Here is a 288,358-nt window from a genome sequence, read left to right as displayed (position 1 = left end):
AGGAAAAGTCCAGTATTTTGTATCCCTTTTTCATTTCATCTCTCTCAGATTCTTTCTCATCATTCTCATGAACTGCTCATGTTTATACACTCATAAACTAGCTAATATAAGGATCTCGAGTGTGGCCTGTCCTCTTCTTTGTGCATATACCAGAACAACAAAGGCAGTTTAATCTTCTAGGATTATTCACACCATATGCTCCAACATTCTTCACACTCCACCACTAGATTGCTAATATTGGCACAGGCTCTGGCTGTTATTCTGCCTTCCTGCAGATTTAATATACAGTGTGCCATAGAACAGTACTTAGCTCTCACATGTTATGCAGTAGATACTTAAAAACAGTGTATATGTTTATATTACTCAGCTAAAAACATGCCTAGATTTTATAACTATAATGAAATTGTTGGGTAAACAATTGCACATTTTCATCATAGACTACTATAGAAGATAATTTATTTATAATGGCACCATCCAGTGTCATCCAGATCAAGAATGATTCCATTTAAAGTCTGGTTTCTTTAAGGTTTTTCCTTTACATAGTTGCTTCTTGTTTGTTTATTAGGGACACTTTTAGATGGATACATTTAAAAAAAGACGTATATGCTAAGTTTTCTGCACTTTTTTGTGTTTGTTTGCTTAGATAGCTGTATACTGGTGCCATTGTATATGGAAAGATTGGGGATATGGGGATGGGTTGATACAGATATAAAGCTTTCTGTGTTAGTTAGTTGTCAGCTTTCAGAAATGTCTTGCTAAAAAGGTGGAGTTTGGTGGCAGGGGGTGATGTTTTAGGGAATTTTTGTCTTCTATGCTATCAGGGAAGTTCATAAATATTAATTAGGCAATGAACTGAACATGTCATTGGCTGAAGCATCACTGAGGCAACAGCTCCATGCTTAAGTTTGTTAGCTTGACTGACAAATAATCCAAAAGGAGGAGTAGCATAAGGGCTTGCTTGAGAATTTATTGCGAATTTTGAACAGCCTGTAAACAGTTTTCAGAGAAACAGATGGTGGAGTCGCATGAGTTGCTCGTTGGAACAATGATACAGAATGCACAAGCTGGCAAATAGAATTAAAAGGTTGTTTTACAGTAACAGTAAAAATGGGTGTTTATTCTCATCACACCGTATATACTTAATATGAAATCATCAGCAAATACTGATGTATAATCATTGTGCATAAACATTAAATGCTGTACGTACTGCTAGAATGCTAGAATGTACTGTAAAAAAAAAAATTTATATATGTAAATTTCATTTGAAAAGAGTGATAAGGGTCTGCCTAATATTATATTTCTCCCTAAAAAAAAATAAATAAATAAAAAAAATAAAAATAAAATATATATATATATATATATATATATATATATATATATATATATATATATATATATATATATATATATATATATATAGAGAGAGAGAGAGAGAGAGAGAGAGAGAGAGAGATTTAAAAAAAAAAATGAAGGCATTTGAAAAATATCTATATATTTGCCAGTCTCTACAGTTCAGAGGTGACAAAAGCTCTGTCTATTTTTATCTTCATTGCACAAGAGATTCACTGAAACACCCCGAAATATATCATTGTGATTGGTCTGTTGCTGGAATTTATGCTGAACAAATGTCAAATAATAGGAATCATTTTGAATAATTCTCTGTGGTTTCGTGTCGTGTGGTTTTAACTGACACTCAATTTGACAAGCATCTAACAGACAGGAATATTAATCTAAAACAATTTAGTACATACCATATAAACAGGGTTTTATAAGTAAAACTAGTCACCTAACACTAATATAAATGCAACATTAGCTTTTATTGACTGGCCTGTCTCAAAAACAACCCCAGTTCACTTCTGACAATTGTATGCATTTAAGAAGTTACCAATAATGCACTGACTTTTTAACCTGGATTCTAATTGTGGTATTTGGATTTTTGTACCAGTATTATTCTATATGCTATTATACATGTATGCAGTCAATACACAGTTTGTGTACATGTACATGTCTTAATAAATCAGATTTTTGTGTGTGTGTGTGTGTGTGTGTGTGTGTGTGTGTGTGTGTGTGTGTGTGTGTGTGTATCCTTTATAAATACATGGAGGTTATTCCAACTGTTGGAGGTTCCTGAAGCTGGTCTGTGGTGCAGCAGGTTACTTTAGTGCCTCACATATTTAGGGTCTCAAACGTTTGCAAACACCATTTATGGTTTTTGAAAAACATGTTTTGTTCCTTTTGTTTATATTCAACAAATTATGTAATTTAACTGTATGAAGATTTACTGAACCAAGCAAATACTGTATATAAATGTATAAATGGTAAACTTTATTTCTTTTTTAAAATGCTCCCTCAGGATAAATAATAGCTTTACACACTCTTGGCATCCTGACAGTTTGTTTCTCCAAACATTCATCTATAATACTTTGCCATGCCTCTTGTAAAATTTGTCAAAGGTGTTCTTCAGTAGTTGGATATTTCTTTCTGACCTTGTGACCCAGGTTCTCCCCAGCAGTTCAATAGGATTTAGGTCCAGTGACTGGGCAGGCCATTCCATGATAGATAACACTCCATCAGACAACGCTTGCAGAGCTTTGACATATGCTTCAGGTCATTGTTTGTTGTAACATGTATTTGATTTTATAAAGAAAAAAATGATATACTAAAGTAACAAGCATGTGTCTCAAAAACAGTAAATGAGTAGGTGTTTTTAAACATTTCTTTTCTTTTTTGACAGGCACAGTATATTGACAATTCTAATCGACCTCTATATGCAATTGGCCTTAGTGCCCCTCGCACTTCTGAATAAATGAATTAAATTGCATAATGGTTTACACAAGATGCCAATTTTAAAATTGGCATAAGCTCTGTCATACCACAAAAAGTTCACACATGCAGAAAGGATTTAATGAGCTATAAGACTTTCAGACTCTGAAGACTCAATATGGTAAATATTACAAATATAAGTGACAAAGTGAGTTTATTTTTGACCTAAATAATAACATTAATGCCAGTGATGGGTGCAGTACAAATACCCTGTTTAAATATTGTTTCAGTGAATGTAATAATACTCTATTTACATTTTTGCTTAAGTAACAGTACAAAAGTAATTGCTATTTATGAAGTTAAGTATAGAAAATTCTGCTTTATAAGCAATATTTGTCATTTATGTATGAAAATCAGTGCTTCTCCTGCACATCATGCATTGAATTATCATTCAACTCAATGAGAGAACCTTGAGAAAAGCTGTGGGGTTACAGTGGTGGTGATTTTATGGTTTATCCTTTATTATGTATGTATGTATGTATGTATGTATGTATGTATGTATGCTCTTCTGAAATGTAGTCGAATGAAAATAAGAATAATGATTAAAATGTAGTGAAAGTAAACATTTCCCAACATGATAATAAGTACAGCTACTTAAAAAAAAAAAAAAAACCAGCAGAAGCACAATCAAATACTTCAGTAAAAAAATATATATACAGTATGTATATATATATATATATATATATATATATATATATATATATATATATATATATATATATATATATATATATATATATATATACTGTATATATATATATTTCGTTCCTGTCCTGTCCATCCCTGTTTATACAATAAATGGCCCCTTAAACTGTTTACTCCTTAAATTATATTTTGCACAAACAAACAAACAAACAAATGTAATCAATAACAGGGTCAGGGTTAGAGGACACCTTTCTGTGAAAAGAAAAAGAAAAAAGTGCTTTCAGTCGCTAAACAAAGAGATGCTGTCTCGTGGGGGACTGGAAGAGCACGCACATGTCTTCCATCACAACGACAAGGGAAAAAAGGGAAATGAGGGGGGGACAGGGACAGAAGGCTTGGAGGACGCTCTCGGTGTATTGCCCTCGTTCGGGCTTTCTCCCCTCAGCGCGTCTTTGTTCGAATCCCAGCAGCTCTCGCGAAACAGATGGCGTCCCGCTCGCGCTCCCCTCGGCCAATCGCGCGCGCCATAATCAGCTGACTCGCGCGGACAGCGCCAGGTGCGCGAGCTCCGCTATTCTGTCTGCGAAGCGCGTGCTGCTCCAGTGTGCAGAGACCACCGGTGGCGTACCGCTGCTCCTCTCTCTAACCGGACCATGCTCTTTTCTACCAGGTGGAATCCGCGTGGACATAACGAAACTGGTGCCCGAATAAAACATATGGCTTGAAGGCGTCTCGTGGTGTAGAGCTCGGGAGCAACGCGATCACAAACACACACAGGCTCATATCGCCTTCTGGATTTGTCCCCTTGTTTGTTGACGTTTCGGTCTGTAAGGACATTGCATGCACTGAGGGAGGAGGCCGATGTAACTGAAACGTGCACGCCAAAAAAGGTAATAGATGTTTTCCAGATTTCTTTGTGCACATATAATGTTATAGTTTTAATGCAAAATAATAAACAAAAAATGCACAATAATCCACATACTGTAGAATGTATTCGTACAGAAAAAACAGTACCTCTTGGAGATTTGGTTTGTTGCAGTAGGAATTATGCGTGGTGCAGTACATCGTGCATTATCATATTAAACGATCATCTTTTACAGTTAAGATTAATGTGTGTATTTACATGTATATTGATTGTATATCAATCTGCCGGTGAGGAATTGGTTGTCCCCACGCAAGTCCACACAGCCTTGCATTCATTCTGTAGTTGCCTTTGATCTGCACTCGTAATGTGATTTGCATCCCAAATATGATGGCACAGGCAGATGTCTCGACGGCTCCCTTTTTCGAAATTCAAGGAGACGCAAGAACTTTGGAAGAAAAGAGCAGGAACCCCGGACCATGTTAAACGTGGAAAGGCGTGTTTAAGTGCATGGCAGGGATGCATAATAATAAGGAAAGGATTGTGAGTTGTTCATATTGTCCTTGAGGGACGCCTCCGCCTAGCTGCAGCTGTTGCGTCTGCAGAGCTTGCAGAACTTCTGGGAGGCGGTGACGAGCATATTAATGAAACTGGCGTCCTGAGGCAGCTGGGCTTATATAAACAGTGCCGGGGTTTTATTCACCATGGAAGCTGCTGTGAAGACTAAGAGAAGTGAGAAGATGCACATATAGGCGGGCATCAATGCTTTTTCTTTCATGAGCTATTTTTGAGGATTTATGAGGTTATTTTTATGCTTGACTGCAACAAATGTTGTTGTTTTTGTTATAAGTCTATTGCTTTTGTAAACAGTGTGCAAATTACAATAATACATCTTATCCAAAATAGAATTTGACAAAATACTTGGATTTTTGAAGATTTGAAAGGATCTATAAATCCAGATCCCTACACATAGGCATTAGCTTTACAATGCTTACCATTTATCTCTTTGCATTTCTATTTTATTTGGTTCTATTCTATGTAATTATATTGCAAATTCAATTTTTAATTCTACCTTTTAACTTTACTTTTCTAGTACTCTTTAATTTTTTATATTTTATGTAATGGAGCAGCTGTAAAAAGCATTTTACTGCATGCTGTACTGTGCATGGTAATTTATGTGACATGTGAAATCTAAATTAGGAAGAGACAATAGTTAGTATGCCCAATTAAATACAAATTTAGCCTATTTCATATTACCTTTGAAAATATATCAAGCAGCTTTAATGAAATATTAGTATGAACATGACATTGTGCTACTCTATTCACTTACAAAGCAGAAGGGTTTTGATGCATTCCTTCAAAAAGACTATGCATTGTCAACATGGTACTGTTCAATCCATTTCTGCTTTACGTTCTATTAGACTTTTTGAGTAAAACAATTTAATTATTATTATTATTATTATTATTATTATTATTATTATTTTTTTACATTTTCTGCATTGCCATCTATGACTACTCACTTCACTCAAATTGCACATACAATGTGTGTGATATTCTATTTACTCTGATAAACCTACATTTTTTATGCTGATGGAAGTGCTCATAAAAACCTAGTGCTACACAGAAAAAAAAGAAACCGAAGCAGAGCCACGACTGCACCCAAATGCTTGAGTATTGTATTACATTCTACCCAAAAATAGAGGCGTGTGTCATTTTACACCATAATGTACAGGCGTACTGCCTAGACATAGATGAGCTTTTTTATATGAGCACTTCTGCACTGAAAATTATATTATTTTTGCATTTTTATGTATGATTTTTACATCCCTTTTGAGAACATAAGTACCTTATAAAGAAAACTCAAGATTTTAAATCCTAAGAGTACAAAAAAAAAAACAGGCAACAAACTTCCAGACTAGAAAAGTATTTTCTTATGTTCTCATTTTCTCTCCCCTTTTATCTGCTAAGGAAGAACAATCCTTCTTCCATGATGTGACAAAAACCCTTAAGCATAAAGTGTGACAGAATGAAAAAAACAAACAAACAGAATAATCACACCAAATGGTTAATATAGTGTGTAGGGGAACAATCCAGGCTGTATTCTTCTGTATTATTTCCCTAAGAAGTGTGTGTTTGTTGCAGAGACAGGGAGAAGAATAGACCAGGCAGCAGATTGACTAATTCTAGCCATCATGATGTGGTTGAGAAGTCCTTTTGCTTAGTGTACATAAAAAACCACAATGGTTCTTGCAAGTCAGTGCACCCCACAAATTATTTCACTATTTATAGATTTTTTGTCAATATATTTACATAATAAAAAAAATATATCTTGGCATTGTATTTTTAGTTTTTTTGTATTTTTAGTTTTTTTAGCAGCATGTTTGTGAGGAATTTATTTTTACACTATAACAGAGTGTTTCTCTTTGAAGTTGTAAAAACCCCTTGAAAACTTCTTGAGTATATATCGCCAGTACCCCTACAGTATGTATTTGGTGAAGTGTTCGCTCGAATCAATGTTCTTCCTGTAATGTATTTCCTGTAAGACCCTCCTCCATGAAAACATTTAACATTGCATTATAGGATTGTTTATATAAATCTAAAGACTGAGATAATCATCCAATAAATCCTTGTTGTTGGTCCCTCAACTACTTGTGGATAATCTGAATGTTTGTTTGGGCACATAATCTTATTATAAGATTCATTTAAGGACAAATCTTAATTTAGACATAAAATATATCCTTGCAAATCCTGTGAAATGTTCCCAAGATTAATTTTTTCCCCCATTGTTACCAGAATTGTACTTATTAATAATTTTATATATATATATATATATATATATATATATATATATATATATATATATATATATACATAAATTTTGAGGGTAATAATAGCCCAGTGGTTAAGGCTCTGGGTTACTAATCAGAAGGTCAGGGTTTAAATCCCCAGCATCACCATGCTCACTCTTTGGGCTCTTGAGCAAGGCCCGTAAGTCTCTATAGCCGCTGTATTATGGATGTTTTTGCGCTCTGACCCTAGTTTCTTAATGTTGCTGAGAAATGCATCTCATTTGCATTGAAAAAGAATCTCACTGTGCTGTAATGTGTATGTAGTGATTCAACATCTTTATATATTTCATGTATATTTTACATGCTATTTTTTTACTACATTGACAGATGAGTTAAGATACTTTGAAGGCTTTGTCATTCTCAGATTTCTTCAAATGACAATACAGGCTTCATACAGCACAAAGAATCCCGACTCCTTGTTTCAGTTACGTTTTCAGTAGCTTATAATGTATAAAGTGCTAAAAAAAAAAAAGACCCTAGGGATAATAAGATGATTTTTTTAAAGGACAAAAATAGCTAAAGCAATATTGTAAAAAAAGAAATTAGATTTGGGCGTTTAGAGACCCTTGGGGCTTGCTTGTTTTCCACTTTACCCTTTAATTCCATTGGTCTGCTGTCATCTGTAATCAATAAATAGCAAATTCCAATACACTTGATCAACAAATGTACCATTTGACCAAAGATATTTCTAGTATTTAACACTATAAAGTGTTAATCAATGAGAATCACACGTAAATATGCTATCATCTCTGTTCCTCTATTGAGATGCCTCTGGGGTGCTGAACAGAATTCCATTATCATTCATTTCACAAACTTCACTTCTCTGTAATGGTATCAGCTTCTACCATGACTCCTTTTTTTTTCGTTCAGGTTGTGCTGTAGATCTCCCTTGGATTTCATTCTCTCCCTTTTTTTTTCTGCTTGCTTAGGCAGTGTATCATTGCTTCATTTCCAACACATTTTTGCCTACATGGATTAGTGTTTAGACAAGCATGGATAAATACTCCTTCCTGAGAAAGGTGAAACGTGTTCAAGGTTATTTTTGGACCCGAGTAGAGGATAGGGGACAATGGTTCCTCAGCATCTTTCTACCCATAATAGCAGTGTATTGTACAGCTCAGGCTGCACTCTATTCACAAGTGACTTACTAAAAATGAGCTTGAAGTGTGTTTTCATTACAGTCCTTTTTGCACAAGTTGTTTCACTTGTGTGTTGCAGTTGATAAACACAGATCATTTTGGTGCCAGATAAAAGGATCCGTTTTGGAATGGATTATAACTTTAGCTTGACATAAATGCACTTGTCATGCGCTTTATTAGAACACAGGCACTTGTACAGATTTAACATTTTAATACACATTATTAGCAAGAGAGATCAAAGAAAGGTCAGTATAGGGTGTAAGAGAGAAAGAGTGAATGCTCTGACTCTGTTTTTAGTCTGACAGACACAATGTGATCCCCCCCCCCCCCCTCCTCCTGAGTTGGACAGAGGGGAACAATCAAATGGCAGATGGTGTCAGCAGATTTTTTATGGCTGTCAATTATGATTTAAAGCAGAAAGATGCATTGGAAAATGAACAATTACAGTAAGGAGTCATTGTGTAAAAGACCAGCCTAATAAAGCTTGAGTAGTATAAACAATCATTTACTTCCATTTATCTCAATTGAAAGATGCCAACTTCTAGCATTCAGATATTGAATGGATGATTGCTATACAGTGTTTTAGGTGTATTTAAGAGGTGAGCAGCGATACAGCAATATACATTGGTATACAGTATATATTATTTAGATTTGCTTAGATAGAACAGTGAGCTGTTGGTGTAGTATATATTTTACAAATGTGTCTTGGTACTTGAGGCTTTAACTACTTCACATCACCAAAAATCAATGTTCACGTTGTCTACTAACAGGTTTGGAACAAGTTCAAACAAATCAATAGCTCTTTCCAACAAAGCACTAAAAGCCTTTTTATTTTTTTCTTCTGGGCTGCTGCCAGACCAGTCCAGCCTCAAGGCTTACACTATATATCTAACTACAGATTTGAACTATAAGTTTTATCATACTATTTGGCAAAACGGCAGAACGCACTGGATCAGAAAAGAATTAATTTGCTTTAATGTACTATTGCATAAAATACATTCATTCATTTTTTATCTGTTCATTGGAATTCTGGCAACACTGAACAACTCTGCTGTAAGCTGTTTCTGTTTAACTGACTCGGAGGCAAGAAGAGTCTTATTAACTAATAAACCGTTAATTATTACTATTCCTATTTTTTTTACTAATCAAATGTATAAACAATATTTCATCCATTCAATCTTTTTGGTCAGAATATTCTGCACTATTAAGCTTTGAGCTAAAATACTGGACCCATTTCCAACCCGAAATTGTGTGGGATGCTTCGCTGCATCGTTTTTCATCCTTCCGAGTGTTTTATTCCTTTTTGTGTTAAGTACCTGAGCCAAAGTGCTGAATCTGAGATTAACCTCACTATGAAGATATTATGAAGATTAACAGGCAGTGAAATATTAATACTAGACATATTAAAACAAAATTATGATGCTGAACATAATAGCATGCATAACTCTTGTTTCAGACTGGGCATACTGAATCTGGTAAGCTTTAGTTTATCCTCAAGTGATTATGATTCAAAATACAAACAAATACAATATGTATTTTATTGTCTATCCCCATTGAATAACATTACACAAAAAACTGCATGAGACTTCGCCTTATGCTAACGAAAAAGGCAAGCTTTCTGAATTAATAGGCATCATGATCTTGATAGGCATCCATGTCTTGATTGATTGTCTGTTGTCATTTATTGTTTACAGGGCTGTGTTGATTTTTTCTACAGTGCATCTGGACACTAAGGCACCGTAGTACACTGTAGACAGAATCCTTCTGGAAAATTAATGAAATTCGATTTAGAAAGCAGAACACATGGCCAGATATGAAGCAAATAGGACCTTAGACAAATAATGCACTTCAAATATCTGGATTTTTAGACAAGTCACACAGCACACATGGTCACAATTACAGAGTGACAGATTCCTTCATGTGCTTTTACATGGCACATTCATTACTTGCTCCTGATTTGCTTGATTTCTAAATAGTTGATTATATTTCAACTCTTAAAACCAGTACATACAATTTTGCCATATTGCCATAGAATGTATTTATTTATTTATTTACCCTTGCTTTGGCAACAAATAATCTTTTTCTGCAGATTCAGCTAAAGCAAAGGTTAGACTGGATGTGGACACAATTAGACAGTGGAAAGTTCAATCCACTGCATTGGCAAAAGACATGGAACATGGAATTATGCATTTGTGGTTGCCTTTACTTTGTGTAACCATAGACATTCAGAATACTTAGAATTTGCAAATACTAGTTTTGGGTTAGGCAGAAGAAAACTTAAGGATAAGCATTTCACTTTTCTGTGTCAATAGAAATGAATTAATTGTTGCTTTTGATATGCATCTTATATTTTTATATATATATATATATATATATATATATATATATTAGATCATTTTTTTTAACAGAAAACAAAATGCAGACTACAGAAAAGTAATAGTTTTTTTATAGTTGTAGAGTTGTAGTTTTTGTTTATAGTTTTGTAGAAATACCACCTTCTTCTTCTTCTTCTTCCCCGTCCTCTACATCTGCCTCTTTCAATACAACTACCTACATGTCTTCCCTCATCACATCTATAAATCTCCTTCTTGGCCTTCCTCTTTACCTCCTTCCTGGCGGCTCCATCCTCAGCATTCTCCTACCGATATACCCCATGGCCTCTCTCAAAACAGCCTCCAAAACACCCTACACGCGCTGTCCCTCTAATAAACTCGTTTTTAATCCTGTCAATTATCATCACTTCAAATGAAAATCAGCATCTTCAGCTCTGCTACCTCCAGCTCCACCTCCTGTCTTTTAGTCAATCCCACTGTCTCTTAAACATATAGCATCGCAGGTCTCACCACAGTCCTATAAACTTTCCCTTTCACTCTTGCAGATACCCTTCTAGCACAAATCACTCCTGCCACTCTTCTTCACCCACTCCACCCTGCCTGCACTCTTTTCTTTACTTTTTTAACACACTCTTCATTACTTTGCACTGTTGACCCCAGCTACCTGAACTCCTCCACATTCAACCCTCTTCTCCCTGCAACTGTACCACTCCACTGCTCTCCCGCTTTTTCACACACATGTACTCTGTCTTACTCCTATGGTCTTTCATTCCCCTTCACTCCAACACGTACCTTTACGTCTCCAGGCTCATCTCAACCTGCTCCCTACTCTCACCACAAATCCACAAAATTATAGTCAATAGAGACTCCTGTCTGACCTCGTCCGTCAACCTGTTCATCACCACTGCAAACAGGAAAAGGCTCAGAGCCGATCCTTGATGCAGTCCCATGTTTTGTAGAAATATGTAATTTTAGTATTTTTACAGATATCTATACATTACAGCATTTCATAACATGTTCTGATTTGTGAACAGTATATTATAAACAGGATTACATTTTCAATGGTTCACAATATGGTGAACTATTAAATGGTGCAAAAATAAATGTTTTACCTGAATGGCAAATGTAAATACACTTAATATATTATTATAAATGTGTCTTTTGTTCAAATAAGTTTTCAGAACATCAACAATTTACAACAGTTTAACTAAATTATGCAATGGATAATCCAGTTTGTCTGATTGGGTATAAAATTTGTTTAAATTGGACACAGACTTCTTCAGAGAATATCTTATCAACAAAAAGTTGTTTTCAAATAATTTATTTTTAAATAGAATCTTTTGGTTACATTTTTGCCTGCATTTTTCGTATATTACTGTATTATATATGCAGCTGTAATAAAATAATTCTTGCTCCACTAGGTTTGAAAGAAAATCTCCCTCTAGGTAAAATCTGATTCATCACTAACTAGGAAATTGTGTTTGGATATTATGTGCAATTCAGTGTAGGCAATTTTAAACAAACTCTCTTGGGCTGTTTTGGTCTTGCACAGGAAAGCATCTGTGGAGAAATAATCTACATTCAAATTTGTAAGCTAAAAACAGTCTGGGTGTTATGTGTTAGACAGAGCAAGCACCTGGCTGGTGAGAATGGACATTTGCTCTACCATATGGCGCTGATGCTGAGTCAATCATTTTAGCAGCAAGAGTATTAAAGCAGGAGTCTTGGAGGCAGTACTGAATGCCAAATGTTATTTGTGAGATGAATAAACATAATTGTATTTTACGGAACACTGGCCCAAACCTATTGTTTTTGCTATAATATCGATGCTCGCGTTATATTAACAGTTTACTCTGATTGTGCAGCCAATGCACAATATGTAGGCAATGAAAGATGATTAAAATTTAAGGTGATGATGTTTAATCGTTACATTCAACACCACATGGATGTGATATTGGGATAAATATTATGAAATGAAAACCTTTAAACTTAAACCATAACCACATTAATGAGGCCTGGTGTTAATCGCAGTTATTAGAAGTATTCAGAGTTTTTTTCTTTTTTAATTGGCAAACCATGTCATAATCAATCTCACTTTGTGCACAAGGGCATTGTCATGCTGGAATATAGTTGGGTCCTATAATTTAGTAAACTGTAATGCTACAGTGCTTAAATACATTCTAGACACTTGTGTGCTTCCAGCTTTGTGGCTACAGGTTATTTTTATTTTATATTACATACATGTACATATTAATATTTTGTTTTTATATATTCAGAAGTTTTCATTTTATATAATCTGTCATATAATGTTATATAATGTCATGTGGGCTGTTTTATCCTGTATTTTGACAGAACCTTTTCTTTTGTTTCCAGACCCAGTTGTGTCATCCTAAAATCAGACTGTGGACCAGAAACAACCCTGTTGGAGTCTACAGGGATTATAGTGGGAAACTACCGCTTTGAATTTCTGTGCCACTGTTGCTCAAGTTTTTACAGTAAAAAAGGATGATGCAGTTCTGAACACTTGATGAAAGTCTCACTGTACAGTCCATATCTTTTTGCTTCTTTGGGAATTCAGACCATTTTTGATCAGAGTGGGTAAAATGGCTATAGGGACTGCATTCTGTGTTGCTCAGCCTTGCTTTATTTTGCTGTTGGCAGTACTTACATTCTCTGCTGTTGAATCTACAGAGTGTCCTCAGCTATGCGTATGTGAAATCCGGCCATGGTTCACACCCCAGTCTACCTACAGGGAAGCGATCACTGTAGACTGCAATGACCTACGTCTTACACGTATCCCTGGAAATCTGTCAAGTGACACACAGGTGTTGTTGTTGCAGAGTAACTATATTGCAAGGACCACTGAGGAACTGGAGCAGTTGCTAAACTTGACTGAACTGGATCTCTCCCAGAACAACTTTACCAACATTCGTGATATAGGCTTGACCAACATGTCCCAGCTCACCACACTCCATCTGGAGGAAAACCAAATTGTTGAGATGCCTGATTTCAGCCTTCAGGACCTTACAAACCTTCAGGAGCTTTATATAAACCACAATCAAATTAGTTTCATTGCACCTAATGCATTTGCTGGGTTGAGCAGCTTGCTAAGGCTACACCTGAACTCAAACAAACTCAAAGCTATTAATAGCCGCTGGTTTGATTCAACACCTAACCTGGAGATCCTTATGATTGGAGAAAATCCTGTGGTTGGTATTCTGGATTTGAATTTTAAACCTCTTGTTAACCTTAGAAGTTTAGTATTAGCAGGGATGGAACTTACTGATATACCTGGCAATGCTTTTGTAGGACTGGACAATCTTGAGAGCCTCTCTTTCTATGATAACAGACTTGTGAATGTTCCTCAAAATGCACTCCAGAAACTACCAAACCTGAAGTTTTTGGATTTGAACAAAAACCCTGTACACAAAATCCAGGAGGGGGACTTTAAAAACATGTTAAGGCTTAAAGAACTTGGCATTAATAATATGGGGGAGCTTGTATCCATTGACCGTTTTGCACTGGATAATCTGCCAGAACTGACCAAACTTGAAGCCACCAATAACCCCAAGCTCTCATACATTAGCCGATTAGCATTCCGTGATGTTCCATCTCTTGAGAGTCTAATGCTCAACAACAACGCTCTAAACTCAGTTTACTTGGCAACAGTAGAATCTTTACCAAACCTGCGGGAGATCAGCATTCACAGCAACCCACTGCGGTGTGATTGTGTTATTCAGTGGATGAGTTCAAATAAGACAACCATAAGATTTATGGAACCTCTATCAATGTACTGTGCAATGCCACCTGAGGTCAGAGGCCAGCGAATAAGAGAGGCACTTTCACATGAATCTGCTGAGCAATGTTTGCCAATGATATCCCACGATACGTTCCCTAATCATCTTAACCTGGATATTGGCATGGCCGTAGACCTTGATTGTCGTGCAATGGCAGAGCCTGAACCAGAGATATACTGGGTAACACCATTAGGCAACAAGGTCATGATGGATACTGTGTCTGATAAGTACCGTCTGAACAGTGCTGGAACACTGCATATATCAAACATTCAGGCTGATGATTCTGGTCGCTACACATGTGTTGCTCAGAATACAGAAGGTGCTGACACTAGGGTGACTGCGATCCGAGTCAATGGTACTCTCCTGGACAACACACAGCTTATGAAAATGTATGTGAAACAGACCGAGTCCCACTCAATACTCGTCTCCTGGAAGGTAAACTCCAATGTAATGACTTCTAATCTCAAGTGGTCTTCAGCCACCATGAAGATCGACAACCCTCATATCACCTACACAGCCAGGGTCCCTGTAGATGTCCATGAGTACAATCTGACCCACCTTCAGCCAGCTACTGAATATGAGGTCTGTCTCTCAGTGTCCAATATTCACCAACAGACTCAAAAGTCTTGTGTAAATGTCACAACTAAACATTCAACATTTGCTGTCGAAATATCTGACCAGGGCACCAACACAGCTCTTGCTGCTGTCATGGGTACAATCCTCGCTATCATCAGCCTGGTGTTCATCTCTGTCTACATTGTCAAGAGATGGAAAAGGAAGAATTATCACCACTCTCTCAAAAAATACATGCAGAAAACCTCTTCTATTCCCCTTAACGAGCTATACCCTCCCCTCATCAATCTGTGGGATGTAGACACTGAAAAGGACAAAGATGGCTCCCTGGAGCCAAAGCCAAGCCAGGTTGACACAACAAGAAGCTACTACATGTGGTGAAGTCCATCAAAAACTTGTTTTGGAGCACAAAGACACGTTTTATTATCTGTGCGAATAATGAAAGTGAATTTATTCTCTGCATTGCTTACTGGTAACAACTACACTGCCAGTCAAAAGTTTTTGAGCACTGAGTTTTTTTTTAATTACGTTTACCTAATTAAACAAGTGATTTGATTATAATGCTTTATTAAAGGCAAAAGCACTTGTTTGGTGAACCGGTCACCTCAAGCTTATAGTTTAGTGTGAATTGGTTCCAAGCCAAAAAAAAAAGGCAGCAAGTGGGAGCAAGTGTTTTTTACGTTCATGTGGAAGAAATAACAAGACCACATTTACATGGAAGTGTAGCAAGTGCTCACATGTGTTGATTTATTAATGTTCGGTAACTGTTCTAATTTACGGTGATGTTGGTTTAAGTAACTAATTTGTACATATTTTGAGAAATCAAAAAAGTTAAATAAATCATGTGGTCTGCAGGAGCTGCCAGAATTTGTCACAAGTGTCTGCAGGTAATAAATAATAATAATTTCTTTAGGAGTTTATGAAAGTGGTTAAAATAAATACAACAACAACAAAATCCCCCAACCATTTCTACTACAAGTGCCTAATAAGGTTTTCCAGCCTTTTTCTTTCAGTTTGATCCAAGTTTTCCCCAATAAAAGAAAATGTTAGAAATCTTTTTCAGTTCATTTATACCTATTTTTATTTAGATTTTCTTACTTAATGCTAATTCTAAACTATTTACCTTGAACCATTTTTTTTTTTATGTTCAACCAAGTTTTCAATTTGAAATTCAGAAACTTTTGCTTGGCAGTGTAAATAGACTAATGATTCACATATTTTGGTAGAGCATCTTTTTTTTTCCCCTTATCTCAGTATTGCAGCTTTGTTTAGTTTCTGAGAAATGTTAGTAGCTGTGCTTTTTATGTTCCATATATTTAACCAGCACAGCATAGATATTGTCAAAGATTATTTTTGGGTCAGTTGATGCTATAACATTTTGATCCAGGACTGTACAAATGTCTTTGACAGTATTCACATAGAATGTACATTTTCTTTCTCTCTTTTGTAAAAAGATCTGTTGTGCACCGAAATATTTGAAGAACTCTGTCCATGGACTACAGTGTAAGCTGACAAAATGATTTTAGACTTGAGATCTATTGTCTATTAAATGATGTTAGCAATTGTTCTGTAATGTTGTATCAACTATAATTTTAACTTTTTTTATCAACATTAAAATTTGCGTTAGAACTTAAAGGAATAGTTCTTCTATATATTATTTTTTTTATTACCTATTCATATTCAATGATTAATAAAAAATTTATTAGTAGCATTTTTTACTTTTATGTATGTAGTTTGATTGTCAGGGTCTAGTTCTATTTCCACCAGGGTGCTTTCTTGCTGAAACAAGGATGCTTATTTCCTAGAATACTCAAGTCAAGTCAAGAAGCTTTATCAAGAATACTAAAAGCAAAACTGTCACCTTTTGACCATAACCTCACAGACGTACCCAATAAATTGTCGAGGTATATCACAGTCACATCATGGTAAGTATTCATTTATTTTTATTCATCACTGACTCAGAAAGCAGTCGAGTGGGTTGTTTGTGTTAACATGCAGCAGCTTGAAGTTAATCTGAATTGATTAATATAGGTTTTAAAATTCAGAAGTAGTTTGAAATTCAATTTGAATTGTAAATTGTTTATCTTTTCAAATTTTTTGATCTGATAGGAAAAAATAATCTTCTTCTTCTTCTTTCGGCTGCTCCCATTAGGGGTCGCCACAGCGGATCATCCGTCTCCATACCACCCTGTCCTCTACATCTGCCTCTTTCACACCAACTACCTGCATGTCTTCCCTCACCACATCCATGAACCTCCTCCTTGGCCTTCCTCTTTTCCTCCTACCTGGTGGCTCCATCTTCAGCATTTTTCTACCAATATAATTCATGTCCCTTCTCTGCACATGTCCAAACCATCTCAATCTCGCCTCCCTCACCTTGTCACCAAAACATCCTACATGTGCTGTCCCTCTAATAAACTCATTTCTAATCTTGTCCATCCTCGTCACTCCCAACGAAAACCTTAACATTTTCAGCTCTGCTACCTCCAGCTCCACCTCCTGTCTTTTACTCAATGCCACTGTCTCTAATCCATACAACATCGCAGGTCTCACCACAGTCCTATAAACTTTCCCTTTCATTCTTGCAGATACCCTACTATCACAAATCACTCCTGTCACTCTTCTCCACCCACTCCACCCTGCCTGCACTCTTTTCTTTACTTCTCTAACACACTCTCCATTACTTTGCACTGTTGACCCCAGGTACCTGAACTCCTCCACCTTCTCCACCTCTTCTCCCTGCAACCGCATCACTCCACTGCCCTCCCGCTCATTCACACACATGTACTCTGTCTTACTCCTACTGACTTTCATTCCCCTTCTCTCAAGCGCATATCTCCACCTCTCCAGGCTCTTCTCAACCTGCTCTCTACTCTCACCACAAATCACAATATCATCTGCAAACATCATAGTCCAGGGAGACTCCTGTCTGACCTCGTCCGTCAACCTGTCCATCACCACTGCAAACAGGAAAGGGCTCAGGGCCGATCCTTGATGCAGTCCAACCTTCACCCTGAACCAGTCTGTCGTACCTACTGCACACTTCACTGCCGTCACACTGTCCTCATACATGTCCTGCACCACCCTCACATACTTCTCTGGCACACCTGACTTCCTCATACAATACCACAACTCCTCTCTCTGTACCCTGTCGTACGCTTTCTCTAAATCCACAAATACACAATGCAGCTCCTTCTGTCCTTCTCTATACTTCTCCATCAACATCCTCAAAGCAAATAAGGCATCTGTGGTGCTCTTCCTTGGCATGAAACCATACTGTTGCTCACAGATGGTCACCTCTTCTCTCAGCCTGGCTTCCACTACTCTTTCCCATAACTTCATGGTGTGACTGATCAACTTAATTCCCCTGTAGTTACTGCAGGTCTGCACATCTCCCTTATGCTTAAAGATCGGTACCAGCACACTCCTTCTCCATTCCTCAGGCATCCTCTCCCCTTCCAGAATTCTGTTAAACAATCTGGTTAAAAACTCCACTGCCATCTCTCCTAAACATCTCCACGCTTCTACCGGTATGTCATCTGGTCCAACCGACTTTCCATTCTTCATCCTCTTAATCGCTGCTCTCACTTCCTCCTTACTAATCCTATCTACATCCTGCTTCACCAACTCCACATCCTCCAATCTTCTCTCTCTCTGATTTTCCTCATTCATCAGCTGCTCAAAATACTCCCTCCATCTTCTCAACACACTCTCCTCACTAGTCAACACATTTCCCTCTCCATCCTTTATTGCTCTAACTTGCAGTACATCCTTCCCAGCTCGGTCCCTCTGCCTGGCCAATCGGTATAAATCCTTTTCTCCTTCCTTAGTGTCCAACCTCTTATACAGCTCCTCATATGCCTTTTCCTTGGCTTTCGCCACATCCCTCTTCACCTGCTGCCGCATCTCCTTGTACTCCTGCCTACTTTTCTCATCACTCTGTCGATCCCACTTCTGTTTTGCCAACCTCTTTCCCTTAATGCTCTCCTGCACTTCCTCATTCCACCACCACGTCTCCTTGTCTTGCTTTCTATTTCCAGATGTCACACCAAGTACTTTTCTAGCTGCCTTCCTCATCACTCCTGCAGTAGTTGCCCAATCATCCGGCACCTCTTCACCACCACCAAGCCCCTGTCTGACCTCTTCCCTGAACCTCACACTACACTCTTCCTCCTTCAGTTTCCACCATCTTATTCTTCTTTCAAACCTAACTTTCCTCCTCTTCTTCTTCGCCTCCAAAACCATCCTACAGACCACCATCCGATGCTGTCTAGCTACACTGTCCCCCGCCAACACCTTACAGTCTCCAATCTCCTTCAGGTTGCATCTCCTACACAGAACATAATCCACCTGTGTGCACCTTCCTCCACTCTTATACGTCACCCTATGATCCTCCTTCTTCTTAAAATACGTGTTCACCACTGCCATTTCCATCCTTTTTGCAAAATCTACCACCATCTGCCCTTCCACATTCCTCTCCTTAAAACCATACCTACCCATCACCTCCTCATCACCTCTGTTCCCTTCACCTACATGCCCATTAAAGTCTGCCCCAATCGCCAATCGTTCTTTCCTAGGTACACCATCTACCACTTCATCTAATTCACTCCAGAATCTTTCCTTCTCCTCCATCTCACAGCCAACTTGTGGAGCATAGGCACTGATGACATTTATCATCATCCCTTCAACCTCCACCTTCACGATCATCACCCTATCAGAAACTCTCTTCACCTCCACTACACTCTTACTGTACTCTTCCTTCAGAATCACCCCTACACCATTTCTCTTTCCATCCACACCATGATAAAACAGTTTAAATCCACCTCCAATGTTCCTGGCCTTACTCCCTTTCCACTTGGTCTCCTGAACACACAACATATCTACCTTTCTCCTCTCCATCATATCAGCTATCTCTCTCCCTTTACCCGTCATAGTACCAACATTTAAAGTACCAACCCGAACCTCTACTCTCCTACACTGCTCCTTTTCCTGCCGTCTCTGTAGACGTCTTCCTCCTCTCCTTCTCCTCCTTCGGCCAACAGTAGCCCAATTTCCACCGGTACCCTGTCGGCTAACGATACCTGTGGCGGTCGTTGTTAACCCGGGCCTCGACCGATCCGGTATGAAATTCTCATTTGTGATCCGCATATTTGATTTGGCACATGTTTTACGCTGGATGCCCTTCCTAACGCAACCCTCCCCATTTACCCGGGCTTGGGACCGGCACTAAGAGTGCACTGGCTTGTGCCCCCCTAATGGCTGGGTTATAGGAAAAAATAATAAACAAGCAATTAGGGCAAATGTTTGTTGAATATGCTTGTTTATTATAGGAAAAAATAATAAACAAGCATATTCAACAAACATTTGCCCTAATTGCAGAAGTATGCTAATTGCAATACAATAAGCATGCCTTACAGGCCTTGGATAAGGTGCTGCCTATTCAGCAAACATCCTCTATAGCCTTGGGATTTGCATGACATAGCAGGGGCTGTTTATAAGCTGCACAATTGTGGTCATAGTTGTATTTAAGAAGTGATTTTATTAAATCATGTTGCTATTAGAACTCACCTAAGAACACAAGCATAAAAAAAAAAGCACTATAATTTTTTCAAGAAAGCCACCCTGGTGGTCTACATGTAAAATCCACTTACAAAAACACTGTTTTTTTTTTTTAGCTTAGTTTCAATCACAAGTGTAGTTAGAAGTTTAGTTTGTAGATAAGCAAAGAACAATTCATATTTTACAAGCAATTTTTATGCAAAGTTTAACAGTAGAGGTTATGCTGGCATTACTTAAAAGCTGTCATAGTTACATACTGTAGAGGTACAAACACCTACAGTTGTTGTAAATGCATTTATAACATGGCAGAAGCTTAAAAATTATGTTTTCAATTTTTGTATAAGCTTCACTGAAATGGGGAAAGGACACAGGATGTTTCTTTTTGTGCTTTGCTAACTAATAGGTAGCGGTCATACCGGACATTTGTCTTTTTTATTTTCTTTTATTTAAGTATCCAATTGCAGGCTTATGGCAACATTCTTGATGCAGATCTCTCTTTCTCTCTGATGTCGATTCTATAACATTGACATGGTCTAGAAAAAAAATAGAAGTGTTGTGCTCCATAATGCTCTTGACTTCTTGGCTAAAAGCAGCAATGCAGCTTTAATGGAATTTCTCCGCCACACATTCCGCCAGGATTCTCTGCAATGTAACCATTTGTACCACACAAATCGGACAAAATTGTCCATTGTAATGAATGGCATAGTGGAGATGCACATGGACATGTGCTATTACGGTCGCATGGAACACAACTACGAAAAAAAGTCAGTTGTAAAAAAAAAATAAAAAATATTTTTCCGATTTGGGCAGGCAGGTTTGATATTTCCTTTCATATCAGTTGTAAAAGTGTAAATAGCAATTTTTATACTGTATCTTATGCTCAGATCTACAAATGTCTATGAAAAAAAAGTAAAACTCTTTCATTTCACTTGTAGACAGTGTATAATTGTGGATTATCTGACATGAATAAAATTCTGTTAATTTTGTAATAATAAAGTCAGCCTCTATTCGGCTGTTTGCTTGTAAATCCGTGCATTCTAAATATTCGTTTAATAACCTATGTTTTATGAGCTGTTAGCATGGACTCACTTTGTCCACAAACATGCGCCAAGGTTTTTGTTTGAATTTTTGACTATTTGCCTGCTATGCAATATTGCCACCTCTGCCACCACACATTATTTATTACAGTTTTAGGTACGCTGTACCTGTTGAATAAAACCTATAATTTTGTAATAATATTGTCAGTTTATGCATTTAAGTAACTACATACAGACAGAAAGAAATAGAGTACCTAAAAGAACTACCCTGAACACATTGGGAAAGATTAATTGCGAAGCAATTTATCTACTAGTTTATTAGTTGGCCCTTAATTTGCTTCGATTTACATGTTTGCATGTTAATGTCTAAATGGAAATAAAAGACTATTTTCTTTTGATATTTCCATACCGAAAAGTTTTCAACTGAAGTGTCAGTTTTCTTTTGCTTTGCATCATATTATTTATTGAGATTTCAACATCATTAATTTAGAGAAAAAATTGTCCTGCAGTCACCATACCTTTCACCAGATTAGTGACTAGTAGTAGATGAACCATGAAATAAAGATTTATACCATCTGCTGAAACCTATAAAAAGGAATACACTGAAGGTGTTATTTAATTTACATGGTTATATCTTGAGAATTAGCATTGGCTGCAGATATTTAGTTGAATCCTTAAGGTGCCATTAATCCTTAATGACACCTGTTTTGTTCTGTTCTTATACAAACAGAAATTTGAAAATGGCATCTACAACATTTTTAACAATTTCCTTTAAAGCTGCATGGCCTGTGGTGAACACAGTCTTGTGTCTGCTTGGTTTAATTATTGAACTGGAAAACTAGATGAAATTAAATAATGATGCAGGAATGGTACCCATAATGGTCATAATATTAAATAGTAAAACAAAGCAATAATTTCCCAGAGAGTGCTTTTAATCAGTCAGTTAGATGCTCCTGAATTCAAATCAATTGTACACATCTCAAAGTCCTTCCCACCATTAATAGTCTGTTTAAGCATTTAAATCTAATATGAGAAAGAATGGAATACATCTATGGATAATGTACTTCAATTTGTGCAATCATCAGTGGACCATACTTAAAGAACTCCCCCAGTAATAAAAAAATTAAAACAACAGGATTTAATCTTTGATTAATCAGAAACATCTCAACTCAGCAGTGGCATCTCTTTGAGCTGTTGTTTTAGATAGAAACAATAACCTTTACTTTTTTCCAAGAACAAGAGGGCTTTCATATAGCATTGATGTCTTCAGGTACCTGCAATGCAGCATATTTATTTGAAGTAAGGGGAATCATTTGGGAAATGCTGGACAGGAACAGGATGCTCTCTTCTTGTTTTTTTCGAAAGCTGGATGCTTTTGTGAAATGCATAATTGAGCCCTGGATAATTTTAAAACTACAATTACTTATAACCCACTAGATGTAGCAGATGGAGAGTATGAACTCACAGAATTGAAATAATTACATTGACCACTTATTTTACATTCATATCTTAAACATAGTCTGTGACCAAAACATTATACCTGTGTATATATAGTAATATAAGAAGGAGTTCTAAAATCATTTTCCCCTTTGTTTCAATAGCAAGGCATTTGTATTTGTTCTGCTTCTGCGCTGGTGCATTTGTGCCTTTTCGCATCACGTTTTAGTGTCAGACCAGTGAAAGGTTTGAAATGCTACATTTGCCCATGGGCTTTGTTAGCATTTGACCTAACACCTGGCTGGGCCGGAGAGCTTCACTAATTGACAGGTTATGCAGACTGTTGTTTTGTAGAGCTGCCAAAAGAAAAGGTAAATGAGTTCTTAATACAGCTGGATATGTAGGTTGTGACCTCAGATTCTTGATTTTTTGCTGAACTAGCCTCCACTTTATGCCGATGTTGATACATACAAATACATAATAAAAACAAAAATCTGTATGTTGGTCATACACTGTAAAAACTAATATCTGAGCAAGTGAAAATATTGTGAATAAAGTGAACCAAATATAAGATTATCAATATATTCTAGGCACATTTTACTCATTCATGGTATAATTTATTTTTTCCTAATTCCATGCTTTTATTTTTTGAAAGAAGTAAAATGAGAAACAGCATCTAAAAACACACTGCTTACTATTGTATTTTGTGAAATTAGAACTACTTATTATATTTAAGATATTTTCAGGTGCTTAGACAACCATTTTCTTGCTTTCAAAATGTCCAGATAAAAATGAACACACACACACACACACACACACACACACACACATATATAGGCATAGGGGTCATGGTAATGATATAGTGATTATAACTGTGATCTTTTATGGCCCATTATGATCCTGATTCAACATCATTGTCATGCAAATAGGTTCAGGTCATGGCCATTCCTTTGATATATGTGATGGATGTGGGAGAAATAGGTAGCTGGGGTTCTGGATAGAAAAAAAAAATATATGTAGAATCTTAGAAACTTACTTGTACACATACAAATGACATGATGTATGTATACATAGGCAGCAATTGCATCTCTTCACTGAGACCACTTTAAATATGCTACTTCAACTGTTTATTGCCTAATGTGTCTGGAATAAGAAAAAATTACTTTATAATTTAAAAAAAAAGTACTTATAATTTCAGCTTTTTAATTATCACTATGTATTTTGATAGTGTTGCTATGGATATTCTCCTGACACCATGATATTTTTAAATGTCAGAAAATATCACAAATCCAGCTGGGAGAAAACGAAAAGCTGACAAAGGACTTTCGTACTGTGCACAAAAGGCTTGTCTGTCCTTAATACAGAATGGTGTATGAATATCTATCTATCTATCTATCTATCTATCTATCTATCTATCTATCTATCTATCTATCTATCTATCTATCTATCTATCTATCTATCTATCTATCTATCTATCTATCTATCTATCTATCTATCTATCTATCTATCTATCTGTATAAATAGAAAAATTATAAATTATTCTGGAAACCAATCATAAGGTTCATATGCTCGTTTTAAACATTCCATTCCACATTTATTCCCCCTAAAATCCACTTAACCTCCATTTTTCTGGGAAGATGTTCCACTAGATTTTGAGGGGAGATCCACTAGTGTGTTTGATCATTTGTGATCATTCAGCCACAAGGGTATTAGTAAAGTCAGGTACTGTGCTAATGTAGGCTGAGGACTCCTGGGGGGCAGTCAGCATTCCAATTCATCCCAAAAATGTTCAATAGGTTTGAGGCCAATGTTTTGTAGAAGTTCATTTAAGATCTTGCACTCCAACCCGTGTAAACCATATCTTCATGGAGCTGGCTTTGTGCACAGGGGAATTGTCATACTGGAACAGGTTTGAATCTCCTAATAGAAGTGAAGGGAAAATGTTATGCTACAACATCTAAGACATTCAATACAATTGTGTGCCTTTGTTTGGGAAAGAACCACATACAGTATGGCTGGAAAATTCAGAACATATATACTAGTTATATACATGTGAGTAGTGTAGCAGTGGTAATTTTAATTAATTTCAGTAAAAGAGATATTTTTCATGGTCCCATGATCATACCAGGAATTTTTGTTTACCTTTTGAAAATGATTGAAGCTGTTCTGTAATTCTAAGAATCTGCTGCATTTCCCTTTTCCGAAGGCCCTGTTTCCTAGGCAACCCTTCATGTCTTCACTTGCCAGAACTGGGGGCAATGTCTGCAAGATGCCCCTAGGTGCACAGACAGAAATATCACTGACAAGGTCAACTTGAGCCAGGTAAGGAGTTGTGAAAAACACCATGTAGCCTTTCAAAACTGTGAAAAAAAAACCACACATTCACAGAAGAGACAGCCTTAATGGCAAAACAAAAAGACTAATTAGACATTCTAGCACATGTCATGGCTCTATGAACAGTAAAAAGAAATTCCAGGGGGAATGTGGTATATGGTACAACTGTGATTTCATGGGGATGGCAGGTGTGTTAGAACAGAAAAAGTTGATATATGCACCATGGATGGAATTAGGTACATACACTTAGAAGCTCTCAAAGCCTTTAAAACTGATATAACCAGGCAGTCTCCATGGCATAATGGAACATTAATTACTGTATTTTCCGGACTATAAGCCGCTACTTTTTTTCCACGTTTTGAACCCAGCGGCTTAAACAACAAATCGGCTAATTTATGGATTTTTCCTGGGTTTTTCCCGGTTTCACAAACTTCAAGCCAAAAAACTGAGCGAGTTAACATTAGACCAATGAAATCTCCGAACGGAAACGAAAAAACGCACCTCACCTGTGTTCTGAGCTGCACGGCATCGGGAGAAAAAACTTCCATCGGTATAAATTTCTTTAACGCACGACGATGCCAAAAGATAAACTCGAGAAATTGTTGTGAAAGGAAGGAGGAAGACAGTGAACAATGACTTTCTTGGTAGACTACTGTTTAGATACAAGCCGTTGTAACACGTTGAGTCTGGGTGAAGGGAGAGCTCGCTAACTCCAGTTGCAACAGAAATATAAGCACATACAGGTTTCCAAAACTCATGCTTTTTAAATTTTTCTTGGCAACAGCGTTACGGGTTAGTCAAAGAAATTTAGAAATTAGGATCAGAAAATAATAAGGACATATTCCTCGGTCTTGCACACATGCAGTAATACCGGAAAAATGCGACGGCAGGCTATTCCCTAAATGGCGCTCTGCTCTTAAAGGAGCCACAACATATTTCACCCGTTACACCGTGTAACAGACACTGTCTTTCATTAAAGCCTGTGTAAAGTTCATTAGTTTCAGTGTAGACAGGTGCGGCTTATTTATGTTTAAAATAAAAATCTTTGTCAAATTTAGTGGGTGCGGCTTATATATGGGTGCGCTTAATAGTCCGGAAATTACTGTACTGTAATAAATTAGGAAAACATTTCAACATTTTAAGGAAGAATACACTATATGGGTGGAATATCATTTATCACATTTATTAGGCAAAAGTGTAGATAGAAAAAGTTTTTCCTCATACTTCATATATCAATACTGTAGCCGTTCATAGACGTTACATGGTTTAGTTGACCTCCTGGCTACTCTCCGGATTACAGCCATGCTATCTCATTTCAGAAACTAGGCTGGAGCCAATGGCTCAAGATGTCAAAAATTAATCAAAATTTAATCTCTCTCCACAGTGTGTGTGGGTGGGGGGCAAGACTCCAATCCACATGACACTCTTCATTAGATCACCATACTTATGCACATGAATGAGAGAGAGAGACAGAGAGGGGGGAAGATATGGTCTGTCTCAGTTTTGTAAGAAGGAGCGACTGAATCATTATATGAATGCAAAAGATACAGTATTTTAATAATTCTCTTTGTGAACTGGGGCACTGCAGTAGCTGAACAACATACTGCATTAAATACCAGAGTATATACACCTATCATCTATACATAGTTTTATATGCACATACAGTGCAAACCCATTAATGCATAGTCAAGACAAACACCATACTTAATATTTGCAAACCAGTAAATGCATTTCTCAACACAATTTGTACAAACAGCACAACACATTGGAATTCTTGCAAAAGCCTGTACTTTTCTTAAAATCCTTAGTTCATCTCTCAAAAATAAGTGTCAAGAATGTCAAGTCCTTTTATCATTGTTCACAAACAAGATCTTCAAAATGTTTAATCATGGTGTCAGTATGACAGTGCACAGTTTCAGTATTTCCTGATGTAAACTATGATTTGGATTACAATGATTGAGAAAGCACAAGGCTGATTTTTTTTCTGTATGGCATCTATGGATTTCAAAAGCACAAATGTATTAATTTGATTGCATATTTGATATAGATTATTTGCAAAAAATTGGACAGGATTTACACGTTTACTGTACTGTAAAAATGTCTGTTCTTTTCTTGGTAATGCTTCTATGAAATTCTAATTGTCTGGTACATATATTATAATGGTGCAGCTTGATAAGAGACTTTTCTAGGACATAGGGAGCGTAATAACGCTTTATTATTACATTTAAATTTTTCTCAGTTGCTTTTGAGGGTTTCTTAGATCAAAAATGAAATTCTCAAAACTACCTGTTCAACCCCCACATCATTAAGTCACTTGTGCACATCATAAAAACATTTCTTGTTGCTTTGATCAAATTGCAAATGCTTTGGTACATTCATTTAATTGATTGTGTACAATTGTCTGCTATTTTCTAATTTTCTATTGTCTGCTATTTTCATCTGTCATGTGTTTTTATTGTAAATGTGATTTGAATTGATTAACTGGGCAGTATGTATGGCATCAGTTTAACTAGTCCTGTAAAATAGGTCAAAGGTGAATCTTGTGAGTCTTCATTAGCAAAACACAGAATTTCTGAAAATATATGAACAACCAGGAAATGAACAGACACTATTACAGTACAGTAAAAGAGTAAATCCTATCTTGCAATCAATATAAATCAAATATGCAATCAAATAAATACATTTGTGCTGTTGGAATTCATAAATGCCGAACAGAAGAAATTCAGCTTTGTACATTGTCAATCATTGTAATCCAAACTGTAATTTATAGCAAGAAATACTGAAACTGTGCACCATCATACAGACAACATGACTAAACATTTGACAATTTTGTTCATGAACAATGACAAAGGGACTTTTCATTCTGATGGCAATGAGATGTTCATTGGCACAAATACTTACCTTTAAGAGATGAACTAACTTGTTGAATTGTGCAGATGAATCTTGAATGTCACTAATAAAGGAGAGTGTATGGCATCAGATTAACCAATGGGCAACTAGTTCTGTAAAACAGGTCAAAGGTGAATCTTGTGAACCTTCACTTAGCGAGCATATGACAGACAGAGCAAAACACAGAATTACAATTTCTGAAAATGGATGAACAACCAGGAAACAGACAAACACTATAACAGTACAGTAAATGTGTAAATCCTCTCCGCTCTCTTGCAATCAATATAAATCAAATACAGTTTTTCTCAGTTGCTTTGGAGCATTTCTCAAATCATTCTTAATATTTTCAAACCACTATGTGCTATTTAATCAAAGCACGAGAAATGCTTTTTGATGTGCACAAGTGACTAAGTGATGTGGATGTTGAACAAGTAGTTTTGAGAATTACATTTTTTGATCTGAGTAAATGCTCCAAAGCAACTAAAAAAAACTGTAAATAAATTGTGCTGTTGAAATCCATAGATCATTGTAATCCAAACCATAATTTATAACAGGAAATACTGAAACTATGCACTGTCATACTGACAACATGACATTTTGATTAAGTGGTTTGTAAACAATGATAAAAGGACTTTATAATTTGAGATTATGAGATGTTCATTGACACAAATACTTACTTTTGAGAGATGATTTATACAGGCTTTTGCAAGAAATCCAATGTGTTGTGCTGTTTGTACAAAATGCTTTGAGATTGCACTGTGAAATGCTCCAAAGCAACTAAGAAAAACTCAAAGAAAAAGTGTAATGTAACAAAGTGCAAAGTGATCAGCAGAGGCCGCTGTGAGGTCTAAAGTGTTAAGACAGCTTTCTTCTTAGCTATCTCTATGGCCAGATAAGTCTGTGTATAGCTATGCCTTATCTTACAGCACACACTGCCTGAGTTGAAGACCATAGTTCAGCCATGTCACACTGTGGCCTTGCCTTCCTGGCACAATAGCATGGTAATATATTTTTCCACATTCTTCAGTCCAGGCTTGAGTCCAGAAAGAGTCCACAAATAATGTAACATCGAAGTGAGGTGCAAAAACCAGCTGTTTTAAAGACAGGTTAGACCGTTGGGTAAAGTAAGGGGATGCAATTGTGAGCACAGTGCAATTAAATTTTATGTGTACTGTGGCTTCCTATACAGCAGTAAAAGGCAGATCTTCAGATTTTGTAGACTGAATGTTGCTTCATTACTTTGTAGTGAGTTTTAGTGTTTCTCCTCCTCAAAAAAATGGAATACCGGGACTTTGATTCACAATTCTTATCTATAATAAAGAAAAGGAAAGGAAAACCAACACATTTTTAGATGACATTTTTATTTGTTTTATTATTGAAAAAATTATATATATTATTACTTAAAAAGTGAAGTTGACTTTAAAAAAAAATATGGAATAAACTATTAATACATTTTGTTTTGTTTAACGACAATAAACATATTTTGATGTTCAATGAATGTCACCATTTAAATATACTATACTCCTGCTGTGTAGTGAAACTGTGTTGAATTTATGCAAATAACTTGTCATTTGTAAACTTGTAACTTGTAAAAAAAATTACTTTCATATAAAATCAAGCTTACCTGGTATTTTAAACTGTTAGTAAGAATAAAATGTATAGTAATGACACAGTCAACACATTTTATACAAATTTAAATGAATTTTAAATCAAACAAAAAAGTTGATTTTTTTAGTTAAAAGTTAAAAATGTAAATGTTTAAAGTTTACATAGCCTAAAATGATAAATTATGTTTTAGGAATCATTATTGTGATTGTGCTTTTGAGGTAGTCTCTCCAGGGGTCTAATTAAAAAGTTGCTGTGTGTTTTTCCTCTCCCTAGAAGTACACTTAGACTAATCAAGCATTCATATGCAGCCTGTGGTAAGATAATGTGCCTAATGTATTCCCATCCAATGTGAAAAACTTTATCCTCCAACATAAAAAAAAAGATTTAGTGTTTAGTGGCATGCTCATTTCATACTTTCACACTTCATAGCATAAATATGCATGCGAAACAAAGTTTACTCTGCTGAATGGTGAAATCTTGTTTACTGTTGGCTGTTAGATCAAACTGATATTATAAACTGTATGAGAAAGCTGTTTATATGATGAACAATTGTGCATCTTGCTAGAATTAATGAATCATAAAACCGGACATATTTGATAGAACATTAACTGATTTTGAATACATCGTACAACAACATTGTACAAGAACATTACATTCTGTGGTCTGAAACTTACATAAAATATTATTATTGGGCACGGTATGAACAATATTTGAATGGATTTTTATGTGAAAATAAAAAGCATAATATTGCATGCATGTAAGTGTAAATATATAATTGAATGTCCAACACTTTTGTGCTTAGTAACAGAATAACAGTTTAGTTCTGAGCAGAAGTCCAACATCTTAACCACTGAGCTACCACTTTCCTCAGGAGCAGGAGTTGTACAAGATTAAGATAAAATAATACAGATAGTAAACCAAATAGTTCTGGGATATAAAAAAAAAAACTGGAAAACCCATGTGGAAATGAGGAACACATAAAATTCCACAAAAGCAGTAATGCAGAAATATTACTAGCTGTACAATTAGTTGATTGGCTGCTTAATATCTCCTTTACCACAAAGGATTTTTGAAGGCATAAATTATGATCATAATTGGAGATTAGACTGAACAAGAGGGTCACAACAGAAGTGAGGAGAGGTGTTTTCATATTTGGGGAGAAACAAAGGTGAGATGAGACTGTTTTGGAAAGAGTAATGCATCCACAGTAGTTTATTTGATACCATTTTTATTAAAGAATTATGCAGACAGTTTAAATGATTTTTAGTTGAGCTATTATTTTCAGAAAAACTGTATTATAAATCCTAACATGACAGAAGGCATTTCCTAGAGCTTGATTATTGGATAGGTTAGGTAAGTTGAAAAGCTGTTTTTTTTTTCTCACAGGTCTACCTTAATGATGAAACTGCCGAAATATGCAGGGGCGATTCATCAATCCTCACCTCCCACCTTCATGTGGAACTGTCACTCATACCTGTTTTCCTTTCTGCACTGCAGTATTTATGGCTAGGAGGCTGAATGAGAGGTGGCTCCATTACATTACATTTTTTTTTATTCCCCAATTCCAGAGAGAAAACAGAAAACTTCGATGTCACCTATGAGGGAGATGGGAAGAGATGTCTTCTTTATTTTTCTTTCTTATTTCTCCTTTTTTTCTCTCAGTTTCTAAATGCCTGTTTTCAGCCTCTGTATGTGTAGTATCTGTGTGTCTTTAATAGCATATACAGGCCAGGGTGTAACTTTGAAAGAGTCTATGGAGTGGCTTGTCTGCCCTAGTTTTGCTTAATGAACTCTGCACTTGCATTCCAAAGCCAAAACCTTTGCTTAACAGTGAATGCAGGTGTTTACAGTGAATAGGCAGGCAGCTGTATTATCCATTCCACAGAAGATTAATTGTCTAGTCATCTGCAAGTGCTGACCACAATGTCCATTATAGCATCCATTTCAAGTCGCATAATCATGTAAAGTGAAGAATATTTTTTTTTTTCTCAGTGCACATTACATTTCTTATAGCAAGATTTCATGTCTGATATCAGGATTGTTTAAAAGATTCAGCTTCTCTCAGACAGGGTGTTATGCTGTTCTGCAGTGAGCTTGATCATTCTTGTGAGGGCATAGAACCTGTTGAGGAACAAGTAACCTTCAAAACAATTAAAAGGTATACTAGGAAAGCATACTTTGGAGTTCTGAATACCATAAGATGTGGATGGAATAAACCAGGTTTGAAATAATATCATTATTGAGTAAGCTTGCAGAGCCATTTGTCACTGGACTCTTTCATCGACCTGGCCATTTGTCTTGATTAACTGTTAATAGAGAGAAGACAAAGTGCCATTACTCAATGCTTCTCCCTCCAAGGAGAGAATCAGACTCACTAAACCCACGAACATTAGTCATACTCAACTTATTCTGTTTAAGCATCCACAATGCCCAGCAATGTGTTCTTGTTTTTACAGTTTTGACTGTACTTTGTGGTCAAACCAACTGCTAATATAATAGGGCAGTTTTAGTCTTTACCTGCAAGATCATTTTTGCTTAATGAGGTAGTGCAACATTTATAGATCACAACCTGGATAAACAATTTTGTATTGAGCTGCAACTACTGGAAACATTTAAGTCCTTGTTTGTTGACCCATAGGAAATGGAGTCATCAATTACAGCTCTCTACCAACTGTTCTGGAAACAAATGTAATAATTTCATTCCAGTTAATCATATCATCCTAGGATTTCACTGGTCACACAATCCACCCGGGGTTAGAAGATCTTTGGTCATTTATTAAGGTCTAAACCAAATAACTATATCCCATTTCCATGCGATTTCGCCTAGAATGGAATTCAAACTGTAAATAATAAAAAAAAAAATGTTTATAACTCTTATTAGGTAGAGGGATGATTGGAAGGACATCTTAGCACAGCCAAAGTGCATGCTATCATAAACAAAAAAAATTGTCAAATTACAATTTGTAAAATAAGTGGTTCATTATCAGTTTTTAAATAATCACAATGCCACTCACTTTGTGGTGAAACACAGAAATGGGTTTGTAAACCAGTATATTGGCTAGCATTTTAATGCATCAAAATCCCTTATTACCACTGTGATTTGAAGCATCCTGACCTCCATTCTGTAGTAAACAATCCAGTGTAGGCCCAGACACCTACATACAGTGGGGCAAAAAAGTATTTAGTCAGCCACTAATTGTACAAGTTCTCCCACTTAAGATGATGAGAGAGGCCTGTAATTTTCATCATAGGTACACTTCAACTATGAGAGACAAACTGAGAAAAAAAATCCAGAAAATCATAGTTTGATTTTTAAATAATTTTTTTGCAAATTATGGTGGAAAATAAGTATTTGGTCAATAACAAAAGTTAATCTCAATACTTTGTTATATACCCTTTGTTGGCAATGACCGAGATCAAACATTTTCTGTAAGTCTCCACAAGGTTTTTACACACTGTTGCTGGTAGTTTGGCTTATTCCTCCATGCAGATCTCTTCTAGAGCAGTGATGTTTTGGGGCTGTCGCTGGAAAACACAGATTTTTCTATGGAGTTAAGCTCTGGAGACTGGCTAGGCCACTCCAGGACCTTGAAATGCTTCTTACGAAGACACTCCTTTGTTGCCCGGGTGGTGTGTTTGGGATCATTGTCATGATGAAAGACATTTCATCTTCAATGCCCTGGCTGATGGAAGTAGGTTTTTACTTAAAATCTCACGATACATGGCCCCATTCATTCTTTCCTTTACACGGATGTACACTGGTCACTTTGCATAAAAACAGCCCCAAAGCATGATGTTTCCACCCCCATGCTTCACAGTAGGTATGGTGTTCTTTGGATGCAACTCGGCATTCTTTCTCCTCCAAACACGACAAGTTGAGTCTTTACCAAAAAGTTCTATTTTGGTTTTATCTGACCATATGACATGCTCCTAATCCTTTTCTAGATCATCCAAATGCTCTCTAGCAAACTTCAGACGGGCCCGGACATGTACTGGCTTAAGCAGGGGGACACGTCTGGCACTGCAGGATTTGAGTACCTGGTGGCGTAGTGTGTTACTGATGGTAGCCTTTGTTACTTTGGTCCCAGCTCTCTGCAGGTCATTTACTAGATCCCCCCGTGTGGTTCTGGGATTTTTGCTCACTGTTCTTGTAAACATTTTGACCCCATGGGGTGAGATCTTGAGTGGAGCCCCATATCGAGGGAGATTATCAGTGGTCTTGTATGTCTTCCATTCTCTAATAATTGCTTCCATAGTTGATTTCTTCACACCAATCTGCTTACCTATGGCAGATTCAGTATTTCCAGCCTGGTGCAGGTCTACAATTTTGTTTCTGGTGTCCTTTGACAGCTCTTTGGTCTTGGCCATAGAGTTTGAAGTCTGACTGTTTAAGGTTGTGGACAGGTGTCTTTTATACTAATAACAACTTCAAACAGGTCATATTAATACAGGTAACAAGTGGAGGACAGAGGAGCCTCTTAAAGAAGTTGTGACATGTCTGTAAAAGCCAGAAATCTTGCTTTTTTTTTTGTAGGTGACCAAATACTTATTTTCCACCATAATTTGCAAATAAATTCTTTAAAAATCAGACAATGCGATTTTCTGGTTTTTTTTATTTTTTCCCATTTTGCCTCTCATAGTTAAAGTGTACCTATGATGGAAATTACAGGCCTCTTTCATCTTTTTAAGTGGGAGAACGTGCACAATTGGTGGCTGACTAAATACTTTTTTGCCCCACTGTACTTTTCCACTGACTATTCAAATCTGTATCCAGTTACATTCTTCTCTAGTAAACTTTCAATACTACTAAATCTGAGGCAAGTTAGACAGACCTTATACTTCCAATTCTTCCAACAGACAGATTTTGATCAATGAATGATGTTTTTAAGTCATAACTTCCCATACTAGAGGAAGATCACATTACTCTTTCTTATTGTTCTGACAACCACATACTGTATATATGCCAATTAACACATGGTGACACATCAATCACCTGGGCTCATTTATAGATAGCCACAGGATATCCAGGCACTACCAAGCCCAACTAGCTTCTTATAAGTCATCATGTCAGATATGCAAAAATGGATGAAATCATGCTCCACATGCGTCAAATGCACAAAGTAAATTTTTTATGTTGCAGAAAAGCTTGTTCTACTTGCCTTAATGTTCTTGTTCTACCATTGAGTTTGATACATTTTCCTTCCTACAGCATTTGAAACATCTGAAATATTTTCAAATACTTCGACTTTGCTGAAGACATTGCGAACAAAATGTTTCTCATTGTCTTTAATTAACATTCAATAAGAAGCTTGCCGGATGAGAATTTGCTCAAGATTTAAGATTAGATTATATTATACCAACTACAGAGTGACATACTGAATTGAATACACCAGTGTTCATGTATTTGTTTATTCATCTTCAGGAAACACTTCACCCTAGTCACAGTCACAATGGATTTAAGTGGGTACCATTAGCTGTCCATGAGACAGAAATCCACCCTGAATGGCACAAAAGGCATGACAGAGCACAATGATACATAGATTTACACACTCTTTGGTGTAAATCTTTCTGGCCAATTTGGAGTAGCTAGCAAAACCTGGAAAACATGGAGATATGAGGTGGCAAAGCTCCATGTTTCACTGCCATGCCACACATACTCCAAGGTTTATTAATCTACTGTCGATCAACTTTATCAGTATTATACTATATGGACAAATACCAAATAAAAAAGCAATTAGTTGTGGTAGTTGTTTACACAACCTAGTATTGTATGAGAAAGTCAGGTGTGTCAGAGAAGTATGTGAGGGTGGTGCAGGACATGTGTGAGGACAGTGTGACAGCAGTGAAGTGTGCAGTAGGAACGACAGACTGGTTTAAGGTGGGGTTTAGATTGCATCAAGAATCGGCTCTGAGCCCTTTCCTGTTTGCAGTGGTGATGGACAGGTTGATGGACGAGGTCAGACAGGAGTCTCCATGGACTATGATGTTTGCGGATGATATTGTGATTTGCGATTAAAGTAGGAAGCGGGTGGAAAAGAGTTTGGAAAGGTGGAGGTACACGCTGGAGAGAAGGGGAAATAAAAGTCAGGAAAAGAGGTGGTGAAGGTGGAGGAGTTTAGGTACCTGGGTTCAACATTGCAAAGTAATGGAGTGTGTTAGAGAAGTGTAAAAAAGAGTGCAGGAAAGTCAGAGTGGGTGGAGAAGAGTGGCAGGAGTGATTTGTGATAGAAGGGTATCTGCAAGAGTGAAAGGGAAAGTTTATAGGACTTTGGTGAGACCTGCGATGTTGTATAGGTGTATGTATAGGTGGCAGGTGGAGCTGGAGGAATCAGAGCTGAAGATGTTGAGATTTTTATTAGGAGTGACAAGGATGGAAAGGATGGATTAAGGAAGGGTTGGATTAGAGCGCATGTAGGACGTTTTGGGGACAAAGTAAGACAGGCCCGATTGAGATGGTTTGAACATGTGCAGAGGAGGGACATGGTGAACAAAGACATGCAGGTAGTTGGTGTGAAAGAGGCAGATGTAGAGGACAGAATAGTATGGAGATGAATGATCCACTGTGGCAACCCCTATTGGGAGCAGCTGAAAGAAGAAGTTTTCACACAACCCAGAAGACGGAGATAAGAATGAAAAATTATGGTGCATTCTTTTAGTATTTTCAGTGTGTTAACAAACAATTCATATTAAATGAAGGCACATTAACCACATTAACAGTAATTTAAAGGATATTCAGTGCTATTCCATTTTGAGAAATAGAAAATAATGTGAAACAGGCCTGCAATGCCCTCAAACCTTGCAGCTTTGTCCTGTTGTTTTTGCTGACAACGTCATGATCATTTACACACTTACCTTTGGGAATTCACACTTGCTTGAGCAAAAAAACCTATAGTGCTTAATGTCAGCGATACACCAAAATATGACTTTATACAGTATATAATTCATAAAAGCTCTGTGTAGCCATTTAACCCGTAATAGTGGACATAAATGTAATTTGCTAAAGATTTTCACATGTTCTCCTTGCGCCTATAGTGCTTTTATTTAGGGTTCTCTGGTTTGCTTTCTTATACCCTCTAAATATTTGAACCTTTGCTAAAGACTGTGCACTTGTGTTACTGTGGACATTCTTAGCTGTTTGATAACTGCTAAGGCTTTGTTATAACTGATTGTTTACATATTGCTGACACTGGATCTAACAGGCCCAGTGCTGCCCAGCATAAACATTAGTCATACTTCTAAAATTTTTATGTTCTCAAATGTTTGGCATTCATTTGTGTTAGTTGTAGTGGCTATAAAAAACATTTACAACTCATTTTATGATGTCATTATGCTGCAACAATTTCAATATGCCTGTAAGTAAATCTTATTGACTAAAATTATTTAATTTATTTTGCTTCCCAGTCCTACCTCTTTAGAGCTGCAATGCCTTCAGTTCATTGTATATGAAGAGATTTATGAGAATAAAGAGAAAACAAAAAAAGAAATGCACATTCTTGTCAAGTGGACACTGTGTGTGTGTGTGTGTGTGTGTGTGTGTGTGTGTGTGTGTGTGTGTGTGTGTGTGTGTGTGTGTGTGTGTGTGTGTAAAAAGCCTACCCTTTTTTGCTGAAATGATTTAAAAGCATATCATTTATTAATTTAACATTTATTCATATCATATATTAATTTAAAAATGTTTTTTATGTGTTTTAGAATCTTTATTGAACCATTTTAACACAATTGTAAAAGCTGTCACTGAGCTAGTTTTTTTATATGCTACCATAAGTTTCACAAATTGCTGATTTTTTTAACCACTATCTACAAACAAGAAAATATACTGTACTCCAGCTGCTGACAATGAATTTCTCTAGAGGACTCAACACCATTCACTGGCATAAAATACAACAAAGTGATCCTTGGATTCATTTTGGCCTGGCATGGTGTATTTTACACTTTAGAAACCTAAGATCAATTTGAGCAATTTGTTACATTTACAGAGCCCATGCCATGTATGTCCTTACTGCTTCAGAGCTGCTCTGAGTGCAATGACTGGGTTGTGATTGCTTTAGACTGTGAGCAAGCTTCTTTAATTATTAAAGGTGCTTTAAAGGACAATTTCAAGACTTCTACAGTAAGTAAACTTTAAAGTAACTTTTAGTAGTAAAATAATTTATAGATAAATAATAGATAAAATAATTAACTAATTAATAAGTAGCAAATACAACTGTTTATTTAAATAAATAATACATGTAAAAAAAAAATCTCCTCTGCACCAAAGCTCATTTAAAACAGGCTGCAGCCAATTGGAAAACTGTTTTGTGGTCAGATGAATCAAAATTATAAATTATTCTTGAAAACCATGGGCTCTGTGTGCTTTGGACTAAAGAGAAGAGGGATCATTTAACTTGTTTTTTAGTACTCAGTTCAAAAGCCTGCATCTCCCAAAGGAACGGGCAGCTTGCCCATTTGGAAAGACACCATCAGTGCTGAAGGATATATACAGATTTTAGAGCTGTTCCCAAAAAGTGGTACAAGAAATGTGCTGCCCATTTTATAGACACGTTGAGACAGCATTATCGAAGCAGTTGTCTCTGTGTTCTTCAAGACAACCACCATCTTCCCTTTACTGAAGACGTCATGATTGTGGGCCTGATCAGAAACAATGATGAGTCAGCATACAGGGAGGTGTGAACCCGCTTGCAAAACAGATTCCAATCTTGCAATTATGGTAAGGGAAAAGAGATTCGGGAGAACACAACCACTCCCCACTGCATTTAATTAGAAATTCAAACACAATAAAAGCTTTTTTGTTGTGCACATGACATCATTTGGACTCAAAACCACTTGCCTGGCCAAGAAGTACCACTTCCATGGAGGTTGAAGCGGTTGAAAAGGCCAGCTTTGCTCCTCCCATATTCACAACCTGTTTGGTCCAGGAACTAAACAGTATGCCGGCACTTCCTACAGCAGATTGTGAGAACAAACCCACTAACCATAGTCACCTTGTATCTATAAACGCTACATCTGCACCAGCATTGTGGATGATCCCTCCCACCACTCACATGCAATCCTCACACTGTGGCAAAAGGTATCACAGCATCAGTGCCAACACCAACAGACTCCAAAACAGTGTCCTTTCTGAGGTGGTCAGATTACTCAGTACCCTGCTGCCTTCCAAATGCTCACGTGGGCTAGTCAAAGCTGTAGCCCAGTATGACTCAATACCCCTACACACCTGCGCTTTGTAGTGCTGCATCAGAACATTTCTATTTATGAGAGAGGTTTTTTAACTGCTTATATTGCTGCTAAATTTTTTTACTCCATTGCACTGGCTTTCCTAAACAACACTGTACTGCTGTCACTGTACTGTGTATTGTGTATTCGCTGTTTTGTGTATTTTGTTCTGTATATTTATTGTCTTGCTCTCGTCTCACACTGTTGTCTATCTGCACTTTATGTAATCTTGTGAAATAAACTATTATACTGGTTCCAGTGAAACAACATTTTATTCTGATGTATACTAGCTATATACCCAAGTAGCAGGTAAGACTTCTGGCCCTGATTTGGCATGAAGTCGGCACAGCCGGCATTCAGTCGGCACTGGAGCAAAGCGCAAGAAGTTTGGTAAGTGATAATTGAATATTTATACGTATTTATACAATGCCACTTGTTCATGAAATTTTCAAGAGCTTTTTTAAACATTGCATTGACATTCAAATATAGGTTTTTTTGTTTGTTAAAGTGTAAAATGTTGTGTTTAAATGTAAAACAATAAATATTTATTTTAGAATACAGTCATTCAGTTGTATTTCATCTGGGTCAAGCATGTGTATAAAGTGGCTAGATTAAGGTTATTTTGAGGCTGACATGTGGAACTGTCGGAACTCAGAACCTGTCTCTGAGCAGACACATCACGGGTGGATTTTTTGTTTTAGTTAATTCCCAATGTAGCACTCTTAACCTAATAAAATAAAATGAAATGGACCTCAAAAGCCAATGAAGAATCTTCAGTTTTGGATGAGAAAGAGCAAAAACTTCTTTATTCCAGACACGTTCTGATGAGCCCATAGAAGGTGGTCACTTCACCACATCAAAATGATCATGCACACACACACTTTGCACACGCTTATTGTTATACCCTGGTGTTACATGACACCTTTACTTTTTTTCTATTTCCTTCATCCTAGCAAAGTCCCCTTCCTGGGATTGCATATTTGGGTTTTCCTGTTCCCCCATTCCTCTTATTTACGGCCTTTTCTCTATGTCACTTGAGAAAAGAATGTGTATACAACTTTCACCCCCTCTTGTACAGCCAGGCACCGCTTCCTCCTGCTCTCAGGTTTTTATGCGTGGACAACTATTTTGCGGCCTACTTTATCTTCCCTACATCTACTCTGTGTAAGGGTTATGCTTTTATAATGCTATTTGCTATTCCATTTTCATTAAATCAAGCTATATTATTTTACTTAAATTGTCTATTTGTATATGTTTAACTACATTATTCTACATGGTTATGTTAGCGTCTAGGTCATACTTTATTTATATTATCTGAACTGACTGTTGCATAATGTGTTAAGCTTCACAACTATAACGATTGTAAGCTTATTACTTTTGTTGTTACATGCACATATATTAGTTGTATGTTTTTAGTCATTGTAATCTCTGTAAACAGCATTGTATTGTGAATTATACTTGGAGTACATAGACTACATGAGACTGATTAAAACACATAAGCTAAAATAGGTTTTAATCAAGCTGCTTCTATTGTATCTAATAGGTTCTATACTAATTATTAGGTCAATTTATTGGATGAATATTAGTTGGATTAAAACACACTCTAAAAAATTTTCTCGACATCAGAACCAACTTGTTTGGTCCTACATAGGACCAGAATAGGTCCAGCTAGAGTGATACATTTGGCTGAGATATGGCTATGCCATGGGCCACATGTGGCCTGAGTTCTGGCAACCAGACCTGGTCCAGTTATGTATCGAAATTCATTGCTGTATTTTGTAAGTAGTTAGTGTAGCCAATCACTAGGCCAAACAAATTTTGCTATGTGGGTAGAGGATTAACAATAAATTAAAAAATGAAATCCTCCATTACTCATGACTAGGGATGGGTATTGTTTACATTTGATCAAAACTGGTACCGATACCGATACTGCTTATCGGTACCGGTAGGCATTAATACTATTATCAATACTACTCTATAATTTGGTGCAAAAAAAACATGTGAAAAGATGTTGAAAAAAGTACTGCAGTTACAAATGCTCTAAGCAAACATAAAAACAGTACATAAAGTACATTTTCAAAATAAAAAGGCTCTTCAAAAAAAAAAGGAAGAGAGAGAGATTTCCTCAGCATACCACAGCACGGCATACAATATTTGAACAGCATGCACATAGGAGCACAACAGAACGTAAAAGAAAATTCTGGCATCTAGCAATTAGCCTTATCTAAGGAATGAAACTTATCTATTGCCTACTTTATCTTAACCTACTTGACTTTATTGTAGTAAAACACACCACTATGGTGAATGGGCTGCTCCTGGGCAGAGGTGGGAAGTACCGGAGTACAAATACTTCGTTACTGTACTTAAGTAGATTTTTTCGGTATCAGTACTTTACTCCACTATTTATTTTTCAGACAACTTTTTACTTTTACTCATTACATTTTTACACAAATATCTTTACTTTTTACTTCTTACATTTTTAAAACAGACTCGTTACTTTAGTTTTAATTCATTGATTTGGTGAAATATAAATTTTTTATTTTCACTTTTTTTTTCACTTAACGTGAATGAGACAGAGGGAGTCAGTGATGTAAACATGACTGAGAACAGACACATTCCTGATCATCATCATCTTCCCAATGTTCCTGATCATCATCATCTCTGCTAGTGTTCTATATGTGGATCTTCAGCCTGCACACATTCATTAGGTAACAAAATTTTTAATTAGTTTTGTATTAATACATATATATATATATATATATATATATATATATATATATATATATATATATATATATATATATATATATATATATTTTTTTTTTTTTTTTTTTAATTTATTTATTTATTTATTTATTTTTTTGGCTGTCAAAATAAAAATTATTTTAAATGGCACGAAATTTTTTCCTTTATTTACTCAGATATAAAATAAATAAATTAACTCCAGATGAAAATATTTTTAATCAGTAAACTTTTGTTTTATTTCTGAGTCTCAAATCAAACACCAAAATCCGCCATGATTCTCACAATTAACCCTCTGGGTGGCGTTTTGTGGGTTTTTCCCTCATAATGGCGACACAAACTTAAATTACTGTCTTTATTGATCATACAGATAAAAACAATACATCATTTAAATCTGTAAAATGTCTATAATTTTCTATATATAAGCTTCCTGACTTGACTTGAAGAGGTGCATTTTCTCCGGTATCACCTCATTAACTGTCCGTGTGGAAACATAGCAAAGGCTCTAAATGATGTCCACACGTCTCTGCAATGATATAGCCTTTATATTTAATCACTGTACATATGCTTACATACATATCACATGCTGTAAATATGATACATGTTTAACACCTCCAAGCTGCCAGTTTTGGGCACCTGAGCAAGCCCTCAACTCACTACTGCTCATTTAGTAAATGAGATCATTAAGAGTCGCTCGGGATAAACACTTCCAACAGGAAGTGGCTATATCTCGCTTTCTTTGTCTCTCTATTTTCTCTATCTAATTTTCTCTGTGTCTCTTTTAGTAAATGTCTCTGTCTCACTGTATATGTCTCTCTCTTGCTGTCTCTCTATTTGTTTCTCACTCTTTCTAAAGCTGTGTTTGTGTCTCTTTGTCTTTGTCTCTGTCTTTCCTGTTTATTTACATGTCTAACAAAGTTTTGAGTTTTGAAGTAATGCCATTAGTGATCTATGATGAAAGACTTCCCTGGTTTGATTCTTACCTCTAGTTTCATATTTAACATTATAAGAAGTTTTTAAAATCAGAGCAATGAAAGATCATTAAAATTGGTTGCTGGTAAATCATGGTATATCAGTGGTGCAGGTGTTGGAGATGTGGTTCTTGTACCTGAGTCACTTCTTATAGACTTCGAGTTACTGAGAGAATGTACGGGAAGGAAAAGTTTTGACCCTCTACCATCATGATCTAAGAGAAAACACTGGTCTCCTAACTATAGAAAAGCCAAGAGTCCAATAAGCAAAGGCTTGTTTGCCTCTCCTGTGTTAGTGTAATGGTCAGTGAAGTGGTCGCTGCTATCTGACTCACCCGGTTCGATTCATACCCCTAAGATTTCCTTTAAATTGTTTAAAAAGTTTTTAAAAAGAACCAGAAAAGGTCCTAAAAAATGCAGGTTCTTGCAGGAGATCCTGTGGCTCAATTGGAAGAGCTTTACCTCTGGGTTGAGAGGTTGCTGGTTCAAACCCCGGCCAGGGCTCAAAGTTAGGAGTGTGGAAGGTGTCAGAAATGGCTGCGTGGCAGGTTGGATGTGGTTTCGGAGGGCGTATCCTGAAGCAGGGGAGCAATATCCGGGCATCTGCCCCCCTGGTTTCTGAGTAGCTGAAAACAGGGGGTTATGAAGCAAAAACGTTCAAAAAAGTATCGACTTAGTTTTGCATATATAGGGAAAAAGTTTTGCCAAAAACCTATCACCCTCACTTTTTCTGAGGTTGTGAAGCAGCAGGACTTCACAGCCTTTGTTTACAGTCAACTAACTCACCAGACACTACTTTCCACACAGCTTACCCAGTGTGGGGTCAAGCCAGATTCGAACCAGCAACCTCTGAGCTCAGAAGCAAGGCTTTTATCACAAAGCCATCAAGTCCCACAACACACCTTCTTTTTTTGGGGGGTTTATCGTTTGTTTCAGGCTTCAAAGCAAGAAATTCAGACCAGACAGAAACAAGGATTTGAACTCTGAACCCCACCAACAGCGAAATATCAGCCTTAACCCACTGAACCATCGGGAAGGACCGGCTGCGACGATTGTTTAGAGCAGGTCTATCTTTTCTTTCAAACCATCAACACAAGAATATAATGCTAAAGACAGACATAGGAAGCAAACCCATGACGTGACTAGCAGGGACAAAGCAGGATTCGAACCCTGATTCACACCATTAGCAAGGCACCAGCATTAACCAACTGAACTATCAGGAAGGACAAGCTGGTAAGATTGTGTAGAGCAGGTCTATCTTTCTTTTTAACCCATCAAAACAAGAATATGAAGATGTAGGAATCAGGAATTTAACCTACAAAGCAGGATTCGAACCCTGATTCACACCATTAGCAAGGCACCAGCATTAACCCACTGAACTATCAGGAAGGATAAGCTGGGAAGGAATTTAACGGTAAAGAAAGATGTAGGAAGCGAATACAGATGTAAGTAGCACAAGTTGAACCCACATTGTAAATAACAGGAAGAAAGTAGGATTCGAACCAAGATCTCCACCACCAGCGAGATACCAACCTCAACCCGTTGAACCATTTGTGAGGACAGGCTAGGAAGCTTATTTAAAGCAGGTCTATCTTTCTTTTCAACCCATTAAAAACAAAAATATATCGCTAAAGAAAGATGTAGGAAGTGAATCCTGATCGTGACTGGCAGACAGAAAGCAGGATTCGAACCCTGAACCCCACCAAAAGCAAGAAATCTGATTTAACCCACTGAACCATCAGGGAAGACTGGCCAGGAAGGTTGTTTAGAGCAGGTCTATCTACCTTTTAACCATCAACACAAGAATATGAAGCTACAGAAAGATTTAGGAAGCAGGAACATAAGCTGCATGGTAACTAGCAGGCAGAAAGCAGGATTCAAACCATGATCCCCACCACCAGCGAGATACCAACCTTAACCCGTTGAACCATTGGTGAGGACAGGTTAGGAAGCTTGTTTAGAGCAGGTCTATCATTCTTTTTAACCCATCAAAACAAAAATATAAAGATGTAGGAATCAGGAATTTAACCTACCTCATGACTAGCAGACAGAAAGCCAGGTTTGAACCCTGACCACCAACATTAGCAAAGTACCAGCCTTAACCCACTAAGCCATCAGAAAAAAACGGGATGGGAAGCTTGATTAGAGCAGGTCTATCTTTCTTTTCAAACCATCAACGCAAGAATTTAACGGTAAAGAAATATGTAGGAAGCAAATACAGATGTAAGTAGCACAAGTTGAACCCACATTGTAAATAACAGAAAGAAAGCAGGATTCGAACAATGATCCCCACCACCAGCGAGATACCAACCTTAACCCGTTGAACCATTTGTGAGGACAGGCTAGGAAGCTTATTTAGAGCAGGTCTATCTTTCTTTTCAACCCATTAAAAACAAAAATATATCGCTAAAGAAAGATGTAGGAAGTGAATCCTGATCATGACTGGCAGACAGAAAGCAGGATTCGAACCCTGAACCCCACCAAAAGCAAGAAACCTGATTTAACCCACTGAACCATCAGGGAAGACTGGCCAGAAAGGTTGTTTAGAGCAGGTCTATCTACCTTTAAACCATCAACACAAGAATATAAAGCTACAGAAAGATTTAGGAAGCAGGAACATAACTTACATCGTAACTAGCAGGCAGACAGCAGGATTCAAACCATGATCCCCACCAACAGCGAGATACCAACCTTAACCCGTTGAACCATTGGTGAGGACAGGGTAGGAAGCTTGTTTAGAGCAGGTCTATCATTCTTTTTAACCCATCAAAACAAGAATATGAAGATGTAGGAACCAGGAATTTAACCTACCTTATGACTAGCAGACAGAAAGCCGGGTTTGAACCCTGACCACCAACATTAGCAAAGTACCAGCCTTAACCCACTAAGCCATCAGAAAAAAACGGGATGGGAAGCTTGATAAGAGCAGGTCTATCTTTCTTTTCAAACCATCAACGCAATAATTTAACTGTAAAGAAAGATGTAGGAAGCGAATACAGATGTAAGTAGCACAAGTTGAACCCACATTGTAAATAACAGGAAGAAAGCAGGATTCGAACCATGATCCCCACCACCAGCAAGATACTAACCTTAACCCGTTGAACCATTTGTAAGGACAGGCTAGAAAGCTTGTTTAGAGCAGGTCTATCACTCTTTTTAACCCATCAAAACAAGAATATGAAGATGTAGGAATCAGGAATTTAACCTACCTTATGACTAGCAGACAGAAAGCCAGGTTTGAACCCTGACCACCAACATTAGCAAAGTACCAGCCTTAACCCACCAGAAAAAAACGGGATGGGAAGCTTGATTAGAGCAGGTCTATCTTTCTTTTCAAACCATCAACGCAATAATTTAACGGTAAAGAAAGATGTAGGAAGCGAATACAGATGTAAGTAGCACAAGTTGAACCCACATTGTAAATAACAGGAAGAAAGCAGGATTCAAACCATGATCCCCACCACCAGCGAGATACCAACCTTAACCCGTTGAACCATTTGTGAGGACAGGCTAGGAAGCTTATTTAGACCAGGTCTATCTTTCTTTTCAACCCATTAAAAACAAAAATATATCGCTAAAGAAAGATGTAGGAAGTCAATCCTGATCGTGACTGGCAGACAGAAAGCAGGATTCGAACCCTGAACCCCACCAAAAGCAAGAAACCTGATTTAACCCACTGAACCATCAGGGAAGACTGGCCAGGAAGGTTGTTTAGAGCAGGTCTATCTACCTTTAAACCATCAACACAAGAATATAAAGCTACAGAAAGATTTAGGAACATAACTTACATCGTAACTAGCAGGCAGACAGCAGGATTCAAACAATGATCCCCACCACCAGCAAGATACCAACCTTAACCCGTTGAACCATTGGTGAGGACAGGGTAGGAAGCTTGTTTAGAGCAGGTCTATCATTCTTTTTAACCCATCAAAACAAGAATATGAAGCTGTAGGAACCAGGAATTTAACCTACCTTATGACTAGCAGACAGAAAGCCAGGTTTGAACCCTGACCACCAACATTAGCAAAGTACCAGCCTTAACCCACTAAGCCATCAGAAAAAAACGGGATGGGAAGCTTGATTAGACAGGTCTATCTTTCTTTTCAAACCATCAACGCAATAATTTAACGGTAAAGAAAGATGTAGGAAGCGAATACAGATGCAAGTAGCACAAGTTGAACCCACATTGTAAATAACAGGAAGAAAGCAGGATTTGAACCATGATCCCCACCACCAGCGAGATACCAACCTTAACCTGTTAAACCATTTGTGAGGACAGGCTAGGAAGCTTATTTAGAGTCTTATGTCTATCTTTTTTTTCAACCCATTAAAAACAAAAATATATTGCTAAAGAAAGATGTAGGAAGTGAATCCTGATCGTGACTTGCAGACAGAAAGCAGGATTCGAACCCTGAACCCCACCAAAAGCAAGAAACCTGATTTAACCCACTGAACCATCAGGGAAGACTGGCCAGGAAGGTTGTTCAGAGCAGGTCTATCTACCTTTAAACCATCAACACAAGAATATAAAGCGACAGAAAGATTTAGGAAGGAGGAACATAACCTACATCGTAACTAGCAGGCAGAAAGCAGGATTCAAACACTGATCCTCGCCATCAGCGAGATACCAGCCTTAACCCACTCAACCATGGAAGAGATCAGACTTGGAAGCATGTTTAGATGAGGCACAAGCCTTAAACCACTGAGCGACCACTGCTGAAAAGCATGTGTGCTTTCTTGGAGGGTTGATACTTTGTTTCATGCCAGTGCAGTAAGAAAGAAAGCATGTAGGACTGGCTTTGAAACCTTATCACCAGCATGGACTATATTAAGGACCATGTTCAGGCACAAGCCTTAACCCACTGAGCTACCACAGAAGTGCCTTTTATTTGGTGGAGTTATCTTTCATTAAAGACCAGGAAATCAAGAAATTAGTCCAACACAGAATTGAAATGTTTTCAGAGGGGACATGGCCAAGAAATTTTATTTACCAACACAGCAACCACCAACATGTCCAGGAATCAAACTCTCAAACTCATCCTTGTGGGGATACTGACATTAACCCACTAGGCTATCACATCTATCTATCTATCTATCTATCTATCTATCTATCTATCTATCTATCTATCTATCTATCTATCTATCTATCTATCTATCTATCTAATATGATGTGAGGTCCAGTTAACAGCTAAAACAGGTAGCAGTAATAACTTTTTTCTTAAGTACATGTCAGAGCCAAGACTTCTTTACTTTCACTTAAGTAAAAAAGTTTAATCGGTACTTCAACTTTTACCCGAGTATTTTAAAACATGAGTATCTGTACTTCTACTTAAGTAAAGGATGTGTGTACTTTTGCCACCTCTGCTCCTGGGTGTCTGAGACCATCTGAGTCTTTTTCTCATTTCTCACTGATGGTGAAACCCTTTCTACCATAGCCTTTCTTGTGGGGTTATTAATATTTAGATATACATTTTAAAACCGATGTGGTTCCCCAAAAAACTACTACTAACTAGAGGTCAACCAATAGTGGATTTTACTATACTGGTTAGATGGTAATTGCAGATAGTTTTATAATAAAATATATAAAAATAATATAGAGCTGTCTGGGCACCATGCGCTTTCCAAGCAGCATGTAGTCTCAAAAAAACTATAGGTTTTATAGGTTTAACTATATGGATTTTTGTTGACCTTAAATACTAACCAACAGATGACAGAGACATAGTAAATTCAGCGCATTTCTTGAGGTGGATGGTGCGTTTTGCTTGTGATTGTTTCATTATATTATGTGTTATAGTACATTATTACTAGTGTAGTGTACTCCCATTGTTCACTATTACACTACTACATATATTGCATCTGACACTGGTGTCTGCTTAGTTTTGTAACATGAGACCACACTTTTGAACATTATAACCTTGACACCATAAACTGATTGCACACAAACACGCACCCACACGTACATCGAGCAAACGCTGGCCACGCGATGACATTATTTAGGGATGAATAATAACAAGACGGCATCTTCTAATTTGCCATTGACACAGAATTATTTGGAGATAAAACAACGCAAGTATCGATAACAGTATCATTTGTCCTATAGGTAGTCAGGTATTGACCCAATTATGTACCTGTCTAAAAAATGCCGGTTCTTGGTACAAAATGCTTATCATGACTTATAAAATAGCACATTAAGAAAGATTGTTTTAGGGCACTCTTTTGTTTTTGTTTTTTAAACCACCCAAGCTGATGTTTCTATAGCTGTGTTCATGATAACAGACAATAGGTAAATATTGAATACCTGAGGCTCTGTCTCCACACTCACACAGCAGACAAAATGAGTAAAGCCTCGGGCAATGTCAAATGTAAAAAAAAAAAAAAAAAAAAAAAAAAAGTTAGGGTAATTAAAAAAATATATCAGCACATGTAAATACACTGCAAGAAATTTCAAAAAACAAAACAAAACATATAACCCTTCATGCAATACGGTTTAAACTAAATTCTACAAAAACCCCTGTTCTGCCTGATCAGGAATGCGTGGGTGTGTGGATCACATACTGACTGCCAAGTGTTCTCAGCCAAGTAAACAACTTACGATATGCACACGGAAAGTTCTAGCACCATGACCGGTAAAAAAAACATATAGGAACGAGAGAGTGGAACTTCCACATGTTGAGCTGCAAATTTTGTGGTTTGTGTGCACTTTAAAACTAGTTTAATAAGCTACAATGTTTAACAGACCATTGCACTGCACCGTGCAGAAGCAACATCTTTTTTTTTTATTATTATTTTTTTATAAGCTTTACCGCTATTTTATTTAACCACTAGCTGAAAGTACCCGTGCTTCGCTACGGAAGGCAGAACGCTAAGCAATATGGCAATAATCAGTAAGCACTGAGCAGGACTGGATGATCAGAGATCAGAACGTAACGTCAACAAATAACATACTACCACTTTGTAGTACGGATACAGGGCAAACTACTTTGAAAATAATTTTTATTGTGCGTCTAACATCTAATAAGAAACAATGTACTAAGTTCCATTGGGATCCGTAATGTTATTTCGAAGAATTTACAATGCGTGAGAAATCGCATTTTTCGCGAGTTAGCCGCGATCCAGGCCGAATTTTTAAAACCCTTTCTTAATGAGCACCTAAGACCCAAGAGGAAGGTATGTTCCAAATTTCATTGCAATCCGTTCAGTGGTTTTTGAGATTTCGTGATGAGTGAGTGAATCAGTCAGTGGTATTTGAGCTTTATATATATATATATATATATATATATATATATATATATATATATATATATATATATATATTAAGTGCATGACCTATTACCTGCTTTGGCCAGGAAAAATTCAGAAATCTCTGAAGGTGGAAAAACAAAGAAAAACCAAAATTGCTATACCTTTCACAAATTTCACAAAATAATTCAATGAAGGAGCTATAGATAACAGATAAATATCTTTTTATACAAGCTTTAATTTCTCTACTACACAAAAGACATATATTGCTCTCTAAATAACATAAGCATAATAGTATACTCTGGAGAATATTCTCGTGATATATGCTCTTGATGCTTTCTGTGCTTTTTTAATGTAACAGTAAAAAACCCTAAATTAAAGATTGTATGTTAGTTGCTTATAATTAATATTTAAGTACTTAAATGTAATAATTATTATAAATTATTTTTTATTATTTTATCCAAATTAAAGTAAATATATGACAAAGTATCAAGGCAGCGGTCTCTATAACCTTTCATTTAAATTCATCAGGTGATTACTTCATATATCTCCAGCAAATCCTTTACCACATTTGCTTTTCTAAACCACTCCTTTTTCAGCATTAGCAGAGTTGAGGGATCTTGTTATGAAAAACATCGTTGGATGTCCAACTTGTCCCATTTGCACTGTCTTAAAATAATGTCATGTGAGAAATGATGCGTTAGTTGCTTAGCAGCAGACCACCAGAGGCAACCACCCAGGCAGATATCAGCCTTGGTCATCTTCTGCTAGCACATTTAAAGCAATGGTGCAATTTATAATGTTTTACGTTCATTTCTCTTTCATGTTCCTGCTCTGTAAATCAATCTACTCATCTACTTATCTACCTTACATCCTAGCTATCTAGCTTTCCCACTTCCTTTATTTTTTCACTGATTGTTTTTGGTATTTTTTTTTACTGCTACTATATTTACATTTGCTTGCTCATGAATCAAAATACATTATGAGCAGCTTTGGAAAAACACAAAACAGCCCTCCCTTTTTTCCTACATGATCATGATGTGGAGCAAGTGGCATCTATAAAGTACCTACGTGTTGAGATCAGCCGAGACTTAGCTACATTAACAAGAACTTTGATGGCCTACCACCTATTCCACCTATTTCTCTTTAAAGGAGAGAAGGATAAATGTCTCAGAGAGGTTTGTTCCCTGATATTATCATCTCTAGCTTGTTAATTACAGAGAAACATATAGGGATTAACATCTGAATGTAAATTGTATTAGTAGTAGTAGTGTTTTTATTCTATTACTTTCTGTAAGGCTTTGTTGTGATAATTTTCGATGTTTAAAAAGCACTATACAAAGAAAATCTATTTAAATTAATTGAACTGGTCACCAAAAATATTTGACAGGATTATACATGTTACAAGACGTCCCTACCTAGTACTGTTCTTATAAGACAGGGGTGTCAAACTTAATTTGACAGGAGGCCAAAACTCAAAGCACACTTTAGGTCACGGGCCAAACAGGAAAAACATTTAGTGATCACACTAAAACTAAATGTTTTTTTTTTTCTTACATAAATATGAATAAAAACAGACAGGAATATTATTCCAGAATAAATCAACTTAAACTTCAAATAACTTCAAATATTTTTCTCTCCATAAAAATATATCCTGGCAAAATTATTCAAGTTAGAAATATGAACATGCCGCAAAAAAACCCTGAAAAAATAAATAAAAATTGTGCTTTTATGTAAACGTTAAAATAACAACAAATCAAAACAATCAGATTTCTTTGCTCCTATGCCATTTTATAAAAAAAAATACATTTAAACTTTAAATAACAAAACATTTTGCTCTCCATAAAATTATATCCTGTCAAAATTACACAAATTCAAAATATGAACATGCTGCAAAAAAAAAAAAGAAAAAGAAATACAATTTATGCTTTTCAGCAAAAGTGAAAATTTTGCTCTGGTGAAAAATGTCTGCTAAAATGTCAGATTCTTCTTTAACTCTTCTACTTTCTGTATCTTTTGTTTCATAGTCTTAGCCATCTTAGATTTAATTCCTTAATTACAGTCACATTCGCTCCACAAATAAGACACACGAGTTTACTGGCAGTGTCAGTAAACATATACTCAGCCTCCCATCGGTTTTAAAAGGCTCTGTTTTCAGAATCGACTTTTTCTTCTCCATTGTGAGGGGCTTCACAATAACTTTACAATAGGGTTAATACATCAACAGAAGCTTTACTTGATTGACGCGGGAATGTTCCCAGGTAGCCTAGTGTTCGGTAAGGCAGCTGAAGCGCTGCATTGTGGGATCTGTAGTTTGTGTGTTATCACCGCTTTATATCGCAGGGCCATTCAAAACAATAATAATAGATCTATATAAAATGATCTCGCGGGTCGGATATAATTGTACGTCGGGCAGCATGTGGCCCGCGGGCCTTGAGTTTGACACATATGTTATAAGGCTTTATACTATCTCAGTGTTGCTGCTACTCAATATGGAGCAATAGGCAACTTGTACAACAATTGTGTCACAAACCCATCATACCTTTTTTCAGGATGATAATATAACTTTTTTTCTAGATATCTAGAATTCTAGATACATCTTTACATATGTTTTTATACTAATGTGCTATATATACTTGTTTTCATTTTATTGCATTGTATCAGTGTTTATTAGAATTTCTGTTTGTTTGTCTTTTTGTGTTATTTGAATGTACAAACCATTTTCATTTATGCACCTGTATGTCACTGTGATGTTTTCTTTACTTTAATTTGAGCTTCTTTATACCTGCCCATCTCTCTATTATTGACATCTTTTTTAGCCTTCAGCAGCAATAATTCTGAGCTGATACTCCCTGTAGATTACCAGCAGTGGATCCAGGATCTGTGAAGTACTTGAAGGAGAAGCTCCACAGGAGGCTACTAAGAAAAGCTAGAGCAATTGGCAAAGGGATAACCAATGTAATCAGCTTCTCAAGCTAATGAGGACAGACAAGAGAGGCTTTGAAACCCTGTTTCTTCTCCAATGGCTCTAAGATCACTGGAAAAGGATTTTGTTTGTAGAGATTTTTTTTATAGAGACAGTGTTTCCAGTAATTTGTGGTTAAATCAATCAGCATGGGAGGGTGATGCTTGTTCCTGGATACTACCAGACTTTCATATCTGTCTATGGAGTTAAAACTATTCATCTTTCTTCAGTATTTAAATGATATTTCAAATTGATTTTGATGTTCTATCTTGTGTGTATTGTAATAGCACAATAAAAATGTATATAAAGTGAATATGAAAAGTCACTCTTAAAAATGTAGGTTTTTTTAGGTAAATAAATAAATAAATAAATAAATAAATAAATAAACAGAGATAAATTGTCAGTATTTTTTCTAAAACAAATATCTCTATTCAAAACAAATAGAGGGAAATGTAAAACCTTACAATACCCTGGTTGCATAAGGTGTCCATACCCTATAATGGAAACATGGAAACTCATGTGCAATTGTAATTATCATACATCTTTAATTTTGGTTAAAGCCAAATGATAACAATCAACTGCTTTTGAAGGATTTTCTTGACATCCTTTTTTTATAGTTTCTGTCTGCTCAAGCCATTGTGCTCAAAAATCTTAATAAGATGTACACTGTCAAATGGTACTGTTCACAAGATGGGTGTAAAAAAACACAATAGATTTCTACAACATTAGATATACCATGGAGTACCATGAATAGGCAATAGCAGAAGATACAGTTGAAGATGTATTTGACCTTTTAGCACAATAACTCATAAGTCCAAATCCAAGTAAGGAATAGCTTCAGAAGAGAAAGGTCAACGTGTTTGAATGGCCCAATCAGAAGATCTAACTCCTGCCAGAAACCTGTGAAAAGACTCGAGGTGGGCTGAGGAGAACCTTGCAATTTGATAGATCTGCTGCACTTTGTAGGTAGAGTAGAAATAAAATTACCAAATGCTACATTGGTAAAGATTTCTCCAGAAGTCTGAGTGCTGTTCTACAAGCAAAAGTGTTGTACAAGTTTTGTCCCTTCGCTATATGAAAAGTGGAAAAATATCTGAATCGATTTCTATAGGTTTCATGAAAAGTAAAGAAATATCTCAAATTCTTTCTACAGATTTACATCACAAAAAAAATGACATTGTATCTTCTGAAACTATGGTAAGAAACAATGTCACACTCATTCAATTTTCAAAAAATTAAATCTTCCCTTAAACAGTAGCTAAAAAAATGCGTTTACATCTTGATAGTTATCAGTAAAAGAGATGGAACAAGATGTCTCTCTGGCTGTCCTGGGCTCTGTAATCAGCTGCATTAATTAGGAACAGTCTCATGAAGTTAATCCTCTCTTCCTGTGAATAATGTTGTGAATATTTAATTGTGAATGAAATATTTATTAGACTTACTGGATAGTTAGTAGGATTCTGACAGTAAAAAGTCTTAGATTAGGCTGAATGCTGGCGCAAAACTGGTTGTTGCTGGTCTTGAATTTGTATAATAGGTTTACCACCATAGGTATAAACAAGGTTTTATTTGTTTCCTACTTGTAATATAAAGAACACTGGATTTTCTAAATAATGACACCCTGAGGTTCCAGAATCCTCTCAACACTGGCTGTTTTCTTTAGAGTGGTTACCTTTTTTTTTTCTATTTTTTATTTATTTATTTTTACTCATTTTCTTGTTAAAAGCAACACATAGCAGATACATTTAAACAGCAAACTTTTGAACAGATGTCAATATGAGCCATTACAAAATCTTCATACATGATTTATATACTGTGCAATATTTTTTCATAAAATAAAGCAAACCTAGAAGCGTTGGAACGGTCCAAACACAGCCAATATTGGCACTAGAGGAGGGTATTACAAGCTTGTACAATTCCTCTGTTTTGCTGTAGGCTAATGGAATAACAAGAGCAAACTGGTTCTATAGAGAGAAAAAAACATGAAGATGAATCTTAACCTGAGCATGACAAAGTGCTAGCAGTGGCTAATTCTGTTTCCAGCCTTTCCAGTTACCATTATTCTCCATAGCCGTTCTAATGAAAAAGAGAGGAGATCTAATTGAACGCAGGAAAGTGATACATCTTTGTCATTTATGGAGAACAAGCACTAAGCCTTTACAGACGGAGAGCCAAGTATAACCCCTTTTTGATTTGGGGCCTCTTTTTTCCTGAGTGTTCATGGCTCAAAGCTTCATCTCTGTCAACATAAGCTGAAAATCAGTTGGCTCCTTGTCATATCTGTACCTGCACTCCACAATCACTGCAGAGTCAATGCATTACTCAGATTACAGGCAATGAAGTAACCAAAAGAGGATTTTATCACTTAACTGATTTTAAGTCATAAAATATAAGCAGGTTTAATGTTCGTCTTGTGCATTAAAGGAACTTGAAGCAAATATATACAGTGAAATTTTTGTAATACAGTTGCACACTTTGTCTCAGGCTGTTCTACAGCTAATTATAAACATTGGCTACAGACAAATGGCAGTGCAAAAATTAGTTATGTGCTCTAAACAAATGGAAATAATTATACATTGTAAGCTTTGTGAACATTGTGTATACATACAATACAAGGAGATTTAGAAACTGATATCTTTTTAGCCATCAGTCTGAGATGTAACTGTAAATATAAATGATTACACATGATAAAAAACAGTGTGAAGCTATGACTCTGGTCACTGCCGCTAGTACTAAAACATTCCTAACAAGTTGGAACATGTGAGAATATGAGAGTTTAGTGATGTAACAACCCCTGGATTATCTGTATATTAAAGGAATCCACCATCATACATATTTTATCTATGACTAATACTGATGGTGAATAAATTAGACCATAGATATTATTCCAGTAAAAGTAAAAGTTCCTCTTTTAGCCATTTTAACTTGCGGATGATCCGCTGTGGCGACCCCTAACGGGAGAAGCCGGAAGGAAGGAAGGAAGGAAGGAAGGAAGGAAGGAAGGAAGGAAGGAAGGAAGGAAGGAAACTTGCTTTTGAATGTTATGATTATCGAAAGTAAAAGTACTAAATTATTACAACTATGTTTTAATAATGAATGCAATTCAATGTTCTATCCTCTTACACATTATAATGTTTGTAAGAAAAGTGTTTTCAATTGTTACAGGCACACAGTGAGAGCGCACATACTCCACGTAAACTTCCATGAGAATCGTGGGGTTATGCTTTGGTCTTGTGGCAGGTAATTAATAAATACAGTTTATTTATTTACTTCAAAGTAGTTAAAAGTAAGGTATCAAGCATTAAATAAATATGATCTGATAAAATACAGATACTTACAATATTGTAAGTACAATAATTAAAAAAAAAAAGTCTTACTGTTCACCACCTACTAAGAAACATAGCATAACAAGGAGAATGGCAGAATGTAAATCCAAACATGAGGCCTGCTTCTTCCCAAGAAATATTAGGTTTATAAAGGTTATAACTGACTCTTACATAAGAAATACTAAATCACACTGCACCAAGATTTATTGTTTTAATGTATTTTTAATGTATAATATACTATTGATTTGTGTTTCAGTGGACTCAGAACCTATCCCAGGAAATGGGAGTAAGAAGGGAATGGGACACCAATCCATCACAGGGCACTATGCTCTCACACATTTGCATACATGTTCACACCCAGAGGAAATTTAAGGCTGCAATGCTGCCATCTACATCATTCTGCTGCCCTGGCAATGTATTATAACATATAGTCTGTATTATGAATTTTATTAGGTTATTCACAAATCCTGGCATTTATTAAGCAATTGGTGTATACAGTATGTATTTGGCTAATTTGTTAACTTGTGAAAGATGTGACAGCTATTAATTTCAATTTGTTGACACCAGTGGATATTTTAAATGTTTTGATTGTCAGAAACATTATCATCCTTCCTCTCATAGTAGATGAGTTATTTTTTTGCTATGTTGCCTTATTTCATTACTCCACTTAGAACAACAATCTGTGCAGAGTTGTGATCATCGATTCAATTCAATTTGGTTTTATTTATGTAGCAACAATGAACATTGTCACAAGGAGCTTTACAGATTTATAGCCTGGTCACAAGGAAAATTAACATGATGAAAAACCCTTGAGAGGAATCAGACTCAAAAAGGAATCCATGCTCATATGGGTGACACCGTTCTAATTTATTACTCTTCCTCAACTGCATGTTATAAAGTCAAACTAAGTGTATCAAATGGATCTCCATTACAAAAAAAAAAAGAAAGCTTTTTTATTTAAATTTGTTTAGAGTTTTTAGCTTTAAATCTATAGTATCCAAGTGAAGCTGTCTAATGAATAATGTATGAGAGTTGGGCATACACTGCCTTCAGTAAGTGCAGTCTTTAGGCTGTTCAAGTGAACCAATCCACAGCAGTCTTTAGAGAATCCATGTGGTACTGTTCACATCAATTTTAAAGCTATCAATGTGGGGACATCCTCAATAGCAGCGAGTGATTCTCAGATGAAGAAAGCTAAGAGAGGAAAAAGTGTATGAGAAAGAGATGGGGTTTAAGAACAGATTATTATGTGTGATTGTGTCCTATGGTAGTTGGACAGAGTATGTAAAGAACTGTGCAAAAGCTTAAGCAAAACATACCAGCCTAAAACAAGACATATTGTGCATATGACTACTGATTTTGTCAATTTATTACTGTTTACTGCTTTTTAACTCATTTTTATATAATTTTAAGGGGCATCTTGCTTTATTGCATTCCACTTCATGTGTTTTTGCACAGTACTGCACAGAATAAGCAGGGACTCCATGTGAAATCTGTCATTGTTAAGGTAAAAATTGACACTGGGCCAACAATGTAAAGGGAAGGCCAGCATAGCCAGCCAAAATAGATAGTGAGCCAGTGTCAGTTTGCTACCTGGGAAAGTGCTTGAAAAGGAAATCTGCATCTTTTCCTCTGCTGAAAAAAACAATAGCAACTATCACAGAAATTTTAATATTTTCCACTGTGAAAACCATTACAACCCTTTATCTTGTTAACCTATTAACTGTTTAAACCCATTACCAAATGGTTTCCATTATGTATTGTGTGTGTTTGTGAACATATTACATTTTTTTCATTAGACCAAAGTAACCACTGCAAAAACTGTAGTATCTAGTTGCTTAATGATGTCCCAATGGTCCTTCTTTGTGCCCAGTAAATATTAGAAGTTGCCAAAGGTGTTCTCTAGATGTACTTAATGGTAACCACTAGACATAGCACATCACCAGTAGAGACAAAGGAACCATTAAAATCTCCATTAAATCCAGTACAATTCCTATTACATCCATTAAAACCCTTACAAATTCTAAAAGGGTTTTTATTGCTTTTTGTCAACAGGGACAGCAGAGACAATAAAAATCTCCTGTGATGATGCATAAGGAGTGATAAAAGATCATTTAGGGTCTTCCAGTGCCTGTTTTAATAGTCAATGTACGTATGTGTGGACCATCTTTAATGGTTGAAACATTGTTTAACCTTTATAATATTTAATGGTATTTAACATTCCACATTTGTCTTTAATGTAGAAGATTTCCTTTAAAAGAAAAGCAGCCAGGGTCATCCTGTTGAATAAAAAAAAGATAGATAAATATTTGTTATTTGTTAAGTGTTAAGTGTTATTTGTTACTGTTTTATTACTAAGTGAGAACAGAGAAATCCACTCTCTTTACTGTAAGTGGATTGTGTAAAAGTCAGCACATTTATTCTCTCAGTAGTGCTGAAAAGGGCCAGGTACGACCTTTGAAAGATATGACCTTTGTAGGAATCTCATAATTATAAAAGGGTCCAGTTACTTAATTTTATGGAAAAGTCTTCACTCTCACTCCAAAGTATTCCCATTTTTAGGAGCTAAATTAAATGAGCTGCGAATGGAATGGAATGGAATCTATCTATCTATCTATCTATCTATCTATCTATCTATCTATCTATCTATCTATCTATCTATCTATCTATCTATCTATCTATCTATCTATCTATCTATCTATCTATCTATCTATCTATCTATCTATCTATCCAACCGTCTGTCCATCCATTGATTTTAAAGTCATGTCAGCTTTCACGTGTTTTAATCTCATAGTATACAGAAATTGTGCTACAGTAACATGCACATACAGCAAATGTATGCCATTAACACATAACACATTCTTGTTTGAAATGTTTATAAAACATATTGTACAATTCTAGGATGGCATATATCTGAGTAGTGGAGAAAATATAGAGGATATCATGTATTGCAAACCATGAAATGAAGGTACAAGGAACATTCATAACTTCTCTGAACAGTCCCAAAGGGTGCATTACATTATACACACACTTATATATATATATTAGAAGTCAATGTGCAGCTTGTACAGCAGTACAGATTTACTGCCCTCTGAAATTAACTCAACATATAACCATTATTTTGAAAATATTTTCAAAATAGCTGCCAACAAAATTGAGAACACCCCAAGAGATAACAGCTGTACGTGGTTTAACCATGCAAAGTCACATGTCTATTCATCATGTTCATGTATCTATCTGCTTGACAGGACCATACAAATTTGTGTATCTTGTATTAGAGCAGTTAAAATGTGTTGCTTTGAGTGCAATTCTCTCATATTGACCACTGGATGTTCAACATGGCACCTCATGGCAAAGAACTCTCTAAGGATTTAAGACTTAAAAAAGATGGCAGAAAATATAAGAAGATCGGTAACACCCTGAAACTAATTTACAGTACAGTGGTCAGGGTCATACAGAGATTTTCCAAGACGGGTTTCACTCGGAACTGGCCTCGCAAGGGTCCATCAAAGAAGTTGAGTCCCCATGATGTGCGTCAGATGCAGAAGCTGGCTACAAAAAAACATGCATGCATGCTGCCAGCATTGATTTAGAGATTGCAGAAGAGGAAGGTCCGCTTGTCGGTGCTCAGACAATATGCAAATTGGTTTGCATGGCCATTGTCCCAGAAAGAAGCCTCTTCTGAAGATGGCTCACAAGAAAGCTCACATACAGTTTGCTGAAGACGACCTGTCCAAGAGCATGAATTACTGGAACCATGTCCTTTGGTCTGATGAGACTAAGATAACCTTGTTTGACTCAGATGGTGTCCAGCATGTGTGGCAAAAGTGAGAAGTGAGAAGTACCAAGAAAATTGTGTCTTGCTTACAGTCAAGCATGGTGGTGATAGCATTATGGTCTGGGGCTGATTGAGTGCTGCTGGTACTTGGGAGCTGCAGTTCATTGAGGGAAATATGAATTCCAACATGTACTGTGACATTCTGAAGCAGAACTGGTCCGAATGGCAGTTTTCCAACATGAAAATGTTTTGCTGAAGGTGAAGGCAATGGAGTGGCCAAGCATGTCTCCAGACCTAAACCCTGTTGAGCACCTGCGGGGCATCCTTAAGCGGAATGTGGAAAAGAGCCATGTGTCAAACATCCGGCAGCTCCGTGATGTCTTTATGGAAGAGTGGAAGAGGATCATCCCATCATCCCATCAACAACCTGTGCAGCTCTGGTGAATCCCATACCCAGAAAGGATTAAGGCAGCGCTAGATAAAACAGTAAATGTATTTCTGAAAACAATTTGTACAAACAGCACCACATAATGGATTACTTGCAAAAGCATGTACTTTTCTCCAAATCCTTAGTTCATCTTTTTGTCAATGAGCAAAATAATTTCTGTATTGAAATTACCAATGTAAACTACGGATTGGATTACAATGATTAGAAATGCATGAATTTTTTCCTGTATGTTATATATGAATTTCAACAGCACAAATTTACACATTACTGTATGTCAGATTTCGATTGCAAGAGACCGGACAGGATTCCTACTTTTACTGTACTGTAATAGTGTTTGTCTGTTTTCTGGTTGTTCATCCATTTTTAGAAAATATAATTCTGTGTTATGCTCTGTCAAATGCCCGCCAGTTGAAGGTTCTCTAGATTTACATTTAATCTGTTTTAAAGAACTAGTTGATCATTGGTTAATCTGATGCTGTACTACATTAGTCAAAGATTTATCTGCACAATTCATCATTTCAAGACACATTTACATAAAAATACATAGAAATTTGAAGAAGACAAGCTTGACATTATGACAGCCGGTTTAACCATTTTGCTTTCAATGACTTATGCATTGAGCTGATGCCTAGATGTTTTGGTTTTCATTATCCATTATCCATTATCCTGTTTTGTTTTGGTAAGAAACAGGATAATATATTTTGTGATGATGTATCAAATAAACGAATGTACATTTGCATTTTGTTTGAAGCAGTGAGAAATTGCTTTTAGTTCTGCTCTGAGAAACGCTCCAATGCAAACAGAATTTTCTAGATAACTGAGTGTTGTAAGAGTGCCACCTCGTGGCCTAGATAATTTACTGCTTTTAATATGTATTAGTTTTTCTTCCAAACCGGCATATTCATGTGTTTAAACTTTTTTCATATTTAATGTTTAACTTAATTTTAGTCACCAAATACGATGCACAACACGGATAAATCTGTTATGTAGCCTTGCGAAATGGTACTTTAAGTTTGACATTATTTCTCCGGAAGTGACGTGTATTAAAAGAAAGGAAGGAAAAAAAAAAACTCGACAGTGCAAAAAGATGAACGAAAGCAATTCCCCAGGTCAGGCTTTAGAGCGCTTACTTTTCTGCACATGTCCAAAGATCTAAGCTACAATTTATGTAAAAGTTTTATGTACAAAAGTACGCAAGACAATAGACAGTGTACAATCTTGTGAAAAAGAAAGTATGCCTCTTTGAAATCTGTTTATATATTTTTTTATTTTTTTATTTTTTACTTTAAGCTATTGACTCATAAGGTGTACTTATTATTTCACACATGACTTTGCCATTTAACAGTGTAACATGTCATGTGCACTTCATCTGAGGTTGTGTTTACCTCATTTTAAGACCAGATAAGGACCAGATGATCTGAAAAATGTACCAGATGTCCTGATATTTAAAACCATAGAATTCATAGAGGGTGTACATTCATATTCAGATGACTGTATATACAGAAAGATGAACAGAAACTAGGATATGCTATTCATTTATTATTATATACAGTTGTATTTATATAGAGATAATACAGGATAGACATAGGGTGGAGCAGAACTGCATGATGGTTACAGGCAGCAAAGCATAAGTGAGACATCAGGGCCCTTGTAGTTTAGTGTAGTTTAGTAATTTAGTGTAGTTTAGTGGTGATGGTTATATAGAAAACTGACTCTGAATCTTCTGGTTTTGGTGCAAGCAGTCCTGGATCTCCTCCTGGATAGGAGGAGGTTGAGAAATCCCTGATGATGATGTTCATGGGTGCTGCTATGCATAACATAAGATTAGCTTCCTATCAGAATGACTTACTACTCACAATACTGAGAAAAAAAACAACATCTATCTGACTATGTTAAAGCTACAAATGCACTAGTGGCAATAGCAAAGAAGCTCACAAACAAGAAACTCATGCATATCACTTCATCAAGCTCAATGTGAAGAATGATACTGTTTTCTGTACAAGCCGAGATCATAGTTATTGATAATATAGGCAGGACATATCATTTACTTTAATTTCTTCATAATCATACATAGCGATAGACATCACATATCTCAGGCTCCACACACTCGCACTGTATCTGCCCTATAATTTATGTTCATCACCTTACATAATTTCTTCCACTAAATGTACCTTTTATATTTTCAATATGGAGCTAGAAATTTTTAAAAATGCAATCCAGGGCCTTTGATTGCCAATGTTAGAGCATATATACTGTATAGATGATTGCACTAGCACAAAAGATGAGCCAGTGATTATAGGTACAAAATTCATCAGTCAATCATTATTCACACAGTAAACAGGTTTAGTTACGTGCAGTCAGCATGATACATTGAACTGTTTGAGTTCAGAGTAAGCGTCAATATTCTTTTCTCCAGGAAGTGCTGGTAAGGGCCTGAATGAGGAACTAACTTTTATTTTATGAATGTTGTTTATACTATCTAGGTCAATGCGCTGTTTGCCTTTATATATTATATTTATCTATGAATGGTACTGTTGTGTTTTATAATCCCATAGTTTATTATTGCCCAGAGAGTAAAGGATTTCTTTTTCATGTCATCTCTGACTTGCTCATTAGGGATTTAGATTTGCATTTGATTTTCTACATTGGATAAGTGTCTGCTGTTAAAGGTTTTACATAATTCAAATAGGTTTAATTTAAACTTCTATGAAAGTGAGCTGGTGTTGATTTGCGAGCTTCAAAATCAACATGAAACCTGGTATCTTTAACATGCAGAGTGATTCAAAAAATTGTGCATAATTTCGAGCATTTTTCTTAAACATTTAGTTAAAAAAAATTATAATGCTGTTGTAATGCAAAAAGAGCGATTCAAAGTTATATTTTACAGTCCATAATAAGTACATATTCTCCTTTAGTTAGTAACTAGTCTTTCTGTGTCATGTAAGTGATTCACTCTGTATAACAATGTACTCAGTTCCACACATAAATCAACAATCAGTGTAAGTGCTATGCAATAATACATCTTTCAGATATTGATTTTTATCTTTATTGTTTAAAATATCAGGAGGATTCAGTTCCTGGGGAGTGTGGATAAATTGATTGGTCCATGGCCCAACTCCTAACACTTTCTCACTGTGTTCTCTACTGGAGACCTCGATGGGTCAGAAGCATGTGTTCTCTAGAAGAGCGAGCTCGTGTCGTCTTTGCTGCCGCTTTGGAGGGAGTGCAGCCAGACAGTGTGGTGCGCAGAGCATTAAAACGACAGGGTGATGAACTGGTGGTGGCTGAGCACAGATTCAAGCTCTGTCATAACCTTTATCTGGTGGGATTTGGAAAGGCTGTGCTGGGGATGGCTGCAGAGGCAGAGAGGATTGTGGGAGATCACCTGGTTCAAGGGCTAGTTAGCGTGCCTCATGGAATTCAGGAAACGCTGCAATGTCATAGGAAGCTGTAGGTATCCTTATAGACTGAAAGAGAAATTTTTATTACACTTTTTCATGTGTTTAAATGATATTTAATTGATCTGTTCTGAATTTCAGGAATATGTTGCTAGACCCCAACAGTAAAATCAAAGTGATGGAAGGAGCTAAACATAACCTACCAGACACAGATGCCCAAAGATCAGCCGAAAGCATCCGGGAACTCGCCAGCAAACTCACTGAGAGCGATCTGCTGCTTGTCCTTATCTCAGGTAAATATTAATTTTATAGTGAGTATTCAAACATTCACCAGAGATTAACATAAATTTTAATGACCATTCAAATATTTTATTTAGATGGCATTTATTTTTATTTTGTAGGTGGTGGCTCTGCATTACTACCTGCTCCAGTTCCACCAGTAACCCTACAGGAAAAACAGGAATTGACACGTCGCCTAGCTGCTGCAGGGGCCACAATTCAGGAGTTAAACATAGTGAGGCGAGCCCTGTCACTTTTGAAAGGTGGAGGCCTGGCACGTTGTGCATTCCCTGCCCAGGTATGACTATATAACTTTCCATTTGATACAAAGCCATTAAACAGAGGCTGCCTTTATATTACGCATTTTTTTTGTTCCATATCAGATACATCGAGTATACATGGTTCTCTTATCAGTAAAGAAATCTAGTGCAAATTCATCTGCATGTTTTTTATCAACTTGTGACTTGTTGTTCATGATGCATTTGAGTCATGTATGTTCCACTGTTGATTTCAGGAATGTGTAAATGCATGTAAATTCTGGGCAAAGATCTGCTCATAATTTTTGAGATATGACTCAGTGATCCATGATGACATTGCTGATCACAAAAAAAAATCTAAACTGAAAGCAAACACAAAATTTTACCTAATGCAGATTACTGTCACCAGCTGGTACTGTTCATAGCAACAAAAACACAGACATTTATTTGATTAGAATTCAATGGTGCATGTATTGTACAGCCTGCCTAATGTTATTCTAGAGTTTCAGTCACATACATTTTCTATTGTGGTCATCAATTTTGCGACCAAATAGTAGAGTAGTCTCACACATACATGCCAATAGAATGAAGTTCACCTACATTAAGAAGGATTCTCTAAATAAAAAAAAGGAATATCAATTCCAGGATTTAATGCTCAGTTATAAATAAATATAAATAAATAAAAAACAAGAGCTATATTATGTGATTTACTGACCTCTGTAAGCACATTAGTTATATTTCAAATTCAAACATAAAATGTATTTGTCACATACACACAGAGTATGACATGCAGTGAAATGGTTTATACGACTGTCCAACATTTAAACATGAAAAAATAAATCGAATATAAGAATATAGAATATACCATAATTTCCGGACTATAAAGCGCACACATATGAATTTGACAAAGATTTTTATTTAAAACATAAATTAGCTGCACCTGCGACTTATAGACAGGTGCGTCTACATTGAAACTAATGAACTTTACACAGGCTTTAACGAAAGACAGTGTCTGTTACACAGTGTAATGGGTGAAATATGTTGAGCTTTCATTAGGAGCATAGCGGTATTTTGGGAATAGCCTGCTGCCGCATTTTTACGCTATTACTGCATGTGTGCAAGACCAAGGAATATGTCCTTATTATTTTCTGATGCTCATTTCTATAGCAGTGAAAGAATAAAGTCTGCTTTGAGACAATGTTCATTGTTAAAAGCGCTATACAAATAAAAATGTAAAAAAAAAAATGAAAGTGATGGAGAGAGAGCGAGAGAGAGAGAGAGAGAGAGAGAGGTCCAGTACTAGATCCTGGGTGTTTCCTGGTTTAAACTCAGAATGGCCTGTGGGAAGACGCTTCTCCTCATTCTCTCTGTGTTTGCTTTTAAGGAGCAAAAGCGCTTCCCTGAAAGCAACAGAAAAAAAGAGTCCATTGTTGGGAAGGCTGAGGTCCTTCACAATTTATTCCTATTCACAATATAGTCATGACAGCACAGTCAGAAAGATTAAGGAAATATGTATTTCAGGGAATGATGTCTAGGAAAAGCACCTTTTCTCCAAGTAGAATATCTTAACAAACCACAAAACCTTTGGACTGATGAGATGTTTGGTCATCATTTACAGTGCCATATTTGGCAAACACCATCTCAGTATCAGTAAAAAAATCCTCTCATGTCGACTGTTCTTAAGACAAAAAAGAAAATTGACCAGCAGCTTAAGCTGGGCTAAAACTGTGTCATGCAACAGTACAAGGATCATAAGCATGCCAGCAAATTGACTGAAGAGCTTTAAAAGACAAAGGGGTTAGAAAGGCTAAATTAAAGTTCAGATCTCAAATCAATTAAAATGTTGTGGTAGGATCTTAATAGAGCTGGACGTTCAATGAAATGAAGCAGTCTTGCAAAGAAACCAGGGCCAAAATTCCTCCAAAATGAGGACACCCTAATCAGTTACAGAGTACATTTGATTTGCTTGTTGTAAAAGGTTAGTGCTACATGTTACTGAACTATAGGATGAAGTGATTTCCCCATCGGATCTCTGAATGTTAGTTTACTTATTTGGGAAAAATAGATACATATTGAAATCTGGGAGTTTTTTGGTCACCTAATGTTATTTGTTTGTATGTATGTTGGTGAGAACCACACAACTGTTCTTTAGATCCCAATAAATATTTTTTTTTTATTAATTTTTTTATTAAAAGGAAAGCCGTACTTATTCACAAAGAATTTAGTCTTTCTCTGGTATTACTAAATTAACTTTTGTCCACTACTTTTAGGTAGTGGGGCTGATTCTATCTGACATCATTGGAGATCCAGTAGATCTCATAGCCAGCGGACCAACAGTACAGGGGGAGACTTCACTGGATGAAGTTTGGGCCATCCTGAACCGCTACAAGCTTTCTGCTGCTCTTCCGTCATCTGTGAAAGCGGTTCTGAATAAAATCCAGCACAGCGGCAAGCTAAAGGATCATCCACACCAAGTCAAAATTCTCAACACTGTGATTGGCTCCAATGCTATTGCCCTGCAGTGTGCCAGCCATAAAGCAAAGGAGTTAGGCCTTCGACCACTTATTCTATCTCCAGGGGTGTGTGGTAATGTCCAAGATGTTGCCAAACTCTATGGCTTGCTGTCTCGCTTTGCTTGTTCTCCAAAGACAGAGTCTTCAAAGCTCAGAGATCAGATTCTCAAACTGGGGCCAGAGGTTGGGGTGGGGAGCTTGGAACTTAGTTGCACAATGAAACATTTGAAAGAGGCTCAACAGGAAAGCTGGCATGCCACATGCCTGCTGGCTGGAGGTGAACCCACTGTCCAGCTACTGGGGAAAGGCAGAGGTGGAAGGAATCAAGAGCTAGCCCTGAGGGTGGGGCTTGAGCTCAGCAGGGCAACAGATGGAACCAAAACTGTATTCCTCAGCGGTGGAACCGATGGTCAGGATGGCCCTACTGAAGCAGCTGGTGCAGTTTGTGATGGGAACATAGAAGCAGAGGCCAAAAGTCAGGGACTGGACATTGACAGATTTCTTTGCAACAATGATTCATTTACATTTTTTTCATCTCTTTTTAAGGGGCAAAAGTTGCTCCTGCCAGGACTCACAGGTACCAATGTAATGGATGTTCACATGATGATTCTGCCATGACCACCTCCAAAGTAACTTATCCAAAATATTTTTTTTTCTTGGGAAAACAGATTAAGCATAAAAAGTAGATTTGTCTATTAGGACTAAGCGTTCCATTGTGATGAGATGTTATTGTATATTGTAGAAAATTAAACACATATTACACATTTTAAGTGTATATATTCTGTATAATTGTTCTAAGACAAATTGTAAATGCAAAAAATTATACTCTAATAGTTACCAATAGGGCTGCAACTAAAAATTATTTTGATAATCGATTAATCGGATAATTTTTTATTTTAATTTTTTATAACTTATGTTTTGCTTATTATAAAAACCTAATTCAGGGTATTCATGTCTAAAAGTATACTTAAAAAATGCAAAAGTCACATAGTAAGTTGAACTATCTTTAATTTAAACATTTTAAAGCTTATAGTGGCTGCTTGTTGAAGAGTGCATGGGGGTTTTCTCCTTTGAATGAATTCCCAAATGAGTTGTTTCTTTCTATATAAAAAAAAAAAAAAAGCAAGGTGGAAGGTAAAGCAATTTGTGTAAATAAACCATGCTTAAAAAAATCTATATAAAATATAATACATGATTATTTTTAAATTTTTGTTAAAATAAATACACAGACATTTTGTTGAATTTGTAAAGATATAAGCATCTAGGATTTATAATTAATTTAATCTTGTATGATAATTTAAATATATATGCATAAATGAAATATACAAATATTAAAAACAAGCATTTGAACATAGCCGCAGTAAATTACATTTGAAAACGGATAAGTTAACTGTTGTGGACAAATGCTATAAAAAGAGAATGAATCGGAGAAATGCAGCAAACTAACAAGCATGATTAAAAAAAAAAGAATTTATATATATATATATCAGTGACTAAAAATGTAATCATTTACTGCTACAGTTATTTGCTGCTTGTAGATTTAGTGTTTGTTTGCACAAAATAGCACTTCATTAAACTCTACCACTGTGTTTTACTTTTGTGTGCTTGTGTATCACTGTGGTACTTCTATGCCACACAAGTTCTGCTTTGCAATAACTTGCAGGTACAGTTTTCTTTGTTGCACTTAATATAAAATGCTCCCATGCTTTGATGACACTTTTCATGCTGCTGTTTGACCCTATACTGTCCGCCATTTTGCGCGGGTGGCTGTGTTATCTTGCCATCACAGTTGATCAGCCCAACTAATCAATAACGACATTCGTTGACAGCAAATTTCATTATCGAATATTATCGATGAGGGAAGACATGCAGGTAGTTGGTTTGAAAGAGGCAGATGTAGAGGACGGGGGTATGGAGACGGATGATCCGCTGTGGCGACCCCTAATGGGAGAATCCGAAAGAAGAAGAAGAAGATAGATTAGTTGTTGCAGCTCTAGTGATCAATAAATTCACTTTAATCATCTCATCTGTAAGATTGACCTTTTGTTGTTTTGGATATAACTCAAAATGCATAGGCATATGTTTGATGTGTCTGTTTTTCCACAAAAAGAAAAAAAACAACTGCTTAGTGGACAAAGAAATGTTTAAGTTTTTTTGCACATGCAAATCACCCTGCTTGTTGTTATTTATATTCAGTCAAGTATAGAATAAAAAAAAAATGCTAGAAATTAGGGTAAAGCCCCAGTATTTTCAGTAAGAATTGCAAAACAATGCTGCATGGTTCTGTTTTCCTGGGTCATCTGTTGAATACAAAGTACAGTAGTTGCGTGGTGTTGTACTTATAGCAAACTTTATCTGTTATACAGTTCAGTCTGGTAGGTTTTGATAGGTTAATGATAAATATCTTGATATTTTATGTAGTTGATATACATTCATTGAAAATAATATTCTAAATAACAAATACAAATATCATGGACAATAATAATAGGACCTAATATTTCATTTAGAGTCAATCCTTGCAAACAAGCAATTTCTGTAGTTCTTAGTGAGACCTCTGTACCTGTCAACAGGGAGTTTAGATGTTTGTATGGTTAAAAAACAGTGGCATTGAGTAAAAGACAGGAGGTGGAGCTGGAGGTAGCAGAGCTGAAGATGTTGAGGTTTTCGTTGGAAGTGATGACGATGGACAGGATTAGAAACAAGTTTATTAGAGGGACAGCACATGTAGGACGTTTTGGAGACAAGGTGAGGGAGGTGAGATTGAGATGGTTTGGACATGTGCAGAGGAGGGACATGGGGTATAACAGTAGGAGAATGTTGAGGATGGAGCCACCAGGTAGGAGGAAAAGAGGAAGTCCAAGGGGGAGGTTTATGGATGTGGTGAAGGAAGACATGCAGGTAATTGGTTTAAAAGAGGCAGATGTAGAGGACAGGGGGGTATGGAGACTGATGATCCACTGTGGTGACCCCTAATGGGAGAAGCCGAAAGAAGAAGAAGACCCTGTTGTAAGACCCATCAGCTTTGAATGAAACGGAGCTTTCTTACATTGGGCAGCACGCTGCATTCCAGAATGGGATAATTTTGAGATTTTATTGTGCCCAGTACAGATCAAGACCACATGCAGCCCCAAATCTAATCAAGCCTCCTCGGTGTTTCAGAGTATGTACAGTGCACCCGGAAAGTATTCATTATCTTCCTCAATATTCTACAAACAATACCCCATAATGACAACATGAAAGAAGTGTGTGAAATCTTTGCGTATGTATTAAATAAAAAAATGAAAAACATCACATATAAGTATTCACAGCCTTTGCCATGACACTCAAAATTAAGCTCCTGCGCATCCTGTTTCCACTGATCATCCTTGAGATGTTTCTCCACCTTATAGATATGATTTGGAAAGGCACACACCTCAAAATTGGTGGACCTAAATAGACGGTCCCACAATTAAAAGTGCATGTCAGAGCACAAACCAAGCCATGAAGTCTAAGAAATTGTCTGTAGACCTCAGAGACAAGACTGTATTGAGGAAAAGATCTGGGGAAGGTTACATTAAATTCCTGCAGCATTGAAGGTCCCAATGAGCACAGTGGCCTCCATCATCCGTACATGGAAGAAGTATGGACCACCAGGACTCTTCATAGAGCGGGATGCACGGCCAAACTGAGCGATCGGGGGAGAAGGGCCTTAGTCAGGGAGGTGATCAAAAACCTGATGGTCACTCTAAAAGACCTGTCAGAAGAACAACCTTATCTGCAGCACTCCACCAATCAGGCCTGTATTTTAGAGTGGCCAGACGGAAGTCACTCCTCAGTAAAAGGCAAATGACAGCTTCAGAGTGAACTGGACCTCAGGGCAATGGTTCATCTTACAACAGGACAATGACCCTGAGCACACAGCCAAGATAACAACGGAGTGGCTACAGGACGACTCTGTGAATGTCCTTGAGTGGCCCAGCCAGAGCCAAGGCTTGAACCCGATTGAACATCTCTGGAGAGATCTGAAAATGGCTGTGCAACGACACTATTACAAAATAATGTTTCACCAAAAAGCAGTGTAACAAAAACAAATCTCAACAGCGATTTACCACAGGTAAACACCAAAAGACATCTTGAGTGTTAATGAGGCTGTATACATGTACACAATCTAAGGGATTGTCTAACGGAAACTTTTCTCACCCAATTTACTGAACACACAGGCTCAGAAAATATAACAAAACGAAAATAAGCAAGAATACGATAAAGGAAATAAAGTAAATAAAATACGGTAGTTACAGAAACATGTGTTTGCACGTGACACAAGGATCACGCAGATTATACTCGAACCGATCTCATCAGGAGGAACAGCACCATTTTAGAATAAATCCTCCTCGATATCAAAACAGCACACACCATGCGACTGCTCCACAGAGTTATCCAAAAAAATGGCTGTTCTATTTTTCGCGCCTGTGAAAGGGAAATCTCGTGAGCCCAGACCGGCAATCTCTTAAAGGGCCACACATGCAATTTCAGCACAGTGAAAACTAAAGGCAAAAAATTAATTATACCACTGGCCACATTCTCCCCTGCTAAAACCCATCATTGTCCTCTATGACATTAATGCAGGTTTCTAACCTCATTTACTGCTTCTCTGAAGAACACGCTACCCAGGCTTGCTAAAACCTGAGAAAAGACCTCAGGGCTGATCAAGAGAGGATCGCAAGCTGATCTGGGCTCATTAAAAGGGTTCAAATGCACACCAGCATTGACACGACTAGTCCTTCTTGGTGCAGGGACAGGTTTCTTTAGTACAGGTTCATCTGGAACAAGAACACCACCCTTTTCACCTGTACGATCTAACTCAGAGGACTAATGTTCATCATGATCCTGAACACAATCAGATCCTACTGCTAATATGTCCTCTGCTGACTGGGAAACTTTCATTTCCACATCCCCAGTCACTTCAACATGAGGCAAAGTAACCTCTTCCACTATTACACACTCTGGATCCACAGGATCGGTTTCTGCTGAATCAGCGGGAACCACAGCTGCTGAAGTGGTTACACAAATTACTGCATCTGCTGTTTCAACCACAGGTATCGCACACGGTCGCAAGTCAACTCTGTGGACCCGCTTCTGAGGACCTCCCTCTACAGGCTCAACTGTATATGTAGTACCTTGCACATCGACTACCCGGTACACCACAGGAGCCCAAGCATCCTGTATCTTATGTCTGCCTACAGGCCGGTGACGCAAGTACACTGTCTGCCCAACCTCAACCGAGGGACAGTAAACCTTTTCATTAAGAGGAGCCAGTCTCTCGGCCGCTTTCTGCTCTGTAAATGCTCTCGCCTTTTCATGAGCGTCTCTGAGACGGCTCTGGTGAATAGCTAACCAATCCTGCCCTTTACTCACAGGATGTTCTTTGCCCAGTAGAGCATCTACAGGAAGGCGTGGTTCTACACCAAACAACAAGAAATAAGGTGAATACCCAGTTGTAGCATGTGGGGTTACATTAAATGCATAAATCAGCTCAGGAAGGTGCTCTGGCCATCGCCTCTTCTTTTCAGGAGGAAGTGTTTTTAGCAACTCATGGATCGTTCGATTAAAACGCTCGCATTGTGCATTACCTTGCGGATGGTAAGGGGTTGTGCGTGTTTTCTTAACCCCATACAAGCGACACAACTCAGCCACCACCTCACTCTCAAAATTCCTACCCTGATCCGAATGCAACCGCTCGGGTACCCCATATTTCATGAACCACTCCCTCAACAGAATCTTGGCTGTAGTATCCGCTTTCTGGTCTCTGGTGGGGAATGCCTGTGTAAATTTAATAAACACATCAGTGACAATCAACACATTTTCGCGACCATCCGTGGCCGGCTCAAGCACAGTGTAATCCACAGCCACCACTTCCAACGGTCTGAATGCTAAAAATGGCTTCATAGGCGGACGGATACGCGGATGTGGCATTTTGGTAAGAATGCAGCGCTGACACTTTTTAATCCACCTCTCAACATCATTATACATACCAACCCAGAAGCAACGTTGTCTCAACAGATCGAGCGTCCGCTCGATGCCTTGATGTCCCATCTTATCGTGGACACTGCTCAGTACTTGTTCTTTTAAACAGGCTGGCAAAAGCAACTGTTTACATTTACCCAAGCGAAGGTCATTCACAACCCTGTAAAACAACCCATCCAACACTTGGATATATTTCCACTGCTTCAACAGTGACAACACAGGCCTAGGTAAGTTGCTTCTCTCACGATTAGTAGGCTTTCTCTGGCTACCCCAAAATTCATTGAAGGAACCCAAAACAGGGTCACTTAGCTGAAATTCCTTCAACTGAGCCATGGTATAACCTGGAAGAGCAAACGTACACGCCTGCATGTCACTTTTCCCTGGACTACCCTCCCAGGCCCAGATCTGTCTAACCTTGCAACACTGGTCACCCGCAATCAACAAATTAAGGTCTAAAGGTGTACCCCTATTGACCACATTACAGATGGCAACACAGTCATCAAACTCTTCTGAACTGTCGAGCTCCCCTGCCAACGGATGCCTAGAGAGGGCGTCTGCTGCGACATTATTTTGTCCAGGATGATACTCTACCTCAAAATCGAAAACAGCTAATTGAGCTACCCACCTTTGCTCAATGGCACCCAGCTTTGCTGTTTTCAGATGACATAATGGGTTGTTGTCGGTGACAACCACAAATTTTGCACCTAACAGGTACCCCCTGAACTTTTCTGAAACCGCCCACTTAAGGGCTAGCAGTTCAAGCTTCATACTGCTATAATGCCTATCGTTTCTCTCTGCATTGCGTAGCCGACGACTTGCATAGGCAATCACTCTCTTAGAGTCCCCTTGTTGTTGGTAAAGAATAGCACCTAAACCGTCTTTGCTAGCATCAGTCTCAACGGTAAACGGAAGAGAGAAATCTGCAAAACCCAAGACTGGGGCCGAAGTAAGCTTCTCCTTTAACAGTTCAAAAGCTGTACAACACTCCTCTGTCCAAAGTGCACAAAACTCAGGTCTCTTCACCATACTCTGTTGTCTCAGACAAAAGTTCACCAGGTCATGGAGAGGACCAGCGATTTTAGAAAACCTTTCAATAAATTTTCTGTAGTAGCTACAGAACCCTAGAAAGGACCTCAATTCTTTTACGGAACTTGGCGTCTCCCAATTACTTACAGCCTCTACCTTTCCTGGATCAGTTGCAATCCCTTGAGCAGAGATCTGATGACCTAGGAACTTCACCTGTTCTTGGAGAAAACTACACTTATCAGGCTTAACCTTAAGTCCAGCCTCCCTTAGCCTACCGAAAACCACCTCCAGTCTATTGAGATGTTCCTGGAAGGTAGACGAATAGACAAGGATATCATCCAAATAAACCAGCAGAGTCTGAAATACTAAGTCCCCCATTACAGACTGCATAAGGCGTTGGAATGTGGACGGTCCATTACACACACCAAAGGCATACGGGAGTATTCAAATATCCCAAACGGGGTGGTGAACGCGGTTTTAGGTTGGTCTTGTTTCCGCACGGCTATCTGATGGTACCCGCTAGCCAAGTCGATGGTGCAGAAGAATTTCGCACCTTGCAATGCATCAAAACTCTCATCAATGCGAGGTAAGGGGAAAGCATCTCGCTTCGTTTTGGCGTTTAAGTGCCTGTAGTCCACTCACAATCTTAAGTTTCCATCTGTTTTTCGCACGAGTACTATGGGTGATGCGTACGGACTACTACTAGGCTTAATGACCCCTTTTTGGAGTAGCTTAGTGATGTGTTCCCTGACTTCCCCATATTGGGTAGGTGGAATGCGACGGTATGGCTGTGTTATCGGTACATCATCGACCAGATGGATCTCGTGCTGCACTTTGTCGGAAAACCCTAATTCCTCATCGCTTACTACAAACACATCCATGTACCTCAGTAACAACTTTTTGAGTTCAGTCTGCTGCTCAGCAGTTCCACCCAAACTCAGCTCGGTCAGTAAGTCTGGTAAGCCCTCTGCCACCACTTGCCTCTCCTCTGTGCTCACGGTAATGTCCTCCACCCCAGCTGCGACTCGCTTGAACTTTACTTCACAACCCTCTCCAGAACATAATGATTCAACAGGAGAGAGAATACCCAGCCGGGCGCAAGGCTGCAGCCATATATCCTCTGTAGAGAGATTCACAACTCGCACCGAAAATAGTGCTGCTGAAGTGGAAACAAGAGAAGGTACCACGATCAGCCCCTGAGGGAGGGGAAACTTCCCAGGCTTCAACAACAGGTGAGACAAACCCTCTGGACACCTATTCCCCTTTCCCCTGACTGTCAACGTCGAAACTGACCAAGCAGGAATATGCACGTTCTCCTTCCCGGCGATATGAGCAACAACCTGTTTCTTAGCTTGACTGACACTTTGCATTTGCTGGAAAACTTCTCTCCAGTCAGACTCTAACTCTCCACCCGGGGTGGTGTCAAACTCAGCGTGCACTAATTGCCTACACCTGCTTATAATGTTCATGCCGATGAGCGCTGACACAGCAGACGAATTTCGTACATCTCTTACCACCAGGAAACCACACTCAGGCAGGGTGATACCCATAGTTTCAACTCGTAGTTCGAGATAACCCAAATACGGAATGCCTAATCCATTAGCAGCAGTTATTCTTAACCAACCAGATGTAGAAAGCATATCCTTATCTTCACCTGCCAAGTGCTCTTTAAAGAAGTGTTCGGTAATTGTACTGACTTGGCTTCCGGTGTCAAGCAGACATGACACCGTCACACCTCCAAGTTTCAGGTCAACCACCGGACACTTCCCCACAGCATGTTTGAGTAAACGATCACGATTTGAGTCAAGAGGAGTTGAGCCTATTGCTTGCCCTCGCATCGCCTGGCTCATAGCGACCGAGGGTGTGCATTTCCCGGTTGTGAGGAAGATGGCTCATCGTCCTTGACAGCTTGTTTGTTTTTTCTTACACAGTTTCTTGCAATGTGCCCGACACCATTACACTGAAACAAATAGGTTGGCCATCATCAGAAAATCTAGGCTGCATTGTAGACTTAGGAAACTTTAAAGACTCAGACTAAAAGGCTGAATGTGGCGCGCTCTGGGCACATATACATAGGACCTAGTTAGTTCTCTACTCAGGTAGGCAATAGCTGCCATAGCTTCAGCATGCTTTCTACTGAGCTCATGTATCTGTTCTTGCACATTACACACACCCTCCCCACTAGCAGCACCATGTTCTATCCCAGCCTCTTCCTCCGGCTGTGACATGCTTAAAAGTCTTTTCAACAACACAAAGTCTTTGTGAGAAGCTCTTTGTTTCCCAGTTCAAAGGATATACTGTCTGTAATGTGCATATAACACTCTCGTCCACTTCTGCAAAACACACGTAACTGGTTCCCGATCCGCAACCACACTTGCAGTTCAGTAGCAGCTAGCGATGTCTCCTCTCCCTCCAGTTGACCCGTCCCTTGGCCTCAAACCCTCGGCCGACGTCTCCAGCAGCTGGATGAACACCACACAGCTGACCACTCCAACTGCAAGTCCTGCAACTCAAGCACCAGCCACTACCATATTTTTATTATTATTATTATTTTTATTTATTTTTTTTAAACAAAACAAAGATGCGATCGACACTCTACTGTTCCCGACCGTCAGATTGCCCCACTCCTGGTACCAAAAATGTAACCGGGTGGTAACGAAAGAAACACACACGGCAACAGAATAGTTAATTTGTTATAAAGGGGTTTATCTGACTGCTGTTTCTTACTTCTAGTTTACAGCGGTCGGTGGGAACATCAGCAAACAAAAATAATGAAATAGAATAAACTATTACAAAATAATGTTTCACCAAAAAGCAGTGTAACAAAAACAAATCTCAACAGCGATTTACCACAGGTAAACACCAAAAGACATCTTGAGTGTTAATGAGGCTGTATAAATGTACACAATCTAAGGGATTGCCTAACGGAAACTTTTCTCACCCAATTTACTGAACACACAGGCTCAGAAAAAATAACAAAACGAAAATAAGCAAGAATACGATAAAGGAAATACAGTAAATAAAATACGGTAGTGACAGAAACTTGTGTTTGCACGTGACACAAGGATCACGCAGATTATACTCGAACCGATCTCATCAGGAGGAACAGCACCATTTTAGAATAAATCCTCCTCGATATCAAAACAACACACACCATGCGACTGCTCCACAGAGTTATCCAAAAAAATGGCTGTTCTATTTTTCGCGCCTGTGAAAGGGAAATCTCGCGAGCCCAGACCAGCAATCTCTTAAAGGGCCACACACGCAATTTCAGCACAGTGAAAACTAAAGGCAAAAAATGAATTATACCACTGGCCACATTTTTATTATTAATATGAAGATTGTCATTATGTGGTATCATTTGTAGAATTTTGAGCAAAATAATTAATTTAATCCATTTTGGAATAAGGCTGTAACATAAAATGTGGGAAATGCTTTTCCAGATGCACTGTACTGTGCTAGGGATGTAACGGTACACAAAATACACGGTTCAATACGCACCTCAGTTTTTAAGTCACGGTTCGGTTCAATTTCAGTACGGTTAGGGAGAAGAAATGCAAAACAAAATTGCTTGTCATTATTATTAATGCTGTTTATTATTATTGACATTTGAGAACAACAGTTTACATTTTTCAAACAATTTTAAAATAAAATTCCTGCTTGGATTAAATAATATGTAAAATAATATTTAATACAAAATTAAATATATACAACTAAAATTGAATAAATCTAATTAATGCAATACACTTTTTTATTATTTACATTAAATTCAGTAATCGGTTCAATTGGCATAAATGAAACTGATTAAATAACATTAAATAAATGGAAAAATTGTATTTGTTTAAATTTGGTAATGTGTGTGTGTTTTACATTTAATATAACATTTTCTAAAGGCATGTTCTACATAATTTCTAATTATTTTAGCATATTTTAACAAATGTCTTCATTCCTTACAGCCATTCACTCCCTCGATATGCAGAATTGTCAGTTGTCAGAGTATTACAACGCACTACAAATCGCATGAAGTGAGAAGCCACTGACACTGCGCTAAATCTAGTTTCTTTTTATACCACTGGCATTGTTGAATGTTTTCATGTTTAATAATAATAATATAACAAAAAAAAAGGCTGCATTTAAAGTGTGAGGCGAAGAATACACTTAATACATTCCTGTTCTGCACATAAAAAAAAAAAAAAAAAAGACTGCTTTTGGTACACGTGTACCGAACCATACGCCCTGTACTAAAAAGGTTCGGTACGACTACGTGTACTGTTAAACCCCATATTGTGGAAAATTTATTTTTATCTTTGAACAGCTAAAAAGCTTTTGTCTCATCTGTCCACAGGACATTCTCCTATAAGCATTGAAGCTTGTTAATATTTAAATAATAATTATATTATATTAATAACAATAAAATGAATTTTAACAAATTCCAGTCTGGCTTTTTTTTTTGTTTGTTTTTTGTTTTACATGGAACCCACTGTTCAAAAAGCAACGAATGGTGTGATTAGACACGAATGCACCTTGACCGTGGAGTTGACACATTCAGGGAGGTTGGGTACAGTCCAGTGGACCTTAAAGTCCTTCCTGATATTTGCAACTGTACTTAGAGGAACATAAAGCAGAGAAAGGTCTAAAGCAGGGGTCACCAACATGGGGGGTCCACAGGCGCCAGGTCACCCGCAAGGACCACGTGTCGCCCGCGGGCCTTTTCTAAAAATAGTTTACCATAGCGCCACTTACCAGTGAGCTGCATCTAATTTTCTTTGTTGCTATTCTTTTTTTTTTTTTTAATCACACTTGCATTGGTATAAAGTTATATATATTTGTAGAAGTTATATAAATAAAGTTTTGCATATTGATATTTATCTGTTTCCTACCTTGTTAAATCATTGTTGATTATTGTCAAAAATCATTAACATGATCAGGGTCTCCACATAGATGAATATCATTAATTATTAATAATAACATATAATTAAAGGTAAATTGAGCAAATTTGTTATTTTAGAAGTGTGTATCAAACTGGTAGCCCTTCACATTTATTGGTACCCAAGAAGTAGCTCTGTGTTTCAAAAAAGTTGGTGACCCCTGCTCTTAAGCATTCATCCATAACATGCTTGTCTAGTATTTTCTTTCTGGCCTCCTCAGACAGCTCTCTCCTTTGTTTTCCTTAGCCCATGTTCAGTGTGGTGTACACAGTGATCACCAAACAGCAGAGTGACTACTTTTCTCCATTCGCTTTACATTACAAACAGTGTTTTCAGCAAAAGTCTGCTATATGTCTTAAAAGTCAATCATGGTCCATGATTCCTCTTCACCAAGCCACAGACCTGGTTCCTTTAATAATCCATTGATGGTCTTGTGCCACGGAATGCACAAATACTTCTCAAGACCTTCATATTGCATGAGCATCTCTGGAATGTCCTCAGTCTTCAGGCAAAATGTGAACACCGCTGGTGTTTGTTCACTCGTGGTGTGACTTTAAGATTTCTCTGGCAGCACTCTCCCTGAACAGACAAAAATAATGATTTAATGTCAGACAGTATTGAGAGAACAATACTAGATGTAGGTGTTATAGTTTATTCTAGGTTTATTTATTAATTTTTTCTTTTTATGTGAAGAAATGTTGCTATTCCCTGTTAATTAAGATAAATAAACTGCTATTAGTGAATAAAACTGAAATGTAATTGTTGGTCCGCCATTTAATGCATCAAAGCTAAAATAATAATCACAATCACAGTTGCATATGTGTACCTGGAAGCAAAGCTGTCTGGACACCTACCATCCACTCAGGTGAGGTGCTGTATCCGGTGTGCCACCATTCTGTCCACCAGTTCCTGATTAATTAAAAAGATGTTTTATGGATGTTTGCGAAATAATTAAAAAACATGTGTCTATCTGTATAGTCCATATTAATATGTTTATTTAATATTACTATTTTTATTTAGTATATTTAAATTACAGTGAAAAGAATAGCAACTGACAGTTAATCAATGACAAACATTCACTATATTGCCAAAAGTATTGGGTCACTTGGTCATTAGTTTGGTATGTGCTTTTTGAGTATTGCATTCCACATTTAGTCCAAATTTACTCTTATAATTCCCTCCACTCACACTGCTTATGGATATTTGTGTTCATCAGTCACAAGGGTATTATGAAGGGCAGGTACTGATGTAGGTGAGGAGGTCTGGGGTGCAGTCAGCGTTCCAATTCATCCTGAAGGTGTTCAGTACGGATGAGATCAGAGCTCTTTAGCAGGCCACTCAAGATCTTCCTCTCCAAAGCATGAAAACCAGATCTTCAAGTGTCTTCAACACTTTGTGCACAGGGGCATTGCCATGCTGGAACAGGTTTGGGTTTCCCAGTTTAAGTGAACGCAGAATTTTATTATAGCAAATCTTAAGACGTCCTTTACAATTGAGTGCCTCCAGTTTTGTGGTAACAGTTTGTAAAAGAACCACATACAGCAGGAAAGATCTGGTGACCCAATTCTTTTAGCAATATAGTGTATGAGGTGAGATGGCTAAAAACTAGGAATGAGATTAGGGTTGACCAATAAATGAATTGTCATCGAATGTCACTTAAAAGCAGATTGTGATTTCTGTTTAAGTGCTTCAATTGTATTAAGTTTTACCAAGTTCATATCACGTTTCCTCTCAATATAAACACAATTCAATGACATTTGTTAGACTTATTTTGATGGGTCAGTGTGTGCTTAGTCTGTCTTCTTATCTCCAAATGGTTGATTGGGGTGTTTGGCTAGCAACCCGAACCGTAACAAAACTGTTACGGAAACGGCAAGTAAGCCATCGCAATGCGCCTCATGGTGCAAGAGGAACAAAAAATAAATAAACTGGTGGATGGAGGGCGATGCTTATTAAGTAAATAATCCACCTCGGTCATTGCACGTTCCTTACACTTGTTCCACTTTCTCATATCACTCCTAATGACGTCTAAAGGACATGTAAGCCCAAGGGTGGAGAGGAGATCCTAGAGGTATATCCACCCAACCATGCATCTTCATAACATTCTGTGTACTTTTCCTTCAACCAGCATTTGGTCCAGAAAACAACCCTAGATGCATCAGCCTCATCAGTGTGTTATGGCAGTGGCAGTCATACTGTCTGTGAATAAAAAATCCAAGCAAACGGTGGTCAAATCCACCCAGCACATCACTGGTACCAAACTACCTGCCATTGAGCACCTTCACCACAGCAGATGCCTGCGCATAGCTCACATCATCATCAAGGACTATCCACATCCCAGTCTGTTTAACCTCCTTTTATACAGAAAGATATACAGGAACATAGATCCAGCAGATTCAGGGCCAGTTCTTTTCCCCCCAACTACCATCAACCTACTGAACTCTACACCGCTCGGCTTACTGATGCTTTATCATACTGCCAGTAGCAATCATGCAGCTCTTCTCTACCCTGTACAATCTGCATCATCTTTGTATAATCATAACTATACATAGTTGTAATTCATAGCAGATCCTTGATTCTTTCTTTGCATATCGCAAGATCATCTGTATATAAACTATATAACTTTTATACACACAATTGGCATCTCGTACTTTACATAACCCACACTTTCCTACGTTACATTAACATTACATTCATGCAAACCCCACACTGTCATTTATGCATTACAGTAAGGCAATCAACGAGGACAACAGTGTCATTTGCACTGCCTCACTTTTACACACCCTGCAAAATATCTGCATGGATATAGATCCAACTTGTTTGTCCGGCATTTTACACAGATGCTCGAAAATGATTGAAATCATTTTTGGGGAAACAAACTGTGATGCATTGTGTATACTGACACCTTTCTATCAGAAACAGCATTCTTTAGCAATTTGAACTACAGTAGGTCGACTGTTGGATCAGACCCCACGGATCAGCCTTTACGCCCACATGCATCAAATTTGGCCTTTGTCAATCTCGCACACTTTTTCTGTTTCCAACACATTAACATTTAGGGCAAAATGTTTACTAATATATCTATATATCCCACCCAATAACAGGGGCTACGAAGAAGAGTGTGTTATTCCCTTCACCAGTCAGTGGTCATAGTGTTATGCATGATCGGTGTGTGTTTGTTTGTTTGTAGAAATGTATATAGCTCAACAGCGTTTCTAGATTTATTCTGCCCAGAGCCTTTATATTTGTTGCACATATATTTTCATATTTCTCTGCACTTATCCGTTTGCACAATGCGGATATTTGCACTTCTGTTAGATGCTAAACTGTATTGCGTTGCTTTGTATCTGTACTATACAATGAGTTGTTCTATCCATATCAAGTTCTATCCATGAGTTGTTATTTCTATCTTTTTGTGTCAGGATTAAGTCGCCACTATTTTAAGATACGTGAAAGAAAAAATGATAACGTATATTGCAATCTACATGTTTGTTTCCCAGTGACAAGTGCCAGAGTCTCACCTTGTCTGTAGTACATGTCGTTCACCGTGTTACCGTAAACTTTCCAAGCAAAATGGATTGCAATCAAGCTGAGGACGAGCCAGCTGAACAGTATTTTGAACACGACGACTCTCATGTCGTTGGCCAGCCAGTCGTCCACAAACTCGGCCAGAAAGGACACGAAACTGTCAACAACGCGAGAGAGGAACTCGAAATCCCACTGTTCCTCCATGTCACTGCTGCGACCTAAAGCTGGTCCCCAAAACCATGTGCGCTAGTGCACCATAACCACAATTCAGAAATGAAAAAAGGGATGAAGGAAGACTGTTAATTTTGTTTAAACAAAAGTATTAATAAACCGAGTACAACATAAGCGTAACGTCTGTTTTTCTTTCGAGAATTTGTTACACAAGGAAACCAGCCTGAATTCTTCTTCTGCGAGCAAAAAATAGAGCTAATCTCACGCTGGAGCGCCCCCTATATGTAACCGAGGGTTAAAAAGGGTGTCTTGTAGGTCTTTGGATTGGGGATGTGATGATGCAGGATCATCCGCCATTTTGCAGTGCTATTTCTGCTAACAGGAAGCTATGGTTGTTTTTCAACAAAACACTGCATCACACAAGAAAGCCAGACTTAAATATATATAATAAACTGTACATTTCTTGTTTATTTAATATTAATGAAGCAGTATATTTTTTATACAGTTCCTAACACTTTTGCACTGAAGGTGTTTAGGGGATTCTATTTGTTAAAAGCCAGTTGTCACAAATTAGGGATAACATTCTCCTACCGATATACAACATATCCCTCCTCTGCACGTGTCCAAACCACTTCAATCGTGCCTCCCTCACCTTGTCTCTAAAACATCCTACATGCGCTGTCCCTCTAATAAAGCTGAGGGAGGTTCAGGAGGAACGTTGTTTCATTTCACTGTGTACTGCATCAGCTATATATGGTTGAAATGACAATAAAAGCTTCTTGACTCTCTTGACTTGAACTTGTTTCTAATCCTGTCCATCCTCGTCACTCCCAATGAAAACCTTAACATCTTCAGCTCTGCTACCTCCAGCTCCACCTCCTGTCTTTTACTCAATGCCACTGTCTCTAAACCATACAACATTGCAGGTCTCACCACAGTCCTATAAACTTTTCCTTCCACTCTTGCAGATACCCTTTTATCACAAATCACTCCTGCCACTCTTCTTCACCCACTCCACTGACTGCACTCTTCTCTTAACTTCTCTAACACACTCTCCATTACTTTGCACTGTTGACCCCCAGGTACCTGAACTCCTCCACCTTCGCCACCTCTTCTTCCAGCAACCGCACCACTCCACTGCCCTCCCTCTTATTCATACACATGTACTCTGTCTCACTCCTACTGACTTTTATTCCCCTTCTCTCCAGCGCATATCTCCACCTCTTCAGGCTCTTCTTAATCTGCTCCCTACTCTCACCACAAATAACTATATCATCCGCAAACATCATGGTCCTTCCATGGACTACTGTCTGACCTCGTCCGTCAACCTGTACATCAGCACTGCAAACAGGAAAGGGCTCAGAGCCGATCCTTGATGCAATCCAACCTCCACCTTAAACCAGTCTGTCGTTCCTACTGCACACTTTACTGCTGTCACACTGTCCTCATACATTGCACACATTTACATACTTCTCTGACACACCTGACAATACCACAACTCCTCTCTCTGCATCCTGTCGTACGCTTCCTCGGCATGAAACCTTACTGCTGCTCACAGATGGTCACCTCTTCTCTCAGCCTGGCTTCCACTACTCTTTCCCATAACTTAATGGTGTGACTGATCAACTTAATTCCCCTATAGTAACTGCAGGTCTGCACATCTCCCTTATTTTCAAAGATCGGAACCAGAACACTCCTTCTCTATTCCTCAGGTATCCTCTCACCTTCTAAAATCCTGTCAAACAATCTGGTTAAAAACTTCACTGCCATCTCTCCTAAACATCTCAATGCTTCTACCGGTATGTCATCAGGTCCTACCGACTGTCCAGTCTTCATCCTCCTAAAAGTTGCTCTCACTTCCTCCTTACTAATCCACTTCCTGCTTTACAATCTCCATACCATCCAACCTTCACTCTTTCTCATTTTCCTCATTCATCACTAATTGTTCATTCCTAAGTACATCTTCTACCACTCCATCTAACTCACTCCAGAATGTTTCTTTCTCCTCCATCTCACAACCCACTTGTGGAGCATAAGCAGTGATGACATTTATCTTCACTCCTTCAACTTCCAGCTTCACGTTCATCACCCTATCAGAAACTCTCTTCACCTCCACTACACACTTACTGTCCTCTTCCTAAAGAATCACCCCTACACCATTCTCTTTCCATCCACACCATGATGGAACAGTTTAAAACCACCTCCAATGCTCCAGGCCATACTCTCTTTCCACTTGATCTCCTGAACACACAACATGTCAATCTTTCTCCTCTCCATCATATCAGCTCACTCTCTCCCTTCACCAGTCATAGTACCAGCATTTAAAGTACCCACCCTAACCTCCACTCTCCTCCACTTCTTCATTTTATGCTGTCTCTGTAGACGTCTTCCTCCTCTCCTTCTCCTCCTTCGGGCAACTGTAGCCCAATTTCCACCGGTACCCTGTTGGCTAACAATATTGTGGCGGTCTTTGGTACCCCAGGCCTCGGCCGATCAGGTATGAAATTCTGATTCCTAATCCGCATATTTGATTTGGCATGTTTTACGCTTGATGCCCTTCCTAACGCAACCCTCCCTATTTATCCGGGCTTGAGACCGGCACTAAGAGTGCACTGACTTGTGCAACCCTAATGGCTGTGTTAAATTAGGGATAATATTATAGGCATATAAATGCAAATGTTATAACCTACTTATTTCTATAATCCTGTTTTGGGAAAATGTCCATTATTAAAAGGCTATAAAATCAATTGATTATTTTGTTTAAAATTTAATTAATTTGAATAACTTACTGTCAAAATTACCTTGAACTAACTTTTTGACTTTAGTCGTCAACTATACTTCACGATATTGCATGCCTGCTGAAAAAAAAACAATAGAAACTGTCATACTATTATTAGTGGTTGTACTGTAGATCACATTTTAGTATCTATTATACACCAATTAGGACATCATTAACAACCAGATTCCAGTGTTTCTCTAGAACATCCAGGGATTTTGTTGTTGTTGTTGGAGTTTAATTTTTTTTTAACAATATGATTAAATGATGTACACCAGCATGCTACATATTGAAAACTGTTTGGTTACCAACAGCTGGTGTTATTTTTAGTGGAATCCATTCTTCTTATTATTTTTTCTTTTTTTTTTTTCTCAGGGTCGTTAAATGTCAATAGCACAGCAAAGCAAATAGAAATAAATCACTATGGAGGAGAATAAGGGCACTGTGACTGCAATGTTAGTTGCATTATGACTATAAAATATTGAAATATTTTTAATTGCTCAAAATTACATTTAACATCACACCACATAAGAATTAAAGTCACACACACAGCATAAGAAAGGTGTATATATTGGCACGGTGATTATTTATTATTGAATTTGATATGATAAAATAGTTTAAAAACAACTGTCTTTATGGCTCTGCAGTGACTGAGCGTTTCCTGTGTTAGAAGGTCAGAGTATGAAAATTAGCATAAAAACAAATTGTCCTGTCGTGAAAAACAAAAACTTCAGAGATTTATTTTGAGTCCTAAAAGATTTGAGTGCATTTCTCTTAGTCTGTAATGGTAGTTTATTAGAATGTATGGTGCTTAATGGATTCATTAATTGTATTTTAATGTTAAACATGTATAGTTACCTGAAGGTACTGCCTTCAGATTGTGGTTCGTTATGTATTTTTTTATTTTGATATTTCTTTATTAGAATAATGGTCTATGGTGTTAATGATGGTTAATTGTTCCAAGGCACAATGCTGTGCTTAAAATATAATTCATCATGTTTTAAAAATGGTATTTACATTCTGGCAAAGTGTTATATTAGGTGTGTAACTGTTGAGGTTAACAATGTTAGAGCTGATGTGAAACTGTATAAACCTCCTGTAAATTTGTGTAATCTGAATAAGGAATCTAGTTACCTTTGTCTAACCCATATCTGAGTATACATACGGTTATTTGCATTCAAAATTGAAGTAATTTTTTATAGTAATTTTAATAAAAGTAATTTTTTTTTTTTTTTTTCTTTATTTCTTTTGTATTTTTGTGTAGTTAGTTCTATGTTGTGTTTTGTCTCATTCATTAAATGCCGTATTTTTCATAAGTGATTGTCTCTGAGTGCCACTCACATTTCAAGGGTCCTACAACATTCGATCTGAACTACATGCTCTATTGATTGTACGGTATAAAGTAAACGGGGGTCACGTCTTTCTTGGCTGGGGAGATACCTCTTTTATAGAATTAATAAAAGACAAACAGACCAAATAAGTGTAACGTTAATTCCAGTACTGTCAAATCAACTTAATTTAAATATTTAGGAGTAACTATAACCCGTTATAATTACTTATAAATACATCCTTTTCTTTGCGAGCTAAATTCGCTACAACATGATTGGTTGCATGAAAGTGTACAGTATTTATTGTTGGAGACTGTAACAAACTGGTATTGCAGGCATCTGCAACTTCAGGATTAAGCTTGAAACAGTTACCAAAATTATAGTATTACATTCTTGTATAATTCTCTTTCAATAATTTCATTAGTATTGTTTTTTTGGTTTGTTGGTTTATATTTTTTATATATTTTTACGAATGTGCTTTATCTCAACATTTAGCAGTGGAACATAAAACAACTCTTCAGATAAAATCTACAATGATGAGGATGTAAGATTTCATCAAAACCATCAAAATGGTTTTCCCCTTTAAATATAACTACTGTTTTCCATTTCTGATAACTAACATATGTTTTCCACCATAAAAAGCCTACAAATTACCAGGGCCATCATACATTAGTGCAATAATTAAAAATAAACTTCTGAAATATATTCCTGTGCCAAACAATTTTAACCTTTGAAAAACAAGCAAAAAACCTGTCCTTATTTTTTCGTCAAGTCTAACCACGTACCAAGACGGATGCTCTGCAAGAGTGCAGCTTTCAGATTGTCATGCTGTTTTGAGTAAGAAGGCATGTTTTTCCAGTACTCTGTAGGTGACTTGTTACAGGGAAATGGGGAACCTTCAAAATATATATTTTTTTATTAAGGATACAATGGAAAATTTTTTTACCTTTAAATATCCACATCTTTAACATTACAAGTAATAAATAAATAAATAAATAAATAAATAAATAAATAAATAAATAAATAAATAAGTGATGATTGTACTGTTTAAGTTTTAGGTTGTTTTCCTGTAAGGATAAATTGTCCTCTGCATGCTAAAAATTAATTCTCTGTTGATTTGCTTTAGTGAAATATATTCAGATTTCAGATATAGAATACTCTTAAACTTTATTTTAATAACTCCTACATCTGATATTTTACTATACTTCATCAACACCAGCAGATCATATTGAATAAATGCCTAATTTAAAGATTAAATACTAGCATATTGGTTGTGAAAAAAAGTGTGAAATTCCCTTTCACAAAGTTTTCTATCCATGATTCATCATATTCTGTAATCCAAAAATAATCCGTAGACTTTTTTAGACCTTTATGTTTATAATTGTGTATGTTCTTAAGAAATGATTGTTTATTGAGGTTTCTGCTACATAGTCTGATTATTGTACAGGCTTGATAGCAGTACATTAGCCATCAGAGCCTAATAAGAATAAAAAATTAAGCCATTTATAAAAAAAATAAAATAAAATAAAAAGTCACAGAATGAAAAAATTAAATAGTAAAGGCAGATTTACTCTTAGTTCAAACAAGGTCAATGGCACTGCAACTATTTTCTTAGAAATTTCATCTAATGCAACAGAGGCTCAATAAAGTGACTGAAATTGTGAAATATGTTTATAAAACATCTGTACCTCGTATCTGGTTCAGTCACCTTTATATGTTACCTCAATCCTGTGGTTAATTTCATCAAAAGATTGTTTAAGTTTTAAAATAATGTTAATTAAGTACCATTAGAATAATTTGTAATGAATGATTTTTTTAAAATAAAGAAACACGTATTAAATTTGACATTAAATTAAATGTAATTATTTCGTGAGTAGTGTGGGTTGTGAAAATGGGGACGTGCTTTGCTGTCATGCATCATCTACAGGCTTAACAGTTTCTGTTTAAAAGAGGCAGCACACCTGTGACTACACAAAGCGGGCCACTTAACCAGCACTGCCATGGTTTGGAAAAGCTCTCGCTTAGTTTGTAGCATCTTATGGTTTTTAACACTCGATCGAAATCATGTTTTATCGGAAATCACTTGCCAACCAGGTAAACATGTTATTATTTAGATCATCATGATTCGTTATTACCATTAATATTGTTACTCATTATTTTAACTGATTCGATGTGTGTGCATGTGCTGTACAGGTGAAAAGGCCACAAAGTCAAGGGACGGATGTATACCCTGCCCAGATGGACAATACAACAATAAACACAGTCAAATTAGAGAGTGTCGAAACTGCGATCCTTGTGGTAGGTCATCTTTTTTAATTATCCGGGATTTTATTTATTTATATAAATCTGCTTTTAAACATGCAATAACTGCAAAGATCTCATATCAGTTAGTTTCAGAAACACTAAGAATGTTTTGTCTGTGTAAGACAGTGCTGTAGTGAGTAGCAATAATATGGAAAAAATAGGAAATTTTGATTCTTTAATATATTTTCTCTCTCTTCCGTTCTCTCTTCATTAATGCTTTGATGACGTGTGATTCTGTTTTAGAATTGAATAGTTTTGAAGTTGCGCCATGCAAACCGAAACAAAATACTGAATGTCGTTGCAATGAAGGCTTTAAAGGGTTGGATAAAACACAAAAAAGGTGCATTTGCCCAAAAGGATCAGGGATAAAGAATCTAGGTAATTATTTTCTTGTCATTACACACCAATATATAATTTTCCAATTTGAATCACAATGCAAGAAATATGGTGACTTTTTTTCTGGTTGGTTGTGTTGTTTTTACTAATGTTTTTTGTTTTCTTTTAAGAAAATGGGAAAGAAATCTGTGAGATATGTCCACCTAAGACCTTCAGTAATCAAACTAACTCTAAATGTCAACCATTGCCAGAGTAAGTCATTCATTTAACATTGTTCAAGCCAAAAGGTGTCAAATAAAATTTTTTTACCTACTATTTGCATGACAAAACTATGAACAATAAGGTCTGGTAAACTACCAAACTACGTGTTCATTTGTATCTTTGCGGTTTCCTTTTTAGGTACGGTGAGAAAATTCCAGGAAGTACTACCTCTGACGTCAATTACAGAACTAAAGCAAAAACAGTAGTGGCTTCTTCCTCCCCCTTTCTTTTGTCTATGACATCCACCAGCAGAAACTCCATCTCTACGCCCACCATCTCCAATCCTAAACTCCAAGACAACAAGAACCATGCTCTCTGTAACATTAATGTTTAATTTGAACTAACCTTGAAATATGCTTATGTGTTGAGTTGCTCAGTAGTGAATGTTGAAATTTCTCAATTCCAGGTCTGGCCTCTGTCACAGCTTTTCTGCTTTTCATCCTCATACTAAAGTTAAGCAGGTGTTTTAGGAAAAAGACAAAGATAATACGCCAAGGTAGGGATACACTGTTCTGGTGAATTGTCGAAGATTGAAGATTGTATGAATTTGTGCATATATGTATTAGACACAGTTTCCAACTATCTTGCCATTGGTCTGTTTCTTTAGGCAGTGCATGTGGAAAGCCGGTCGAGGAATCTGGCGAGAAATTCCTTCCTCCTGTGTAGTCCTCATCCACATGCCATGTGCACCTCTATCATTAATCGTAACATTTGCTATGACTGAGAATTAGCAGTAGGTATTATATACCAGTGAAACCCACAGTGTTTTTAACTGCACTTTACATTGCTATAGCCCTGGTTCAGTGAGTATATTCCGTGACTAAAAGAGACTGAAACTGAGTGATATGATTAGCAGATTTCCCGTATAAGGAAAGTGAACTGTCACAGAGGTGTTTGTTCACCCTCAACCCACTTCATTTAAATGTCTGTCCTGAACTTTGGATTGGGACTAAAACATTATCAAATCATGTAATTCTTTTATAGGAATGTCAATGTCATATTCTGAAGTTATGATATACTGTATAGTGCTCAATGAAATGATTTTAAATCATGCATTAGCACTTGGATCATTATTTTGTATAGTTAGTTTTCTTTCATGAAAGGAAGTTATTTGTTCATTTTTAGTTTTATGTGTACAATATAACTAGAAAAGCATAGATAACTGGTTTATAGAAAGATGTTGGCTATTAAAGCCAGCTTTGTAACTATTGTGTAGCTACTAAAAAACATCACTGTGAACCCATAACCTTTTGTTGGTGTTTCCAAAATGCCCTCTTTTTTTCTGATTTACTTTACCACAGAAACGGGTTAATGCCCTGTGATGATTCATAAGCTCCTAAGATACTAAACCTGGATAATGTGTGGGCTTAGGACAAACTGAGAATGCTTTTACACACACACACACACAAACACACATATAGATACACATGTGTGTGTGGGTGTGTATATATATATATATACTGTGTATGTATATATATATATATATATATATATATATATATATATATATATATATATATATATACTGTATATACACACAATAGCTATTTATAAATGCACAATAGCCATTTTATATGTCATATGTTGTTTGCTTGCAATTGATATCATTTATACATTATTTCACAGTGTTTAAATTCTATTTTTTAAGCCTGTTTAAACATGACCTGTGTGTGTGTGTGTGTGTGTGTGTGTGTGTGTGTGTGTGTGTGTGTGTGTGTGTGTGTGTGTGTGTGTGTGTGTGTGTGTGTGTGTGTGTGTGTGTGTGTGTGTGTGTGTGTGTGTGTGTGTGTGTGTCTTTTCACACTACCCATCCAAAAAAAAAAGTCATCACTCTGATTTAACTTAGCAAATATTTAAGCGTCTCCGATTGGATAACTGCTTTACATTTGCGGCATTTAGCAGACGCCCTTATCCAGAGCGACGTACAAAAGTGCTTTAAGTCTCTAGCAATGAATAAATCTACACTGCTATGCTAGATTACAAACTTAATATAAATATAACTCTTGAATTCTACAAAGCAAACTTGGAAAGTGCTAATTTAAGTGTTTTAGGAAGAGGTAGGTCTTCAACCATCGCTTAAAGATAGCTAGGGTCTCCACTGTACGGACATCTATATGAAGTTCATTCCACCACCTCGGTGCCAGAACAGAGAAGAGCTTTTGATTATGTTATTTGATATAAGTTATTTAACCCTAACTGATGCGGTGAGGTTCTTGTAATTTCTTAAACAACCATGTCGGAAGACACAGCTTGTGGTCATGTAAAATGTTGATCTTTTTCAGAAGGGTCAAAATATCGGCAAGCATTAAGCGAGGAAAACATCTAAGGAGATTGCTACAATTGGGTTAAGAAGTGTCCAACGCATTATTAAAAACTGAAAGTAGAGTGGGGAACCATCATCTTCGAGGAAGAAATGCTGTCGGAAAAAATCTCGAATGATCGTGATCAGCGATCACTTAAACGTTCAGTGAAATCAAATCGTAAAAAAATAATAGTAGAACTCACAATTGTGTTTAATAGTGAAAGTAAGAGCATTTCCACATGCACAATGAAAAGGATTCTCAAGGAAGTGGAACTAAACAGCTGTGTAGCCTTAAGAAAACCACTTATCAGTAAGGCTAATCGAAACAAAAAAAAGGCTTCAATTTGCTAGAGAGCATAAAGATTGGAGCAATAGAAGAAGGACATGTGGTCTAATGGGTCCAGATCAACCCTTTTCCAGAGTGATGGGTGCATCAGGGTATGAAGAGAGGTGGATGAACTGATGCACCCTTCATGCCTAGTGCCTACCGAGCAAGCCTTTGGGGCAGTGCTATGATCTGGGGCCTTTATATTTTGCCGTGGCAGTCCAACAAAATATTAGTGTGTGACTTTTTTTTGGATGGGCAATGTAAATATATATACAAATTCTTAAGAATACAAATAGGCAGTTTTATGTCATATGTTGTTTCATTACAGTTGATGTCGTTTATACATTATTTCAGTGTTCATACCAAACCAAGTTATATTTTATAAGCCTGTTAACATGACCTGTCTATTACATTCTGTGTGTGAGTGTGTTTACATTTACTACATTTATTATTCTTATTAGCCTTATTGGGCCATGCAGGTAATAACTGAGTTTGCTGTGAGAAGGGGCCTTGTTAAGAGTCTGTGGTGTCAAAGAAACGTACAACATTGGCAAAAATGTACTTACTGTTCTTTTGGAAAAAAAAATTAAATTAAATATAGCTTTTTTTTGTATAATTGCTATATAAGATTAGAATAGTTGGGAACATGTAAGATATTGATAAATATCTGAGTAGCACAGGTTTGGTTCCTAAAACTGTTATCAGTTTAAAAACTGGATCTAATATATTAATATAATAACAATATAATGTTCTCATAAATAACTGGGGTAGCCAGTTACTAAAAAGGATATATTTACAGGTTATTGGAAGTGTGATCAGTGAGTTATTAAATCGAAATATGTTTTGATATTTGGAAAAATTCTTATGACACGACATTTTGTGTCAATGAAGGCACCAGGCTCTGTAAGCAAAAGAGACCACATAATAGGGGTTTAAGATTGAGAGGAAGGCCATGTTACCACTTTAAACATATAACTCTAAACTACACAACTATATAGCGAAGTCCACTTCCGTGCAGAAAAAGATCTAAGCAATAGTGGGAGGCTCAGTTTTCACTTCAGGTATTATCCCCTCCTACATCAAGATCTTTTTCGAGTTAATAACCTCCTCCTTTTAAAACCCCAGAAAAGAAAATGATCACGGTTTTAGATCTTTTGCTCGTAATTTTCCAGACGTGTGCCGTCACGTTTGCATGTTAAAATATGAATGGGTGTTTACTTCAGTTGTGAAGTGACCAAGATCCCCAAACCCCATTACATAATGATGTTGATGTAGTTAGTAATAATTCTAATAAAACTCAACATAAGTATATTACTGGCATAAGACTAGAAACCGGTAGCCATTTCAAAAAATACAGGAAACTTCTTCATATTAGTCATAAACTATTAAATCAATAGTAGGCCGATTGTGCAGGAAACAGAGATGTTTTTTTTTTATTAATTTTTTGTTTAAAGCTTTTCATAAAGAAATTGCATATATATATATATATATATATATATATATATATACATACACACACACACACACACACACACACACACACACACACACGTGTCAATAAATAATACCTAATACAACAATATACAATTATATTTTTTATAGTATCTAGAGGTTTATATCTAATCCAACATTAGACCACAAAAACAGCACTCAAATTGTTTATGGTAGCAAAAACACTATGAAGACATTCAACATTCAAACATCACGTAGAATATTATCAAGCACAGTCAGCACTTTACCGTGGTGTCATTGTTTCCTTCTGTTTCAGAGCAATTCATGATTTTGTCTGCTGATACAAAGAATCTGTCTTAGGTGTTCAGGTTAGATGTGTTGGTTTCTGTTGTAGGGCTGTCCTATATATATACACATACATACATACACACATATATATATATATATAAAAATGTGTGTGTGTGTGTGTGTGTGTGTGTGTACTTGTTAAAATAAAGCATGCAGTAAATCATATACTATAACTGGAAAAAGCCTGAAAAATAATTGTGAGCATGTATCCACTGTTTGTTAGAATTGTGGTAAATATATAAGTTTGGATAGTCATGTTATGTATGTTGACTTGGGTATGTCCCCAGTGAATGACAACATAGCTTTGGTGGGGAAAACAGCCAAGCTGTGTTCGCCCACTCTAATGAAAGCAAGTGAAAGGGAGACAGCTACAATAAGTACGTCAAAACATTGCTCTTTCTAGTCACAACCACTTACTGTTTGTGGTTTGGTCTATTGCATAGAAACTGGATCAACTTCAAAAAATTAGCAGGTGGGAAAGAGAAAAGAAGTCTGATAGGGTGGTCGACAGGAGTGTGCTGTGGTTGACTTGCGGTTAACACAGTCTAAGAAATGTCTTTTCACAAGTGCTTTGAAAATGTTATATGAATATATACTTATAATTATATGTACAAACATATAATTATAATTATTAAATATATAACATTATATAATTTATACAAATATTAAAATATATACTCATACTAGGTCAGTGACTAAGAGCATTATCTGTTCAAAAACTTTACTGGTAAGATTATTGTTATATAAAAACATTACATATAGAGGAAATAATTTACTGTTAAGAAAATAACAAATTCATATACAGTGCCTATTTTTCAAATTATTTAATATCCAGTTATTGTAAGCTGTCAGTGTAGGAATACCCATGAGTTGTCTGCAGGTTGAATATATATATATATATATATATATAAACTTTTTTTCAACCTGCAGACAACTCATGGTCATTCCTACACTCCTATCTCCCACACATAAATTTTTTTTATGTGTTACGACCCAGTCTAGGGTTAGGCCGGACAGAGTATTTAGCTCGGGATTCAAAAGAATGGATCTTATAAATTGACAACCCAAACACACCCCAAACCATAAACACACACAAAAAGGTTTGCTACACAGGTGCTAGTATATTGTAACACAGAAATATATGTACACAGACTCACAGGCTTGTCTTCAGGGTGGGCCAAAACAATAAACAAAAAGGACTGTTTTGGGAAAGCTACCCTTCCTGAAAACAAAGAAAAGGAAAACACAAACAGCTTCCCTAACTCCCTGCTACAAAAACAAAGACAAAACAATCCCTCACCCAAAGTAAATGGCAGCCACACCCCTAATGCCAGTGAAATAAATATGTACAGTGCCCAAAGATATTACAATATAATACAAAAGAAATATAAACAAACAACAGTAGTCCAAGGGGCTAAACAGGCTCAAAGTCAGTAAACAGTCAGAGGTCAAAATCACGAACATCAACAACCAAGCTATAGCCCGAACACCAAAACAAACAGTCAGAACGCCACTACAACAACTCTCTCCGATTGCTTCGCTCCTTCCTCCTTTAATAGGAAACAGGTGGATGATGTCATCATGAAGGAGGCGGGATCAGCCAGGGTAGGGCAGGCCTCAAACTCTGGAGTGGATCGGACCTGCACACAAAGCACACATACAGAACACCAGTATGGACATGGGGCTACCTAGGGTTGTAACATATGGTTTATCCTAAACCAAAGCGTTCGTAAAAAGGAAATGTTTTATGTTTTATGCATTGTGTGGGCAAGTTGGAGGGCATGTTAATGGCCTCTGGGGTGAGGGGCCTGACTTGGGGCTGGATATTGTTATTCAGATGCTCATGTCGTTCTCTAGGTGGTGCTATACTTCATATATTCGAAAATTGTTTGTAGTTGTTTCATATGATGGATGAATAGTCCATGATGAGTAAATAAAAATGACAGTAAATTCACCAAACAGGATCTAAGGGAGCATGCATGAGATGGATTTTGACCATTTTTTATTAAATAGTTGATCACTTTAGACTTCATTTAGTTTTCCCCCTAGGCTTTGCTTTAATTCATAAATTAGTAAACACATTTAGAACTGCTTAATCTGATTGTGCTTTAGTCACCAAGGGATAGGGACAAAACGTGTTTTGTTACCTTAAATGCTGCCTGAGGCTATATAGTTATCATACTCTTGTCATTATTTTAATTAGGTTATTTATATTATTTACATAAAAGAATCACATCAAAATAATGTCCTACATGTGCTGTCCCTCTAATAAACTCGTTTCCAATCCTGTCCATCGTCATCACCTCAACATCTTCAGCTCTGCTACCTCCAGCTCCACCTCCTCTTTTACTTTTACTCAATGCCACTGTCTCTACACCATACAACATCACAGGTCTCACCACAGTCCTATAAACTTTCCCTTCCACTCTTGCAGATACCCTTCTATCACAAATCACTCCTGCCACTCTTCTATACCCACTTCACCCTGCCTGCACTCTTTTCTTCACTTCTCTAACACACTCCATTACATTACCCTGAACTCCTCCACCTTCTCCTCTTCTCCCTGCAACCGCACCACTCCACTGCCCTTCCTCTCATTCACACACATGTACTCTGTCTTACTCCTACTGACTTTTATTTCCCTTCTCTCCAGCACATACCTCCACCTCTCCAGGCTCTTCTCAACCTGTTTCCTACTTTCACCACAAATAACAATATCATCCGCAAACATCATAGTCCATGGAGACTCCTGTCTGACCTCGTCCGTCAATCTGTCCATCACCACTGCAAACAGGAAAGGGTTTAGAGACGATTCTTGATGCAGTCGAACCTTTACCTTTAACCTTCGTTCCTACTGTACACTTTACTGTTGTCACACTGTCATCATACATGTCCTGCACCACCCTCACATACTTCTCTGACAAGCCAGACTTCCTCATAAAATACCACAACTCCTCTCTCTGCACCCTGTCATTCGCTTTCTCTAAATCCACAACACACAATGCAACTTTTTATGACCCAATCACCAATCTTTCATTCCTAGGTACACCTTCTACCAATTCATCTAACTCACTCCAGAATTGATCCTTCTCCTTCATCTCACAACCCACTTGTGGAGCAAAGGCACTGATAACATTTATCACCCCTACACCATTTCTTTTTCCATCTACACCATAAAAGAACAGTTTAAACCCACCTTCAATGTTCCTGGCCTTACTCACGTTCCACTTGGTCTCCTGAACACACAACTTATCCACCTTTCTCCTCTCCATCATATCAGAGGACCAACTCTAACCTCCACTCTCCTCCACTTCTTTTTTCTCTGCTGTCTCTGTAGACGTCTTCCTTCTCTCCTTCTTCTCTTTCGGCTAACAGTAGCCCAATTTTCACCGGTACCCTGTTGTCTAACGATACCTGTGGCGTTGGTAATCCGGGCATCGACCGATCAGGTATGAATTTCTCATTTGTGATCCGCATATTTGATTTGGCACGTTTTACTCTGGATGCCCTTTCTAATGCAACCCTCCCCATTTATCCGGGCTTGGGACCGGCACTAAGAGTGCGCTGGCTTGTGCAACCCAAATAGCTGGGTTGCACATGGAAATCTATTGCACTAAATGTTAAGTATTTTTTGTGACCTCTTTGTGACCTCAGGAGCTCCAAATATCCAAATGTTTGTGTTATGATAACGTCAGTATTATTAATTACGAAGATTTACAAAAAAGATTTACAAATAAAAAATGTTCCTGTTATCTGTCTTCTTGTTATCCTTTTGTTTTGGCAAATTGGAATTTTTTTTATTTTTAGGTTAAAATTGTGTGTAAGGAAGGAACACGACCTGTGAGTAGTGTTGCACCATACACACACATGCATACACACACACACAAAAACACACACACACACACACACACACACACACACACACACACACACACACACACACACACACCACACACTGAAATGTTTATTGCCTGTGGTTGTAAAAAGCTCTTAGTCAACCTCAAGCTGACAGACGAATCATTTATATGCAAAAAAAAATTAAGCTTACAGTATAACTACCACTTAAAACTTAGACACCAGAATAATACTTGAAGTAAAAATGCTGCAGTGCTAGTACTTCGTAACATTTGGGTATTCCCTGATTCTCTCTAAAAAGACAAACAGGGAATACCCAACTTAGGTATGTGTTAGGCACATACTTAGGTAAATTGTTAGGCTTGTGGTTTTTTTGAGATATGTGATACAAGAGGCCTTTAAAGGAAATGTCATAGGTACGTCAAACACAAGCCAAAATGTACAGCGAACACGTACATTTACACATGTAACTTAGGTAGGTATTTTCCGTAGGATTATTCCAATGTTTCATTCAAAATACAATTAAAAAACAGTCCAAATACATAACAATATCAAGTCAGAAAAATCGACATCTGCATCCCTTGTCACTTGTCAGAATGAGAGTAGTGCTTCTACAGCACTTTTGAATTTCCATTGTTAGTCATGTACACTTGTGGTGTGTTGGTGTATTTTTTTGCACGTTTCTTGTAGCCTGTTCCTGGAAATAAATTGCAAAACCAGGTATGATTTTGTGCATTTGTGCATGCACTTAGATGGTACTGTTAACTTACACCTCGGCTAAAAGCTGCAACAGAGAATTCCACTACAATGTGTCGAATCAGCACGGACCACATCCAATATTGAAGTATGTTACAACATACATAATTTACTGTCCTGTTATAACGAAAGACAGGTAAAATATGTTGCGCTTCCTTTAGGAGCATAGCGGTATTTTGGGAATAGCATGCCACTGCATTTTTCCAGTATTACTGCGTCTGTTCAAGACAAGGATTATGTCCTTATTATTTTCTGATGCTAATTTCTAAGTTTATTTGACTAACCCTTAACGCTGTTGCCAAGAAAAATAAAAAAGCACGAGTTTTGGAAACCTGTCTGTGCTTATATGATTTCTGTTGCAACTGGAGTTAGCGCGCTATCCCATGACCCAGACGCAACGCGCTACAACGGCTTGTATCTAAACAGTAGCCGACCAAGTAAGTCATTGTACACTGTCTTCCTCCTTCCTTTCACAACTATTTCTCTCGGGAGTTTATCTTTTGGCATCGTCGTTTTAAAAAACGCTTTTTCTCCCAATGCTGTGCAGCTCAGAACACAGGTGAGGTGCGTTTTTTCGTTTCCGTTCGGAAATTTCATTGGTCTAATGTTATGGGGTTCAGTTTTTTGGCTTGAATTTTGTGAAACCGGGAAAAATTCATAAATTAGCCGCTTCGTTGTTTAAGCCGGTTCAAAACGTAGAAAAAAGGTAGCGGCTTATGGTCCGAAAAATACGGTACTTTTGTTCAGTGTGGATTATACTCGTGTGGTAATCTGTCTTGACAGCGGTTCATAACTCTCTCTCTGACTGTGATTGAGTTACTTCCGCTTTCGGCTCGTGGTCCATGTACTGACAATGCCATAATAAAGGCAAAAGATGTTTCCACGAACTATTATTTAGGAGGGGTGTTAAGCATCATCTGGTCCTTATCAGGTCTTCAAATTAGCTAACCTCAGATAAAAAACACATGGCATAATATACAGTCATTTTTTATTTTACAAAAATTTATCCAAAATGGAGCAACTTCGTGTGAAAAGCTTTTCTGCTTCCATAGTAAATAGTAAGTAAAAGGCAAAGTAGCAGTCAGGTCCTTCTAATTAAATGCCCTTGATCAAATGATCAGCAAATGTGGCCACCTCTATAAAAGCCCAAATTCTATCAGTTTGCTGGTCTGGAGCATTCGGGTGTGTGTCAACACAATACCAAGACATCAGCAATGATCCTAGAGAAGCAATTTCTGATGCCCATCAATCCTGGGAGGATTCTCATCCTGATTGAAATACTGTGGCTGGACCTTAAAAGAGCTGTGCATAAACAAATGCCTGCAAAGTTCAAAGAACTGAAGCAACAATGTAAAGAAGAGTGAACCAAACATCATACACAATAATGTGAAAAACTGACTGTCTTACAGAACAGGATTACTTCAAGTTATTGATGCCAAAGGTGGTTCTACTTGCTATTGATCCTACTATATCCTATGACCTGAACTTCCAGTGTAATATGTCATGTAATGTTGTTCATCTGTGGTTTCATTTATCTAATTCTAAGACCTGAAAAGGACAAGGTGATTTTATTAGTTTCTAATAGATAAAACCATAGAATTCAAATAGGGTGTACTTTCTTTTTTACATGACTCCATAAAGTAATGGGGTTTGTTTTTTGTAATCCAATACCACCTCTTTTCTTTGGGAGAGCCAATGTGATTTCCAGGTTGTGTAAAATCTAGTGTACTTTCTTTTCAAAATGTCAGCTCCTGTTACAACTGTCATTTTCATAGAGCAACATATTCTCAGCTGATGTAGCTATTAACACACGTTTGCTTAAGTAAATTTACAAATCTCAAGTAAACCCTCACCTTTTAGTTGTCATGAAATCATAAGCTTCTGCCACAACCTCCACCCCCATGATGTTAACTTTTGGTCTAGCCTTGTGGGTTGTAGACACCAGTGACGCAGCCCTAGGTCTACAGTATATAAGCAGACGTAGGTCTACAGTATATAAGTAGCACACAACCATACTTTCATTATGTTGTCGAAATGGACATTGTAAAACTCTATATGTTGCTATTTGCCACAGGCTATGTCTTGTCCATTTGCATGGCTTTAGAATGTAACTGGAAAAGACAGTATGAGTACAAGGGGAAATGTTGTCAGATCTGCCCTTTAGGTAAGACCAATAGAGTTTTATAGTTATTTTTATTAGTTATTAATGTTTCCATTATACTAACCTAAAGCATTCAACTAAAACCTTAAAAGCCACTAGTCACACTTACTGTTTCTGTTGTTCGATTGATTGGTTGATTGATTAATCGATTGATTGATTATGAATTATTATCATTTATCTTTAATAACCTTTTTCAAGTAAATCTTTCTTTGTCATTTTATGTTGGGTTGTTACAGGTAAATTTCCCATACAACACTGTACTAATAGCAGTGAGAGTGTATGTAAAAACTGCACAAACATGAATGACCACTGCTTCTGTAATAATAATTTGTGTGAAGATGATACATGTTCTAAATGTTCTCCCACTCAAAAGTGCACACCGGGAGAAAAGCTCATAAGAACAGGTAAGAGCAGACTTTCTTAACTTTATTACCGTAATCAGGCTATAATTTGGTGGTTAAAATGGAAACTTTTTAAATGAGTCATAGCAAACTTGAGGTATATGAAGAGGAGTATAATTTGAAGTAAAGTTCTGAAAAACAAGGCAAAAATATTTTACGCTTTCAGTGTTGATTAAGCAATTACAAATAACTGAATGTGTATTATAAATCTTAATCATGTCTATGCTTTTGACAGGTTTATTTAAATTTAGATATATTTGTGAACCGTGTCCATCCCAAACATACTATGATAAAGAGAGCAATATCTGCAAACCTACAACGGAGTAAGTCAATGTTTAAACTAAATACTAAATTACACTACCCTTGCTTAGAGATGTCTCATATTCCTATCATTGATGCTGTGTTGTTAAAATCTGCTGCAGAAACTTTGGCTTGCCTAAAATATTTCCTGAAAACACGACTCAAGATGCAAAATGTGGTTGCCAAGGTCAGTGTCTTTTATCAGTTAAACAGGCAAAGTCTGGAGCAATTACAATTTCCTGTATAGATATACATCCCTTAGATATATCTTGATTAGTTTCATTATGAATAAATGTTCTTGCAGAAATATATTATAGGTATAAGCTGTCCAGTGCTCAAGTAGGCAATAGTTTTTCCAGTTAAATTAAAATAAACAACACTCTGTTTTGTTCGTTGTGTGTTCTGACAAAATAATATATTATGTATGATGAAATGTGTTACCAGATTTTTTTGGGTGCAATATCCTAGGATGTGCTTATTATAGGATTACATATGATTGATAGGATAATACATAAGATAAGTAGGCTTAGAAAGATTAAATGTAAAAATGCATTTTTGAGCTAACTAATATGGTAATTGTTATATTTTTGTGGGTTATTATATAAAAAATAAATAATATAGAATATAAGTTTGTAATCTTTCAATTTCACTTGTGTCAGCCTGTTACAAATTAAAGTTTACCAGCACTCAATTAGGTGGCTAACAAGATATCTGCACATATTTACCCAGTTTACTATGCAATACTGTTGCCCAGTACCAGCAAACAGTGTCAGTAAAGGCCAATCTATGCTTTCAGTATTATTATGAATCAAACTATTCATGATTTATGTCAGAAAATCGTTAGATCTTACTTAGTTGTCAATGTACTGTTCCAGTGTAGCTTTTTATAGTATAACTTTGCAGAACACCATTGGTAATATGATAGGGTCACCAAGGTTGTCAGGGAAAGAGGTGGATGTTAGTAGGATATAGAGCATCTCCAGCATTTACTTTATTTACTTTGTGAAAGTTACAATGAACAGATTTAATAGGGGTTTTGTCGCATTTACTATTTTACTATTCATATTAACTAATGTTCTGTTCAACTGTGTGGTGTTTCTTTTTTATTACATCAAAAAGTCTGACACAGAGCTATAACTGGCCTTTTAACCCTTAATGCCTTTAACTCTCAACTGGACAGCTATATAATCATTTTTAATATAAATTGCCACAAGCAAATAAATGATGAGTTACAAGGTAGTCTAATAGTTTTAAATAATTCAATTGCTTTTGTTCTTGTAAATGTTGTAAATGCCTAAACAATTTGATAATAGCACTATATTGCTTTGATTTTTATTCTTCTTCTACAATACAAAATATTGTTGTTGTTTTTTTGCTAATTTTGTTCTATGTGAATCATATTTAACTTATATTTATTTGTTGACAGTTATTAATCAGGAGACTTTTAATGGAATGGTGGTAGGTCTAGCCATCATTGGCTTTTTTTCCCTGGCAATTTTTATTTATCTCTGCATAAGGGCTCGAGTACAGAGAACAAAAGAAAGTAAGTGACATTTAAAATGTATATGTCCATTCAGCTTCTTTAAGTTATACATTATGCTGTATCCTAATGGCATTTCTTGAATATCATAGTAAATCGTTAGTAAGTGCAATTTTAGAAATGTTTTTATTTCTGGGTCACATTTTTTTAGAATTTCAGATTGTACTTATTTCAGATTTTAAAGTTTGATATATATATATATATATATATATATATATATATATATATATATATATATATATATATATATATATATATATATATATATATATATATATATATAGATATATTTACAGTGGAAAGTAATCTCAGCTTTAGGTTTTGGACATTGCCTTCAGAATATTGGAACATCATTGTCATTGTTTTTAGATGAGGAAAAAAGAAATAAAAACATTATAAAATGAAAATTATTTGCAACAATTTATTATTTAGCAACAAGCTTAAGGGATCAAGTAATTATTAGACTAAAAATGGGTTAGAATTTATTTTTTAAAGCAATCAATTATGGTGTTTGTTGACAAACTAACGGAAAAAGTCTTAGTCAGATTGTTGCTTTTTGTGAAGGCTGGCATAAATACGATGCTCCTATGAAGCTTTTAAGATTAGTGGAAACACATTTAGCTGGATGTGTGATAACTATACCACAAAATGTCATACCACTAGGGAAATCCTATGTCTGTTTGTATAAGAGGCAAACGTGTTCAACAATAACTGTGAAATGGAATGTCTGACTTCATTTGGCAGAATACCATTCAACCTCAAGTTTCCTTAAAGTTCCATCTGATGAATGTTGCTACAAGCTGTCTAAAGAAGAAATAGGAGAAATTGAACCTTAAGGGTTTCAGCTGCACAAACCCCAAAACAGATACATGGTGAACCAACATTTCTGAAGCTTCAGGATGAAACTGTGGAATGACAGTAAGCAGCCAGTGGTTCCATTGTACCAGTCTTTAAACTTTTGATCTCACTCTGGGATCTTCAATGGGGAAAAGAACTTTGCACAAAAGCTTCTCTGACAGCACATGAACGCTTATGCAATAACTCATCACCAGTTTACTTTGAACTGTACCATTCATTAGTAGATGGTGGTATATCATTAAAAAAGCCTTCTGTGATAAATGTTTGCAGCATTCTTGCATACTAGCACTTAACAGTATTACTATGGATTACTAACTATTACTAACCAACTAAGTTACTGAGTTCTCTTCTTAGAGCTGTCCTGAACATGTTTTGGGTTGTGTCTAATTTGTTCAAATGGACCACTGTGCAACTAATTGGATTATATTACATCATGTATAAATGATCAATAAAAATGTTACTGTAAATAATAAATAATAATAACAAAAAGAAGAAAACGCAGATAAAAAAAACAATTTATTACACCCATACAATTAATTAAGTCAATCAGAAAATTTTATTAAACATTAATTTATTTGAGCTTTGGTTAATTGGACAATTAATTGTATTCAGTTCAATTCAGTTTTATTTGTATAGCGCTGTTAACAATGGATATTTTGTCCCAAAGTAGCGTTGCAAAGATAAAGAGATGAGAGTGGCAAGGAAAAACCCATCCTCGTCTGTTTTATATGCTTTAGTGTTATGACCCAAAATATTTGCAATAAACTAAAATGTTAAAGGACATTAGCAACACTTGAGAATTACTATATATTGGAAATACATGACACCCACAAAGAAAAAAGGACTAATTACTACATTTACCCACTCATTGTCATTTATTCCTTTGATATCAGCCACTGTGTTGGTTATTATAAAATATAATTATTTTCTAATAAACATTTGTGTTACCTTTTGTGTTACTGCCACTTTCAATACTTCAATGTTATTATTTTTTTATTATTATTATTTAAATGATTGTTTTGATGCTGGTTTTTGTACCTACATTGTATTTTATTTCATTTTATTTTTTTAAATATATAAACTAAAACCAAAATGGATTCAATTGGGATCCACAGAGATCCATAGCTTTGATAGGAGAAACTACTCACAGGACAACTGACACTCTTCAAATCTGGGCTTTATATAAAAGCGATGAGTATTTAGGTATTATTAAATGTTTAAAATCCTTTTGCATAAAAGCCAGATGGTCAGTATGATGAGACCAAAACTTGGCAAAAAAAAGCATTACATTTGGTGGATTAAACACATTAAGAGCTTTATGACAAATGATCGTGGTGGCACAACATTGTGGGTGAGCGTGTGTGTGTGTGTGTGTGTGTGTGTGTGTGTGTGTGTGTGTGTGTGTGTGTGTGTGTGTATGGGGAGGGAAACTGTGTCATGTCTGAAGGCTAGATGTATGTACATGTTCAACCCAAAAAAACAGTTTGTTCCAGTCTGTACGATACAATCATGCAAAGCTCGCTACAACATGACTCTAACACCATCGTGCACTGTGGGGACAATGTTCTCACACTGTCGAGGTTTTAACTTTGCATAGTGTTTTGCTTTAAATGGCAAAACAAAAATCAACTTTGGAAGCCTCATACAATCTTATGATTTGCTAATTTGACAGATTTAAAATTTCTACTGCATTATTTTTAGTAGTCAGGGACTACATGTTTTTAGTTTTGTTTTTAAAGGCATTTATGGCTTGGTGGCTGAAAGGTCCAGGTTTACTATTTAGAAGTTTTGAGGGTTCAAATACCAAAACTGTTGGGCCATTGAGGAATGTAGGTATAATGTGTCTTGCTTTTTTCACAAATTAAAATGTGCAAAAAACAAAAAACAAAAAAAAAAAAAAAAGATTTGTGGTACCATGATGCAGCTAGGACTTGTTTATTATTTTGTTCAAATAAAGAATAGGCCTAGCCTGTATCCCAATGCAGTTTAATAATCTATGTACAGTATGTGTTTGAAGTTACACTTTACATCCGAATCATTTATACCATTTACACTGTGTATGGCGCAAAATATTTGGTGTCACAGCTTTCCAAATGGCTCGCGCGCGCGCGTGTGTGTGTGTGTGTGTGTGTGTGAGAGTGTCGAGGGGGGGTCAGTAGACATGGCGGTGTGTGTGACAGTGCGGAGGAGCAGCAGTAATAGTAAACGCATCAGGGTCATATGACAAGCGCAGTTCCTCCCAAACATTACGTTACACACACACACACACACACACACACACACATCCCAAGACAAAGCTGAGACAAAAACAAACTGGTGGAAATGTTGGCGCTGATTAACCGTTTCCTAGACTGGGTTAAGTCCCTGTTCTGGAAGGAGGAGATGGAGTTAACGCTGGTCGGACTTCAGTATTCTGGCAAAACTACGTTTGTCAATGTGATAGCTGTAAGTGTTGTCACCCCTTACACCCCCCCCCCCCTTTCTCTCTCTCTCTCTCTCTCTCTCTCTCTCTCTCTCTCTCTATTCACATTAGCTTATCTTAGCATAACATAGCTAGCCTTAGCTAACTGTTGTTTTGTAACGTGTACGAATGTCATTCAAGATTTTATGGACGTCCATATCGCCATTTTCATTATGCATTTAAATAGCGTGTTTATTCGTTATAACTGCTTGTCAGTAAAAAAAAAAACGCTTCTAGTAACACTTCTAGCTAAGCAGCAAGCTAAATTACTCGGCTTAGCTAGTGAGCTAATGTGGCTAACTGTGGCCTAGCTGTCATATGTCTTTAGCGTTAATGGGTGTATATGTAATATGTAATATTGTGTATGGAAGGCTAGCTTACTGCTTAACTAATTATTATTATTATTATTATTATTATTATTATTATTACTCATTATTATTCAGATAGTGTCGATTTAGTAGGTTAGCTGGCTAGTTAGCCTTGAACAGGCAGTGTCATGCAGCCTGTTAGCTAATCCTAACTGGGATTATACTGGACTATTGGATATAGCTCCATTACTGCAAATGAAGTGGATTGCTAATTCTTGTGATGTCATGGAAAACTGTAAAAAAAAAAAAAAAATATATATATATATATATATATATATATATATAAATAAATAAATAAATAATAATAATAATAAAGGCATGGGTGATTGAAGAGCTTGTTATTCCAAGAGCCTCTGTAGTGATCATTCAGTTTATGATTTCATTCTCCCAGGCTTGTTTTGTTTGTTTTGGGTCTGGCTGCTTTGCCAGTCAGTCCAGAACACACATTCATCATGTTCTGTCAGTTCTGCAAGCCTTGTATATGGAGACCAACTAGACTTTCAGATTCTAAACAGTTTTAGACTACGATGCAAAGTCTGCACAAGGTGGGAGATAAACATTGCCTCATAAAGTAATCAAACAACGGTGTGTGTTAATAGAGCGTTATAAAATACTACTAATCCGTATCTACTAGAACCCGTTTCCTGGGAACGTCAGAGGCATATTTATTCGGCAGAGGATTTAAGACTCATATTGGCAAAACGTCTTTAATGTTTTAAAATAAGGAGGAGCGGGATATTGATAAACCGTTATTCGGAGAGAACACTGATACAGTGCAGATTATATGTTTGAAAAAAAAAAATAGGCTTCACAGAAGTGATGGATGATCCCAATCATACATCACCCGATTAATACACTCGCAGGCTGCTTTCGAGGCCGTCTACGGTGTTCTTTTTACGATATCGGAATGATGGTATTCTTGGCATCTGTGAATTTGAGCTGCAAACGGGGAAAAAAAAAAGTATGCCCAGAAACTATCTAGCCAGCCAATATTAAGTGTGATGTATATTCATTTCCTGAAAACAGTGTAATTGATTTCACCAGATAACACGTGCTGATAGAGCTGCGTTCAATACTAGTATACACAGCAAAAGTACTTTTTGTGTGGTTTTTTTTGTTAGTCATGATATGAGCAGACTGGTTAATTTGACATTCAACATCAGCTGGGGTGGAAGAGATGTTTCAGGGTGATTTTTTTTTTTTTTCTTTTTCTTTTCAGAGTTTGGAAATTCTGAGGTTTGCAAGCTTTAGTTTGAGCATTTGGTTCAGTAGACTGTAACCCAGATTTGTTATCAGTTCTACCCCCGCTACTCAGTTCAACAGTGGAAAGGGGCCACCACAAGATAACCACTGACCCGATACTGTTTGTGTGCTGGATTATTATTAGAAGAGCAGAAATACTGAAACTGAAAACTATTATATTTTTGCCCTTTTAATAAATAAAAAAAAAAAAGCGAAAAAGTTAAATGAATCAAAAAAATTCTGTAAATTTGGATTATTTTAATCTCTTGAAGTATTTCTGGGCAGTCGGGATTTACATGGCGAGCTGCTTGTGTCCGAGTGTTAATATGTAAAAATACCTCTTGCAGAAAAATAAATATATATAGCTGTTTTATAGTTGAAGAGAGAGGGAGACACCATTTGCTGCATGCATGTACTGCATAACAGCATCGCTTCCTCATGTTAACTAGTCCTTCAAGATTTAGCAGCGTAAAAAGGAAGCGAATTCATTGTCACAAGCTTTATGAGTCACAGGAAAGTGCATTAATCACATGCATCTGTTAAAGTGGTGGGCCGGGAAACTACAATACTGCACAATCATATTTATTGATTGTTGTTGCTGTTGCTGTTGTTTTTTTTGTTTTTTTTTATTATCTTTGTCGTTTTTAACCTGCCCATGCTGTTTTCTAACAAACATGTTTGAGCCTATTATTTCAAAACATTAACAAATTTGGGACTTAAACCACTGGCCAGGTAAAAGCAGTTTGTCCTGAATTGCATTGCTGGCTGATGTACAAGCTATTTTTCCTGACTGTATTCTACACATGAAATGATAAAGAGCAGCACATTGGGGGGTTTTTTTTGGTTCTCCAAAACTCTTGATGAATTTCCGGCACCCTCATGTAGCCTGTTTTCGCAGAGACGTACACATCATTCATATACTGGTTTTGCTGAATGTGTTTGTTTCCCATCTTTAGCAACAAGAATAGAAAATCATACCTAAACCTCACTTGTTGATGTTTTTAAATCTGCTGAAGCACAGTGCATCGTCCCAACCCAGAAGGTGAAATGAATTCTATGAAGACATTTGCTTGAAAGTGAATATCAGTTGTTCCTGTTCTCGTGTGTCCTGTGTAGAAGCAATTGTCGGTGATTTTAGAGCAGTTCTGTTCTCTCACATTTCCTCTGGCCCCTCTAAGCTTCTGCTTTTTCAGAGGGAAAATAACCACAAAAGCACCCGAGATGTTCGCGATCCCGTTTTCCAAAAATTGCAGTAGCTTATATCAGTGCTCAATGCTAGAACAAAATATTAAAATGAAAACTGATTTAATTGGGATCCACAGAGATCTATAGGTTTGATAGGAGAAACTGCTCACAGGACAACTGACACGCTTTAAATCTGGGCTTTATAGAAAAGCGATGAGTATTTAGGTATTGAATGTTTAAAATCCTTTGGCTAAAAGCCATAAATGGTTAGTATGATGAGACCAAAACTTGGTACAAAGCATTACATTTGGTAGATTAGACACATTATTCTAAGAACTTTATGACAAATTATGGTGGTAGGATAACATTGTGGGGGGGGACTGTGTCATGTCTGAAGACTAGATGCATGAGGTATTTGCGTGAAAGTGAATATCAGTTGTTCCTGTCACTGTGTGTCGTGTGTAGAAGCAAGTGTAGGTGATTTTAGAGCAACTCTGTTCTCTCACATACCCTCTGGCCCCTCTAAGCTTCTGCTTTTTCAGAGGAAAGATGACGTGAATTTGTTTTACCACAGAAGCATCCGTTGACCACTGATGGAGGTCCAGATTTGCTTTCACGTCAGGGCTCGTGAAGTTTTGTTTCAATTACACCTTGTTGTGAGAGTTTACGTTTAGGCAAGGTGGAGGTTCCTGTTAGTCATAAGACTCACCCATTTCTCCCCGGTGTAGAAAATGCATGTCATGTGGCTAAGCCATAACCACAATCTTTTGTACTTCTGAAATGTACCAGCTTTCCAAACTATCATTTATTGTGCAACTATATGCAGACTATATGATGAATTAACAGTAATTACCACTAACCCAGATGAGTTCGATCGATAAGTCTTTACCACACATGATTCTCTTGAGTTGCCTGTTCACTGTCTTATAAGACTTTTACTTATGTTTAGTTTTATATTATTTTAATGTTGAAAGGTATTGTACTTGCTCTTTGAATAAAATGCAATAAAAGCACATTTTTGGAACTGTTTGGGGAAAAAATATATTTAATTATTTTTGTTATTTAATTAATTAATGTAACTCTTTAGTAGTTTTTATTTTTATTTATTTATTTATTTATTTATTTATTTTTTACGGGTCTGTTATATATCACCATGGCGATAGTTAATCATAGGAGTAGTGTGTTTAGATTTGAATGAATAATGAGCTGTATGTATGACCACTAGTGTAAAATACCAGTAGTAATATTCCAGCATTTTAAAGTCTGCTTAACCCTCAACCCAAAGTAAAAAATGGAAGCAGTTAGATTGAACTATTTTAGTTTTTTGGAAAGACACCAAGTCTTTGATTATATGATTGCGATTGGAAGGATGTAACCACACTAATCATCAGCAACATCTACGTTGGTCTTTTACATCTTCCCACCTGAGTGGTGAAAGTCACTATGGTGTTTATAGTGTTGGCTGTTTGCTTTTATTAACAGTACTGAAATAATTGCTGATTCACTCAGTGATTAACACATCATTTCATGCATGGTCAGTTTTTAGTTTTTGGTGATTCATCACACTATGATAGTAGTTGCATGGAAAACAGTCAAAATCAAACTCTGTCTCAACTCACACCCATATGTGCCTTTACTAACTTAATATCATAAGTCAGTGTTCCAGTTCATCCCAAAAGTTTCATCTCTGAACTGTTGCAACAAAGGTTGATGCAAAACAATTTCTAGAATGTATTTGTATGCTATAGCATATAGATTTCTCATTCACTGGAAGTCAAGAGCATGAACAAAGTGCAATAAAAACAGCTCAATAAGGTTGGTGTTGAAGAATTCAAGTGGCCTGTACTGAATTCTGGTTGAATTGACAGAATTCCCCACAGCCTACGTTCCAAAATTGACTAAGGAAGCCTTTCTGGAAGAATGTAGGTTGTTAAAGCAGCAACTGTTCACCAAGAGCATATCGGAAATAATTGCGAGGTGTCCACGTACAGTGTTTGTGTACTTTGCAACTCTGAAAAATGTACATGAAAATACTGTATATTCTCGAACATAGACATCAGGATTAAAACTCATTTATGAAAAGTTTATTAGTAAAAAAAAAAAAAAATGTAATCCCTGCTATTAACACAATTACAGCACTGTAGTAGTGTTAGAATAATTACCCAAAGACCTACCTTTTACAGCACTATACTTAAATGTCTTAAGATTTAGATTATTGCTTATTCCCTTTAATTTTGCACTATTTAAACAAATGCAACTCACTGCTACTAACTGGATTCAGCTATGATTATAGTCATTCAGCTTAAGAACGAGAATGAAAGGAAGGAAGCCAGGCTTCGTTTCTATTTGAGGTAAAAGTGAGCATTGGAAATACAAAATGTACTTTTCCTTTTGGTAGTTGAGGGTATTTTCATCACAGGATACATGTAAACAGACATGCAATCATGTAAAAAGGTCAGCAGAGAAATATAACAATGTCGAGACTTTCACAGAATCTGCAATCAGAAACACTGTGATTTTAGAATTTATTCATTGTATTTTTTTCCCCCCTTTTTTAATTTCCAGTCTGGACAATTCAGTGAAGACATGATTCCAACAGTTGGATTCAACATGCGGAAGGTCACAAAAGGAAACGTCACAATTAAGGTATGATTACTCCTTAATGTCCTGTCTCCTGTGGAAAATTTCTATTTTAATGTATGTACAGGGCTAATCTGAATCTTTTTTTTTCTCCAGATCTGGGATATAGGGGGACAACCCAGGTTTAGGAGCATGTGGGAGCGGTACTGTCGAGGAGTAAACGCCATAGTGTGAGTGATGTTTCTCCATAATGGCTGTGCAGATGGTTGAAATGTGGTAAATATTAAATAGTTCTTTAAAAAAATGGTGATTTTTTCTTTGTGTGGTATTACTGGGAAATGAATAAAACACTTCTAAGAAGAGTTGCATTTTTCCATTCCAGAAGATGAGATGTTTATAGAAAAGGCCCCGTAAGAAAAATGCGTATTAGTTCCTGATATGTGACTGGCATTGATGCAGCACTTGGTGCATTATATTGATCTCAAATGAATGAGTCAAAATTTTCAAAATCTCAATGCATTATTTGTTTGCAAGTATTCAAATTCCTTTCTGACTTATATTTGACTCATGCTTGATTCATGGTTGGTAGAACCACAATTTGTTGCAATGACACTGTTCTAACCCTAGTTCCCACTAGCTTTGCATACTGTTTAGAAGTGATTTTTGTCAAATTCGTAGTGGCAGATTTGCTCTTGGTTCATCGGGTTTGTTAAATGTTTTTTTGTTGCATGCAACCTTTGGTTGAACTGCCGAAGCAGGTTCTTTTGCTCCATTTATTTAGTTTTTTTGTATTTTCAGCACTTTCTTTCTATCCACCCTTCACTACAGTCCTGAATTATTCAGAGCACTTGAATCTCATGCATGTGGCACTTTTGTCCAAATCTCAAAAACTCTACTCCTTTCAGAGACCTTATTATGGTTTCCCTCACCAGTTTTTTGTTTTCTTGTTGTGCCAAATTCTGAGAAACAGCCATGTTCAGGCAGTGTTAGATGATCGAAGGCAGCTTCTACTTCCTATTGATCTAGTAGTGCTTTCTGGGATGTGCAACCTATTAGATATAATTTTACACCCAATTGCCAAGTTCCTAAGAAATTCTATTAACTTATCACTAATTTCTTTAGAAGGCTTCTAAGTCATTTTTAATTCTTTACTTCAGACTCCCAGACTCCAATGACATATCAACAGTGATGGGTTTTGTTTGGAAAATGCGTAAGTTTTATTGTTTCACGAGTAAAGGCCGGTTATAAGTCAATTGTATCCTTATTTAGACTGTATCTTTCATCTAGAGCTCAAATGCCTTTATGAGCAGCATTTGTTAGTTTTTTTTTTTTTTTTTTTTTTTTTTTTTTTTTTTTTTTTAATTTGCTGAAAAAAAGCATATCGAGAAGTCATGGGTTTGCACTTCAAGACATTGACAGAAGTCGTGCAAATGTATATTAAACATTTGCTATTCAGACAACGCTATTCATTGCTTTTTGCTTTTACAAAAGGTATATGGTGGATGCAGCAGATAGAGACAAAGTAGAAGCTTCCAGGAATGAACTGCATAACCTGTTAGACAAACCGCAGTTACAAGGGATCCCTGTAAGTCTTATTCGACCTGTCACACAATTAAAATGCCTTTCTACATATAGCCAAATGCCACAACATTAATCTTTAAAATGTTGTATTGCAGATATTGGTACTTGGTAACAAGAGGGATTTGCCTAATGCACTGGATGAGAAACAGCTTATTGAAAAAATGTAAGTAGCGTTTCATTTTCTTTTCGTATCCTTCTGAACCGACTTTTGGGTTTATGTGCACAATCAGTGGACACTTAATTGGGTTTATGTTCACTGTTGCTATGGAAGGTTGTATTATATTCGTGTAATTGTACATGTATGCGTACCAAACATGTACACGTGGTTTTTTTTGGGGGGGTTTTTTTTTTTTTTTTTGGTCATTCCGATTAAACCATTCAGTAGACTGTTTATATGAGACGGTCTCTAATCCGATATGGTGTCCTGATCCTGATTACAGCCTTTTATTCCTGTCAACATGGAGTTCTGAATATGTTAATCAAGCAACAGCGTGAATTTGTAGGCCTACTCTACTGCTGGAAGGTGTGAGGAAATCTCAGGAAGCTAAGATATTTGGATGAAGGTCTGCTGTAAGAACTGGAGGGAGCAGGTTGGAATTTAGCGTTATGGATTCTTTTGCGTTATATGTACAGCTTCCGCATATCGAGGGAGTGAATGAATGAATGAAGTATGGAAGGAATTAATTCATTTATGTATAGATCAATTAAATGAATAAGTAAATCAAGTCGCATCAAGTTTATTTCTATAGTGCTTTTCACAATGGACACTGTCTCAAAGCAGCTTTACAGAATTCAAGAAAACTTCCCTAGATGTCATGAGGAAGAAACCTCGAGAGGAACCAGACTCAAAAGGAGAACCCATCCTCATTTGGGTGATCTCAAGAGTGTGACAATAAATAAATAAATAAATAAATAAATAAATAAATAACCCTAAACCAGAATGTAAGATTGTGAGTAATGTCCTTCCCACAGTCTTATACAATCAGTTGATGTTATGGAACCAGGAGCCACTGAGCAACTCATAAAATAGCTCAACATTTGAGATCATCATCGAACCAACACCAGCTGGCACTGGTACTCCTCTAGAAGTCATTAGCATAACAGTGGAAGCTAATTCCATGCCTTCTGATAATATTTCCATACATGGAAGCCATGTACATTGTGAAAAGCACGGGTCCTAGAACTGAACCTTGTGGCACCCCATTATTTACTTGCATTAACCTGGATAGTTCTCCATTTAAATCTACAAAATGTTAACGATCAGACATGGAGGATTTAACAAAGCAAGAGAGTGCAATAGAGATTTTGATTGGCAGTGGCCCAATCTTTAAAAAAAAAAAAAAAAAAAAAGGGCACTGATGGGGTAGGTGTTTATAAATACGAATTATCCGGTTGTTGCAAATGTACAATTAAAAGAGAAGACAGCACTCACTAATAATTTTAGATTTTATTGTAGATTTTATTGTAGATGTTTTGATACACATCACATCACAAATACACACAGCGGAAAATAACAAACTATTTGGTGTTTTTCATTTTGATATTTACCTGTTCCTTTTAGAGCAAAAACTTTTTTTTTTATTTGGTCCTATGCCCTGAAATATCTTGATAACCTACAGAAATACAAGCCTGGAGTCGGTAAATGTATAGCAAGGAAGTAACTGAAGGTGGGCGTGTGTGTGCGTGTGTGTTCCTGTGTGTGTTCCTGTGTGTGTTCCTGTGCGTGTTCCTGTGCGTGTTCCTGTGCGTGTTCCTGTGCGTGTTCCTGTGCGTGTTCCTGTGCGTGTTCCTGTGCGTGTTCCTGTGCGTGTTCCTGTGCGTGTTCCTGTGCGCGTGCCTGTGCGTGTGCCTGTGCGCGTGCCTGTGCGCGCGCGCGTGTGTGTGTGTGTGTGTGTGTGTGTGTGTGTGTGTGTGTGTGTGTGTGTGTGTGTGTGTGTGTGTGTGGTGAGAAAGACACCTCAGCCAATGATGACAGATGCACCCCTAGGGGAAAGTCTTTTCAGTTACCACAGTGATGACAGGGCTACTAAAATATTTCAGTGTCACTGCTTGGAAGAGAAATTGTACACCCGCCAAAAATATCTAGACATCAGTGAAGGGTTGTGAATCAACTGGCACAATGTGTACATTTAAAAAAATAAAAATAAATAAATAAATAAATATGGTATCTGTGGAAAACTGCTCTCTAGTCAGGAGCTACAGTCATTAATTATCTTAAATGGTTGTCAATGAATATAGGCGTGTCTAATAACAGTATCCACAAACTGAATATTGATGTGTGTTTTTGTAACAGTTTCTTCTCAAATTCTCTGCCATTTTTCATGGTTCTTATAAACTGCATTATTTATTATAATATTGTGTGTGTGTGTGTGTGTGTGCTGCATTTATGCCTATTAGGGTACTCGGATCTGGATAAAAAAAATAAAAAAAAAGATATGTAAGCATCAAAGGTTTCCCATGTTTCCCTTTGCAAAGACACAATTAAATAACAGTGAGAATAGTGAATCAGATCGTGGCACCAAGATGCAGACGGAGGTGACTCTCAGCCACTGTCTACGTATCTTATAGCTCAGTCTTGTATTTTCATAGGAATTACTGCCATCTATAGGCTGCTTGCAGTTTTTTTCTTCATTTGCTTAAAGCTTTTCTAAATTATAATTGGACAGGATTTTTAGGGAAGAATTCAGATTAGATTCTGCAAGTTTGGGCTGTATGTTAGGTTTAGGTTGTTGTACACATTTCAGTGTCTAAGAAAAATTTGTGGAATGCATGTAATTCTATAAGGTTATTGGGGTTTAACTTTTGGTTGGAAAAGGTCGAAAGGTCACGAGCAATATTTGATATAATTTTAGGATAACACACGCACAATATATATGTGTGTTTTTGGTAATAAATGACTTTGACTTAGACCTATCTGACTATTTTATCTCATTAATAAGCATGCTAAAGAAATTTTAGCAACTTATTCCTGAACCATCTGATATTTTGCTTCGGATTTTCTGCACAAAACATCCACATGTCACCATTTAGACCTGGACAAACTTTTCACCTGCAAAGAATATTTAGCCTGATATTTTTTAGCCAAATTCATTCAAAATGTATTAACTGTGGAATACTGGATCGATGATCACAATTTTTATTTATCTACTAATTTATTTACCTCCTTTTTTTCTTTTTCTCTTTTTTTTTTTTTTATTTCTTTCTTTTCTTCCACTAGGAACTTGGCTGCTATTCAAGACCGGGAGATATGCTGCTACTCCATTTCATGCAAAGAGAAAGACAATATTGGTAAGATGGTTCCCTTGTTTTTGGGGTGTCCAGTCAACTCCAGTTTTTGTCATTAAAAATATCCTTTTTATTTTATTTGAATGACTACAGGGAAGTAGAGAAAATGTTTTTGTCAATAACCATTATCTTTTAAGCCACAGTGTATATATGATTTTGATAAGGAAAAATGTTACCCTGACTGTGACCATAATCTGTGTGTTGGAATTACAGGAAATTTTAAACACCTGCTAAGGTCCATTTTATTCAGTACAACCTAAACACAGGCGTAGATTAAGTTTAACTTTTTTTTTTACCACATGTACAGTGAGGAAAATAAGTATTTGAACACCCTGCTATTTTGCAAGTTCTCCCACTTAGAAATCATGGAGGGGTCTGAAATTGTCATCGTAGGTGCATGTCCACTGTGAGAGACATAAAAAAAATCCAGAAATCACAATATATGATTTTTAAACTATTTATTTGTATGATACAGATGCAAATAAGTATTTGAACACCTGTCTATCAGCTAGAATTCTGACCCTCAAAGACCTGTTAGTCTGCCTTTAAAATGTCCACCTCCACTACATTTATTATCCTAAATTAGATGCACCTGTTTGAGGTCGTTAGCTGCATAAAGACACCTGTCCACCCCATACAATCAGTAAGAATCCAACTACTAACATGGCCAAGACCAAAGAGCTGTCCAAAGACACTAGAGACAAAATTGTACACCTCCACAAGGCTGGAAAGGGCTACGGGGAAATTGCCAAGCAGCTTGGTGAAAAAAGGTCCACTGTTGGAGCAATCATTAGAAAATGGAAGAAGCTAAACATGACTGTCAATCTCCCTCGGACTGGGGCTCCATGCAAGATCTCCTCCTGGGGTCTCAATGATCCCAAGAAGGGTGAGAAATCAGCCCAGAACTACACGGGAGGAGCTGGTCAATGACCTGAAAAGAGCTGGGACCACCGTTTCCAAGGTTACTGTTGGTAATACACTAAGACGTCATGGTTTGAAATCATGCATGGCACAGAAGGTTCACCTGCTTAAACCAGCACATGTCCAGGCACGTCTTAAGTTTGCTAATGACCATTTGGATGATCCAGAGGAGTCATGGAAGAAAGTCATGTGGTCAGATGAGACCAAAATATAACTTTTGGGTCATAATTCCACTAAACGTGTTTGGAGGAAGAAGAATGATGAGTACCATCCCAAGAACACCATCCCTACTGTGAAGCAGGAGGGTGGTAGCATCATGCTTTGGGGGTGTTTTTCTGCACATGGGACAGGGCGACTGCACTGTATTAAGGAGAGGATGACCGGGGCCATGTATTGCGAGATTTTGGGGAACAACCTCCTTCCCTCATTTAGAGCATTGAAGATGGGTCGAGGACAATGACCCGAAGTACACAGCCAGGATAACCAAGGAGTGGCTCTGTAAGAAGCATATCAAGGTTCTGGCGTGGCCTAGCCAGTCTCCAGACCTAAACCCAATAGAGAATCTTTGGAGGGAGCTCAAACTCTGTGTTTCTCAGCGACAGGCCAGAAACCTGACTGATCTAGAGAAGATCTGTGTGGAGGAGTGGGCCAAAATCCCTCCTGCAGTGTGTGCAAACCTGGTGAAAAACTACAGGAAACGTTTGACCTCTGTAATTGCAAACAAAGGCTACTGTACCAAATATTAACATTGACTTTCTCAGGTGTTCAAATACTTATTTGCAGCTGTATCATACAAATAAATAGTTTAAAATCATACATTGTGATTTCTGGAATTTATTTTTTAGATTATGTCTCTCACAGTGGACATGCACCTACGATGACAATTTCAGACCCCTCCATAATTTCTAAGTGGAAGAACTTGCTAAGTAGCAGGGTGTTCAAATACTTATTTTCCTCACTGTAGCTTGACCAGGGGGGGGGGGGGGGGGGCGCTGGGGGGTGGATCACAAAGATTTTTGAAAATAAATGTAAGCAAATTGTCATCCTAGTAGTACCATTAGGTGCAATAAGGAGCCATTGATTGACAAAAAATAAAGGTCTCTGCACACTTTGGTGTTCATAAGTAAAATAACAGGCCTGAGACCTTGAATTAGGCGAGTTAGAGCAGAGAAAAATATAAACACTAGTTTTAATAATGAGTAAAATCGGTAATTAGTTCTCTGTAGCAGCCAGGAATACTAGTAGCTACAAATAGACAATATGCAGGTCCTGAGAATGATCATTCCTGAAGTAGAATCATAGATTGTGGTCAAACGATGCATACAATTATCATATTTGTGGCAAAATGGACTCCCAATCGAAAAAAATGACTGCCTGGTCTCAGTAATGCTCTTGTGGATAAATGAGCACAAATCCCCACAGTGGAAACCTGTCAAAGTCAAGTACATTTTAACAGCAAAGTGGATGGGATGTTGATGGTTTTGTTCCACCAACACACTCATTGTGTGATCGTACTGACGTTGGCATATATTGACCAATTTAAGATGCAATTATCGTTCGCGTTGTGTATTAGAACATGTAGCTGCTTGTTCTGCCTGTTATGTTGACTTCTAAGCCTGTATGTGTCTGACACTGTTTGGTCTGTCGTTCCTTCTCTCGTTCCTCCTAGACATCACACTGCAGTGGCTCATCCAGCATTCGAAAACGCGGAGAAGTTGAAAGCCACGTTTCAGATTCGCGTGCTGACACGTTCCTCTCACACCCCATCCTGCTTACTCTGTGAAACTGTACAGTCGTCCCAGCACACTATTTCCACCTGTATTTCCAGTTGGTCGCAGATGTCCCCCTTCACACACATCTCAACCAAGAGCCAGTCTTCTGAACCTATCGCTTAACGATGTAAGCGATAGGTTCAGTAATCTCCTCACGCGCTAAAACACAAGCTCGGCTGTTTCTCCTTAACAAACTAGCTTCACTTGCTCTTAACCTCCAATCAATTCTACTTTCGAATCATGGGAAGACATTTTTGGGTTGGTTTTTTTTTTGCTCCGCTAAAGTATACCAGGCCTTGCTCATGTGAGAATGTAATTATGTAGCCTCTCTGTTGCCTCTCTTTATCGTGCTTTACTCTTCTTTTGGCCAAAATGTTTCTCCTGAGAAAGCAGGTTGTGATATTTAAATGAGGAGTACTTCGAAGAGTCAGCAAAAATGTCATGACAAGTATGTACAAATAATGCTCACCGAAATATTTTTACTATGTTGAGCATAAATCTATTTAAGTGAATGTATGGAAGGGGGTTAGGTCTAGTCTTTACCTTTAACTCAGTGATGTCTTGCTGTTGGTAAGTTGGGAGAGAGAGTCCGGCGAAGTTCAAAGTGCCTTGTGCAGCAGACTTTTCTCTAAAGTGGAACAGTTGCGCCACAACCCGTTCACCTATTAACAAATTCGAATAAATCAGCTCGGCATGCTTTTATGGTAGATTATTGTACCGTCGCCATGATGAACATTATCTTTGAGACTATATGAAGGCCTCACTATCGATGCACTTTTGTAAATATGAACCAATAAATCGATCTTGACATCTGAAAGAAACGCATATTATTTTTAAATGAATTTGACGGGAGGACGTCTCTCTACTAACAGACCAAAATTCAGATGCGTTTCTTAAAGATTGTTTAAAATGTTACATTTTAATAGTCTGAGACATGTTGATGAAGTTTCTGACATAACTCTAAACATTGAATTCCAAATGGTAATGGATTTTTCTTTTTTGTTTGTTTTTTTTTTTTTTTTTTTTAAGTCACTTGAGTCGGATTGTACTTTTTTCATACCGTTTCCAGTGCTTCTTCACCAAACAGCACGGCTTGCCAAGGCTCAGCAACATACGTGAGCCCAGGTCTGTCGATTTCCTGGCCTAGTGTGTTGCTTTCTCATTGCATAAATCTGCTTGTAAAAGTATGATTTGCTGTGGAGGTTATAAGGTGGTGACTTGATGGTACAAGTAGTAAAGAACTACATGAAATTCCAATAAACAATTTTGAAATGAAACCAGGCATCTCATTTCGTGTCGAATCGCCGATTGTCTGTCGTATTGTGATTTGATGGCTGTCCGGTTTTAGTCAACCCACTCACCCATGTGCATCAATACTTAAACCATTTAATCATTTACCTTCAGTTACCGCTTTACTCTGGTCAGGGGTGAAAAATGCAATAGTTGGTTGCACAAACGCATGGAGTCCAATAACACATTCCCCAAGGATAACACACAGACCTAACACACACAAGCAGTCATGCGTTTTCTATGGCCGAATTCTAACGTCTTTTTATGCTTTGCCCGAGGTACAATATTTGGGCACGAAGAAAGTGAATAGAAAATGTTTTGATTTGCTTTGATCAAGATGGTGGATTTTACTTGGATCATGAGGATGAACGAATCAAGCCTAAAGCAATAACAATAGTTACTTAAAATGAAATAAATAGAATCATTAAGTTGCTGTTTCCGTCTGTGTAAACTTACAGAAGGACTTTTGAAGAATAAGAAGCTTCAGTGGACACTAGCACAGGTAAACTGTGAGGGCAATTGATTAATATAGTCTTTATATGTTACCTACACCAGAGCACCAAGAGAGAGACAGAATATTGGACACACTTAATTTTACCAGAAGGTGGCACTGTGTTTCCAGTGGAAAGAAGAGTATGCATATAATATATTTCTGTTATGATTTAATGTAGATGCATTTTTAATAAGGTGGGTAGCAGACCAGGTTCAAAAAAGGTTTTCCTGGTAGCATTTTGGGTTTCGGTAGTCTGCTCTATGCACAGTGGATTTAATGTAATAGCTAATCAGTGTATATATACTATAAATATAGTTTAGCAGCCAGACATTTGGCATCAGTGCAAAGTCATGCATAAGGGAGAACTTCATCAATCAGAGAATGAAGAAAATTAACCAAATCATGCTGCCAACTCATGAAAGGTTTTAAACGGACAAAGTCACTGAGCAGAATATCACCTCCAGATGAGGGGATGAAGGGACAACCCTCAAATGACAGAAGTTGAAAAAGCTTTACAAGAAGAATGCAACAGTTTGGTTATGTCAGTGGGCTGCTGGTTTGATGACGTTATTGCAAGCAACGGAATATGCACCGAAATATTGTTAATTACTTTCTTTTACTTTAACACTATAGGTTCCTTTACTTTTGCCCACCTAAAAATGCAGCCACAAAATGTGTCCTGTTTCAAGGGGTGGTTAACATGTCTAGATGTAATTGTCTGGAAATAATAATTTTTGATGAAACATTAATTTTTTGATCTCCTATATAAGTGTCTCCAGTGTATAGCAAAATAATTAAATGAAAACAAGCATTGGCTTGCTGTTCCAATACTTTTGTGGAGGGTGGGGCTATATCCCAGAAGTATACAGTATAATGAAATGTATCTTATCTATCCTCAGGTGTAAAACCTCTAATACCTCTTACAAAAAGTAACTAAGCAACAACAAAAAAAAAACCCTGTGAATGACAGATACCAAGAAAACCAGACTTTTTGTGCTGCATTAGTTAACATTCGTTTTTGTTTCTATGTTGCTGTATGCAAGATGTGTTAGATGTTTATACACGATGATCGTACATTATAGATGCATTGGAATTAAATAGTTGCTGGGGCAAATGTAAGCAAAGTACATAGTTGTATAGCACTGCACATGACAATGCAAGAGTTTTGCTTTATTGAGCTAATTCAAGTTGGAGGGTAGGAATTTACAATGTAGAGGTGACTTTGCTAAGGGGGACAAGTAGCAGGGGGATATTGTTTAATGTGTATGGTTTAAGAAGCTTGACTGCCTATGGTATTAAGCAATTTTTTTAGTCTTCTGGACCTGGAACACATGCTACGGAATCACTTATCAGGCTGTTGCTGGGACAATTTTTGCTGTAAAAGTCTTGGAGGCAGATTAGCTCTGGTTATAAACTACTCCCTGCCAGGTACACTATAACATGACATACCAGTATGCATTGCGCATCTATAGAGGAAACGGGTCAGCTGTTTTGTCTCCTAAGAAAATGGTGGTTTTGCTATGAGATATGAGGTAAAGTCTGGACTGTTCTGCAAAATTTACTTCCAGGAATATAAAAACTTGTTCCAGTTTGATGCCCTATAAGCATACACTATGCTTTCCTCTCATTCATGTAAAATCAACAATATAATTTCAGCACATCGTGTGGTATGGAGGACTCCTTCCTGCCTGTAGACAGTTTCATCATCTTTGTTGCTTTGACTGCAGTGTCATCAGCAAACTAAATGAAGAAGTTCGACCTGGTCTGAGCGGCAAAGTCATGAGCGTATTCTCGCAACCACCTGACATTTCTTGGCAACCACTTTAATATTGGCCTGCATAAATAACATTTTGATGAGATGCTAGTAATCTGAACTATATCTGCTTGCCAGACTTGCTTGAGCCATCTTGATTTTCTGCTTCTGCATGCAGCTTCTTTTACCTGCAGATCATTTGAAGCTGCTGTGGATTGCCTAAAGATTGCACCCACTGACAAAAGTTTACACTCTTGTTCCTTTCATTGTTCAGTGGAAAACTTCAACAGGATGCTTTAAAATGGTAAAAAAATAAAATAAAAGTAATTTTCGGCACAATAGTAAGTATTTTTTGTAAATGAGAAATGACTTGTAATCTCACTGTCTGGTGTCAGGTCTGGTTCCTCTCGTTATTTCAGGGAGTTTTTCCTTGACTTCATCGCCTACGAATCCAAATCTAAATTCATGTATGTAATTCTGTTATGTTGCTTTGTGACAATGTCCATTGTATAAAGAAATTTGAACTGAATTATTATACAGTAATCAATTATACAGTGAAAAAACGCGATAAACGGATGCCACCCCATAATTTTATTTTATGTATACAGTACTGTACTGTATTAACATTTTACTTCATTTTATAATTAATAATGATATTTTTATTAATACATTTCAGTATTTCAACGTAAATGTTTTTTTGGTCTATCGGCTATCCGTGAGAGATCGGGAAAATCAGCCAAATAAGTTAGTTGTGTGGCGAATGCAATTCCGCGATAAACCAAGGCACATTTATTTACCTTAAATTACGAGGTGAACAAAAATAACTTTGTGACTTTCCAGTAATAAATTAGTGACACGATATAAAATTGTAATCTGTTTCAATATACTCACAGACCTATAAATATTCCTCACAGACGTATAAAGTGGCGGACCACCACTTTGTTTAGTCTCTGCCTCACACTTTGAGCACATATTTAAAACTATTTTGAATCTTTAATACATACACAACAATACCAGGGGTATAAAAAATACATTTAAGTTAACGCAGTGTCACTCTGTCCCAGAAATAAGATTTATTTTGCGCATGCATTAAAATGGTAAAGAATCAAAAGCGCTAGCGTTAGCCACTAACCAGGAAGTGGCTATCAGCTAACTCTAGTGATTCAAGATTTTTCTTTTTTTTTTTTTTTTTTTTTATACCTTACTTTACTTTTTATTTCACTGCAAGTTGTATCCTGCATATAAAAATCTTAAATCTTGAATCCATAGCACTAGCGTTAGCCGCTAGCCAATTCCTATGTCAAGCTTCAAGAATTTCTCTTACAATGAGAAACTCTTGACAAATCCACATATTGAGGGAGTGAATGAATGAAGAATGGAAGTAATGAAGACATTTGTTAAAGTATGCTGAAATAAGTAGAACAGTGAAGTAGATCATATCTTTTGAACATTTTATATTAAATGTAAAACACACACACTTACATACACATCTGTGTTACCCAAATAGGGTGTAACAAATGTAAACTATTTAATTAAATATTTTCTATTCATTTAATTTAATTTAATCAATCAAGTAGTGGAAGCCAGGCTGAGAGAAAAGGCAACCATCTGTGAGCAGCAGTATGGTTTCATGCCAAGGAAGAGCACCACAGACACATTATTTGCTTTAGGAATGTTGATGGAGAAGTATAGAGAATGTCAGAAGCAGTTGCATTGTGTGTTTGTGGATTTAGAGGAAGCTTACGACAGAGTGCCGAGAAAGGAGTTGTGGTATTGTATGAGGAAGTCAGGTGTGTCAGAGAAGTATGTGAGGGTTGAGCAGGACATGTATGAGGACAGTGTGACAACAGTGAAGTGTGCAGTAGGAACGACAGACTGGTTCAAGGTGGAGGTTGGACTGCATCAAGGATCGGCTCTGAGCCCTTTCCTGTTTGCAGTGGTGATAAACAGGTTGACGGACGAGGTCAGACAGGAGTCTCCGTGGACTATGATGTTTGCGGATGATATTGTGATTTGTGGTGAGAGTAGGGAGCAGGTTGAGAAGAGCCTGGAGAGGTGGAGATATGCGCTGGATAAAAGGGAAATGAATGTCAGTAGGAGTAAGACAGAGTACATGTGTGTGAATAAGAGGGAGGGCAGTGGAGTGGTGAAGTTGCAGGGAGAAGAGGTGGTGAAGGTGGATGAGTTTAAGTAACTGGGGTCAACAGTGCAAAGTAATGGAGAGTGTGTTAGAGAAGTAAAGAAAAGAGTGCAGGCAGGGTGGAGTGGGTGGAGAAGAGTGGCAGGAGTGATTTGTGATAGAAGGATTTCTGCAAGAGTGAAAGGGAAAGTTTATAGGACTGTGGTGAGACCTGCGATGTTGAGCTGAAGATGTTGAGGTTTTCGTTGGGAGTGACAAGAATGGACAGGATTAGAAACGAGTTTATTAGCGGGACAGCACATGTAGGACATTTGGAGACAAAGTGAGGGAGGCGAGATTGAGATGGTTTGGACATGTGCAGAGGAGGGACATGGGGTATTTCGGTAGAAGAATGCTGAGGATGGAGCTGCCAGGAAGGAGGAAAAGAGGAAGTCAAAGAAGGAAGTTTATGGATGTGGTGAGGGAAGACATGCAGGTAGTTGGTTTGAAAGAGGCAGATGTAGAGCAGGGGTATGGAGACGCATGATCCGCTGTGGCGACCCCTAATGGGATCAGCCGAAAGAAGAACAAGAAATCAGAATCAGAAATCAGAAATAGCTTTATTACAAAGTATGCTTACACACACAAGGAATTTGACTTGGCATCAGGGGCTTCCAGTGCAGGAGAAGTACAGACATAATGTAACAGAATAGTAAACCAGACAGTTAAATAATGCAATATATACTGAGTAAATATATTGTTAAATAAATGTACAGATGTTATTTACAAGTGTGCAGTTTACAAATGGACCATTGGATACTATGTACAAATGTGTCAGTTATGATGGGCAATGTGTAGTTATAGATATTTTATTTGTTCATGCTGAGTATAGCCTGAGGGAAAAAACTGTTTTTGTGGCTGGCGGTGGACGGTGCTCTGTAGCAACAACCAGAAGGCAACAGTTCGAAGAGATTTTTTTGGCCCTTTTCTTCACTCTGGATGAGTAAAGATCTTGAAGATTGGGCAGTGGGGCACCAATAATCCTCTCAGCAGTCCTGACCATCCGCTGTAGCCTCTTGATGTCTGATTTGGTAGCTGAACCAAACCAAAAGATTGCTTTGCTGTAGCCATACAATGTAACTAGTTAAAATTGTTCATTTATGTATGCATGTATGTATGTATGTATGTAGGTAAACAGATCAAATTAATGCAATACACTTTTTATTATATTGATTAAATTGAGTAATCAATTAAATTGCCTTAAATTCAATTGATTCAATTAAATAAATGGAAAAGTTAATGAAATAGTTTGTTAGACCCCATTTGGGTAACACAGATGTGTATGTTAGTGTGCCTGTGGGTGTTACATATAATATATAATTTTCTAAAGATATGATCTATTTAACTGTTCTATTTATTTTTAGCATATTTAACAAATATCTTAATTCCTTCCATCCTTTTTGCACGTGTGTGTATATATATATATATATATATATATATATATATATATATATATATATATATATATATATATATATAAAGGATGGAAGGAATTAATACATTCGTCTTACTTCTTTAAGCTAACACTATTGAGTGTGAAAGTTTGTGTATTTTAAGTTCACGTTTTGGAAATATGGATTGAGCGCGACGTTCTCGTGTAATCTCGCGAGACTTTGAGCAGCTCGAGCCAGTTCTGTGACCCGAACTTAGCAACGCCACGACACCAGCGGCGTGTTTTCTCGCTTGATTGACACTCACGCCAGCCAATCATCGCCATCCCTTGTGATGACTAAGGCAGCGCGCCAGTGAGCTCCGACAGTCGACGAGGGCTCGTTTTGTTGACAGGAACTGTGATTGTTCGTTTGAAAAGTGTACTGGGAAAGGAGGTTACTGTCGGCCAGCTTGCGCTTCGAAACGTTTATTAGAAATCGACCCGTCGACGTGAATTATGACTCTGACGGCCGCCGTCGAGCAAAGATGCAATGGAGGTCAATAGTAGTGGGTCTTCTGGTGCTGCGGGTGGCCCTGAACTGCATCCTGTGGCTCGCGTTCGGACTCGGACCCAGCTGGGGCTTTCACTTCCCGCTCCAGTTCAGCTTCAACCTGCACAGACACACCGAGGCTCCGATAGATGGGACCAACGGCTGGTCGCAGCGTGTGTACGAGAACAACCAACCTCCGGTAGGAACCTGCTCAAAGATCAACGAGAACACGCCAAAAAAGTCTTACCTCAGCTTCTTCAAGGCCAGCAGGGACGAGTACGATCGGAAGTATGGCTCTTTTCCTGACGCCCTCAAGATTAAAATGAAGGGAATGGCCAGGGACATGTTCTACTTCGGCTATGACAACTACATGAAATACGCCTTTCCCGAAGACGAGCTTAACCCCATCGACTGTCGGGGCAGAGGACCAGATGTATTAAACCCGTAAGTTACATGTGTGGGTAAGATCTATAAGGTTCTGCCTTTCAGAACTGCACACATCCCTTATTTACAGCCAAGTGATCTTTAACAGTGTGCTTTGGTTATCAAACAAACAAACAAACAAACAAAAATGAAATACGTCAGAGTGAAATCAATCCTTTAGAGAAACGTGGGAGTGATGAATATCCATTAAAGAAAGTAATTTAATACCAATACAACAAAACCCTGACAATTTACATTGTCTCAAAGCAGCTTTACACTGATAATGTGGTAATAAAAACTGAATGATGTTCTTTATAAGTGTAAGTTTGCCCCTGATGAGGAAGCCGGTGGCGACTGTGGCGAGGAAAAACTGCCCGAGATGGCATAAGGAAGAAACCTTGAGAGGAACCAGACTCAAGAGGGGACCCATCCTCGTCTGGGTGTCACCAAATATCTGTTTATTACAGCAAAACGATGTGCAATGATGGTGATCAGAAGCAAACCGTAGTCCTGAGTCGGCGTAGCAGACTGTTGACATGATCTTCAGTCCAAATCCATTCTTAAAGCTCCTGCTCTTTCGCCGTAATTTCATTAAACCCCATAGCGTTGATGAGAAACCGTCCCTGGCTGCACAGAGTGGCCTTCAATCGAAGAGAACACCATCCAGATGTAGGCAAGGATAAAGCGGGCAGATTCGGGGAGGGAAGAGGGGCAGAGAGAGAAAGAGAGAAAGAGGGGTGACAGGAAGAGAAGGATATGGATTATTGTGTGTCTTTATTGTTGTATGAAAGTTAAAGGCACTGTGCACTTTATATGCCACCATTTCTTCAATAATCCACAGAGAACGGAGAATACAGAGCAAGACACCACTCCATGCTACACATCACTGAGGTCCAACAGTTCATCCCTCATCAGCTCATCCCACACCTTTATAATTCATCATCAGCTTTCCCATAAAAAAAAAAATCTCTTCAAAATTCAAACTCTTGGCCTTTAAGGTTTTAGGTGGAGGTATTTCAAACATATGTTTTGGAAATTCGGAACACAGCTTCACATTCCTGTGTAATCTCGTGAGCCTTTTTCTGTTTGGTTAATCTACTCAAATTGGGAGTGCAATCAAGGCTTTAAAGAAATTGGGAGTGAGTTCTATCCTGTAAAGAAAGTCATTTTATACCAATAAAACCAAACTCATCCACGGCCAAACCTTCTTCTTCTTCTTCTTCTTCTTCTTCTTCTTCTTCTTCTTCTTCTTTCGGCTGCTCCCATTAGGGGTCGCCACAGCGGATCATCCGTCTCCATACCACCCTGTCCTCTATATCTGCCTCTTTTACACCAACTACCTGCATGTCTTCCCTCACCACATCCATGAACCTCCTCCTTGGCCTTCCTCTTTTCCTCCTACCTGGTGGCTCTATCTTCAGCATTTTTCTACCAATATAATTCATGTCCCTTCTCTGCACATGTCCAAACCATCTCAATCTCGCCTCCCTCACCTTGTCACCAAAACATCCTACATGTGCTGTCCCTCTAATAAACTCATTTCTAATCTTGTCCATCGTCGTCACTCCAAACGAAAACCTCAACATCTTCAGCTCTGCTACCTCCAGCTCCATCTCCTGTCTTTTACTCAATGCCACTGTCTCTAATCCATACAACATCGCAGGTCTCACCACAGTCCTATAAACTTTCCCTTTCATTCTTGCAGATACTCTTCTATCACAAATCACTCCTGTCACTCTTCTCCACCCACTCCACCCTGCCTGCACTCTTTTCTTTACTTCTCTAACACACTCTCCATTACTTTGCACTGTTGACCCCAGGTACCTGAACTCCTCCACCTTCTCCACCTCTTCTCCCTGCATCCGCATCACTCCACTGCCCTCCCTCTCATTCACACACATGTACTCTGTCTTACTCCTACTGACTTTCATTCCCCTTCTCTCCAGCGCATATCTCCACCTCTCCAGGCTCTTCTCAACCTGCTCTCTACTCTCACCACAAATCACAATATCATCTGCAAACATCATAGTCCAGGGAGACTCCTGTCTGACCTCGTCCGTCAACCTGTCCATCACCACTGCAAACAGGAAAGGGCTCAGGGCCGATCCTTGATGCAGTCCAACCTTCACCCTGAACCAGTCTGTCGTACCTACTGCACACTTTACTGCCATCACACTGTCCTCATACATGTCTTGCACCACCCTCACATACTTCTCTGACACACCTGACTTCCTCATACAATACCACAACTCCTCTCTCGGCACCCTGTCGTACGCTTTCTCTAAATCCACAAATACACAATGCAGCTCCTTCTGTCCTTCTCTATACTTCTCCATCAACATCCTCAAAGCAAATAAGGCATCTGTGGTGCTCTTCCTCGGCATGAAACCATACTGTTGCTCACAGATGGTCACCTCTTCTCTCAGCCTGGCTTCCACTACTCTTTCCCATAACTTCATGGTGTGACTGATCAACTTAATTCCCCTGTAGTTACTGCAGGTCTGCACATCTCCCTTATGCTTAAAGATCGGTACCAGCACACTCCTTCTCCATTCCTCAGGCATCCTCTCCCCTTCCAGAATCCTGTTAAACAATCTGGTTAAAAACTCCACTGCCATCTCTCCTAAACATCTCCACGCTTCTACCGGTATGTCATCTGGTCCAACCGACTTTCCATTCTTCATCCTCTTAATCGCTGCTCTCACTTCCTCCTTACTAATCCTATCTACATCCTGCTTCACCAACTCCACAACCTCCAACCTTCTCTCTCTCTGATTTTCCTCATTCATCAGCTGCTCAAAATACTCCCTCCATCTTCTCAACACACTCTCCTCACTAGTCAACACATTTCCCTCTCCATCCTTTACTGCTCTAACTTGCAGTACATCCTTCCCAGCTCGGTCCCTCTGCTTGGCCAATCGGTATAAATCCTTTTCTCCTTCCTTAGTGTCCAACCTCTCATACAGCTCCTCATATGCCTTTTCCTTGGCTTTTGCCACATCCCTTTTAACCTGCTGCCGCATCTCCTTGTACTCCTGCCTACTCTTCTCATCACTCTGTCGATCCCACTTCTGTTTTGCCAACCTCTTTCCCCTAATGCTCTCCTGCACTTCCTCATTCCACCACCACGTCTCCTTGTCTTGCTTTCTATTTCCAGATGTCACACCAAGTACTTTTCTAGCTGCCTCCCTAATCACTCCTGCAGTAGTTGCCCAATCATCCGGCACCTCTTCACCACCACCAAGCCCCTGTTTGACCTCTTCCCTGAACCTCACACTACACTCTTCCTCCTTCAGTTTCCACCATCTTATTCTTCTTTCAAACCTTACTTTCCTCCTCTTCTTCTTCGCCTCCAAAACCATCCTACAGACCACCATCCGATGCTGTCTAGCTACACTGTCCCCCGCCAACACCTTACAGTCTCCAATCTCCTTCAGGTTGCATCTCCTACACAGAAGATAATCCACCTGTGTGCACCTTCCTCCACTCTTATACATCACCCTATGATCCTCCTTCTTCTTAAAATACGTGTTCACCACTGCCATTTCCATCCTTTTAGCAAAATCTACCACCATCTGCCCTTCCACATTCCTCTCCTTAAAACCATACCTACCCATCACCTCCTCATCACCTCTGTTCCCTTCACCTACATGCCCATTAAAGTCTGCCCCAATCACCAATCGTTCTTTCCTAGGTACACCATCTACCACTTCATCTAATTCACTCCAGAATCTTTCTTTCTCCTCCATCTCACAGCCAACTTGTGGAGCATAGGCACTGATGACATTTATCATCATCCCTTCAACTTCCACCTTCACGATCATCACCCTATCAGAAACTCTCTTCACCTCCACTACACTCTTACTGTACTCTTCCCTCAGAATCACCCCTACACCATTTCTCTTCCCATCCACACCATGATAAAACAGTTTAAACCCACCTCCAATGTTCCTGGCCTTACTCCCTTTCCACTTGGTCTCCTGAACACACAACACATCTACCTTTCTCCTCTCCATCATATCAGCTATCTCTCTCCCTTTACCCGTCATAGTACCAACATTTAAAGTACCAACCCGAACCTCTACTCTCCTACACTGCTCCTTTTCCTGCCGTCTCTGTAGACGCCTTCCTCCTCTCCTTCTCCTCCTTCAGCCAACAGTAGCCCAATTTCCACCGGTACCCTGTCGGCTAACGATACCTGTGGCGGTCGTTGTTAACCCAGGCCTTGACCGATCCGGTATGAAATTCTCATTTGTGATCCGCATATTTGATTTGGCACATGTTTTACGCTGGATGCCCTTCTTCTATAATGCTTAATAAGAACTGCGAATACAGAACAAGACACGGTCCTACAGTAGGTCCCTCATCAGCTCATCCCACACCTTTATAACGGAAAACCATTTTAATGCTGATCCAGCCATATTTTTCTGCAACATTGGCCTCGATAGTGGTTCAACCAAAAGACTCTTGGCCTTAAACTTGTAAGTAGAGCTATTTCAAGTATTAATTTGTGGAAATTTGGACCCAGCTTCACATTCTTGAGTAATCTCGTGAGACTTTTGTTATGGGGGAAAAAATGTCTTGTTAATAAACCAAAGCTGGGAGTGAATTCAATCCTTTAAAGAAAACTCTTACAGGCCACTCGTTTTCTTATAATGCTAATATATGAAAATATAGAGCAAGACACCACTCCCTTCTACAGATCACTGGGTCCTACATGAGGTCCCTCTTCAGCTCACTCCACACCTTTTATAATGGAGAACCCTTTTATGCTGATTCAGACATATTCTATATCATTTTTGTATCATGTGGCCTTTCTAGAGGTACAACAAAGACCCTTATTACTTTATGATGCGAAGTAGAAAAAGGTCCCCACGTTATCACAATATCCTTCTGTTCTCTTTATCATTTTATTAGATTGTAGCGAACTCCAGGTGCATGAGTTTGTGGTTAGAAGAGTTTGTGAAAGCTGCAGCTTTTCTTCCGGCACATCTTCCAAATAGCTTTATGAGATAGAGGTTGCATCTGTTTGTACATTTGCAAACGTTGTAACTCCAAATGCTACCTTTTTATTTTATTGTATTTTTTAAAATTTTATTTAAACATTATTTCTGTAACAGTATATCTGTGGATTTTCCACCATGTCGATAAAGTAATCCGCCGCTTTACCACGGTTCGAATCTCGCATGACGTTTATTAATAAAAAAGATCATTAATAATTATAAAAAAGTAAAATTTTAATACATTACTGTATACATAAAATAGCATTTTTGGGGTGGCGTCCGTTTATCGTGGTTTTTCGTTTATCGCAAAATATTCGATTCCGTGGATTACTGTATATTCTTTTAGCAGCCAACACCAACGACTCAAAAGTTCTTGACCACTCAGATAAACTCTGTAGGCCAGAGATGTCAAGTGTTTATACACTTTACTTATTAGGAACAATACAACATTGCTCTCCACAGATCTTTCATTGACTGCATGGTTTTTTTTTTTTTTTTTTTTTTCCACCTCTTATTGTTTCAACCTGAGTAAACGCAGTTAGTTCCATCATACCATGGTCCAAATGATTGAACTCACACTTTTTCCCCCCATTCCAAAGGTTGACATGAACATTTATGCACCCTCACGACTTACTACTAACCGTCTCTGGTTCTGTGTAAATTCTAAAGGTTGGGTGAGAAGGTCTCACAAATTTGTAGACCACTTTTTTTTTTTTTTTTTTTTTTTTTTTTTTTTTTTAAAGGGCATGTTAACTTGTCATCATTTGCAAATTGCTGATTATAATCTTTTTTTTTTTCTTTCTTTTCTTGAATGCTATAATGTGGAATTGACTGCAAAATCTTTTGTTTTTCTTTTTTCTGTCATATAAGAACCTGATCTAGTAAAATATTCATGAGCCATTCAGTCACATGATTCATAATGTGGACTCAATTTTTTATTTATTTTCATTTTAGATCGAATATCAACATCAATGACGTGCTTGGCAACTACTCCTTGACACTAATCGACACCCTTGATACTCTGTTGGTAAGTGCAGGTTATGAAACAAAGTGGCATTTGTTATTAAGCCCATAGTTTATGGGGTTTTTATGTAAATTACTCATATCCTCATAAGAGGTTATGGGTAAGAAAGTCTTACCCAGTATTGTCTTTTTATCAGTAGTATTAAGGGAAGCAGGATATGTTTTGCTTTGCAAAAGTTTAAGCTTTTATAAAATTATTTGATGATATATTTAAAGTGTTATTTAAAAATATATATATATATATATATATATATATATATATATATATATATATATATATATATATATATATATATATATATATATATATATATATATATATATATTTATTTAAGGATTTTTGCTGTGAATGACATAATGGCAAATATGCTGTTCCTTCAGGTGCTCGGGAACGTGTCCGAGTTTCATCGCGCTGTTAAGCTGGTCATTGACACGGTCAGCTTTGACAAGGATTCCACAGTGCAAGTGTTTGAGGCCAACATCAGGTGAGCAGTTTGCTTTTATTTTCTCAGTGCAATCTGCTCAATAGCAAACGTGCTCAAACGGAACAATGCACTGCTCAGAGTTAGAAAGAACAAGTGCTTCAATCCATCAGCTTTTTCAGAGGTGCATTGAACTCCAACGTCCCTCTTGTGTGTTTAAGTGAATTGTGATTTCAGGAGCGAATCCACCGAAATCACTCTACTGAAAATGATTATATTCTATGGAAGTATCATGATTGTGCAATTGATAGTACATAAAAAAAAAAAAAAAAAAAAAAAGCCCTGCTTGTATTGTAATAGTAGCTCATTGATTAGGATATTGGACTTTTGTATTTGATTATTAATAAGATCAAATCCCAGCACCACCAAACTGTCACTGCTGGGAAAGATCCTGGTCACAGCCCATAACCCTCAACTGCTCAGTTGTATGTAACAAGTCAAGTCAAGTTTATTTCTATAGCACTTTTCACAACAGACATTGTCTCAAAGCAGCTTTACAGAATTTTAACAGTTAAGGTGAATGGTGTGCATTTATCCCTGATGAGCAGCCATGGCGACTGTGGCAAGGAAAAACTCCCTTAGATGTTATGAGGAAGAAACCTTTAGAGGAACCAGACTCAAAAGGGGAACCCATCCTCATTTGGGTGACATCAAGAGTTTGATTATTAATCTTTAAACAATACAGAACACTGGAGAGAGAGAACTAACGAGCACTGGAGTGTAAGATTATAGGTAATGATCTTTCTACAGTCTTTTACAGTCATTGTGGTTATAAAACTAATAGCTACTGAGCAAAATAGCTCAACATTTGCGATCATCACAGATCCAACACCAGCTTCTCCACGCCAGAGCCTTTAAACACTCAAAGAAGTCCAATGTCCAAACTCCACATGAAGTGGGATCCAGTTGGCACTGGTACGTCTCTAGATGATTCGGGATGTTTGCCGGTCAGCATCCAATTTAAAGGTCCACAATCTTCATGAGGTGGGATGTGACTGGGGCTGGAGCAGCTTCAGGATGCCTCGGAATGGGGAGAGAAAAAGAGAAGCAGTGGAGAGGATTTTGACATGTTGTTCATGATATTAACAGCACAAGTTAATAATGTGCATGTGATCAGATGTACTGGAGCACAAGGTTATGATGTTTAAAGAGTGTTATGTGTAGGACTCGCTAAAAAGAGAAGTTTTTAATCTGCACTTAAACTGGGAGTGTGTGTCTGAGCTCCGAACACAGGAAGACCATTCCAAAGTTTAGGCGCTAAATGTGAGAATGCTCTACCGCCTTTAGTGGTTTTTGCTTTTCTAGGAACTACTAGAAGTTTTGAGATCTCAGGGAGCGTGACGGACTGTAGCTTGTTAGAAGACTGGATAGATACATGGGAGCTGAACCATTTAGTGTTTTGTAAGTAAGTAGCAGTAGTTTGTAGTCGATTCGAGATTTAACAGGTAGCCAGTGTAGGGATGATAAGATTGGTGTTATATGGTAACATTTTCTCGATCTTGTCAAAAGAACTCTGACTGCTGCATTCTGGACAAACTGTAACAAGATAAATATATGTAACTCGGGGATAAGGACATCTGCCAAATGCCATAAATATAATAACTTTTATGCAATGATTTTTTTTGCTGTCTCACCATCTTTTTAGTGCTTTTTAAAAAAATTATTATAGCTGGCCCAATTTGATCTGTAACCCGGTATTATTGATGCAGTTATACATTTTGCCATTCATTTTCCTTAATAGACAATAAAGCCTGAGCGATGCCAACAACATGTGTAGAACATGCAGTGCAGTGTGGCTTGAATGAACAGTCACGACAGGCCTGTACAACCGCATTTGTGCAATGCATCCGGGATGAGTATGTGGTTATGCCTGAAAGGCAAGAGGAAACCTCTCTTTATAACCTGAGTCATAAGTCTACTCTAAAATATTGAATATTCATAGAATTGAGGAAAAACTCTTTAGTTTATTGTGTCTCTGTGTACATGTGCATATTTGCGTATCGTAAGGATGACTCCAATGATGAAAAGGAACCATTACACACTATGGTTTTTATACTCAAATATTTTTCGAACATGATAAAGGTTTCAAAGGATTTCACTCATTTGTGGGATTTATCATTTCATTGCAAACACGCCAACGTTATTTGCCATCACATAGGTGCGTACAGCTGCACCAATTTATTTGATAAGTAAGTGATAATCTGGAGCTATGGTTTGTGTTTCTATCTGTCTTCTAAGTCACTCTACCCAGGCACTGAGGTTTTTTCATTTCTTTTCCTCTGAACACTGTTTAGTAGAGTCTATACAGCAATGCACTGCTTTACTAGGTGTGAGCTCTTATTCATGTTTGAGTGGGTGGCAGGGAGGACGGTTTTGTTCGGCCTACAGATGTTTTTTTTTTTTTTTTTTTTTTTTTTTTTTTTTTTTTTTGCAGTACACCATAGCAGGTATGAAACAAAGCCAGCCTAAAAGGGATATCTGATGAGCATGATAATGTATTTGAAGTACTAAGAGTTTTACAGTGTTCCAGCTTTTTGTAACACCGGATACGTATATATCAACAAATCAGTGCTTTTATTATATGGTTCAATTGTGAAGGTGTTCAATTTCTCTCGCAGAATCCTGGGCAGTCTGATCTCTGCCCACATCCTTCTGACTGATCCGCGACACCCGTTTGGAGACGTGGGGCTGAAAGATTACGATAATGAGCTGCTGCATCTGGCCCATGACCTGGCTGTTAGGCTGCTACCTGCATTTGAGAACACCAGCACTGGCATCCCCTACCCTAGGGTCAGACCTCTGTCTAATCTAATGTATATCAGTTCATTGTCTGTATCATTAACATGAGTTATGTGAGTGTGCTTTAAAGCTATTTACATGTTTAGTTTGAAGGTATTTTTAGTTTTTGTTCTCATTCCTCTTGTCATTGCTTCATTATTATACGTAGTATTTTGCAGACTGTAACCGTTAACATTCTGAGTAATTTAATGCTACTTACGTAAACTTTGGTTGTTCCGGTGTTAACATTTTTCTCCTGTTATTACTCCTGTGGGAAATTTTCCGAATGCGGTATTGATGCAAAATACTTGTAAATCAATTGCAGGTGAACCTGAAAAGCGGCGTGCCCCCAGACAGCATAAACGAGACGTGCACAGCAGGCGCAGGCTCTCTTCTGGTCGAGTTTGGCATTCTAAGCCGTTTGCTTGGCGACTCTACATTTGAGTGGGTGGCGAGGAGGGCCGTGCGAGCTCTCTGGAACCTGAGGAGCAACCAAACAGGGCTGCTGGGTAAGATCCAGTGCAGGATATATGGACAAGATGGAGTGAACAAGTAGAAAAGAAAAAATTTTTTTTACGTGTCACATATATTACAGTGGAGTGAAATTCGTTCTTTGCATATCCAAGCGCATTAGGAGCCCGGGTTCAGAGCGCAGGGTCATCCATGATAGAGCACCCCTGGTGTAAAGAGGGTTAAGGGCCTTGCTTTAGGGCCCAGCAGTGGCAGCTTGGAACTCCTAACTTTCTCTTTAGAGCCTTAACAATTGAGGGATCATGTTTCTAAGCACTGTGATCAAATTGAGGCAAATTGCCTTTTAGTTGTGTGAGTATTTATTTGTCCCACATCAAGCAGAGTCAAATTGGAGGAAAGCGGTATCTGCCCTCATTTGGTTAGTGGTATTGTGATTGAGAGGGGTGAGAGAGTGAAGTTGTTCCATTCATCTAAAAATATATTTATTTAGAAATATTGGCATCAGATGTCGCATCAGAATCTCCTTACTAGTTTCTCTACTCAGGGCCCCTCAAGCATTGTATATTTTTACTGATCATGGTGTTATACAACATATTTATTTTTTAAAATCTCTTACATCTTATAGCTAAACACTACAGGCGGTGCACACTGTAGCTCTGCTGATAACATTAGTGGTCCCATGGCATTTCCTTTTCATTGATATGATAGACAAGAGGAGGAGTGATGTGCATGCTCCAAAACAAAAGACAGGGCTGTGGTCTATAACTGGTATCTTCCATGCACTTGTAGTGGTAGGTTTTTGCCTAATAAAAGTGTGCGGTAGCAGCCACAGGGAGCATGTTTATAATTAGCACTGCTCGGAAGAATGTGTTTCATTTCTGTATATCAATTTATTCTTTCCTTCATTTCAGGGAATGTGGTGAACATCCAGACGGGTCAGTGGGTTGGAAAGCAAAGTGGCTTGGGTGCAGGAATGGATTCGTTCTATGAATACCTGCTCAAGTCCTACATACTCTTTGGAGAAAAAGAAGACCACAAGATGTTTATGGCTGCTTATGCGAGCATTCAGAGTCACCTGAGGAGAGGGTGTGTATATCGTGCGGGTTTTTTTTTTTTGTTCACCTGCTCGTAAAGCACTTAAATATTTTTCACAAGCAAAAAATAAATGGAAACTGCTAAATATTTATAAAAACAATGTGATTAAAGAAAGGACAAAAAAAAAAAAAAATGCATGTGTTCATTAAGAAGGTAACCAGGAAGCTAACTAGTTAAACCAGTTACTATTCTATCACTATCTGTATGCTAGTCATCATCTTGAGATATTGTTTGTCATACTTGGACCCCTCCTACTCCAAATATTTGCCTAATTTGTATTAATTAACATTTAGATGAAATACACCTTGTACATTTATATCATAACAGCCCCTAGGATCTGTGATGCTGAATCTGCTGATTGTAGTTGCCAAGTATAAGAAAAAAAAAGAATTGTGCAGGACTGTTTGTTTGTTTGTTTTGTACAGGAGAGAGGCTTGTAATGAAGGTGAAGGTGACCCTCCTCTTTATGTAAATGTGAACATGTTTAACGGACAGATCATGAACACCTGGATCGACTCACTTCAGGCATTTTTTCCTGGACTGCAGGTGTGTTAATGTGACTGTGATTTATTTATAGCATACTATAAATGTACTGAAATTTCATTGAAAAAAATGCAATTCTTAAATTCTGACATTTCATTTAAAAAATACAGAAGCATATAAATAATAATTCCATACATTTCATTAAGGATTGGCATTGGTGCTTTTGGGTAAAGCTGATTTGCTTGATTCTGTTCTCATCTACATTCAAATTGTATTCAACAAAGTTCACAAATTAAGCCCAACAGTAATCCTATATTTTATCTCCATGAGTACAACAAATCACCTCGAGCTAGCTGGTTTTCACCTTTTATATTGGTGCTGGTTTCCAGTCAATTGGCCTTCGTGATTTGGACTTCAATCTGGCAACCTTGGATATCTTGTAGGCTGGCGATTTGTTTTTCGCCTTGTGCTTTTAGACTTTTCATTTGCATGTACCCAGAAGGATTGTAGTAAAAGATTGTCTCTGAACACATTTAAGCGTCTAGAAGGGTTCTCACAGGCATTCTCTGTGCACCTTTAACTTGTTAATTTCAATTTTTTTTCAGGTTTTAAATGGAGATGTGGAAAATGCTATTTGTCTCCATGCCTTCTACTATGCAATCTGGAGGCGTTTCGGGGCCTTGCCGGAAAGGTACAACTGGCAGCTGCAGGCTCCAGATGTTCTCTTTTACCCTTTAAGACCTGAGCTAGTTGAATCTACATACCTGCTTTATCAGGTAGAAACACTTGCTTTCATTTCCTGTTTTTGCTAAGTTCTCTGTATAGCTCTGTGACCTTTTATTTATGAAATGATGCAGTGATTCCATCACTGGGAACAATGTATGAACACCGTTAACACCTGATGTTACACTAAGCAGTGATCTGACCACAGATTGGGAGTCTGTTTGTCCCCGTGGAAAAAATCAGTTTTTGATTTGCATATTATATGAATATGGCACACCCCTTTTCACCACAGATATAGACATTTTCATAAGATTTAAAGCATTAAGCCTAACACCAGTAAAACGGCAACAGCTTTAAGAGCACCCTGACATTTTACTAATATACAGCCATCAAATTATTCAATGTCTATTTATGAAATATATTTACAAAGTAAAAAAAATAGAACAGTAGCAGAGGCCGAGGGTGCATGTATAGACATCTACATAGAAGCAGTAAACTATTGTTTATACAGCAAATTAAATGAAAGTAAACAAGAAAATAAGGGTTGTATGCATCTATATTTTGGGGTTGTGTTTTTAATTTCCATTTTCCAGCAAATGCCAAAAAGTGCTGACAAATCATTCTGGACCCCAGAGTTTTCCCTAATTTCAAACATTGCTCACTTTAATCCACTGTGATAATGTGATACTGCAGTCACAATTTCTGTGAGAAATTGTACGGATTAAGATTTTTAAAAATTATTATTTTATCTTTTTCTCCTTACAGGCCACCAAGAATCCTTTCTATTTACATGTGGGCATGGACATACTTCAAAGCCTTGAAAAGACTACCAAAGTCAAGTAAGTCAAATGACCACTCATGTTGGGGTTTTTTTTTGTTGTTGTTTTTTAAGCTATCCATATCTGGATATACAGTATGCTCATATCTTACTGCTGTGTGCAGATGCGGGTATGCCACACTCCATCATGTCGTAGACAAGTCGAAGGAGGACCGCATGGAGAGTTTCTTTCTCAGTGAGACTTGCAAATACCTGTATCTGGTATGTGCCTCTTCTACTAGGTGTCTCAAAAATCTCCATACATAGGAAAAAAAATGAAAAAATGTCTTAGCAAAATGTAGATTTATTTACAAAACACGCTCAACATTTTTTTGTAATCATACAAAGTCATCTCTCTCAATATTGTATCCCAGGTTGGCAACAGTGTGTTTGTGACCGCCTTCTAATTCACCAATGAGAGTCAAATACATAATCTAACCCAAATATGAAACATTGTAGAAATGTAGTTTGTAGTTTATATGTAGTGCTATGGAAAACCTAAAATATGTCTTTTCCTAATCTCAGTTTTAAAGCGAAAAATTATTTAATGTTGTACATCATAATTAGTTTGCGATCGTATCTATTTTAAAAATGTGGGATTTCGCCTGCTGTAGTTTCAGCATATGGTTTAAAGTAACACACAGGTATTTAATAACAAAATCTGCAAATTGCATTCATGTGTTCATATTGGGCTAAAAACCAACTACGGAAAATAAACCTAAATAAAGCATTTTTATTAATGCCTCCCATATCCAATGTCTAGAACACCTTGATGTGTTTTTCTTTTTATAACCTTTTACATAATGCTGAGCTTAAAGTGATTCCAAACTATACCAACAGCACATTTTTTTATTTTTTTCCTCTGATTGTGAGAATGAAGGCAGGTATAATCCATAAAATGACTAAGTATATAGGTTTAAATCTGCTATGCAACCTGCATGTCTACAGCTACTCATTGATGTATGTTGATTTTCTGTAGCTCTTTGATGAAGACAACCCTCTGCACAAGTCCGGGAGCAAATACCTTTTCACAACTGAAGGTCACATAGTGCCCATAGATCCACGCTTTAGGCAGAAAACCTGGGAAGAACCGGTCTCATGTAAGGAGTTCACCAAGGAACTTCCAGCCAACACCAGCAATGTAAGAGTCCAGCGGATTAAATGTTTTAGTGCTGCAATCTCTTTTGTTCACAAGTTTGATAAGATTACGCTACTATTAAATGCTGGAATCTTGTTAGTGTTTTGTGCTAGAATAGTTGTTTTGAAGTTGAATGAAGCAGGGCCTTGGGGTTCATGGTTTATAATTTTTCTTTGTTATTACAAGAATGTTTGATTGGTAACTCATTATATTATATTTTAATAAATAAAAAATAATTTAATCAAACGTATTTATTAATAAAAAATAAATAAAATAAATATATATATATATATATATATATATATATATATATATATATATATATATATATATATATATATATATATATATATTTATTATATTTAATTTTCAAAGCCATTAACTCAATAGACTGATTATTTTAAATAGAATTGTTTGTTTGTCTCCAGCTTTAAAGAATGTTTATAAAGCTGTAGAGTTAAAGGGTGTCCATGCTCAAAGCCCAACAAGAAGTGTAGCCTGCAATTCTCTTATTATTATAGAAGTGAAACATTATAAATATTTCCTGATAAATTTTAAGTAAAGCTCATGCAAAATGCCTTCACGTTATTCGGAAAAACAGAGTTCGCACGGGTCATGGAATTTCTGGAATATCATGGAATTTTAAAAGGTTTATTTCGGACATTGAAAGTCAGGGAATATTAGGGGTTTTTCTTTGTCGCAGGAATTCATCTATACCTATTATTTATTTATTTTTTATCACGTTATTTCATGCGTTTTGCTTAAAGCAGTGACGGTAGTGCGATACACAGTAGCGCACGTCTCGCTCAACACCAGCAAAGACCCTGGAGGCCAAAATCTTGTTGTGCCTGAAGGTTGTCATATAGCTCATCAGAACAAAGTGGTATGTAGCCATAATTATAGAGGGCTAGTTATAATTAAAAATAATTTTTAAAGTGTAGACTACGCAAGGTAGTGTAAGCGATTCACTGACAGAATTGAAAATGTAGCTAATTGGAATAACATTAATCGTTATTTAGTTTTCAGCAACATTATATTAAGGTTGTAGGCTAATTCAAAAGATTGACAAGGCCCTTGCAACATGCAAATGCATGGATCGTTTTCAGTTCATTATAGGTCATGGAAATTCAGCTTTTAACGAGTGAAATCAGGGAAATGTCAGGGAATTTGACATTTGGCTTAGAGGGAGAACCCTGGACAAAGTATTGGGACACCTGATTGTGCCACACTGTTCGAGACAGACAATTGTATAGAATGTCTTTCGATGAGCTCACATTACATATTCCCTTCACTTGAACTAAACCTGGCTGCATCCCAGGCCTCCTCGTTTTACACTACTAAATGACTTGTGGCTGAATGAGCAAAAATCTCCACAAGTCCACTCCAAAATCTAGTGGCACAAATTTCTAGAAGAATGAAGGTTATTCTAACAGCAAATGGGAACTAAATGTGCAATATATAAATTTTTGTCCTTTTCATCTTATTAGAAATAAGTTTTTAATTCAATTGAATTGTAATTATTAATAAATTGTATGAAAGGATTTCAACATTAGAAATCACATTCACAGTGTTGGACATCATCCAGATTTCAGAATCAGGTTTATTGGCCAAGTGTTTGGAAACAGACAAGGAATTTGGTTCCAGCTGTTTGTGACTCTGGAAAGTACAGACCTGAATAACCCTATACATTTAGCTTGGGCTTTACAAGACAATATGGGTCTGTATTGTTTTTATCGTCTCCCGTCACAAATCTCAAATCACATTCACAGTGTTGGGCACCATCCAGATTTCAGGGGTGAGAAGTGATCATATGTCACTTTTTTAATTACGTTTCTTTATATTAATAAGAAAACAATTATCCAAGCCCATAACTATTTATTTAAAACCAATCATTTTTGATGTTCAACCCGAACAGAATGTAAGGGTTAATTTCGTGAAGTCTTGTCTGCTCCTTTGGAATTGGATATTAAGTCTAATATGTCTAAATGTGTCTCTTGCAGTGCGAAAGGATACCTGAGGAGCGACGCTACAATCTTCCTCTGAAGAGTGTGTACATGAGACAGATTGACCACATGGTCGGCCTTTCATGACCTTATGACATCATCAGCTGGAGTTTAGTATAAAATCACATCCTTCGTGTGAGTTTTAGCAGTGCGGCTGTCCAAACTGAGAATTATTATTTTTTTTTTGGTATTATGGTTTGTTTGCACAAGAACCTCAAATGAGGCATTTAAGAGCTCAGTGGTTCTTTTTTGGTTGTTCTGATTCTGTGTTGCCGTTGCTGCGTTCAGTGCAGGATTCTTTAACAAGGAGACACTTACGGGGATGTGACCTGAATCGGTGCATTTCCTCACTATTTTTATCGTCAATAATAGTGAACAGTCATTACTTTTAACCAGTCGGTTTTACAAATTAGGTTGCATTCCTATTTATAACACACTTTCGTTCATTTCAGTGAAGTGTGATGGAAGTCTGAGGGATCATCATTTAAAATCAGTGTAATCCTAATATTCACCCACCCTGAAGCTCATCATATGATGATAGGTTACACACTTTTAACTCGCCAGGGGGTCTCTTACAGAGCGTGATTAAGAACATTTATTTGTAGCATTGTAGCTCTGTGGGATTGCTTCCAACATCCGATCCTGAGAAATAAATAAATCTTTTCTTCAGGGCTGGCTGGTGCCAGAAGTAGCAGTGTTCTTATTCCATTTATAACCAGTATTTCTGTGCCAAATTCTGATTACTGCAACGGACCCTGGACACTTTTGTTACGTTTTTGTTGAGCTTGTTGTTTTGCATGCTCGGAGTAGCTTCCTGGTCAGATGTTCTGACATTTGTGCCTTCCAAAAAAAACCAAAAAAAAAAACGCATTGAGTGAAACTGTTTACAAGACCTTCATTCACTCATTCGCTTATTCTGTACTCTAGCTGTTCATTTTAGTTTGCGTTGCTTTGCATTGCACAGCACCGAAAAAAGCCAATTGAGCTTTTAAGCTTACCCCATGTTATTTTTAGTTTTGCACTGTTGCTGACGTTGTATTCATGTCTTTCTCCAAAGTCTCACTCATTTGTGCCTTATATAACCCGGAATCACTGGCTAGACCTCAGGATCAACTTATTATTTTATCTTGCTTCTTCTTTCCAGTATGTGTTCATTCAATTATATTCGTTTTCAAGGACTGACGTGAATGTGATGCGAAAGATAAATAACATAGAAACTGTGCGATATCTAGATCGTATTGATATCGAATGCATGGATTGGACTGATGTACGATTTCATGACAAAGCCATAAAACAGGATTTTGGGGTTTTTCTTAAGGGGCTATCGATCAACACTTGCTCAGAGAATTTAACTTTTTTTTTTTTAAGATCTTGATGGATTTTAATTGAATTCATTCAATGTTGATTTAAGTTTAATCATTCCATGAACATCACTGGGTGGTGTAATGGATTGCATATGTGAAAAACAATGTACATCGATTCAATGTGCAATGAGACGTTTAAAGGGCTTTAGGAGTTTCCTGAAACTGGCTTGACACTGAGTTTTATTCATTTCTAAAATGTTATTAATGTAAAAACTAAATACCGAACAATTATTATGTTGGGTATTATATACTGTCTGAGCAAATGTACTTTTTTTTTTTTTCTTCTTTTTTTTTCTTCCTTTATTTGGTTGTTTGTTTTGTCTCTGCAATTTAATCTGAAGGTATTCTGGCTAATCATATTACACTGCAACATCTCCATCCTAAAGTGCAGGGTCTCTTCCACAATAAAAAATGTCCCCATTCACAGGGCACAAGGACTAACTGAATGGTTTACTGAGTAATGCAAATAACTCTTATACTACAGGGTTCACAGTCACCAGATGTTAAGCCAATGAACACTGATGGCAGATTGTGGTAACTGCTAAGGGAATAGCTTTAGGAAGAATCGAGTTCATGCCTCCAGTACCGTTCCAGGGACTTTATTAGACACTATTGCGATGGTAGGCCAACACCTAACTAACCGCTTTTATCTTGGTTTTGCCTTAAATATGTCAGCTGACGGTACTTTTCATAAAAAATAAATTAAATGTTTGAAAACTGTGTAATGTGATTTGGTTTAATTTGAATGCACAGTTGTTTGTCATGACCACAACATTTGCGTTTTGGGGTACATTTTAAAAGAAATAATAAAATCTTGCTTTGTTTTATCTCATGTTATTGACAAGACTCAGGGAAATCTTTTAGCGATGGCTGATTATAAAGGAATTGTTGCAGGTGATGAAAATAAACATATCATTCCAGTATGTTTTGCATGCTTCAGATTTCTTCTTTTTAAATTGACATCAGTAGATATTTGTGGCATCTGTTCTAACATTTCTGTACATTTTAATAGGAACACTTAGGAAATACCGGTCAAACGTTTTGTTGTTCACATCAAACATTAAAATGAAGAGCAATGCTCGGTGTTTATGACTTTAGCTATGGGGGGTGTTGCCAAATGGGCTGGTTTGATTAATGAGAATAAAATTGGTACAAAAAAAAAAAGACATCTTTGTGTTCAGGGTCTGCAGGTTTTGTTGATGAGCGAATTCTATCTGCTACCAACATCCATATTACGATTAACAAATTTTTTTTTTATTTAAAGTTTTTGATGTGAACAATCACTAATTTAATTGTTAATTATGTTTATGATTATTATTATTTAGACCACATGATGGGCTGCATAAATGAGCAGGTGTACAGATGTTCCTGTTAAAGTGGGCGGTGAATGTATAATCGATCATTTAAACGAAGTCAAGTTTTGTCTTTTTTTGTGTCGACCAGGATTGAATTACCTTTAAATAATCTTATTTTAATAAGGATTTAAGCACTAAACCCTGAACCTCAACAATGATAAGACTATAATAAATATATATTCATTGTCTTCCAGAGCCTGGTTCCTCTCTGAGGTTCTTCTCATATCATCTCAGGGAGGTTTGTTTTTCTCAGCGTGGTCGCCACTGGCTTGCTCATTAGGAATAAAACTTCGAGACTAATTTATGAATATAAAATTTATATTCTTTATATTTCTGTAAAGGTGCATGTGACAAAAATCAATTATTAAAAGCACTATCCAAATAAAATTTTAATTATTAAATGCAACTAGATGTGTGCAAAATAACACTCGAAGAAAAATTATATTGCAGGATTTGTGTCTACTGAAGCTTTATTGTTCGTCCATACATCCTTATGCTCTCCATATTGTCTCCATATTTCTTTTATTACAAAGCCAAAGCCGTGAAGTCCATCCGAACATCTCAGCTCAATCTACACTGAAATATGATTAAACTGTTCTTCAAGAGCGAAGCGTCATTAGAACAAATACATTTGTCTGTAACTCATCTTTTTGATGCCTTCAAGTACATAATTAAAAATTGGGAAATATGTATGACCTACTCTGCTTGCAATGCAACATAAGTAGCTAAGTTTTCCATGTAATTACTTTTTCTGAAGTGCATATGCAGGTGTTTGAGAAGATACCATGCACCAAAATAAGAGACTATGATAAAGTACACCGCATGAACCGATAACAGCTGAATCTTTATAAAAGAGCGTTTCTGCCTCATTGAGTGCAGCTTATAAAATTCTGCTATAATTATTATTCCTTTGCTGTAAGACACTATTGGGACCATGTGACTGTGCAGCATCTTTCTATGTTATTCTTTTGAAATGAGAAAAGACATCAGCAGCAATAAAGTATTTATCACTTCCTCTCTAGATTCTAGTTTCTTTGACATGTATAATGCCTTGTCATCTTGGAGAAAGAGAAAATACAGGTGCTCTCCATGCCTAGGAAATAAAAAGAACATATTTAGACTTGTAGAGTTTCTAGAGCATGTATAACTAAATCATCATCTAAATGATCAAATATTATTTGAGCACCACAACAAATAATTTCTTTCTAGCAGGATATGAAATAATATACAAGATGAATAAATAACCAAATATTTTAAAGTCATGTTTCATGGATCATGTCTAAAAAAAATGATTTTTACATTTGCAATGTTTAAAAAAGAAAATTTAAAAAATGAGAGGTCATTTTCTTTGTGACATCATAAGCAAAATTATATTTTATAATATATATTATATTCTAAACATTTATATCAAAGCATTAACAATTTTATTCTGTGTCCTTTCCTTTTGCCCTGTATCCTCATTATTATATTTTAATTTTATTATATTATTATCTATTACCTTTTCTTAGGAGTTTAAAAGAGTCCACAGTCCTTAAGGTTTTCTTTGATGATAATGTCTGTCACGGCATCGAACACAAACTTCACGTTCTCTGTGTCTGTGGCGCAAGTCATGTGCGAGTAGATTTCTTTGATATCTCGCCGCATATTCAGGTCCAAGAACTGCAGCTTTATGTAGTTACCAGCGTCTTCATATGTGTTTGGTCCTAAAAGAAAAAAGAAATACAATAGGTGATTGAGTTTAAAGCCTATTAATAAATTAAGTAATAATTAAAAGATGCTACATTATGAGAGAAGCAATGGTAATTGTGTTGAAATGACTTCTTTAATTGTCTTGTCAAGTAGTTCTCCATTTTGTTGTGTAACTGTTATAACTGTTTCCAGTACAACTTAATGATGCTGTTGTAAACACTGAATCCTGTACTGTACGTGAAGATTCTGAAAGCAGGGTTAGAAGATGCATCATTCTAAAAGGGTTGGGTTGAGAAATGCCGTTTTCTGAAATTACCATCATATTCAGGGAAGCACATGCTTAAATGGGCCTTCTTGATCTTCTCAAGGAAGACATCTTTCTTGTTGAGGAAGAGTACAATGGAAGTTGTGGCGAAGTAGCGGTGGTTGCAGATACTGTTAAACAAGTGCAGACTCTCGTGCATTCGGTTCTACAAATGACAAATGAAGAGAGTGGAATTATTTTCCCCAAGCACCATTATTGTATTTCAGCTAAAGGTTAAACACATCAAATAGCATTTGAATGAAGCATATCTAGCATGTCAGGACACAAGATCTTACCACTTCATCATCCTCCACCAGTACCATGTCATAAGCACTCAGAGCAGCAATGAAGATAATGCAGGTGACACCCTCAAAGCAGTGGATCCATTTCTTTCGCTCCGAGCGCTGACCTCCTACATCAAACATCCTACACATAATGGGAATATGATGTGATTCTCCTGCAGATGCTCCAGTCAGTGACGTCCTCTCAATTCCATAGTCTTATTAAGTCCCATGCTATCATTGCTAATATTGTGCAACAACATTATGCTAACAAGACCATGCTAACAACTCACTATCTTTTTATTTTATTTTTTATAGCTAGCATGGTTAGAAGCAAATGTGATACTTGGATTCTTTTGTTAGCTTGTACCTGAAGTTGAGGTCCTTGAAGGAAAACTGAGTCTCAATGATACCAGTTGTCTTAACTCGAGATCTTAGTACATCCTGCTCAGTGGGGACATAGCCAGGCTGGATCAACCTTTCCAAGTCATTTAAATAGCTAAAAGACAAAGAGGGGTTTTATTTGTTTCATATCATTGATAAATATATTTTCTGAAGATGTTTGGAAACTGTTACTGCCATTTAATTAACTATTTGACCAAACGTTTGCAGACAACTGAACATCACACCTAAATTTTGGCATTCCTTAAACTCTTGCCAAAAGACTAAAAGAAAACAACTGGAACTGGTACTAAGGGCCCAAACATGTTCCAGCATGACAATCCCCTTGTTTGCAATCAAGCTCCATGACGATGTAGTTAACAAAGGTTGGAGCAGAAGAGCTCACCGAATGCCTTTGTGATACAGTGGAATCCTGACTGTTCACCAAGCCTCCTCACCTGACATTAGTGTCTAACCTCACTACTGCTCCTCTGGCTGAATTAGCATGCTCCAATATCTAGTGAAAGGCCTTTCAGGAAGAGTGTAGGTTATTATAGAAGCAAACAGTGGAAAATAATTCTTGAATGAGATATTGAAAGATCATATTTGGATCTGAAGATTAGGTGTCCACAAACCTTTGGCCATGTAGTAAATGGTTGGCTCACTGTAAGATGTTTTACATTTATTTTTTTAATAAGTTAGACATGACTTTGGAACATACTATCCAGCTGAGTCGTTAAGCTGGTATTCCGAGGCTCTGTCAAAGCATGCTTGGATGCCAGTGTCTTTCCACAACTGCAGAATAATATCTGACATCTCCTTGGGCATGGTGCCCTCTTCAATAGTGTCAGCTAAGTGCATCAGCTTCCTGGCATTGTCCTGTAAAATAACATACATACACACGTAGCTGGTAATAAAGCAGACAATCGTATGGATAGTCAACTTTCTACGTACTCTATGTATAATCAATATTTATGTGTGATGCAATCATAATGAGGAAAAATTGCAGACACCTCCAGCCAATACCTGCTGGGCAGCATCTCCATAGCTGATGTTGAGTGTGTTCATAGCCTTTACAATAGCCATGATTGATTGCAAGGTGTTGCTGTAGATGATAGTAATGAACTCCAGGCACTCTTCCAGGGAGTAACCATCTTTGTGGATAATTCTGTAGTGGAAACAGGTACACTTAGATGAAAAAATGTTTCATAGTTCATATGGAAATGTTTACTCATATTTACTAAACACGTACTTCATCTGTTTGACAATTGTGCTCTTCCCTGACTCACCAGCACCTGTAAAAAGCAAAAGCAATGAAGGTATTTGTGATTGAATGCATTTAGTGATAGGTTCACTGAAACACATGAATTTGACTCCAGTTTTATGTAATGTTTCGGCGTTAGAGAGTTAGAGAAAAAATGAGACAAAGGAACAGAAGCACAAATGATAAATGTGAAATATTGGAGTACAAAATACAATATATTGTATATAAAGCAAAATAAATATTGTGAAAAGGGTCTTGATTCCGAAACAGTCATTGATAACAAGATATGATTATTAATCAAATCAATAAATACTTCAAAACTAGATTAGTTAAATCACCAGTTTTGAACTGGCATCTACAATTGAACTAAATGCAGCTGTGCAGAAGGTAGCATTGTTGATTTTGGGCTACAGTTTGTTTAAACACTGCGAGTCAAGGCCTGAAATGTCTGATGTACACAAAACAAGGTCATTTGTCCAAATATAAAGAATGACCCCAAAACACCACATCTAATATTCATGGTATTCCTGTTTTAGTGTTTTACATGTTAAAGGGTGACTATATTGTTTTTGTTCTGAAGCTTGAATTTATGGTTGAATTTGCTGGTTGATTTGATTAAGTACCTCATAGTCAGTTATAATTTATTAATAAACCTGCAAATAATTAGGTTTGATCATTCTGTTAAATGAACGAAGAGAGAATGGTTTTCCATTCATTAATGCTTTTTGGATATCAAAAAATAACTGACACTACATTAAGAATTCTTTCATTTTGGAAACGTCCCTCTCCTTCCCTCTCATCTATATCTCCAACAGGACTAGAATAAGAGGCTTGAGGATCATTCATTTAGTACTAAGCCTCTCAAAGCTGATGTGTACAAGAGCTCATAGCAATTCTTATCCCTGACCCAGATCCAACACAAAGTCAAACTCAATGTTCTGGAAAAAGAAATTAATACAATTTAATAAACAGGGCAAATATTTGTCTTGAGTAATTTTTTTTACGATTAATTCTTCAATAAAGCCTGCCTTAACAAGAAGATAAATCTCACTGTTAACAATAACAAGTGAAAACTTCAGGATAGTTTATGTAATGATGTCATATCATACAACAGGTCTGTATGTTAAATAATTATGTCAATCAATTCACCTCCATCAGCTCGTTCATTAGTTGCTGTTCTATACCCATACATATAGGCTCAGTGATCTTTACCTAGTAACAGTAGTTTGACAGTCCTGGCATCCTTGTCAGCATCTTCCTTTAGCTTCTTCTCTAGCTCACGGGAATGCTTTTCCTCAGCGCTTGCCCCAGCCCCCATGTTCACTATAAAGTTAGTGTGAATGTAGAACTACTAAGTTGCCCACCAAGTGTGGTCAACTATGCAGTTCTCACCTACACTGGCTCCCTCTCTGTGCTGAGTTGACCAGTTGTTTCGAGTCTTAGAGGGATTTTGGATTTTGGGGATGTGGTTGACCACCTGGGGCTGGATGGCCAATGAGGAACAAGGACAGAGACACAGTGGGTGGGGGATTGGTAACAGGTCACCTGAGATTTAGGTAGAATATGGTGTGTCAGCAAAAGGTGCTAATCTGAATACTATCTTGTCAGGCACATTGAGGCAGATTGTGGATAGGCACAGAGTTACTGTATGCCTATACATACTGCAAACTGTAGAATATATATATATATATATATATATATATATATATATATATATATATATATATATATATATATATATATATATATATATATATATACAGTACAGACCAAAAGTTTGGACACACCTTCTCATTCAAAGAGTTTTCTTTATTTTTATGACTATGAAAATTGTAGATTTACACTGAAGGCATCAAAACTATGAATTAACACATGTGGAATTATATATGAAATTATATACATAACAAAAAAGTGTGAAACAACTGAAAAATTTCATATTCTAGGTTCTTCTAAGTAGCCACCTTTTGCTTTGATTACTGCTTTGCACACTCTTGGCATTCTCTTAATGAGCTTCAAGAGGTAGTCACCTGAAATGGTCTTCCAACAGTCTTGAAGGAGTTCCCCGAGAGATGCTTGGCACTTATTGGCCCTTTTGCCTTCACTCTGCGGTCCAGCTCACCCCTAAACCATCTCGATTGGGTTCAGGTCCGGTGACTGTGGAGGCCAGGTTATCTGGCGCAGCACCCCATCACTCTCCTTCTTGGTCAAATAGCCCTTGATGCCTTCCGTGTGACTCTACAATTTTCATAGTCATCAAAAGAAAGAAAACTCTTTGAATGAGAAGGTGTGTCCAAACTTTTGGTCTGTACTGTGTATATATATATATATATATATATATATATATATATATATATATATATATATATATATATATATATATATATATATATATCATATATCATTTTTTATCATTCACATTTACCATGAACCAATATTAGCATTATCAAAATTGAATAAAGGGGTATTATAAAGTTCTGCTATACCATTAAAGTTGCAATCAAGTACACCATAAACAGATTATCATAAACTTATGATAACAAATAATACAATACAATTATTTATAATGCAATTAATTTTTCATTTAAAAGACTGACCTAAATCACAAAATAATGTGATTGCGTTTGTGTGTGTGTGTGTGTGTGTGTGTGTGTGTGTGTGTGTGTGTGTGTGTGTGTGTGTGTGTGTGTGTCTGAGAGGGTGGATATTTGAAGAATGAGACAGCAGACTAGTTCATTGATTTTACAGTAATGTTCAGCCACTCCCACATACACATTTGAACTACTCTCTGCAGGTATATGTTTTACATTTATTATCGTTCTCATCCTTGAAAGGAACAAATTAACTGGTTTAATTGACTTAGGCATCTGTGACAATGAAAACCTCCAAACTTATCTTATAAACCAAATCTGCACTCTACTTGATAAATGATCTTATTTATGGACTTTTCCTTTCCTTCAATGACTAAAACTCCTGTAAGAGATTGTCTGTATTGTCATGTATTGTCTGTTTTTGTCTTGTCTGTTTTGTCTTGTATAGTCCAAGCTGAATGTATAGTGTTTTTTATGTCCGTACTTTGAGAGTCACTAACAGATGGAACCAAATTCTACATGTACTCTATATCCCTAATTTCCAAAGTTGCAGTTTCTGATTTTGTGACAATTGAATTTTCACATTTTCTATTGCATAGGGCCTACTGGCATATCAAGATGTTGATTAGACAGCATGATTATTGCACAGGTGTGCCGTAGGCTGGCCACAATAAAAGGACACTTTAAAATGTGCAGTTTTATCACAACACAATGCCACAGATGTCACAAGTTTTAAGAGAGTGTGCAGTCGGCATGCTGACTGCAGGAATGTCTACCAGAGCTGTTGAATTGAATTTCTTTACCATAAGCCGTCTCCAAAGGCGTTTCAGAAAATTTGGCAGTACATCCAACCGGCTCCACAACCGCAGACCACACCAGCCCAGGACCTCCACATTCAGCAACTTCGCCTCCAAGATCGTCTGAGACCAGCTACCCGGACAGCTGCTGCAACAATTAGTTTACATAACCAAAGAATTTCTGCTCGAACTGTCGCAAACCGTCTCAGGAAAGCTTATCTACATGCCCGTCGTCCTAATCGGGCGAATGATGGTCACACCAGATACTGACTGGTTTTCGGACCCCCGAGACCCCCCAATACAGTAAAATTGCACAATTAAGAGTGGCTTTTTATTGTGGCCAGCCTAAGGCACACCTGTGAAATAATCATGTTGTCTAATCAGCATCTTGATATGCCACACCTGTGAGGTGAATGGATTATCTCGGCAAAGGAGAAGTTATAGTTCTGTTTAGTATGTGTGTTTGCACTCTGGCTTGCTTTGGGTTCCAAGAATTAAGAGCTAGTACCAGCAGGTGGAGACCCTCGTCCATCTGTCTTCTACTCTAGGCATTTTTTATAACAGATGTGTTTCAGGCTCATTTGTTTATATGTATAAATATATACATACAGGCATCATATAGTATCATGGTTCCTGATTCACATATGTGTATTAGGATTGTGCCCTGCAATAAACTGGTGTTCCTTTTAGTTATCACACACTCACTGGTCACATTGATAAGAAAACCTATTCACCTGGACATTCCTGCAGTTAGTCATTTAGACAGACAGAAGAAAATGTCTGGACTAATTTTAGCTGACAGGATGTTAAAGATTCAATCTTTTTTCACCTTTAATTCTGTGATCCTCTGCCCACCGTAGCCATCAAGAAGTCCACAGTTTTTGCGCACAGAACTGCAGCTTATGGAAGCTTTTCATCACCAATCTACAGACTGTTGTGTGTGGAAATCTAAAGAGATCATCAATGTAGGAAAAAACTCAAACAGGCCTGTCTGCTACCAACAACCTCTGTAACATGATTGCATTATTTTTTTGTCTCCTTTATTTTAATATTTCATTTTGAGCATTAACTAAAGCCTCTGACTTGTTTCTGCCTGCTTTTCTACATTGTCCTTCTGCTTAATTAGCTGATTAAACGACTGTATGAATGGACAGGTCTTTTAAAGTGGCTGGTGTGTGTGTGTGTGTGCGCGTGTGTGTGTGTGTGTGTGTGGGGGGGGGGGCCACCTAACACACATGCAACTCCCTTTCTGTCTCTTTTTCCACTTTTCCAAACCACATTCCATTCATGCTTCTGGGAGGAAGTTTATTGCCCTGAAAGCAGCAGCCGGGGGGCATCCTGTAGACTATAAATCAGGGAATTTTTGTTTTCTTGCAGAATAAACTGCATTATGGGACATGTTTTAAATCTCACTGTCGCGCTCACATAGAGAATAGTGACTGGATCTGAAGATTATGCAATCTCGGTATTACTTCCTTATGAAGCTCGGGCAAGGCGTGGACTAGTCAAATGAGTGTTTTCGAAAAACGAGGACAGCTGAACAATCTCGTACAGATCAGATTGTCCCAAATAGAGATTTTTTTTTTCTTAACGTTTCTGGGCGAGAAACAGGCTGATATTACATTTCATATGGGATATTACTGAAACTCGTACATCCAAGACAGCTGAGTCCATACGCACAGATTTTGTCTCACGGGTTGTCCTAGGTGCTCTTCAGGTAAGTTACTCAGCTTTCAAACTATTTATCTATTCACACTCTTTTTTTAACCATGTATATACAATTTTCCCCGTGTTTAACCCTAACACTACAAATTAAATCCACCGCAGGGAAATCCTACACTTGCCCTTTTTTTCTCTTTAAGAATAGGTTTACAGTCTGAGTTACCAATCTGAGTCGACTCACCGAATCGCATATTGTATATAAGCATTTTTTTTCCACTCCAAAACATTATTCTCTTTTCTTTTTGTGTTTCTTTCACTGTAGTTAAATGTTTTTACCTTTTTTCAACACCTGAACTATTTATCAGTGCAATTCATTCATCTTTACTTTGACGTCGCGGTATCGTTTGGTTTTGTAGCCAATTCAATCAACAAACACGATTTATGTTTGTTTTTCGTCAGTATCTAGCAAAAAATAGGTTTGGATATGTGAGTTGTTTCTCCGTCATTATTAATGAGGAGGGAAAACGTGCAAACTTTGTGCAGTTCAAGATTTAATAGGAGTCGAGATTAATGAGTCAGAATTAAATGGGAGTCGATTTGTAGTCGATTTGACTCGTTTGGGAGTCGACTTGAATCGGTAGGAATTCCAATCAACACTGTATGTAGGTTACAGGTAGGCCACATCCACATTCGGGGGGCAATAACCGGTATAGGCTGGTTACTCAAAATCTACCAAATCTACAATGTCATCATATATCATTCATCTTACTGTGAAAAATACGTTTTCAATATTTTCTAATGCTATACATCTACGGATGACAGGTAACAATTACACCAAAATGACACGTGTATACATTCCTGCCAATTGTACATTCATATTACTTTCTTATGACTTTATATTCTACTTATTACACGTATGCAGTGCTAAAGTAAGGCAGAAAAATCATAAGAATACAAGCGAGGAGAATATTTTAGAAGAATAAACATCTTTAATTTGTATATACTTCATATTGTCCTTAGACACTAATGTATTTACTTTATATTATATATTTATATAAAAAGTAGTAGAATACAGTATGCAGTGTACCATATGGAAAAATTGGAGTGTAAATTTAAAAGCATAAAAAAACATTGAGATACACGAACTGCAAAACTTTTCTTTTTTTTTTTTTGCCGTTCCTGTACGTAGAAGAACATTTAAAAGGAATAAATACATATTTAGTTTTTATTTTCTTCTTTCCATCATTACACCAGTAGAAAAAAGTTCAGTGTGCAGTATGGAAAAATTGAAACATGTAAATGAACCATTTAGAAAAAGTTTTCTGTCATTTTTATAAAACGTCCAATTTTCCAATTGTCTTTCTCTCAATTATTATGATAGATAATCAAACAGTACCCTGTTTGATAATAGTAAGTCAGCATAACAACATCAAAAAGAAAAGAACATGTTTTCTAGATGGGTTGAATAAAAGCATTTTAAAATCATAAAGACTTCCAATAATACAGTAAATCATTGCTAAAATAATAAAAGATGAACATGTAATTGCAGGTAACAAGGAGGAAAATACTGTATAATATGATGTCAGAAAACAAATTCGACACAATAAAACAATACATACTGTATAATGGTAAGAAACATGAGACTTAACATAAACAGCTAATATGTAAGAGAGCACCCAATAGATCTACTCTTTAAATTAAAAACAGAAACAGATTCATGCATGATCAGACCTATGGAATGTGGAGCATTGCAGATATATTGCATTAAATGCATATATTAGATTACACTGATAAGGCTTTTTTTCCTCTATCCAAGTCTGCCAAATTTCCATTGAGCAATATTTTTTACTTTATTGCAGACTGCTTCTTAAGGTGTCCTTGTCAGGCTTAATGTGAAAAATGCATCTAGAACAGAGGTATCCTAACGTTTTCCATTGAAGGGCTGAAGATTAAATTGCATTATACAATACAGCAATATATTACACTTAAAGCTGCCATGGTTCCCCTCATTTAAGATTTCATAATAAATAACAAATCAGTGTCCTAACCAGCTAATGCTTAATTAATCTATATGAATTAATCCATATTATTTATTATATTTAGTTTAGACAGTGTTAGTGGTCTAAATCAACTTAGGCTAGAAAAATCTTTTCAAACAAAGAAATACTGGAGATGTTTTCTGGCCGCCAGAGCAGGTTTGACCAAATTCTACCTGTACATAACTGTGTCTGTATGATTCCTAAAGAGATTATGACGTTTCTTAAAGAAAAAAACAGTCACTGCTAAACCGGATTTCAATTTGTTATCCAAAAAAATATTATTTATATTTAGTTGCAAGTCTCACTTTAATGATCAACAAATATATAGAATTAAAGAAATGTGTTCCTTTAAGTTATTGTTAATTTGTGCTTGATTTAAAGATTTTTTAAATTATTATTGTTTTTTATTATTATTATTATATTATATTATATATATTTATTTGTCCTTTATTTAAAGATTAGTATTCGCAATGTAATTTTATTATTATAAAAAAATTATAATTTTTTTTTTAAATAAACAATGAATACATGTTTTTGTTCTCTGTGAATTATCTTTGAAATCTGTGAATAATCAATATAAGACCTTGTTATATATTTAGAATATTGTAGCTCATTCTGAAAAAGGCAAATGAGATTTCTCCAAAATGGGAAATGCTAGAAGGCATAGTCACAAATATGTTTTTGTAAGGTGTAAATATGCGCTGCCATCATTCACTCTACGGCTGCTGATTTCCTTTGAAAAATTACATTTGCTCAATTTCCTATGACATAAAAAGCCTTAATAATTTGCTCTAATCGAGGGTTGTTGGAAATTGTAACATGTATAAATATCACAAAATATTACAAATATCAAATGTAGTACACTGGACAAATAAACAAATTGTTTAAATTTTTGTGATGTAAATGTGTGTGGAAAAAAAAAATAATCAATGCATATATTTGATATTTTATATATGATCTCAAAAAAGCATTATTCCTTGAGCTTGACTTGTATTTCCTTCCCTTGACTTTGTCATCCTATTTTATTTATAGATCCCTGGTGATGATCAAGATAATTTGAGGAACAGTGACTGTTGTTTCCTTAGGCTGCACAAAGGGACAGCAGACACAGAGATGCTATTTGGGGCTTGGACATTCTTAGCATGTGTCTGGCTACAGATTCATGTGACCACGAATGCTGAAACCTGTCCTGTAGACCAAAGAAAGGCTGTTGATTTTACCGTTTCATATTCGTCACCTTATTTCGAAACGTCAAAACCCATCCAGAACATAGCGGTGTACCAAGAATTCTCAGAGGTATATATAGCCTCACAGAATGTGATCGAGGCTCTGGACAACAGTCTCAAGAAGATCTGGGAGTTACGCACCGGCCCTGTTGGCAATCCCGAGTGTCAGACCTGCCATTGTGGTATTGGGGATGATCCGAACGCATCATTGAACACAGATAATCAAGTTCTACTTTTGGACCCGAAACCTTTTTTGCTGTTCCTGTACATTTGCGGGAGCAACCAGTATGGGAGCTGTGCCTTTGTTGAACTTGAAAAAAGTGCCAAACCATCTATAGCCATGTGCCTTTTCAATGAAAAAGAGAACTCAGACACACTTTGTCCTGATTGCATTGCTAGTCCTCTAGGCACGAAAGTCAGCATTGTAGAAGAAGGCCAGACGTCTTTCTTTTTTGTGGCTGCCACCATCAATAGCACGATTGCAGGAGATTATGGCAGACGTTCTATCTCAATGCGACGTCTGCTTGCAACAGAAGATGGATTCCATGCCGACGTCAAGGGCCTGACAGTACTTCCTATGTTCCAGGATTCCTATCCTATCGACTACATTTATACCTTTACCACTCGGCACTATACCTATTTTTTGTCTGTCCAGAGGGAGAACCCCTACGCCAAAAACTCTGATTTGCAGACTCATCTGGGGCGGCTGCCAAATAGGGATAGCGAGGCGTGGATGTATCGCGAAGTCAACTTAGAGTGCCACTTCAGGCCTAAACGGAAGCGGAGGAGTACTGAGAACATTGTGTACAATGCAGCGCAAGCAGCTCATTTCAGCATAGCAGAAAAGGACCTGGCCAATGAACTAGGCATGACGGATGAGAACGAGAATGGCGTCTTGTACATCGTATTTGCTATTACCGATAAAAAGGGAAATCCTACTAGAAAGTCTGCTCTTTGCGCATTTCCCATAGTGAATGTCAACACATTAATCACACAAGGTATGGATGCATGCTGCAACAGTAGATCTGGACAACTTTCCCGGGGTTTGGATCACTTCCAGCCGAGTACTAGCTGTCCTCATGAGGTAAACAGATTTCTATATAGGTTGTCATTTTGTTAGGTAGTGCCGGACCTTAGTCAATCATTCATTTTTTATTATTGAAGTAATATTGCCTGTGGCATGAATTGAGAAGATTGAATTGTGGATAGAACCAGGAAGTGACTCATTTTTATTGTTTGTAAAAACGTAATGTACATACTAATTGCATAACAATGCCAAACCTTCACCCACTTGTGGATACAAGTTGGAAACTTTTAATCTTTAAAAATCTTAAATATAAAACGAATGCAGTCACGTTCTTTTAGAGCATTGTTCACAGACACAGACAGCAAACACGGGTTTGAATTATAAATGTACTGGCAAACCTGTTAGTATTTGAGTGTGTGTGTCAAGAGCAGTGTATCTGCTGTGACTGATAACAATAGCTTTCTGTAATCTGGAGGTCATGAAGTCCAACACACAGAAACCAAATATAATAATGAGCGGTTGAAAAAAGTGCACAGTTAGAGGGTTCATTTTCTTTTCAAAACGGATGGAATTTATTTGAAAAAAGATTCAATCGGTGGTTTAATTAACCGCTACTAAAACCGTTACAACATGGTATAGTGGTAGTAAGGTTGTGTTTTTTACTTCTATATGTTTTTCCACGTTCATCTTTCATCTTTCAAGTTTAATACAAAAATTGCTTATACAGTTTGGTCACAATAGTCTGGTCATTTATTTTATGTTATTAAATTGTATTTTTTTTATTTGTATGTCTGTGTTTATGTGCAGGTTATATGTATAGTGCCAATGTAGTATCATAAAGATGAAAAAAGACAAAGAAACTGATGAAAAACACAAACAAATTTTATAATTTCTGTCTAATCATTAGTAAGATTTGATTTGTAATTTACATTGGTCATTGTAATTACCTCAGGGAATAATATTAATGATCAAGTAATAAAATAAAAGACATAAGCGATTAGAAAAAATTGTAATTTGCTACAGCCCTACTATATCTATATCTATATATCTATATATCTATCTATATATCTATATATATATCTATATCTATATATATATATATATATATATATATATATATATATATATATATATATATATATATATATATATATATAATATCAACTGAAGTTTTCCACAAGACCCAAGGTACTAAAATCGGGTTGCTTTTTTAAATTAGATTTATTCATAAGATGACTTGTATTAGGTTATAATATTGTATTGGTAATGCAATTCTCTATGGCATAAAAAAAATAAAATTGCATACTGAAAATCTAACACGTCATATATTGTGTTATCAATACCTGTAGTTGACACGTTATTGTGTCCAGCTGCTGTTGTTTAACAAGTAGGCAGAACAGCTTGTTTTCTGCTCAGTAAGCAGTTCTAGTGACAGTGTGCACTTCCTGTGACTGCTACTGCAAACACACTGGGTCAGGACACAGAGCTGCTTTTCCGTCTTTTTAACATCAGAAAAGAAAGCATCAGCATTTAATTAGATACAATCATTTAATTAGATTTGTATTTCCAAAACCAAGTTCACAGCAAGGTATAGTAATGCCACAAGTCAATAATGCATAGCCATGGATGTTTTTAATGAAATTCTGCATATACTGCAACCTCTACAATAAATGACATTTGTCATTGGTTAGACACACTCTGTCCCCACCTTACTAGGTTTATGACTCCAGTGTTAAAAGTGGCCAGCTGGCATCCAAAGACTTCCTGATATGTAGTTGCTTCTTCCTGTTTAAGTGGCCACTATCCAGGCTTCAATGTGAAATGTATCCAATACAAAACATTGCAAACTCTGTTCACTGGCATGTAAAATGTCTCATCCTTATTTGTCTTAATCTCAGCAAATTGTAGTTAGGCCCTTTCTTATCTCAATGAATGAATTTGTGAAGAAATGCCATTTTGCGAGGTCGTGCAAGTATTGTTTATGCACTGGGGATAAGTCTAAGGTGACAAAATAATGCTTAATATGTTTTAAAATAAGTATTAAAACATTTTTTATTTTTTTTTGTTTATTATGTGTTTCCTTGTTCCCCATCAGGGAGAGAGCAGACAGCAATGTGAAGCCATGCCCACCATGGTGGCAACTCCTCACTCTAGAACAGACTTCTTCAGTGGGCAGATGACAGACTTACTCACATCCATTTTGATTACCACTATTGGTTCTGACACTATAGCGCACATTGGGACTGATCGCGGTAGACTTCTGCAGGTGATCACCTTATAATTGCCCCAAAAATAGACCGTCTTCTGATTGAATTAATTTGTGGTTAAGCGTGTTAATTTTTTTACACAGGTCATTCTAACTAAGTCAAACCCTATCGTGTTTGCCAACTTCTCTCTTGTTGAAGAGGAAGGGAAAGTGTCCCAAATTGCTGCTGTGCAGTCTAATGAGTCTTTGCTCTTCGTGGTTGGAAACAAGGTACCGTTTCTCTGTCTTGATCTCTCTCCCTGCTGTATCTTTCAGGTAGAACCAAATAATACTACGGTCATGCTGTGTTTCACTCTCTTTGTCTCTTTATCTCTTTCTCACTCTGTTTTGCATACTCATTCTTGTGGATTCTGACGGATTTGTAAGTAATTTGACTAACTTGCATTCAAGTATCAGAGCGAAATGACTACGCTTTAAATATTTACAAATAAATTTATGCAATATCTGTGACTAACATATCTTTAAAGGTCAGGATGCCATATTATCTAGTCTGCTTTATCCGTAAGCCTCTCTTAAATGTCTTCAGCTGTTTTTTCTGTAGTCCTGTTTAGAGGGGAACTTTATTAATCCCTGATGCACAATTTGCCACAATGCAAGAGGAATAGGGAGACTTAACTAACAGTGCGCACCAAAATCTTAATATATCCCTTTATGAAAGGATTTAAAATGTTGATATAAACCAGGATACACTAAGCTTAACCGTACAAAACATATTACAGCTTTTTAGGTTTAAAACTGTAACAGGTACAATGAGCAGTTGTGGTCGTATAGTAGGCAGTACATGTAAAGTGGCAGTGTCTGCGCAGTGGCCGCATATATACGTTTGTTGTGCATTGTAGTAATTGGGAAATCACTAGACATGTTCAGTGGACCTTCAGACAAGAATGATCTTGCATTTTTTTCCCTAAAATGCCAGTCTAGTGGAAAAGCAGTTTCCCTGGTTTCTATCCTCAGTCCTCTATGAATTTTTGCTTGTTATGTGGTGTCTTTTGTACAGGATGAAAGAAAGTATTTGTACCATTGTCTTTGTGTCTGTTTGTGTGTATAGATGGTGACTGTGTCTCCTAAAGGACCAGGCTGCAAACATCTGTTAACTTGTACAGAGTGTATGCAGGCCCCTCGCTTTATGGACTGTGGCTGGTGTGATGGAAGGTGTTTAAGATTTTCTGAGTGCCAGGGCCAGTGGACTGACAACACTTGTCCTCCAGTTATCACCGAGGTGATTGCCAATTCTATGAAAATACTTTGTTTTATGTTTTGCAAGATGGAATGATGTGAGTTTGTTCTCAAGCAGTTTAAAATCATCAGTAATAAATTGGATAGACCTTCTGATGTTGCAGGAATAACTAATGACTGTTGTCTTAAATTCAACATCTGTTTGGATTTGGGAAAACGTGTAGGAGGCTTGTCAAAACAACTAGGTTGTTGATTTAGACATGTTCATATAACATATTCAGTTCTCTTTCAGGAGCAGGTCACACACTCAAATAAATTATCCTGAATGTTCATTTATTACTGAATAAATCATACATAAAGAACTGTGGTGTTAATACATTGTACATTGGTGACTATGGTATTATTGAGATTAAATGAGGGACCAGTTTAATACACACTAATGTGTGTATTATAGTCCCATTTCCTGGAAACAAAATCACTTGGAATCATACTCATTGGTTAGGAGGGAATTATGCTTTTTTTGGGTAGTGGCCACCTTCTTATTGAGAGAAGGGAAAATTTTTCTCATTGAGTGTGAGGGAATCATGATGTCACTGGGGGAAGGGAATTATGTTCTCAGCGAGTGGAAGGGAATCAAGTTTTGACTTGGTGGTAGAGAATCATGCTTTTATTGAGAGGGAGGGAACCATTTTGTCATTACATTGCAAAGAATCATGCTTTTGTCGGGCGAGATTGAGTCATCATCTCATTTGGATATGTCTGCATGGTTCCTGTATACCAGGGCCAAATATTATATATATAATATAATATAAAATGGTACAAGAAAAATAAAAAAAGTATATTTTAAAGTTAAATCTATTGATTTCTATATTCAGAGGATGGCACAGTAATGGTCATTTAACTTTTGTTTGTTTTTTTATTATTATTATTTTGTTTAGGGATTAATTCTGAAATCTGTTATTTAGTCTTTTTCCAAAATCTTTGTTTAGGTTTTTCCAAACACTGCACCACCTGATGGTGAAACAGAGATTACACTGTGTGGCTGGGATTTACAATCTCCCATGAAGCCTGCCATCACTGCATCTACTCACCAAGTCAGTGTGGGACAGACCAGCTGCTCCATAATACCAAGCAAAAGTAAAAGCACAGAGTGAGTAGTGCACACACCTTAGCATATACATATACATACAGTACACGCACACAACAACAAACTCATCTCCTGTTTACTTTTTTCAGGCTTGTATGCCAGATGCTTGCTCAGTCTCCCGATGTGACGCAAGACGTAGAGATTACCGTTAATGTGAATGAGGAGAGAACAGCGCGTGGTTTCTCCATCTCTGGACAAGCACGCTTGCAAGGTTTTAGCTTTGTGGTAAGCAAAGGTTCTTTTTTAATCCCTTTCGACCCAAATCAGACAAAAAATGCAACAGAATGTAAACAAATGTAGCTGTATTGATATTCACTGTGTTGTTTTTGATTTGGCTGTGAGCCTGTACAAAGTCTGCAGTAATGCCCCTGATGCAATTTTAAAAAAGTATTTTTTTAAATTCTTCTTCTATTTAGAAACCAGTTCTCATGGATATCAGTCCCAACTTCGGGCCCAAGATTGGAGGCACAAGGATTACACTTTCAGGGAAACACCTGGATGCTGGACAGACAAGAACAGTTCGAATAGGAGATAAGATCTGCCCTGTTGAAAGGTTTTCAGCAATATATTATGGTTCTGATTATGCAATATACATTAGCCTTGGCCTTCTGTCATAAACTGAAGCATTTTTTTAATAGGATTTTTAACAGTGGGACCTGGTCCTCTGTAGTCTGCATGTCAGAGGGGGTGGATAATCTGACAGAGGTGAATGTAACACTTCTAATTGACAAATCAGTTATATCTGAAACTAAACAATTCAGCTACAGAGAGAATCCTACGGTGAAAGAGCTGAAGCCTAACTGCAGCTTTAGCAGGTGAGTCCCAGGATTACATTGGGTATGTATGTATGTATGTATGTATGTATGTATGTATGTATGTGTGTATGTATGTATATATATATATATATATATATATATATATATATATATATATATATATATATATATATATATATATATATATATATATATATATATTTTTTATTTATTTATTTATTTATTTATTTATAAGATGTCATACTACTCATTCCCTATTTCTTTGCTGTATATTGCTGCTCTGGTCATTTGTGGAGACTCTTATAATCTACACAGTCAGAAGCACATTAAGAATCTTTTATACTGTGTATTTGCATGCACTATATGTAAATTCATGTCTAGGAAAAAAGGATGCACAGTAAGTTTTTTTTTTTTTTTTTTTAAGGACATAAGTTTAATACATGCAAATGAAAACAGATTAATACACTAATGACAAGATGGGTGAAAACAAGACTGAAAAAGAAACCGAAACAAACTTAAGCAAACTAAAGTGCTTGTTGCCATGGATCCACAACAAAGGCACAACATTGTTAATATGTACTTACAAAAACAATTTTCACTCATATAGGTGATATGGGAAAAAAATATGTGGCCACCTCCTTCTCACAGCTGTATATGCCTTTAAAATCCCATTTTGGATTTAATCGCTCCTTGTTGTTCTAATGACCCCCATTATTCTCCACTATAGTTTGAAGGATGGCTTTGGGGTGCTCATTTAAATACAAGATCATTAGTGTCACGCTTTTTTGTCAGATGAGAAGTCCTGGCTTGCATTCAACATCCAGATTCATCTCAGATGTGTTCAGTGGGCTTGAGGTCAGGGTCCACAGGCAATTCAAGTTTTTCCTCTCACCTTGGCGTCATAAACCTTGCATTGTTTACAGAGCATTGTTATGCTGGAATTTGTTTTGGCCCTTTGGGGTTTGGTGTGGGAATTTGTAATGCTACAGCGTGTTCTACAAGTCATTCTACACAACTGTGTGCTTCCAACATTGTGCCAACATTTTGGTAAAGAACAGACTTGATGGTCAGATATCCACACACATTTGCCTGAATAGTGTATCAAGTAGACCTCTCAAATGCAGCGAATTCTAGGTCCTAAATTATGTTTTGTTTGGCTGACTTTGTATACAGAGGTTCCAGAATCATCATACTGGGGGAAAATCTGGACATCGTGTCCCAGACTACAATTCATTACAATCCCAAGAACTCGAATCCTGTCCAAAGTGTAAGTGTTTTAACACATTGGCTGTTTTTTTATGTAACTTATTTGTATTGTGCCACCAATATGAACTCAGCTGAAATTCCTCAGGTGTGTGGGGGTTCTGTGAGTCCAACGCAGATGGAATGTGTGACACCAGCATGTGAGGATTCAGATGGTGTCCTCTCAGTGGACATGGATGGAGCTAAAAACATTGTCTCATTGCCTTTTCAATGCTACCCCAATGGCAAGCCAATTCCCTTTGAACATGATGACCACATGCTTCTGCTCGAACCAGGAATGGACAGAGTCTCACTTCATGTGTGTCTGCATTTAAAACTATTCTCTGTTTAAGAATGTTTATCAAATTAGGCAAATGATATGTTCATTATTTGTTAAAAGTGCTTATTACTAAATGTGATTGTTGTTTTTGACCTCAGCACGAAAGACTGAGCTTGGTGAGCCATTGCATGGACATCATCATGACTATAAATGGTGTGAACTGCAACGCTCAGGTCCGGGAAAATGAAATCTTCTGCAGAATCCCTAAAAGTGTTGTGATCCCCAAAGAGGGGGCACCAGTCATGGTGAGAGAACCAACAATTTTTAAATCATTATTTTTGAGTATTACAAGATATCGTGTTGGTAATGTAAAAGGTCAAGTAAGTAGAAACTGAATTTGCATCAACGTCTCCATTCTGTATAGAACATAAAGATTTGTTCTTGTTCATATTTATTTAGTTGAATTTAACCTAGAGCAAAAGACAAATATTTCATTTTAAAGTAGTTCTTCTCAACCATTATAGGTGTCACTGAACGGGGAGATATTTGATGTTGGCCGAGTGGCATATGCCCATGACATCCTCCCTGTTGCCATTGTGTTAGGGATTTTTGCAGCAATAGCAGTAGGGGCTGCTTTAGCATTCGCAGTAATGACCCATCTGCGCAAAAGGAAAAAAGGTGAGGCTTTACATTTGGTAACTGCTAAAAACTTTAGGTTCATTCTAAGGATCTGCAGGATACTTGTTACTTACAGTATTAGATGATGGACTCTGCTACCTATTGTTATGAACCTATGTTCTGAGTCCAGTTGTTAAAAAATGGAATTTAAAGTAAAACGCTATTTAAATATAGATGTGATGCCACATATGCATTTAAGGCTATTCGCTGACATAACGTATCAGCCCGCTGGATTGATTGTTATTTAAGTAAGGTAACAAGTTTGCCTGGCAAGAATTATTATAATAGGCATATACAAATAAATGATGTTAATATTAGCAATCATTTTGCAGCTGTGGAGGCAGAGCTACGCTTGTCGATATTTTCCAACCGCAATGGGGAAGTGTCACCTTTGGGAGACTACAGACGAGGTAAAGTAGATGCTATTATAATGGTCACTCAAATCTCCTTACTAGATTTTACTTCATAGTAAATAGTGAATTCATAGTAAAATGAACATGATTCTACCACACTAGTAAAAAGCTTTTAAACCATTAGAGAGTATGTAGGATCACAGGCATGAGTAAGGTTGCAGAAAATTGTCAAACATTTGATTAAAAACAATGTAAACATTTTAAGCACTACATTACATTTTGATTAAACATACACAGCACTACAATTATCCCTGTGTCAAATCTACAGCCATAACCAATTTTTCTATAAATTAGATTTGTCCATTAATACCTCTCGTGGATCGGGCATGGCATTCTCCGGATTGATGTACGCCAGTGGTGTAGATCCTGCCGCTCTTCCGCTTGTGTCACCACAGACCATTTCCTTGTCGGCCCTGCGGCCTGAACTGCTGGAGGAGGTAAAGGATGTGCTGATTCCTCCTGAGCAGCTCAGTACCCAGAGGGACGACATTATTGGCAAAGGTACATGTCAGCATATCTGTATGTAACATTTTAATGCTTATCGCTCTAGATTATCTAGTTGTATTGAGTTGTCATTCTCTCTTATTCAGGTTTTTATTTTGTCATTCTCTCTCATTCACTGTCATATAAACCCCACTTTCATCTGACATCCCCTTCCATCTCGTTATGTCACCGATCTCTGCAGGTCATTTTGGAACAGTTTATCACGGCTACCTTAAAGACCGTGAGAATCATGAAATTCACTGTGCAGTGAAGTCATTAAACAGTGAGTGAATTTAGATTATTATTATTATTATTATATTATATTATATGTATAATATTAGATTAACAAATACGTGTCTAATATAAGATAAGTTTTCAATATTAACAATGTACTCAATTATGTAACAATGATCATGTACAATTTAAAATAAATTAATCAATTATTGTTTTTTATAATAAACTATTACAAATTAATTATATTTGTAGAGTTTAACTGAAAGCGATTATAGTTTGATATGAAGGCTGTGTATTTACAGGAATTACAGATGTGGAAGAGGTGGAGCTCTTCTTAAAAGAGGGCATCCTGATGAAAGCCTTTCACCACCCTCATGTGCTGTCACTGCTGGGAATCCTGTTACCTGCTGAAGGCCTTCCTCTTGTGGTTCTGCCATACATGAAACATGGAGATCTCCGGCACTTTATCCGCTCTAAAGAAAGGGTAAGATTAGCTAGTTAATGTTGTTGTATTTTCCATAATTGACTTCTTCAGCTCATCTGTAATACTAGAATACAAATGAACAGCAATCACAGGCACTTATAGCTTGAAGCAAGTATTCATATGACTGATTTTTAAACCTGTAAAAATGTATTTTAGCTCCTGATACATGACCTCCATCTCTTATTGGACATTCCTTCATTCAAATATATATAAGGATTTGTGTTATGTGTATTGAATTGATGTGTGTTTCTTCCACAATTTTGTATACAGTTAAGGCTTAAGTATTTCAAATTTAGAATTGACATGAAAATTATAAATCCACATATTTTATTTGACCATGCATTTCTAATGCCGGGTAACTTAAGTCGTCTTCTTTGTTAACAGCCGTAACACAATTCTAGTGGGTCACAATTTTAGCATTGATACACCAAGTTGACTGACCAATTGTCAAAACTAAGGGTTCATCTTGAGTCCACCTCTTGCTGAAAAGCTAGTGCCTTTTATACATAGGCAAAGAATCCACAATTTATTTTCCTATTGAGAAAATTGAAAATGACTGAAGATACCGCTAGCATCTTTATAAAATGTATGTTGGAAAGACCAGTAGGTTCAACTGTTCTCTAAAACAGTGATTTTCAACCAGTGTGCCGCGACAAACTAGTGTGCCGTGAGAGATCGTCAGGTGTGCCGCGGGAAATCATCTAATATCATCTAATAATTAGTCCGGTGGCTGTCGCGCGGCAAAGTGCTGGACCGTGTGTATGAGCTGCGAGAGGAACTTAGAGTATTTCTGACAAACGAGAGGTCCGATTACTCAAAGCTGCTTGCAAGTGATGAGTGGTGTACAAAGCTGGCATACCTGGCTGATATATTTCATCATCTGAATGAACTGAACACACGGATGCAAGGCCGAAATGAAAACCTGCTTACAAGCACTGATAAAATGAACGGATTCCGTTTAAAGGGGCAGCTCTGGCAACAACATGTGCAGCGTGGCAACCTTGAGATGTTCCCGCTCACCGAGAAACGTCATGATGGCAACACTGCTGTAATGTGCGAGGTGATTGGCACACATTTGAAAACTCTCGAGGAGAAGTTGTCATTTTATTTCTCTTCAGCCTTCACAGAATGCCTTGACTGGGTTAGGGACCCATACAGTTTAGCATCCATTGCTGGAAAGGACATGACTTTAAAGGAGCAAGAGGAACTCATTGAACTGAAACAAGATCGTGGTTTAAAGCTAAACTTTGCTGATCTTCCTTTGGACAGTTTTTGGTTATCTGGCCAACAAGGCTATTTTGACATTGCTCCCGTTTTCAACCACATATCTATGTGAGCTGAGCTTCTCAAGCTTGACTGCGATAAAAACGAAAAACAGAGAGAGACTGAGAGCTGTTGAGGAAGAGCTTCGTGTGTGTCTTTCTACCATTCCTGCCAGGATATCCATTTTGTGTTCATAGAAACAGGCCCAGGTTTCACACTAAGTGAGTATAAATACATTTAGAAACTATATTATTAACTATATGTTTTTTTGTACTGTGTTAGAGTGTCATTTTGGTTGGTGGTGTGCCCCAGAATTTTGTAAGTGTAAAAAATGTGCCGCGGCTCAAAAAAGGTTGAAAATCACTGCTCTAAAACAACAGCAAAGGAAATCTGTTGTCTTCATCATCATGACCAGAGAGGCTGTTGTGCAATAAAGCCCCTATTCTGAGGCCAGCATTAAAAGTCAGAATAAAGATTGCATCTTTATTTCGGGGGAGTGTTTTTTGACCAGGTGAAAGAAAAGAGGAAAAAGTCTGAGGCTTGTAATCTGTAGAACACCATTTCAATTGTGAAGCATGGGGGTGGCAGAGTCATGTTTTGTAGTAAATGGGAGATGGCATCTTGCATAAAACATAGGTGGACTGTACTGAAGATGCATTTCTGGGCAAATAGGAGTTACACCAGGTCTGTCATGGAAAATTGAGAAAAACATCCAAAGTGTTAGAGCATCTCCAAAACTGCAGCTCTCACGGGCTGTTCCCAGTCTGCAGTTGTCAGTATCTATCAAAATGGTCCAAGGAAGGAACTGGTGACAGGGTCGTGGGCAGCCGATTATAACTGTATTGCTATAAAACCAAAGAGGTGACCAGACTTAAATAGACACTCATTGCTTTGTAGAAAAATTGGACATAGGAGGTTTTGCTTTACTGGTTGATACTGGAAATATAGCCACATAACTTTCGTTTTTTTTTTCTTTTTCTTTTTCTTTTTTCAGAATCCTACTGTAAAGGACCTGATTGGTTTTGGGCTTCAGGTTGCTAAGGGAATGGAATATTTAGCACAAAAGAAGTTTGTGCACAGAGACCTGGCAGCACGCAACTGCATGTGAGTGATTATTCAGGTTCACAGTGTGGTAACCGGAAGCATTGTTTGTTAAGGAGTTACTGGTATAAATGAGGTGATGTTCTGGCTGCTCTTAGTAGTGTCATATATATTTATTTGCAATGATATAACTACTCATTATCTATAGAAAACCAAAAGGTTGAAATACCAGGCATATGTGAATACCGTAATTTCCGGACTATTAAGCGCACTCAAATATAAGCCGCACCCACTGAATTTGACAAAGATTTTTATTTTGAACATAAATAAGCCGCACCTGTATATAAGCCGCAGGCTTAGTGTCTACACTAAAACTAATGGACTTTACACAGGCTTTAACGAAAGACAGTGTCTGTTATACGGCTTGTATATAAACAGTAACCTACCAAGAAAGTCATTGTTCACTGTCTTCCTACTTCCTTTCACAACAATTTCTCTTTTGGCTTTGTCGTGCGTTTAAAAATTACCATCAGTGAAGCTTTTCTCCTGATGCCGTGCAGCTCAGAACACAAGTGCGTTTTTTCATGCCCGGTTGTTTTCAGCGTGACGAATGATTCGCATTTCCTGTTGCCAGTCCGAGTGAGCGGCAGGTCAAATGTCAGAGGAACCTCGTCCATATTTATGATGTGGTGCGGCCCGATTCAGTGGGAGCGCATCTGATTTAATATAAAGTATTTCATTGGTTCACCTGAACCGATCGCCAATTTCATTAGTCTAATGTTATGGAGCTCAGTTTTTTGGCTTGAAGCTTGTGAAACTGGAAAAAACCCAGGAAAAATCCATAAATTAGCCGCTTCGTTGTTTAAGCCACAGGGTTCAAAGCGTGGGAAAAAGTAGCGGCTTATAGTCCGGAAAATATGGTATACTGTAAGGTAATGTTTTCAACCTTTACCTGCCTTTATACTGGCTCTTTTAATCCTTTATTCATTTAAATGCTTTTCCAGGCACTGTGTATAGTTGAGGATTTATGACCCAGATGATGAAGTGCCTCTTCTAAAGCTTCTATTTTCATTATTTTCCAATTCGGGAAGTGTTTGGGGAACAGTCGTTGATAAGCACGCTGAAAAAATAAACACAGCAAATAGCAGCAGCCAAATATTTATATACAGGATATTAATAAAAAAAAATAATTATTCATTTTTTTTCCAACGCAATGTATCATCTGCATAGAAAGTAATGGAACTGTGTAGTTTGATGGATAGTTATTAAACTATCAGATGACCGCAGAGTTTGGAGTTTGGTGCAAAAAAGAAAACAGTAAATTGTTAATCTAGTTGTATTTTTCTCTGAGAAAGATGAAGAAAAGCACTGACATGTTCAGCCTAGACTAAAATGAAATCACAGAGTAGCACCAGCAAAGCAGGATATTGCACGGCATATTAGAAGTCTTGTGCAATTGTGGTTCCAGGCTGGATGAAACATTTACCGTCAAGGTGGCTGACTTTGGCATGGCACGGGACATCTTGGATAAAGAGTATTACAGTATTCAAGACCACAAACGTGCCAAGCTACCTATCAAATGGATGGCCATCGAGAGTTTACAGACTCAAAAATTTACCACCAAATCTGATGTGGTAAGTTATTGTAAATGTTTTTTGAAATTGTTAGCAATATACTGGTGCTTTTATTTTCTTTATAGTGATCATGTTATTCTAAAACAATATTATCTTAGCTCGTAACTCTGACACATTGTCTCTGGTCTGTTTTCTAGTGGTCATTTGGTGTACTAATGTGGGAGATGCTGACCAGAGGAGCGAGTCCATATCCTGATGTTGACCCTTATGATATAACATCGTATCTGTTACAGGGACGGCGACTAGCACAGCCTCAGTACTGTCTCGACTCTCTGTAAGAGAACGTGGAAATCTGCTATGAATTTAGAATAAAAATATAACTGTTGAATGTTGCTTATATGGACTATTAATAATTTTCATAGGTCAAAATATTTGCATGGACTGCCATTTATCATAATTGAGAGATGTTTGTTTTCTTCATTTTTTTTTACTTTTTATAGTTACATTATTAAAGAAAACATTTTTAGTCAGAAGTTCAGTTCAGAGCAGGATTAGAAATCAGTTGTTGTGAGCACTCATTGCCATGTGTCTGTGCATAACTCAAGGGTGTTGACATAAAGGGGGGTTTACTGGCTATGTGTAAAGTGTGATTTCTTGAATCCCTACAGGTGGTGTATCCTATTGCAGTGCTGGAACCCTGAGCCTGATTTCAGGCCAACCTTCTCTACGCTGGTGAAAAGTTTGCAAGAGATTCACTCTATGCTGGAAGGAGAACACTATGTTAACCTGCAGGTGACTTACGTGAACCTGGAGCAAGGGCGTCCCTACCCCTCTATTGCTTGGGCTTCCCCATCACTACCCGAGAGCCACAGCACCGAAACACTGGACCGGCTGGAGAATAGTGGAGAAACTTGATCTTCAGCCATCATCACTGAGAGGTTTATTTAAAGACAATTGCTGAATGTATAAAACGAAATGTCATTTGGACAGAGTTTGGAGCACCAAAGTGTGTCAGTTTACAGTATGCTATTGTGCCAATAGTGTTAAATAACATTCGTCATGTTGGGTGAAATGCCACAGTCTCTTTAGTGGGTGTGGCCAAGGTTTATAGAACTTGTCACTACGAGTTCTAACTGATCATTAGACTTTTATGGTGCCTTGCTCATAGACATGATGGGCAAAATGTGGCAATAGTTGTAAGCAAATTATGAGTTTGTACGTACAGAAGAGGTTCAAAAGGAAAAACACCCACAAATACAGGAATTAAAATATCAACACTTAGGGAGCTAATCATTTTCTTATGTAAGTCTGATTTTTTTTTGTTGTTGTTGAATTTTCAAGATTTGAATGTTAAAGATTTTGATCTTTTTAATTTGCTGTTAGTTTCTGACTGCAACTTCCAAACAACTTCCACTTTTGTAAGAAGATAAACTCCACTATAGCAGGTTATAGTAACAATGTGTGCATGAGCCGTCCCACTGATTATGAAACTGGAATATGGTACCAAATTTGTTCTCGGCTTTACTCTAGTCAGTGTGGAATAGATGTTTACTGTATTCAGAATATAGCTGTAATCTTGTTTTGCACTGAACAGATAGTAATTTTTATATATATATATATATATATATATATATATATATATATATATATATATATATATATATATATATATATATATATATATTGTTACTTTGAATTTTATTGTTGCGTGTTTTCTGACTGAATTGGAACAAATGGCTTACACGTTTCTTTCCATGTTTTGCATTATCACACACGTGACAGAATGTAAAGAGATTTTATTTTTATTGAATGTAGAAATATAGAGAAATTTCACACATAATCCTGATGTTTCAGGATGAGACTACTGTTCTGTTCTATTTAGACAAAAGTGGCATCTATGTGGGCAAATTATTTGATGCTGTCGATTAACATTAAATACAAATTAGTTCCAAAGAATGAATGAAAAGCATGATCAAATTAAAATGAACTTGCCAAATTATATATGATTATTTGAGGTTGTTCCTAAACTTGGATTCCCTGAAAGAGTCACCGTTGAGGTCAAAGGTTTACATACACCTAAGCTAAAGATATTTAATCTCAGGTTTTCACAACTCTACACATTTCATGTTATTGTACATTTCTTGTGACAAATCAATTAGGGCATCTGATCTGTTCACGTACAAGGTCATTTTAATACAAGTGATTAAAGACAGATTTACCTCACTATATTACACCACATTGACTGCCTCTTGATAGTTTGAGATTCCAGAACTTGAAGTCATTGCTTTTAGAGGTTTAAATTTGACAGATCACATGATAATGAGTTAATTAAGGGTATACTATTGGCTAACAACAGCCTGCCTTTAGAGTGAGTGCATTTTTGCCCTTGATTTAATGGGAAATACCAAGCAATTCAGAACAAAAAAAGAAGTGTGAGCCTTTTCATTGGAAGCAATTTTCAAACAGATGAAGTTACCATGAGCATCAGTACAAACATTTGTATGCAAATATAAAAATCTGACACTACATCATTCAGAATCGAACTCACACCTGGTTACACATCAAACAAATAAACACCCATGGTTGAACAAACCTTGGTCCAAATAGTTTGGAAGCATCAGGTATGAAATATCTATTGTTCCTGTCTTTTTGGATCAAACCCAAATATCTTCACTGTATAGCAAAAATGAAGGGGGAAAAAAATTGCTTAATGGTTCCAATACATTCAGAGTAATTGAATGTGGTCTTGTCCATTTTACCAAATAACTTTGGTCTAAGTATAGTATCTTCTTCTTCTTTCGGGTGCTCCCATTAGGGGTCGCCACAGCGGATCATCCAACCACACCACTCCACTGCCCTCCCTACCATTCACACACGTACTCTGTCTTACTCCTACTGACATGGCCGCAGGAAGTGGGGGTGCTGCAGCACCCCCTATTGGCGAGAGAGATTTTTTAAAAATGTAGGCCTATTAAAAATATTTTGCACAATTTATAAATTCCTTATGAATATTTTAGGAAATGATTTTGACACACTTAGGCTATTAAGTGTATTTTGGATTTTAATTAAATTATTTTGATTATTTTAATTATATTGATTTTTCAAGTTCATTTGTAAAGCGCGTTTCACACGCGCGGGTGATTTTAGTTTGGCTTTCTCTGGCAGCGCGCAAACATAGCCTAATGCCTTGCCCTTGTGGAAGATAAAATTAGCTCTTCGTACCTTTTACAACAACATGAAGATATCAGAAAAAGAGATCGGTGGTCTCTTTCCTGCTCGTGTTCCACATCCCTCTCAAAGCGCAGAGCGGTAGGCTATAACGCGTCTTTGTGTGGAAATATAAAACTGTTGGTTTTTTTTTTGTTTTTTTTTTGTTTTTTTTAAATGGATTCAACTTTATTATATTATGTAAGTTACCAGTATTTACTGATATTTATTTCAATGCTTTACAGGCTTTAGTGTGTTGTTTCTTTGTTTTTTGTTTTTTTATTATTATTTCAAAACAACCCCCCAACCACCGAAACACCGCCGGTATTTGGTCCACTACCACCACGGTGATAAAAAAAAAAAAAAATTCCATCGTCACAGCCCTGTTATTTTTTAAAATGTATTCTAAATAGGCCCATAGGCTCATAGGTTTTTTTGTCAAAAAAAATAAATAATTCACAGCACCCCCTGTTCAAAATTACTTCCAGCGGCCCCGCTTACTGACTTTCATTCCCCTTCTCTCCAGCACAAATCTCCACCTCTCCAGGCTCTTCTCAACCTGCTCACTACTTTCACCACAAATCACAATATCATCCGCAAACATCATAGTCCAGGGAGACTCCTGTCTAACCTCGTCCGTCAACCTGTCCATCACCACTGCAAACAGGAAAGGGCTCAGGGCCGATCCTTGATGTAGTCCAACCCTCAACCTGAACCAGTCTGTCGTTCCTACTGCACACTTCACTGCTGTCACACTGTCCTCATACATGTCCTGCACCACCCTCACATACTTCTCTGACACACCTGACTTCCTCATACAGTACCACAGCTCCTCTCTCGGCACCCTGTCGTACGCTTTCTCTAAATTCACAAATTCACAATGCAATTCCTTCTGACCTTCTCTATACTTCTCCATCCACATCCTCAAAGCAAATAAGGCATCTGTGGTACTCTTCCTCTGCATGAAACCATACTGTTGCTCACAAATGGTCACCTCTTCTCTCAGCCTGGCTTCCACTACTCTTTCCCATAACTTCATGGTGTGACTGTTCAACTTTATTCCCCTGTGCTTACTGCAGGTCTGCACATCTCCCTTATGCTTAAAGATCGGTACCAGAACACTCCTTCTCCATTCCTTAGGCATCCTCTCACCTTCCAGAATCTTGTTAAACAATCTGGTTAAAAACTCCAATGCCATCTCTCCTAAACATCTCCATGCTTCTACAGGTATGTCATCTCTCATACAGCTCCTCATATGCCTTTTCCTTGGCTTTTGCCACATCCCTCTTTACCTGCTGCCACATCTCCTTGTACTCCTGCCTACTTTTCTCATCACTCTGTGTATCCCACTTCTGTTTTGCCAACCTCTTTCTCGTTATGCTCTCCTGCACTTCCTCATTCCACCACCACATCTCTTTGTCTTCCTTTCTATTTCCAGATGTCACACCAAGTACCTTTCTAGCTGCTATCCTTATCACTCCTGCAGTAGTTTCCCAATCACCCAACACCTCATCACCACCACCGAGCCTCTGTCTGACCTCTTCCCTGAACCTCACACTACACTCTTCCTCCTTCAGTTTCCACCATCTTATTCTTCTTTCAGTCCTCACCCTCCTCCTCTTCTTCTTAGCCTCCAAAACCATCCTACAGACCACCATCTGATGCTGTCTAGCTACACTGTCCCCTGCCAACACCTTACAGTCTCCAATCTCCTTCAGGTTGCATCTCCTGCATAGAACATAGTCCACCTGTGTGCACCTTCCTCCAATCTTATACGTCACCCTATGATCTTTTTAAAATACGTATTCACCACTGCCATTTCCATCCTTTTAGCAAAATGTACCACCATCTGCCCTTCCACATTCCTTTCCTTAAGGCCATACCTACCCATCACCTCCTCATCACCTCTGTTCCCTTCACCAACATGCCCATTAAAATCTGCCCCAATCATCAATCGTTCTTTCCTAGGTACACCATCTACCACTTCATCTAATTCACTCCAGAAACTTTCCTTCTCCTTCATCTCACAGCCAACTTGTGGGGCATAGGCACTGATGACATTTATCATCATCCCTTCAACTTCCAGCTTCACGTTCATCACCCTATCAGAAACTCTCTTCACCTCCAATACACTCTTACTGTACTCTTCCCTCAGAACCACCCCTACACCATTTCTCTTTCCATCCACACCATAATAGAACAGTTTGAACCCACCTCCAATGTTCCTGGCCTTACTCCCTTTCCACTTAGTCTCCTGAACACACAACATATCTACCTTTCTCCTTTCCATCATATCAGCTATCTCTCTCCCTTTACCCGTCATAGTACCAACATTTAAAGTACCAACCTGCACCTCTACTCTCCTACACTGCTCCTTTTCCTGCCGTCTCTGTAGACGACTTCCTCCTCTCCTTCTCCTCCTTCGGCCAACAGTAGGTATCGGCTAACGATACCTGTGGCGGTCGTTGTTAACCCGGGCCTTGACCGATCCAGTATGAAATTCTCATTTGTGATCCGCATATTTGATTTGGCACATGTTTTACGCTGGATGCCCTTCCTAACGCAACCCTCCCCATTTACCCGGGCTTGGGACCGGCACTAAGAGTGCACTGGCTTGTGCATCCATAATGGCTGGGTTGCTCTAATTATAGTATAGGCCTGTATTATTGATATATAATTGCATTTCAAAAGTTTGTGCTTTCCACACCACAGTACTCATGACTCGTTTCCTCTGTACTTTATTTTTATCTGTTGAGATAAATAGCAAAAAAAATGCAAAATGTGTCGTATATTGGACAGGCAGATGCAATGCAATTGGATACGCTGGGCTATAAATTCCCAATATAGAGGCAAACAAGAGTCTTTTAAAAGGTATTTTGCATTATTTAATGTTCATTTGTCTAACATCAGGAATGAAAAATCTGCAGAAAAATTGAATACAGGACTTCCGGTTATATAGGGTTGCTGAACAGTCATGCTTTTCAATGCTCTCTGTGGATTCCCATAATTGCCAAGCCTGATGACCAAAGTACTTGTTTTTCTTTTTGACTTGTGCTCTGCAAAACATTGAGCATATCCTTGTGACCGCAGAGGATGAGAGATAAAAAAGATATCATGGATTCGGCTGTGGATGATCTAGGATCCACTTTGGAATCAGATGTTATACAAGCTGGAGCCATTGCTAACTTTGAGTCTGAAACTCAACCTGATAACAGCGAAATTCTCTCGGCTATAAACAGTCTGAAGAGTAAATTTTTATCCCAGTACAATTGAGTCAGAGAGGATTTCTCTTCCTTTGCTGAAAGACTTACCGAGGCAGAGAACCGGTCGGTCAAACCGAAGCCGACATTGACGATCTTCAAGGCAGGGTTTCCAAACACGAGAAAACTGTATCGGATCTTGCTTCTGCTCTTGACTAGGCCGAATGTAAAAGCCGGAGCTCTAATATTCGCATTCTGGGACTTTCAAATGGAATTGAGGGAAATACTCCGTTTTTGAAAAACTGGCTCCCTCAGGTTCTGGGTGCAGACTTTTTCCCGTCACCGGTGATCATTACACGGGCACACAGGTTACCCAGTGGTAATCAAACTGGAAATACACCAACAAGGCCAAAACCAATTATACTAAAGATTTCTCAACTATGCCAACAAAGTCAGAGTATTGAGAGCAGTTTGGGAAAAGGACACGGTGATGTTCCAAAACCACCGCATTATGTTTTTTCCTGGTTTATCACCCGAGGTGTTGAAGCGACGACGTAAAGCGCGATCTTCGAAAAAGGAAGATTAAGTTTGGTTTGTTTTTCCCCGCCAAACTTATAGTCAACTACTGAGACCGTCGTCACTTCTTCAACACAACAAATTTATCACTGGCCTGCAAAAGGATGCTGAAGGAGCGGAGCAGTTGTTTGTACACGCTGAAGGTTTCTTATCTGCTCTTTACGTTTTACATGTGTTTAATCTCACTACTAATGTAAGCCAGTAAGGTGGGTAATTTTGGATTTCATGATGTAAGGCTTGATGTAAATGTGCTGGGAAGTTATTTTGTTGTATAGTTCGGATGTGCTTTTTCTTTTTATTATTTCTTCCCCCCTTATATTCTCCTCCTTTCCCCTTTTTCCCTCTCTCTTGCCTTACTGTGTATGCATGTATACTTACACACTTCTATTGTCCGCTACATTTTTGTCTGATCCAAAATTGGTACAGGGTGCACAGTGGTTCAGATCATTATAATAATTTCACTCAAAATGTGTACCGTAATTTCCGTATTATTAAACGCACCCATATATAAGCCGCCCACTGAATTTGACAAAGATTTTTATTTTAAACATAAATAAGCTGCACCTGTGTATAAGCCGCACTGAAACTAATGAACTTTACACAGGCTTTAACGAAAGACAGTGTCTGTTACACGGGTGAAATATGTTGTGGCTCCTTTAAGAGCAGAGCTGCCTTTTGGGAATAGCCTGCTGCCACATTTTTCCGCTATTACTGCAAGTGTGCAAGACCTAGGAATATGTCCTTATTATTTTCTGATGCTCATTTCTAAGTTTCTTTGACTAACCCGTAACGCTGTTGTCAAGAAAAATAAAAAAGCATGAGTTTTGGAAGCCCGTCTGTGCTTATATGATTTCTGTTGCAACTGGAGTTAGCGAGCTCTCCCATGACCCAGACTCAACGCGTTACAACGGCTTGTATCTAAACAGTAGCCTACCAAGAAAGTCATTGTTCACTGTCTTCCTCCTTCCTTTCACAACTATTTCACTCGGGAGTTTATTTTTTCCCATTGTTGTGCGTTTAAAAAAAAAAACCGCGTGTGTGTTTTTTCTCCCGATGCCATGTAGCTCAGAACACAGGTGAGGTGCGTTTTTTCGTTTCCGTTCGGAAATGTCATTGGTCTAATGTTATGTCGCTCAGTTTTTTTGGCTTGAAGTTTGTGAAACCAGGAAAAACCCGGGAAAAATTCATAAATAAGTCTCTTCGTTGTTTAAGCCGCGGGGTTCAAAATGTGGGTAAAAAGTAGCGGCTTATAGTCCGAAAAATACGGTATATTATTACATTTTGCTGTAAATGTCAATGGCTTTTGGTTTCACACTGACATCATGGAATGTTGGCTCTGTAATCTAATCAAATTAAAGCAAGTAATGAATAGAGTTAAATATTTAATTTCTAAAATATTGTTCCTACAGGAAACACACCTATTGCCAGATGAAGTTATTAAATTACGTAGAAGATGGCCGGGCCATGTTTTAGCTGCATCCTATAGCTCACGTTCAAGAGGGGTAGCTGTGTTGATACATTAATCAGTACCGTTACAGGTAATAAAAAATATTCGTAATCCACCTGAAAGATAATTATTGCAGGTATGATGCTTTATGAATATTGTAATCTTGTGTAGTCTTGTTTACGGTCCAAACAAAGATAAACCAACATTTTTTCATAATCTCTTCTTAATTCTGTCTTCTCTTCAGGATAATTTAATAGTTGCTGGAGATATAAATTGCACCTTAAATCCTAATTTGGACCGTTCTACTGGTACTAATGCTTCATATTCAAAGAGTAGGAATATACTAAATCAATACATAAAGGACCTTAATTTAATGCATATCTGGAGGTTTTAAAATCCAGCAAGGAAAGAATGTTCTTTCTACTCCTCATCTTTTAATACTAACTCCAGAATAGACTATTTTCTTATTTCAAAGGACCTGATTGATTATATATCTAATTGTGAATATAGTAGTAGTATTTTATTGCCATCATGCACCTTTATCGCTGAAATATACTCTTACAGACACAGTTTGATGGCATCTAAATATAAAATAGTTACATAAACCTGAATTTGTTGATTTTGTTGAAAACCAAATGTACTTTTTTTTTTTTTCAGTGTAATACAAATCAGACCTCTGCTTCAATAAGATGCGAGGCAATTAAGGCCTATTAGGGGCAAATGATCAGCTTAACTAGTTCCAAAACCAATAGAGCCACTCATAAAATGATAGAATTAAAGTAAAGTATTAAGAATTTAGAAGAAGAAATTCTCAGAAAAGATACTCCTGAACTTCGACAGGAACTTTTGATGCTTAAAGCAGAATTGAAGGACATCTCTACTAATAAGGCTGTAGCTAATATGACTGACCTCAAACAAACATAATATGACTAGGGAGAAAAAGCTGGAAAGCTGTTATCATTTTCCCCAAGAAATACCCATCTTTATAAACCATTCTTGGACTCAGTTAATCTCACTGTCTGAGGAAGACTCAAGTGCATTGGATCAAGTCAAGTCAAGTTTATTTTTACAACAGACATTGTCTCAAAGCAGCTTTACAGTAAGGTGAATGATGTGTATTTATCCATGATGAGCAGCCGTGGTGACTGTGGCAAGGAAAAACTCCCTTAGATGTTATGAGGAAGAAACCTTGAGAGGAACCAGACTCAAAAGGGGAACCCATCCTCATTTGGGTGACATCAAGGGTGTGATTATAGTCTTTAAAACAATACAGAACACTGGAGTGTGAGAACTAACATGATGTCAGAGAACCACTGGCCACGCCTCCATCCTGCACTCAACACTCTCGCTCAGCCGCTCCCTCCTACTAATCACCAACACCTGTTCCCCATTTACACTCCCCTTTATGCCCCTCCCCCTCCCCCTTCTACTTTACTCCCGGTTTCTGACGCGTGGTCTATTCATGACACATGAGCCCTGGATTGTAAGATTATGAGTAATATCCTTTCTACAGCTCTCACAAGGCACATGCCAGGGATCTCACTGCTCCTTTTTACATTGGCTATTAAACCTTTGGCTAGTGCAATATGAAGAAATAAAGATATATAGGATTACAATTATAATCTTAAAATTAAATTAGCTTTATATGCTAATGATATTATATTATTTCTATCCAACTTATTTACATCCATACCATGTTTATTGCGTCAAATTAAAATATTTGGATCTTTCTCTGGCTATAAAATAAATGAGTCCAAATCTATGATTTTATTTCTTAAAGAATCGGAATGTCTTACACCTCCCCAAATCCAACCCCATTTATGAATGCTTATGAAGGTTTTCTGTATCTTGGCATTAAAATGACCTCAGACATATATAATTTGGCCCCCAGTAATTATAATTACATAACTGAATTATTCACTGAGTCAACTAATAAATGGTCACTTCTACCAAATTCTAAAATTGGACGAATTAATGTACTTAAAATGAATGTACTCCCCAAACTCTTGTATCTGTTTCAGTTAATTCCTCTACCACCGGCACAAAAACCTTTTTTCCGACTTTATTTGGGTAAAATGGCGTCCCAGAAAGAGACTCTTTTGTATTTACCATATGAACGTGGAGGGTTGCAGCTGCCTAATCTTAAATGGTATTACTGGGCAGCTCAACTAAGAGCAGCAATGTTCTGGTTCACGGATGAAAAGTCTTTGCTACGGATTGAGGCCTGTCTTTCCGGACAACTGCCCTTGAATCTGTATTTGTACTTGCCACCCCTACCTAAATTGAAAACCGCTACTTCCAATTCCTTTGTTAAAAATTTGTGGTATGGTATGAAGTTTTGAAACATCTTGGAGAGGTTCCTCAATTATCACAATTTACCCCTATTTGGGGTAATACTAATTTACACCTGGGATTAATAAATTTTGGCAGCAAAAGGTTTGTTTAAGGTGGGAGATTTATTTAGTAATGAAAATATGCTTAGTTTCCAGGAATTAAAACAAAAGTTTGATCTACCTAAAACAATTTATTTTTAAAAAATCTTCAAATTAGGAATTTTATTAACAAGATACAACATCATTCCTCTTTATTGCCAGATCGATACTTTAAACCACTTCAATGGGGGTAGGCAAATTTCTATACTTTATAGACTAATCTACTATACTAACTGCAAGGAAAATACTGAAGATAAACGTCTGGCTTGGTGTCGAGATATAAATGCAAATCTAACAGAAGATGAGTGGCAGAGTATCTGCCTAAAGGCCCAAACTCAGACAATTAATACGAGATTCAAGCTTCTGCAATATAAATGGATTATAAAATTATACATCAAACAAATTTAATCCCAACATTCTCGATCAATGTATAAAATGTAATCTAGAGAAAGGAATGTTATATGGAAATGCCCTCAAGTTGAATGTCTTGGGGGGAAAGTTTTAGATTTTTTTTTTCCTGGTGTTGAAACAAAACGTTTCCAAGTGTCCTAAACTCTGCATACTAAATATTTATCCTGCAAAGTGCACCTTTATTAGCTCGGATAAGAAAATGTTGATATTCTGTTTATTACAAACAAAACTTGTATTAGCTCATTTCATTTCATTTCATCTTCTCCCGCTTATCCGTAATTCGGGTCGCGGGGGCAGCAGTCTAAGCAGATCCCCCAGACACTTCTCCGTGTCCAGGGATCGGGCTGTCAAGGCCCCCGCCTTCGACTGCTGCCCAATCCTCTCAGCACTGGTCCCTTACGGTCCCTCCTGCAGGTGGTGAGCCCACGGGAAGGGTATTAGCTCATCTTCGGAAAAATACAGAAAGCCCTCATTTTAAACAATGGTTACAAAAACTGTCTCATTGTTTAGCTTTGGAAAAACTCACATATATTGTTAAGAGAAAACTTGAAAAGTTTTTCAGAATATGAAATCCTTTTATAGGTTTTTTGAAGGTAGCCGATTCAAATCTATTTTCCAGGTAACTTGGATAAACATATATTCATTTTGGATGTTGATGTGCCATTGTTATTGACTAAATGTGTTTTGTATGTATGTGTTCATGTGTATGTTTGTGTACGTTTATATATATATATATATATATATATATATATATATATATATATATATATATATATATATATATATATATATATATAAAAGACCCTTTTAAAAAAGAAGTTTTTAAAGACCCTTATGTAATTGGCATGTTGAGGAATTCTCGTTGTACCCATCTCTAATGCGCCAACAGAGGTCAGTAAAGACTAAACAATATAAGTGTTGTACTATATTTATATGCACGTAATGTATCAAACAGCGAATTAGAACCATTGTAGTTTAGTCAGGCTGAGAGATTTTAGTTATTAGTTTTAGATTTTTCTTGGTCGGAGCTGATGTGCATCAGTATAAGACTAAATCTACCTTGCTAATAAAAGACACTGTCACAGACAATCTAATTTATTCTGCTATAAATACTATTACTAAATGTATATTTTATATATATATATATTTTATATACATTTAGTAATAGTATTTATACCATTAAGGACCAAGAGTTAGATCACATGTTGGTATCTATTACAGTGGATTCTTCTGTTTGATATTGATGAACTAATGATATACACAGTCATTAGTTCATTATTATCAAACTGAAGAATCCACTGTTGAATTTAATTGGAATCTGGATGCTTAATGACGTCCAAATGGTCCCTATTAGTGTCCAGTAGACACCAGCATGTGATCTAACTATTGGTCCTCAATGGTATCCACTATATACAACATGCTACCAATAGAAAGACACAAAGAACCAGAAGAGATTAAAAGGAATTATTACAGTTTTAACACAATAGAATTCCTATTATTAAAATTATTATTATTTATTTTAATAAATAATAATAATATTATTATTTAATAAAATAAACTCTGGAGCGCTCTGGATAGGTAACACAGAAGACTCTTCTTCTTTTGCCGCTGCTCCCATTAGGGGTCGCCTATGTCCCTCCTCTGCACATGTGCCTACATGTGCTGCCCCACTTATAAGCTCATTTCTACTGTCCATCCTCGATTCATCCACTTCCATTGAAAACCTCAACATCTTCAGCTCTGCCACCTCCAGCTCCACCTTCTGTATTTTACTCTCTAAACCGTACAACAAAGCAGGTCTCACCGCAATTCTATAAACTTTCCCCTTCACTCATGCAGATACCCTTCTATCACAAATCACTCATGCCACTCTTCTCCACCCTGCCTGCACTTTTTTCCCTTCTTTAACACACTCTTCATTACTTTGCACTGTTGACCCCAGGTACTTAAACTCCTTTACCTTCACCACCTCTTATCCCTGCAACCGCACCACTCCACTGCCCTCCCTCTTATTCACACAAATGTACTCTGTCTTACTCCTTTTTCTCCAGCACGTACTTCCACCTCTCCAGGCTCTTCTCAACCTGCTCCCTACTCTCACCACAAATCACAATATAATCAGTCTGACCTCATCCGTCAACCTGTCCACCACCACTGCAAACAAAAAAGGGTTTAGAGCCGTTAATTGATGCAGTTCAACCTCCACCTTAAACCAGTCTGTCATTCCTACTGCACACTTTACTGCTGTCCTCATACATGTCCTGCACCACCCTCAAATACTTCTTTTTAATACAATACCACAACTCCTCTCTTGGCACCTTGTCTTATGCTTTCTCTAAATCCACAAACATGCAATAATTCTTTCTGACCTTCTCTATACTTCTCTTTCAGGAACTCGAGCTGCGTCAAAACTCAGTAAAAAATTTGACGCAGGCCATCCAGGAAGTATAACACGCATATGGAGTAAGGCAGCGCCAGCTTCTGTTTGTTCACGAAGTGCTCTGTGTGTTGTGTTGTCTATCAATCGTTTGTCTAAAAAAAAAGTAAAAAAAGAAAATATAAGCAAGCAAGAAAGTCAAGCACAATTTCCATCTGTGCGCTCCTCCTTGCCCCCTCTGTATTACAGGAAAGGATATGCACAGTTTGGTCAAGAGGTTTTAGGAGAATAAGAAACAAGCGGCGGCCTCCAGGAGATCTCGCCGCCTCCTTCGAGGCCCCTAGAGTTGTTTAGGGCACTGTCTCGGTGTAGGCACACGAGGTCAGTCTTGAGAGTCTGATACCCTTAAGGCACTTTCTGGCAGTTTGGAAAGCTCTTCCCGACATGTCTCAGTGGGTCCTGCACATTGTAGAGCGAGGCTACTCAGTTACAGTCTTTTCTGCCCCGTTTTCACAGGATCCTTCCCACCCTGGTGAGAAGCCAGCAGGCTTTGGTCATAAAACAAGAAGTAAACACTCTTCTGTTGGAGGAGGCATTTGAGGTGGTCCCTCCATCAGAACGAAATTCCAGGCTCAACAGCCGGTACTTAATAGTTCACAATAAGGACAGGGGGGTTGCGTCCTATCTTAGATCTATGTCAGCTGAACCGCTCTCTCATGAGACTCAGGTTCAAGTTGCTGATCTTCAAGCAGGTCATTAAGCCCTCTCGCCCCGTTCCTTCACAAAATGCATCAAGCAACTACATCGACGATTGATTGATCTCAATCAGATGTCGTTCTCGCCAACACAAATTAAATTCAATTCAATACATTTTTATTTGTATAGCGCTTTTAACAATAAACATGGTCTCAAAGCAGCTTTACACAGGTAATGTGGTGATAAAAATGAACAAGGTGAAGGTGTTGGGGTTTCGGCTGAACGGCAGGAAGAGTGTTCTTTTCTCCATTACAGATAACCAGCTTTCTTGATGTCATATTGGATTCGACTACTTTGTGTGCACAGCTTTCCCCTGCCCACATTGTGGCCATCCTTACGGCCTTCAGGAAGGTCAGAGAAGGGCAGCCTCTCACTTTCAAGCAGTTCCACAAACTGCTAGGGCTTATGGCAAATGCATCCAGTTATTCCACTTGGCCTGCTGTACATGAGACACCTTCAGTGGTGGCTCAGGATCCGTGCTAGGAGCCCCCATGCTGGGCTGCTTCCAGGAGTTCTGGAGAAAGTCTGCCAGGATGGAGTGCACCACCGAGGTGGTAGAGACCATTTTCCACTCCATAGCTTTCTCCATTAGGAGGTTGTATGCCGCCAGGTGGCGTCTGTTCTGCTCGTGGTGTGACCACACCAGCTGGATCCACTGCCCAGTTAGCTCAGTGCTTGATTTCCTCCAGGGACAGTTCGCCAAGGGCTTGGCACTGCCCCCCCTGAAAGTCTACGCGTCCGCTATTTTAGTTTATCATGCCCCCTTAGCCGGGCAATCTCTGGGCAGAGACCCTATAGTAACTTTCTTCACTGCACCCGGAGGCTGAGGCCCCAGGTATGACCTAGAGTGCCCGGGTGGGACCTGGCCATTATTTTGTGGGCTCTGTCTGAGCCCCCCTTCAAGCCTTCAGCCAAAGCATCTGCTACAGCCCTCCCAGGAAACACCAACCCTGCTAATAAGCAGACTCTGAGCAGGTGGATAGTTAATGCCATCACATTTTATAAATCCTCTGGTCTTTCTGCCTCATTTTGAGGTCAGAGCTCACTCCACCTGGAGTGTGGCTGCTCAAAAGCTTGGTCCTCTGGAGTACCCCTCCAAGACATATGTAAGGCTGCGGGTTGGTCCACCCCGCTGACTTTTGTGCAATACTATAACCTGGACTGCAGTGCCACTCTGTCCTCCGCTAGCCATGTTTAAACAGATACACACTAGGCAGGGACTGATCAGTCTGGCGTGATTGGACACTTGTTGAACGTCTCTAGGTTACGTATGTAACCCAAGTTTCCTGAGGGAACGAGATGCTGCGTCTTTATGCCACACCTCCATTGTCCCTGCTGCGCCTCCTTCTCCTTTACAGAAGCTGCCATTTGCCTTACTCAATATGCGTTTCGTTCCCTTCAGGGAACAAGGGTTAAATACGTAATCTAGAGACGTTCTCCATCAACATTCTCAAAGCAAATATTGCATCTGTAGTGCTCTTCCTCGGCATGAAGCCTGTGTTGCTCACAGATGGTCACCTCTTTCCTCAACCTGGCTTCCACTACTCTTTCCCATAACTTCATCGTGTGACTGATCAACTTTATTCCCCTGTAGTTACTGCAGGTCTGCACATCTCCCTTATTCTTAAAAACGGGTAGCAGCACACTCCTTCTCCATTCCTCAGTCATCTTTTCACCTTCCAAAATCTTGTTAAACAATCTTGTTAAAAACTCCACTGCCATCTTTCCTAAACATTTCCATGCTTCTACCGGTATGTCATCTGGTCAAACTGACTTTCCACTCTTCATCCTCTTAATCGCTACTCTCACTTTCTCAAGTCAAGTCAAGTCAAGTTTATTTGTATAGCGCTTTTCACAACAGACATTGTCTCAAAGCAGCTTTACAGAAAACAACAGTGAAGGTGAATGGTGTGCGTTTGTCCCTGATGAGCAAGCCGTGGCAACAGTGGCAAGGAAAAAATCCCTTAGATGATATGAGGAAGAAACCTTGAGAGGAACCAGACTCAAAGGGGAACCCATCCTCATATGGGTGACATCAAAAGTTGGTCATAAATCTTTCAACAATACAGAACAATTTGTGATCATCATAGATCCAGCATCAGCTTCTCCATGCCAGGGCCTTTAAACACTCGGCATCTACTTCTCCATGATCATCCATAGGTCCATAATCTTCACGAGGTGGGACGTGACTGGAGCTGGCCAAACCTCAGGATGCCTCGGGATGGGGAGAGAAAGAGAAGCAGTGGAGAGGAATTAGCGTAGCTGCTGTTCATGATATTAACAGCACAAGTTGATAATGTGCATGTGATCAGATGTTCTGGAGCACTTTCTCCTTACTAATCCTATCCACTTCCTGCTTCACCTTCTACACATCATCCACCCTTCTCTCATTCTCATTTTCATCTTCTCAACACACTCTCCTCACTAATCAACACATTTCCATCTTCATCCTTTATTGCCCTAACTTGCAGCACATCCTTCCAGCTTGGTCCCTCTGTCTTGCCCATCGGTACAAATACTTTTCCCCTTCCTTAGTGTCCAACTTCTCATACAGCTCCTCATTTGCCTTTTCCTTGGCTTTTGCCACATCTGTCTTCACCTGCTTCCGCATCTCCTTGTACTCCTGCCTACTTTTCTCATCTCTCTGCCTATCCCAATTCTGTTTCGTCAAGCTCTTTCTCCTTATGCTTTCTTGCACTTCCTCATTTCACCACCACGTCTCTTTGTCTTCCTTTCTTTTTCCATATGTTACACTAAATAATTTTCTAGCTGTCTCCCTTATCACTTCTGCAGTAGTTGCCCAATCATCCAGCACCTCTTCACCACCACCGATCCCCAGTCTGACCTCTTCCCTGAATCTCACACTACAGTCTCCCTTCTTCAGTTTCCACCATGTTATTTTTTTTTTAGTACTCACTCTCTTCCTTTTCTTCACCTCCAAAGCCATCCAACAGACCAACATCCGATGCTGTAACACAGAAGACTCTGCAAATAAATAGATAAATACATTTAGTGTGTGGAAAATTTCAAGTGGCTTTTCCGGAGACAAAAAAACCCCACATTGTGTTTCTGTGCGAGATTTAATAAATAAATACATGATTGAAAATAAACATGAGTTTCAATAAGCGAATAGTTTCCCACAGCCTACTGTATGCAACCACTGCGGATTGACCTTTTGAACGCACTGTATTTGAATTTTATAATTATTTTTGTCATAAACTGGCCTGCTCTGAAGATGTTGGTAAACTGCAGAACTGCATGTCTGTTTTTGTTTAGTTTTTTACATGTTGTGGTTATATGGGTTGTTAAACCATTACATATCCATAGTGTTATCTTTGGGTTAAGCAAAAAAACGGCTGAAAATTGGAAAAACACAGCTCCACATTTATGACTTGCTTATTAGATATCTAAATCAATATTCTGACCTTAATCTTGATGTTTAGTAGCATCTCTTTTTTCTTTTAAATTTTGAATTTCTAGATGTTTCTAGACATGCTTGCCTGCATCTAACTGGTTAGTAATGCAGGTAGTTTTCTAAAGCTAACGCTAGCACAAATGTTCCTTTTTATGGCTCTAGTGGTGATTAGCACCATATTGTCATAGTTCTAGGAAGCTGGGTTCAATTCAGTTGTTTTGATTTTGGTGTTCATTTTACTAATTTATTTAAATGTGCTTAATTGGCAAACTATTGTATACTTGTACTTGTTAATGAACCCAATTTCATTCTGCCTGCAACCCTAACCAAGATAAAGTGGGAATAAAAGATGAATAAATGTACAGGTGCATCAAATATCATTAAAAAGTTGATCAATTTTAGTAATTCAATACAAGAAGTGAAACTTGTATAATATATAGATTCATCATCACATAGACATATATATTTCAAGTGTTTATTTCTTTTTCTTTTTATGATTTTGGCTCACATTTTAGAAAAACCCACCAGTTCACAAAAAATTTCAATACTTCGTAAGACCAATAAAAAAAAAAAGTTTTTGTGAATTGTTGGCCTTCTGGAAAGTATGTTCATTTACTGTATATGTACTCAATACTTGGTAGGGGCTCCTTTTGCTTTAATTACTGCTTTAATACGGCGTGGCATGGAGGTGATCTGTCTATGGCACTGCTGAGGTGGTATGGAAGCCCAGGTTTCTTTGACAGTGGCCTTCAGCTCATTTGCATTTTTTGGTCTCTTGTTTCTCATTTTCCTCTTAACAATAGTTTGCTGGCCAGTCAAGCACACCAATACCATGGTCATTTAATCAACTTTTGGTGCTTTTGGCAGTGTGGGTAGGTGCCAAATCCTGCTGGAAAATGAAATTAGCATTTCCATATAGCTGGTTAGCAGAGGGAAGCATGAAGTGCTCTAAAACATCCTGGTAGACGGCTGTGCTGACCTTGGACTTGATAAAACACAGTGGAACAACACCAGCAGATGACATGACATTTTGTCTCTGGTTCAGGAGTGGCTTGACACAAGGAATGCGTCAATTGTAGCCCATGGATACGTCTGTGCAGGGTGGCTCTTGAAGCACTGACTCCAGCTGCAGCCCACTATTTGTACATCTTCCCCAAATTCTTGAATGGGCTTCATTTCCCCTTTTTCTACCACAATATTTTCTTTCAATTAACTTCCATTAATGTGCTTGGATACACTCTGTGAACAGCAGCTTCTTTAGCGATGACCTTTTGTGTCCATGTGCAGGGTGAAAACGATTGTCTTCTGTACAACTGTCAAGTCAGCAGTCTTCCCCCATGATTGTGTAGCCTGAACCAGACTGAGACACTATTTAAAGGTTTAGGAAACCTTTGCAGGTGTTTGGATTTAATTAGCTGATTAAAGTGCGGCACCACAAGTCTACAATATTGAACTTTTACACATTTTGTAATTTTCTGAGATACAGAATTTTGGGTTTTCATTAGCTGTAAGCTATAATCATCACATTTAAAAGAATAATAAACACTTGAATTATATCAGTCTGTGTGTGATGATTTAAACATGCTCCTGAGGCTCCAGTGACCACTGTTCCTGCCCCTCTCCCCCCCGTGGATCTTCCCACTTCATCCAGGCCTGCCTCTGGATAGTGTTCTCTTTGACTGGAGGCAACTCTGTGCAGCTGGGGAAGGTTTGTCATCAACGCCTTGGGTGGTTCCATGAAATTCCGGAGTAAGAACGGGAGCTTTGAGGATGGATTGGACTGTAGTTGATGTCAACAGTCTCCTACACTGACTCAGAAATACATTTCGCTTTTGATCATCATCACTGTACCCCGCAACATTGTATATCTGCCACAAATGGACATTCGGTGTAACCCAGATGAGGATGGGTTCCCTCTTGAGTCTGGTTCCTCTCAAGGTTTCTTCCTTATGCCATCTCGGGGAGTTTTTCCTTGCCACAGTCGCCAGTCGCCACCGGCTTGCTCATCAGGGACAAACTTACTCATAAAGAACATATTCATTTTTAATCACCGCATTATCTGTGTAAAGCTGCTTTGAGACAATGTTCATTGTTAAAAGCGCTATACAAATAAAAATGAATTGAATTGAATTAAATTGATGAATCTACATAATATATGATTTTCACCTTTTGTATTGAATTAATAAAATAAATCAAAAGATATTCTAATTTATTGAGATGTATATGTAGGCATCAATAGCATTAATACATGGACCTAACCTGGTTTGTGTTAACAGTTCAGGCTGGTTGATGTGCTTTATTGTGGGGAGTCTTTTCCTGATAATACACTGCTCGAAAGCCACAGCACATTGACACTGGTGACTATGTGCATCCTGTTATGGGCGCAATTTCACAATTTCCAGCTTATAACAGCATTATCCACTATGATAGTGCACCATGTCACAAAGTACAAGTGGTTCCCTGAACATGACACTGACTTCAGTGTACTTCATTGACCTAACCGATATACTATAACTAAATCGAATAGAGCCGGTGGGTGATGTGGTAAAATACGAGATTGACAGAATTAATTTACAGACAGTCTGTAGCAATTATGTATTGTAATTCTGTCAATATGGACCAGAATCTTAACGGAAATGTGGAACATATGCCAAGAAGAAATGAGTCTGTTGAGCAAAGAAGGTCCTACCAAGTATTACTTTGCTTTTCCTTATAAAGTGAAAAGTGAGTTTATATTTATATTTAATGTTTGTAGCTTGACATTTTGGCAAAAGAAAAAATCAAAGTCTGACTTCATTGGCCTGAACATTTAAAAACTAATGGAATTGCAACTCCAGGGAACGAGCAACAAAACATAGTGTATTTTAGTTTCAGGTGCACTTAGTTCTCTAAGCACAGAGCTGGCACTGCAGGTACCTGTCATCTATAGGATACTGTGTTCTTTTGCTTTCGAGACTGGTGTGTGTGTGTGTGTGTGTGTGTGTGTGTGTGTGTGTGTGTGTGTGTGTGTGTGTGTGTCTGAGAAAATTGAATATGAGTGCAAAACTACAAGAGTAGGTAATTGGTCTATCTGCTCAACTACAGTTTGAAATGTCAGACATTAATCTGCATTTATTGATGGTAGATTCATATTCGTACACTATACATACAATTGAAACATATTTTATATTAAACACAGCTGACAAACGTAGATTGAATCAGAAGAAGGATTGATCTGTCTTCTCTGTAGTCTGTACTACTGCACTGTGTCCAATGCAGTAGTACAGAGGTCTTTTAAGTTTTTCAGGTCAAGGACCCCTTAGGCAATAGAGACATGAGGCAGGGACCCCCTGATTCAAAATGCGTCAAACATAGCCACTTATATTAATAGAAACCAATCATATTACTAGTTATATTATATTAAGACAATTAGAACCATGTTGTTGTACATGCATTTGCATATATATATATATATATATATATATATATATATATATATATATATATATATATATATATATATATATATATATATATATATATATATGAATCTTTCTCAAAGATTTATGCATCATAACAAACACATTTTGCAGTTAAAATCACAATTTATTAAATTGTTTAGTTGTATTATTTTGATTGCAGAATCACCTGATAGTAAAAGGAAATTCTGCAAATCTAACAGGGACCCCTGGTGGAACACCCATGCAGTAGTATATAATTTAAAGGTTACATTATTGGCTGTATTAATTACGTGATATTTGTACAATTGATTTTTTGTATTAATATGCCAGAATATTTTAGAGATTATAGCATATCCCAGTGAATGGTGCACACAAATATCTATGATGCACAGTAGTGTTTACAGTACAGTGTTAAACAGCAATGGAATGTCATATAGTTCTAATTTGATTTGATGCCAGTTTAATGCGGTTTGCACCAGACATAATGAATCATGCAGGAAACACTGGGATACAATGAGCATGGCCCACAAGTGTCACATAGGAGAAACTTGGAACCTACTGCACAAATATCAACTAACAGATTGATGATGATGATAATGATGATTAAGGGAAGGAATAAAATAGAAACATTTATTAAAAAATCTGGTCAGAAGGTGTTGATTACTATACAACAGTTAAGGTAGTGGTGAAAAAGAGTAGATTATATTAATATGGTTGTTCAAATATGTTTTTGTTTCTATAGTAAAATATTTTGGTTGCTAATACATTAATTAATGGATCTTAATCGGTTATTTCACCATGGAAAATGCAACACTGTGGATATGGTAATGTTTTCTATAAGAAGAAATTCCCCCATTTTTTCTCTTAATATGATTTCGTCAATTTCCACCAAGACAACTAACAACATGACAGGTTGGTACAAACACCCCATGTGTTTTTTGAGGTACAGTTCATGCTGTGATTCTGTTCAGTGTAACACATTTAACAGATAGTGTTATTGGCCTTCATCTGCATCCATCAGCCACAATTGCTTAGTGTCACTGGAACCCCTACCACCCAGAGGGCATGACCAATTTTGCTCTCTTGACTCCCAATTACAAATGTATGTGACATTGTTAGAAGTGGAACTTGTGATATCTCATCAATAGAGCAAACACTTTTTTTGGTTGCACAACCGACGAGTCCATGTCTGCATAAAGGCCAGTAAGTTTTGCAAAAATGCACGAGCCACCAAGATAGAGGATGTGTTGCTTTTTAAAAATAAGAAAAACCCAAATCTTGTAATTTCTTAGCAAAACTAAGATTATTGGAGTAGAACATGGCAATGATACATCAGCACAGGCTTTCTTAATATTCTACCATTAATAGCTTGCTGGTTTGGAACTCTTAACCTTCTGATCTATAGTCTAGAACTTTTAACTTACTACCCAAAACCAAAATGATCTTTCTATTTTACATATTCCAATAGCTTAAGACAAACCTTTCCTTCTGTGGCAGGTTGAGTTTACAGGTGGTTTATGCTGCTGGTTTATGCAGCTGGTATAAAAAGGCTACACTGAGAATGAGGGGCGTTCATAAAATTATTATTGTGCAGAAATACGAATGTAATGAAAAACGAACTTTGGTCGTAAGCTTAGTCGTCCTTTACATATCCTCCACCTCAGGCGACTCACTTCTCCAAACGATGGACGAGCTGTCTTTGAATAAACCTTCTTTTTGTCATCATCTTTGAAACACCTGCTACGAAGTGGTTTCTTCAATTGATGAAAGACGAAGAAGTCACTGGGGATGAGGTCGGGGGAGTAGGGGAAGATTAGGCACAATTTCGAATCCAGAGTCGCCAAGAAGTTTTACCGTTTTGTGAGCTAAATCGGCTGGCGCTTGGTCCCGAACCCCCTTCCTGAGCAATCGATGTACCGGTTTTGACCCTCTAGCGACATTGTGCGGATCTATACCACACTGTTTTTTTTAAACAAGAATAAATGTTCATGAACGTACTCATTTCCGGAGACATAATTTTTTCAAATATTTTCTGTTTCTACAATAATGCTAATTTTATGAAGCCCCTCATAATATGTACTGCAAAATGTCTTACATACGAATGAAATGGTTCCCCATGTTTTGTGTGGCAATTATAAATTATTAGTGTTTTACAGTTTAACATGTGTTTTTGCTAGTATGTAAATGTTGACTTTTCTTCGTGAAATTCTACTATTGGACTCGTTTTGACTGAGTAATTGGGTAAACAGTCAATGGTAATGTGCTTGGTGAGAGGGCTCACTGTGAGCACTGGTTTCAGATTCACTCAGAGAATTAAAACAAAGACTTGAGCCTGTTTAATGGCATGGTACCTTGCACAGAACCCATAATGCAAGCTGAGAATACACATTACAGTCCAAATTAGTGTCTTTTTCTAAAACTTGTGTCAGCAGGAACTGTGTTATAAGAAAAATAGGGAAAATAATCTCTTAAAATGATCTGCAAACCCGAATTCCAGATGCCTCAGTATTTCACTGGAGTCCAGCACTCATTCTATGTGTAATGACTGCTTTCACACCTGCTACTCCTGTTCTATCTAAAAGCCATTTGTCAGAGGTATTGCTGCAAAGTGTTGCCGGTTCAACATTTAGGCTAAGCTAATGGTTCTTTAGTCACTGATATATTTATTTTCTGTACTTTTGACCCTAAATTGTTTTTCTAATAATTGGCTTTATATTACTCTATGTGCCTTCATTTCCCCTGCTATTTGGTTTGAACTTGAACAGCTTCTGATTCTGTTTTTTTTTTTTTTTTGGCTGCTGCAGATTTTGTTAACCTCTAAGCTCTGCACATGAATCCGCTTAACTCTACCGCATCCTCGTGTGTACACTTGCGCTACCTCCACCTTTTCTTTTCAGATTCCATTGCTTTAGCCTTGAGCTGGTGTGCACCTAGCGAATAGCAGCTGGAGTAGAACTGTGTTTTTTTTTTTTTTTTTTTTTTTAAACCTCCTCCACATATTTGCAGTATTAGCACACAATAGTGAAGGTTATGATGAAAAAAGTAAAAAAAAAAAAAAAACTCTCCCAAAGGTCAAAGAAAACCAAGGCTAGTATTGACATATTCAGAGAGTTGAATGTCTCTGTAAAAGTGAGTTAATTGAAAAATGCTTGCTGCACCATTAAAAAGAGCTTTTGAAAGTTTCAAGGCCATGCATGCCAGTGTGGACTCTCTAGAGTATAGAGGAAGTCTACAGTGAAAAGGACAGTTATATGCCAGAGCTTATCTTAGCTTGTCTGTCAAATGCTTTATACTGTATATTTTCCCCCATGAAAGTACACTGTTTACAAGCACATGTGTTTTTCCAAATAAGGAAATCTCTGCACAATAATTTGTTAATTTGTACCCCATTTGTTCTTTTAGGCCACCTGTGCTAAATGTTCTCCAACTTAGCTATCAAAACAAAATGCTGGCCGAGGTTCTGAAAGCTAGTTTTGGGAAATTTAGGATAAAATAAATTCAAAGCCTGCAATGCTAGTGGCCCGGTGAGGAATGGGAATGACAAACACTTGCCTAAATATTTTGACAGTGTTAGAAAATGTTTAGTTCTAACTTGAATTAAATGTTAATGGCAGCTGGCTTTAGGAATAACTTACTGACTATGAGAAATCCTTATAAATAGTAAAATGCATGCCGTATGTTTCATTCAGTTTCAATCCCTAAATTCTTATCCATTCCAGCTCACATACTAATTTTACTGATCAACAAAAGCACATTAGTCATATACCATTAAGTTAGCATTTAATATCTTTAGGGAGCAACACAATTACACAATTGTTACATCAGCTGCAGTAGTTAATGTGCAGACAGAGACAATAAAACAATTCTAAACAGATATAAATAGGTGTACTGTTTACTATTTGAAAGCTTGCCAGAAAAGTTCACAGGGCATGCTGCTGAGACTATGGATTTTTACTAGTCCTAAGAAGGGAAGAAAAAAAATAGTTGAGCAAATGGAAGCCTTTTACTTTCATGCAGGCATGAGCAAGCAGGTAGGAAGATTACAGAAAGGTTAATTTACTTCCCCTTGGAGAAAATAATAGTGTAGAACTATTCCATGTCCTGGTGTACCAAACATTATGCTGCTAAAATTAATTTTTTTATTAATTCTAATTTATTAATTGTATTAATTTTATTTATTTATTTATTTATTACAATATTTGCTTGTATGTTCTTTGAGCAGTGTTTCTCTATGAGATGGGAGTCAAACGCTAAGAATTAAAATTGCTTATTTTCTTGTGCAGATGAAGTAATTTTATTGCACGTAAACAAAAATTACAGCTAATGACTGAAAGACAAAGAAGCCCTTTGGCTTATGCCCAGTGATGCTGAAGAATAAAGCATTAGTGGTGCCCAGCTGGAATGTGACACAGAAACACAGTAGTAAATGTCACAATGCTAGTAAACATTCAGCATACACAAGACTTTAATGATCAGAGTCAAGTCTTGCATCAGGATCTCAAGAATACAGAATGAAGCACTGGAAATATTAATGAGAATGGCTACTATTGTTTCTGCCTACAAAGACAAAAATATGTTTTTGAGACTGAGACTTTTTTAAAGGTAAAATTTGCATGTATGTACGCTCATGTTTCACATCAGTAATCTTGAATAAGATTGAGCAAGCAATAGAAAGAACTTGACCTTGTTTAACTAACAGCTTCTCTTCATTCCAAAATTCCTTTTTTTTTTTTTTTTTTATGTGAATCAAAAGGAATTAAATACAATTTAATCTAACTGGCTGAATTCTCAATATTGTCAGATGTATGATGTGACTTGGAATATTAAAAAAAGAAATAAAATAAACCTCAGTTGAGACACACAAACGTTGTTTCTGAGAAGAAGCTTAAGTTAAAAAAAAATATTTTTGGTTACATGGAGAGAAGAATAGGTTCCTATTCATAACTTGGAGGAACTGTGGGTGTAGAAAACTGTTTGGATGTTGCTGTCAACAATGGAGATATAATACAATTGATGATTGTGTGGAGGTGCATGTGAATCTCCCTTGGAGTGACAGTTCTTTTATTCATGATTTGTTTGTCAATCACTATTTTTGCTAGGCTTATAAGAAGGACTTATCAAGGGGACACTGTGGTAAAAGACAGAACATACTATTGAATGTGTCGTTGTGAGACCTCCCCTGCCTGCGGGTAGTCTAAATATAAAATGGTTGCTTGTCACTGCATAAAGTGACAGTTTGATTTCCAGGTCTGTTTTTGTGTGTGTGTGTGTGTGTGTGTGTGTGTGTGTGTGTGTGTGTGTGTGTGTGTGTGTGTGTTGAAGCTATGTAACGAACATGTTGCCAACTCCTTCTTCGAATAAAAAAAAACCCCAAAAAACCCAAAATGAATCCTATACTCCGAATATGCACAAACCGTTCCCTACACACAGTATGGTTAATGTTTTAAAATGCACTAAAAGGAACATCTTTTAATAAACTTTAATGAACCAGTATTAAAAACATTGAGAAAAGTAGGCCATGGCAAAACCACCCGGCAACACTGCAATATAATGAAATCGAATCGCTCTTTTTAAAAATTACTCTGCACCATAACAGTACCGAGTGTCCTAGGAAGATTAAGCAATGTTTTTGGATTTATTTATCTTTTTACATTTAATTTGTTTTTTGTTTTGGAGTATACAAACAGCTTTAGCCCCTGATAGTCATGCCATGGGCATTCAAATTTATTGGATGCAGATGCAAAGAACTGCTTTCTTATTGTGCAGGAATTTTACATACTCTCACCTAAGAGGTTTAAACATAGACAGTTCGATATGGCATGACTTTTGTCAACTGATTTTGTCCACAAAGGCACTGCTCATGTCACCCAAGGTGTGCCCCAAGGCTTAGTTTTCAGTTCCACCCTTTTTATTCATATCCATACTGTCATACTGTCAATTTAACTATAGTCATGTTCTCAGCTTTCAGTGTTCAGTGAAAATATGAGTTATACGGTGTATGCGTTATACCTTGTGTGAATATATGAGCCCTACCCCAGCCATTAGGGTTGCACAAGCCAGTGCACTCTTAGTGCCGGTCCCAATCCAGGATAAATAGTGAGGGTTGCGTTAGGAAAAACATGTGCCAAATCGAACATGAACGGATGAATACGGATGATCCGCTGTGGCGACCCCTAATGGGAGAAGCTGAAAGAAAGTTTATTTTTATTAAAAATAGAAAGAAATATCAAAGGCTAAATTAAAACCTTTGAAGCAGCACACATTTATTTACAACGTCCTTTCTTTACTTAGATATTAAAAACATAAAAATAAAGTTTATTCTGGAAACATAATTTGAAACACATTACTTTAAAACATTTACAAGAATATTTAGTCTTTATGCTCGATTTTGAGTGTGGTTTCACCAATAATAAACATACATTTGCATAAAGCATTAATATTTGTCAATGCCCATGTTGTTTAGAGTATAAAAACTTTAAAAGTATTCATTTAAGGTACGTTGAGAAGTCTTATAGTTGTGATTAATCGTGAGTTAAACTCATGACAATCGTGCGATTAATTGCGATTAAATATTTAAATTGATTGACAGCCCTAATATATACAATATCTCAAAAGTGAGTACACCCCTCACATTTCAGCAACCATTTTTTTTAAGGGACAATACTTTAGAATTAAAACTTGGATATATGTTAGAGTAGTCAATGTGCAGCTTGTATAGCAGTATAGATTTACTGTCCTCTGAAAATAACTCAACATACAGAAATTATTGTCAAAATAGCTGGCAACAAAAGTGAGTACAGCCCAGAGATTACAACCTTTACTCAAGTGGAAGTACAGATACTCATGTTTATTAGACTGGTAAAAGTTAAAGTAACGACTACACTTTTTCACTCAAGTTGAAGTAAGAATTTTGGGCTCTAAAATGTACTTAAGTAAAAAGTAGCCATTACTACTACCACCTGTTTGGTGTCATGCTGGTAACTGCACCTCACAACATATTAATATATTAATATAAAATAATTTTTATATTATAAATTTTTTTTTGTTTCCTAATGAATTTATCCAATACTTCTTGTTAGATTCATAGGCTAGCCTATGTGTGTGGTGCGTGATAGTCAGGAAAATTACACCAGTAAGTTTCCTCAGATTTCCGAAATTGAACTTAAAAACTGAGGTACGTACCATACCGTGAATTTTGTGCACTGTTACACCCTATATATATATACACACGCACGCACACACACACACACACACACACACACACACACACACACACACACACACACACACACACACACACACACATATATTCTTCTTTCGGCTGCTCCTGTTAGGGGTCAACAGAGTGGATCATCCGTCTCCATCCTCAGCATTCTTCTACCAATATGCCCAATGTCCCTCCTGCGCACATGTCCAAACAATCTCAATCAAGCATCTCTCACTCTGCTCCCTACTCTCACCACAAATCACAGTATCATCCGCAACATCATAGTCCTATGGAGACTCCTGTCCGACCTCGTCAGTCAACCTGTCCATAACCACTGCAAACAGAAAAAGGCTCAGATTTGATGCAGTCCCACCTCCACCTTGAACCAGTCTGTCGTTCCTGTCACATTATCCTCATGCATATCCTGCACCACCCTCACATTCTTCTCTGCCACACCTGACTTCCTTATACAATACCATAACTCCTCTCTCGGCAACCTGTCGTATGCTTCCTCTAGATCCACAAACACACAATGCAACTTCTTCTGACCTTCTCTATACTTCTCCATCAACATTCTCAAAGCAAATAAGGCATCTGTGGTGCTCTTCCTCAGCATGAAACCAGACTGTTGCTCACAGATGGTCACCTCTTCTCTCAGCCTGGCTTCCACTACTCTTTCCCATAACTTCATGGTGTGATTGATCAACTTTATTCCCCTGTAATTACTGCAGGTCTGCAAATCTACCTTATTCTTAAAAAACAGTATCAGCACACTCCTTCTCCATTCCTCAGGCATCCTCTCACCTTCCAAAATCTTGTTAAACAATCTGGGTTAAAACTCCACTGCCATCTCTACTAAACATCTCCACACTTCTACTGGTATGTCATCTGGGCCAACCCACTTTCCAACCTTCATCCTCTTAATCGCTGCTCTCACTTCCTCTTTACTAATCCTATCCACTTCCTGCTTCACCTTCTCCACACCATCCGACCTTCTCTCTCTCTCTCTCTCTCATTTTCCTCATTCATCAGCTGCCCAAAATACTCCCTCCATCTCCTCAACACACTCTCCTCACTAGTCAACACATTTCCATGTGCATTATTTATTGCTCTAACTTACAGCACATCCTTTTCAGCTTAGTCCCTCTGCCTGGCCAATCAATACAAATACGTTTCTCCTTTTTAAGTGTCCAACTTCTCATATGACTTCTGCTTACTTTTCTCATCACTCTGTCGATCCCAATTCTGTTTTGTCAACCCCTCTCTTCTTATGCTGTCCTGCACTTCCTCATTTCACCACCACGTCTCTTTGTCTTCCTTTCACGTTCTAGATGTCACACCAAGTACTTTTCTAGCTGCCTCCCTTATCACTTCTGCAGTAGTTGCCAAATCATCCAGCGCCTCTTCACCACCACCAAGCCCCTGTCTGACCTCTTTTCTAAACCTCACACTATTGTCTTCCTCCTGCAGTTTCCTTCATCTTATTCTTTTTCAGTCCTCCCTGTTCTCCTCTTCTTCTTCACCTTTAAAGCCATCCTGCAGACCACCATCCGATGCTGTCCTCTGCCAACATCTCACAGTCTACAATCTCCTTCTTATCTCGTATACATCACCCTATGCTCCTCCTTCTTTTTAAAATAAGTATTAACCACTGCCATTTTTATTCTTTTAGCAAAATCTACTACCATCTGCCCCTTCACATTCCTCCATACCTAGCCAAACCTACCCATCACCTCCTCATCACCTTTGTTTCCTTCACAAAACTGACCATTGAAATAGGACACATCATCAATATTTCATTTCTAGGTACACTTTCCACCACTTTCTCTTTCTATCCACACCATGATGGAACAGTTTAAACCTCCCTCCAATGTTTCTGGTCTTACTCCACTTGGTCTCCTGTCAGGTACTGTATCTGTTTCACTGTTCGCTATTTATTATTTATATTACAGCCTAGTATGGTCTTGTTTCCTCTTATCTTTCTGATCTTCATAGTCCTCAAATGAGTTTTGCACCATTAGGCACTTATATTGGACAAGCCTTTTCCTGTTGTCTCACTATGACTGCATATCCATTGAGTCGTTCAAATCTCATTTGAAAACTTTTTACTTCACATAATACAATTTTTCTTTTGTTTTGTTCCCTAAGGCATTTTTTTAATATAAGTAAAGAGCACCTGAGGCTGTGAGATGGTTCAGAAAACCTTGTTAGGTGAATATTGTGTATGCTCATACATGGGTTGCAGGTTTAGTTTTGTTTTATTAACCAAGAAAAAATTTGATCATAATTAGATCTCCTTGTTGTTGGTATGATTGTTGTTTGAAAAGCACAATTATATCTTATCAAAAGTTTGTGGAAACGTGACCATCACACCCATTCTTTATGTGTTTTTTTTTAAAAACATCCGATTTCCAGATTTAGACCTTCATTACTGTTAAAATAACCTCCACACTTATTGGAGGCCTTTCTACTAGATTATAGAGCATTGGGATTTGTGCCATTTGTGAAGTCCATTAGTGATGATGTAACCCAGTGGTGATGCAGTAGTTAAGGCATTGATTGAATAGTTATCTGCTGCTGCTACTGCTGGGCCCTTACTCAAGGCCCTTAAATTTCAAAAGCTCTGCTTAAGGGCGTCTGCCAAATGCCATAAATGTAAATAAGGTGCATCCGGCTTACCTCTATCTGCTGTTAGATTGTTGTGCTGTTTGAGTCATAAAACTCTCTGTAGCTCTAGATGCACTTTTTTTTTTTTTTTTTTTACTGTTTTTCACTACTAAATATGAGCTGCTGTGATTTCTTTGGCCGGTTTGTCTGCCTGAATGCAGTGTAATACTTGTTGTATATAAACATTTATCTATGTGATTTTATTGCTTCCTGTGTTCAGAAAGTTTTAGAAACAGACACAGATGGGTGATGTCAGACATGCTTGTGGTATTAGCAGCAATGTATTATACCAATATTTTGTCCACAACTCACTTGTAAACAGCAACCTGCCATACCAAATTTAAAAAAATTAAAATTTAAATAAACAATTTGAGACACTGTGATTTTAATCATTGGTGCTGTAAAAATGTACAATTAACAAGCTTTGACCATTGATTATAGGTGTGGAACCCAGTGGCCCACCGCTGTATAACCCATCAATATTATACGGAAACACAACTAACACAATTTAACAAGTCTCCTTAACTGCAGCCACAGCTGTGCCTCCCGCATGTATTATCTCTAGCAGAAGCATAAATGTTATCTCATAAAATGACCCCAGGTTTTACATGCATTTTTGTTCATATTTTCCCTGCATTATGGTTTTCCTGGGGATTGGCTAATTATTTGTTTTTGTGCAAATTCTACAGGAAAGAAAATGCAAAAGTATAAATGGCTCTTGAAAAAAACGTTTGGCTCTTCAAAACCACTGTTTTGATCTGTTTTGGCTGACCTTTCCTCATGATGTGCAGTTTTTCTTAAAACGTCCATTTTAAAAATGTCCTTGTATATCTGCGACCAAATGAAATTAATCTCTGTTGGCCATTGTGGGGGCAAAAACATACTTGACCTTGTGCAGCTTGCTTTTAAAAAAAAATTGGGATTGATCCATCTTTACCACAGTGCACAACCCCTCTTCATTTAACAACAGTCCATATCAGTGGCGGGCCGTGCATTTGGTACCTGGGCCTTCAGTGGGGATTTACCCGACGTAATCCACCTCTTAACCACCTTTATGTCGCAATTATAGAAACCATCAATACTATACAAAAAACGCAATATAACAACACGTGCCATTATAGATGAGAGGCATTTCGCATATGGAGGGTGAATGCTATTTTTACTAAAGCAAGCTCCAAACCTTTACACTACAACCACAACTGTGCCACCTACATTATCTGGAGCAGTTCAGAATCAATATTTGTCTAATAACATGAAAAAAACATACAAATGTTAATAAAATACAACCTTCTCACCAGAGATGCAGACTCATAATTTGCACCGCTCCTCAAAGGCTGTAATCCAGTAGTACCGCTCGTATTTACTGGTCTGAAAGTGGTGAACAAACCGTTTCTCGGGCCGACCTCTCCTCACGATGTCTAGCTTTTTTTTTTAAATGTATTTTTATGAATGTCTAAAACCAAATCAATTTCTCTTCCTCCATAGGCATAAAAAAGTCTAACTCAGATGTATTATTGTGTGCAGAGCTACAGATGTGTTTTGCGAGGTGAACTTGGCGGTAACAGTTTCTCTCTGACCAACCAATCAGAGGATGGAAAAATGCTGACATTATTCTGTGCCAGCTAGCTGTGAGGTAAATTTGAAATCTGATTGGTTAAACAAACAGACTTATTTCTAATAGAGACTAGGTAAGAGGCAAAAAGGCCAGCACTACTGATTTTGAAGGCCCTGGGCAGATTAGATTGACATGGCAGCACATAGAGGCTGAAATCGGATTGGACTAAAAAATCTAACATCCACATACACGTACTGGAAGCAGTGCAGCCAAAAGAAACACTATGAAATGAAAAGAATAAACTGTTGGGAATAAATGAATACTATTTTATGAAACAAATATTAGAATTTAGGTTGTAAATGTAGGTCCATGTTTTGCTGGCCCACCACTGGTTCATATACTTCCGAAAGCTGAGGAGACCTGGACTTTTGGGAGAGCAACGTTGACCACACTTTTGTAACTTCTTGTATCTCTTGTTGTATTTTCTGTTTCTTGATGTGACAAATGTTTTTCAATCGGTGAAAGGTCTGGATTGCAGGTAGGCCAGTTCAACACCTGGCACCATGGAGATGAGTAATCTTTTGTTGAAATAGTCCAGGCCTTCCCTGAAATAGACAACATCTAGATGGAAGCATATATTACTCTAAAATGTTACCTTTTATCATTGATGGTGGTTTGCCTGATGTGCAAGCTGTCCATTTCATAGGCAATAAAGCAGCTCTATACCATTAGAGATGCAGTATTTTAAATCGAGTGCTTATAAAAAGTTAGATGCTCCTTCTCCTCTTCAGTACAGAGGAGTGTGTGGTTTACACAAACAATTTTGATTTGTCTTATCACAGAGCAATTTTCATGGATTTTCGTGGATTGCATGGCAAACTGTGTTAACACAATGTTTCCTGGATGTTTTTATGAGCCAATGTAATGATTTTCATTACAAAATCATGCCTGTTTTAATGCAGTGTCGTCTGAGGGGCTGAAGATTACAGGCATCCAATATTGATTTATACTCCATTCTCTTGAGTACAGAGAGATTTTCAGACTCCTTGAATCTTTGAATGTTATTATATTAAGTGGATGATGAGATATTCAAAGACTTAAGAATTGGATTTTGAGGAATAGTATTTTGCAAATTTCCCACAATTTACAATATTTTCACAAATTGGTGTAAAACCTCTGTCCATCTTTACCTCTGAGAGACCTTTCTAAGACGCTATATTTGTAACCAATTGTAGTACAGTGCAACCTCGAAACACGTTACGTTCTACCCTTCGCGAGTAACAAAAAAATGGCAAGGTTTTGACTCTCACCTTTCGATAGTTCCTTTTTCCTTTTTCTGTAAACTGAACAAAAATTGTATATTACTTGTACATAAATGTTTAATGACTACTTTATATGAATAATACAATAATAAAAGAGTTTTTTAAATATTTTTGTCATTTATTAGTACAAACTCTTGAGGTCACGAGTGTCAAGGTCGTAAGTATCGAGGTTTCACCATACCGCCTTTTTGCCCAATTAACCTAAGTAGTTGCAAAATGTTCCTGCAGCTGTTTCTATTTATTAATACTTCCAGCCTTTTGTTGCCCCATCCCAACTTTTTGCAGATGTGTTGTGGCCACGAAATTCACATTTATCTTATTTTTCCTTAATATGGTACATTACCTCAGTTTAAACATTTAGTATATGTTCTATGTTCTATTATGAATAAAATATAATTTTTTGTGAGATTCCAACTTTTATGGAATTTGGGTTATAGGAGAAATCTTAGTTTGAAATCTCATTCTAATGAAAAGGGGATGCTGAATAAAAAAGCTTTGTTTGCAGAAACAAATATAACACAACAAAATTATATTTAGAGTATTATCAAGTATCAAGAATTCTCATTTTTTGTCTTAAGATTTGATCCAATTGATTTGTTTCTCCTGCTGTGTCTCAATTACATTCCCTACCTTACTGACATTTTAAAATATTCCCATTTCCACAACTTTGTTTCACAGATTCTTCTTCTGCTGTCTCCTATTTCTGGAAAACTACAATACATAGTAGTGACATAGTGAAAAGATGTTGGTATATTTATTGGCTCAGGATTCCTTTTTTGAAGTTGTTATATTTTAGACCTCTGTGCAATCCGCTAGAGATACATCACCTGGAGAAGACAGCTGTATTATATTTTTCCAACTAGCAAGAGGTTGGCACACAGAGTTAGTCAATTGTGGATGTGCTATTCTTAGAGAAGTGTTGATTTTGTTGATTAAATTGTGCACATAATATATTTAATATGACCTTTAATTTGTTAATGTATCTATAAAAGCATTGGGCACTGTGGGACTTGATTCTCTTATCTAAAGGCTTATCTAAGCTCTTTATTTCTCTCAGGGAGACAAGCAAATGATGAGTCATAGTCATAATCAAACAGTGACTAAGAAACACATTTTTCACAGCGCATATCTTTATTAAACACGTCTCGCTATTCTCATGTTCCAGTCTTCGTAGAGCATGACCTATGACAGAATGAATTTGTAATACATATTTTCAAAATGTACTTTCGCATTGCAAGCCATTGTTAATGACCTGCTCCAATTTCAAGAAGCACTGCACATACATTTCACCACATATCCAAAGTATATTTATGAAAGCCTTAAAGTCATATATTTTAATTAATTATTTTTAAATATGGTCTTCAAACTTATCCACAGGGGGTCAGTGTGGCTACAGATTTAATTTTAGCCAATCAGGGGCTGACGTTTCCCTTTGGGCTTTGGGCTTCAAATGACTAATCTGCATAGCTCGAATTTTTTCTTTCTTTATTTAATTTTTTTGTAGAAAAGAAAAGAACAATTAAATAAATCAACTTCTATCCACAACAGCCATGTGGCCATAATGCTGAATTATATGGGTATACTCAATTTTTGGAATATGAAGTACTGAGAGCATGCAGGAAAGAATATTAATGATTCCCCCCCCCCCCCCTGCAATATTATAGTGCTTAATGTGTGTTTGTAAATGATACATATCGCACTCAACAATTGTGATGTCATAATAAAAGAATTCACTTTGTATACAATGTAATTGCATAATGATATAAGGCTCCTAGGTAAAAGCATGGCTTAGAGTGTGAGAAGTAAAGCAAGTTTCTAGTGCTGGCGGGTAGCATCATTTATGTTTTAAGGCCTTTAATAAAATGCTCCTAAGATATTTTCTTAGTACTGTCTAAATACATTATTTAATATTGCCAGGTGAATAGAACTGGTCATGAGTGAAAGCAGGTCAACAGCAAAAAAAAAAGAACACTCACCGATGAGACTGATGGTAGCTAGAAAACTAATATGTCCCTTATGCAAAGCTGCTCACAAATAAAGTAAATTGAGCAAACTTTCAGATATGAGTCATTATTTGACCTGAAAGACCTCAAGTGCTTAGGGAGGTAGGGGGTCCAGCTGAATCTTAATTCTATTTCTCTTAATCCTGGTCTACTTATCTACCTCTCACACACACACACACACACACACACACACACACACACACACACACACACACACACACACACACACACACACACACACACACACATATAAACTCACACACATGCAACTACACATGCACACTTGTCATCCAAGGACCCTGTTTTGGCTTCGAAGCTCATTGCTATGGCAACCTTGCTTTGACTCTGAATATGTAGGAAGGTAAAAGCAAAGCTTTAAAGTCATATAGCTTTTTTTTTTTTCCCCGAAATATATGAGGAACTTTTTTATCTGATAGACTAGAACACAGTACAAGTTTTTATGAAATCAAATCCAATAATATCAGTTAAACTAACACATTAAAAACCGTTTTCATTATAATACTCTGTAGAAATGAACTGTTCACTGTAATGGCTTTTTTTAATGCAGTGTTTGTTTGTTATTTGTAGTGCCAAGTTTTGAACTGTAACCATAGCTTGTTTTTAGCTTTCAGTGTATCACCTGGAGAAGTATAGATCCTAGAGCTGAGAATATATTTTGTGTGGCATTGAGGTGGATCTATAGCAGAAAACATGAAATATTTATAGCCTACGGGGAGGGCAGCTACATCTTTTCACATGTAATGCAGGCATTTTGTGATTGAAAATTCAGTGAACATGTGACAAAACCTTGTGCGATGATGTAAATTGAACATGCACTTACTGCATAAGTTACGTTTTTAGTAATAAAGTATTCATTTATCAGCTACTATGTCATTCAGGCTTGAAGACATTCTGTTCATTAGTGAGCTTATTAACACTAAATTACTAAATGATACATTAGGTAAAAACTGCTGTATTTTGATGTGTATTAATAATAAAACCTTTTAAAGGGGTTAAAGGCATTGCACTCTGGATCTGAAGGTCATGAGTTCAAATCCCAGCCACACCAAAGTCTTTAACCCTATAGCTGCTCAGTTGTATAAATGAGATCAGTTGAATCAGTTGCTCTGGATGAGGGTGTTTGCCAAATGTAAAAATCTTTTTGTTTGTAAACTCTATATGAAGAATATTTTTTTGCAAATTTCCAGACATGTACAAATGCAATAGCTTGTTTCATTTTGTGAAATAAACAGATGCATTTTTATTTTGTTGTTAGATGCAATTTACACACTTTGGTCAAGTGTATCTGGTCATCACACCCATATATGATGTTTAAACATCCCATTAGAGATTTAGTGTTTTTTGCTGCTACTATAATCGTTAGTCTTCTGGAAAATCTTCATGCTAGTTTCAGCCACAAGAGCATTAATGAGCGCAAGGGAGTGAGGATACCTAATGTCAGTGTTTTAGTTCATCCAAATTGTATTCAGGGGGTTTAATGTGCGTGTGATATACATTGCTTGAGGACTCATCTTCAAATTTGGCAAAATGCATCCTTATGGAGCTTGCTTTTGTGCACAGAAGCATTGTTATGCTAAAACATGTTTGGGTCCATTTGTTCTAGTGAAATAAAAATTTAATATTAGAATATGCAAACACATTTTAGACAGCTGTATTTGAACTTTCTAGCCATCTGGGATATTTTGAAAGGTGAGAGTAAATCATGCTTAACGTTTGTTAAACCTGAAACTTTAACACAAGTAACAAAATTTTAGATACATAATGCTTTTGCAGTGTTTTACATGTTATTTTAACTCATTTTGGTTCATCTAGCACCCACAGAGTTGCTCAAACCCAATACAGAAAAATGGGGACTAAAAGAAAAACAACAAACTCTGATATAAAAGTCACTTTATTAAGGTTTTATTTGTGTTGTTCGGCATATAACAGATAATGTGCCAATGTTCATTGCGCTGGACATAACTGGGGCATCTGTGTTGCGGTAACCATGGCAACACGCGTTTGTCACCCACAGTAGATAAGTGTTAAGGGTATTATGTACTCAATGTCTGTGTGACAACCAACACACACACACACACACAAATGAAAAGCAGAAAGATTATGTTGTGATCCTGTGTACACTGCATTAATTCTTAAATGGATTGTGAAATAATAATAATAATAATATATCAAATATATAATAAGGCTCACAAGCAGTGGAGAAGAAAAGCATTCACTGTATTGTCCTGAGATCACAAGTTTAATGCAAGAGTGGCCTTGATGAATTTGTGGCCGAGAGCCAAAGAAGGAAATTAGCCAAGCTCTCTGGGTGGGTGTGATGACATACTCTCTCACGTATGTGAGTTTATACAGTATATGTATTGTTATTGACTTTGGAGGGAACAGTGTCTTGATCGGAGACAATAAATACATTTTTATGAATAAGAACTACACTTATTTCCGTAAGCTGTAAAGAGCTATAAGTATAGCAAATGAAATTGCTGGTCATCTTATTCTTTAAACCTGTGCAACATTTTCTTTATCGAAGAGTGCAAAACAAAAGATTTATTTGATTGCATCATTATCAAGTTTCAAGTAGTAAATTAAAAGCATGATAAAATCCCACAAACAAACTGTGATTTCATGACCTTCATTTAGTGCTATGTGGCAACAGTAAGTGATGTGCACAATTAGGTGTCTGAGAAAAATATAAAACAAATATTACTCAATACCACCAGTTCTGATAGTGATGCCTCTGCATCCAAAAAGCCTTGTTCTACATGTTGCTAGTTGAAAAGCTATAAAAAAAATATATACATATTCAAATTCTAATCAGTACATCTGCTACTTACAAAGATACTGTATAAATCATACAAATATTCACCCACTCATTCTTGACATATTACATGAACGAGAGTCACGGATTGGTGCACAGACAAAATGATAGAAATGATTGATAGACAGAAAATGGGCCAGAGTCCCTAACCATGAGGATGCGCCATATCAAGCTGCCACATGCTAAGGTGGTAAGTCATTTTGTTAAATTAAATAATTGCTATTAGTAAATTGCTGGGAATATGAATATTGAGGTTTTCCCCAAAATATAATAACTGATTAAATTTAATTATATACCTCATTGTCACTGGATGGAACTTATTAATTAACAGGATTATGACAAAACATACTACTTTACATCATTTGAAGTGCTCGTTCTTAAAATTGCACTTTCAGACATGCATAGAAAACTCGCTCTGGTTACCGTGTACAGACCCCCAGGACCCTACGCTGATTTTCTTCATGAGTTTGCTTGTTTTCTCTCAGACCTCTTAAACAGCTTTGATAAAGTGCTGCTTGTAGGAGATTTTAATATTCATGTAGATGATGCAAACGATGCCCTAGGATTATCATTTGTCGATTTACTAAACTCTTTTGGAGTTAAACAAAACGTCACCAGACCAACCCACCGTTTTAACCACACACTAGACTTAATAATATCCTACGGAGCAGACGTCACTGATATAGATATTTTACCCCAGAGTGATGACATCACAGACCATTATCTCATACTGTACACACTACCGGTAGAGCAGATTAACCGTGTTTCACCACGGTATCGACTTGGTAGGACTATTATTCCAACCACTAAGGACAGATTCATAAATAACCTGCCTGATTTATCTCAGTTTCACATTAAACCCATAACTGCTGATCATCTTGATGAGATGGCGAACAACATAGACCTTATCCTCACTAGCACTTTAGACACTGTTGCCCCCATCCGGTTAAAAAAGGTTCGAGAACAAGCACCTGCACCTTGGTATAATAATCATACGCATGCCCTAAAGAGAACAACACGTAATCTGGAGAGAAAATGGAGGAAAACTAAATTGGAGGTATTTAGAATTGCGTATAAAGACAGTATGCTTTGCTACAGACAAGCGCTAAAAGCTGCTAGAGCTGAACACCTGAGCAAACTCATAGAAAATAACAAAAACAATCCCAGGTTCCTTTTCAGTACAGTCGCTAAATTAACAAAAAATCAGGGATCTGAAAAATGTGTTCCATCACAGTTTAGTAGTGAAGACTTTATGAATTTCTTCACTGAAAAAATAGATAACATTAGAAAAACAATTGTGGCAGGTTAACCTCTGACAGCATCTCCTGACACAATCGTACTTACAACCCCACAACTACACTGTTTTACATGTATAGGACAGGAAGAGCTGTATGATGCTATTATGAAAGCTAAATCAACAACATGTCAGTTAGATCCAATTCCCACTAAACTACTGAAGGAAGTGTTATATACAGCTGGTGAGCCTCTTCTCAATATTATTAACTCCTCACTATCGTTAGGTCATGTCCCTAAATCCCTCAAGTTAGCAGTTATTAAGCCCCTCATTAAAAAACCTAATCTGGATCCAAACACGCTATCGAATTACAGACCAATTTCAAATCTCCCATTTATGTCTAAGATTTTAGAAAAGATTGTCGCTGCCCAGTTATGTAACCACTTGCAGGAGAACAATATCTTTGAAGAGTTTCAGTCAGGTTTTAGGCCCCATCATAGCACAGAAACTGCTCTAGTTAAAATCACTAATGACCTGTTTTTAGCTTCAGACCAAGGCTACATCTCCCTATTAGTTTTACTAGATCTTAGTGCTGCGTTCGACACTATAGATCATGATCTTCTCCTCGATCGCTTACAGAATTACATTGATATTCAGGGACAGGCATTAAGCTGGTTTAAATCCTACCTGTCCAATCGTTACCATTTCGTAGATTTAAATGGAGAGCTATCCAGGATAATGCTAGTAAATTATGGCGTGCCACAAGGGTCAGTTCTAGGACCCTGCTTTTCACAATATACATGCTTCCATTAGGAAATATTATTAGAAGGCATGGAATTAGCTTCCATTGTTATGCTGATGATACCCAGCTATATATTTCATCCAAACCAGGCGATACAGCTCAATTAGCTCGCATAACTGAGTGTGTTGAAGAAATAAGAGATTGGATGACCCATAACTTTCTGCTATTAAATTCTGATAAAACTGAGATTTTGCTCATCGGTCCAAAAAATAGTACACAGAAGCTCCAGCATCTCAGCCTGCATTTAGACGGTTGTTCTGTAACTACTAGTTCAACGGTAAAAGACCTGGGAGTTATTTTAGACAGCAACTTATCTTTTAATAATCACATCAATCAAGTTACAAAAACAGACTTCTTTCACCTTAGAAATATTTCTAAGCTAAGAAATATGTTATCTATATCTGATGCAGAGAAGCTCGTCCATGCGTTTATGACCTCTAGAATAGACTACTGTAATGCATTACTAGGTGGATGTCCTGCATCATTAATAAACAAGCTTCAGTTAGTTCAGAATGCCGCAGCAAGAGTTCTTACTAGGTCAAGAAAATACGATCATATAACCCCAATCTTATCGTCCCTACATTGGCTTCCTGTTAAGTTTCGAATAGACTACAAACTACTGCTACTCACTTATAAAGCACTAAATGGTTTGGCTCCCATGTATCTATCCAGTCTTTTAACACGCTACAATCCGTCACGATCCCTGAGATCTCAAAACTCTGGGCTTCTAGTAGTTCCTAGAATAGCAAAGTCCACTAAAGGCGGTAGAGCATTTTCACATTTAGCTCCTAAACTCTGGAATAGTCTTCCTGACAGTGTTCGGGGTTTAGATACACTCTCCCAGTTTAAGTGTAGATTAAAAACATATCTTTTTAGCAAAGCCTACACATAACACACATCACACACATCACATCACAACCTTGTGCTCCAGAATATATGATTGCATGCACATTATCAACTTGTGCTGTTAATATCATGAACAGCAGCTACGCTAATTCCTCTCCACTGCTTCTCTTTCACTCCCCATCCCGAGGCATCCTGAGGTTTGGCCAGCTCCAGTCCCGTCCCACCTCGTGAAGATTATGGACCTATGGATGATCATGGAGAAGTAGATGCCGAGTGTTTAAAGGCCCTGGCATGGAGAAGCTGATGCTGGATCTATGATGATCACAAATTGTTTTGTATTGTTGAAAGATTTATGACCAAACTCTTGATGTCACCCATATGAGGATGGGTTCCCCTTTGAGTCTGGTTCCTCTCAAGGTTTCTTCCTCATGTCATCTAAGGGAGTTTTTCCTTGCCACTGTTGCCACGGCTTGCTCATTAGGGACAAACGCACACCATTCACCTTCACTGTTGTTTTCTGTAAAGCTGCTTTGAGACATTGTCTGTTGTGAAAAGCGCTATACAAATAAACTTGACTTGACTTGACTATTGAAAGGTTACCAGGTTGCAGTGGCAAGCTGTCAGGGCCAGCAAGAATCTTTCATAGCATCTCTCTTGCTTGTGCTGCTGCTTGTAGTGTAAATTTCTGTTTAAGTTTCTATCCAGTCAGATTTCAGTCATCACAGCAGTGTGTGTGCCTGTTGCGTAAATTACGTTGCATGAAGCTGTTGTTTAACCAATCAGATTTTAAGTTGAAGTTACTGGGAACATCTAGCAGGCATACAATAATGTTTGCATTTTCACACCCTTTAAATGGATGCTCTTTATCCAGAGTGACATAAAAAAAAAAGTGCTTTGAATCTCTATCAATTAAAAAAATCAAACACTGGTTTGTTAAATCTTAAAAAAACATAAGATTTGCAACTCTGTTGACAGTTTTTTAAAACAATGACATAAACTAGTGCTTTGCCCGGTTGGCTAAGTGTTTCGGGAAGAGGTACATCTTCACCCGTTGCTTGAAGATGCAAGCTGCATGATGCAAGGAAGTTCATTCCACCACCTCGGTCCCAGAAAAGAGAACAGCCTTAAAGTATACTAACCTTTTACGCCGAGAGAAGGTAAGACTACTCGAGCACTGCAGGAGGATCTCAGGCAGCGTGGTGCTGTGCCAGGAACGATAAGGTTTTTGTCTTTGTAGGCAAGCATCAGTGTCTTAAATCTGATGCCTGCAGCTACCGAAAACCATTGGAGGGCACGTAGTAGTGGGGTGTTGTGGGAGAACTTGGGCACATTGAACACAAGTCACGCAGCTATGTTTTGGATTATTTGCAGTGGACGAATAGCTTTCCTGCAGAGAGTTGCAATAGTCCAGTCCCAAAATGTCAAGAGACCTAACAGGCACCTGAGCAGCCTGTGTGAATAGAAATGGTTGAATCCTTCGGATGTTGTAGAGAAGAAACCGACAAGAGTGAGTCACATTAGCAGCATGTGAGGAAAAGGACCATGGTTACCACAAGGTTGTGAGCTGTGGCTGAAGGTGAGAGCAGATAGTTGTGAAGAGTTATTCTGAGATCCTGGCCTGAAGATGAATCACCTGGGATGACCAGCAGTTTAGTTTAGCTGTATCTGCTGCAAACAGCATCTGACTCACCTTGACTCTCCTTTCCTCATAAAAAGTGGAAAAGGTATAGCTGGCTAATTAGACAAGCTGGACCACCTTAGCAAGGCTTGATTTAAAACATGAACAGGCAGTGTTCAGATTATGTGCAAACGATAATTTACAGGGCAAGGCAAGAACGACAAATGAGAAACAAGCAAGATCACAAAACAGGAGAACCCATGACATAAATATTTTGCTAAAACAACAGAGACTGAACAAGTTGATCACATTTATGGTTACTGTCTCTCCCAAGCAATGTATCAATCTTAGCCTTCCATGGTTAGAGCTACATGACCCCATCATCTCATTATCCAACCAACAAATTATCCAGTGGTCCAAACATTGCCATAAACACTTTTTCAAACATCAATTATCAGCCTAGCATCCACAACTGTTAAAAGCCCAGTGAATACCAGCACGATCACTTCCACCAGAGTACAAAGATCTTTAAGAATAATTTTCTAATTTTAAGGTAAGTGGTTTCCCTACCACAGACCCTATGACAGACTCTATGAAATGAGGGGGGGGTGGACTTCGACCCTACATTGATTATACGGATTATAAATCCAAATGTGTGGCAAAATTATTGTCCCAAATGAGCAAATGTCAGGCAATGTACATAGAGCCCTGAGAAGCAATAGCAGAAGAAAAAAATTTGAGCAAACTGTACTTCTTCTTCTTCTTCTTCTTCTTTCGGCTGCTCCCATTAGGGGTCGCCACAGCGGATCATCCGTCTCCATACCACCCTGTCCTCTACATCTGTCTCTTTCACACCAACTACCTGCATGTCTTCCCTCACCACATCCATGAACCTCCTCCTTGGCCTTCCTCTTTTCCTCCTACCTGGTGGCTCCATCTTCAGCATTTTTCTACCAATATAATTTGTGTCCCTTCTCTGCACATGTCCAAACCATCTCAATCTCGCCTCCCTCACCTTGTCACCAAAACATCCTACATGTGCTGTCCCTCTAATAAACTCATTTCTAATCTTGTCCATCCTCGTCATTCCCAACGAAAACCTTAACATCTTCAGCTCTGCTACCTCCAGCTCCCTCTCCTGTCTTTTACTCAATGCCACTGTCTCTAATCCATACAACATCGCAGGTCTCACCACAGTCCTATAAACTTTCCCTTTCATTCTTGCAGATACCCTACTATCACAAATCACTCCTGTCACTCTTCTCCACCCACTCCACCCTGCCTGCACTCTTTTCTTTACTTCTCTAACACACTCTCCATTACTTTGCACTGTTGACCCCAGGTACCTGAATTCCTCCACCTTCTCCACCTCTTCTCCCTGCAACCGCATCACTCCACTGCCCTCCCTCTCATTCACACACATGTACTCTGTCTTACTCCTACTGACTTTCATTCCCCTTCTCTCAAGTGCATATCTCCACCTCTCCAGGCTCTTCTCAACCTGCTCTCTACTCTCACCACAAATCACAATATCATCTGCAAACATCATAGTCCAGGGAGACTCCTGTCTGACCTCGTCCGTCAACCTGTCCATCACCACTGCAAACAGGAAAGGGCTCAGGGCCGATCCTTGATGCAGTCCAACCTTCACCCTGAACCAGTCTGCCGTACCTACTGCACACTTCACTGCCGTCACACTGTCCTCATACATGTCCTGCACCACCCTCACATACTTCTCTGACACACCTGACTTCCTCATACAATACCACAACTCCTCTCTCGGCACCCTGTCGTACGCTTTCTCTAAATCCACAAATACACAATGCAGCTCCTTCTGTCCTTCTCTATACTTCTCCATCAACATCCTCAAAGCAAATAAGGCATCTGTGGTGCTCTTCCTCGGCATGAAACCATACTGTTGCTCACAGATGGTCACCTCTTCTCTCAGCCTGGCTTCCACTACTCTTTCCCATAACTTCATGGTGTGACTGATCAACTTAATTCCCCTGTAGTTACTGCAGGTCTGCACATCTCCCTTATGTTTAAAGATCGGTACCAGCACACTCCTTCTCCATTCCTTAGGCATCCTCTCCCCTTCCAGAATCCTGTTAAACAATCTGGTTAAAAACTCCACTGCCATCTCTCCTAAACATCTCCACGCTTCTACCGGTATGTCATCTGGTCCAACCGACTTTCCATTCTTCATCCTCTTAATCGCTGCTCTCACTTCCTCCTTACTAATCCTATCTACATCCTGCTTCACCAACTCCACATTCTCCAACCTTCTCTCTCTCTGATTTTCCTCATTCATCAGCTGCTCAAAATACTCCCTCCATCTTCTCAACACACTCTCCTCATTAGTCAACACATTTCCCTCTCCATCCTTTATTGCTCTAACTTGCAGTACATCCTTCCCAGCTCGGTCCCTCTGCCTGGCCAATCGGTACAAATCCTTTTCTCCTTCCTTAGTGTCCAACCTCTTATACAGCTCCTCATATGCCTTTTCCTTGGCTTTTGCCACATCCCTTTTTACCTGCTGCCGCATCTCCTTGTACTCCTGCCTACTTTTCTCATCACTCTGTCGATCCCACTTCTGTTTTGCCAACCTCTTTCCCCTAATGCTCTCCTGCACTTCCTCATTCCACCACCACGTCTCCTTGTCTTGCTTTCTATTTCCAGATGTCACACCAAGTACTTTTCTAGCTGCCTCCCTCATCGCTCCTGCAGTAGTTGCCCAATCATCCGGCACCTCTTTACCACCACCAAGCCCCTGTCTGACCTCTTCCCTGAACCTCACACTACACTCTTCCTCCTTCAGTTTCCACCATCTTATTCTTCTTTCAAACCTTACTTTCCTCCTCTTCTTCTTCGCCTCCAAAACCATCCTACAGACCACCATCCGATGCTGTCTAGCTACACTGTCCCCCGCCAACACCTTACAGTCTCCAATCTCCTTCAGGTTGCATCTCCTACACAGAAGATAATCCACCTGTGTGCACCTTCCTCCACTCTTATACGTCACCCTATGATCCTCCTTCTTCTTAAAATACGTGTTCACCACTGCCATTTCCATCCTTTTAGCAAAATCTACCACCATCTGCCCTTCCACATTCCTCTCCTTGAAACCATACCTACCCATCACCTCCTCATCACCTCTGTTCCCTTCACCTACATGCCCATTAAAGTCTGCCCCAATCACCAATCGTTCTTTCCTAGGTACACCATCTACCACTTCATCTAATTCACTCCAGAATCTTATCTTCTCCTCCATCTCACAGCCAACTTGTGGAGCATAGGCACTGATGACATTTATCATCATCCCTTCAACCTCCACCTTCACGATCATCACCCTATCAGAAACTCTCTTCACCTCCACTACACTCTTACTGTACTCTTCCTTCAGAATCACCCCTACACCATTTCTCTTTCCATCCACACCATGATAAAACAGTTTAAACCCACCTCCAATGTTCCTGGCCTTACTCCCTTTCCACTTGGTCTCCTGAACACACAGCATATCTACCTTTCTCCTCTCCATCATATCAGCTATCTCTCTCCCTTTACCCATCATAGTACCAACATTTAAAGTACCAACCCGAACCTCTACTCTCCTACACTGCTCCTTTTCCCGCCGTCTCTGTAGACGTCTTCCTCCTCTCCTTCTCCTCCTTCGGCCAACAGTAGCCCAATTTCCACCGGTACCCTGTCGGCTAACGATACCAGTGGCGGTCGTTGTTAACCCGGGCTTTGACCGATCCGGTATGAAATTTTCATTTGTGATCCGCATATTTGATTTGGCACATGTTTTACGCTGGATGCCCTTCCTAACGCAACCCTCCCCATTTACCCGGGCTTGGGACCGGCACTAAGAGTGCACTGGCTTGTGCCCCCCTAATGGCTGGGTTGAGCAAACTGTACAATAACAGGAAATCTAAAATGTGACACAAACGTCTCAGTAAGTCCAGGAACAATTCACTGAGAGCACTGCTTCCCAAAAAGATGTTTAGAGTGGGTCTCTTATATTTATTGTGTGTGGGTGTGTGGGTGTAATTTGGAACACCTGTGCTCAATTAGTAGCGGGAGATGCAAAGTGGGGAAGTGTGTGTGTGTTCACTGTTTGCTGTTTGTGTCTGCCATATTGTGAGCTTGTGTTGGTTGCTGGAAACTTGAGTGCAACCTGACAAATGGTACTCAACGAATACAAGCCCCCTGGTTTACAGTTACACAGATGATACTCTTTGCCAATCATCTGACCATTTGCCTACTTCACATTTCTCAATTTTGCTTTGAACCTTTTTGTTTGCTACTTAGGTTAAAATAAAAACCAGGCAACATGCACTTGTATCTATCTGTCTTTTTTCCAACACTTCTCTGAAAGGGAAAGACAAGTACATTTCTGCAAAGAATCCTTGATGTTCTCACAGAGGGAGACTGGAGAATTCTGGAGAAGTCCTAGATCCAACCCTTTATGTGTGCATATGGGTTACAATGCAGGGAGTTGTATAAAAATCCCATAATAACTATAGGTTTACAAAAATATCTACAAGGTCCCTCAGATTTAAGCAGATTGCACTTTAGTTTTACAGGCAAATAAAATCTGTGAACCACTTTTTGCAACAGACTGCACTTGTGTTAAATGTAATGGTTAAAAAACAAGTACATCCAGTCATATTGTACTACTCATTTTGCCATGAGAACTTTCTTTATCTCTCTCAATTCTATTAAATTGATTCATAAAACCAATGTGAAAAAGAGACAGTTTGTTCACTGAGCTTTGATTTGCTAGTTATTAAAAGCTTTTTGTCCCCTCTCAGCTCTATGCTGTTATGATGCTGGCAAAGGACTAGACAATCGTTGTCAAGGAAACCAAGCAGAGCGCATAATGGCAGTCACCTCAATCGCTTCAAGTCAATTATGTTGTGATTTATAGGAGGCCTTTCCAAACCACACTTGGTAAAAAAATTTATAATTCTTATTTTTGCTTTAACAGCAAATTAAAACCTTAGCACTACATTATTATGTTTTGCCATATCAGGTACAACATACCTTTTAAATTAAATGTCTGCTAACACTACAAGTATTTGTTCATATTTGTTAATATCCTGCATATGTATACATACTTATTGTATACTGTGATTGTGTGTATACATACTGGTTATCATTATTAATATAGTTGGCATTCACACACACACACACACACACACACACACACACACACACACACACACACACACACACACACACACACACACACACACACACACAAAAATGATCTGTGATTTTCTGCCTAACTGTCTTTGGATTGAATCCACTGATTCAGAGCATTTGGTGTTAAACATCTCTTTTGGTGTGACTGGAGAGCGAGGACTGAAGATGGTGAGTGTTAATGTAACACTGATGGAACATGTCTTCTCTCCAGGCTGATGTACCCATCTGTACTGCTCCAATAAAGTAAATGACAGCTCTGCTGATTGAATTACAAAGAAGTCTTGATTAATATTATGAGGGAAAAAGGAAAGAAAAAGACAGAGAGATTATATAACCTCTGTCTTTGCATATTGCTGGGTTATTAAGCAAGCTAGTGGATGAGAGTGTGTACAGTACAGGTTGTGGAAAGACATACTTTCATCTGAGATCATCCACATGACATAAGCCTTAAAAATAAAATGCTCATTCTGTATAAGCACACAAAAAACTTGTGAAACTCCAGTGCCATCTGTCTTACTGATTGAATAAATACAATTGCAAACATTACTGTGTTCAGTAATTATGCAATACAGTTTTATTCAGTAACTACATTATATATTTTAGTTCTTTCTTTAAGGAATGTAATATAATGCTTTGTGACAACAACATTAAAAGGTGATAGCAGGCCTCTAATAAATGCGCACAAAACACAGCACATTCCTTGCACACTACCAGCTGGCTGGATATTTTTTGCACACTGCTAGTTGGGTGCTGAACGGACAGTACCTCTTCAGCACCTCTTCAACTTACCAAGTGGAGGGCGGGTTTTTACATGGCCTAGAGGCAGAAAAGAAGAAGAGAGCAATGACTGCATTGGGACTTCACCCTCACCCTAAAATGTTGCTGTGTTTTTTCTGTTTTCCAATTGCAGAGACTGGTGACAGAAACCCTCACCTCCTACACTGTGACGAGAGCTCTTTCCCAAAACACCCACAGGAAAATAGCAGAATCCAGTCTAGGCCAGACTTAGATATATGGTCCAGCAGGAGGACCGCACTAATGCAGGAGTGGAGGGGGGAGTATAACAACATTAACCTATACTCCTTCTTTTTTCACCAGGGAAACACAAGTGCAACTTCAGGCAGGAGCAGAAAGATACAAGAACTAAAGTACTATGGGGCAAGTGCTACAATTAAAAAAAGAAAATCAGTAGGCTGACTAGGCATTGCCCATAGCATGCTTTATTATAAAAGGAGAGTTCCTCTACTTTCACATCAAACAGCAGGGCCAATTGTGTATTGAGCAGGGCTCATTATTACCCCCTTTTTACAGGTGGCCATTATTATGTTATAGACACTTCCAAAGTGGTTCCAAAAATCTACTGTAGGGCAGTCTGAGATTACAGTTCCCAAATCAGATACCTCTCTCTAAAGTACCCCTTGCTAGAAATCTCTCTATTGTCCCTCTGTAGAAGATGGTTCCAAAGTGGCATTATTGGCTACACCTGTCTGGATTCTATGGTTTAATACAGTCCCTTCAACACAGAAATCCTTGACCCATATTGGGAAATTATAAATGATTAAACAAATAAAGCCCTTGGCAAGTACAGATGGTAAAAGTGTCCTGTGATCATACATTTGGAGCATCATGTTGTGTAGCAGCATTTAAGGCACAGATGATCATATATGCCAAAATTATTTCTTTTAACCAGATTACACCAGATTTTGCTTTTTTGGTTGTTTTTTTCCCATCTCATTAATTTGTAAAATGTGACCAATGGAATATTGCATCTCATTTTCAATTATCTTGCTTTAGTTCAAAATAAATAAAATATAAGCGAATGATTGGGTAGTTCAATGGGGTTGTAAACATTGGGATCAAGCTTGAATGAAAGTGGCAGTGCAATGCATTATCAAACATTTTGCAGTGTACACACTGCAAACAGTGTAAAAATCAGAAAAATGCAAGTAGTGCATAGGGAAAGTGGCAGCGCATAGGGATATAAATAGTGGATGGTAATGGTTTAACTACTCAAGTTCTGCTGTTGTAAAGTATTGTCCCAGCAAAGTGATGAGCAAAGTGATGAGCTGTTCTATGTTCTGTGTTCGTGGCTTCATCAATAGGTACTGAAGGAGATGCAGCTTATTTTCCAGAATGGCTGAAAGTATACTGTATTTTCTGTTCCACCACCAAAACCACCACCACCACCACCACCACCACAAAACTGCCTAGTGAGCAGCCAAAGACCAAACAAGTCTTCAGTATGTTCAGCTTTTTTTGCATTACAAGATCCGAAATTTCAAGATACTTTTCTGTTCTGGCAGCTACTGTAGCTGGTAGAATGAACATCCCCTTGATATCTAAAAAGCTGAGTTACTATAAGTCTTCAAACAACGTCTAAAGACCTATCTTTTCCAGAAGTACTTAAATTAGACCTCTTAAAAAAAACACTATATATAAGTTTTTAGACTGATGGAATTCTAAGTCTGTGACTTTTGTGAACCAGTTTTGGAATAAAGGCTTCAAAGCACCTTTGTAAATCTTGTAAGTTCTGATAAGGCTGATAAGGGTGTCTGGTGACTGGTCGAAGACCTCTAACACCTTGCTGCAAACATTAAAGTATATGAGATCCTTTAGATTGAAGGGTCTGCTCATCCCTTATCTATGCACAGCACATGAGTTGGCCTCAAGACCAGGTTTTGCCCAGACTGATGCCAAGATATCTAAATGTATTAACCAGCTTAATGTCCTGATCCATAATAGTCATAGGACTGATTGTGGTCATCTTTTTGTCTGCAGATGGCAAAGGGTTAGGGGAGGGAAGGTTTAAAGCAGAATTCCCTGTACTGCTTCAGTGTATTTGCTTATTTAAGTTATTAGTGCATTAAAAAAGTGGGCAAAATGTAATTTAGTATTGATCTATTAAAATTCCATTCAAACACAATTCAATATTCTGTTGTCTTCAAGTGTATCATTATTACTGCTACTACTGTAACTTTCTATTGAAATCTAATTCTCTCCTTTCTCAAATTCTTTCTTTCTATTTTTTCATTCTGCTACATCTGTCACAAACACAGACACACACACACACACACACACACACACACACACACACACACACACACACACACACACACACACACACAAAAACACATGAACACAAATCCCTCCACATGGCTGTCTGTGGGGATGGTGTCGATAGTGAAACAAGTTTGGTGCGCATCATCAAAATCCACCCACAGTGTTCCTATCCTGCACAGGTGGCCGGTCCCCATCAGACTCACACAACTATCTGAGTCACACATACACAGACACATACAAGCACACTATATCATTAATTATACAGACCTCAGGGTTATAAATATTTCTGCAACCTATCTATATTATGAGATCCTCACTGGTCTTAAAATGTGTTCATATGAGCTGATAGTGTTTAAAAAAAAGGTTAATTTACCATATCCAAACCCAGCAATAAATACAGCATATGCAGGTGATCTCTATTTATTTAATTGGTGTATTATATTTCATAGTGTGTCTCTGCAAAGTAATCTACAGTAAATTGATACAAGATGTGTATACGTCATCATAATATACAGCATCTCATGAGTGACTTTGAAAACCAGTCAAATCTAAGGAAAAATGATAAAAGGGAAATATTAGATTTGAACTTTGAACTTTAGTGTACTGACTAAAACAACCATTTAGAGATTCACTACATTTCCACAAGCCACTGCACCAAGTCACATGCTTATTTTTGCACCTGATTAGCGTTTCATGATCATTTGCACTTGTACTGAATAAATAACTCACTGTTCCCTACACTCTTTTACTTTTATTTGTTGTCTCATGCTGCAGTTGTTCTATCATTCTCAAGGGTTTATTTTTTTTTTTTTTACTAGGCTACTAATGGGTTAGTTAAAACATGTGATTTCATGATTTTTATCTTATCTGACTTAATTTTCACAAACACACCTGAGTTGAGCATTCGATACAAGCCATGGAGGTGTTACTAAACCCACATCAAAAAATATAAACTCTTAAAGAAAAAAGACAACCGTAATATATTACATACAGTATATTTCTAGTCACATAAAAAAATATATATTAAAGCCTCTGTATGGGTTTGCACAAGTTTTCAGGAAGAAGTGATAGTGAAAAAAAGTAGTATCACAGTATTTTAGCCCACATGTAACTGTGATTGTTAATGCTATGTGATTTTGACAATTATTAACTGATTTGGTGTGAAAGAAATAGAACCTTCATAAAGAATGGTTTCAAAAAGTCTAGCTTGTAGCAGGCTACCATTCCCTTGCTGGCTAAGACAGCTTGTTTGCCTATAATTCTCATTTTAACTACCTTCTTAGAAACCTAATAAAATGTCTGACAGATGGCTTTGAAACCATTATATAGTGGGATAATTCTCAAACTCTCTTTAATCCCAATTTACTCTCCTTGTGATAGTCTTAGATTGGATTCACATGGTCCTATTTTTACCTGCTGTCTCTAATATTATTAATCTCATTTTATGCCTTTGGTTAAAGTTTGACTTCTTAACAATGTCAGTGACAGTGGATAACCGAACCTTTTTTGTTATGTTTTAATTATGATTGTATATGATATATTCTATATGGCTAAGATTTTTGTGGATACCTGCTCAATATGCCCAATTTGTAATAGATTTTGGAGCATGGCTGTAGGTATCTGTGCTCACTGAGACACAAGGACATCAGTGAGGTCAGGCACTGATATTAGGAAGCATGAGATGACGTCTGCTTTCTAGTTAGTGTTCAGTGAGCTTAGCAACCTTGGCATGACTTGTCTCAATAGACCTCCTTTGTGTGCACTTTCAATATTGTGGCAACAGTTTGCGCTGGCATTGTGTTCGTGGAATTACATTTGACTCACATTAAATCCAAATAAATGAGCAGTTACTGGTCATGTTAAGATGCTGTTGCATTTCCTTTTCGTCTTGTAAACCCTTTGAAACCATGAACCCGCAAAAAAAGTTTTTTATGCTTGGTTGTCATATTTGTTTGAAGGAATATTATTGTGGTCCATCCTTTAGTGTTTGCAATAATTACAGCAGATCTGTAACATGGCAGAGAAAAACAATCAATGGCTTATAGTGAATGTAGTGGATTTAGCGCAACTGCTAAAATTCTAATTACAGACTTGATATACTAGTCCTTTATAAGGTGGACTGGTTGTGGTACAGAGATGCCAACTATTCTAATAGTAAATTAGAAAAAAAAAAGAAACACAGCCATCCTTTAACACGAGAGAATGTACTACCCCCTCATGTAGCTTCAGCAAAAAAAAAAAAACCCAAACAAACAAAACATTTCTGAGAGTTTGGTAGAATTATTTAAAGAAAAAACATAATCATGTAAATCAAGTGTAACATTCATGTAGGGGTGTAACGATGTGCATGGGAATGTGGGAGTCACATACTGGATATCAGTGGTTTATTAATTATCTGATACCATTGCAATGTTTGAACACCAGATGTTCCCCTGTCCAACCCACTGAGTTACAGAACCATATAGAGTGCACACTGACTGAAAGCTCTTCATCACAATGACTGACATGCTTTATAGGTTGTATGATTACACAATTATGTTATACCAGATAAAAAGTAATATGCATTGCCCAAGAAATTGAAAGCCAAATTTGGAGCTTATCATAATGTTTTATTCTTTGGAATCATTTAGACATTTATTTATTAAAGTTTTGTTTCCAAAAAAAATGATATCTCTGTTCCTAGCAATTTTTGCTTTGGTTTTAGTCATGAATTTAGAGACAGTAATATAAAGGAGTCTTTCAGTAGTAAATTTTCTTCGAAAATGTATTTTAAACATTGGGCAGATGCGGATGAATGCTGAAATCCATACCACTGTAAATCACATGATAATTGTGGTGTAATAAAAATTATGATTTCAAGACTTAGTTTAGGGGCCATTTTACTACAGAAACCCTACAGGTACTTGTAGTATATATATATCAGTCAGAATTATATACAGACATTATTTCACACACACACACACACACACACACACACACACACACACACACACACACACACAGGAAGAGAGAGAGAGAGACAGAGAGACAGAGAGAGAGAGAGAGAGAGAGAGAGAGAGAGAGAGAGAGACTCGCTCCAGAGAGAGACTCGCTCCTGCGCACAGCTTCCAGTTGAAGTTGAACTCGAATCTAGTTGGGAATATTTTATACATTTTCCCTTCATTAAGCCACTGCAAGGAACAGACGCGCCTAATCGAAGACAGCGGCATAACACACACAGGCTTCCATAGAAATCGGTAAGTGGTGTGAATGAGATCTTTCTGTTTACAGCTGAATATTTTTTTTTTCTTAGGCAATAACCATAGTTAAATCTCCACGCGCGCTTCAGCCTGTGTCTGTGTAACTGTGACGCACCATAGCCCACAATTTCGCTTTCATCTTTTCACTTCAATGCGCTAAAGTTATGGCGAATAATCGGAACTTCTTCTTTATGCCATGTCAATTTTTTTTTTCACAAGCAAAGGTTGCACACTATATTAACTTAGTAACACATTCGAAGATTGATAACAAATGACAACAGTGGGTTCGGTTCGGTTCGGTTCGATTCGATTACCTGGGAACTGTGGCATATTCGTATATACTCAGCCCAAAATCGATATACATACATCTAGCTTTTCATATGTGAAATATTATATGCAAACACAGTTTTATAGCCCTCCTGTAATGCAAGAAAACTAAGTTCTCTAGAGTTTATGTTAAATTCTAGACCAAAAAATAGGCCTATATTATGTGCTAGTTTGTATTGGACACTGTTTGGAATCTGTTGTTTGTGGGGGTTTTGTGTGTTTGTTTGTTTTTCAGTTTGAGATTTTCGGAAAAAGTAATGACCTACCTAAAAGGAAAATAAAAACTGTTTATGCATCCATTTATATATTTATAAAACTAGTTTTTAAGCCCTTGTCCTATTATATTAGGTTATTTGCACATTTGTGATGTTTTGTATACATATATGTATGCGTGTGTGTTTGTGTGTGTACAATGTTGTAGGAAAAGCTGCACACTATAGATTTAAAACAAAAAGACTAATGCTACAGTAGTTTTAATATCTGTACTTAAATATTCTTTTTTTCTTTCTTTTAAATTGTTTTATCATCTTACATTTTAGCAGAAAGGACTGGCATGGACACTGCTAGTATGGACAGAAAAACGGACACTCTATACAAAATGCTGTATTTTTTTTTATCCTGCCTGCTAAAAGACTTGTGCACAATAAGGTCTTCACTTTGTTGATGTTACCAGGCGCCCAGAGATGGTTCCCTCCCCATGATGGCCTTGAATTTTGGCTGTAACCATAGTGACAGTATTCAGATGTAGTCGTGCCTAATCTGTTGTTGTCCTCAACCTTCTTGTTTTTTGTTAAATGTATATTCTATGCTTTTAAGTAGTTCTAATAGCTCATACAGCTAGATAGAATGTGTAAAACTTGCAAATCTGGTAAAAACAAACAAAAAAAGTGCTGATGCAGCATTAACTCATTCATCATTTAGTTTCTGCATTATCCTGGTTATGGTTTCGGAGTCCATCCCAGGGATGGGATGCCAGTCGATCGCAGGACACCATGCACACACATTTACACAATTTAATGTCGCAAATCCACCTACTGGCATGTTTTTTTTGAGAGTTGGAAAGAAACCTGAAACACAGAAACTTCACATAGACAGTAACTCAAGCTCCGAATTGAAAAGGGTTTCCGGAGCTGTGAGGTAAAAAAAACACAACCTTCTGCACCACTGTGCGACGATGCTGCATTTAAAACGTCACACTAAAAATATTGTTTTGCAAAACGATACGTCTTTTGCTTATTGACTTCTCAGAAAAGAAAAAAACACGTTAATAAATGTTGAGGGATTGAACATCTTTGCAGTCTTTGCAGTATTTTTGCAGTCATTCCGAATAGCTAATGAATTCTGAGTGGTGCTTTATTTCTTCAGACTGTGCTCTTTCAAGCTTTCAAAACAAATTTTTATTAATAATAGTGTTATTTTATTTTTTGTGTATTTATTATTTGAATGGAGACCAGGTAAATCTCATTTAAATTTATAATGGGTATGGCTGCCACACGTCTCCCTCACACAGTAACTATTGAGGTTGAGACAGTGCGAGTTGGTTTTAATAACAGTAAAAGCCCAAACACATCCCATGGTTAACCTTTTGTGAAAGAAAAATAAATGAATGCAGCCTGATGCGATAATGATAATATAAAACAAAAGCAGCAGGTACTAAGCATTTCTGTGACTGAACCACAGAATATTCTATTCTACAGATCTATTATTTTATATCTGTGGTATATGGTTTAGAGGCAAAGAAAGTAAACAGAAAGCCATTTTTTTTCCACCTGGATCATGGGTAGTAAATGTAAAATGTCTTATGGTGACATGGAAGCAGAAAAAGGGGTATATAACTAAAAATTTATCTTATTAAATTGTATAAAGTCTGTTAGGAGAAGAAATCTTTACTGCAAAGATTTGTAGAGGAAAAATGAGAGGATAGTATCTATTCATCAGAACTGCATGTGCAATATGGTCAACTTGTTTCCATGCAAAGGCTAAGAAAAATAACAAAAATGTCTTTCTGATTTTTTTGTGGGATGCTGTGGTTTCAGTGATCTTTTTGAGATATATTTGAGTTGGAAATTCTCCTGCAACCAGGCAGACTCTTGGCTTCTCTGTCTCGCACAGAGTTGAACTATGAGAGTCTAAAACAACTCAAAATGTGCTGCTAGACTGTAGCCAGATGACTGTATGATGTCAGCTCTCGGGGGATTATTGTTAAAGATTACTAGGTAGTAATCTGCAGGTTAAATTGACTGTGATAGCTCCTTATTAATGTCGTGATCTATGGTCATGAGTAACTGCTAGAGAGTAAACAATATTTTTTGCTAGTTGTGTGGACTGCTATTTTGGATTTGTATAGACAACTATGAATATTACCATATAATTAATAAATATTTTAAAAACATTTCTTAATTGATTATACAATTTGAAAGCAACCATAGTGACATGCTATTACTTCTACAGTAACTTACAGAAAACGTAAAATGGATACGTGAGCTTGAAAGGGATTTCATAAAAATACTTGTTAACACTATTTCTAGTTATCAAGCTAACGCTTGTTGAATAGGTTCTGGGGGCGGAGCTTTGTGTTTGTGGGTGAGGATGTAAGTAGAAAAATTTGAACTAGTATTATAAAAAATACCTGCATGCATAAACTATATGGACAAGAGTTTGTGAACAGCTGACTGTAAGAATGTTATAAGAGGTGGAGGTCAGAGCTGTTTAGCAGGCCATTTAAGATCTTTCATTTCAACCCTTGTAAACCATAACTTCATGGAACTCATTTTGTGTACAGGAGAACTGTCATACTAGAACAGCTTTGGGTCTCTGAGTATAAGTGAAGGGAAAGTTTAATGCAACCATGTACAAAGACATGTTATGGAATTTTGTGCCACTTTGTGGTAACATTTTGGGGAAGAATCACAAGTGGCTGGAAAAGTCAGGTGTCTTAGTACTTGGCCATATATTGTGTAGGCATCTTCATCCTTTTTGTCATTATTACAATGCCTAGAGTTTGTCATGCTGTGGATTTAGTTAAAGCATGTTAAAGAGTTTACTGCTCTGTAAAATGTGGATATTAAATTCTAAACAAATTGCTATAGATTTCATCAGTACACAAATATCTTACAAAAAAAAAAAAAGTAATTCTCATTAAAAACTCTACATCCGACATGATCAAAAACCATGCCGGACATAGACCCAGTATCCAAGTCTGTGAAGAGTCAGTCATACAGAGTTCAGTCTTGACATTGTCTTGACAGTGTGGTCTAGACATTAAAAATACAAAATAGAATGCTGTTCATAATGTTTATAAACTTCATAATGGATAACAATTCCCATGCTGATACCCGTAAATGTACTGTGTGTGCGATACCCTGTAATAAACTGGTGTTATGTCCAGGATGTAGTCCAGCTTTGCTCACAGGATTTATGGAATAGGCTTATGATCTGTTACAATCCTGATTTAGATAATAGTTGAAATGGTAATATTTTCCATAAATTAATGTATGAATGCTGCAGTATTAAGTAATACCTGCAGTGTACAGTCAAGCTCGAGGACAAATCCCAGCTAAGTCATTTGCTGCTTCTAAAGCATTCGCAATATTCAAAAAAATTATATCAAGGCTTCTCTACTAGTCTGTAAATATAATAATAATAATAATAATAATAATAATAATAATAATATAGCTATTTGTTTGTCATTAATAGCCAGAACAATGAGATGTTTGCAGTTTTTAATCCTTCCATCTCCAACACACATATTAATAGGATTTGTTTGTGCTTCATGCCCATTGCTGGTGACATCATGTCCCTTACAGAACAGTTTGTTTGTGGCAGAGGTAGTGCCATTTACTTAATTCCAGTCATTAACAGGATGATGATTCACCATTTTGTTAAATTGCCAAGAAGTGCCTACTGTTGAATAGAGCAGCTGAAAAAAGAACCATTTGCTTCTTATTAATCATTGTCCTGTCAGCAAGAAATGCTCTTTAAAATGGTTGCTTCGTTCCTTTTTCAGATTTTGTGCTAATGCTTATAGTGTTAAATAAAGAGCTTTTGTTAAAGGATCGTGTGAAAGTTGATCTCTGCCGCATTTTTTAAAACGTCAGCATTGAAAATCGGCAGTGCATTTACATTTTCCCAACAGCCTTATGTAGTTACTTTAGTTTTTGGTGGAGGTTTTGAACTCCCATTGGTAAAGGTTATATACACTAAAAACAGGACACATAGTGCATTTTAGAATGAACTACTGGCAGAGTTTTTTATGTAGCCTGAATTAGTGATGTTGCTTTTGAATATGTCTTTAAACACAATCTGTAATAAAGCTTTGAACTGTTCCAATGACCTTTAATGATGTCTTTTTAATTAAGTACAAAAGAACACCAGAAAAGCAAAGGCATTTCAACACTTGCCTTTATCATCGGTTGTTCATAATTGCTGTTTATGTATGTGTGTTTTTGTTGTTTGAGTCACTGATTCATGTATAGAATTTACCTCCAGACTGCAAATTGATTGTGCGACTAGTGCGGCTTTACTTCTGATATGGGCTGTGTGGAGTGAACAAATAGCAAATCTCTGAAAATGAACAATTCGATGAAACATGCTCCCTTCTTTAAGTTGTTTGTTATTCATTAAGATTCATCACTTTAAGGAAACCCACACCAGGTCTTATTGCTTTGAGTTCTTGTTTAGTCTTTTTGAGTGGTTTTCTTTGTCTGGTCACACATTCGAAAATAATTAACTTATTTTTTGTGTTAAACAATTCATACACTTCAGTATTTTTTCCCTGTGTTTTGCAAAGTTTTACTTCTCCGTACTTGCAGTGTTGAACTTGATTTCATGTCCCTCTGGGTTTTGTTCTACTGGCAGATCGCATAATTTTGCCTGTTTTCGTTTCACCTTTAATAGCTTTCACCTTTATTCCTCTTCCAATGAAGATAACTGAAAAACCTTCACAAAGTCTATCTGCATGCAAAGTCTCCGACTCCCTGACATTAAACAAATAATATTTTCACTAATTCAGATGGTTTCTTATATAAATATGCCAAAAAAATCTATCTAGATGCAGACCATATAATAAAGTTTTCAAGAGACTTTCTCATAGACTACTTCCTATTCCTCCATCAAACTTCATGAGCACTTAAAGTTCTGCAGAAATATTGTCGCCACCTCAGGCGATGTACTGACCATGCTCATTAGTCTGGCTTCGGGTAGACTTGCATGACATGACGCATCACCAGATGGAGTTGGAAATGTTGATTTTGTAGCAGCATGAACAGAGAAGGCGGGTGAAATACTTATTAACATCTCCATTTCATATTCCTCTTTATAACCACCGCTTGATGGCCGTGCTGCTCGGGCTGCATCTACACATTTCGAATGAAAATTTCAGCACTGGTGAGATAATACATATTTTTTTAATATTGATTAGAGCTCTTAACTTACATACAAGGTCTGCACATAAATTTGTATCAGTTTAACTTTACTCCTGACTGCACGTGCTTATAATTTTCTCAATTTCTGACTACAAAGGCTTTTGGGAAACACTGCAAGACACTGCAGTTACAGTAAATACACAGCTATGATTTCGCCTTAGCTTATCACTGCTATGCCAATATGAACGATAACCACAAAATGGGATTTTTTTAATGATTAAGTGACTTTATAGGCACAATATGATTAAATGTTCCATCATTTTTGCTCCAGTAGGTGAAATAAATGCAACGAGGCAATACCTATTTAACACCATGTCAGCTAGCTAGTTATCTTGTAGCTAGTTCGTTGCATTATTTTGTGCCTCCACGTTATTCTTATTATTCTCATTGTTTGGATGAAATCAGCACCCTGTCTTTTTTTGGTGAGCTTTCTAAATTCTAAAAAATCATGATTGTCATGTTCACTAGTGATGTCACTAACAATACAGTACGGTTTTGTGGAATTTTGCACTTATAGAGAAGTGTGGTGAAGTGTGGTGGCACACCATGATATACCATATGACCAATCCGATTAGTGGACCAGAAATCTAGCATAGGAACATTTTGAGTATGATCCAAAGAATACTCATGCATATGGTTTACATGGGAACATCTTCCCAGAAGAATTAAAGTTATTATAACAGCAAATGGGACTAAGTATGAAATGGGATGATCAAAAAGCACATGCAAATTTTATAGTTGTGTGTCCACAAACGTTTGTCCATAGAAGTTTTTTTTGTATACTTTGGACTCCATGTCACTTAATATTCAGAGAAGACAGATATTAGCGTAATTTGTTTTTATTTAAAAACAAATACAAAGAAAAAACACTCGACCTGAACACGAAACAAGGACTACAACTTGAACGAAACACAACAGTGATCATAAAAAAAGACAATGAGTGCATGGTGAGACTAAATACATGTGTATAAGTAGTCATAACTGTAAAACAAGTGCAAAACAATCATGTGACATGAAATTAGGAGAAGCGGTGGCTGATGGGAAACATAGATCTGTGGTATACACCTCACACAGGCACATATCGGAATGGTATATACCCTGCTTTCATGAGGTGTGTCAGAAGCTGTATATTGAATAAATTCTGAACATGACCAATATTGTTCGCATACATTTGTCTAAACAGTTCTTAACCTTTGGACGCAAGAGAAACCATGTTTTATTTACCTGTATCATGCTCATTTGGATGAGAGCTCCTGGGAAAAAAAAAAATCTGCTTTTACTCATTTGGAATGTAGACATACTCTTCCTTTTCCACCCCCTTTGTTGCCTGGGAAACATGTGATTATGAGGCGGGTGCTTGTCTTTTAGCAACCCTTCTCGTCTTTTTCTCTTTTATCCCCACTTCCTTTTAAGATAGAAACATTTTCAACAAGAAACTGATCAAGTTCATTGACCAGCACTCCACCTCCTCCTCCTTCGAAACGCTAAACCATCTTCAGTGCCTCCTTGTGGTGTGGCATTTGGAATGGAGGGATGAGATTTGGAGTAGGAAAGTGTAAAAAAGTCCACAAATTGGCTAAGAGTTAGATGAGGAATTATTCATAAAGGCATGGACAGAGAAGCAAGCAAAACAAAAAACTAAAAAAATGAACAGATGGATACAAGTGGAAGTGACTTCACTTCTGCAGTTCTTTATCTGCATCTAAGAAGGCATCTGATTTGCTGTAGCTATTAATAGTGCAATTCCTGGTTCATTCATAGAAACGGCAGATTCCCAGGAGAAATCCAAATGAGATCAAAATTTTATTTTTTGTTGCGCATAGGGAGGAATGAGGATGAGTGGTATCATTCTGGAGATCGTCTACTTCCTTGGGCTCTGCAGTGTGACGTTAATGCACAACAAAGACACACACATGCACACAGGATTTTGTGGAATGTTTTTGGAAAAAACTTCCTCTAGCAATTTGTTTTTAGGGCATAATTTGGGAGTGTGTGTGTGTGTGTGTGTGTGTGTGTGTGTGTGTGTGTGTGTGTGTGTGTGTGTGTGTGTGTGTGTGTGTGTGTGGGAGGGGGTTGTTTATTCTCTATAATGAGATAACCCCACCCCCCCACTCCAACCACACACACACACACACACACACACACACACACACACACACACACACACACACACACACTGGCTGGTGGCTTTAAGCACTGTAGTGTATAGCTATGCTTATGTAGGGCTTGGTAACCAAGGCAACAAACAACATTTGAAACAGAATGATCAGGCTAGTCAGCTGGGCGTGAAGAGAAGTAAAGAGTGCTAATACACTAAAGTGAGCATACACACACACACACACACACACACACACACACCAATTACGAAATTCTGGGATCTTAAAAATTTGCATAGAAGTAAATTGGAAGGTAAGATATTTACAAAAGGGCTATTATGTGCCATGTTCCATATTGCAGTATATAGAGTTTATGAAGTGTCTCCACAATGTGCACTTGTTTGTTAAATAAAAATGACAATAATAAAATAAATAAATCAATAATAATCGATTGTAAATATAACTTATTACTATAAAAGAACCCTTTGTATTCTCTCTGCTGCTAAGTATTAAGTGCCTGTGTTGCATCAGTGTTGTGTGTATGTCATGGATGGAGGGCATGTCTAATCATAGAAGGAACATGGATGAATGAAACTTGAATGAAGCTGGGATTTTTTTTGTTTTATTTTGGTATTTCAACACATTTGTCATAGGACTTTTGTGTTTTGTTACAGACAAAAAATCAAGAATGTATTTGTTTATATTGGGGGTGCAATCATATGACAAGTGTATAGAATATTAATTGTATAATCCAAAAATATGACATTAGGTTGAACACTTTGTGTACAGTTTCACATATTGAAAAAAAAATGAACCATATTACATTGCAGTGCAAGTTCATTTGTTCAACTCTGTAGGAATGCCATTTTTTTAATAGGCATTTAGTCTTCATTATTTCAGGGGGCATGTGCTGCATGTTGTTTATTTTAACCTATAGTATGTTGATCGAGAATACCATTAAGATTTGCTTCTCATAATGCTTGCCTATTATGTTATAGAGCTGAGCTGATGCAGAGGTAATGTTTATGGTTTTAATCCGTACCATCTCTAGTGACCTCTTATGAAAATAGACAGCAACAATCAAAAAACATCAAGTTCTGATCAAGAAGCACAAGGTTTTTGGGCTTTGGCTCTGTCTTGAACCATCTGCAAGCTCACCACAGCTTGAGTTTGTTCGCCCTTTGAAGCTTTCCAAGGTTCCCGGCTGTCCGCCAGGCCTACTGTGGACATTGAAAATGCTTTATAGAAATCTTCTGTCAATATGTTGGGCTTTGCTTACAGACGTTTGTCTTGGTACAACAAAGAAAGACATAGATAAAAAAAAAAAAAAGAAAAGAAAAAATAATTTACTCTTTAATAGCACCTTTGGTTTTTTACCAATTAGTGAACAGTGTTTTATTTGATCTCATACTATTATTAAATAAGTAATAAAATAAATCTGTTGTAGCTTGCTAGCTGGTGTATTATGTGGTTGCTTCGATACTAGGGAACTCTTTTCTGAGTTCACTGCGAGACTGAGTGTTGTAATACATGCAGAGTGGATGTGTCCCTGATGGCATGCTCTTTGGTGAAGGCTGCATAGGAGCCAGTCATGCTTACGCCCCTGGCCATTAGAGGCAACGCGGCTTCATCTTGAGAACACTCATATAGGTAGAGAGAGGCTAAAGTTATGTGACTTTTAGTTGAAAAGCCAGTCCTTGGAAGGGAAACCTCAAAAGGCTGCGAACATGAGTCTTTCCTTGGCTTCTAAGAGGTTTAGATGCCAAGATGTTGGTCTGATCAGACCTGACAAAACAGTTTTTACATATTTTGTCTGTTGGCAAACTTGTGTGGCTTTTTCTCCTCTTCTCCCACTCATCCAAATGTCCACATTTGTAAAGTATCTGCTCAGCCTGGAAAAGTTATTCAAAGGACAAGCGAAAAGTTATTCAAAGGACAAGCCTAAGCTTGTCCTTTGAATAACTTTTCCAGGCTGAGCTGTCTATCTCTACAGCTTCTTTAAAATTACCCTTGGCTTTTTCGTTGCTAATGGTGCTCTGCAGGTTCTTCAGATTAGGGGATATTATTTATTACTCTGACTTATAAATTTTCAGAACTTAGTCCTGGATCTTCTTTAATATCTTGTCTCTTTTATAATGATGTTTACTTTGTTATATTTTCTAGCAAACTCTGGGGCACTATAAATAAATGTAGTGAAACTGTCAGGTATGTATGTAAGTTTAGGTATACAAGACTTTGTGTAATGCAACAGTCAAAATATAGACCAGACAAATGCAAAATGTGAATGCAATGGTAAGGCAGTAGACAAATGCCACTGACTAGAGCATGAAAGAGCAAGTTCAGTAAACCAGTACTAATATTAAGAACAAGAATAGCTATTAGAATATCAAGGACCAAAGGGACGGAGTGTATTCTTTGCAGCATGACAGTTTGGATTTCGTCCAGGTGAGTTCAATAAATTGGTGGGTGAATGTTAACATTAGCATGTTCATGATGGCTGTGTGCTGTAGTCTATTTTGTTGTGCTCTGGCAGTGGGAATTTAGCATTGAATCCGGCACCGGTGATACAGGAACACTTCCGTTTTGTAGGTTACGAGTAGCTGCACTAGTTTTGTGAATTCTGATAGCACCTGGTTACACCAAACTAATTTAGGGGTTTCACATTGCTGGTGCTAAAAATTTACACAAGCAAAAAATAAAAATAAAAAATAAAAAGTTTGAACATAAATTTTTAACATGTACTGATTTTTACCCTCTTTCATCATTTGAGTAGATTAATGACATTTAACTCTAGGTTGTAACAGTATTGAATAAAAAAAAAAAAAGTGTTTATCACGTGTTGTAACCACACAGTGATAAGTGATGTGATATAAGGCTCCCCCGCTTATCTATGTCCAGGTTGTTCTTCAGACCTTTCACAAGTAAAGCAATCTTGAAGGACACTACGGTATATGCAGATTTTAATGCACATTTTAATGCACACTTGTTTGCTGTTACATCCTTCATAGTATTTGGGGTCATTGCTAATTTGTTAACCACAGAGGAACTCTAAGGGTGAGGAGATATTTAAGAATTGAAATGTAAAAATACCAACTGTTGAATTTAGGTTTTGTTTGTATTTAAGTTTAAAAATGCTTTTTGCTAAGATAGCAATAATTTGTGCTCAACAAAACAGATCCAGCTTGATTTGATCAGTGAGTTCAGCTTACTATTCATTGTAACATTTAATATAAGTTCGAATTTGGGGCTCATACAAATATTTTTAATATTTTATTCTGTGGTCCCTGTTACCTTCATGTCAGATGACAAACATAGGAAACGATTCTTAAAAAACACTGCCTTATTTGAACAGTGCTAAACATTACAAGCATTGGAAATATGACAAAAAGAGACCTATTGTACATGTTTTTTATTTGTACCACTATTTGTGCTTTTTTGCATGTTGGAATGCATCTGTGGGTCTAGCAGGGTTGTGGGTGGCCAGAAGGGTGATTAATTAAAGACCCTGGAACTCTGTTGATGTGCAGTGAGACGCCCCTGCCTTTGAGCTAGCTATTTATGTAATGACTCACCTCCTTTTTAGGAGATATCAGCATTGGTGATTTTTATGCATAAAAAAGCACTAAGTTATGGAGTTGTAATGATAGCCTATTCTTTTATTTCTGCTTTTCTGGTACTCTTTCAGAATGACTTGAGCCCAAAGGTAGATGTAACTTAGATAATACATAAACATATTTACAAAATTTCTATTTAGTTTATTTTTTAAGTAAGCAGAGCACCAAGTACTTTTACATCTATCATTTGTCATGCATTATTATTCAAAGCTGCTTACAGTTGCACACAATACACTCCAAGCATCCAAGCTAAGCAGGTCAGAGTTAATGATTCTGCTCATATTTTGGAATTTAAACAAATTCAGTCACTAAGCATAAATGTTAATACTGCCCAGAGTAGAAAATCGAAGAACATTGAAGATCCTGTTTCTTGTGACATTATGTCAAGTTTCTTGACACATAACAGTGTAAAAGAGGATATTATTTCAATACCTGTAGTATATGAATTCATTATGTGATTGATTGCATACAGCCTTTCCGAGATATTTCAAAAACCTTCTCCCAGCTCGTGCTTGTACCACACCAACTATTAATCATATCTGTGAGTTCTTCTGGTTCTTCCTTCTGCACTCCTTGACCTAAAAGGACACAGTCATCAAGAAAAGACAATACAATAATGTTGGAAAGGTGGAAGTATGTGGGTGTTTAGGGAGGTTTTCACAGTTTGAAACAATTCTAAACAACTGCTCAATTGTTAGTGGGTCAACTGTAAGAAATAGTTTGGAATGTCTTTTCCACCCAAGAACTGGTCTGTAGTTTCTGCTTCTTTCTTCAACACTGACAGGTCTGAGATTTTTGAAGGCATTTACATAACATAACATAAAGAAAGAATTGTGGATAAACAAGTATATATAGACGATAAAAAGCCTATCCTAAGCTTGGAAACACCTAGTCATGTATCATTATTGATAAACACATGCATGTTCTTTTAGTTTATATGCAACAAATTACAGTAGGTAATTTAATGGTAGGAAGATTTACTTTAACCAAACACAAATAACTGTAGGTTGTATGTTGGTACAAAAACATAATTAACAGTTAAACTTTATTTCATAGAAAAATCATCCATTAGCATGAAGAACATCTTTTCACACTCTTGACCCCCAGATAGTTAGTTTCTCCAAACATTCAGCTGAAATACTTTGCCATGCCTCTTGTAAAGATTGGCAAAGGTGCTCTTCTCTAGTTTTTTTGTTTGTTTTGTTTTACTTTAGATTCATTTCATCCCAGAGCATAGGATTTAGGTCCACAGACTGGTCAGGCCATTTAATAAAATATAAGACTTCGGTCGACTATTTTCTCTCTAAATAATGCTTACAAAGCTTGGATGTATGATTTAAGTCATTGTCTTGTTGCACGGTAAAGTTGGTTCCAATTAACCGTAGTCCAGATGGAATTGCTTGGTGTTGAATTATGGAATGTAATCCATTTTGGTTTAGTATCCCTTTCAACATTCAACCTACATTTAATCTAAATGTAAACCTACATACAGTCTTGGGAAAAATAATAATAATAATTTGGACCAAGGCCATAACAGCAAAATATATAATCTTTTAATGATATTGCCAACAAATCATGGGCCAGGAATAAACAGGAAATACACAAATAAATGCTGTAACAATACAATAGAGCCTATCCTATTGATTTCTTAAAACGTTTAAGTTAAATGGCTTTTTGATGATTGATGCTTTAAACAGTTGGTGTGCAGTTGTGAATGCAGGCACTTTAATTTTATACCAAGAATTATAATTAATGTGCACTAGTCTATATAAATGAATTTCCCTGTTTCTAGATTTCCCCCAAACAGTTCACTTTGAAAAATGTAAATCAGCAAATAGTAGCACGAAAACTCTCAGTAGAGATTTTATTCTTTTTTTATTCTTTTTATTCTTGGCAATATTCTGATCAATATTTAGTTGTGCATTGCTGAGATGACAATCAATTTGTGCTCAATAAAACAGATCAGCCTGTTCAGCTTAGACTAGTCAGTTCAGCTTTTCTTTTTCTTTTTCAGTATTGTTTTATCACATTTCACTTTTTTTATTTCAACTTATACAATATTTAATATCATATTGGATATGGGGATGATACAAGCATTTTGAATATTTAATGCTGTGTTCCCTGGGATTCACAGATAGCTGTAGAGATTATATTATACAACAAAATGAGACAAGATTCTTACAAAACATTGCCTTATTTGAACAGTGTTAGACACTCAGCATTGGAGAAGTGACAAATGATGCATATTCAGTTAGAACAACAACCCTGTCCTGCTTTCCTGATCTTAGGGTGTCTGGAAAACACATGATTCATCATAGATTAAGGAAATAATATGTCAATGTCCAACCTTAGACAAGTTCAAAATAATAACCTACAATGGTTTTGATTTTTTCTTGCATTTACTTTTCAATGTTTTTTTTTTTACATTTTACATGTACTGTAAAATCACAGAGAATGTCAAAGGACAAAACACATTACAGCAACAGTAATCAAAGTGTCAAAGGATTACAGGTTACAGTAACAGCAAGCACAAAAAAGCACAAAGCATTTCAATCGTTACTGAGTAGTTTTTTGGAGTTAATGAAATCTTTGTCCATGTTCTTCCTGTACAGTAGCTAATTTGACCTTAGCTAAAATGACAGCAATGGTTTGTTCAAATAAAACCAAAAATGAAAAGCCATTGCCTAAGCACATTGAATTATACCAGAATTATACCAATTATACTAAAATAGTCTTTTTTGAATCTGTACTGCCAGTAAAATATGCCTACGAGGTAAAAGACCTACTATCACATGGTTTTTCTTTAGTGTTTTCTCATCCTGATTAAAGGAATGAGGAACATTGAAAAAGCATTGAAGAAGGAACATTGAAGCATTCAAAGCATGTCATAGTCGCCTTCTCTTCTTGTGTTGCTAGACAAAGATCCACTTAAACAATTTTTGTCCCTTAAGAGCTTCACAGGATTTAGTTCCCCATCAATAAACATTCAATCTTGACTGAAGGTGAAATAAGTTTTCCCTCAAAGGGTGTGCCATGCAAGATTTCAAAACACACTCTCAGGCTAATAAAAAAAAGGAAAGAGAGAAACAAGCAGTTACTTGAAAAGAGTTGCAGGATGACCTGAAAGCAGTGGAAAAACAGCTATACTAAGAGTAATACAGTTCAATTATCTTTGTCTAATTCAATCCACCGTTGATAAAATGAAACACAATTTACTTTTTGGCACTTACAGTGTACAGCTTGTCGTACCTGGAGAAAGAAGGTTGTGCATATAATCCCAGTAACACCATAACCATAATGAAGAATGGAGGTGGGAAGTCATGATATAGGGCTGATTCTCTACAACAGTATTGGAGGCAATACAGGTAATCAATTGAACCATGAAGCAATGTACTGGGACTTATTACAGGAAAATTTAATCTCATTATCCAAGAAATTAAATCTCAGAAGAACATGGATGTTTCAACAAGAAAACAACCCCTATACATACAGTCAGAATAACAAACAGCAACAAATTGACAACAAATATTAATGTTGCAAATTTGTGGTATTTGATAACTCTCAAATCAAAGTACAAAATTACATTGTGTATAAATTAGAGGTATTACACATATAAACAGGTGTATAAATATTATTATAAAAAAGGTCTGATTTGAATCATATAATAATAAATTATTAATTCAGTTTTAAATATTAGTCTACATTTAACTCAAAGTTTAAGTTGTTATAATTATTTTATTAGATAGATCTTTGTGTTTTGTTGTTGGAGTTTTTTAATTCTTCTTCTTCTTCTTCTTTCGGCTGCTCCCATTAGGGGTCGCCACAGCGGATCATCCGTCTCCATACCACCCTGTCCTCTATATCTGCCTCTTTTACACCAACTACCTGCATGTCTTCCCTCACCACATCCATGAACCTCCTCCTTGGCCTTCCTCTTTTCCCCCTACCTGGTGGCTCCATCTTCAGCATTTTTCTACCAATATAATTCATGTCCCTTCTCTGCACATGTCCAAACCATCTCAATCTCGCCTCCCTCACCTTGTCACCAAAACATCCTACATGGGCTGTCCCTCTAATAAACTCATTTCTAATCTTGTCCATCCTCGTCACTCCCAACGAAAACCTCAACATCTTCAGCTCTGCTACCTCCAGCTCCACCTCCTGTCTTTTACTCAATGCCACTGTCTCTAATCCATACAACATCGCAGGTCTCCCCACAGTCCTATAAACTTTCCCTTTCATTCTTGCAGATACTCTTCTATCACAAATCACTCCTGTCACTCTTCTCCACCCACTCCACCCTGCCTGCACTCTTTTCTTTACTTCCCTAACACACTCTCCATTACTTTGCACTGTTGACCCCAGGTACCTGAACTCCTCCACCTTCTCCACCTCTTCTCCCTGCAACTGCAGCACTCCACTGCCCTCCCTCTCATTCACACACATGTACTCTGTCTTACTCCTACTGACTTTCATTCCCCTTCTCTCCAGCGCATATCTCCACCTCTCCAGGCTCTTCTCAACCTGCTCCCTACTCTCACCACAAATCACAATATCATCTGCAAACATCATAGTCCAGGGAGACTCCTGTCTGACCTCGTCCGTCAACCTGTCCATCACCACTGCAAACAGGAAAGGGCTCAGGGCCGATCCTTGATGCAGTCCAACCTTCACCCTGAACCAGTCTGTCGTACCTACTGCACACTTTACTGCCGTCACACTGTCCTCATACATGTCCTGCACCACCCTCACATACTTCTCTGACACACCTGACTTCCTCATACAATACCACAACTCCTCTCTCGGCACCCTGTCGTACGCTTTCTCTAAATCCACAAATACACAATGCAGCTCCTTCTGTCCTTCTCTATACTTCTCCATCAACATGCTCAAAGCAAATAAGGCATCTGTGGTGCTCTTCCTCGGCATGAAACCATACTGTTGCTCACAGATGGTCACCTCTTCTCTCAGCCTGGCTTCCACTACTCTTTCCCATAACTTCATGGTGTGACTGATCAACTTAATTCCCCTGTAGTTACTGCAGGTCTGCACATCTCCCTTATGCTTAAAGATCGGTACCAGCACACTCCTTCTCCATTCCTCAGGCATCCTCTCCCCTTCCAGAATCCTGTTAAACAATCTGTTTAAAAACTCCACTGCCATCTCTCCTAAACATCTCCATGCTTCTACCGGTATGTCATCTGGTCCAACCGACTTTCCATTCTTCATCCTCTTAATCGCTGCTCTCACTTCCTCCTTACTAATCCTATCTACATCCTGCTTCACCAACTCCACAACCTCCAACCTTCTCTCTCTCTGATTTTCCTCATTCATCAGCTGCTCAAAATACTCCCTCCATCTTCTCAACACACTCTCCTCACTAGTCAACACATTTCCCTCTCCATCCTTTATTGCTCTAACTTGCAGTACATCCTTCCCAGCTCGGTCCCTCTGCTTGGCCAATCGGTATAAATCCTTTTCTCCTTCCTTAGTGTCCAACCTCTTATACAGTTCCCTTATATGCCTTTTCCTTGGCTTTCGCCACATCCCTTTCAACCTGCTGCCACATCTCCTTGTACTCCTGCCTACTTTTCTCATCACTCTGTCGATCCCACTTCTGTTTTGCCAACCTCTTTCCCCTAATGTTGGAGTTTTTTAATTAATGTATTTATTTATTTTTTTTTACATTATCTCCCAAGCTGCTGTCTGTTTCCATTTGCTGTGTCAGTCTCCTCACTCATGCTGCAGTATTCAATTTGGAAGTGTGAAAAAAAAACACGTGTGAGACATGTTAAGGCACCTTCTACATCTTCTGAGATAAATACCGACTGCCTACATCTGTATGTGTGAGCTGGCTGACACTTCTGATTGGCCAGCAGCTTAATAAGCAGACCTCTAATGGGTTACAAAAATGGTAATTAGATCATGCAAATAGAAGCTTAAAATTTAAAGAAAAAATTTTAAACATTTTATACAAAAGGAATTTTGTTATTATAAAAAAGAGTTTGGAAATACTTGTGCATATATGTATGTAGATATGATTATTTCAGCTATATCGGTATAATGTTATACAGTATTATACCGTACCTATGTGGAATCCTTATTAATTAAACATGAAATGCATTTTCTTTTCCTGTTTGGAGGAATAGTGAATAATGGTTTCTACTTTATAGACTAAATGTGGCATTATCAAAACCTAATACTTTTTTTTTTTATACACGAAAACATCAAATCTTTTGCTTTTTGAACATCCATTCCCCATTTGCTGTTATAACAACTTGCACTCTTCTAGATTTTGGAATTTCACTACAGTTTGGCATGTGGTTGTGTAGATTTGCACTCATTCAGCCACAAGGGTGTTTGTAATGTCAGGTACTGATGTAGGGTGAGGAGCCCTGGGGTAAAGTCAGTGTTCTAGTTCATCCCAAACATGCGGTCAGTGCTCTATAGCAGGCCTCTCAAGATTTTCCACTTCAACACATGCAAACCATATCTTGGAGCTTGTGTTGTGCACAGGGGTATTGTGAGGCTGGAAGAGGTTTGGGTCTCCTAGTTTAGGTTAAGGGAAAATTTTATTCTACCACACCCAAAGACTTCGATACAATTGTGTGTCCAATTATAAAGTGTATAGTGTAAATAATACATGGTATATTATGTATTGTTCTACTGTATTGAAGTAAGTAGACTAATTAGGTTAAAAGTATACAGTATTAAAAAAACTCTGCATATTTAGTAAAAAAAAGAAAGTACTGTATGTAGAGTCAGATCATTGTTTACCTTCTCTGAGCTCCTCATTTGGTGAACAATGGTGTACTAAAAACCTGAAAGCATAAATAAAGACTTATTACGCATGGAATCCTTTTTTCCTAGGAATGTCCCAATTGCATTTCCAAGAACAAAAATAATTATATAAAAAAAAAATTTAATTAAGTTGATATCATTAATTAGTATATGACAGAACTGACAGATGCTTTGGATTTCATCTTAACTAATAATGATCAAATCTCTGGTGTGAAGCAACTCGTGCTTTATCAGGGATCGGTAGTGTTGTTTACAGCGGATACTGTCATGACTGACTCATCTATGGTCATGCACACACACACGCACACACACACACACACACACACACACACACACACACACACACACACACACACACACACACTTGGATATCATACTATTCTAAATGTGTGCTTCTGTTGTTGAAGTTTGTACTGCTGAGCAAATACTTATAAGAGATAAAAACTGCTCTTTACATATCAGAAATGTTTTATTATTAATTATTTATCAAGCAGTGGTTTCATTGGCAAGGCAATTCGCTATTTTTGTTAGTTAACAGAGGCACAAAAATAAAGTATGCACTATATGAAGTGCATAGGGGTGCCACACATGGGGGCGCCATATTTATTCTTGTATTTATACCTTGTTTTTTGTCAGGGTGCCAATCTTGATCTTGCATACCCCTGATCAAATGTGCAGTGGTACGCTGTTAGTAACCAGTTGCTACCATGTTAACATAAGTTTAACATGATTTCTTATCTTGTAAAGTTTCTTTTTTATAACAATGTATAACTAATAAATATTTCAAGTATAAATACATTAATACTTATTTTAAAAAGAAGGAGGAGCATAGGGTGGCATATAAGAGTGGAGGAAGTTGCACACAGGTGTACTACATTCTTTGCACTAGATGCAACCTGAAAGAGATTGGAGACTGTAAGGTGTTGGCAGGGGACAGTGTAGCTAGACATCATCGGATGGTGGTCTGTAGAATGGCTTTAGAGGTGAAGAAGAAGAGGAGGAGAGTGAGGACTAAGAAAAGAATAAGATGGAGGGAAATAAAGGAGGAAGACTGTAGTGTAAGGTTCAGGGAAGAGGTCAGACAGGGGCTCGGTGGTGGTGAAGAGATGCTGGATAATTGGTAGACTACTGCAGGAGTGATGTGGGAGACAGCTAGAAAGATACTTGGTGTGACATCTGGAAATAGAAAGGAAGACAAAGAGACGTGTTGGTGGAATGAGGAATTGCAGGAGAGCATAAGGAGAAAGTGGTTGGCAAAACAGAATTGGGATCAACAGATGAGAAAAGTAGGCAGGAGATGTGGCAGCAGGTAAAGATGGATGTGGCGAAAGCAAAGGAAAAGGCATATGAGGAGCTGTATAAGGAAGGAGAAAAGGATTTGTACTGATTGGCCAGACAGAGGGAAGAGGTGACCATCTCTGAGCAACAGTATGGTGTCATGCAGAGGTAGAGCACTACGGACGCAATATTTGCTTTGAGAATGTTGATATATGATCTGCTGTGGTGACCCATAATGGAAGCAGCTGACTTATAAACTTATAATTATTTAAAGGCAGCACCAAACACAAACAACGATTAAAATATACCACACCCATAAAATCTAAGCTTTATTAAGTGTTAACTAGCTTCTGTGTGTGTGAATCAATGTTCATTCCAAAGTAAATTTCCTTTGGTCGAGTAGATATTAAAGTTTCACAAACAGAATCAATATGTGTGCTAGGCTAGCTGGCACAATGAGACTCATGATGCATTCCAGATATCCAGAGCCTTTCCAGACATCTTGAGTGCCGTGAGGTGATAGGGTGCATGACACTCAGTTTTTTGCCAAATTAATAAAGTATGAAGAAGAAGTCTTTTAAATGCAGCATGGCTCAGCATAGGTTTTGGGTGATTGACAGTTTGATAAGATGAACTTTTAGCAGTCTTTTGTTTTTCACCCCATCCTTCTCTTTACATAACATGGTATCATATTGCAGGTTGAAAGTGTATTATTTATTCTTTGTAGATATCAGTTCGTTGATAAAGCCTTGAGACAGTAGCAATGTTAATTTGCTGTTGAGAAAAGGGGGAAAGGGGCTCAGTGGAACAAATGTATGCTTTTGTTCAACATTTAGACATTGACAAATTTGTTGGCACCCCTAGAAAAAAAATATAACTCATTTTATTATAGTAATCTTTCAAACAATTTATGTATGGTAACATATGTTAAAATAAACATTGTCAAGTCGCAATTCTACTGAAAGAATATCTTTTGGACAAATGAGACAAATCTGTGAAGGGTGGAATGAAATCTCAAAACTTCTATGCCATCCTGGATTGAAATACTTTGCCCAGCATTAGAAAACTCTATCTCAGTCACAGCTTGTGTGTCTTCCAACAGAATAATGACCCAAAACAAAAATAAAAACGAGACTATTCTAAAGTGTCCTTCTATGAGCCCTGATCTGAATCCTGTCTAGAATCCACAGAAAGAGTTGAAAGATGCAGTCTACCATAGGCACTTTTCAAAACAATCCTTGTTGACTGATGAAGCGATATTTTTGAGAGTTAAAGAAATCATTTGTTTGCAGTGATTGCCTCAGAATGTTGCTCAACAAAATATTAGGTTGAGAGTCTCAGTATTTTTGTCTATGCTATTTAAATTAGTTTTATTATGTACCATATTCTGTTGAATCAAAAATCAAAAGCAAAGTCAGATTTTGATTAAATATGGAATAAACAATGATGGATGCCAATTACTACAATCAGTTACATTGGATTAAATTGTGAGTTTTGCATTTTTGTGGTATCAATAAATCTGTCTTTTGTAGCAGTTTGCACATGCAATATGTGTACAAAGATCTTAGCAACCTGGAGGAAAAAAAATGTTTGACCTGAAGTGGAACTTGACATAAATATTCTAAAAGTTACAAAGAAATAAAAGCAGCATCAGAATCATTCTGTTTCCCATCTGTGACCACCAAGGCCTGAAAAAAAGAGAAAAGGGTGGATGATGTGAAGTAAAGAGGAAGTGAGAGCAGCGATTAGGAGGATGAAGAGTGGAAAGTTGGATGGACCAGATGACATACCGGTAGAAGCATGGAGATGTTTAGGAGAGATGGCAGTGGAGTTTTTGACCAGATTGTTTAACAGGATTTTGGAAGGTGAGAGGATGTCTGAGGAATGGAGCAGGAGTGTGCTGGTACCGATCTTTAAGCATAAGTGAGATGTGCAGTCCTGCAAAGGAATAAAGTTGATCAGTCACACCATGAAGATATTGGAGTGGTGGAAGCCAGGCTGAGAGAAGAGGTCTGTGAGCAACAGCATGGTTTCATGCCGAGGAAGAGCACCACAGATGCAATATATGCTTTAGGAATGTTTATGGAGAAGTATAGAGAAGGTCAGAAGGAGTTGCATTGTGGGTTTGTGGATTTGGAGAAAGCGTACGGGGTGCCGAGAAAGGAGTTGTGGTATTGTATGAGGAAGTCAGGTGTGGCAGAGAAGTATGTGAGGGTGGTGCAGGACATGTATGAGGACAGTGTGACAGCAGTGAAGTGTGCAGTAGGAACGACAGACTGGTTCAAGTTGGAATATGGACTGCATTAAGAATCGGCTCTGAGCCCTTTCCTGATTGCAGTGGTGATGGACAGGTTGATGGACGAGATCAGAGGTACAGCACATGTAGGACGTTTTCTAGACAAGGTGATGGAGGAACGAATGAGATGGTTGGACATGTGCTGAGGATGAAGCCACCAGGAAAAGGCCAAAGAGGAGGTTCATGGATGTGGTGAGGGAAGACATGCAGGTAGTTTTAAAAAGTTTTAAAAAGGCAGATGTAGAGGACAGGGGGGTATGGAGATGGATGATCCGCTGTGGTGACCAGAAGAACAAGGAAGAAGAATTTGCCATCAATTGATGCAAAATGCATACATTGTGTTGAGGGCTGGGTCAAAGAGCTGATACCTTTTCTTATGATTTGGTATTATACAAATTGAGACTTTTAAGCAATGTTTTGGTGTAAAATAGTCTGTGTATACTGTATATTTGGTGTCATTACATAATTAACTTTAACATATTAGACTGTTTTAATTATTGAACATAAATTGGACACATAAATTGTTCTTGCACAGGGAACAAAAAGTGTCAGATAGCTGACACACTTCATAAAAAAAAACAAAAAACTGGAAAGCATGTAAATTTTAATGGGATTTTTGGATATTTTGTAGATTGCTTTTCCAATTAGCAGTTACATCAGAAACGAGAGAAACACTGTGGAAAAGATCATTTCTATTCATTTGTGCATCTTTTGTTTTTTTAGGTGTTGTGAAAAGGCATGTTGTGGTTTACTTTTGTAAATTATTGACATGATTTAACAGAGCTATACTGTAATGCTGTAGAGTGTTTCGGAAAACATGTTTGAGAATCTGATAATCCTGACCTTTTGCCTTAACCATAATTGTGCCTAACATGTTGTTCTGTTTCAAATTCAGATATAATTAACTGTAACATAAAGAGCTTTTCTATGTCTAGCCTTTATCTCATTGGTATTTGGACACATTTAGTGCATGACTGATGTGATTCTATGACAAATCATACTAAACTTTGCTATTTGTTTTTGTAGGAAATATATAACCTACTTTTTGTCTTCTGTCTGGGAAACTCGACGCAGCCATGCCATTTGGCTGTTTAATTTTTGGAGAGAAGAAGGATTATAACAGTCCTGGTGAGGTCACTGACAAATATGACCTGGGGCAGATGGTCAGATCGTAAGCATAATTCATACGTTTTCATTCTAATATTTTGTTCTTTCATCTCTTACCATATTACCATGCTTCATATGGGTTTTTGCTTTTTTTAAACAACAGCGAGGAGTTTTGTGAGATTTTCCGGGCGAAAGAGAAGAATACACAGAAAATGTACACCTGCAAGAAATTCCTTAAGAAAGACGGGAGGAAAGTGCGAAAGGCTGCGAAGAATGAGATACTCATCTTGAAAATGTAAGCTGTTAATGTTCAGTGTTTCAGAGTTATTATTATATTGGGAGCAGCTATAATTTTTTAAGTAGCTATACTGAGCCATTTCTAGAACTTTTCTTCTGCTTCCTGGTTTACAGTCTCAAACTGTCTAGTCCTCTCTTATCCTCTCAGGGTGAAGCATCATAACATTCTCCAGCTGGTCGATGTCTTTGAGACAAGAAAAGAGTACTTCCTGTTCTTGGAACTGTGAGTGCCGTTGAAGTGTGTGTGTGTGTGTGTGTGTGTGTGTGTGTGTGTGTGTGTGTGTGTGTGTGTGTGTGAGTGTGTGTGTGTGTGTGTGTGTGTGTGTGTGTGTTATATAATAATTTGATTTATTTCTAATGTATTGTTCTGCTATTATTTTATTAACATTAGCTCTGTATTATCTAAGGTAGGTTAATGTTCAATGGATGTCATTATGTTTAGTAATGTATGTACCTGTTTGTATAGGGGCACTGCATATATGCTCTATGAACACTGGTTCTGTGAAACTCGCCAGGGTTTGCTGTTGTGTGTGCTGAGACCTTCAACAAAATTATAATGTGACCATTCGAGGAAATATTTGATATAAATATATTTATCATACAATCCCAATTCCCATCATGATGCTGTATAAAATGTAAATAAAAACAGAATGCAATGATTTGCAAATTCCATAAACATTTTATTTACAGTAGAATATAGAACACATCAAATGTTTACACTAAAGGTTAATCTGAAGAAAAAATAAGGTAATTTAAAGCCTGGCTGAATTTACTATTACTGAAAAGAAACAGCTGGAGGAACATTTTGCAGGTTAATTGGCGACAGATCAGTAATATGACTAGGAAAAAATATTATCTTAAAGAGGCAAAGTAAAAAAGTAAAGATAGGCAGAGGTTAAACAATCTGCAAAAAAAAACTGTCTACCAAACAATTGCAACGACTTAATAAAAAGACTGAATATCTCATCAACTACAGTTCACAATTAAAAAATAAAATTCTCAGAATCTGGATAAATCTGTTCAAGGGACATAGGTAAAAATCTATATTGGAATCCTTGTGCTTTTCAGGCCCTCAGGTGGCACTGCATTTAAAACAGGCATGATTCTGTAATGGAAACCACTGCATGAGCTCAGAAATACTTCAAGGAATCGGTGTCTGTGAACACGGTTCACTGTGCCATCCACAAATGCAGGTCAAATCTCTATCATGCAAAGAAGAAGGCATGCGTGAACATGATCCAGAAATGCTGCCATCCTCTCTGGGACAAAGCTAATTTAAAATGTACTGAGGCAAAGTGGAAAACTGTTCTGTGGTCAGACAAATTGAAATTGAAAAACTTTAAGGAAATCATGGAGGACGTGTCCTCCAGACTAAAGAGGAGGAGGACCATCTGGCTTGATTTCAGTGCTCAGTTCAAAAGCCTGCATCTCTGATGGTATGGAGGTGCATTAGTGCCTGTGGAATGGGCAGCTTGCTCTTCTGGACAGGAACCATCAATGCTGAAATATATATACAGGCTTTAAAGCAGCATTTGCTGAAAAAATATGACAAAGAAGATAAAGGGTTGTTGAGCAGCTAAAATCCTGTAACTGACATGAATGAATGTTGCTGCAAGCAAATTTAAAATTACCTATTTTTTTTCTTAAAATAGTACATTTACTCACTTTAAAGATTTGTTGATATATTACCTGTCGAAAAGAAAAGTCACACACTAATATTTCGTTGGACTGCCATTAGCTTTGATTGCAGCACGCATTAGCCATGACATCGCTTCGATAAGCATCTGCGATGTCACAACATTCATTCCCGTCCAGAGTTGTAGTAATTTTTCACTGAGATCTTGTATTGATGACTGAATGAAAGTCATCCCAGAAAATCCCAAAGATTCTCAATTGGTTTAAGGGCTGGACTCTGTGTTGGCTAATCCATGTGTAAAAAAAAATTCTTATTCTCCCTGAACCACTCTTTCACAATTTGAGCCCGATAAATCCTGGCATTGTCATCTTGAAATATGCCTGTACCATCAGGGAAGAAAAAATCCATTGATGGAATAACCTGTTCATCTGACCTCTTTCTTTGGGCACATAATATTACTGAACCTAGACCTGACCAACTGCAGCAATTCCAGATCATAGCACTGCCCCATAGACTTGTACGGTAGGAACTAGGCAAGATGGGTGCATCAGTTCATCCACTTCTTTTCTTACCCTGATGTGCCCATTACTCTGGAACAGGGTAAATCTGGACTTATCACACCACATGACCTTCTTCCATTGCTCCAGAGTCCAATCTTTTGCTCCCTAGAATATTACATATTCTTTTCCATGATGATCAACTGGTTTGTATGGCTGAATAATTTGCATAAGTAGGCACAATATCCAATATTTGTATTTGTTTTTCATATACTATATATTCATGATATGTTATTTAGAGTGATTTTGTAAGACCAAGTCTTCTGTGCATCTTTGTTGTAAAGTTGAGGATATATAATGCTTGCGTTACTGCAAATATGTCACTCACTCATCTTTACATGGCATCATACATAGCACAGTTTTTACTTTACATCTTTACTGTTGCAATTAATTGTTGTACAATGGCCAGGTCCTGTGAGACTTGTCTACCCAAGAATGCCAAATGTTTCTGCCATTAGGGACAATGGGTGTATTCTGGGAGGAAACTGCCAAACGTTTCACAGCACTACTAGGAGCTGCAGTTAAAACCAAGGTCATACAATACCCTTTGGGGACAATAGCATGAATTCTGCTGCAGAATCAGTGGTAAAGATGGAATTGTGTACAGTAAACTCTTAGGCCACTTCTCCTGATCCAGTGTACAGTCAAGCTCTGCCAAGAAGAACCATAGGTGACAATAAGTAACATTGGCATCAGTCTAAACTCTACTTTTAACATTTGCTGCAGATTGAAATTATTCCAGTGCAATGGCTAACTAACTTACTACATGTACCAAAGTTGTAAAACCTTTCCAGGATATCATCACTGTCTCTGTATTCTGTGTTTGGGCAGTGTATGTCTGAATATAGTACTTTCTCCAGTGAAGCCACCAGTGATGCAATGCAAGTTATGCAAATGATGCAAGCGTGTGTCCTAGACCAATCCATCATGTTAGCTAAGGTACATGGGACACAACCTGTGCACAGTACATCAGAGCTCAATTCCCTTAACCCTTTTCTAGTCTTTACACCATGGAACAGAATAAAATCTTTCTAACTGGTGTCATGTGCATTCTATGCTATGAGCTGCACACCAGCATTCTGTTAAATCTTAGTCTCAGAGAGTTTGAAGCCTGCCAGGGGTTGCAGGCTAGAAGAGGCCAGTTCACATTCATTACTGGATGCTGCTGAAGCCAAAGCTAAACACTTCCATTCAACTGTTGACTCACTGTCACAATGTAAATTAGGGAAGGAATTAGCTTTCTGTCTATAATGAAGACCACGCTAAAAGCCCAAGATTCTGCTGCATGCAGTTTCAGGTATAGGAGCAAAGATTTCATGTCTAAATCCATGTTGTCTACAATAGGAATTCTGACTATGTTCTTGTTTTCTTACTCTAATCCTATATCAATGATTGTTGGACATGAGTGTTTATGACTAGCAGCAGAGAACCAGCAATAGAGTTATCTTGTTCTCTGAATCAGGATAAAAATATGACAGCAAAGTGTGATTTTGGCATGAGGACGGCCAAAACAGAAACTGCTTGTCTATATTTGTCAATGCCAAGATAGTGGACATATAACTCGCCTTCCAGAGAAATTAGACACGGGCTGCATGAGTGCAGATTGGCTCATTAGTCAATCAGACTCAAAGTGGCATTTAGTGAAATCTAAACGAGTTTGCTTGGTTTTTTCAAGTTTAGTGGTGGAAAGCACTATGTGGTAAATGTGGACCACTCAGCAATGCTAGTGCTACATATTCACTGGCTAAAAGTTCAACAGCCCACAGGCCATGTGAAAATTGTGCCTAAAAAAAAAAGTGCCTAAAGATGATCCCATTAAGGAATTATGATTCCAGTTGTGTGCACCTGAAGAATAGATAGCTAACTTTTAAACAGCACAGGAGTAATAGTCATTTAGCCTAGATTAGCAGGGTAATACGGGTAACTAAACTTGAGCTAGTAGTCATTGAGTTTTGAATTGCACCAAAAAGTATGAAATAACCTCACCACAGCCATGATGATGAAAGGAGCATATATCCAGGTTTTAAGGACAGGTTACCTTTAGCTCTAACCATAGTAACAAACTTATAGTCACAGGTAGCACCCAGATACACATGAATTCCGACAGGTGCATGAGGCAAGAAGCAGAAATGAAAATGATAGCCGGATGACAATAGTATTTATATAAAATATTACATCATGTGTCTCGGCATGCATGTGTACACAAACAAGAAAGGTAGCCAGCTGATACTGTCTGGCACTGTTGGTTAGGACTGGTGAAATATAACTTACTTTTTACCAGTCAAGGGTTCAATGAAAAAATATCTTTTTTAATGTTTGTCACTATTTTAATGAAAGTAATGCTTTGTTGGAACATACCTTTTATAGTTATGTAAAAAAAACCAAAAAAAAAAACCATACTAAACAAGTACCATTTTGCTAAGTTTTAAAGACTTATTTATACTTTTTTGCTAGGAGACACAAAAAAAGAAGTATGAACATGATTGTAAAGTTGCAATTTCCCTTTATCTGCTTTAGAGCCACAGGCAGAGAGGTGTTTGACTGGATCTTAGACCAGGGCTACTACTCGGAACGTGACACTAGCAATGTTATCAGACAAGTGCTTGAGGCTGTGGCTTATCTTCACTCTCTCCGCATTGTGCACAGGAACCTGAAGGTAACATGCTGCCTTACTCCCATCAAGTGGCTAAAAGTGGAATTACTCCAGCAAGATAGGTGTTCAGATAGATTGAAAAATGGATGAATGTACGGTGTAGTGCACTAAATTTAACTCCGTATTGTTCCTGCTATATTATTTAAGCACATATAAGGATTCACCTGACACTTCACTTTTGTGTTTTGGATACTTTCATCATGTGCAGGGACTATGCAGATTATATAAAACTGCTGTACACATTCTTGCTAATGTTCTCTGACTTCTTTTATTCTTCTCCTAACAATATATGACTCCTTCTTAATCTTCTGTGCTTTCTTACTTTTAGTTGGAAAACCTTGTCTATTACAATCGTCTGAAGCACTCGAAAATTGTGATAAGTGATTTTCATCTGGCCAAACTGGAGAACGGACTAATTAAAGAGCCCTGTGGAACTCCCGAATACCTGGGTAAAAACTGTCAAGAAGACTACTAGACAAATTTGCACAAAACTGTAAAATCTTAAGTTTCTAAATATTTTTTATAATAATTTAACTGCACATTGTACATTATGTACAACATAATTTGTGTTATCAGACATAAATACTAGAAACTGGTGCTAATTAAAGTCTTATGTGTTTATGTTTTGCTCAGCTCCAGAGGTTGTTGGCAGACAGCGATATGGCAGACCAGTGGACTGCTGGGCCATTGGAGTGGTCATGTACATCCTGTCAGTGAGAATCGCTTTCTCTGTGTGTTTCTGAACAATACCCACATGTTCTTTTTTTTTTATATAAAGGGTCTTTGTGCATAAGCTCATTCTGTCATCGTTTGTGTTTGTAATTCTCTGTGTCGTGTGTGTGATAAGCTCAATAATTATTGTTTTTCTGGGCTAGGAAAACACTTCCTTAGGTATTGTGGATAAAGAATATCTATAACAACAAAGTTTCCCTTCTGGAACTCGAGGTGCATCAACAATGCTTTTACGTTGTCAACGCTCTAAATCATGTGTGTAATCAGTCCAACGGAAAGTCCTCTGTTCTCCCCACTCCTTTCGGGGTCAGAGTTCAGAGTGTGGCAGCCTCTAAGGCTTTGTTCTCAGATTTTCCCTCCATGACATCTGCAACGCTGCGGGCTGGTCCACCGCACTGACCTTTGTCAGGTTTTATAGCATTGACCTTAGTGCCACTCTTGGCCCCTCTGTACTTTCGACCTAGATGTGCCCATCCACACTAGGCAGGGACTGGTCAGGCGTTATTGGACTCACATGCCCAAAGCGTTGTTGATGCTCCGTCTCCATTCCACACTGCCAGCATCCCTGCAGCACTTTCTTCCCTTTCAGAAGCTGGTGCCGGTTTCACTCCATGTGCTTTTATAGCTTCTTGGTGGTGACATCACCCCGCTGGTGATGCCGCGCTTTCCATTGGACTGATTACACACGTGATTCAGAGCAGGACCAACATGGAAGCGTTCCCAAAGCGTTGTTGACGCAGCGTCTTGTTCCCTCTAGGAACCATGGTTACATACGTAACCTGGCGACATTGTCCTGTTACTGCTTTAAAAATAAGTAACAACCAAATTCTGTTAATAACTGGACACTTTCTAAAGTGAAGATTGTACAGGACTTCCTGATTTCATGTTTATGTTACTTAATCATTCTGATAAGATCTATAACGAGATCTGTTTTGAGATCACAAGTTTTCTGAAGACATTCACAACACTCAGTGGAAGTTCTCAGAGCATGTTGTTTGTTCGGTCACTGTTCATCATATAAGGAGTTCGCTGTGAAGATGTGTTGTGAGTATTTGTTATTACATCTCTTATATGTTCTCTTTCATCTTTGTTGAGCCTTTTTTCTATTGTGTATTCTTTTCTTCTAATCTATTAGAGTTTTATACAACAGTTTATCAGTCATTAACAGTCATTTAATTGGTTGAGCAGCGTTTCAAGAGGGACTGTATTTCTTTAAATGTGTGTGTTTACTTGCTGTCGGTTACTTATAATAGTATTAGTGACATTATCAGCAGACATGACAAATGATTCTTTTCAGGAGTATAACATTTATTACAAAAAATGAAGATAAAAAGAAAGAAAGGACACCAGTTTTAGAAGTATGGCGTCTTTCTGCTAGCAGAGCAAAATAAGAATATGACAGGCTTAAGTATATACTTATCCAATCGGTTTTATCAGTCTGCAAAAATTTTATTTTTTTTTTTATCGAGGCACTATAAATAAAAATGTGCTAAATTCAATGTATTGAGAATGTTTTTGTTAACCAGACTGTCAGGAAACCCTCCTTTTTATGACGAGGCGGAGGATGACGATGACGACAGTCATGACAAGAACATGTTTCGGAAAATTCTGACAGGAGACTATGAGTTTGACTCACCCTACTGGGATGATATCTCAGATTCTGGTAAGGGGAAACAACATGGATTTTGGAGTTGAAAGGCTAAAAAATATAAACTAGGTTTTTGCCTGGTCCTGCATAAAGGGTTTGCCTTGTCCTGCTAGTACTCCTATAATAAAAAAAACTATTGTGGCACAGAAAAAAATCTTTCTGTGAAAGGAAGCATTCTTTGTTATTAACTGCACACCAGTGTCATGTTAATGTAAATTTCTGGCTGTCCCAGTGTGTTTGAAGCTTTCCAATGGTACAGGCTTGAAGAGGCCAATTCACATTCATTATTGGATGCTGTTGAAGCCAGAGCTACCATTTCCATTCAACTATTGGCTCACTGTTACACCGGAAATTAGGAAGGAGAATTAGCTTTTTGGCCATAAAGAGGACAGTGTTAAAAGGCAAGATCTCCTACATGCAGCTTCAGTTCTAGTCTTAAATATTTTAGTCAGACATGTCTACCATCTCGTCTACAGGCCTAGAGAAGGTGTTCAATAATTTCTTGGTTTCTTACCTTAATTATCAGTGATTGTTTGGCATATATGTATATGAGTATGTATATAAGTTATATAATTTGCAGTACTTGGGTCATCTTATGCTGTAAATATGTCAGCTGCGATTTAGATGTTAGCACTGAGGACAGCTAATAGTAGACACAGTAGACACATAACCAGGGCAATTAGACATGGGCTGCACATGCACAGCATGGCTCATTAGTCAATCAGACTCAAAGTGTCATATAGTGAAAATCAACTAAGCTAGTAATAAATACAATAAATATCTTTCTGCATTCTAGCTAAAAGTTTAGTTGCATCTTTAATGGAAGTGGATCAAGACCAAAGACTGACTGCACAGGAAGCAATCAGCCATGAGTGGTGAGAACCCTCTTTAGATATCTGATGCATTATGGTCATTTGGAAATCTTCTATGCTTATAAGGAAATGTATTTGTCTTTCTGTAAATGTATTACTTAGGATATCTGGAAATGCTGCTTCTGACAAGAATATTAAAGATGGTGTCTGTGCTCAGATTGAAAAGAACTTTGCTAAAGCAAAATGGAAGGTAAAACATCCTTTTAGTTTATATTGCTTTCATTCTTTTCACATTTCACTCACAATTTAACATGTCTTTTCTTCATTAATGCAGAAAGCAGTCCGTGTGACAACCTTAATGAAGAGGCTCCGTGCTCCAGATCAGAGTGACTCTGGGGCCTCAAGTCCAGCTTTCGGAGCATCTGCAGGATCAGTGACTTCGAGCAGCACACCGGTTGCCATGGCTGCAACTCCCGAACCTCAGTGCAGCACCCTTGAGCTCCAGGAAATAAGAGCAGTTGAGGCTCCAGCACGGTGTAATGGAGAGATCCCTGTTCCTTTGCAGCTTAGTGTCGAGACCAGAGAAGAGCAGAATGGCTAACATGTCACCAATGCAAACACACTTATTTTGGAAAGGAAGACATATTGAAAATCACTGGGCAAGTGAAATTACTTGTTGAGAGCCATTTACTCAAACTTAATCCATTTGCATATCCATCTCAGTTTGTGTGATTTTGACTTGTTCAAATGTACCTGCAAGCTGTTTAGAGTAACATAAAACCCACAAATGTATTTTATTTCAAATGAAGCATGAGTTCACATTAATTCATGTGTAACTCTTAGACTACAGTGTAAAATAAAATACAAGAACAAGCTAAATTACATTTTGTTCCTGTTCACATTTAGATGAATGTAAAATAGGGAGGGCAGCCTAATAATTATTTATTCAAACGTATTGAGTTTACATGACGAATATAATATAAATGACCTTTTATTAAGTGAGTATATAGATAAAGAAACAAAAATTCTATTAAATAAATGTAAGAATTTTGTCTGACCTTTGGTTTTATTTTTTCACTAAAAGTAAGCACTTCTTGGTGTATATCTTTCCTGCCTATGTTTGAGAATAAATTACCTGGTACTGTCTTTTACTCAAAACACAAACATTTAGTATTTTTCCTTATGTCAAAATCAAATCTACTATAGAAATAATAACAGGAGTAACAGTGACGTGTTAATGTCTTTCATTTAATGACTTGATGTTTTTCATGTGTAAACAAAAAAAATCCTTAATCCTGCACAATTAGGTTCCAGTATTTTGTGTTATTTCTTGCTGTACAAATGCATTTTCCTCTGTTCACCTCATGTTTATGTCGTTCTCAGACTTGGTGGTTTACACTCACTGGGCCTCATTTTTCAGACTGGATGTGAATGTATTTAGTTATAAATCATTCACAAATGCACTTACACAAGAAATGTGTTATTCATGAAAATCCACTTAGTTCATATTCTGCAAAATCTCCTTGCAGAAATGTTATATATGGAGTACATGCTCAAGATTTAATCATCATTTTATCTCAATTGCGTAACGAATTTTTAATGAAGATTTTCATTAAACTCAGCGTGACTCGGCAGTTTCATATCAACTCAGCAGTTTCCTATTAATATTTATAACAAGTAAGAAAGTGATCTGAAACAAAAAACAAAAGTGAAGGCAAATAAAATCGTTGTCTGAATTTAAATAATAAAAAAAAATTGTAGGCAAAACACTGCAGTGGCTAGGCTGCATTTGTGGAATATATTTATCACACACCACCTTTAGGAAATTTGATATTTGGTCAACATTTTGGTTTTACAGCTCTTTGAGCTTTGCTTTTGATTGAGTTTAATGAAAGTCCCTAAATGTAAATCAGCTGTGCTAGAAACATACTTGGTCATTGGATGATTTGCCAAATTCAGCATTATTAAAACTTAAATCTGTCCAGAATTATTTAGGCACACATTTATTAAACATTTGATAAATTATGTCCATTTCATGTTAATGTATGTCAAAGTTAAAGCTTTCAAGTTAGTTAGTTGTCTCTCGGAAGAGATGATTGCTTTATTTAAAAAAGAAATGTGCATGTGTCCTTATTGATCTTGGTGTTTTGTAATTAATCTATTCTGTACACATAAACTGTTGTCCTGACATGTATTTTATATTTTCTTAATGAGATTGAAATGCCAAATTCAATCAAGCCTATACTATTTATTGTTCAAATAAAAATACATTTTACTAAATAGGTAAATCATACCATTGGACATTTTAGCAGACTATTTACATAATTGGTGTTTTCACTTGGTTTGATTGAATTTGAATCAGTTGTATGTTGTATGTAAATTGTATGTTTGTTGTATAGATGTGGTAGATATATGTACAGCATTTCCCAAAGAAATGCATATTATGGTGAATACAGTAGTCATTGTGTAGTTAGTTAAAAAAAAAAAAAAAAGAAACAAAAAAAAAAAAGCCCATCAGTGGGGTTGTTCATGGATTCTGTTAAATGTGCAGTACAAACTGAGCAATATCTCTATTGCTGTGATACTGTGAAACTGCCATACTGGTGATGTGGGGGGGCCACATGCCATCTTTCATGCAGATTATTGAGCAATTTACATCATTGTTTTAGAACGCTGTTGTACTCCACAGTGAGTTTATTTTATTTATTTAATAAAACTTTAATTTATTTTTAACAGTCACATAAAATTGATCACACTGTTGTGGCCATTTGAACTAGTTTTGAACTAATTTTATTTGGCAGTTTTTTTATTTGTTTATCTGTTTAAACATATTTTAGTCTATGCTCTGGTAATGTATCAATGCAGTGAATAACACACTTTCAACAGCAGATTTGCCCTTAAATATAATGTTTGTGTTAAATTGCATCTCTAATAAAGACATTGCTTAGGCTAAGCACTTAGTTTTGTTCATTTTTTAACTAGAGAGAAAGTGAAATGGGGAGCAGTCAAATGCAGCATTAGGAACATGGAAACAGTTCCTATGTATGGTACAGTGGTTTTGGTTGAACCACTAGAATTTTTTTGATTTCTTCATAATGTATGTACTTTATGTCTGCCAATCACAATCGAGATGATACAGCTGAACCTTTAAGGTGGTCAGGGTCTTTCTCAAGGACCCAACAGTGGTGTCATGATAGCCCAAGCCAGATACCTGTTATATAATAGTACTAGTCCAATGTGAAATTATGTGGATCTATCAAAATAAAAGATGGGACTTTACTCCTTTACTCCAGAGTTTAATCAGGGCAAAAATAATCAAATATTAAGTAGGGGAAATCTTTCCCTTTAAAGCTCATTTTAAATTTGGCTATGTAGCATCTAGTTTTAAGAAATGCTTTGGGCAAAATTATAAGGATGCAGATTAATATTGTTCATTATGTCTTCACTGGGCAGTTAAAAGAAAAAAGAAATATATCCAAAGGGAACTCAAGCAGTCATAATCGTGATGGCCAGTCACAACATTGAAATGAGGGGCTAAGAAATTATTTGCATAAATATTATGAACCACTAAGGTTGAGCCTTATAGCACAGGGTCATCATAGGCATAAAACTGACATCTATATATATATATGTGACTTAGGCATGAACCTACAACCTTAGCAAGATTCTATGATTTTAAAATTGTAACCATATTTTTGCCTCTTTTTTTTTTATCTTACATAAATAACAGGTAAGGCTAGGTGGACGTTGCAGTACAGTTGATATCTTTAGAGTACCCCAACCAAAGTAACAGAGAGTGAGTCACAATTCCAGGGCGAAACAGTAGATGTGTGTCGGGATCATGCAAATATATCACAGACATATACATGTAGCTCGACAGTGAAAAAACAGATGGTGTTTAAATGCACCTATCCAAAAGTGGTGACAAAGTGTGCACATTAATTTAATCAATTACGATAGCAACACTGATGGATATGCACACAAATCTTCTGGGTTATAGTGTCGAATAGTCTCTAAATTGTAAATCTACAAATTAGCTCGACAAAGTAGGGCTAGCATGGCCTTACCTTTACATTTAAATTATTTTGTTGTTGCATTTTTGATTATTGGCTGGTCAGAGAGCACTCTAGAGTGAATGTAATAGCTTTTTAATTAATCCACAATGGCTGACAGAGGGAAAGAAATTTGTTTGGTTAAGGGTATACCATTTTCAAGACAGACATTTCAAGAAAAGCTGGACATCATAAGGAAAAGCTCAGCCAAAAAAGTTTTAAAAACATTTTCATTAACTATTTATACTTTTGCATTTTCGTTTCCATAGATCTTGCACAAAACACACACTTTGCACACATTTTGTAGCTTCTGCTAGAGATGATGTATGCAGTGCAGCTGTGGCTGAAGTAAAAGGAGACTTGTTGAATTGTGTTTACTTTTTTAGTTTGTTTTTGCTTTAGTGCAAAAAGCTTAGGCTTAGGTGTGAAATGCAGCCCACCACTGAGAGGATGTTAGTAATTTTTATACCTACAAAGGGCAGCTATATAGCAGTTTTACTTTACAAAAATGATATTTTATGTAACTGCAAAGCCAATACATCCAGTTAATAAACTAGTTGAGGATTATTATGTGGGTGAGTAAAATGGCTGATGACTAATAAAGCCCCTCCTCTCTCGGAAGTGACGCGATGTTCATGTTTGATCATTTCCGGTTGCGTTGGGAACAGTTTCCGTTAACAGCGCAGCAAAGGTTAGTGCCATAACTGCCTTGTTTCCTTATAAACATCATTTTTAATGAATACTTTAAGAAAGCCGTGAATACACGTTTGTTGGTTGTTTTTGGGGAATTGGGTTTTAGTCGAACTGTGCTGCTAGTCCAGTACCTGCGGCCATGCTAGTGATACATTTAGCTAGCCAGCTTTTTAGCCGTTTGTCCGTTCATTTAACGTCTTAATATTTCGCACTATACACAAATATACAGGGAGCAGTTTGATACGGTGAACTGAATTAGCACTATCCGCTCACATGAACAGGCTTTCACCGTGGATGTTTAGCTGCTAAGCTAACGTCGGCTGCCTTCGTTCTCCTTAACGAGCGCGGTTTCCCCCCATCAAGCCGGAGTGAATGTAATCTAGTGCTAGATGACTACAGATCAGAGGCTCCAACCACTGGGCCGTTGCTCATTGAATCAAAAATCAAAAACTTCTATAATTTCTATTTTATTTTAATGAAATTGACTATTGTAATCTGTTTTTGTTAAAAACGACCATTTCTTTGCATTTGTTTCGATAAAATTAAGCTCGCACTAATTCCGTATTAGGCCGAACTACAGTTTCATTATATATGTAATGATCAAATCAAGCAAATCATAAATATGTATAATAGTAATGTAACATGCACGTTATGGCATGTGACAATATACAGCCCCCCATGGACCACGGACCCCACCGTCCTGGTCCGTGCAAACATTGGTTTCCATGATGCAAAAACGTATTGGGACCCCTGCATTAGACTGCTGCCTTCCAATAAGCCTTGGGAATGGGATGGGATTCTGTAAGGTTTACATAAATTAAAGCCTTGAAATGGGAAATTTATTGTAATGCAAAATGTAGGGAAGTAAACATTTTCTCAAATCCAACTATTGATCTAATTAAGATTTGTTTAATCAACCTTGAAGGTGAATTTTGGAAAAAGGTTGACTGTGAATAGTTAAATTATTATGCAGTTGTCCTGAATTTCAGTGGATTAAATTGCATTTTCTTTACTGTCTGATAATGCACTTGTTTCTATTTCTTTTCTTTTTCATTTATTTATTTTACATTTGATGTTATGGTAGAAGCGAGGTGTTGTTAATTGTTTTGAACACTCACTGTGAGCATTAATACTGTAAAGTGAAGGGTATTGCGGTCCTGTAATATCAGAAGTATATGTAGTTTTGACCGATGGCGTGGTCTCGTACTATATCTGCAGGTCATTGACATATTAGTGTCACATTCACAAATTTTCCTGGACTCTTTCACGAAAGCTTAAAGAGATCGTGCCCTTTTTTAAAAATGTTGATTATTATTGCTTTTTGTTTCCTGTACTTGACAAAACTATGTAGGTTTTATAATAATAATAATAATAATAATAATAATAATAATAATAATAAAAAGCACAACTGTTGAAAAGCTGAAATGGCATCATGTCTGTCTGTTTTTGAAAACTCCCCCATTACTGTCGGCAATTCACTGTTAATGCATCCAAATACTATTATATAAATGTCAGCTGAAATCAGATGGCAGTTGGATAATATTTTAGATATTGTTTTACACATTGAAAACAGGTGCCTGATTTGCTGAGGTGATCTACAATTGTGATTATTTACAGTTAATAGAGTCCTTCAATGTAAAATATTTTAGACCCCCTGATGTCAAGTATGAGTATACAGCATTGAATGTTCAAATGAAGTGAATATCTGCAGTTGTTGAAATTAATGGTGATCAAGAACAATGTGCACGTAACACCAATCGTGAGGTACTGGATTTCCTCATAACATTTTGTTGTGGAAAAAAACAACTTTTGTTATTTTAAGATCATGAGAAAGTGAGAGAAAGAAAAGATCCCATAATGCCAGGCCTCTTAGGGTGTCTGTAACTTTAAACAGCTTGAAATCTTTAATTTGCTCAAAAGAAAGATCACTCAAACCAGATATGCCAAGAATGTCGTGTAAGGATGTCCGGATCATTAGTTCACTATATTTGGGAGTTTGTATGGGTGTACACGCTCAGAAAGATGAACAAAGAAGTCAGGGGAGAAATACAATAAAACCGCATTCTTGTTTTGTTCTCAGAATCAGCGTGAATGTGTTTGTGGCTTAACAAGGAGAACAAAACCCCTTTGTAATGTCAGATTAATTTGTTCTATCGAATTGTTCTAGAGGTGAACCTCGAATTTCTTTGTATTGTTTTATGCCTTATTTTAAATATTTGTTCTACATGTTACAAAACCAAACGTGGACGATCTATTAATGATAAATCGCAGATTCAGGTACTAATGGAAGCACGTTTGCAGGTGACCAACTTTTTGTGCAGAAGAGGCTGGTGTCAGCTGAGCAGTTGAACCATTATGTGGAATGGTTCCAGATCAGGACAACGAGGGGGGATGCCCTTTTGGTAAGATCAATCAAATGATTATTCTCACTAGGAATCAGGGAAAGACTTTTTTTTTAATTGCGACTTTATTTCTCGTAAACATCCCACATTTCTGGTGCATCCACCAGTAATTATGTTGTCAGCTTGAAGTTTGAAGCTGTTGGTGTTTGAATGAGGCCGCCTCTGTTTCATCTGTCTTGTTCCGTCTCCTTCAGCGCTGATTGTTAGACAAAGTGCTCTTTAGGGATCAGAGGCTTAATTTTATACCATGCAATTCTATTGATTGGCTAAAACAAGTAAGAATTATCTGACTTGTTTTTTTTGTAATATTTAAAAATTTTCATAGTATTGGTAATAAAAATTTAAAATAGTTTAAAAAATGTATCCACCTATGTCACAGACCGGGGTGTATACAGTGCATCCAGAAAGTATTCTCAGCGCTATTTCCTTTTTTTTTTCTCATATTTTATGTTACAGCCTTATTCCAAAGATTCATTATTTTCCTCAAAATTCTACAAACGATACCCCATAATGATAACGTGTAAGTTTTTTTGCATCTTTATTAATTAATAAATAAAAAACATAAAAATTCACATAAGTATTCACAGCTTTTCCCATGACACTCAAAATTGAGCTCAGGTGCATCCTGTTTCCACTGATCATTTTTGAGATGTTTCTACAACTTGATTGTAGTCCACCAGTGGTAAATTCAGTTGATTGGATATGATCTGGAAAGGCACACACCTGTCTATAGAAGGTCCCTCAGTTAACAGTGCATGTCAGAGCACAAACCAAGCCATGAAGTACAAGGAATTGTCTGTAGACCTCTGAGACGGGATTGTATCGAGGCACAGATCTGGGGAAGGGTACTGAAAAATGTCTGCAGCATTGAAGGTCACAATGAGCACAGTGGCCTCCATCATCTGTAAATGGAAGAAGTTTGGAACCACCAGGACTCTTCCTAGAGTGGGCGAAGGGCCTTCGTCAGGAAAGTGACCATGAACCCGCTGGTCACTCTGACAGAGCTTCAGCATTTTTCTGTGGAGAGAGGAAAGCCTTCTAAAAGAACAACCATCTTTGCATCACTCTACCAATCAGGCCTGTAGATGGAAGCTACTCCTCAGTAAAAGGCACTTGACAGCCCACCTGGAGTTTGCCAAAGGGCAACTAAAGGACTCTCGGACCATGAGAAACAAAGGTTGAATTCTTTGGCCTAAATGCCAAGTTTCATGTCTGTAGGAAACCAGGCACCTTTCATTACTTGGCCAATACAGTCAAGTGAAGCATGGCGGTGGTAGCATAATTTTGTGAGGATATTTTTCCCAGGAACTGGAAAACTAGTCAGGATTGAGGGAAAGATGAATGCAGCAATGTACAGAGACATCCTTGATGAAAACCTGCTCCAGAACGTTCTGGACCTCAGACTGGGCACCCTCAGATAACAAAGGAGTGGCTATGGGAGGACTATGTGACTGGCCCAGCCAGAACCCAGACTTAAACCTGCACTGACACTCCCCATCCAGCCTGAGGAAAAGAAGAAGAAGAAGAAGAATGGGGAAAATCTACCCAAAAATAGGTGTGCCAAGCTTGTAGCATGATACTCAAAAATACTTAAGGCTGTAATTGGTGCTTCAAAACTGAGCAAAGGCTGTGCATACGTGTGAGTATTATTATTTTTTTTTATAAGTTTGCAAAGGTTTTAAACCTCTTTCATGTTGACATTATGGGGCATACTTTGCAGAATATGGAATTTAACCCAGTTTGAAATAAGGCTGTAACAACATAAAACGTGTAAAAAAGTGAAGCGCTGTGAATACTTTCCGGGTTTGTAAATTTCATATGACGCTTTTCAAGAGAGAATGCGAGTAACTTTTTGGAACTGTATTGTGGATAAATGTGCAACGAGCTGTAGTTTAGGATACAGGTAGGCACAGGTACGAAATGCACTGATTTGAAAGGCTTGTGTTGGTTAATAAATGTTCAATTTAAGCAGTTTTCTGTATCACATCTTATTAATTATGTGTTGGATTTTATGAGATGAAGGGGAGGAAAAAAGAAAACTGGCCAAACGTATCGGCCAAAAAAAACCCTGCGTGCATTCTAAATATCAGCATCGGCCAAACCCATATCACTTTTTATTATAATTTTTTTATCTAATGCATCTTTAGTGCACCTATTGTCTCTGATAAATATTTATATGGGTATTTGTATAATCAAATCAATAATACAATATATTTTAGGTATCATACGATTTGAGTAACAGAATATAGTATTTGCATTTGAATTACATGAGAGGCAATATACTGAGTATCATTTTAAGGTTTACAGATTTTCCTCTATTTGTTTAGGTATTTCATTTATTTGGTAAGCTGGGATGTGTGAACATTGACAAAATAGACTCGACAGCGACTTGATTTGAACATTGGATAAAGTCTATGGGTTATGTGGTGACAGATGTGGCCCAGAAGTATCATTTGTTCTGCAGCTGGGTGCTCTCTGTGCTGAAGCTTGTAGCTCTCAACAGAGCTCAATAATCTGAAATTGACTCAAGGCGCATATATGCCATGCTCATCTCTAGTCTCAGTAAGAAAATGGGGCCGAATCTCTGCTAATATCAAACGAGCCATTAAAAACATCTTAAACATAGTGCACTATACCATGCTGTGCATTTCATTAAAAGCTTTAATAGAGGTGTTAAACTGACTCAGCCACACTTTATAGTGCATGCTTTAGCTAATATTAGGAAGTGATATGCTGGTTATGTAAGACATGCTATTCTAAAATTTTTTCCAATTCCAGCACCTTTCAGTATTTCTTTTGTAGGTATAGAAATACGTAGTGACAGCCGTTAATTAAGTGTGGAATTACAGGATAACTTATTCTTGCTCTGCACATTTTAGGTTTGACATATGCCTATGTGGTGAGTCTATTGCAAACGTATTTTAGACACTTGTAAAGCACATGGTTTCATTGCAGTGGCGACTCACGTGGGGAGATGTTCGAAAGAAGAAACGGACCAATGCCTGGTTTCAGAGGGCAAAAAGGAATCAATATGGGCTGTCAGGACCGACCGCCCATGGACATGAGGAGATTTGACCACCCGCCAGATATGGTAGGGCGAAACATGGGTCTTTTTGACAGAGGAAGAGATTCTCCTCGAGACCGCTTCATGCCTCAAAATGAGCTCGATATTAGAAGACGCTTTGAGATGGAGCAAAACACGCCTGGTTTTATGGGGCAGGGTCGGCCTCCGATAGATATGGGTGGCAGGGACATGCAAATTAGGAACATGCGGGGACCTGAAGATCAATTCATGGACATGAGGGAGAGGGACAGATTTCGAATTGACATGCCTGGTTTCAACATGTCACCCATGGATATTAGGAGAAGGCTTGCAATGGAATCTATGGACAGAAATGACCATGTAAGAGAAAATGTAAGAGAGCGGCCACAGGTGGGTATGAATGACATTGATGGATTTAGTATGGATATGCCTCTTCGTGAAAGGTCAGTGGACTTTGATAGACGAGGTTGCCCCCCTCCCCTTAATTCTAGAGGAAGGTTCGAATCTGATACGGATTTTAGGAATCGAATCGGACCATCAGGTGATTTTAGGGATCGCTCTCCTCAGATGTTTCACGGTGGTGACGCCATGAATCTAAAAGGAAGACCTGAGTTGCCTCTTGACCGTCAAGGTCCAGGGAGAGCAGGTGAACCAACTCTGAGGGACAGAGAATTTCCTGAACAAACTGAGAACAGGTCTGGGTTTAGAGGAGATGATGAAAAATCCCTCTCAGATGAGTGGTGTAGGAGAATAAATAGAGGTTCCAATTCGCCAAGAGACCCGAAGAAGAGATTTGCACCTGGACTTGATAAACAAGGAGACTTGGTGGAACTGTCACAGTTTAATGACAGAGAGCGGCAATTGGCAGAGAATAAAGCCAAGGATCGAGGAACTTTAGAGTTCTCCAGATCTGAAAGAGAGGTTCCTACAGTCCAAAACTGGGACAGTATTCCAACTGGTGTCCCAGTCAGAGATCCATCTCACTTGGTGACTAAAAAAGTACCACTTTTACCACTAAATCCCAGTCTAAATATCCCAAGCAAAGGTAAGGAAAGTCAAGGACAATGGTCAAGAGAAGAAAAGCCTGACAGCACTGTACCATCAGGGGGAAGACACCCGTTCTTTCCAGAGAAGAGTCTGTCAGTCAAAGAGAGTCAATTCTCAGTTGCTCAAGGAAACTGCAAGGGAAAAGATATGCCTCTTGATGAAGGTCAAAAGAAAGGCAATCTTATTCCAGGCCCAAGAGATCCACAGAGTAACAGAGAGGGAAGGCGAGACCAGGACTATGGAGACATTGATTACAGGACCAGTTCTGTGCAAAAATATGATTATATCCTTGAGGATTTCCAAGGGCCAGAAAAGGATATCAAAGCACCCAAACCTGTTCCACCTGAAAGAACAAGTGCCTCTGGTTCTAAGGTCAGTGTTTTTATCAGTATTGTATTGCCATTTATTGTAGTAAATGTTAGAACTTTACACATGTTAAGAATATTTGGTTTTCAATAGAATTTTCAATAGAAAATATGTGGCAATATGAAGTGAGATGTTTTAGATTCAACTTTCAAGTCTGTTAAATCTTACAGGATCAGGATTACAGGAATGCCAATGTTCAGGATAAGATCGCAAATACCATCGCCATCTCTGGAATTCCAAAAACTGCCACTATGCAACAGGTAGTTTGTGAATTATTTAACTTTATTTATTTTCCATTTTTGTCATCTTAGACAGGGCCACAGGTACTGACTACAAAACTATAATTTTTTTTTATAGATACTGAACGCCTTTGCAGTTCGAGATGGAGTGCCAATGCAAGGCATGAAGATAAGAGATGTTGTTCCAGGTGAGATTTCCCAATTGAAATCTTCTGTAACGTTTCGCAACACTTCGCTTTCCGCTCCTCGAATCTCGCGCTCATTTCGGTTCCCTTGTAACCATTGACTGCACTTAAGACACCTTTAGTTTTTTAAATATATATATAACATCATTTTTACCTTGTTAAACAATTGGATTCCTGTCCCTCATCCTTTTTCATCTTGTGCTGGAGCTTGTGCAGTTCTCTCTCAGCACCTTCCATCTTAAAATGGTTTGTGGGTTTAGCAGATCTTCCAATACACTACTGGGAGCAGGTGATCACCCTTGAATCCACCTACTTCTCAGTAAAAAAAAAAAACGAGGTTGTCACATGTGGCCTCTTTTTTTTTTTTTTTTTTTTTTGGTTGACTTGTGAGCTGTAGGCCAATTAATGATTTTTTTTTTTATTTTATTTTTTTTTAACAAATCCTAAAATATTCTGTGAAATGGTTCTATGTTTTTGCTTGATCATTGGATAAACTGGGGCGCCCAAGAAGGTACAACTATTGAATTCATTACGAGTCAAATATTCTTAAGGGTCTTAAACAAGAAAATGTATCCATACTGGATCTTGTCTGTCGTAAGAATGCTCAAACTGTGTAGTAACATTGGAGCGCCGAGGAATACCCTACACATATAAACCCTGTTTTACACATTGCGATGACGGTTTGGCCAATTTTGGCGGAGTAATATATGTTCAGATCGTTCCGAATCACCTGAATTGTTGACATGATCATACAAATTTGTAATCAGATATGTGAGCTATATTTAGGTGTGAATTTCTGTACATCATCCAAGCAACTACAAAAGCCACATCAAGCTTGCATTTAAACTGTTGCAAGCGGAATGAACTCAAACAATTGTTTGTGTGGTTGCTTTTCACTTAACGAAAGCAAAAAGTTTTTTTGTAGTTTTAACGGTCATCACTAAGACTATAAATGTATGGATTGTAAGAGAATAGGTCGCTGTTATATTCACCGTGATATTATAATTTTATGTTAAACCTATTTAATGGAATTAACTAACACAGACCCATTTGTATTTCAAATGCTGTCCCCAGGTTACAGCTCCGATACGGCCTATGTGGAGTTTTTAAACATCGAGGATGCTGTCCACTTCATGGAGTCCAACCAGGTGGCCCATTCTTGTCCCTCTACAGCTGCTGTGTCTTCAGTTAAAGAAGGCTTGGGCTGGGGCAGGGCCAAGGGGGGGTGGGGGAATGGGTGTTCAGCACGTGGGAGGGGCACATGGGGGAAAAAGCGCCTTCAACCACTTCATAAGTTATTACACATACGAACAAATTAGCAGTCTAAAAGAAAGCAGCTCATTTGTGTGTCCATTAAACGGATAAAAGTTTCTTTTAATCGCCTTGCGTGACCAACGTGGACTGAACATTTTTTTTTTTTGTTGCGCTTATATAATTTATAATGGCAATATATTGCGCAGAAAAATTAGGATAACTTCAAATGATCTTAGACATTTTTTTTTTTTAGTTTTTAATCTGCATCAGTAAAAATATTGTGGCTTATTTGGAAAAAAAAAATGTATCCATTTGTTGAAGTTGCCAAACATTACCTGATAACGGACTTTTGTGGTTCGCTGTCCACACGTTCACTTTCTCTTTTCAAATTTTGCATTGGCTGTGGCCAACAACTTCATGCTTTCAGCGATACGCTGCTTTCGTTTCTTTATTGCTCTGTGGCACCAGTCATTTTTCAACCATCCTCACAACTTCTTACTGACTTCAGAATTTTCTTCCTGGTTCATTACTTGTTATTCAGCAATCAGCTCTTGAGTGGTCTCCAGAACAATGATGACACTTTTCACGATCCGGATGTTGTTCTATACTCACTTGGCCTTCATTAGCCTTTCATTCTTGGCATTTGCCATCCTCACTCACACTGGGCTGTTTTTCTTTTGAAGGATTTTCAGCCCTAGCCTTTTATCATGTGCAATTCTGTCCCTCCTTGCTTGCCTTGTTTGATTTCTTACTCACATCTCGGTCTGGAAAGCGTGACGTGGATGTTCGGTGGGTTGAAATTTTAAACTGGCTCGGTTCTTTTTGAAACATGACTCGTTTGGGATGGTGACCTTGCTAACCGTGGGAGATGTCAGGCTGGGATTTTATAAACACAAAAATGAAATTGTTGGTTCAGTGGTTGGTTTCTGGTTGCAGGCGTTATTAATGCTTGAACTAAAGATTTTACTGGTTAGATTTTGAACATATTTTCCTTTATCCTTTCAGAGACTTTTATTTTGGAAAATCATGTCAACGACTCTTATTTGTTGTCTGCTAGTGTGATAATTGTGCAGACTAAAATGAAATGCATTCTTGTCATTTTATTACAGTGATCGCTATATTTGCAGGCCCATTGGTTTAAACGATCCGCTGCAGCAAAAGCAAAAGTTTGCATGTTGGAATGGAAAGTTAAAGACGATTGTAACAACTGCATCATGTAGGATCCTTCTTTCTGCTTTTAGATTTCCATTCCAGCATTCGCATTGACGTGCAAATTGTGTATTTGGTGGATGGACAGTAACCTGTTGGGGCTACATTGTGCCCAGTAGTGTTTACTAAAGCTGTCAGCATTTTTTCTGCTTGTGTTTAAACATGCCAGATATCTCTAGAATTCCCCATCGCTACCTGCCTCATGGTAGTTTAAAATGCAAATGTCTTAAAACACTCAAACAGGTTTGTTTTTTGTTTTGTTTTTTGGATAGCATGCAGCCCATCAAGAAAATTTTATCTGTTGGTGGAAAAATATTTCTGGACAGTTTGCAGATGTTTAAACTGGTCTATTGAGGGTTGATTGAGTACTAAAGATCATGGGAAATTGATTTATAAAAGCGGTTAATGTGAAAAGATCCAATCCCCTTAGCTTCAGTAATGATTTGAATCTGGTCATGGAAAAGCTGGACCCAGTCCTGGGATCACTGGGTGTGAGGTGCATCTTGGGTGGCATCAGACGGGATAATGCACACACATTCACATCTAGGGGAGCTGAGCATAGCCAGTCCACTATCGAGCTTGTTTTGGGGAAATTAGGGGGGGGAAATGGAGCTTGGGAACACATGCTGAACTCCAAACATGCAATAATTTGGAAAAACAAATGCACAAAAGATACTTTATTGTATTGCATACATTAAATGTCAAAAGGAATAAAGCACATTGAGGTGTTACTTAAGGCATGATAAAAAAAAAAAGCGAGTGTAAAAACCTGAGCTAGAATCCACTTTGTCATAAATGAGCATACAGTAATATGAAAAATGTTTACGCATCTTGACCTCGGAGGTAAGTTTGGGGTCCGATCATTTGCCATGGGTAACCATTTGCCATCATGATCAAGGGCTCTGCTATGACGTTTGTAGTACATCACGGAATTCTTTCCACCAGATGTTTACAGTGGAACTGCCATTTTCCTAAAGTTCACGATGAAATAGTTTAAACATTATCCGACTTTCTCTATTCCATTTACACAAAGATATTTGGTTGTTATTTATTTATTCATTTATTCTTGGGAAACCATTACAAGGTAATTATTACTGACTTTGTTTTATTGTGCTACACTTGGCTACTGATCTGTAATTAATGAATTTTACATGCTACACGCTTTAGACATATGCACCTAATAATGGTTTGCGAAGGATAATTTTTTTTTTTACTCAAATATTGGCCAGCAGTGTTCTCACTGTGCAAACCATCAAACTCCTGCACTATGCCTTTTAGCAGACACTAGGCACAGATTTCATTTTCTTGCGAAGTGCTGGATTTTATTTTTATTATAAATAGGAGCTGAATACCTTTTATATCCGGGTTTCTACTACATACATCCTTACCAGTTACTTCTAAAGAGTCTGGCGTCATGCCTTCTGGAAGAAACCTTGTCCAGTTGCATTTGTAGGAGAAAACTGGTCAATGAATCAGCAATTGTCACTTATAATTTTTCTCTTTTTTCAGGGTTCTGTTAAAGTTGGTAGTAAAGTTGCCTTACTGAAGTACATTCAATCTGACAGAAGTATAAAAGAACCGGTATGTTTCCTCCTTATTGTTTACCTGCATAATACAAGCACTGCCATTTGTCGTTTACGGGTACATTAATGTTTACATTATGTATAGATTTTACAGCATGAGGACCAACCCCATAAAGCCATCCCATCTACGCAGGACGGACTGCTGCCATGTCCAGTTCTTCCAAATGTGAATGAGGAAGGTTGTGCCAAGACTATAAATGAGCCCGTTTCTCAAAGCGGGTGGCAAAGGAGTTCCAACTTGACACCTGAAGCCTGGCAGCAGCAGGTCGACAAGCAGCAGGAGATGGAGAAGCAGGCTGAGGAACAGGCCCAGCAGAGAGGTCCACGGCCCAGCCAGCAGGTGGCTGATCCAGTTTTCAAGGAAAGCAAAAGTGAGTGCAGGCTCCAAGCTAGTTAGTGTATTTTAGGTAGTCAAAGCTGTCTACACATAGGGTTTCCATGGGGTCTTAAAGAGTCTAAAAACTAAAAATCTAAATTTTAGACCTTAAAAAGTCTTAAATTCTAGTGTTCTAGGTCTTTAATACAACTGTACCCCTAATTCATATTGAAATGTTCCCTTTAGAATGTTTTTTTTGTTTGTTTGTTTCCTTAGTAGTGTTGTTTGTTCTTTCACTAGTCCAAATCTAATTTGTTGTATTATGACTACAAATGAGATCAACATGCAACAGCCAATCAGCTTTGTTACTGACCCAAATCACTCTTGGATTGTACCACAGACGTAAAGCGGGTTTTATTTTTCACCTACGGCGACAAGCTGATACTTGGCTTGAAAAAAGATTATTTAGGGTTTGTTTTAGGCCAGTTGCTAACTGTGCGTGCGTGCGCATGTGTGTTTGATGTCGTGATATAGGTCTTAAATTTCCTTCTTAATAGTCTTAGTCATAAATATGAATTGGTAAAACCTGCAGAAACAATGTACATAGAATTATAATTTAATGATTTGATAATAATAAATTTTTTTATTAATTATATGATCAATTAAATCTGTATAACTATCTAAGGATTAAATGAGTGAGACCTTTTATAATGATCAGAGTTTATGTTAAACTTGTATGTGCACTGTGGTAACATTTCCTTTTCACTTCCTTTACACTTTTAGCAATGATCATTAAGAACATACTGCCCACCACTACAGTGGAGACAATCTTGAGGTCACTAGATACTTTTGCTTACCTCGATGAACGCAACGTCCGTCTGGTTAAAGGGAAAACGCCTGGATCCAAATGCTTTTGCTTTGTCGATATGGACTCGCACGAGGTAAGCTTTACGACGACGCTTTATGATTCGGTTTGTGAGTGAATCTTTATGATCTCAACAAGCTGCATTTTTTTTTTTTTTGCCATCTTGCAGCAAGTGACACGGTTGGTTGACTTGCTCACCAAACCTCGTCCAATTGTGATCGATGGAGTTCGGGTATATGCAGAGGTAGCAAAACCTCTAAAGAACCAGATGTGAGTTCCATTGTAAAACATAACCAGATATTTAGAGTGACCACTGTTTAGCTTTGGTGGGCTTATTTGACCGAGTCTTTTTTCCTCCTCCAGCTACAAGAAGGACTATGACAAGTCAAACACTTCTCTTCTGGGTTTCCCACCTGATGTTATCGAGGTGTTTTTCTGGCGATTTTTAAAAAATATATTTATACACACACACACACACACACACACACACACACACACACACACACACACACACACACACAATACCTTAAATACATGCTTTTAAATGCTTTTTCTGTTTGCCTCTACAGCAGCAACAGTACTTCCATCCGACTCACACACCCATCTCAAGCACCACACAAGGTAGGCCGGTGCTAATGACTAATTACTGTAATTGCATGATTGTAGTAATCTACATAGTATAAATACTGTTTTTGCATGTATTTAGGTGTGGGTGTGCCTGCTTATCCCTTGCATACAGATTCCTCTCTTTCTTCAGCCTCAATACAGGAGTCAAGCTTGAACCAAGTGAGTTCCTGTTAAAAAACCATTATCTCTATATATTGATATCATATGTGAGGGTTTTTATATCAAGTTGCTTTCTGGCATTGCTTAGGTTGCAGTGTTTGCAGAGGCTTCAGTCGAAGCTACGGAGCAACAGACATCTTCAACTGACACCGCTTACACTGACTCTGCTGGTGGCTCTGAAGACTATAGCTACAGTAAGGGCATTCCAAAGTTCTTCTCCAGCAATAATGGTAAAGTAGGCAAAGAACAAAAAAAAAAACACTTTGTTTGTCTCAAACAGTTTGCAACTTAACTTTTCTTAACTTCCTGATGTTAATGGATTCTCCTTTAGAGGTTTCCTCCACCACCACCTCTGTCTTGCTGATTTGGGTCAAATGTAAAGTTTTTATTTGAAAAGTCTATTCAGATTCATGTAAGCGGGCTTAAAAATTTTTTTTGTAATTGCTAGATCACTATAAGTGCATATTTTTTATTTTTTATTTTAAGCCAATTCTGGACCACTTTTTCAGTTTTATATATATAAAATATATATTTTATATATATATAAAATTATATAAAAAGGCACCCTTAGGAAATTAGAAAACTTCCTTAGAAAACTGGAAGAAAAACTCTTTTGTTTTAACATTTTGTACTTTTGTTTAAAAATGGAGTCAATTTGGTCAATTGTAAACACCACATTGTTACAAAAACAAAAAACACGTATTTGTTAAATGTGTGTGCCTATTTGCACACTTTTATTTAGTATTTTTTGAAACCTCCTTTTGCCGAGATAACAGCACTGAGTTTTCCTATAATGACTAATGAGGTTGGAGAGTAACATGACAAGTGGTTTGAGACTGTTCATAAAACCATACAGACTTTCTTCAAATCTTTTAAATTTCATAGCCACTTTAGTGTCCATGTCCATCTACATCTCGTACCAAGAAGGACCTTGATTTTGTGGTCATTAAAAGAATTTAGATTTTGATGTATGTTTTGGACCATTGTTTTTTTGGAAGATCCAACCACAGCCAATTTTTTAAGCTCAACTGGCAGAGATGATTCATTTAATATCTTTTGATATTCAATAGTTCATTTTGTCATGTATCTTAATAAAATGTCCAGGTCCTCTGGCAGAAAAACTGCCCCCAAATATTTTTCCATATGTCTGCCTTTCTGTCCAAACCCAACAATGGTGATTATTGCCAAAAAGTTTTCTTTTGGTTTTATTTGATCTTAGAACCCAATCCCATTTGAAGTTCCAGTTGAAGTTGAAGTGTTTGGCAAACTGAAGTTACCCAAAGACTTTTCTGGATTAGTTTTATTTATTTATTTATTTTTAAACAAAGGTTTTGGAGACTTTCTGACTGACCCCAAGTTGCAAATGCAGTTCTCTAGCTTTGATCTTATAAATTATTTGGCCACTCAAACCGTTATCTTCACAATACATTGACAATAAAAGTACATGTCCTTTTTCTGGGTTGATCCAAAAAATTTCCAGTTGACTGGAAATTTTTTATCTGGTGGTAGAAATATCAGTTTTTAATAAATTAGCTATTTTCTTAAAGCAAGCTTCCTTTTTGTGACACTCAGGAGCCGCACATCACTGTTCCATTCCTTGGTCTGAATGACACAGTTTGGCCTACATACTACCTTATATTTATACCCCTGTATATTCATAGTGAATCATTTCCTGTTCTTACTCAACCAGATGTACTAAGATAGTAAAATATTATTGGGAAAATACTTTGAAATATATTTTACAAGATGAATTCATGAAGGGTGCCAATAAAATAAAATGTTTTTTTATTTTTATTTTTTGAGCAAATGATCATAAGGTTAAACAGACAATTTACAACTGCCTTCTGTGCTTATGTTTAACAAGCATGCCGATGTTAGTGGCGGGTCACTGTTTTGTGCGATATGTTGCATAACACTGATCATGTTTTTTTTGTTGATGAGGGTTTTTAAATCTTACGGTTACTCAGTTTCAGACACTCCAGATTTGTCTGCCTTCCTGTTTGACGCTACATCTGGATTCTACTATGACCCACAGACTACCTTGTACTATGACCCCAATTCAAGGGTATGTCTTGAAATGTTTTCTTTCATACTAGATTGAATAATTAGATTCTGGAATTGTATGATAAAGCTGGATATTTAAACATCTATTTTAAAATAAGATTAGTATTCAGACTTCTGGAATGGGTATTCATGTATAGTGTGTTAATGTTGCACTTGATTTCCGATTTGTCTGTTTGCAGTATTTTTACAATGCTCAGACACAGCAGTACTTGTATTGGGACAGTGCCTCAAAGATCTATATACCAGTTGAAGGCGAAGGCTCGGGTATAGACGCTCAGAAAGTAAATGTTCCTGTGGAGGCTGTGGCTGAGACTGTGGCAGCTGAGGAACTTAAAATGCCATCAGAAGGCGGACCAGAGCGAAGGGAGGATGACGACACTATGCCACGCTCTGAGAAGAAGGAGAAGGAAGATAAACCCAGGAGCCTGGCAGCGTTTAAGGTGCATAGATGCAACTATTACACCATGTTCTGAATTGTACTCACTTTTGTGTGATACTAATATGCACGGCCTGTCCAAAAAGATAGTTAAGAGCCTCCCATTGGATAATTACCGCATGGATGATTGTTACAGCTGGCAATAAGTTATTTAACCCTAACTGATGCAGTGAGTAGCTTCTCATTTCTGAAACAACCATGTCGGAAGACAGCCTATGGTCGCGGAAAATATGTTAATCTTTTTCAGAAGGGCCAAATTATTGGCAAGCATCAAGCACAGAAAACATCTAAGGAGATTGCTGAAACTACTAAAATTGAGTTAAGAACTGTCCAACGCATTATTCAAAACTGGAAGGATAGTGGAAAACCATCAGTTACGTGGAAGAAATGCGGTCGGACAAAAATCTTGAATGATCGTAATCGGCAATCACTTAAACGTTTGGTGAAAAAAATCTTAAAAAACAATAGTAGAACTTACGGCTATGTGTACTAGTAAAAGTAAGAGCATTTCCCCACACACACAAAATGCGAAAGGAACTCAAGGGATTGGGACTAAACAGCTGTGTAGCTTCTTATCGGTGATATTTAAAATGGGGGGTGGAGGCTTGGGAGCAAAAGATTGGACCAATGGAAGAAGGTCCTGAGGTCTGATGAGTCCACATTTACAGAGTGATTGGCACATCAGGGTGTAAGAAGAGAGGTGGATGAACTGATGCACCCATCATGCCTAGTGCCTACTGTACAAGCCTGCGGGGGCAGTTGGTCGAGTCTAGGTTCGGCAACGTTATGTGACTAATGAGGTCAGCTGACTATGACTACCTGAATATACTGAATGACCAGGTTTTATTAATATTTTTATATATATATATATATATATATATATATATATATATATATATATATATATATATATATATACAGTGAGGAAAATAAGTATTTGAACACCCTGCTATTTTGCAGGTTCTCCCACTTAGAAATCATGGAGGGTCTGAAATTGTCATCGTAGGTGCATGTCCACTGTGAGAGACATAATCTAAAAAAAAAATCCAGAAATCACAATATATGATTTTTTAACTATTTATTTGTATGATACAGCTGCAAATAAGTATTTGAACACCTGAGAAAGTCAATGTTAATATTTGGTACAGTAGCCTTTGTTTGCAATTACAGAGGTCAAACGTTTCCTGTAGTTTTTCACCAGGTTTGCACACACTGCAGGGGGGATTTTGGCCCACTCCTCCACACAGATCTTCTCTAGATCAGTCAGGTTTCTGGCCTGTCGCTGAGAAACACGGAGTTTGAGCTCCCTCCAAAGATTCTCTATTGGGTTTAGGTCTGGAGACTGGCTAGGCCACGCCAGAACATTGATATGCTTCTTACAGAGCCACTCCTTGGTTATCCTGGCTGTGTGCTTCGGGTCATTGTCATGTTGGAAGACCCAGCCTCGACCCATCTTCAATGCTCTAACTGAGGGAAGGAGGTTGTTCCCCAAAATCTCGCAATACATGGCCCCGGGCATCCTCTCCTTAATACAGTGCAGTCGCCCTGTCCCATGTGCAGAAAAACACCCCCAAAGCATGATGCTACCACCCCCATGCTTCACAGTAGGGATGGTGTTCTTGGGATGGTACTCATCATTCTTCTTACTCCAAACACGTTTAGTGGAATTATGACCCAAAAGTTCTATTTTGGTCTCATCTGACCACATGACTTTCTCCCATGACTCCTCTGGATCATCCAAATGGTCATTGGCAAACTTAAGACGTGCCTGGACATGTGCTGGTTTAAGCAGGGGAACCTTCCGTGCCATGCATGATTTCAAACCATGACGTCTTAGTGTATTACCAACAGTAACCTTGGAAACGGTGGTCCCAGCTCTTTTCAGGTCATTGACCAGCTCCTCTAGTGTAGTTCTGGGCTGATTTCTCGCCTTCCTTAGGATCATTGAGACCCCACGAGGTGAGATCTTGCATGGAGCCCCAGTCCGAGGGAGATTGACAGTCATGTTTAGCTTCTTCCATTTTCTAATGATTGCTCCAACAGTGGACCTTTTTTCACCAAGCTGCTTGGCAATATCCCCGTAGCCCTTTCCAGCCTTGTGGAGGTGTACAATTTTGTCTCTAGTGTCTTTGGACAGCTCTTTGGTCTTGGTCATGTTAGTAGTTGGATTCTTACTGATTGTATGGGGTGGACAGGTGTCTTTATGCAGCTAACAACCTCAAACAGGTGTATCTAATTTAGGATAATAAATGTAGTGGAGGTGGACATTTTAAAGGCAGACTAACAGGTCTTTGAGGGTCAGAATTCTAGCTGATAGACAGGTGTTCAAATACTTATTTGCAGCTGTATCATACAAATAAATAGTTTAAAAATCATATATTGTGATTTCTGGATTTTTTTTTTTTAGATTATGTCTCTCACAGTGGACATGCACCTACGATGAAAATTTCAGACCCCTCCATGATTTCTAAGTGGGAGAACTTGCAAAATAGCAGGGTGTTCAAATACTTATTTTCCTCACTGTATATATATATATTAGTATCGCACAAGTGAGTTCACATTTCATCAGGATATATTTTATAGTCGATGTGCAGCTTGTATAGCAGTAGAGATTTACTGTTTTCTAAAAATAACTCAACTTACTGCCATTATTGTCAAAATAGCTGGCAACAAATGTGAGTAAACCCTAAGTGAACATGTCAGAACTGTGTCCAAAGTGTTAATATTTTGTGTGAGCACCACTGTTATCTAGCACTGCCTCTCCAATGACCCTGGCCACTGTACTTGACTCAGTTTCAGGGTGTTGATGAACTTCTTATAGCCTCGGCCATCTTTGTGGAGAGCGAATTCTAATTCTCAAATCCTAAAAGAGTTCTTTACCATGAGGTACCATGCTGAACATCCAGTGGTTGGTTTGAGACAATTGTACTCTTTTAAATGCTCTAATATAATTTGTATGGTCTTGTCAAGCAGACAAAAATATGAACACGATGAATGACCTGTGGCTTTGCATGGTTACACAACATTGAGCTGTTATGACTTGGGGTACACTTACTTTTGTCGTCATCTATTTAGACAATTTAGAGTTAGTAAATCTGTACTGCTATAGAAGCTGCACATTGACTACTTAAATTTTTTATAGAATTGTCCCTTGAGAAGATGTACTTAAATGTTATACGTGTGTGTGTGTGTGTGTGTGTGTGTGTGTGTGTGTGTGTGTATCTAGAGATAGATGGATAGATAGATGGATAGATAGATGGATGGATAGATAGATAGATAGATAGATAGATAGATAGATAGATAGATAGATAGATAGATAGATAGATAGATAGATAGTGTGTATAAAGGGCATATTCTATCATTTGTAATAGAAAATATATTTATACTGTATTTGTAATGGTTCATGTGTTCAGATCATGAAAGACATGGAACGCTGGGCCAAGATCCAGAATCGACAGAAGGACAGTGTCCGAGCTCCATCTCCTGTCCTGAGGAGTGGAGCAGAGGACAAGAAGGCATCCAAAGCTGCTGATGCAGCGTTCGCAGTATTCGAAAGGAAGGTCAGGAACCTTTTTTTTTTTCTGTATTCTGTGTATGTTTAGGAATATCCATATATGCCATGGTAAATAGTTCACTTTCATATATTCCTTACCTACATAGGCTGGTGGAGATGACTTGTTTAAAAAACCTTTTGCTCCACCAAGAAAAGATGAGAAGACATCCAAGGTGAGTTTTAGCATGCAATAGCTCTGCTCTGAGAACGATGGCCAAAGGTTACATATTTCAGCTGCAGTACTTAACTGCATAACTTTTTGTATTTAAAAAAAAACAAAAATTTACACATTGTGCATTTGTAAAAACCCATATTTAGAAGCCCATGGGTTCACTGGGCATGTTAGCTGCTGACTATGCAGCTGGAAGTGATGAAGAGGAAGAGGAAAAACATGAGAAACATGAAGCACCTGCCCCACCTGCAAAGAGCCAACCAGAGCCCCAGGAGAAAGAAGACAAACTGACAGACTGGAAGAAAATGGCGTGTCTGTTGTGCAGGAGACAGTTTCCCAGTAAAGACGCCCTGATCCGCCATCAACAGCTCTCAGACCTACATAAGGTACTTCAACACCACTAACTTGCTCAAGCCACCACCCAAGGTAGCATTTAATAGGATTAGAGGATAGAATATGAGCACTATTTCATCACTTACTTACACTTTTTTTTTTTTTTTTTTGCCAGCAAAATATGGAGATTCACTTAAAGATTAAAAAGTCAAAGAGGGAACTAGAAGCATTGGAAAACCAAGAAAAAGAGGTAGGATTCTTAGTTTTCTATATTGGGAGATAATTGGGTCATGGTACATTTTTTCTATAGATTTTCTTGTTGTAATAATTCAGACCCTTCGATTTTTCACATTCAACAGCCAGTCTTGTAGATGCGCAATTAGCATTTTCTCGCATGAACAATATTATGATTCTGCACTAGCTTGTTATAATCTAGCAAGCTGATTTTTAGTTATTTCACCTGATCCTGTACCCTGTTCCTTAGATGCATATGAAAGAAACTCACAGTCCACCTGAAGCAAAGAAGCGGAAACAAAGCACATTTCCCAGCAGTTCAAGGTACGCTTAAGCACACTGTAGAGAAACTACAGGTTTTCATTTTTAATAATTATAGGCAACAACAATTACATCCGAAACCAGCACCAATGTAATCTGAAAACCTGTGATTCTGACAAGAAGGTGGTGTGCTCCAGTAGCCTGACCAAAGCACTTTTTTTTTATTTTTTTTTACGTTATATAATATAAAACCATATTTTTGTACAAACAAAATAAATGTTTTTATTTTTTATTTTTATTTGTAGAACCTCCATTCTGTATTCATGCTATGCACAAGGCAGTATAACTTTCCTTTGCTGTTATCAATAGGTATCATTATTTTTAAAAAATATACAGGTGCATCTCAATAAATTAGAATATCATTAAAAAGTTTATATTATTAATTTAATACAAAAAGTGAAACTTGTATATTCTATGTAGATTCATCACACAGACTGATATATTTTGAGTGTTTATTGCTTTAAAATGTGATGATTATGGCTTACAGCTAATAAAAACCCAAAATTCAGTATCTCAGAAAATTTGAATATTGTGTAAAAGTTTAAAATTGGAGACTCGTGGTGTCGCACTCTAATCAGCTAATTAAATCCAAATGCCTGCAAAGCTTTCCTTTAAATGGTGTCTCAGTCTGGTTCAGGCTACACAATGGGGGAAGACTGCTGACTTGACAGTTGTCCAGAAGACGATCATTGACACCCTGCACATGGAGTGTAAGACACAAAAGGTCATCGCTAAAGAAGCTGCTGTTCACAGAGTGCTGTATCCAAGTACATTAATGGAAAGTTAATTGAAAGAAAATGTGGTAGAAGAAGGTGAAATGAAGCTCATTCAAGAATTTTTGGGAGATTCACAAATAGTGGACTGCAGCTGGAGTCAGTGCTTCAAGAGCCACCACGCACAGACGTATCCATGGGCTACAGCTGATGCATTGCTTATGTTAAGCCTCTAAGGTACCAGAGACAATGTCAGAGGTGTCTTACCTGGGCAAAGGACAAAAAGGACTGGACTGTTGCTCAGTGGGCCAAAGTTGTATTTTCAGATGAAAGGAAAGACAATTTAGCATTTCATTTGGAAATCAAGGTCCCAGAGTCTGGAGGAAGAGAGGAGAGAGACAGAAGTTTGCACAGTCAGTGGTGTTTTGGGGAGTCATGTCTTCTGCTGGTGTTGGTCCACTGTGTTTTATTGAGTCCAAGGTCAGCAAAGCCGTCTACCAGGAAGTTTTAGAGCATGTCATGCTTCCCTCTGCCGACCAGCTTCATGGAGATGCTGATTTAATTTTCCAGCAGGATTTGGCACCTGCCCACACTGGCAGAAGCACCACAAGTTGGTTAAATGACCATGGGGTTGGTGTGCTTGACTGGCCAGCAAACTCACCAGACCTGAACCCCATAGAGAATCTATGGGTTATTGTCAAGAGGAAAACAAGAAACAAGAGACCAAAAATGCAAATAAGCTGAAGGCCACTGTCAAAGAAATTTGGGCTTCCATACCACCTCAGCAGTGCCACAGACTGATCACCTCCATGCCACGCCGAATTGAGGCAGTAATTAAAGCAAAAGGAGCCCCTACCAAGTATTAAGTACATATACAGTAAATGAATATACTTTTCAGAAGGACAGCAATTCACTAAAATGTTTATTTTAATTTTTTTTATTGGTCTTATGAAGTCTTCAAATTTTTGCTGATAGTGAATTGGTGGGTTTTTGGTAAATGTGAGCCAAGATTAAAAGAAATAAACATTTAAAATATATCAGTCTGTGTGTGATGAATATATATATATAATATACGAGTTTTACTTTTTGTATTGAATTACTAAAATAAATCCACTTTTTAATGATATTCAAATTTATGGAGCTGCACCTGTAACTGGAATTGTAGTGAAGTGCATCTTTCATTTACAGCTTTTGGCAGATGCCCTTATCCAGACTTGCAATAATTTTATTTATTGAGCTTGACTTGAGCTCATGACTTTTGAAACGTTATATGGACAAAAGTATTGGGACACCTGACCTTTCATGCCATTTGTGGTTCTCCAAACTGTTACCACAAAGCTGGGGGCACACAATTGCACAGGACGTCTTTAGATGGGGTATAATACAATTTCGTGTTCACTTGAGCTTGGAAACTCAAACCTGTACCAATATGGCAACCCTCCTGTGCACAAAGTAAACTCCTTTTAAGATATGCGTTTACATGGTGCTATAGAGATCTGATCTCAACCCTACTGAACACCTTTGGGTTGAATTGGAACACTAACTGTACCCCAGGCTTCTGCACCCTCCATCAGTGCCTGACTTTAGTAACACCCTTGTGGGGTGTTGAACACACATCTCCACAAGCACACTCCAAAATCTGGGGAAAATCTTCCTGGAAGAGTCGAAGGAAATAAAGAAAATGGGACTAAATATGGAATGCGATGCTCAAACAGCACATAGCATACTTACGACCAGGTGTAAGCAAACAGCAGTTCTCCAAGATCAGAAAGACGCTGTTGTAAAAGATGGATTTTATGCGTGCTTAGTCTAGTTAAAGTGAGGATAGGAAGCTTGCCAGAAAGGTCCATAGGACATCTACTTCAGAGTTCAATTATCGATGCTCCGCTGATTGCAATTTTTTAGAAAATGTGTAAACAATCAAAACGCAAGACAAGAACATAAAATTCACGTGCTAAACAAACACTGAGAGCAGTGTTGTGTTGCACACCTGTTCCTTAGATTGCTGGCTGATGTTTGACTAAGCTGCTGTTCTTGCAGGGACACACACAAAGGCAATGAGAGACCAGGACTAGGTCTGGAGACCACTGAGGTGAGCCACAGCCTGAGAAATACAACAATGCTGCTTGATTGTTTTTTTCAGTTGTCATGGATTATTGGTAACTTTGTGCATTCCTCTCCCTCATGTTAACAGAGGAGCAAGAAGGAAGCGGTTGTCTGGAACGCTGCCACCTATAAGCAGGCTGTGCGGAAGGCCATGTTTGCACGCTTTAAGGAGCTTGAATGATGAGTTAAAGAACTGAATCACTGAAATGCACAGTTTATGCCAGCAGTTCACTTCAGGCCATTTCTGTGAGCTAACTCCGACTTTCTGCTCAATCTCCATTGTGTGTCTTCATTGTGCCTGTAATGGTTATAAATACATTTTTCTCAGTCCACAGTTCTGCTACAATTTATTTTTTGTTTTCTTTTTTTATTTTTTTGTAGCTGAACTGTTCAGGGCTTTGACACTATTTTATTTTCCTTCACTTTGTATTGTGTGTTTTTTAATGAGAAATAAGTGAGTTTTGCAACTCCTGTAAATGTAATTGTAACTGTAGAAATCAGTATTCTGTGAGTCAATAAACTGACTGCCATAATCTGCATTGTCATCTTTAATGTCACTACAGAGATTATTATTATTATTATTGTTATTAAATGACAGGCCATCTGTGCTTTTTTTTTTCTTTAAGAGTAATTACAACAAGTGCTCTGTAGTATTTAATGCTTTTGTAACATCCCAGTAAATTGGTTTGTAAGCCAATTTACTGGAATTTACTGAGCTGTGGGTATGCAAATAATTGTTTTTGTACAGAATCTGTACTGTCTTTGGAATATAATATTTCAAATTCAATCCTGGACACCAAAATGGGCTAAGCCAGATTTGGTGAATATTACACTGTTCATGACTAACAAATCACCAGAAAATTAGTAAGAATCAAATAAATGCGCTCTCACGAGCTCTGGTGCCGTATTTTGCTCATTTACTGAAGCTGCAGTGAACTTTTGGAGGAGGGAAAATATAGAAACAAAGCAAGGAAAATGTAATGTTTTCTTGTATGCATAGATACAATTAAAATGTTTGTACAATTCATCACAATGTCTAGTTGTAACTATACATCAGCTGTTTATAGCAATTCAACATTCTTTCTAGAAAAATCTTAAACATATGAAGAAGTGTAATAATAATCCCAAATAGGGTACTTAATCTTATTTTCATTATCAATGATTTGTTAAAACCAATACAATTTTAAGTTTGGTATTTCTTTTTGCCAGAGTAAGTATGTAAAATTATTTCGGTTATTTAATAATATAATCCTCTAGTACTTGAATAAGGATTTGTTTTGTTTATTTTGTATGTTTTTTGTTTAGACTGCCATTTAAAGTCCCTGCAGATTACAAGGAACCTTTACCGATCTTTCACCTCTGGGTGGCAGTAGAGAGCTTTAGCTTGACCGGTTTACTGTGTTGAGTTTGTCGTTATTCAAGAAATCACAATCTGTTCTTTATATTTAAAATTGACCTATTATGTATATTTTGAGAAGCGTTTTTCCACATTTACAAACCACATCTCTACCTCTTATTACAAGGAGGCTTTGAGTTTCAAATACATGTCTGGGGTTTTCCTTATTCAGCAGTTAGTTAGTTAAATCAGATCTGTCAGGGGTTTTTATACACCCGTTTTGGGTTTTCTATGTCAGTTTCTGGATATTGCTTTAAAATTAAGGCAAACGTGGAGTTCTTCGAGGTTTTTGTCTCGACTTGGATTCTGGAACTGCAATTTAACAATTGCCAAGGGAGCAAGGGTGCTTAGTAGGTAATTAATCAGCTGTACCT

General features: G+C 37.5%; 11 protein-coding genes and 1 long non-coding RNA gene across 29 annotated transcripts; 9 read left to right on the top strand and 3 right to left on the bottom strand.

Annotated features, from left to right (window-relative positions):
* Window positions 1–3,739: 3,739 nt before the first annotated feature.
* Window positions 3,740–16,656, top strand: lrrn1 (leucine rich repeat neuronal 1). Its single transcript, XM_083532759.1, has 2 exons — window positions 3,740–4,358; window positions 13,025–16,656. Exon 2 carries the CDS (start codon window positions 13,255–13,257, stop codon window positions 15,400–15,402), a length of 2,148 nt encoding a protein of 715 aa, XP_083388885.1. The 5' UTR covers window positions 3,740–4,358; window positions 13,025–13,254; the 3' UTR covers window positions 15,403–16,656.
* Window positions 16,657–61,596: 44,940 nt separating this feature from the next.
* On the top strand, window positions 61,597–68,188 carry glyctk (glycerate kinase). 2 transcript variants are annotated; one of them, XM_083533460.1, is made up of 5 exons: window positions 61,597–61,676; window positions 63,632–64,017; window positions 64,107–64,258; window positions 64,367–64,542; window positions 66,772–68,188. In XM_083533460.1, exons 2-5 carry the CDS (start codon window positions 63,674–63,676, stop codon window positions 67,630–67,632), a joined length of 1,533 nt encoding a protein of 510 aa, XP_083389586.1. In that variant the 5' UTR covers window positions 61,597–61,676; window positions 63,632–63,673; the 3' UTR covers window positions 67,633–68,188. The 2 variants fall into 2 exon arrangements, with proteins under 2 accessions (XP_083389586.1, XP_083389587.1); XM_083533461.1 differs by having other exon boundaries at window positions 61,642–62,992.
* A 9,417-nt stretch (window positions 68,189–77,605) lies between these two features.
* tcta (T cell leukemia translocation altered) lies at window positions 77,606–82,942 on the bottom strand. 2 transcript variants are annotated; one of them, XM_083559965.1, is made up of 3 exons: window positions 82,493–82,934; window positions 79,798–79,880; window positions 77,606–79,550 (listed from the first exon to the last, which is right to left on the bottom strand). In XM_083559965.1, the coding sequence occupies exons 1-2, from the start codon at window positions 82,701–82,703 to the stop codon at window positions 79,822–79,824; spliced, it is 270 nt and encodes an 89-aa protein (XP_083416091.1). In that variant the 5' UTR covers window positions 82,704–82,934; the 3' UTR covers window positions 77,606–79,550; window positions 79,798–79,821. The 2 variants fall into 2 exon arrangements, with proteins under 2 accessions (XP_083416091.1, XP_083416090.1); XM_083559964.1 differs by having other exon boundaries at window positions 77,610–79,550; window positions 79,826–79,880; window positions 82,493–82,942.
* A 5,768-nt stretch (window positions 82,943–88,710) lies between these two features.
* Window positions 88,711–90,728, top strand: LOC310722499 (uncharacterized protein). The gene is made up of 7 exons (XM_083535002.1): window positions 88,711–88,868; window positions 88,968–89,072; window positions 89,322–89,456; window positions 89,585–89,666; window positions 89,814–89,992; window positions 90,082–90,171; window positions 90,283–90,728. The coding sequence occupies exons 1-7, from the start codon at window positions 88,775–88,777 to the stop codon at window positions 90,339–90,341; spliced, it is 744 nt and encodes a 247-aa protein (XP_083391128.1). The 5' UTR covers window positions 88,711–88,774; the 3' UTR covers window positions 90,342–90,728.
* A 9,983-nt stretch (window positions 90,729–100,711) lies between these two features.
* Window positions 100,712–104,928, top strand: tnfrsf18 (tumor necrosis factor receptor superfamily, member 18). Its single transcript, XM_083527733.1, has 6 exons — window positions 100,712–100,880; window positions 101,114–101,281; window positions 101,514–101,601; window positions 101,701–101,765; window positions 103,005–103,121; window positions 103,863–104,928. Exons 1-6 carry the CDS (start codon window positions 100,751–100,753, stop codon window positions 103,952–103,954), a joined length of 660 nt encoding a protein of 219 aa, XP_083383859.1. The 5' UTR covers window positions 100,712–100,750; the 3' UTR covers window positions 103,955–104,928.
* Window positions 104,929–106,115: 1,187 nt separating this feature from the next.
* arl8ba (ADP-ribosylation factor-like 8Ba) lies at window positions 106,116–120,648 on the top strand. 2 transcript variants are annotated; one of them, XR_014532329.1, is made up of 7 exons: window positions 106,116–106,421; window positions 111,798–111,878; window positions 111,969–112,042; window positions 113,304–113,397; window positions 113,489–113,556; window positions 116,611–116,984; window positions 118,564–120,648. XR_014532329.1 is itself a non-coding variant. In XM_083534632.1 (7 exons), exons 1-7 carry the CDS (start codon window positions 106,299–106,301, stop codon window positions 119,316–119,318), a joined length of 561 nt encoding a protein of 186 aa, XP_083390758.1. In that variant the 5' UTR covers window positions 106,116–106,298; the 3' UTR covers window positions 119,319–120,648. The 2 variants fall into 2 exon arrangements, 1 of the variants encoding a protein (XP_083390758.1); XM_083534632.1 differs by having other exon boundaries at window positions 116,611–116,681; window positions 119,269–120,648.
* A 6,080-nt stretch (window positions 120,649–126,728) lies between these two features.
* Window positions 126,729–145,734, top strand: edem1 (ER degradation enhancer, mannosidase alpha-like 1). Of its 2 annotated transcripts, none has more exons than XM_083533129.1 (12): window positions 126,729–127,452; window positions 133,389–133,461; window positions 133,839–133,942; window positions 136,558–136,729; window positions 137,043–137,226; window positions 138,100–138,274; window positions 138,709–138,829; window positions 139,372–139,542; window positions 140,255–140,328; window positions 140,432–140,528; window positions 141,286–141,447; window positions 143,445–145,734. In XM_083533129.1, exons 1-12 carry the CDS (start codon window positions 127,004–127,006, stop codon window positions 143,532–143,534), a joined length of 1,872 nt encoding a protein of 623 aa, XP_083389255.1. In that variant the 5' UTR covers window positions 126,729–127,003; the 3' UTR covers window positions 143,535–145,734. The 2 variants fall into 2 exon arrangements, 1 of the variants encoding a protein (XP_083389255.1); XR_014532038.1 differs by having other exon boundaries at window positions 126,754–127,452; window positions 140,432–140,899; window positions 140,951–141,447.
* On the bottom strand, window positions 142,165–285,521 carry LOC310722430. The gene is made up of 3 exons (XR_014532374.1): window positions 285,263–285,521; window positions 143,116–144,396; window positions 142,165–142,751 (listed from the first exon to the last, which is right to left on the bottom strand). It is a non-coding gene; the product is annotated as an uncharacterized lncRNA (long non-coding RNA).
* Window positions 146,619–151,504, bottom strand: gnat1 (guanine nucleotide binding protein (G protein), alpha transducing activity polypeptide 1). The gene is made up of 9 exons (XM_083534122.1): window positions 151,298–151,504; window positions 150,074–150,116; window positions 149,848–149,989; window positions 149,543–149,700; window positions 148,811–148,939; window positions 148,456–148,585; window positions 148,172–148,325; window positions 147,665–147,869; window positions 146,619–147,259 (listed from the first exon to the last, which is right to left on the bottom strand). Exons 1-8 carry the CDS (start codon window positions 151,401–151,403, stop codon window positions 147,679–147,681), a joined length of 1,053 nt encoding a protein of 350 aa, XP_083390248.1. The 5' UTR covers window positions 151,404–151,504; the 3' UTR covers window positions 146,619–147,259; window positions 147,665–147,678.
* Window positions 154,755–174,072, top strand: mst1ra (macrophage stimulating 1 receptor a). 2 transcript variants are annotated; one of them, XM_083531413.1, is made up of 21 exons: window positions 154,755–155,187; window positions 158,204–159,481; window positions 161,520–161,690; window positions 161,775–161,900; window positions 162,739–162,909; window positions 163,856–164,016; window positions 164,103–164,238; window positions 164,430–164,566; window positions 164,652–164,828; window positions 165,963–166,056; window positions 166,141–166,350; window positions 166,470–166,616; window positions 166,836–166,989; window positions 167,322–167,399; window positions 167,697–167,903; window positions 168,088–168,168; window positions 168,422–168,603; window positions 170,861–170,970; window positions 172,376–172,541; window positions 172,679–172,815; window positions 173,150–174,072. In XM_083531413.1, exons 2-21 carry the CDS (start codon window positions 158,285–158,287, stop codon window positions 173,394–173,396), a joined length of 4,089 nt encoding a protein of 1,362 aa, XP_083387539.1. In that variant the 5' UTR covers window positions 154,755–155,187; window positions 158,204–158,284; the 3' UTR covers window positions 173,397–174,072. The 2 variants fall into 2 exon arrangements, with proteins under 2 accessions (XP_083387539.1, XP_083387538.1); XM_083531412.1 differs by lacking the exon at window positions 154,755–155,187 and adding an exon at window positions 156,740–156,760.
* camkva (CaM kinase-like vesicle-associated a) lies at window positions 226,970–259,568 on the top strand. Of its 7 annotated transcripts, XM_083533761.1 has the most exons (12): window positions 227,158–227,336; window positions 242,032–242,164; window positions 250,249–250,345; window positions 250,445–250,576; window positions 250,727–250,801; window positions 255,289–255,427; window positions 255,753–255,873; window positions 256,058–256,133; window positions 257,683–257,819; window positions 258,601–258,679; window positions 258,779–258,866; window positions 258,951–259,568. In XM_083533761.1, the coding sequence occupies exons 2-12, from the start codon at window positions 242,104–242,106 to the stop codon at window positions 259,215–259,217; spliced, it is 1,272 nt and encodes a 423-aa protein (XP_083389887.1). In that variant the 5' UTR covers window positions 227,158–227,336; window positions 242,032–242,103; the 3' UTR covers window positions 259,218–259,568. The 7 variants fall into 7 exon arrangements, with proteins under 7 accessions (XP_083389889.1, XP_083389887.1, XP_083389893.1 ...); XM_083533763.1 differs by lacking the exon at window positions 242,032–242,164 and having other exon boundaries at window positions 226,970–227,336; window positions 250,201–250,345; XM_083533767.1 differs by lacking the exon at window positions 242,032–242,164 and having other exon boundaries at window positions 227,159–227,336.
* Window positions 263,246–287,121, top strand: rbm6 (RNA binding motif protein 6). 7 transcript variants are annotated; one of them, XR_014531796.1, is made up of 23 exons: window positions 263,246–263,359; window positions 265,663–265,763; window positions 268,719–270,225; window positions 270,390–270,479; window positions 270,577–270,646; window positions 271,718–271,791; window positions 274,616–274,687; window positions 274,784–275,060; window positions 275,789–275,946; window positions 276,040–276,140; window positions 276,234–276,297; window positions 276,440–276,491; window positions 276,610–276,656; window positions 276,745–276,850; window positions 278,624–278,721; window positions 278,900–279,160; window positions 282,570–282,716; window positions 282,817–282,882; window positions 283,028–283,267; window positions 283,390–283,464; window positions 283,699–283,772; window positions 286,484–286,574; window positions 286,677–287,121. XR_014531796.1 is itself a non-coding variant. In XM_083531456.1 (23 exons), exons 2-23 carry the CDS (start codon window positions 265,717–265,719, stop codon window positions 286,767–286,769), a joined length of 3,771 nt encoding a protein of 1,256 aa, XP_083387582.1. In that variant the 5' UTR covers window positions 263,246–263,359; window positions 265,663–265,716; the 3' UTR covers window positions 286,770–287,121. The 7 variants fall into 7 exon arrangements, 4 of the variants coding, with proteins under 4 accessions (XP_083387582.1, XP_083387580.1, XP_083387581.1 ...); XR_014531797.1 differs by having other exon boundaries at window positions 276,577–276,656; XR_014531798.1 differs by having other exon boundaries at window positions 276,577–276,656; window positions 276,745–276,886.
* The last annotated feature ends 1,237 nt before the right edge of the window (window positions 287,122–288,358 follow it).

The sequence above is a fragment of the Silurus aristotelis genome, assembly GCF_946808225.1.
Source record: "Silurus aristotelis genome assembly, chromosome: 2".
Lineage (NCBI taxonomy): Eukaryota > Metazoa > Chordata > Actinopteri > Siluriformes > Siluridae > Silurus > Silurus aristotelis.
This window is presented reverse-complemented; position numbering and strand designations above follow the sequence as displayed.

Coding starts and splice junctions, on each gene's coding strand:
- lrrn1 (XM_083532759.1), top strand. CDS start 13,255: ATGGCTATAGGGACTGCATTCTGTGTTGCTCAGCCTTGCTTTATTTTG.
- glyctk (XM_083533460.1), top strand. CDS start 63,674: ATGGCCCAACTCCTAACACTTTCTCACTGTGTTCTCTACTGGAGACCT. Junction 64,259..64,366: donor GCTGCTTGTCCTTATCTCAG/GTAAATATTAAT, acceptor TTTATTTTGTAG/GTGGTGGCTCTGCATTACTA. Junction 64,543..66,771: donor GTTGTGCATTCCCTGCCCAG/GTATGACTATAT, acceptor CACTACTTTTAG/GTAGTGGGGCTGATTCTATC.
- tcta (XM_083559964.1), bottom strand. CDS start 82,703: ATGGAGGAACAGTGGGATTTCGAGTTCCTCTCTCGCGTTGTTGACAGT. Junction 79,881..82,492: donor CGACATGTACTACAGACAAG/GTGAGACTCTGG, acceptor TTAATTAATCAG/GAACTGGTGGACAGAATGGT. Junction 79,551..79,825: donor GCACCTCACCTGAGTGGATG/GTAGGTGTCCAG, acceptor TTGTCTGTTCAG/GGAGAGTGCTGCCAGAGAAA.
- LOC310722499 (XM_083535002.1), top strand. CDS start 88,775: ATGGTTTGGAAAAGCTCTCGCTTAGTTTGTAGCATCTTATGGTTTTTA. Junction 88,869..88,967: donor GGAAATCACTTGCCAACCAG/GTAAACATGTTA, acceptor TGTGCTGTACAG/GTGAAAAGGCCACAAAGTCA. Junction 90,172..90,282: donor GACAAAGATAATACGCCAAG/GTAGGGATACAC, acceptor CTGTTTCTTTAG/GCAGTGCATGTGGAAAGCCG.
- tnfrsf18 (XM_083527733.1), top strand. CDS start 100,751: ATGGACATTGTAAAACTCTATATGTTGCTATTTGCCACAGGCTATGTC. Junction 100,881..101,113: donor TTGTCAGATCTGCCCTTTAG/GTAAGACCAATA, acceptor GGGTTGTTACAG/GTAAATTTCCCATACAACAC. Junction 103,122..103,862: donor AGTACAGAGAACAAAAGAAA/GTAAGTGACATT, acceptor TTCATTTGGCAG/AATACCATTCAACCTCAAGT.
- arl8ba (XM_083534632.1), top strand. CDS start 106,299: ATGTTGGCGCTGATTAACCGTTTCCTAGACTGGGTTAAGTCCCTGTTC. Junction 111,879..111,968: donor AAGGAAACGTCACAATTAAG/GTATGATTACTC, acceptor TTTTTTCTCCAG/ATCTGGGATATAGGGGGACA. Junction 116,682..119,268: donor CAAAGAGAAAGACAATATTG/GTAAGATGGTTC, acceptor CGTTCCTCCTAG/ACATCACACTGCAGTGGCTC.
- edem1 (XM_083533129.1), top strand. CDS start 127,004: ATGCAATGGAGGTCAATAGTAGTGGGTCTTCTGGTGCTGCGGGTGGCC. Junction 139,543..140,254: donor CTACATACCTGCTTTATCAG/GTAGAAACACTT, acceptor TTCTCCTTACAG/GCCACCAAGAATCCTTTCTA. Junction 140,529..141,285: donor CTTGCAAATACCTGTATCTG/GTATGTGCCTCT, acceptor GATTTTCTGTAG/CTCTTTGATGAAGACAACCC.
- gnat1 (XM_083534122.1), bottom strand. CDS start 151,403: ATGGGGGCTGGGGCAAGCGCTGAGGAAAAGCATTCCCGTGAGCTAGAG. Junction 149,990..150,073: donor ACAATTGTCAAACAGATGAA/GTACGTGTTTAG, acceptor TTTCCACTACAG/AATTATCCACAAAGATGGTT. Junction 148,586..148,810: donor TTCAAGGACCTCAACTTCAG/GTACAAGCTAAC, acceptor CATTATGTGTAG/GATGTTTGATGTAGGAGGTC.
- mst1ra (XM_083531412.1), top strand. Junction 167,904..168,087: donor GGACGACATTATTGGCAAAG/GTACATGTCAGC, acceptor CGATCTCTGCAG/GTCATTTTGGAACAGTTTAT. Junction 172,816..173,149: donor CAGTACTGTCTCGACTCTCT/GTAAGAGAACGT, acceptor GAATCCCTACAG/GTGGTGTATCCTATTGCAGT.
- camkva (XM_083533761.1), top strand. CDS start 242,104: ATGGAGGTGGGAAGTCATGATATAGGGCTGATTCTCTACAACAGTATT. Junction 250,346..250,444: donor CTGGGGCAGATGGTCAGATC/GTAAGCATAATT, acceptor TTTAAACAACAG/CGAGGAGTTTTGTGAGATTT. Junction 250,802..255,288: donor TACTTCCTGTTCTTGGAACT/GTGAGTGCCGTT, acceptor TATCTGCTTTAG/AGCCACAGGCAGAGAGGTGT.
- rbm6 (XM_083531453.1), top strand. CDS start 265,717: ATGTGGAATGGTTCCAGATCAGGACAACGAGGGGGGATGCCCTTTTG. Junction 276,887..278,623: donor GTTCTTCTCCAGCAATAATG/GTAAAGTAGGCA, acceptor ACGGTTACTCAG/TTTCAGACACTCCAGATTTG. Junction 278,722..278,899: donor ACTATGACCCCAATTCAAGG/GTATGTCTTGAA, acceptor GTCTGTTTGCAG/TATTTTTACAATGCTCAGAC.